This window comes from Chiloscyllium punctatum, chromosome 11, assembly GCF_047496795.1.
Source record: "Chiloscyllium punctatum isolate Juve2018m chromosome 11, sChiPun1.3, whole genome shotgun sequence".
NCBI lineage: Eukaryota > Metazoa > Chordata > Chondrichthyes > Orectolobiformes > Hemiscylliidae > Chiloscyllium > Chiloscyllium punctatum.
In genome coordinates this window covers 35,769,417-36,015,105 of record NC_092749.1, presented here as the reverse complement: position 1 = coordinate 36,015,105, position 245,689 = coordinate 35,769,417, and the positions used below count along the sequence as shown (strand labels likewise).

At 42.4% G+C, this 245,689-nt stretch overlaps 1 protein-coding gene and 1 pseudogene across 4 annotated transcripts; both read right to left on the bottom strand.

Moving 5' to 3' along the window:
* Positions 1-10,446: 10,446 nt before the first annotated feature.
* On the bottom strand, positions 10,447-210,808 carry ppm1ba (protein phosphatase, Mg2+/Mn2+ dependent, 1Ba). Of its 4 annotated transcripts, none has more exons than XM_072580622.1 (6): positions 200,661-200,963; positions 98,165-99,021; positions 60,095-60,212; positions 43,866-43,977; positions 34,446-34,503; positions 10,447-12,423 (listed from the first exon to the last, which is right to left on the bottom strand). In XM_072580622.1, exons 2-6 carry the CDS (start codon positions 99,008-99,010, stop codon positions 12,394-12,396), a joined length of 1,164 nt encoding a protein of 387 aa, XP_072436723.1. In that variant the 5' UTR covers positions 99,011-99,021; positions 200,661-200,963; the 3' UTR covers positions 10,447-12,393. The 4 variants fall into 4 exon arrangements, with proteins under 4 accessions (XP_072436723.1, XP_072436722.1, XP_072436720.1 ...); XM_072580621.1 differs by lacking the exons at positions 10,447-12,423; positions 200,661-200,963 and adding exons at positions 18,846-19,527; positions 210,790-210,808; XM_072580619.1 differs by lacking the exon at positions 10,447-12,423 and adding an exon at positions 18,846-19,527 and having other exon boundaries at positions 200,661-200,969.
* LOC140482659 (ATP synthase subunit gamma, mitochondrial pseudogene) lies at positions 165,581-166,594 on the bottom strand (annotated as a pseudogene).
* Positions 210,809-245,689: the final 34,881 nt, after the last annotated feature.

Sequence of the window (245,689 nt, the reverse complement as noted above, 5' to 3'; positions counted from 1 at the left end):
AAAAATAACTGACATGCTTCGATATGCAAAATGCCACCATTCTGAGCACACTTTCAGTGAACTAGAACCTCCTATGCTCCACTGAAAAAGGTCTTAGCCTTTCTTTATAACTCAAACCTTTCAAATCTGCAAATGTCTTCTGAAATCTCTCCAGCTTAATAATATCCTTTCTATAACTGGGTGACCAGAACTGGACACAGTACTCCAGACAAGGCCTCACCAATATCCTATACACCCTTAACATGACTTCTCAACTCCTATACTCAAAAGACTGAGCAATGGAGGCAAGTGTGCTAAATGCCTTTTAACCCCCATAAAGCAAACTTCAAAGAATTAATGTACCAGAACCCGTAGGTACTTCTGTTCTATAACACGACCCAAGGCACTACCACTAATTGTATAAGTCCGGCCAATTTGTTGTACCAATAAGTAGTACCTCACATTTATCCAGATTGAATTCCATTTGCCATTTTTCAGTCATTCCTGATGAAAGGTTTTTGCTTGAAACATCGATATGCCCGCTCCTTAGATGCTGCCTGACCTGCTGTGCAGAACTCTAATCTTTGTTTGATCGAGAGCCCTTAGTAATCTTAGAAAACCTTCTTCACTGTCTACAATACCAACAATTTTGGTATCATCCTCAAACTTAGTTACCATGCCTTCTTTCTTCTCATCCAGATCATGTATTTAAATGACAAAAAGGGGACCCAGAACAGATTCCTGTGGAACACTGCTGATGACAGGCCTCCAATTTGAGAGCAACCCTCCACCACCTCAATCCCGTCAACATAAATCATCATGAAATGAAACTGTTCAATACTAAATTACACAAATAACAACATGCTCGTGGCATTCAGATTCACATAATTTTCCTCTACATAATAGCTCCTCAACATCTGCAGTTTTAGAGATTCCATGTAATTTGCGAGGAATTCATCTGTTTTTTTGTTCCCAGTCAGGTGAGCATTCCTTAGTTGAAAGATCTAAAACTTTTCTTCCCTCTTCACTTTCATGTCCATCACTCCCTAACTCCCCTTTGCAGCTCTTCTCCAACTGCTCTCAAACTGTTTGCACCTCCTCTACACTCGGCAGTCTCACTGGCCCATAACCATTAATTTGCCTGTAGTTCAAGAATCTCATCTACTTAAATAGTGAATCCATTCAAAAGCTCAGCCTCCACAGCACTCAAGTATAGAAATGCAAAGAACTATGAAGCTCAAGAAGTTCTTCATAGTCTTAAATAGAAGCTATTTTAACAAAAAAAACCTTGTCTCAGAATTCACATGGGTTAACTCTCTTAGCATGTAGCCTGTAAAACCCACTCAGAATCCCATTTGTTTAAACAAAGTTCTCTCACTCCTAAATGCCGATAGAAATAGCCCTATTTGGTCAGCCTTTCCTAACAAGGCAAATGCTTCATACCAAAAAGAAAAAAACCAAGGGAACCTTCTCTGAATTTTTCTCCAATACAACCATGTTCGTTACATCAGACCAAAAACGCACACAACTTACAATTGCCTTACCAATGTCCTAATTTTAATAATCTTTCCCTTATAATAGAGGATATTATTCCATTTGCCTTCTTAAATGCTTGCCGTACCTCTATCCTAACTTGTTTCAAGTTCGAACACCTACATACTTCCATACCACAGATCTGCAATCTCTCAATTGCATGTTTTGCTTTTCTACTCTTGCCCCAGATTTTCCACTCGGAGAAAGATGTTGTTAGGGTTGTGACGAAACAATGGCCTTCAGGTGTATTTTGTAGTTTTTTCAAAAAAATGCTTGAGAGACAGAACAATAGGAGCAGCCTGAAGCTCCCACAGAAATAAGATTTTCAGTTTCAGCTTGCCACAGTTGCTGGACTCTTGAAGCTGGATGTGAAAGGTGTTTTTTCCATCTCTCAAAGCTAAAAAGCTATGGTGTTCTCTTCCTACTGCTAGAATTCCATGTGAGACCATCTATTTTATTGAATTTGTCTTTGCCATATGCGTCTTTATGGAATGTTACTATATTGGAATAGTTACTGTTTAGTAGCTAATCTAGTATTCTGTGAAATTTGCCAAGTTGTGATCCCAATTTCTTCTTTCTGTTGTAGTATTTTGACTATAGTGTATAAATTAAGTGTGTGTTTGATTCAAAACTGGTAGTTTGACCAATCAAATTGCATCTGAAATGCAACAAAGGTGGCACTTGCCTTTCAAATAAAGAAAGGTTAGGATCTAGAAGACTTCAGACCACTGGAAGGGACAGTGGTGTCCTTCTACCTGCAGTAAAACATCCCTGAAACACGAAAAAGTCAATTCATTTTCCCTCACCAGTTACTCTTTCATTTTTCACCATTAAATGTCAGACTTCAGAAGTGGTGATCCAAACTGTGTCTCTAAGAGCAAGAGATAATACGCGGAGAACAGAGATCCAGAAGCAAGAAGTCCGAGCGAGCCAGAATATACACTCAGCAAATTCTGGGGACAAGGATCATTGAACCACCATCTCAGTTCTCCCTCCATTAAAGCATCAATTTTCTTTGTATCCATGTGTATAGAGGGACTAGGAGTTTTAACCAATGGAGTTACAGGTTGTCAGTTCATAGTTATTTGCTGAATTGTGTATACTTTTGATAGAAAAATTTGAACATTTGTGATGACTTTGGAAAGTGTAAGGATATATTTCCAGGTTGTTACCCAAGTGAGATTTTTTTTTTCACAATTATTTCTTTTTAAGAATGTTCCCAATCTCCTGATCTACCATTGATCCTCACAGCATAAAACTTTTTTCCAGTTGTTACCCTAAGAACTACACATCTAAATATAAAGACAAAAAAAATTAGAAGCTTGCATTATTAGTTTTTCTTTACAAAGCGAAGGTCAACTGGAACTAGAGAATTTGAAGGTCATTCTAATGAAAGATACAAATGTTGGCTGCCCTGGGTTTACTAAACCTTTTAAAATGAAATGATGCTAGTGATTTGGGGGTGAAGTCTTATTGCAAAATGATGAATCAGGAATAGAGAAGCTAGCAGGGTACTTAAATACGTATTAGAAAAAGTGATTTAAAGTGGAAAAAGACTCTGGATTACTGACTTTTACAAGATTCTGAAGTTTATTTCAGTCACAACCACTAAGAAACATGAATATAATCCCTTAGCTTTTGTTGAAAAAAGTAAAATTCAAACTGCATGATTTGTTGGAGCTTATTCATTCAACCTTATGAGTAGAATTAGTCACATCACTAGAAAATATAAAAATACAGGAATTGGTCAAACGTTTGACAAGATGGTAAGAAATTATACAAATCCTGCAAAACGAATCAACAAGGGCGAACAAACGTATTTTGCATGCTTTATTTGCATGCAGTTGATGTTTATTTGGTCAGGAAACATTTAAAAAGGAATTTCTTCTCTCCAAAGGTAAAGGACATTAAAAGATTACACATTTTAATTGGAAATCTAAATCAGAAAACAGAAGTCTGGATTTTTTTCTTTCAAAAGAAAAAACAGTGGTCATTGAATGGTTACACAAGAGCATGTAGCTACTGAAAACTGGACTTTGACCCAATAGTTGGACATTCAACAGAGTGTTTTTGAAAACAAAACTGCCCAAGAACAAAGATTGGATTGGTTGTAAATGGCAGTTTGCCATATTGACATGAGAAATCACTAGGACTCAGATATGTAAGCCTGCCAAAAAGTGAAAATCAATTCTTAGCTGACTGGAAGAAAAAACACATGGTGATTTTTGTTTGGGGGGGGGGGGGGGGGAAGCAAAAAGAAATCTGCTTAAGTCAAGATGCAAGGCCAACTGATCAGATGGTAAATTGGGATAGTCCCAGTTGACAATACAATATCATCACTAAAAACATCAAAGAATCCTAAGTCATGTCATCACACCCTTTGTCTTCGAACTTTGATCTACAGATTATGTCTTTTGGCCATATTTTCACAATGTTGCTGAAAAGTTTGTTTGCCATGTCTGTTTTGTCCATCCTATGTATGGATGGCTATGTAATTGGATTTAAATGAGGTATGGTTTAAAGTCAGCATATATTAGTCATTAGTAGTATTTTGCAACATATACTATTGCTGACTTCACAATTTTTCAAGACTGACATACAACTAATGATGTTATACCTGACAACATCAGCATCTGTAGTCAGCTAAATACTCCAAATAACCAATGACCTTATATTTACCAACATGTTATTTACACATGCAGGCCAGCTGAACCAGCATGTTGATTTCAAGTTTTATGCTCCATGCAAGCCTCCTCCTACAGTACTTTATCCAACCCTATCAGCAAATTTCTCTCTCATGTATTTAGCTAGCTTCTTCATAAATGTACCTACAATATACACTTTAATCTTTCCTTATGATTTTACATTCCACATTCCAACCATACTCTGGGCAAACAAGTTTTGCTTGAATTCTTCACTGTTTATGAATCCATGTTTATTCCATATTTTTGAACCTGGCTTTGGATGACCATAATACATACTCCAGTAGTTCACTAACCTGTACAATATTTAGGATCCAGCTTCCATACCACAATTTATAAACAAGAAATCAGGTGCTCAACACAAAGGACTATGGTTATCTGCAGAGCGACAGAGATGAAAGGAGGATGAAATGAAATAAATACAGGTCAGTGTACTTTTCACAACTGTTTGTCAGATGATTTGGCTGAACCTTGGTTGAAAAATGCCTCCGAGATCCAAAACACTATAACATGTAACTATTGTAATTTTCATCTGTAGGTTTGCAAGTGTGTATTTGCATTATTATGAATTAACAATGGCTGTGAAGTACTGCCTACAAAAAGGTCGATATTAATAGATTATCTTCAGGATAACTTTTATTTAGTACCTTACATCAGTCAGTAATTTTAATTAACTTATCTACATCCGCTAGGTGTCATACCCTCTACTTAACCAATTAAAGTTTTTAATTTCCCAGCTCTTACTTTAAACCAAGTCCAAATTTAAGACAGAGAGAAAGGGGAAACAAAGAAGCAACTGTACACAACAGAATAGTTAATCGCTTCCCTGTGTTGTAACACCAACTGTTTAAACAAATTTCAAACATATTCTTTACACCCCCCCCCCCCCCCCACCCCGTTCTGATGTTCAACAACTCTCACAGTTGATGTCTAGCCTCAGTTCACCACTATGCACATCAAAATTCACTCTGCTTTTGATCTTGTTGTTTGAGAGCATTCTGCCCTATACAGACCTACTTTCTTCAATCTTCTTATAGCTCCCCAGTTGCATGAATCATAGTTCTTCCTTGCATGAACACTGTAGTCAGAATGGTTTTAAAGCCTATTCCTATATCTTTTCATCCACTTGATATTTCTGGCTGAAGATGGTTGCAAATGCACCTGTCTCATCTTTTGAACTCTGGTGTAGTGTTCTGCTATCATTGTGGTCAAGGACAGGAAAGTTCTGAGAACTTCTCTTCCTCCTACCACTTGTTTAATTACACTTCTCTCCTCTCCTCCCCTCCACTCCACTCTCCTCAAACAATCCTTCATGACTGGATGTGACAGTTCTTATCTGTTCTATTAGTAGTGGATTGCTTAACTCTGATGCTGATTCCATAATTCAGCATGCAAGCACTCAACGTGTCATTGCATTAGATTGGCACCTCAAATTTAGGAATGCCTCGTGACATACTTTTTTGCAATACAATCCTTTAGCTTGATAGCAACAGGAGAGTGGTTATGTTGGATAATAAGCTTAGTTAATGGGATAGTTAACCACATAGTTGATCTGTAACAGCATACAGGCTCAAATGATTAGGATGGTTGATTTGTTTCCCTAAAGCACACTAATGAACAAGATTGTTTAAAAAAAACCAATTTTGTAGTTGATATTAGTTCTTATTGATAAGTAGAAGATTAAATTTTAAAATTCCTGTTCATCAAAACCTGTGTGTCCAAAATGTGCAGAGATTAAAACAAACACAACAACCGTGGCAGGGGTAGGGATGAGTTTATGGGGAGATGCAAGTAACACCAAGAAATAGATGAAAAACTGCAACAAGGATGGCATTCACTTGGAAAGAAACTTGAAAATGGAATATTTAACAGAACTGTTCTTCAAGCAGGGATTAATTGCCACTTACTTGTCATTCTGCACAATAAAGAAGTGTGGTTATTTGGCCAACTTTTGATCTGTTGTGGAATTTATTGGTTTGAGATTCCTTATGTGGTCATGCAAACCTAAATGATTGATATATCAAGAGAGACAGCCAGTGATCTCTACATGATTATGACTTAATGCCTCACCAGTCATTTTAATTTCAAAAAGTACTTTCAAGTTTGGAGATATCTGGTGGTCATGTAAAGTGTATTATAAGTGCAAGACTTTTTTTTAAGAACATAAGTATCAAATTGAACCATGCAAAGTGACCTCACAGGTCAATGCCAATCAAGCAGTGGTGTCAGGTGTCACTCACATCCTAAAAACAAACTAATTTCAGCAGTGTGGAAGCTAGGACAAATTTTTTTAGGCATCATTACAGAATTGAACAAAGACAATCTACCCCGGTACTAGTGGGGAGAGCCGTCCCAGAGACAGAGACAGAGACAATCAAACAAGAAAGCATGAAGTATGTCTTTGCTTAAAACCAAAGTTAAGCAGATCCACAATTAATGGATCACATATGGTTCTCCATATCCATTTGATTAGGACAAACCTGTGAAATGTTAACATTGCCAATCAGAATCTTAATTTTTGCAGTTTGGTTAATTACATCATTTGTCTACTACCATTATCAAATGGTAGTAGACAAATGTAGGCTAAATTTAGCCTATAAGTAGGCTAAATTTAGCATTATAACCTCTTCCCATCAAATGAAGCAATAAAAAAAGTTGTCAAGTGTCATCAACACAACAACTGCAAGAAAAAAAATCATGTTGCACCAATACTACTCTTCTATGGATAAAAATCATATAGATATGAGATTTCATCATAACTTTGTTCTGGACATAAATGCAAGAAGTGAATGCTAAAGTAGGTCAGAGAAATTTTGTTCTGACATCAAGATGTCTTCAAACTGTATGATCATAAAAAGAGGTCAGGGTCTGGGTGAGCGAGAGATTAGATTAGATTACTTACAGTGTGGAAACAGGTCCTTAGGCCCAACAAGTCCACACCGACCCACCGAAGCGTGACCCACCCAGACCCATTCCCCTACATTTCACCCCTTCACCTAACACTACAGGCAATTTAGCATGGCCAATTCACCTAACCTACACATTTTTGGACTGTGGGAGGAAACCCACGCAAACACGGGGAGATTGTGCAAACTCCACACAGTCGACTGAGGCAGGAATTGAATCCGGGTCTCTAGCACTGTGAGTGCAACAGTGCTAACCACTGTGCCACCGTGCCGCCCGTGGTTGGAAAATCTCCATAGCTAACGTTCTAGAAAGGAAGACAGTTATTGATCTCAGAACCCTTGGGAAGATGTCCAACAATTTACCTGTTTCATGGATAACCTACCTTTCAGTGGAAAGTTGAAATCTGGCTGCTTCAGATGATTCCAGAGTTTTCAACTCTATTTTTGACTTAACTGACAATGCCACCCCATGCCAGTATATACATCAGAGCCCAGATAATATACAGATTTGATTGGTATCATAGATGCCAAAATACCTCAAATGGTAGAACAATCTATCCTCCCATATCATTCTATGTCACTGTTATTGCTAAGTACACACTAGGAACACCATAGAATCACCACTAACCAAAAGGTAACTTCGGTAAGTTTTATCAAAAATAGCATTCAAGGGAGTGAACCCTGATCTCTTCCTCTCACCCCATTCCCCCCCCCCCAAACCATTTCATTTCGAACTATTTAACCATGGTAGCACTCAAGCAGCTAAATACAATCTAGGATAAAGCAGTTTGCTTGATCAGTGCCATTGACACCAGGTCTAATGCACTATGGTGCAATGTAGCTAACCTACAAGTGCAGCGTTGGAACAAGTTACTTCGATGGCATCTTTCTCATTATAACCTTTACCACTTCGGACAGAAGCAGAAATAACATTGGAATTGCATCACTTTCAAGTTTCTCAACACCAACTTAAATATTTAGTCACTGTTCCAATTTCCTGAAAGTTGTCATCTGACGGAATCACATAAAGAGGACAAAAGGGTTCAAAGGAAAGGCCCATCACTACCTGCACAGGCAACAAGGATAGGCAATAAATGTGGCCACAGCAGCACACCAATATACTGTGAATATATTATGAATGATCTCCGTCTAATGTTGGTTGATTATTGGAAAGAAACTTTAACAAATCAGAACATGCTACCTTGCCTTTTTTGATTTTTAATTTGTAAAGACGAATCAAGCTGTACTTACCATTTCAATACAGACCAGAATACTTTGAAAGTAAAGCACTGCTTCCAGAACCCACCATTCAATGGCATGCATAGGTTGGTACTTTGTACCCTTCATGCATTTAATACTTTGTCCCGTTTCAAAGCCCATGATGCTAGAAACTGCTCTTTCAAAGCTGGAAAATATTACTCTGATTCTCAAATAGTTGATATCTTCATGACAAGAAATGCAGGACTGAATATTTTAAGTTATACACAGAATGTAGAAGAGTTGCACACAGACCAATGTGACTATTTTAAAGTCTCCAATGTTGCTCAATCAGTTGCATTTGTTCCTGAAAAATTAGGTAACAGCTAGTTAGTAGATATTCCAAAATGCAATTCTAATGCATCTATAATCATTTAATCCAGGAATTATTTTACTTCTATATCCCATAGAACTTCACTAATACCTTTGAAGCCATCACTGCTCGAAGATAAATTCAGTTACTGCGCAGAGAAAATCAAAACTATAATAGAAGACATCTAACATCTCAACTAATCTTAGTCTCATGAACAAAAACAACCTTTTCACCTGAATGCACATATGTACATTTTTCTTTAGGAAGAATTAGCTGCAGCCATAACCGAACAACATGTTTTCTTGGCAAGAATAATAATCCAGAACTTTAAAACAACAATTAATATCAGAAAGTGTAGAAAAAAGTATTTGCTGAAAGCAAACCACCAAAACATTTATCTTCTAATTCTTCCTTTCATTTTTAAGGAAGTATTTACAGTGGAAATCTGTCAATCCATCTTCTTAGCTCAAGGAGACATTCACAAGATTACAGTAAATTCAAAACCAAGCAGTTCTACAAGACAGACTGTGAATACAGTTAGCATATAGCTCTGGTTATAATTTGATAACCAGCAAATATATTTTCTAAAACTGCAGAACAGTGCACATTTGTAGTTTGAGAAACAGTAAGACACCAGAATCTTGTCTGTATTCAGAATTCAATTTTACAGAAGCAAATTTGTATTAGCATTTGCCTTCAAAAATGAACAGATAATAGCAAAGAATGAGGTTGATCAATGTCAGAAAACGCCACATGATTTGATCACAATTAATAAAATGAATTATAATGATTGATATATTCTGATATAAGCTACACAGTAATTGTTAAAATTTTATAATAAATTGGATAAATATTACATAAAGAAAATTGAATGCTTGTAACATCTTCCCTATTCATCTTGTATCTGTGACCCACGAAAATATTGCAAACAATTTTCAAAGTTGCAGCTTTGTTCAAGAGATAAATAAACTTGTGTTTACTTTAAGACTACAGTGGCAGAACATCAATCATTGCTCCTGAACGACATAACTCCAAAATATCACTCAAATAGCTCTAGAGATGTTGGCTGCTCTACAATGTATTTCAAACACTTTATGTTTCTGTTTCAAGCAATGTTATCTTATTTAACATGATAATTTGATTAATTTGATCTGTAACAAATGTGAAGTCATATACTTTATTTACCAAACAGCAAATTACTCATCATTTTCACTTTTGAGTAAATGGGAATAATATTCCAGAAATTACACAGCTCAGGTCAGAAGATAATGATTTAAAGTGAGTGTCTAAGTGTAAGTGTTTTTAAAGAAGTAACAAGTGCTCAATATAAACACAAATTACATAGTCAACACATAGACAATTTGAATGGCAACTGGATCTTCAATTCTAAAGGAGAAAATATGTCAGATCAACCAATATTTACATACAGTTTTGAAGCAGATAAAGTTTTATCAATTACATTATTCGAGAATACTGTTAAAAAGACTGTGGGAATCAAACAAAATTGAGACTGCACTCTGGAAACAGTTAATACAATAAACTTAATTCCATTTTTGAAAATAATGTTTTTCCAGTCTGTCTGACCTCAGAATACAGAGTCCCAAAGTCTAATAGAATTCAAAATCCCTTTTGAAATGCAAACTTTTAAGTTCCATTCAGACTTTAAAACCTGCAGTAATTACATGTCCACTAGTCACATAATAATGTAAATATGGCTCAAGATTATTACAAGAATCAGTCTTTTTCTCTATGTAGGTAAGCATACAAAATACTGATAGGGTTTATTCTTGGGCAGTACATAATGTGATACAAACTGTAAATACAAAAGTCACAATGCATTTAGCAATCCTTTATTGAAGATAACAAGGTGGTTATGATCACTGTATTGTATGAAACATCACAAATATCATACAGGGAATATACTATAGTCAGTACAGGGAAGGACCAGAGTGGACAGACCGTGGCAAGTAAGAAACCACTTGTGCACTCTTCATCCCTATCCTAAAACAACCCCATAATCTCAACAAAGGGTCAAAACACCTGTTAACATCATCTTCTTCAGGACATTTTCATTGTTGTAGCTAAAATCTAGTGAATAAATAAAAACACTGGCAATAATCATACTCTCTAAGCCAAGAATCATACCTACACAATGAACCAAACGATTGGGGAAGCTGGTTGTAGGCACCAGTGTTCAAGGGTGTATGGTAACAGGCAGCTTTCCAGCTTAAAGACTTAAATGAGGGGAAAAAACAAAGTTAGAGAGAAATACAAATGAACTCAATTTTATACAAATTCAAATCAGCATCACTCATTAGTATGTTTCAATCATGTATAAGGGCAATGAACATTGTCTACAATACACCATTAACAGACAAGCTGCATTATTTAAATCTTAAAAGGCATCCATAGCATGTGTATTGTGTACAAGTGGATACATTCATTGCTTTCTCTGCTCTCAATGCTGCTCAAATCCCCTTCCCCTCAACCATTAACTTAAACCAAAACTTTAATACATGCATAACTCAAACATACTCAGTAAAATCATGTTATTGCAGAAATACAAATCAAACTAAGAATTTTCAAGTACCTTAAAAGACAGCCACTCTGTACCATGCCCATTCCACAATGAATGAAGAAAAAAAATCACTGAACAAAAATTTAAAAAATTCTGTAAAGCTTAAATTCACAATAGAATATTTTAAATTGCATTTATAAATCTATGTGATCTCTAGTTTTGAAATTGTTAATGCAAACAACTCTTTTGCAAAACTATACCCAAGTTTACACAAGGCTGTCTCTTTATTTCTGCTGCAAATCAATGATACTAATAGAAAACCACATGTAGAACAAAATCACGATTTACAGTATGTGAGAAAGGCAAATTTTATAGCAATATTTTCAACTTCTGCAATAATGAGTGGGATGCTTAAAGCAAATGACAATTGACATAGAAGCATAAATTAATCTATTCATTTTTGTCCAGAGGTTCCGCTTAGCAAGAGCTTATAATCTACACATGCTTGAAAATCATAAGGGAACTTTACCATACATTTGCTATATTTATTGCCAAATGCAATGTTATCTTCAAGCAAGCCGTAGACAACATATACTGCATATCTGACAGCAGAGAAAACTGAGTATTTGGTAGTACAGCAGAAATTGAAGTGAAGAATTACACAAAATAAATTTCTACAGCATTCTGCTTACTGCATGTTCCCTCTGGGCCTGAGATAGGTGCAGAAGCTCTCAACCTTGAACCTTGCAATCAAGTAATGCCTTATACAGCAATTTGTACATGCTCATGTCCGGTGAGTTAGATTTAAATTAACAGTACTTAGTGCATCTTCCAAATGAAACTAGAAATCCATGCACCTCAGGTACTTTATTACATCTCCTAACAGCATCACCATTCCGTCAGGCAACAAGTTGGGTACAGATGCAATCAGTATGTCTGAGGCAGTCAACAAAATACTGTTTTACAGGAAGATGCGCAAGAGTGGCAATATTAGAATATGCAAAAAGAAATGAACAAATGGTGTATAATTCTAACAATTAAGCTTCTCCTGCCCTTCTGACAAAATGACTTTAAAAGAAGATCCTTTGGATTTTTAATTTCCCTTGTAGTAAATAAAAGGTGTGTGAACGAAGGTTTCTTCCATATTTCAAACCAGGAAATTCTTAGCGATTCTAGCCTATTTAACTACCAGGGGTCTTCAAGATCTGCGGAACCCTGTGAGAAACAAAATAATACTATTACACTTGCAATCTCCATGACATGTTCAGAAGTTTTTCTGATGCCTTACCTGTTGAATATTTCAAATAAAAAGGAAAGAAAGGGGTTTACATTACTTTTAAAAATTGGAATAGCTTTGCACCAAGTGATAAATGGTGTCTTATATATGAATACACATCATTTAACACCTACCCTTTACAACATGTTAGCTGGATTATTATGCAAATAATAACTAGAGAAAAATGTGGTTAAAATTCAATGTTGACTCAAGCCAAATTGAAACGTGATTACCAGCAACAATACAAATACTGTAAAATACCTTTTATGAAACATTTCAAGAGTTCTAATGTGCTTATCTACAAATATACAATTAATTGTACTATGTAATGTTTCAATATAAATAAGGGTCATAAAATGGTTCCCAGGAGAAATTTTATAACAATTACCAAATTAATCTAATTTTGAATTATATGACACTACATCTTGAGTTAGCTTTGTTCTTCATCAATTTCTGATATCTTTCACTTGCATGGGCAAAAACTTGTTAATTGCAAGAAAAGGAAAGATGAAATCTGTGGCAGGAGGTAGAAAGCATGAAAAAATTAACCCAATGAGCATTTCTTTTAAATTATGAATTAGTACGGTTTAAAGTTTATATATAACATAATATTTCACACACAGGAATGACACAAAATGATTTACAATGTAACTAAATTATAGGTAAGTTTTCGACGATATAGGTTTCAATTTTTCAATAAATAGCCTCTAGATCAAGTGTGCTCAAGCTTGCTAAACGTTTGATGATTTGTATGCTGACACAATCGTATGCTTGCAATATGATGTCTTGACTTGCACAGTCCTCACTAGCGTTCCTTTTCCCTGCAAATTCTGTAGAACATTAAAAACAAATAATGGTACTCATACACATCATTTCGAATTAGAGGCCAGCATATAGCTGATATGTGTAAATTGAAGTTTAAGGTAGTCTTTTAAAAGCAAGTCCTGTTTGCCACAATTCCCGGGGGGGGGGCAGGTACCCCCATTGCATTTTCATTACATTAAACCACTAATCAAAAGGCGATTTTGGAGAAGACTTAAGCTCAGGTTGTAAGTTTGCTCACTGAGATGTTTTGTCACCATGCTAGGAAACATCATCAGTGAGCCTTCAATGAAGCGCTGGTGTTCTGTCCCGCTTGCTATTTGTGCATCTTGGTCTGTTGTGGTGGGTGATATCACTTCCATTTCTTTTTCTGAAAAGTTGGTAAATGGGTTCCAAATCAATATGTTTGGTAACGGAAACCAAAAGAAAAAATGCTGGAAAATCTCAGCAGGTCTGGCAGCATCTGTAAGGAGAGAAAAGCGCTGACGTTTCGAGTCTAACTGACCCTTTGTCAAAGCTGGTTTGTTAACAGAGTTCCAGTTTGAATGCCAGGCCTCTAGGAATTCTTGTGCATGCCTTTGTTTAGCCTGTCCCAATCAAATTGGTGTCCCTCTTTTTTTGTGTATGGCTACTAGTGATAGTTGATCATGGCTTTTGGTGGCTAGCTGGTGCTCATGCATCCTGGTGGCCATCAACACTAAACAACAGCAGACCAAGACAAAGACTAACCCGACAAAAAAAACTGGCCAAGATCTCACACAGCAATAACACAGAGACTTGGATAAAGAACCTGTTGGCACTAACACAGACACAGAAAAGGTCGTCCTAATAGGAGGGGTGCAGACAAAAAGGACTTCCTAGCAGCACTGCAATCCATCCTGAAAGACAACGCACTTAGGGAAGAAATCCAGTAAGCCATTAAACAGATCGTAGAATCATCATGAAACAGAAAGAGAACACCCTCAAAACACTGGAAAGGAAAACCCTGAAAGGACTCAGAAGAGAGAGTCCTACCGGCAGACAGGCGCATGACTGTCATCCTGAACAGAACACAATATATTGAAAAAGCAAACACACTACTCGCCGATACCAAGAGGTGGCGATGGACCTGACTCCACAACTAGAAAACCATATTACAGTATACCCCTAGGAAACTTCATAAGACAGATGAAATTAACAAGACAGACATTTAAACAATGAAACCCAAAGGATCCAATACATCCCATTTCAACAGATTACCAAAAAAAGGTAAATAAACAAGGGGCCCCTCTTAGACCCATAGTCTCACTTCCCAGTACACCGACATACAGGCGAGCTAAGGGACTGCAATGCAAACAGAAACACACAGCAGAAGACTCAAGCCACTTCATCCATTCCACCCAGAAACTCCTCAACATCAAAGACACCAAGGTAGAGGATGAGGCGGCCATGGTTTCCTTCAACATGACTGCCCTATTTAAGTCAATAAACATCACCCGAGCCAGAGAAACACTGACCTCATTCTGCTGGAGGAACCAAGGACACAAACAGTGACAGCACTAACTACATCAGCAAGGACAGCATCCTCAAACTGGTAGACTTGTGCCTCAGAACCCACTTCACCTTCAACAACAAGACCTACAAATAAATCAATGGGACACCTATTGTATCACCAATATCCAAACTCTTAGCAGCAGCAGTTATGCAAAGGTTAGAACGAACAGCCCTTTCCACGATCCACTATGTGGATGACACCTTTGCCATTACAAAAAGCAACAAATTAGAAGAAACCCACAAACAAAAACAACAGCATCCTTACAGTATAAAATTCACCAAAGAGGAAGAGAACAAGACTCCCCTTCTGAGACTTCACAGTAGAACGAAAGCCAATGGAGAGCATCTACAGGAAAACTATGCACACTGACCAGATACTCAACTACAGGAGCAATCATCCCAATACTCACAAACGAAGCTGCATCAGAACATTATTTAAACAAACCACAAAACACTGCAGCACCCAGGAACTATGAGAAACAAAGAAAAAACACCTACACAACGTATTCAGGAACAATGGGTACCTGATATGTGCAGTCCACCAATTCCTGTGCAACAGACATAAACAAGACGACAGAGCACGCCCAGAGACTCTAGGCACACTGCCATTAAATAAAGACATCTTGGGGCTGACGACCAGATTACTCCAGCCCCTCAGCATCATGGTAGCCCACAAATATATCAATACACTGAAACAGCTACTGATGAATTTAAAGGACCCCGTACCAACAACCAGCTAAATGAACATCATAAACTGTTAGGGTGAACAGAAAGGCTGGTAGGTATGGAAAATGCTGGATGACTAAAGAAATTGAGGGTTTGTTTAAGAAAAAGAAGGAAGCACACGTCAGGTAAAGACAGGATAGATCGAGTGAATCCTTAGAAGAGTATAAAGGAAGTAGGAGTATACTTAAGAGGGAAATCAGGAGGGCAAAAAGGGGACATGAGATAGCTTTGGCAAATAGAGTTAAGGAGAATCCAAAGGGTTTTTACAACTACATTAAGGACAAAAGGGTAACTAGGTGGAGGATAGGGCCTCTCGGAGATCGGCAAGGTGGCCTTTGTGTGCAGCCGCAAGAGATGGGGGAGATAGTAAATGAGTATTTTGCACCAGTAATTACTGTGGAAAAGGACATGGAAGATATAGAATGTGGGGAAATAGATGGTGACATCTTGGAAAATGTCCATATTACAGAGGAGGAAGTGCTGGATGTCTTGAAACGCATAAAGTAGATAAATTCCCAGTACCTGATCAGGTGTACCTGAGAACTCTGTGGGAAGCTAGGTAAGTGACTGCTGGGTCAGTTGCTGAGATATTTGTATAATTGATAGTCACAGGTGAAGTGCCGGAAGACTGGAGGTTGGCTAACATGGTGCCACTGTTTAAGATGTGTGGTAAGAACAAGCCATGGAATTATAGACCAGTGAGCCTGACATCGGTGGTGGGCAAGTTGTTGGAGGGAATCCTGAGGGACAGAATTTACATATATTTGGAAAGGCAAGGACTGATTAGGGGATAGTCAACATGGCTTCGTGTATGGGAAATCATGTCTCACAAACTTGATTAAGTTTTCTGAAGAGGTAATAAAGAGGATTGATGAGGGCAGAGTGGTCGACGCCATCTATAGGAACTTCAGTAAGGCGTTCGACAAGGAAGCCCATGGGAGACTGGTTAGCAAGTTTAGATCTCATGGAATACAGGGAGAACTAGCCATTTGGATACAGAACTGGCTCAAAGGTAGAAGACAGAGGATGGTGGTGGAAGGTTGTTTTTCAGACTGGAGGCCTGTGACCAGTGGAGTGCCACACAGAGCGGTGCTGGGTCCACTACTTTCCATCATTTATATAAATGATGGATGTGAGCATAACAGGTACAGTTAGTAAGTTTGCAGATGACACCAAAATTGGAGGTGTAGTGGACAGCGAAGGAGGTTACCTCAGATTACAATGGGATCTTGATCAGATTGGCCAATGGGCTGAGAAGTGACAGATGGAGTTTAATTCAGATAAATGTGAGGTGCTGAATTTTGAGAAAGCAAATCTTAGCCAGACTTATACACTTAATGGTAACGTCCTGGGGAGTGTTACTGAACAAAGAGTCCTTGGAGTGCAGGTTCATAAGTCCTTGAAAGTGGAGTCACAGGTAGGTAGAATAGTGAAGACGACATTTCGTATGCTTTCCTTTATTGGTCAGAGTATTGAGTACAGGAGTTAGGAAGTCAAGTTGCACCACATTGCAGGACATTGGTTAAGCCATCTTTGGAATATTGCATGCAATTCTGGTCTCCTTCCTATTGGAAGAATGTTGTGAAACTTGATAGGGTTCAGAAAAGATTTACAAGGATGTTGCCAGGGTTGGAGGATTTGAGTTATTGAGCGAGGTTGAATAGGCCGGGGCTGTTTGTTTGTGGAGTATCGGAGGCTGAGGGGTGATCTTATACATGTTTATAAAATCATGAGGGTCATGGATAGGATAAATATAGAATGTAGGGAAATAGATGGCGACATCTTGGAAAATGTCCATATTACAGAGGAGGAAGTGCTGGATGTCTTGAAACGCATAAAGACTCCCTGGGGTGGGGGAGTCCAGAACTAGAGGGCATAGGTTTAAGGTGAGAAGGCAAAGATATAAAAGAGACCTAAGGGGTGACTCTTCACACATAGGGTGGTATGTGTATGGAATGAGCTGCCAGAGGAAGTGGTGGAGGCTGGTACAATTGCAACATTTAAAAGGCATTTGGATGGGTATATGAATAGGAAGGGTTTGGAGGGATATGGACCTGGTGCTGGCAGGTGGAACTAGATTGGGTTGAGATATCTGGTCGGCATGGACAAGTTGGAACGAAGGGCCTGTTTCCGTGCTGTACATCTCTATGACTCTATATACAAAATACCCTGCAAAGACTGCGACAAATATTACATTGGACAGATGGGCAGAAAACTAGCCACCAGGAGACATGAGCACTAAATAGCTACCCAAAGACATGACCAACTATCACTAGTATCCATACACAGATGAAGAGGGAAAGCCATTTGATTGGGACAATATATCCATCCTGGGACAGGTAAACAAAGAAACGCACCGGAATTTCTAGAGACCTGGCATTCAAACTGGAACACCATTAACAAACATTTCGATTTGGAACCCATTTACTAACCTCTCAGAAAAAGAACTGGAAGTGATATCGCCCACCACAACAGACCAAGACATAAATAACAAGCGGGGCAGAACACTGGTGCTTCATTGAAGGCTCACTAATGATGTTACCTAGCATGGTGACAAAACGTCTGAGAATAAATCTACCAGTTCAGCATGCAAACTTACAACCTAAAGTAATCGATATACAGGAATTTTTTTAAAAATGCACATATATTAGAAATTTGTGTCTTTCATTTTTTTAGATGAAATGTGCTGTTCTGCTTGCACACCCAATTTCTGAACCATTACCCATATTTTCACACACCGTCCCAAAATAATTTATAGTATACAACTTGGAAAACCATTTAATCAAATCTTTATTGAAAATAATCAACTACTACCTAGTAAAATAACGAGCCTGGTTTAGTCTAAAAGAAATTCGCCAAAATAATTTCTTGAAGTTAGTTATGCATTAGCTCAGAGAGTCTGTGCAGTCTCAAACAATACATAGCTGTGTATGTAGTCTAGGTTATTTCCTAAACAATCTGACAGCTTTGATTATTTTAAAGCAAGATAATCAAAGAAACAGCAACATACATGTAAATGTTTGCACTAAAATCAGAAATGTGTGTAAAACAGTGCACGCACTTAAAATGGGTTTATAAAAATTGAAACTGCAATGTACTGAAATGCACAAATTTGTAGTCATTGCCTGCAGTTTACATCTTTACAATGAAATAGCAGTGCATCCCCAGCCATTTATCAACGTAAAACACGATATCTGGTTTCACGTTTTACTTTGGATATTTATTGTATTGAAGAAAGAATACCCATATTAACATGTAATAACTGCAAGTTAAACAGTGGTCCAGACATGGTATAAAGCTTTATTACACATTCAAATAAAGACAAATCCCCTCTCTGGCTGAATACTGCAAAAAAGCAAAAGCATGCCCATAGTCATTGTTTACAAATAACCAACATTTACAATAAGCATGATGGATTTATCAATATCATAGTACCTGTTCTGAATCATGCATATAATGTGTTTACATTTTTACAACCAAAAAACTGACATGCTACAAATAGGTATTAAAAATTAACTGTCACTGCTTGGGCAGTTATGGTGATCTGACCAAAAAATCTAATCCACAAGCACAAAACACTTTTTTAAAAAAGACATGCAACAGAGGTCACAAATTCACGCAAAGTAATAAATTTTAAAACACAATTGATACACAATGTTTGTATCATTAAGTTTTAAGGGGTTTCTCATTTCTTACTACATCTTCAAATCAGTTCAGTGTACATCATCAGGACGAGTCTCATCAGCCTGCAACCTGGTCTCTGATTCTCTAGCAGGCATTGCTGCACTGGAAGCAGCTTGTTCGGTGGTATTTGCTTCCCCCTGGATCTGAGCTAGCCTGTAACTAGCCAGCATCTCCTCCATTAGATGACGGTAGCTCCCCCTATGATTAATTCTCAATTGTCTGAGTGTCTCGAGCAATTTGCCCGGTCTTGTTCCCCTTTGATCTGCTCCAGTAGGGTCCTTTTCAAGATTCAATACCCCAATGTGAGTAAACAGCCTATAATATTCTTTTAGACTATCAAACTCAAAATTAATTGTCAATAGGAGTTCTCGTGAGTAAATATGCATTAAAATATCTTTGAAACTACAGCTGTACAACAAAACTAATTAGTATTAAGATTAGAGGTACAATTCAATAAACAGGGCTTCAGTTTTAAAGGCCTGCATTGTAGTAGCCTTTTAATAACTGAACTTTCAAAAGGCATTAGCCAATATTAAAACTATCAGTTGATTATATACTAATTTATGGAATTATTTATTGATAAACAGGTTTTAAAAATGCTTCAAATTTAAAAACCTTTTTAGTCAACAATCTGCTTTCAACATGCAATAACCTTACCAGTATTCAAAATAAAGACAAATACTAAATAATATCAAATACCCCATCAGCTTTTCCAAGGCATAATGATTTGGAGCACTAACTACATTAAAATGAATTTTTTTTACTTAGGTTTTCACAGGTATCAGATATTATGAAACAGGCTGTGTCCCAACTGTTTTTTTTTGGTTCAGCATTGGCCTCTGAAGTACATACTCAGCAGTACCTTCCAGAACCAGAAGTCAGTGTTTCAAACAGTATTGGTATACTGATCGCCGTGCATGTACCTTTGCCATGCAGCTTACAGGCAATATTGGTAAGAGGTATTTCTACAGAAACCATCTCAACTGAACACAAGTAGAATTTGCAGCTTTTACTCTGTATCTTACCCTATCCCAGCCCTATTCAAAAAGGGAGGGAGATAAAAAGCAAGTAACTATAGGCTGTTAGCCTAACACCTATCATTGATTCCGGTACTTGTCCGATCATTAGGAAGTAATAGGAGAGCATTTGGAAAATCCATAATCTAATCAAGTTGAGACAGCATGACTTCATGAAATGGAAATCATGTCTGACTAATTTATTACAGTTTGTCGACGAAGTGTTAATGAAAGTGGATGGAGAGGAATCAGTAGACATGTTGTATTTGGACATCCAAAAGATGTATATTAAAGTACTTCACAAAAGGTTAAGTTCATAAGAGTCCATGATGTTGGGGGTTGTATATTGGCATTGATAGAGAATTTGCTCATGAGTAGCTATAAAAGCTGCTACACAAAGTACATTGGGGGTACTTTTGTACAAAACACAAAGCTAGCACAAAGGTACAGAAGGTAATCAAGTATTGGAATGTTGGGCCTTATTTCAAGGAGGTTGGAATAAGAGTAGGGAAATATTACTGCAACTATACAAGGTGCTGGTGTGACATCATCTGGAGTACTGAGAGCAGATTTGGTCCCCTTATTTAAGGAAGATATCATTTCATTGGAGGCAGTTCACAGAAGGTTTACCAGGTTAATCCCTGGTATGGGGGGTGCGGGATTGTCTTATGACCAAAGCTTAGGTTGGGGCTCTACTCGCTGGAGTTGAGAAAAATGGGAGGCATTGAAACATTTAGGATTCTAAGGGGCTTGACAGAAGAAATGATGAGAGGATGTTTCCCCTCAAGGGAGAGTCTAGGACCAAAGGGAATGGTTTCATAATAAAAGAATGGTCAATTTAAGTACAAGTAAATACAGTGTGTGTGCAAATTTCTCTGTACAAGTATTGATTAAACAATTTTATTAGCGTTTTTGATTAGAGATATTCGTAATCAAGGTATTTTAGTAATTACATGATGTGCCCGTTATCATAGTTTCATTCTTACAGGCACTATATATAAAAAAAAACCAAGAACCAAGAATTCCTTCCTTAATATTAAATCATAATATTATAAAAGTTAGTAATTTGCCCCTAATTCCTGCTGGTGCTACTTAAATATAATTTTGTTCATACTTATTTGAGGGTTTATTTTGTTTACAACCTTTCCACTTACATCACAATAATTATTAAACTTCAACATGTGATGCTAAACCCACATTCAATGTACAATGAATAAAGGACTACTTAAGCAGAGTATCACAAGGCTTTGTGACAAAAGTATCGATATCACAGGTTTACATAATTGACCCTAGTTTGCAGTATTTGTTCTGATCACTTAAATATTTATAAGTAGTACTGTAAGATTCATACACAGAAATATCAATAACTCGATAATACACAGAATAAACAAACTTTTCCCTCAAGTTAAAAACATAAAAGCATCAATGGATATCATGTTTTTGGACTTATATATTGTAAAATGTTTCCCAAAATTCTAAGAAATATTTTAGCAATTTTCACAACTATTTCCATTTTCTAAGTGGAAATGGATATTTAATATTGGTTGTTTAAATTTCAAAACAGACTTACCCATTACAAAAAACAGCACATTACAGATCCACCATTAACTCCAATTTTCTTTTTGTCCTTTACTTCTGAAACAATACTTAGGTCTCATGGAAGTTTTACATTTACTCTTTTGTTGAAACAAATCCTTTGAAATCAGTGGTCAAACAACATATGCCACTATTGCCCAATGAATTAGTCACAAGCAAGTGACTAAATGAGAATCTAGGTATGCTTCACTTCTTTTCTGAAGAGGAACTGAAATATTGAGTAACAGACAATGTGATCCTGGTGGGGTCATAATCTTATTGCTCATATTGCATGATATATGTAACTTTTATAAATTTGTTGGTGAAGTGCTAAAATGCAATAAAAATATCAGAATGTTCACAAATTGTGACAAGTTCATCCATAGTGACTCAACGGGGCTTGTTATTTAAACATTTTCTGAAGGCATGTGGCTAAAACATTACTGCCATAGTGACACAGGTAGCTCATCAGCATTCTCAACTGGGCAACACTGGCATATGTGATTAACAGGGAAAACAAGATTCAGAACAAATTAACTGGACTTTGTGATATAAATTATACATTTCTGCTGAATTCTTATGCTCATCAAATTGATACACATCAGGAATGGAAACACAACTTCACGAAAGCAGCAGCAACATTGTCAGACATTTTTCAATCAGACCCAATAACAACATGGAATAAATTCAAACAATAAGTATCAAGACCTGCGGTGTTTTTACTATTCCCCCAGGAAAGCCCTGCTGTCTTCTTACTATTCTCCAAGAAAAGCCTTACCATGTTTTTACTATTCCCCCAGAAAGTCTCCGCTGCAACTCCTACTCCACCCCAGGTCCTAGTTCCCAGCCCTTCAGTATTCTTACTAACCTCCACTGCGCCCCCCCCCACCAAGAAAACCAGAACTCAGCCGGCAACGTCGTTGACGTCACGCGTTACATCACTTCCACCTCCACCCCATGGTGAGTATCATTTCTCTTGGTGACATCAGTCCCCACCTTGTAACCACACCCACTCAAGTGACAGTCTCCGCCCCCACTCCCAGGTCCAAGCTCCCAGTTCTGCAATGTTTTTACTATTCCCCCAGACCTCCTCCTCCTCCTCCGCCGCCCCCCACCTCACCTCACCAAGGATGAGTGTTCAGTCCACAAAGATCTCACCTTCATCCCTCTATGCTCCTGGATTAATGAGTTAGACACACATTTCGACTGAAACATTTCTTCCGCCGCCTCTGGGCCCACCTTTTCAATCAAAACTCCTGCCAAACCCACTGAGGGCCCCTTCTCTTGCCTCCAACACATCCCATCCACCTGGACACCCCATGTTGGCCTGTTACCCACCCTTGACCTCTTCATTTCTAACTGCTTCCATGAAATAGACCGCCTCAACCTGTCCACCCCCCTCACCCACTCCAACCTCCTGCCCTCATAACACGCAGCCCTCCACTCCCACCTCAACATCATCATCTAACCAGCAGACAAAGGGAGTTGGGGGCGGGTGCTGTGGTCATTTGGCACACCAACGTCTACAACCGCTGAAGCCGGGCGCCAACTCACAGACACCTGCTCCTATTGTCCCCTCGATCATGACCTCATCTCCCATCACCAAAGCATCATCTTCCAAACCATCCACAACCTCCAGCTCTGGGGGTCTCCCATCCACAGCCACCAACCTTATCGTCTGCGAACCCCACAACACCCAATTCTACCTCCTACCGAAGATTCACAAACCCAGTTGACCCATTGTCTCAGTCTGTTCCTGTCCCCCTTAGTCCAGGAACTCCCCACCTACATTCAGGACACCATCCACGCCCTTTACCTCTTCAAAGACTTTTGTTTCCCCAGCCCCCCACGGCTTATCTTCACCATGGACATCCCAGTCCATGTAGACATTTATCCACCATGATGAAGGCTTCCAAGCCCTCCTTTTTTTTCCTGTCACACTGTCCCAAGCAGTACCCTTCCACTGACACCCTCATCCACTTGGCTGAACTGGTTCTCACCCTTAACCCTGAACAACTTCTCCTTCCAATCCTCCCATTTCCTCCAAATCAAAGGGGTAACTATGGGCACCCACATCCAGCCACTTTGTCGGGTATATGAAACAGTCCATCTTCCACAGCTACACTGGCACCATCCCCCACCTTTTCCTCAGCTACATCAATGACTGTATTGGCGCTACCTCATTCTTTCACGAGGAACTTCACTATCACCTTCCACCCCGATCTCAAATTTACTTGGACCATCCCCTCACCTTCCTGGACCTCTCCATCTCAATAGACAATAGGTGCAGGAGTAGGCCATTCTGCCCTTCGAGCCTGCACCACCATTCAATATGATCATGGCTGATCATCCTTAATCAGTATCCTGTTCCTGTCTGATCTCCATAACCCTTGATTCCACTATCGTTGAGAGCTCTATCTAACTCTTTATTAAGTACATCCAGAGACTGAGCCTCCACTGCCCTCTGGGGCAGAGCATTCCACACAGCCACCACACTCTGGGTGAAGAAGTTTCTCTTCATCTCTGTCCTAAATGGTTTACCCCATATTTTTAAGCTGTGTCCTCTGGTTCGGCACTCACCCATCAGCGGAAACATGTTTCCTGCCTCCAGAGTGTCCAATCCTTTAATAATCTTAAATGTCTTCATCAGATCCCCTCTCAGTCTTCTAAACTCAAGGGTAAACAAACCCAGTCGCTCCAGTCTTTCAGCGTAAGATAGTCCAGCCATTCCAGGAATTGACCTTGTGAACCTACGCTGCACTCCTTCAATAGCCAGAATGTCTTTCCTCAAATTTGGAGACCAGATCTGCACACAGTACTCCAGGTGTAGTCTCACCAGGGCCCTGTACAGCTGCAGAAGAACCTCTTTGCTTCTATATTCAATCCCTCTTGTTATGAAGGCCAGCATGCTATTGGCTTTCTTCACTACCTGCTATACCTGAATGCTTACCTTCATTGACTGGTGTACAAGAACACCCAGATCTCTTTGTACTGCCCCTTTACCTAAATTGATTCCATTTAGGTAGTAATCTGCCTTCCTGTTCTTGCCACCAAAGTGGATAACCATACATTTATCCACATTAAACTGCATCTGCCATGCATCTGACCACTCACCTAACCTGTCCAGGTCACCCTGTAATCTCCTTACATCCTCCTCACATTTCACCCTGCCACCCAGCTTAGTATCATCAGCAAATTTGCTAATGTTATTACTAATACCATCTTCTATATCATTATCATATTATCAAAAGCTGTGGTCCCAGCACTGATACCTGCAGTACCCCACTGGTCACTGCCTGCCATTCCGAAATTGAGCCATTTATCACTACTCTTTGTTTCCTATCAGCCAACCAATTTTCAATCCAAGTTAGTACTTTGCCCCCAATACCATGCGCCCTAATTTTGCTCACTAACCTCCTATGTGGGACTTTATCAAAAGCTTTCTGAAAGTCCAGGTACACTACATCTGGACTTCCTCGTCCATCTTCAGAGTTACATCCTCAAAAAATTCCAGAAGATTAGTCCAGCGTGATTTCCCCTTCATAAATCCATGCTGACTCTGACCTATCCTATCACTACTATTCAGATGTGTCGTAATTTCATCCTTTATAATAGACGCCAGTATCTTTCCCACCACTGAGGACAGACCAACTGGTCTATAATTTCCTGCTTTCTCTCTCCCACCTTTCTTAAAAAGTGGTACAACATTAGCCACCCTCCAATCCGCAGGAACTGATCCCGAATCTATCGAACTCTGGAAAATAATCACCAACTCATCCACGATTTCTTGAGCCACCTCCTTCAGTACTCTGGGATGTAGACCATCAGGCCCCGGGACTTATCAACCTTCAGACCTAACAGTCTCTCCAACACCAATTCCTGGCAAATATAAATTCCCTTAAGTTCAGGTCCTTCAGCCACTGTTACCTCAGGGAGGTTGCTTGTGTCTTCCCCAGTGAACACAGATCTGAAGTACCAATTCAATTCTTCTCCCATTTCTTTGTTCCCCGTAATCTATTCTCCTGTTTCTGTCTTCAAGGGCCCAATTTTAGTCTTAACCATATTTTTGCCTTTCACATACCTAAAAAAGCTTTTACCATCCTCCTTTATATTTCTGGCCAGTTTACCTTCATTCCTCATTTTTTCTCTGCGTATTTCCTTCTTAGTGCTCCTCTGTTGTTCTTTAAAAGCTTCCCAGTCCTCTGTTTTCCCACTTATCTTTGCTATGCTGTGCCACCGTGTCGCCCACTGTGCCACCGTGGGCGACACGGTGGCACAGTGGGCGACACGGTGGCACAGTGGTTAGCACTGCTGCCTCACAGCGCCAGAGACCCGGGTTCAATTCCCGCCTCAGGCGACTGACTGTGTGGAGTTTGCACGTTCTCCCCGTGTCTGCGTGGGTTTCCTCCAGGTGCTCCGGTTTCCTCCCACAGTCCAAAGATGTGCAGGTTAGGTGAATTAGTCATGCTAAATTGCCTGTAGTGTTAGGTAAGGTGTAGATGTAGATGTAGGGGTATGGGTGGGTTACGCTTCGGCGGGGCGGTGTGGACTTGTTGGGCCGAAGGGCCTGTTTCCACACTGTAAGTAATCTAATCTAATCTAATCTATGTTATACTCTTTCTCTTTTAACTTTATATGTTTCTTAACTTCCCTTGTCAGCCACGGCCACCCCTGCCTCCTCCTAGGATCTTTCTTCCTTTTTGGAATGGACTGATCCTGCATCTTCTGCATTATACACAGAAGATATCCGCCATTGTTCCTCCACTGTCATCCCTGCTAAGGTATTGCACCATTGAACTTTGGCCAGCTCCTCCCTCATAGCTCCATAGTTCCCTTTATTCAACAGAAATATTGTCACTTCCGATTGTACCCTCTCCCTCTCAAATTGCAGATTGAAGCTTATTGTATTATGGTCACTACTTCCCAATGGCTCCTTCACTTCGAGGTCCCTGATCAATTCTGGTTCGTTGCACAATACCAGATCCAGAATTGCCTTCTCACTGGTAGGCTCCAGCACCAGCTGTTCTAAGAATCCATCTCGGAGGCACTCCACAAAGTCTCTTTCTTGAGGTCCAATACCATCCTGATTCTCCCAGTCTACCTGCGTGTTAAAATCCCCCATAACAACTGTAGTAACATCTTTGCGACAGGCCAATTTCAGCTCCTGATTCAACTTACATCCGACATCCAGACTACTGTTTGGGGCCTGTAGATAACTCCCAAGAGGGTCTTTTTACCCTTAGAATTTTTCAGCTTTACCTACACTGACTCTATATCCCCTGATTAGAGGTCCCCCCCACGCAAGGAACTGAATATGCTCCCTTACCAACATGGCCACCCCACTCCCTCTGCCCGTCAGTCTGTCCTTATGATAGCATGTGTAGCCTTGAATATTCATTTCCCAGGCCCTGTCCACTTGAAGCCACATCTCAGTCATCCCCACAATATCGTATCTGACAATTTCCAAAAGAGCCTCAAGCTCATCCATCTTATTTCTAATGCTTCGTGCATTCATGTCTAGTATTTTTAATTTGTTACTGCCCTCACCCTTCCCATCAACTCCTATTTCACTCAACCTTACAGCATGATCCCTTTTTGAGTTTTCTGCTTCATTGATACAGTTGTCTTTCTTGACTTCCCTTGTTCTAACTATCCCTTCAATTTCCTTCTTAAACATCCAGTTTGTCCCCCCCCCCCCCCCCCCCCCCGCTAATTAGTAGCAAACCTGCCTGCCAGAATGCTGGTCCCTAATCTATTAAGGTACAAACCGTCTCTCTTGTATAATTTATACTTACCACAAAACATACCCCAGTAATCCAAGAATTTAAATCCTTGTTTCCTGCACCAGTTCCCCAGCCGCACGTTCAAGTCCATTATCTCCGGTGTTTCTGGCCACACCAGCCCGAGGAACTGAAAGCAAACCGGAGATAACCACCCTGGACGTCCTGCTTTTCAACCTTCTTCCTAGTTCTCCAAAGTCCCGCTGTTGTATGTTCCTCCTCTTCTTCCCGACATCATTTGTGCCGACATGTACCACCACCTCTGGCTCTTCACCTTCGTCCTTGAGGATTTCCTGCATTCTATCTAATGGCTTTAACCCTGGCACCAGGAAGGCAACACACCACCCTTAAGTCCCGCCTGCTGCCACAAAAACCCCGGTCAGTTCCTCTCACTATGGAGTCCCCTATTACCACGGCTCTGTGCGATGTCAGACTCTTCCGCCCTGCCTCCACGCCAACTTTTGCTTGACAGGCCTGGCCGCCTCGCGGACTGGCAGTGTCATCTGTCTCTACTGTTTACAAAAGATTCAACTTGTTCCTGACAGGTACTTCCCCCGGGGTCTCTTGCACCTGTCTCCTCTCTGCCTTCCTCATCCTCTGCTTTCTTCTGCTCTTTTCTGGTATGGTTGGTGTAATAACCTCGCTGAAGGTCTTGTCCAGAAAGATCTCGTTCTCTCGGATGAGCCTGAGGTCCTCGAGTTCTTTCATCAGGGCTGCAATATGCTCTGTCAGTAGCTGAACGTGCAAACACTTTCCACACTTATACGAGCCAGACACACCAGAGTGACCGACTTCCAGACATCTACTAAAATCCCACAGACTCCCAAGCTACCTGGACGACACCTCCTCCCACCCTGCCTCCTGTGAAAAAAACATCCCTTATTCCCAATTCCTCCATCTCCACAGCAGCTATTCCCAGGAGGACCAATTCCACCCCAGAAAATCCCAGATGGCCTCCTTCTTCAAATACTGCAATTTCCCCTCCCACATGGTTGACCATGCCTTCTAGCCCATCTCCTCCACTTCCTGCACCTCTGCCCTTGAACCCCCCTCCCATCCCCAGTCTTCACCTTCCACCTCACCAACTTCTTTTTTACATCGCATCATCCTCCGCCATTTCCACCACCTACAAAACAGATTCCATACGAGGGATATATTTCACTCCCCACCCCCATCAACGTTGCGGAGAGACCATTCCCTCTGCAACTTCTTTGTCAGATCCACACTCCCCACCAACCCTCACCCCACTCCCAGCACCTTCTGTTGTCACCACAGAAAGTGCAAAACCTGCACCCACACTTCACCCCTCACCTCCATTCAAAGCCCCAAAGGATCCTTCCACGTCTGACAGAAATTTACATGTACCCTCACTAATGTCATCTACTGTTTCCATGGCACCCGAAATAGTCTCCTTTACATCAGGGAGACATGACGCCAACTTGCGGATCGTTCCAGAGAACATCTCTGGAACACCCGCACCAACCAACTCCACTGGCCCATGGTTGAATACTCCCCTCCCACTCCACCAAGGACACACAGGTCCTGGGCCTCCTCCATCGCCAAACTCTAATCACCTGATGCTTGGAGGAAGAACGTCTCTTATTCTGCCTTGGGACCGTGCAACCACACGGGATTAATGTAGATTTCACCAGTTTCCTCATTGCCCCTCCCCTGACCTCATCCCAGTCCCAAGCCTCCAACTCTGCACCACCCTCTTGACCTGTCCATCACCTTTCCCATCTAACCACTCCACCCTCCTCTCCAACAGATCATCTACTCCCCCACCTTCATCTACCTATCGTATTCTGAGCTACCTTGCCTCCAGTCCCATCCCTTCCTATTTATCTCTCAGCCGCCCAGCCCACAAGCCTCATTTCTGGTGAAGGGCTTATGCCCGAAACGTCGATTCTTCTGCTCCTTGGTTGCGGCCTGACCTACTGTGCTTTTCCAGCACCACCTCTCGATGAACAAGTATCAAGCCTAAAGTCTGAAGAGCACAGGTATTGTGCCATTACAGAACTCCCTATTCTTGGAATAAATCTCTGATAAGGGGTAGGCCATTTAAGACTTAGATCAGGAGGAAATTCTTCACAGAGGGTGGTGAATCTTTGGAATCCCTGCCCTGGGGAATGTGGAAGTGTAATCATTGAGCATGTACATGGCAGAAATCTATGAATCCCCAGAGACTAATGGCAGCATGGAATCTGGGATATGGAAATAGTGCATGAAAGCGGTTATGAGGTACAGGTATCTGTGCTGGGACAAACGTTTTACAATTTACAATGATACAGATGACTGAAGCGCAAGCCTAATGGCTAACTTTGAAAATAACAAAAATAGGCAGAAAAGTATGTTGTGAAGAAGAAATAAGGAGAATACAGATGATATGGATAGTTGAGTGAGTGGGCAAAAATATGATCGATAAAGTATAGTGTGCGAAAATGTAAAGTTATTCATTTTAGGGAAAAGAATGAAAAGACAGTATTGCACAAATTGAAAACATCTGCATTTACGCATTCTGGTGCCTGAGTCAGAGAAAATTAGTATGTACGTAGGGGAGGCAATGGTCTGGTGGTATCATAGCTGGACTAGTATTCCAGAAACTCAGCTAATGTTCTGGGACCCAGTTCAAATCCCGCCATGGTAAATGGCAGAATTTGAATTCAATCAAATATGTAGAATTCAGAATCTACTGAAGACCACAAAATCATTGTCAGAAAAAACCCATTTAATATTCTTTAAATCCAACATCTTAATTTCGTCCGCAAATCCACAACAATGGGAAGTTCTCCTCCAAGGCATGCACCATCCTGACTTGGAAATAAATCACCATTCTTTCATTGTCACTGAATCATTGGGAGTCTACCTCCAACACATGGACTGCAGCAGTTCAAGGTAGCTCACAACCATCTTCTCAATGAGAGATAAGCAATAAATGGTGGCAGCTCGTCATGTCCATGTAATGTCCTCTTATGATACTTGGAATCTGTGGCACATTTTATGAGGATAGGTGGACAGGCTAAGCCTTCTTTACACAGGTTAGGTGTGGCTTGATTCAAATACATAAAATCCTTGATGGTCATGGCAAGGTGAACATGGAAAGGATGTTTTGTTTCTTATAAAGTTAAAAATCACACAACACCAGGTTATAGTCCAACAAGTTTATCTGGAAGCACTAGATTTAGGAGTGCTGCTCCTTATAGGTGAATCCAGAACTAAGGGGTACTGTTTTAAAATTAATAATCCCCTTTCAAGATATAGATAAGGAGATTTTTTTTGTGCTCTCAGGGTTGTACAGATTTTAAGGCAGGATAGATTCTTGTAAGCCAAAGGAATCAAAAGGTTGAGGGTAAATGGCAGTGTGGAACTCAAAACAAAGATGAGCTATGATCTAATTGCATGGCAGAACAGATTTGATGGCCTAACTGGCCTACTCCTGTTGCTATGTTCTGAAATAAGTTTTTAAATAAGATAGAGAAAGTGAGGATCGCAGATGTTAGAGATCAGAGTCGAGAGTGTGTAGCTGGAAAAGCACAGCAGGTCAAGCAGCATCTGCGAGGGAGAATCATCGTTTCGGGCATAAACCTTTCATCAGGATTCTCCTGCTCCTCTGATACTGCCTGACTACTGTGCTTTTCCAGCACCACACTCTCGACTTTTGAATAAGATGGCCAGTTTGCTGCAGTCTGTTCGAAATCCTAGACAAGTTTGATGCGAGGAACTTTAACTTTCTAAAAACTAAGGTCCCAACTACATTTCATATGGAACTTTAAACTTGTACTTATTGAGACCAGCAACGTTCAAACTGTGCTTTGTTGAAGTCGAATCAAAACGTTTTGTAACTCAAAGCACATTTAGATTTATAATCTAATTTTGACAAATTGTTTTGCTTCAGTGCAACAACTGCTTCCTAAATTAGGAATCTAAATGATTTCTATTTGCATTCAACAAACTGGAGCAAGGAAGTTGTACTACGGCTGTACAGGGCTTCAGTGAAACCACACCTGGGATATTGTTCACAATTTTGGTCTCCTTACCTAAGAAAAGATATACTCGATTCCTTGGATGACAGAATTGTCATGCATGATAGACTGGGTGACTATGTTCACTTGAGTTTTAAAAGAAGAGTAGATCTTCTTGAAAGAAATAAAATTCTGATGGGGGATAGAACAAGGGTTCATGCATTTAGAACTGGGATGATAGGCTTATTCACTCAGAATGGTGAACTTATGGAGCTCTCTACCACAAAGCTGTGGAAGCCAAGACACTAAGTACACTTCAGGAGAAATGAGATTGCCCAACATCAAAGGGTTGTGCAGGACAGAGTGGGAGTACAGTATTGATATAAAGAATCAGCTATGGTTCTGTCAAATTGTGACACAGGCTTGGTGGGGTCAATGGTCTACCTGCTCCTATTTTGTAGGTTTCTATATCCCAGGCCACCAGCACAACATGGAAAGTATGATTCAACATCAAACTAAAACTTGTAAAAATCAAATTTGCAAATTTCCAGAATTTGTTGTCAAAAACAATTACAAGTTCATTAAATGTCAAGTAGTTATTTGTAATGGGCAAGAGGAGAACCACATTCTGCAAACTGGCCCAAAGTCAAATGATTTGGCTCCATTGTGGTGATTGCAAAAGCCAGAACTTGCCATCAACTTCCCAAGTACATTAAGAAATTGCTGCATTAATGCTGTAATTAAAAAAAATACTTGTCACAGAGAAGTTCGGACTGCTTTGTCACAGTTTAAGAATTCTAGGTACAGGGTAATTTGTGTTTCCAATGACATCCCACTTCAAAATAAGTTAGCAATTAGAAACTGTTCTATGCCTGCTACATAAAGCACACAATCAGAATTCAAGTTTATTTAGGAAATAAAAATGAAGGAAACAAGGGTTCTTATGGCACAGTGGTAGTGCCCCTCTCTGAGCCATGAGATCCAGGATAAAGTCCCATCTGCTCCAGGAGGTAATAAATACCTCTGAACAGGTTTTTTAAAACAAGTAAATCCTTCAGCAAAGAAAGCGCTTTAGCAAATACAAATAAATAACAGTACTAAATGAAAGAAAGGAGATTTTAAAGTGTTTTATGGATGCAAACGTCTCACTGATGATAGGTGAAGTAGTAACTGGCTGACAAAGCAAAACATGTTTCTGTCCAGCAGGGAATTAAGTTTACCAAATCAGATTTTATTTGTTGTGGGCAACTACAAATCATATAGCTTCCTAACATAAGCAGTAGCTGCTTTCATTTTAAAATTTTCATGAATTAAACTGAACCATGGTAAGGAAGCCCTCTTGTGTAGTCATGCCCTAGAAGTAGATAAAACTAGCAATTTTGTATTGTATTGCAATTAATTTGCTGATTCTTGAATTAGAATTTGATCATATAAAGATTGCTCATTTTGGAGAGCTCTACAGACCATTCAAATTCTTGAAATTTCATCAGTTAAGAGATAACTCAGTTGACGTTGCTGCAGTTATTAAATTATATCAATAGCAATTTGGAGTGCAAAATTAATTGGAGCTGAAGGATGAGGAAAAAATTTAGCTTGTGGCATGTATCACAGGATATCCCGGGAGACCTAATGTCACTTTGTATCACACTTAAATTGCTTTGCGCCATCCTATTATCCAGTGCAGCTGAAGTGCAACTGCTCTGTGACATATGCCATCCAACTATATATTTAGGTTGATCGCCTTGTTGGCAGTCCACTTTACCCTTGAATAGAGATCTCAACCTTTTCAGCTCTGATGTACATTCTTCAGCAAATGCTGGATCCATTTGTATGGCACATCACATGAACTAAAAATCAACTAATTTTTACCAGAGTCCAATACTAGGTAGCTTTAGTGATCAAATTAATTCCACTTTGTCCAAAAATACATGACTTTAGAAGGCAAGTCAATAGTTTCTGATATCTAACAAATTTCAAATGAATTGCTGGCATAATTAGAAAAGCAACCTAAATGTTGGAGAAGGTTGACAGATCTTCCTTTCAACACCATTCATTTTCAATGTGCACGTTTAAGTAGTCTCATTACAAATTCTCAAGAACAAGTGGAAAAATATCTATAATTTGATACAAATGAGCAATCTAAATCAGGTGGTTGTGGGAAATTAATAAATCACACTATTGCATCCACATTACAGATTTGCAAATGTTGTAGGAATAGAACACAGACAGGTCTGTGTCCAGTCTGAGGTATGTTCCAATTATTCGTACTGCACATAGTGGAAGTCAGAAATGGTTACAATCCATTCCTCAGTAACTTTGATCTTGGTGAGCATTATTCAAAGAATGTAAAGTTAGAAGACAATATACTTTGCTGTATATTTTGGACAAATTGTCAAAGCAATATCCTGTCACCTGAGTAAGATTTCACTGAAGAACAGTTGAAATAATTCAAGTGAATACAAGTGCATTTCTAAACAATTTCAAAACACAGGATTTATACCCCTAGTGAACAGCACAGCAACTTGACAGGCTAAATAATCTATTCTTGTGCCATACAATTCCAAGAAAGAAGTTGTGCGTTGACAAGCCAACTCTATAAATGACACGCAACGGTGAACTTTAAAATGTGTCAGGTCAGAAACTCTTTCAAATTTTTTGTTTAAACATGACAAAGATATCTTTCAGAATCTTACAAGATTACCAAATGATAGTGGACTGCAAGCAAACATTTTAAGGAGACTTGCATAAGCAAATGAAAAACAAGTATATCACAGTTAGCATTACACCTTACAGTATAATAAAGAATGATTTTTTTAACTTGATCAGTACAAGAGCAAAATGTGCAAAAGAAAATAAGGCTCACCCCATCATCATCTCTGTGTGGATTCAGTCTATTATAAACAGCTTCGATCACACTGCGCCTAAGAAGACAATTTTTAAAATGACAAGTGTTTCTTCTTTGCATTTACTCATGAAGAGATAAACCAGTACTGAACTGCAACAACACTATCTTAATTAGAATATAGCCAAATCAGGATACAAGTAAGCTAAAAAGTACCACAGTACCTTGGATCCAAAATGTAGTCTTACGTCTCTGAGGCAGCGGATTAAACAATATCTATAAACTAGGATTTTAACTTGTCATGTCAGTGAAACTGTCAGTATTCACCATGTAATTCACAGAAATTGCAAGTAATATGAAAACAGAAATTAACAACTTTGATTTTAAAAAAAAGAGGCAAAAGTGACTTATAAACACAGGGAGGGGATGGTGCTGGTGCAAGGGGGGCGGTGAGGAAAGTAGAGGATCTTATTTACTGTTGTGAAAGAAAAATAGAAGCATAAAAAGGAATTAAATTAAAGCATTAATAATCATTACAGCTATATGTTAATGATCTACAACACAAATAACCCCGTCTGCGACAGCCCAAAACTACTCACAACTCTCATCCCCTCTCAAACTCCGTATCTGCGCAGTTTCTTTCCGCTTCAAGTAGACATTAAACTCGACACTCAAGACCACTGGGCAGAAAATCCTATATCCCAGTCACATGTTGCATAAAACCAGGAGGTGGTGACATAGTGACAATGCCACTGAACTAATAATCCCAAGAGTCAAAAAGTGTGACTCTGACTCTCCAGCATCTGCAGTCCTCACTTTCTCCAAATAATCCCAAGACCAAGGCTAATACGGTGGGGACGAATGTTCAAATCCTACAACAGCAGTTGGTGCAATTTACATTCAATTAATGAAATCTGGAATATAAAGCTACTCTCAGTAATAATGGCAATGACAACCATCAATTGTTGTAAAAACGCATGGCTCAGTAAAGTTCTTTAAGGAATGAAATTGGCCTTGCTTACCCAATCTGCCTTACATGCAACTCCAGATGCATAGCAATTTAGTTGACTCTTATCTGTCTTTCAAAAGAACCAACAAGCCACTTAGTTCAAAGGCAATTAAGGACAGACAACAAATGTTAGCCCATCTTGTCATACCAACATCGCATGGAAATAACTTTTAAAAGTATTTTTCTCACACCACCTCAGGTTCTTATGTTCATTTCAATCTGCTTCTGGTTATCACACTTCTTTCATCCAAAAGATTTTTTCTTCATTTACTCATCTTAAATGACCATGACACTGAAAACTTTGATTAAATGAACCAGAGGGGGACCCATTATTTGGCAGGGGCGGGGTGGGGGGGGGGGGGGGGCGGGGGGAAAGAGTGATTTGCTAATGTCCTTCAGAAGGTTTTAACCTAATTCAGCAGGGGGATAGGAATATGAATTGTAGTTCCACAATACTAGACGTTGAGAGTAGTGAGATCAGAAGTAAGGTTTCAAGGTCACAAGAGGGGAACGGCAAGCAAGAAAATGGTTTGAAGGGTGTCCACATCAACGCCAGGAGCACCTGGAATAAAGTGGGCGAACCTGCAACATGGTTTGGTACCTGGGATTTCGATTTTGTGGCCATTTCAGAGACATGAGTAGAGCAGGGACAGGAATGGTTGTTGCAGGTTGCGGGATTTAGATATTTCATTAAGAACAGAGAAGATGGCAAAAGAGGGGGAGGTGTGGCATTGTTAATCAAGGACAGTATTACAGGGGCAGAAAGGACATTTCAGGACTCATCTACTGAGGTAGTATGGATGGAGGTTGAAAACATTAAAGGAGAGGTCACCCTGTTGGGAGTTTTCTATAGGCCTCTGAATCGTTCCAGAGATGTATAGGAAAGGATAGCAAAGATGATTCTCAATAGGAGCGAGAGTGGTAGGGTAGTTGTTATGGGGGAACTTAAACTTTCCAAATATTGACTGGGAATACAATAATTTGAGTACTTTAAATGTGTCAATTTTTGTCCAATGTATGCAGGAGGGTTTCCTGACACAGTATGTAGACATGCCAACAAGGAGTGAGGCCACATTGGATTTGGTACAGGGTAATGAACCCGGCCAGGTGCTAGATTTGGATGTAGGTGAGCACTTTGATGATAGTGATCACAGTTCGGTTATGTTTACTTCAGAGATGGAAAGGGATAGGTATATACCGCAGGGCAAGAATTATAGCTCAGGGAAAGGCAATTATAATGCGATTAGGAAAGATTTAGGATGCATAGAATGGAGGAGGAAACTGCAGGGGATAGGCACAATTGAAATGTGGAGCTTATTCAAGGAACAGTACTGCATGTCCTTGATAAGTATGTCCATGGCAGGCAGGGAGGAAGTTGTCAAGTGAGGGAGCCGTGGTTTACTAAAGAAGTTGAAGCTCTTCTCAAGAGGTTGGAGGCGGCTTATGTAAAGATGAGCTGTGATGGCTCACTTAGGGCACTTGAGAGTTACAAGTTAGCCAGGAAAGACCTAAAGAGAAAACGAAGAACAGCCAGGAGGGAACATGATCCTATCTGCCAACAACTTCTCAAGGTAAACCCTAAGACTTTCTAGTGGAATATCAGGAATAAAAGTGTGACTAGAGTAATATTATGGACAGTCAAGGTTGGTAGGAAGTTGTGCGTGGAGTCAGAGGAGATAAGGGAAGCGGTAAATGAATATATTGCGCCAGTATTCACACTGGAAAAAGACAATATTGTCAAGGAGAATGTTGAGATACAGCCGACTAGAACAGATGGGATTAAGGTGCACAAGGTGTCCAATTCTGGAAAGTGTGAAAATACATAAGTCCCCTAGGCTGGACGGAATGTATGCTAGGGTTCTCTGGGAAGCCAGGGAGGAGATGGCAGAGCCTTTGGCTTTCATCTCTGTGTCGTCATTTTCTGGATTAGTGGTCCTGGAAGAGCACAGTAGTTCAGGCAGCATCCAAGGAGCTTCGAAATCGACATTTCGGGCAAAAGCCCTTCATCAGGAATAAAGTTAATGAGCCTGGAATGTGGAGACATAAGCTAGAGGAGGGTGGGGGTGGGGAGAAAGTAGCAGAGAGTAAAATGGGTGAGTGAGGGAGGAGATGAAGGTGATAGGTCAGGGAGGAGAGGGTGGAGTGGATAGGTGGAAAAGGAGATAGGCAGGTAGGACAAGTCCGGACAAGTCATGGGGACAGTGCTGACCTGGAAGTTTAGAACTAGGGTGAGGTGTGGGAAGGGGAAATGAGGAAACTGTTGAAGTCCACATTGATGCCCTGGGGTTGAAGTGTTCTGAGGCAGAAGATGAGGCGTTCTTCCTCCAGGCGTCTGGTGGTGAGGGGGCAGCGGTGAAGGAGGCCCAGGACCTCCATGTCCTCGGCAGAGTGGGAGGGGGAGTTGAAATGTTGGGCCACAGGGCGGTGTGGTTGATTGGTGTGGGTGTCCTGGAGATGTTCCCTAAAGCGCTCTGCTAGGAGGCGCCCAGTCTCCCCAATGTAGAGGAGACCGCATCGGGAGCAACGGATACAATAAATGATATTAGTGGATGCGCAAGTAAAACTTTGATGGATGTGGAAGGCTCCTTTAGGGCCTTGGATAGAGGTGAGAGAGGAGGTGTGGGCGCAGGTTTTACAGTTCCTGTGGTGGCAGGGGAAAGTGCCAGGATGGGAGGGTGTGTTGTAGGGGGGCGTGGACCTGACCAGGTAGTCACGGAGGGAACGGTCTTTGCGGAAGACGGAAAGGGGTGGGGAGGGAAATATATCCCTGGTGGTGGGGTCTGTTTGGAGGTGGAGGAAATGTCGACAGATGATTTGGTTTATGCAAAGGTTGGTAGGGTGGAAGGTGAGTACCAGGGGCGTTCTGTCCTTGTTACGGTTGGAGGGGGGAGGTCTGAGGGCAGAGGTGCGGGATGTAGATGAGATGCGTTGAAGGGCATCTTTGACCACGTGGGAAGGGAAATTGCGGTCTCTAAAGAAGGAGGCCATTTGGTACGTTCTGTGGTGGAACTGGTCCTCTTGGGAGCAGATCCGGTGGAGGCGGGGGAATTGGGAATATGGGATGGCATTTTTGCAAGAGGTAGGGTGGGAAGAGGTGTAATCCAGGTAGCTGTGGGAGTCAGTGGGTTTGTAAAAAATGTCAGTGTCAAGTCGGTCGTCATTAATGGAGATGGAAAGGTCCAGGAAGGGGAGGGAGGTGTCAGAGATGGTCCAGGTAAATTTAAGGTCAGGGTGGAATGTGTTGGTGAAGTTGATGAATTGCTCAACCTCCTCGCGGGAGCACGAGGTTGCGCCAATGTTGTCATCAACGTAGCGGAGGCAGAGGTGGGGAGTGGTGCCGGTGTAATTACGGAAGATCAACTGCTCCACGTAGCCAACAAAGAGACAGGCATAGCTGGGGCCCATATGTGTGTCCATGGCTACCCCTTTGGCCTGGAGGAAGTGGGAGGATTCAAAGGAGAAATTGTTAAGGGTGAGGACCAGGTCGGCCAAACAAATGAGTGTGTCGGTGGAAGGGTACTGTTGGGGACGTCTGGAGAGGAAAAAAACGGAGGGCTTGGAGGCCCTGGTCATGGCGGATGGAGGTGGAGAGGGATGGGATATCCATGGTGAAGATGAGGCGTTGGGGACCGGGTAAACGGAAGTCTTGGAGGAGGTGGAGGGCGTGGGTGGTGTCTCAAACGTATGTGGGGAGTTCCTGGACTAGGGGGGATAGGACAGTGTCGAGGTAGGTAGAGATGAGTTCAGTGGGGCAGGAGCATGCTGAGACGATGGGTCGGCCAGGGTGGTCAGGCTTGTGGATCTTGGGAAGGAGGTAGAACCGGGCAGTGCGGGGTTCCTGGACTATGAGGTTGGAAGCTGTGGGTGGGAGATCTCCTGAGGTAATGAGGTTCTGTATAGTCTGGGAGATGATGGTTTGGTGATGGGGGGGTGGGGTCATGGTTGAGGGGGCAGTAGGTAGAGGTGTCCTTGAGTTGACGTTTGGCTTCAGCGTTGTAGAGATCAGTGCGCCAGACTACCACTGAGCCCCCTTTATCCGCTGGCTTGATGGTGAGGTTGGGATTGGAGCAGAGGGATTGGAGGGTGAGAGGTTGCAGTGGGGGAGGGAGGTAGATAGGTTGAGGCGGTTAATGTCCCGGCGGCAGTTGGAAATGAAGAGGTCGAGGGCAGGTAATAGGCCAGCGTGGGGTGTCCAAGTGGATGCAGTGTGTTGGAGATGGGCGAAGGGGTCCTCGGAAGGTGGGCAGGAGTCCACCATTGTGAAAGTAATGGTGAATTGTTCGACGTCACGGCGTATATTAAATTCATTGATGCGTGGACGGAGGGGAATGAAGGTGAGTCCTTTGCTGAGGACTGATCGTTCGTCCTCAGTGAGGGGGAGGTCTGGGGGGGGGGGGGGGGGGGGGTGAAAACACAGCAGGGCTGTGGGCTGGGATCTGGTGTGGGTGTGGAGCTGGGAGTGGGGGCGGAACCTGTAACTGGAGTGGGTGTGATGATGGGGGGAAATGGGGGTGGAGTCATGAGCAGGGGTAGTTTGTAGACTTCAACAGTTTCCTCATTTCCCCTTCCCCCACCTCACCCTAGTTCTAAACTTCCAGCTCAGCACTGTCCCCATGACTTTTCCGGACTTGTCCTACCCGCCTATCTCCTTTTCCATCTGTCCACTCCACCGTCTCCTCCCTGACCTATCACCTTCATCCCCTCCCCACTTACCCATTTAACTCTATGCTACTTTCTCCCCACCCCCACCCTCCTCTGGCTTATCTCTCCACGCTCCAGGCTCACTGCCTTTATTCCTGAAGGGCTTTTGCCCGAAACGTCGATTTCGAAGGTCCTTGAATGCTGCCTGAACTGCTGTGCTCTTCCAGCACCACTAATCCAGAGTTTGATTTCCAGCATCTGTAGTCATTGTTTTTACCTTTATATCGTCATTGTCTACAGGAATAGTACCAGAAGACTGGAGGATAGCAAATGTTGTTCCCTTGTTCAAGAAGGGAAGTAAAGACAACCCTGGTAATTACAAACCAGTAAGCCTTACTTTGGTTGTGGGTAAGTGTTGGAAAAGGCTATAAGAGATAGGATTTATAATCATCTGGAAAGGAATAAGTTGATTTGGGATAGACAACATGGTTTTGTGAAGGGTAGGTCGTGCCTCACAAACCTTATTGAGTTCTTTGAGACGGTGACCGACAGGTAGATGATGGTAAAGCAGTCAACGTGGTGTACAGAGGAATCTCGATTATCTGAACAAGATGGGCGGACACTACTTCGTCCGGATAATTGATTACTCGATTAATTGATTTCCTCTGGGACTCTGAGTCCTTTGTTAAGTCTGCTCACTGTTCAGGAGACTAGGCAGCAGCACACCACGCGTGAGCCCCTGCAACCCACCCACCGCTCCCCAACCCCACCACCGTCTGCCTCCACCCTGAACTCCACCCACCCCCCCCCACCCACTGTCCAACTCCGGTCTGCGCCCCCTGTACTCTAAGCCTCTGTTTTTCTCAAGCCCAGGATGTCTCAGCTTTCATAACTGCTTTGTTAACATAACCCTACCAATTTCAAAGATTTGAACATAGGCCAGAATCGCTCCATTCTTGCACCTCCATAGAAACTGTATCATGTAGCATGCATTGTCTCATTCTTCCAAACAAAACATACTACCTTACACTTTCTGGAATGAATTTCATTTGTCATGCGTACCTGACCAACGTCCTCTTAAAAATCAAAATAAAAACCAAAAGAATTGTGCATGCTGGAAATCTGAAACAAAAACACAAATTGCTGCAAAAGCTCAGAGGGTCCACAGCAGCTGTACAGAGAATCAAAGTTAACGTTTCAGGTCTACTACCTTGCCCCAGAACAGATGGTAGCTAGTAAAATGTTGGTTTCATGCAGAATGTGAGGTGGTTGGGGGGGAGGAAGAGAGAGGGGACAATGAGTAAACAATAGGTGGGGGTAGAGCCCAAAGAGAGAAAAGAACATTTGGACAGACAAAGGACAGACAAATGAATAATTATCTATAAATGGGGATTGTTAGCAGTTAAAAATGGGTTGTTTGTAATAGCAGACCTTGTGCTAACAAGGATGGTGTGTGAAGTTTGGGGGAAGGTCATAGCAGAAGCTAAGCCCTAAAGTTATTGAATTCAGTACTGAATTCAGAAAGCTATAGAGCTTCCAAGGAAAAATGACGTATTCTTCCGGTTTGCGCTGAGGTTTGCTAAGACAGAGATGTTGGCCAGGGAACAAGATGGTGTGTTGAAGTGGCACCTTATTTTCCCCATGGGAATTCTATAGCCTTCGAAACTCAAAATTGAGTTCAACAACTGTAGGGCTTGAAGCACAACCTTCCATGTCCTTACCCCAAGCCCCACACACCAGGTCTTGTCATCATAAGTCTGCCATTGCACACAACCCATTGTTAGCCACCAACAGTCCCCCATTAATAGCTATTCATTCTCCTCGCCTGATTGGTAACCTCTCTCTTTCAGCTCCACCTCCACCTATCGTTTATCCCCTCCCACCACCCTATTTCCTGCATAAAACCAACATTTTCTGAGCTACGATCAGTTCTCAGGTCAGACAAACCCTTCGGTCCAACTCATCCTGACCTAATCTCGTCCCATTTGCCAGCACTTGGTCCATATGCTTCTAAACCCTTCCTATTCATCTATCCATTCAGATGCCTTTTAAATCGTGGGATTGTACCAGCCTCCACCACGTCCTCTGGCAGCTCATTCCAAATCTGCACCACTCTCTGCGTGAAAAATATTGCCCCTTAGGTCTCTTTTATATCTTTCCCCTCTCACCCTCAACCTATGCCTTTTAGTTCTGGACTCCCCAACCCCAGGGAAAAGACTTTGTCTATTTATCCTATCCATGCCCCTCATAATTTTGTAAACCTCTATAAGGTCACCCCCTCAGCCTCCGACGCTCCAGGGAAAACAGCCCCAGCCTGTTCAGCCTCTCCCTGTAGCTCAGATCCTCCAACCCTGGCAACATCCTTGTAAGTCCTTTCTGAACTCTTTCAAGTTTCACAACATCTTTCCAGTAGGAAGGAGACCAGAATTGCACACAATATTCCAACAGTGGCCTAACCAATGTCCTGTACAGCTGCAACATGACCTCCCAACTCCTGTACTCAATACTCTGACCAATAAAGGAAAGCATACCAAACGCCTTCTTCACTATCCTATCTACCTGCGACTCAACTTTCAAGGAGCTATGAACCTGCACTCCAAGGTCTCTCGGTTCAGCAACACTCCCTAGGACCTTACCATTAAGTGTATAAGTCCTGCTAAGATTTGCTTTCCCAAAACGCAACATCTCGCATTTATCTGAATTAAATGCCATCTGCCACTTCTCAGCCCATTGGCCCATTTGGTCCAGATCCTGTTGTAATCTGAGGTAACCCTCTTCGCTGTCCACTACACCTCCAATTTTGGTGTCACCTGCAAACTTACTAACTGTACCTCTTACACTCGCATCCAAATCATTTATGTAAATGACAAAAAGTAGAGGACCCAGCACCAATCCTTGTGGCACTCCACTGGTCACAGGCCTCCAGTCTGAAAAACAACCCTCCACCACCACCCTCTGCCTTCTACCTTTGAGCGAGTTCTGTATCCAAATGGCTAGTTCTCCCTGTATTCCGTGAGATCTAACCTTGCTAATCAGTCTCCCATGGGGAACCTTGTTGAACGCTTTACTGAGGTCAATATAGATCACATCCACCGCTCTGCCCTCATCAATCCTCTAACATGCTCAACTGCCCATAGTGTTAGGTGAAGAGGTAAGTGTAGGGGAATGGGTCTGGGTGGTTTGCGCTTTGGCGGGTCGGTGTAGACTTGTTGGGCCGAAGGGACTGTTTCCACACTGTAAGTAATCTAATCACAGCCATCTGCACAAGTCCTGACCTTACATTGCTCACCAACCTGTGTTGCATTCCATTTAGAACCAGGTAACAACCTATTGCAGTTTAAGTACTTTTGTGTTCAGAATACATTTTCTAAAAGTAAAATATTGTGAAAGTTGGAAATCTGAAATAAAAACAGCAAGTTTTGGAAAAACTCAGAAGGTCTGGCTGCATCTGTGGAGAGAAAAACAGAGTCAAATGTAATTTTTTCAGAACACAAATGCTTTTCAGCTTTTTAAAAAATCTTATCTGATATCTCACAGCCTCCTTGTTTACCAAGGATTTGGTTCAAACATTGCAAGTCATTTTTTTGACCGAGAAATGTGCTTGGGAAAGAGCTATCTTTGGTGGTGGATGATTAAGAAAACAAACCTGCAGGGGCATACAAAGGTTTTGGCAATTGGATGGAAACCTTTTGCTTATTTTATTAATTACGGAACTGAAAAACATTAGGGTACAATGTATTACTTTGTAAAGTTTATGACTGTATTACAGTTCCATGATATCATATACTCACTTGCTCGCAAGGCCACCGCCCGGCGGTAGATTTGGGATATTCTCCATAGAAAGGGTGCGCATCACATGAACCAAATCAGGTATTCCTTCTTCACTCGGTTTCAGCATGATTTCTGGAATTGATAATTGAATATAACATTTCTTGCTTAAAATTTATTTTGATTAAATTTGCCAAAGTGCTCAGTGTAACATCCTCTAAATTTGTTGGGGCAAAATCATACTCCACTAACCTGATTGAGCTTTTTGCAGAAGTAACAGAAAGAATGGATCAGGAAAGTGTTTATTTTGGATGAGATTGTAACTTAGCTGTGTCAAGTCAAAGTGTCAGAATTCCCCAGTGAAAGGTTGTGGGTCAAATCTCCACTCCAAGGGCTGATTCTACGATGTGGTACATTTTGAAGCTGTTCAGATTTATCATTTAATACTGAAGCTCCAGGCTTCACTTTTGACGAAAAGGCCCAGACACAGGCACGTGGAAGCAGCAACAGGGAGTTCAATGGACTAACATTCTCCTCTTTACTAATACCACCAAAACGAAGTGATCACTTAACCGAATGCACTTTGTGTTTGACATTGTTGTGCAATTTTCTTTTATATTTGCCTAATTAACACTAACTGCACTTAGAAATTCATTTGCACTTTGAGACATTCAAGAATATAAGTAAGAGGAGACTGCGCATCACCTCAAGCCTTCTTGCCATTCAATACAACCATAACTGACATTCTGCTTCAACTGTACTTGTCTATCCACTCTGCACAAACCTTGATTTCTTGAGCAACCGAAGTCTGTCCCTCTGAGACTTAAATATACTCAATAATGGAGCAGTCTCAGTCCCCTTAGATAATTAATTTCAAAGTTTTACTGTCCACTGAGTGAAGAATTCTCATATCTCATTCTGAATGACTGACCCCTTTGCTTGGACTCTGTCTGCATTCTCACTTTTCCAATAAGAAAAACCTCAGTCTCTACCTGTCAAGCCCCTTCAGAATCATTTTGTTATCTCTATTTCTGCTCAACTTCAAAGAAAATAAATCCAATTTGCTCAGCCTCTTGTCTTGGACAAGCCTTAAATATAAGCAATCCAGTGAATTTTCACTGTACTGCCTCCAGTTCACACATATCCTTCTTTAGATATTGAGAACAAAACTGCATACTCAAAGAATTGCACAACTATAGCAAGGCTTCCTGACTCTTATGATCAATTCTGTTAGAATGAAAGCCAGAGGTATGATAAAGCAGTAAGTATGAAACCAGCACTTATGGAAATAACACTTTAAAACATCTAATTTTCAAAAGACTGACGCAATTTGCACCAAAAGAAGCTCTGGTAAAGGCCAACATGTCTTTGCACATTAAGTGCAAATGAGGTTCATTGATTCAAGAACTTATTTCAAAGTTTTCAGCACAAATTAGGCTATATAGCAAGGTAGGGTGAATGGGCAGCATGGGAAAAGGCAAATTCTGTTGAACATAATTACTTTAATTTGTGACTGTGGAAATGTGGGTTTTATTGCACACTAAATACATTTCAGTGTAAAGAGAAAAAACATAAGTGGTACACATTCCTCAATTCAAACAGGTGCAGTCCATACTGATTTTGGATCAGCTGTAATAGGACTCTCACCTTTTCAGTAAGCAATTTACCTCAGCTCAACATTCGTTCACTAAATATCAATTGCGATCTGAGAAATAATTAAGAATTGCTCTATTAGTGAATTCAAACTTTTGTGCTCTAATTTCCTTAATTTTTTATTTTAACAAAACCTTTAGTATTTTATCACTACAAAGTTAATTACGTTGCATCTCCATTTTCTGTAAGCCAGAGTACGTTAAAATTGGGATTTACATCAGAGAAACCAGCCTATTGATTCATAACGCCAGAAAGTAGTCAGCCAACTGAACAGCAGTACGCAGGCTCTTTTTGCAAGCCATTTCTAGACAAATGTAAGTGTTGCCCGCTTGTCCAAGAAACTGTGTTCAGAACCACCTCTGTGGTTGCTCAAATGTCCCAAAGAAAACAATGATAATTCTGAACAAAACAAGAGTAAACATAAAACACGTACAACATCAAATAAACCAAGTTTCAATTTATACAGAGATCTGCAGCAGCAGTAATATGGCTTTAACTGTCCTTGCATTTTATCACCCAAATTCTGTGATGCATTGTTCATAACAATGTCAGAAATTTCACTGAACAACTCAAAGTTGAAAAGTTCATTGCATTGCTTATGGAAATTTACTTCATTTAAGCTTTTCAGACACAATATACAGGATATTCCAGCAACATCTGCTTATTGCTGGTAATGTTTTCTGTGAGAGCAATGTTTGAATCAATACACATTTTGATAGAATCCTGCCACACATGCTTTGCCGAAAAGGCTTGGTGCCAGTCACATACTGAAGCTGATCAAACAGCAACATGAACAATTCAAACTATCCAATGTTTTACTCAAACCAGGAGATGTGGTGTACTGGATATCCACTGCATCTGAACATATGCCACAAGGCATTCTTTCCAACTTCATACGCAATTCTCTATGTCGTCAAGATTCTTTGGAATTGAAAAAAATAGCTCATCTTTGAAAAGATTGCAATACAATTTGTAATGATCTTACTCAGAGGATTCAAAACAAACCAAGGGAACCAGTATCACATAGGATTCAAGAAACCAGTCACAAACAGTAAATTACCTTTTACTGAAACTGCAAGGAAATGTACAGCAACATCAAGTGACTGTACATAGATGACAAGTATACTTTTTCTGGCTCAAAAATTATATTCTCAACCCTTGCAAGATGAATACAAGTATCTGAGCTCAATTATCTTGTCAAAAAAGACAGAAGTTAATATTTTAAGGCCACACGACAAAAAAAAAACTGAGAAATCTTCAGAACACTCACAGCGAAACACTTTTTAAAGGTAGTTTCTGTAACTGAATACTTCATACAGTTTAACAGCAATTAATCTAAATGTTGTAAACCAATCTAATATTTTCTGAATTCCTGAAACTTGATATCCGATTTTTATTTATCCAAGGAGATTTCCTTTACTATTTATCTTCAACTTTTTCTGTAGCTTTATGCCAGAGACAAAATCAATCCTGATAGTTTTCATCGGCATCTACATAGCTCTGGCACGGATTTCATCAAACCTCTTCACCAAACCACAACCTCAGGTACAGTCAGGCAATGCAAAACCCAGGAATACTAATCAATTCAGCCTGCAACTCCCCTCTCCCCCCTCCAAAACCAGTTTTTCCTATTCCCTCAGCCAAAACCCTGCTTCATGTTCTTTCATCACTTGGAGCTCATCTTCTTCAAAATTCCTTGCCTAACATCAAGAACTTCAACTACTTCAAAACACTGAAAATATTTGACCAAGATTTTTCACTCCCATCACCTACTTCTTCTCACAGTAGATCCAAAGAAACTACTTCATGATTTCTGGTTATGCTTTACGCATAAATGGTCTTATCATTGATAAGATGGCAAGAGTTGAGAAGCAAAATAACAACTCAGAAATTGGTGTAAAATGTTAGCATGGATACAGGATCGGAAAACTGACAGGAAAGCAAGAGTTGGCATGAAGATCATGTTCAAAATGACAGCTATGAATGCTGGGGTACAATAAAGAACACAGGGCTGGAGCATCAGCTACTGACAATACTTAATATTCACTCACGTGCAGAGAGATAGAGTAAGACACATGGTTATACAAAGCTGGGTGTCAATATAGCTTCAAGGAAGAAACATGTGGCGATATTGTAGCTTTAAGAGGTATACTTTGTCCTTTTTTTTTTGAAGACAGGCTTTAAGGCAGAGGTTCAGAGTTATCTACTGGAGCCACTAGAGCAAATAACTTGAGGCCCTGGATTTTTGTTTTGCAACAATAGAAGTAGTCTCAATGGATCTGGTTCAGCTGTCACACAAGCAGGATTTTCAGTTGGTTTCGTTTTCCAGTGGCAGCATTTGTTGCTGAGGTGTCAGCAGGGTTGGAAGCTGCAGTAAATCTCTCCTGGCTGCTACATACACTCAGAATTTTCTCTTGATTTTCTTTTTGTCTCCTGGGCTACTGGAAGTTGCATGTGAGACAATTTGTTTTCTGAACTTGCCTTTTGCCAAGGGTGTGTTTATGGGATATCACAATATTGGAACAGTTACCATTTAGTATTGAAATAATCTATCATTCTGTTAAGTTTGCCAATAAATTATTCCAATTAGTTATTTTTTAAAAATTTATAGTGGATGAACAAAGTAGGTTTTGTTTTAAATTCTGTATTTAACCAATCAAAATTACATTTACCTTCAAAATAAGAAAAAATGTTGGTCTATTTTCGGAATATGTTGAGGGGGTTTGGTCTGGTCCATAACAAACAGAAAGGCTGCAAACTGATATCCACTATTTAACTAAATAACTAGCAGAATGGCAGATTGAATATTGTGTGCTAAGCGTACAATTATACACTTGGACTTTAAGAATAGAAAGCCAAAATATTTTTTCAAAGGCATGGATCTTGTATAGGGCATTGTGGAGAGCGCCTCGGGTGCATTCATACAGGAAACACAAAGCAAATATTCAGGTTCAACATGCGATTGAGAATGTGAATGGCATGTTGACCTTTATTCCAAGAGGATAAAGTGGAATAGGAAAACAAAAGTCTTGCTACAATTGCACAGACTGGATTACTGTGTACAGTTGTGGTCTTCAGAATTATGGAGAAATGCGCTTCATTAAATCACAGAATCCCTACAGTGTCGAAGCAGGCTGTTTGTCCCATCAAGTCCACACTGACACTCCAAAGGCATTCCAGCACCCCACCCTATCCCTGCATTTCCCATGGCTAATCCATCTTGCTTATACATCCCTGGCCACTATGGGCAATTTAACACGGCAAATCCACCTAATCCTGCACATTTTGGACTGTGGGAGGAAACCAGAGCATCCATAGGAAACCCACACAGAAATGGGGAGACTTGGGCAAAATTCACACAGACAGTTGCCCAAGGCTGGAATCAAACCCAGGGCAGTGTCCAAGATTATTTTAAATTTGTACAAAACAAGGAGGTAGTGATGGTGTTAGGATATTGGCACTGCAGTAGTAATCCGCAAACTTAAGCTAATGGCAAATGGTGAAATTTGAATTCAACTAATAAATATGGAATGAAAAACTAGTCAAATGAATACACTGCTGACCATCATAAAAACTCAGTAATAACCTTTAGGGAACAGAAGTTTGCCATCCCCTCATGGTCTACCCGATATGTGACTCAACATTCAAGTTAATTGCTGTGGATTTGACGAGTCCTCTGAAATGACCTAGCAAACCATCAATTGTATCCAACCAATACAAAGTCCAATGGAAAGGAACTAAACCAGACAAACAACCAGCGAATAATCAAGACACGAAACAACAGCAGACTCAGCCCCATCAATTCTGCAAAGACTATCTGCAGAGCTGTCTCAATTACTAGTCAAGCAACAGTATGATGTCATATTCACAATTATACTTTGAAGACAATGTCTCAGATGCCACCATCACCAACCCTTGGGATATCTTATCCCACCAGAGGTGGCAGAACAGTCATACACAGCCAGGAGTGTTGCCCTGGGAGTTCTCAATAACTACTCTAGACCCCATGAAATTACATGACATCAACTCAAACATGGGCAAGAAAGTTTTCTATTGATTGCCACAAACCACACCTCTTCATCTGATTATAGAGTCATACAGTCCGGAAACAGACCCTTTGGTCCACCTTATCCACACCAACCAGACATTCCAATCTGAATGAGTCCCATCTGCCAGCATTTGTATTCATACACCCATCCAAGTGCCTTTCAAATGCTGTAATTTTAAATATCTCCACCAATTCCACTGGCAGCTCATTTCATACACGCTCCACCCTCTGTGAAAAAGATACCCCCATGTCCTATTTGAATCTTTTCCCCCCCAACTCACGTTAAACCTTTACCCTCTAGTTTTGGACTCGCCCCAACCTAGAAAAAATACCTTGTCTATTTACCTCATCCATGCCCCTCACGATTTTGTAAATCTCTGTAAGGTCACCCCTCAGCCTCCACGCTCCAGGGAAAACTGCCCGAGAGAGAGCGCGAGAGAGAAACCCACACAGCTAACTGACAGCAGTGAACCTGCAGTTACTGCCTTTGCAGTTGAATTCATGTATCGCTGGACATCGAAGTGCATCTGGAAAAATTAACAAACAGTGAAATTCACAACTGATCTTGAAGGAACCTGTTTGGAAGAGGTCACAACACAGAAACAGGTAAGTGGATATTTTAAGCATGGTCTGATAATACGTCTGCAGTAGTGAGTAGATTGGGCTCTTTCTTGATTATATGTTTTATTGAGATATGTCTCTTGATGAAACTTAAATGATAAGCCATAAGTATTAACTTAACCGGGAGCAGTGTTTTGTATAGGAATAAGACAGTGCTATTTTCTGGATCTGTCGAATGAAAGAAGCAAAAATGGCCTTTAGTAGAGTTATCTGCTCTTCTTGTCAGATGTGGGAGATTAGGGAGAGTTTACAGGTTACTGAGGTTTATATCTGCAATAAGTGTCGTTGAATTATAGACCCCCTAATACTCAGAGGGAAATTGAGAAACAAACTTGTAAGGAGATCTCTGTTATCTGTAAGAATAATAGGATGGTTATGGTAGGAGATTTAACGTTCCAAACACACACTGAGAATGCCATAGTGTTAAGGGTTTAGATGGAGAGGAATTTGTTAAGTGGGTACAAGAAAATGTTCTGATTCAGTTTGTGGATGTACCTACTAGAGAAGGTGCAAAACTTGAATTTCTCTTGGGAAATAAGGCAGGGCAGGTGACTGAGGTGTCAGCGGGGGAGCACTTTGTAGCCAGCGACCATAATTCTTTTAGTTTTAAAATAGTGATGAAGAAGGATATTCCAGATCTAAAAAATGAAGAGTTCTAAATTGGAGAAAGGCCAATTTTGATGGTATTAGGCACAAACTTTCAAAAACTGATTGGGGGGCAGATGTTTACAGGTAAAGGTACAGCTGGAAAATGGGAAGCTTTCAAAAATGAGATAACAAGGATCCAGAGAAAGTATATTCCTGTTAGGGTGAAAGGAAAAGCTGGTAGGTGTTGGGAATGCTGGATGACTAAAGAAATTGAGGGTTTTGTTAAAAAAAAGAAAGCATATGTCAGGTATAGACAGGATAGATCGAGTGAATCCTTAGAAGAGTATAAAGGCAGTAGGAGAATACTTAAGAGGGAAATCAGGAGGGCAAAAAGGGGACATGAGATAGCTTTGACAAAGAGAGTTAAGGAGAATCTAAAGGGTTTTTACAAATACATTAAGGACAAAAGGAGAACTAGGGAGAGAATAGGGCCCCTCAATCATCAGCAAGGCAGCCTTTGTGTGGAGCCACAGGCGGTGGGGGAGATACTAAACAAGTATTTTGCATCAGTATTTACTGTGGAAAAGGACATGGAAGATATAGAATATAGGGAAATAGATGGTAACTTTTTGAAAAATGCCCATATTACAGAGGAGGAAGTGCTGGATGTCTTGAAATGCATAAAGTGGATAAATCCCGAGGTGTACCCTAGAACTCTTGGAAGCTAAGGCAGTGATTGCTGAACCTCTTACTAAGATTTCTGTATGATTGATAGTCATAGGTGAGATAATAGAAGACTGGAGGTTGGCTAGTATGGTGGCACTGTTTAAGAAAGGTGGGAAAGACAAGCTGGGAAATATTGACCAGTGAGCTTGACATTAGTGGTGGGTAAGTTGTTGGAGAGAATACTAATGGACAGGATATCCATGTATTTGGAAAGGCGAGGACTGATTAGGGATGGTCAACATGGCTTTGTGTGAGAAATCATGTCTCACAAACTTGATTGAGATTTTTGAAGAATTAACAAAGAAGATTGATGAGGGCAGAGCAGTAGACGTGATCCATATGGACTTCAGTAAGGCATTAGATAAGGTTCCCCCATGGGAGGGAGACTGGTTAGCAAGGTTAGATCTCATGGAATACAGGAATTCCACATTGGAATTCTCTAGCCATTTGGATACAGAACTGGCTCGAAAGTAAAAGACAGAGTGGTGATGGTCCTGGGGAGTGTTGCTGAACAAAGAGACCTTGGAGTGCAGGTTCATAGGTCCTTGAAAGAGGAGTCACAGGTCGATAGGGTAGTGAAGGTAGTGTTTGGTATGCTTTCCTTTATTGGTCAGAGTATAGAGTACAGGAGTTGGGAGGTCATGTTGCGGCTGTGCAGGACACTGGTTAGGCCACTGTTGGAATACTTTGTGCAATTCTGGTCTTCTTCCTATCGGAAAGATGTTGTGAAACCTAAAAGGGTTCAGAAAAGATTTACAAGGATGTTGCCAGGGTTGAGGAATTTGAGTTATGGAGAGAGGTTGAATAGGCTAGGGCTATTTTCCCTGGAGCAATGGAGGCTGAGGGGTGACCTTATAGAGGTTTATAAAATCATGAGGGACATGGATAGGATAAATAGACAAAGTCTTTTCCCTGGGTCGGGGAGTTCAGAACTGGACGGTATAGGTTTAGGATGAGAGGGGAAAGATATAAAAGAGACGCAAGGGGCAACGTTTTCACACAGCAGGTGGTATGTGTATGGAATGAGCTGCCAGAGGAAGTGGTGGAGGCTCATACAATTGCAACACTTGAGAGACATCTGGATGGGTATATGAATAGGAAGGATTTGGAGGGATAGGGGTCAGGTGCCAGATGCTGGCAAGTGGGACTAGAAAGGGTTGGGATATCTGGTCGGCGTGGGTGAGTTGGACCAAAGGGCCTGTTTCCACATTGGAATTCTCTAAGTGGCTTAACCAATGTCCTGAACAGCCAAAACATGACCTCCCAACTCCATACTCAATGCTCTGACCAATAAAGGAAAGCATGCCAATGCCAATCACTATCCTACCTACCTTCATTTCACTTTCAAAAACTATGCATCTGCAAACCCAAGATATCTTTGTTTGGCAATACTCCTCAGGGTCCTACCATTAAGTGTTTAGGTACTGCCTTGATTTGCCTTACTAAAATGCAACACCTTACATTTATCTAAATTAAATTCTAAGTGCCACTGCTCAGCCCATTAGCACATCTGATCAAGGTCGCATTGTACTCTGAAGCAACCCTTTTTGCTGTCCACCACAAAACCTATTTTGGTGTAATCTACAAACGTACTAACCATACGTCCTACATTCACATCCAAATCATTTATATAAATGATGAAAAGCAGTGGACCTGGCAAACCACAGGTCACAGGCCTCCACAGTCTGTAAAGCAACCCTCCACCACCACCCTCTGTCTTCTATCTTCAAGCCAAGTTTGTATCCAATTGGCTAGCTCCCTCGAATCCCTTGCAATCTAAACTTACTAACCAGTCGACCATGCGGAACCTGGTCGAACATTTTGCGGAATCCATACAGACAGCATCTATTACTCTGCCTTCAATCTGTGTCCAAACACAGCAAGACCTGGACAACATTCAGGCTTGGGTTGATAATCAGTAAGTAACATCTGTGCTACACAAGGGTCATGCAATGCTCATATCGAACTGGATAGCATCTAACCATTTCCTGGTGACATTTAATGGTGTTGCCATCACGGAATCCCCCAGTTTCAACATCCAAGGGATTACTATTGTCCAAAAACGGAGTTAGGCCAACCATATAAACATAACAGCTACAAGAGTAGGTCTGGGGCTGGGAATTCAGCAATGAGTAACTCCACTCCAAATTCCCTAAAAACATCCAGCATCTAAAAGACAGAAATCAGGTGTTTGATGGAATATTGTCCACTCTTGTGAATGTGTGCAACTTCAACAACACTGAAGCTCGATACCATTCAGGACAAAGAAGCCCATTTACCAGCTCATCTAACAAATTTGAAACTCCGATGCGCAGTGGCATGATTGCACATTCTGTGTTGTAACTCCTCAGCAAGATTCCTTTGTCAGGAATCTCCAAACCCAAGATCTCTATCAACAAGAACAGGGCAGCAGACATATGGGAACACCTTCACCTCCACATCACACATTATTTTGTCTTTGAACTGTTGCTGGGTTGAACTGTTGAAACTCAGTGTTTTAACAGGAGTGTGCAGCAGTTTAAGTGAATTCACCACCACCTTCTCAAGAGCAATTTGGAATGGGCAATAAATACTGGCCTAGCCAGTACCACCCACATTCAACAAAGGATCAGGGCATTAGAGAATACACAGAAAAGAATCACAAGAATGATTCTAGGGGTGAGGAATGCCAATTGTGCTGCTGGATTGGAGAAATTGGAATCATTTTCTTGGGAAAAAGAAAGTTCAGAAGATGTGATAGAAATTGAAAATGTAAGTAAGTAAGTTAGCTCACTGAGCTAGAAGGTTTGTTTCAGATGTTTCATCACTATCACTAGGTAACATCAGTGAGAGTCTCTGGGAAGTGCTGGTGGTACGTCCCGCTCTCTATAGGCCTTGGTTTCCTCAGGTGGGTGATGCCATTTCCGGTTCTTTCTTTCAAGTGAAGGTAGATGGGATCTAAATCAATGTGTATATTGATGGAATTCTGGTCAGAATTCCATACCTTTAAAGAATCCTCATGCAGGTCTTTGTTTCTCCTGTCCTAGAAAGTGTGTGTTGACCCAGTCAAAGTGGTGTCCTTCTTTGTCTGTATGTATGGAAATTAGGGATAGAGGGTCGTGTCGTTTGTGGCTAGTTGGTGTTCATGTATCCTGGTGGCAAGTTTCCTGCTTGTTTGTCCGATGTAGTTTTTTCTTAAAACAGGTCTTGCATGGTATCTTGTAAATGACTTTAGTTTTGATGGTAGTATCTAATGGATCCTTTAGGTTCATTAGTCGCTGTTTAAGTTTGTTGGTTGGTTTGTGGCCTACCATGATGCCAAGGGGTCTGGAAGTCATTCAAAAATATGAGGGGTCTGGAAAGAATACATATGGAAAAACTGTTTAGCATGACATACTAAGAGCGCCCAAAGGAGTTAGGACCATATTCATCAGACTTTAGAAATGTCAGTGATGTCAGTGTGCATGGGTGTATGCAGGAGGAAAGAAATCTCATTGAAGCCTTTATAATTCTAACAGGTTAGATGCAGAAAGAGTCCAGAACCAGGGGTTCATGGTTTAAGGATAAGGTTTAACCCTTTAGGACTGAGAAGATAAATTTATTCACCTAGAAAATAGTGAGCCTATCGAGTTCACTTCCACAGAAATTGGTTGACACCAAAACATTGTTTTTTTTCAAAGCAGATAGAGCGCATGGCTAAAAGAATCAAGCAATTCTTTGGGGAGGTGGGGTGGATGAGGCTTTTGAGCTCGAAGATCAATTACCATTATATTGAATTGTGGAGCAGACTCGAGGAGTCAAATAGCCTACTTCTGCTCCTATCTTTTACGTTTCTATGAAAAAGAGTTGACACCTAGAGGGCACAGATTTAAACAAACTGCCAAAGCAGCTTTGGTGGGACTAAAAAGCAAATCTTTCACATAGTTAGTCATCAAGATCTGGAATATGCTGCTTGAGTGCGAGATAGTGGCAGGTTCAACTGAGGTATTAAAAAGAGAATAAAACAGTAAACTGTGGACACTGGAGATCCGAAGCAAAACAAAATGCTGATAAACTTGGTAGGCCTGGCAGCATCTGTGAAAAGAGAAATAACGGAGTCCAATGGTCTTCACAGAATGTCTGTCTGAGGAGAACTATTCTGACCAAGGGTCACTGGATTCAAAATATTATCTAATTTTCTCTCCACAGACAATGCCAGGCCTGCTGACTTGCTCCAACATTTTTGTTCTTGTATTAAAAAGGGAATTGGTTTATTCTCTGATGAGTGTGTTACAGGGAGAAAATGAAGTATCAATGTTAGATACATTGATCAATTTGAGAGCAGACAGAAATATAACAGTCCTCCTGCTGTACTACAACAATTGAATGAATTCAGAGACCCTGGAGGTCTAGAATATTTCAATGACAGACAATGTAAAAGATGGCAAAATGGCAGGAATGCGAAAAGCTCTAGGCTCGGAAATCAGGAAGTAATACCAATGTGGGTGGGGACTGGGAATAACAAGGAAAAAGAACTGCTTGTGGGTCCAGTTTACATATCCATGAAAAGTATTTAAAACCGCACAGAGTATTTAGTAGTAATCAGAACACATGACAAAGACAAAGTATTAGTCAAGGTGAATTTTAATCTTCATATAGACAACAAGTCAAACTTGGTGAAGTAGCCTATTAAATAAATTTATAAAGATCTTGAGACAGTTTTCTGTAATAACAAAGCATGAGCAAGAGTTGGCCATCCAGCCTTTCAAGCCTGCCCATCATTCAGTAATATCATGGCTGATCTGATTGTAACCTGAAATCCAAATTCCTGCCTACATCTGGAAACCTTTCAACCCTTACTAACAAAGATCTATCCATCTCTATCTTAAAAATACTCAAACACACTGCTTCCACCACCTATTCGAGGACAAAACTGCCAGCTGAGGTGGTGGAAGCAAAGTCATTGAGGACATTTAAGCGACCATTGGACATGCACATAGATAGCAGTAAGTTGAAGGGTGCGTAGGTTAAGTTACGTTACTATATTTTACATTAGGATTAAGTCTCGGCACAACATCGTGGGCCAAAGTGCCTGTTCTGTGCTGTACTTTTCTACGTTCTATATTCTAAAAGACTCATGACCCTCAGAGAGAAACATTTTATCTGTATGTGGTGACGCTTTGTTCAAGATTCTTCCTGAAGAATCTACCCTGTTAAAATCATTCAGAATTTTATATGTTTCGATCAAGTTTCATCTTTCGTTTCAAAAATTCCACAAGATACAAGCCTAACTGGTTCACCCTTTCCTCATAAGGCAACCTGCCCAATCCAAGTAATGAGGTGATTCAAAGAAGGTTTGTGTTCTCCAACTATTTTACACACTTCAGAAAACAAAATGATTAATAACATGCATAGTATTCCACATGTGGTCTCATCAGTGCCATGGATAACTGAAGCATAATTTCCCTACTTATGTATTCAACCGCCTTTGTGATAAATGATACCCACTGTAACTGCGCATGAACACTGTGCGATTCATGCATGAGGATACTCTCGTCCCTCTGCATCTCAGAGTTCCGTAATCTGGGTCTTTAGATACCATGCTTCTTGCCAAAGTGGACTTCACATTTTCCCATAATATATTCCAGTTGCCTCACGTTTTTGTATGTACCCAAAGTATAAACATATGTTTATAATGGCCTTGTGTCCACTTTACAAAATACTTTGTTTTTGGTTGTTAGTAGGCAAAATACTGGAGAAAGTCAGGATGCATGACAGCATCTGAGAAGAGAAAACAGTTAATCCTTCGAGTCTATTGAGCAGTTAGATGGAGGTGGGACAGAGGCAGAAAGAAAGAGAGAGAGAGAGAGAGAGAGAGAGAGAGAGAGAGAGAGAGAGAGAGAGAGAGAGAGAGAGAGAGAGAGGGAGAGAAGAACAAAGTAAAACAAAACAGCGAGAGAAAGGAAAGGGATTGTGATCATAAACCAGGGAAAGAGAAGCTACACAGGTGATAATGGGGGCTGAAAATGGATTGGCTGTGCTGAACGCAACACGTTTCAAGGGGTTGTGGGGGTACGTAATTGACATGGAAGGTGGTGTTCGTTCTCTGAAATTGTTAACTTCAATGTCAAGTTCTAAAGGTTGTAAGGTGCTTAAGTGAAAGATGAAGGGTTGTTCCTCCAGACTGTGTTGAGCCTTGCCGTGGCACTACAGCAGTACTGAGACCAAGTGAAGCATTTCATTCAATCTAGTCCACAGTTATGTGCTGCTCATAGTGTGGTCTCCTCTACATAAGAGATATGAAACACAGGCCGGGTGCCTGTTTTGCACACACTTATGGTGTCAGTGAAAAATGACCTGAAGCTTCCAAATGCTTCCCACTTCAACACATTGTGTTCCTGTGCCAACATCTTTGACTCAAGCCTGCTACAGTGATCCAGCACTGAGCATTTCATTTCTTTAACATTCTTTAAATGGAAGTGAACAACAAATTTGAAAATTCCTGCTTCAACAATTGTTTGGTTTCTAATTCAAATCCTAATCTTCATCACTTTCAAGGAGCCCCTGAAAACTAATAAAAAAGCAGGCCTTAAAAAAAGGCTCACAAAAGAGAGCTCTTGGACAGGGGAAATAATCATTTTAGCTCAAGGTTAACATTTCAAACAGAAAACTGAGCAGACATTGTATGGTGTTAGATACACCCTGGCCCCTTGAAGCAGCATGGCCGCTCAGTCTTTATTTCATTCCAATGACATGTCAAGTATATCCTTGTCTCGGACTACTAGCTTCCACAGAGGATTGATTTCTTAGAAGATAAATGTTCAGAGAGTCAGAGATGTACAGCACGGAAACAGACCCTTCGGTCCAACCCGTCCGTGCCTATCAGGTATCCCAACCCAATCTAGTCCCATCTGCCAGCACCCTTCTTATTCATATAGTCATCCAAAGGCCTCTTAAATGTTGCAATTGTACTAGCCTCCACCACTTCCTCTAGCAGCTCATTTCATTCACGTACTACCCAGTATGTGAAAAAGTTGCCCCTTACGTCTCTTTTATATCTTTCCCCTCTCACCCTAAATCAATGCCCTCTAGTTCTGGACTCCCCCACCCCAGGGAAAAGACTTTGTCTATTTACCCTATCCATGCCCCTCATGATTTTGTAAACCTCTATAAGGTCACCCCTCAGCCTCCTATGCTCCAGGGAAAACAGCCCCAGCCTATTCAACTTTCCCTGTAACTCAAATCCTCCAACCCTGGCAACATCCTTGTAAATCTTTTCTGAACCCTTTCAAGTTTCACAACATCTTTCTGATAGGAAGGAGACCAGAATTGTACACCATATTCCAACAATGGCCCAACCAATGTCCTGTACAGCCGCAACATGACCTCCCAACTCCTGGACTCAATACTCTGACCAATAAAGGAAAGCATACCAAACGTCTTCTTCACTATCCTATCTACCTGCGACTCCACTTTCAAGGAACTATGAACCTGCACTCCAAGGTCTCTTTGTTCAGCAACACTCCCGAGGACCTTACCATTAAGTGTATATGTCCTGTTAAGATTTGCTTTCCCAAAATGCAACACCTCGCATTTATCTGAATTAAACTCCCTCTGCCACTTGTCAGCTCATAGGCCCATCTGATCAAGATCCCGTTGTAATCGGAGGTAACCTTCTTCACTGTCCACTACACCTCTAATGTTGACTGAACAGAAACAAAATTATTGTTTTATCTTCTCAATGTTGAGAAGAGAAATTCAATAGTGGTTGAGAAATTGACAAACAGTCATTTTGAACTGACCCAAGGAAGGAGAAACTTTTTTTACTCAGATGGTTGTGAATCCTTACAGTTCTCAGGCCAGTGAATATATATGAGACTGAGATTGGTAGACCTTTGAACCCTGGGGGAATTAAGGAACATGAGTATTGGGTGGGAATGTGGAGCTGAGATTGAGATGAAGCATGATTTCACTAAATGGGGAAGCAGGTACAACAGCCAAGGAGCCAACTCCTGCTCCTATTTCTTAGGTTTTGTAGGTCTTGCAAAAAATCAATTTTCGGTGGCACTGTACTTGTTGCCAGTGCTCCTTGGTAGACAAAACATTTACCCATTTAAATTTGCAACCGTTTTTTCCATTTATTAAAGAAACATTCTGTAGGTCATAAGATCTGGGAGCTATCTCTTGATTTACAAGTGTCTTGTTATACTTTAAACAAAGGTAATGTACTTACAAGACTTGGTGGCAAATCTGACAACACAATATAATCAACTGATTCAAGGATAAAATAAATGAAAAACTACATGATGAAGGAATGGTTCTTTTTGAAAACGAACAGAACCAGCATTCAGATTCTGACAACAAAAAGATAGAAGTACACTAACCATGATTACCTTCTCCAGTTAATTAAACAACTTTAATTAAAGAACATACTTTCTGGGATTACTTTTGCTGAATAGATATTTTGTCATAACAGAGACGACATGACATATATTTCCAATTGTCGAGATATTCAACATTTTGGAAAACCAAAGAATTAAAATAATTACTTCGTGCTCTGCCAGAGGCTAATGAAATTAAAAATAGAGATTAAATGACCAATTTTGTCTTTAAAAATAGCAAAATTACTGCATTTCACAATACACCAAACTGTCCTACCTTCAACACGTGACTCCAGGTACTTATCCAGTTCAGCATCTTTCCTCACTGCCTCTTCTGAAACCTTGGGAGCATTAGGGAAACAGACCAATACAATGCTCATGTTGTCTCTACTTCCCTATAAGAACAAGTAAGTTGATTTATTAGTTATGCATTGATAACTATTGCAAGAATATTACACCACAGGGATTAGAGAACGGAACAGTTATATTAAAAAAAAACTGGCTATACAACATAATGGAGTAATCCCACAATTATCTCTGTCGCTTTCATTTTAACATGCAACTGAAAGATAGAAACAGAGGAAAGTGTAGGCCTTTCAAGCCCGCTCATTATGATCACAGCTGATCATCCAAATAAACAACCTGTTCCTGTTATCTCCCCACACCCTGTGACTGCTTTCATGCCAAGGATGATATCCAACTCCTTGAAAGCATAGCATTTTGGCTTCAACTGCTTTTTGTGGTGGCAATTCACAAAGGCTCACCACACTCTTGTGAAGAAATTTCTCATCTCCATCCTAAATAGTTTACCACATATCCTTAAACTGTGACCCCAAGTTCTGGACTCCCCCTGTCACTGAAAGCTTTCTTCCTGCATCTAACCTGCATTATCCTGATAGAATTCTATAGGTTCTTACAAGATTCCTCATCCTCCCCATCATTCCAGCCTCTCCTCCTACATCTGGCAAACTTTTGCTGGACTCTTTCTATAGCAAGAGCATCCTTCCTCAGATAACAAGACCCAAACATTGCATAGTATTACAGGTGTAGTTTTACCAAGGTACTGTACAATTGCAGTAAGACAATGGAATTGAAGGCCAATAAATGCCTAGGCCGTAATAATCTACATTCCAGAGGACTTAAGGAAGTAGCCCTAGAAATAGTGGATGTATCAGTGGTCATCTTCCAAGATTCTATAGAGTATGGATTATTATGCAGCATCCAATCTGTAGATAATTTAGCCCCTTTATTTGAAAAGGGAGGCAGAGACAAAACAAGGAATTAAACAGCAGTCAGCCCGACATCAGTTGCAAGGCAAATGTTTGAGTCCATCATACAAGAATTAATAGTTTAGCACTTGGAAAACAGTGACAGGATCAGATAGAATCAGAATGGACTTATGAAAGGCAAATTATTCTTGACAAATCCACTGGAATTCTTTGAGGATGTAACTGATAAAATTGATGAGGGAGAGCCAGTATTTGAATCTTCTTGCTTCACAGGCAAACATACCGTTTGCCTTCTTGACCAGCTGATGCACCTGCAAGATTACCTTCAGTGACTCATGCACAGAGAAATCTCGATTATCCGAATATCAATTATCTGAATATTGGATTATCCGAAGGAGATCTTGAGGTCCCGATAGAAACATTACATCACAGATGTGTTTCCATCACTGATCGCGTATTTTGTTTACAGTGATTAAAATTGAACTTGGCTTAGTGAAATGCTGCAAAGAATAGTCCTGGACTGGTGGGAGCCCAGGTACCATCTCCAAATGACTGACCTCCCACTCTCTCTCCCCCCCACACACTTTCCCTGGAGTGCTACACAGGTGTGTACCCTAAACCTCCCTTCCCCAGATAATCTCTCCAACATTGTCCTGTACAGGGCAAAGGTGGAACTGTCAAAAAGTTGCAGTGAAAAGTTGTGTGTTTGGCTGTATGCGCGCACTATTTGGAGACTCAATAATACCCCTCTCTCCTCTCCTCTCCTCCCCCCCCACCCACCCAACCAAAAGGCAGCAGCAGCAATCTTGTTATTGGTGTCCAGTCCGGCTGCCCCGGAGAGGGCGGGGTGGGGTGTTGGACGGGGTTTGGGGGGCAGGCGGGAAGGTTGGGGGCAGCGTTGGATGGGATTGGGAGTGGGCAGGGAATGGGGGCAGGTGGGGACAGAGGTGCAGTGTTGGACTAGTTTGGGGGCGGCGGGGGCAGTGTTGGATGGGGTTTGGGGGGGGTGGACGGGGCTCGCGCATGGTGTGCTGCTGCCTAGTCTCCTGAACAGGGAGTGGACTTAACAGAAAACTCCAAGCTCCAAAGTAAAGGCATTGAATCAATTTACTGAATAATCAATTATCTGATCGAAATAGTGCCCGCCCATTTCATTCAAATAATCGAGGTTCCTCTGTACAAGGACAGCCAGGTCTCAATGCACATTCCTTCGCTCAAATTATTGCCATTCAGATAATAAACTGCCTTCCTGCTTGCTACCCAAATGGATAACCTCTTAGTTATCTATATTATACTACATCTGCCTTGCTTTTGCCTACTCACTCAACTTGTCCTTGTCACATTGAAGCATCTCTGCATCCTTCATACATCTCACCCGCCAACCCATCTTTGGATCACTTGCAAATTTGGACAATACATTTAGATCCCTCATCAAAAACTTTAAATATATACTGTGAATAGATAAGACCAGAGTACTGATCCCTTTGGTACTCCACGAGTCACTGCCTGCCATTCAGAAAAAGACCCATTTATTCCTCTTTGTTTCCTGTCTGCTAACCAGTATTCCACCTATTTCAATACGCCACCCACAATCCCATGCGTTTTAGTTTTATACTCAAATCTCTAAAGTGGTACTTTGTCAAAAGCCTCTGGAAGTCCAAGTAAATCACATGCATGAAATGTGGGGGTTCATTAGTTCCAGTCAAAAGGCATTTGGATGGGAATATAAACGGAAAGGGCTTAGAGGGATACAGGCAGAGTGCTGGCAAGTGGACTAGATCAGTTTAGGAAATATGTCAGCATGGACAAATTGGACCAAAGTGTCTGTTTTCGTTCTATAACTCTGATTCTATAAGCTATGACATGACCTCCCCTTAACCACACCATGCTATTTTTGATTAATCCCTGCCTTTTCAAATGCAGATTAATTCTGTCTCTCAGAAGTGCTTAAAATAGTATTCCTACCACTGATTGTTCTGTAGCTTCCTGGTGTATGCCTTCCTTGCTTCTTGAATAACAGCACCATAGGAATTGAAATAATTGCTAGCACCCCTGCTATTTCTTCCCTTGTTTCATTTAACAGCCTGGGATATATTTTATCCACACTTGGAGGTTTATTTACCTTTTAAGCCTGCCAGCTTGCTCAGAACCTACTCTACGTCTTTGTCAATTCAAGTTCATCACAACCCTTCTCCCAGATTTCTATACCCACACCATCCCTCTCATGAGTGAACATTGACAAAGTATTCATTTAGAACTCTTACCTTTGTCCTCTCCTCCACACATAAATTACCATCATGATTCTTTAATTCATCAAGCAGCATCAGAGGAACAGGAAAATCAATGTTTCTGGCAAAAGCCCTTCATCAGGAAGGGCTTTTGCCTGAAATGTCGATCTTGCTGCTCATCGGATGCTGCCTGACCTGCTGTGCTTTTCTAGCACCACTCTAATCTCGACTCTGATCTCCAGCATCTACAGTCCTCACTTTCACCTTTAGTGAACCCTACTGTGTCACTACAATGGCTGTAAAACGTGTATTTTGTCCCCTTTTCTTTATGAAGAGAGGTTGAGACAGAGGTACAGAATATTGTGTTCCAAGTTGATAAAGTAAATAGCGTGAGGTCTTGGGGTTTCTTTTTCATAAAAAAGGAGTTAAAAACAATAGAAGCAACATGAAGAGATAGGGTTAGGTTCCCACAAAACCAGGATTTTAGTTCAACTACTAGTACCTGTTGGGGTTTGGAAGCTGCTATACATCTCTACCTGCTATAGCATGCCAGAGTTAATTAGGCTCACTCATTACATTTTCCCTTGATGATCCTTCCTCCTGGATTAGAAAACTGAATGCGCCTTGCCACAGGTATATTTATGGGTTGTTACAGTATCAGAACAGTTACTGTTTAATTGTTGAAGAATATATTATTCTGTTAAGTTTTCTAATACAGTTAGGTTAGCCCACTTCTTCATTCTTTTGTTCATATTTTAACTGTAGTGGAAGAATAATGTGTGTTTTGCTTCAAGTTTGACAGTGTGATCAATCAACTTGCATCCTGAACACAACACTCTACATTTGCATTTAAAAATAATTAGTAGTTGGGGTCTAAGCTATCTTCTTAATAGGTTCTGAAAGGGGTTGTGGTCTGATCAAAAACACTACTCTTGTCCCTAGTTATCCTTTTACCCTTCAGGCACTTGTAAACAAACTTCAGAAGTTCCTTCATTTCACCATTATCTTTCATGCCTTCCTTTTCTTTTCCTAATTTGATTTGTTTTAACTTTCCCCTTTGAACACGCTACATGCCTTTACTGTTTTGAGCCCTTGAAATGTGCCATAGGACTCTCTTTTTGTCTTTATCTGATTCTGTACATGGGATATGGAGAGTTCGCTGTATTGTTCAGCTTTATTGGACATGTTACCCTGTACTCTTCGTATTTCCTTCTTGAATACATCCCACAGCTCTGACTCTATATGGACTTCAGTAAGACATTCAGCAAGGTTCCTCATGGTAGACTAGTTAGCAAGGTTTGATCACTTGGAATACAGAGAACCAGCCATTTGGAGATAGAACGGGCTCAAAAGGTAGAAGACAGAGGGTGGGGGTGGAAGATTGCTTTTCAGACTGAAAAGGCAGGGATTAATCAAAAATAGCTTGGTGTGGTTAAGGGGAGGTCATGTCATAGCTTATAGAATCAGAGTTGTATAGAACGAAAACAGACTCTTTGGTCCAATTTGTCCATGCTGACATATTTCCTAAACTGATTGCTTTTCTACTTCCTAGCTCCCTAAACTCTGTCAGCAAGATGTCAACACCTTGTCTACCTTGTACAGGTACATAATCCTTTATCCAAAAAACAGCTGGCCTCAAGGGTTTCAGAATTCAGAATTTTTCAGATTTCTGATTAAGTGAGGCCTGTGACCAGCAGTGTGCCACAAGGATCGGTGCGGGGTCCACTGCTTTTCATCATTTACATAAATGATTTGGATAGTTACCTCAGAGTACAACGGAATCTTGATCAGGTGGGCCAATAGGCCGAGGAGTGGCAGATGGGAGTTTAATTTAGATAAATGCGAGGTGCTGCAATTTGGGAAAGCAAATCTTAGCAGGTCTTAGACACGTAGTGGTAAGGTCCTGGGGAGTGTTGCTGAACAAAGAGACCTTGGAGTGCAGGTTCACAGTACCTTGAAAGTGGAGTCGCAGGTAGACAGGATAGTGAAGGCGGCATTTGGTATGCTTTCCTTTATTGGTCATAGCACTGACTGTAGGAAAAAACAATGAGTGCAGATGCTGGAAATCAGATTCTGGATTAGAGTAGTGCACACCAGTTCTGGCAGCATCCAAGGAGCAGGAAAATCGACATTTCGGGCAAAAGCCCTTCATCAGGAATACAGGCTGAGTACCTGAAGGGTGGAGAGATAAATGAGAGGAGGGTGGGGGTGGGGAGAAAGTAGCATAGAGTAGGATTTTTGCCCGAAACGTCGATTTTTCCTTCTCCTCGGATTCTGCCTGAACTGCTGTGCTTTTCCAGCACTATGACACAGATTTACCTAAAAGAATATGCTCCCAGTCAATTTTGGCAAATCTTAATAAAGATTATATTAGATTACTTTACAGTGTGGAAACAGGCCCTTCGGCCTAACAGGTCCACACCAACCTGCCGAAGCGCAACCCACCCATACCCCTACATTTACCCCTTCACCTAACACTACGGACAATTTAGCATGGCCAATTCACCTGACCTGCACATCTTTGGACTGTGCAAGGAAACCGGAGCATCCGGAGGAAACCCACGCAGACACGGGGAGAATGTGCAAACTCCACACAGTCAGTCACCTGAGGTGGGAATTGAACCCAGGTCTCTGGCGCTGTAGGCAGCAGTGCTAACCACTGTGCCACCATGCCGCCCATAAAATCAGCCTTCTTCCAGTTTCAAACTTCAATTGCAGGCCCATCCATGTCCTTGTTGATAATAATCTTGAATCTAACAAAGGTATGATCACTATCCGCACAACGCTCTCCAACTGATTTTTCAACTACTTGTCTGGCTTCATTACATAAAATTAAATCCAGGACCGTCCCCTCATGAATGGCCTTCTACATACTGGCTTTAAATAAATGCATTAAGGAATTCCACTCCCTTGAAACATTTCATATTGTGATCACTCAATGTTAGGGAAGCCGAAATCACCCACGATCACTACCATATTATTTTTACACTTCTGAAATTTGCGTACTTATCTGCTACTGTACATCTGACTGTTAGGGGGCCTACAATACTTTCCCAGCAATGCAACTGCTTCTTTTGGTTCTCACGTTCTATCCATATGGCTTCATTTAAGAAGCCTTCAATAATGTAATTCTTCCTTAATGCTGTAATTCACTTCCTAATCAATACTGCAACACCCCCTTCCTCCTTTACTTCCTTCCCTTCGTCACCTGAAGACCTTATACCCTGGAATACTCAAAAGCCAGTATTGTTCCTCTCAACTTTGTCTCAGTTACAGCAATGAAATCACACTTTCATGCTTTAATTTGCACACTCAACTCAGCTGCTTTGTTTGTAAGATTCTTTGCACTTAAAGTAAATACCATCTAATCTTGCCAAAATCCTTTGTGCCTTCATTGGCCTTTGATTTCTATGCCTTCCTCACTCACTTTCTGTCTCTTCTAATTTTGGTCACGCACCTCCCCCTTTTTAGTTTTCACAGAAGAACCCACGACCATGTCAAGTTAGTTTAAACCCTCCCTAACAGCACAAGCAAACCTTCTCAAAAGAGACTGGTCCCACTAAAGTTCAGATACAACTCATCCACCACATACAGATCCTACCACACCCAATGGAGTCGAGAAACTCATCAGCCACGACTGAAGGCAGAGCAAACGTGATGGGCTGAATGGCATAATTTCTGCTCTTCTTTATTACTTGTTGATATTCTAAAACCAGTCCCAGTGTCCCAAAAATCTAACGCCCTTCCTCCTGCACCATCTCTCCAACCACAGAGTCATCTGGGCCAACTTCCTATTTCTATACCCAATAGCATGTGGCACCAGAAGTAATCCAGAGATGACTTTTTTGGATCCTGTTTTCAATCTACTTCCTAGCTCCCTAAACTCTGCTAGCAAGATGTCAACACCTTGCCTACCTTTGTACAGGTACATAATCCTTTATCCAAAAAAACAGCTGGGCTCAAGGGTTTCAGAATTCAGAATTTTTCAGATTTCTGATTAAGTGACAGTTTAATAGAGTCATAGAAGTGTACAGCATGGAAACAGATCCTTTGGTCCAACCTGTCCATGGCACCAGATATCCCAACCCAATCTAGTCCCACCTGCCAGCACCCAGCCCATATCCTTCCAAACTCTTCTTATTCATATACCTATCCAAATGCCTCTTAAATGTTATAAGTGTACCAGCCTCCACCATATCCTCTGGCAGCTCATTCCACACACGTACCACCCTCTGCGTGAAAATGTTGCCCCTTAGGTCTCTTTTATATCTTTCCCCTCTCACCCTCGTCCTTTGCCCTCTAGTTCTAGACTCCACCACCCCAGGGAAAAGACTTTGTCTATTTATCCAATCCATGCTCCTCATAATTTTGTAAACCTCTATAAGGTCACCCCTACAGGCCTCCAGTCTGAAAAACAACCGTCCAACACCACCCCGTCTCCTACCTTTGAGCCAGTTCTGTATCCAAATGGCTAGTTCTCCCTGTATTCCATGAGATCTAACCTTGCTAATCAGTCTCCCATGGGGAACCTTGTCGAACACCTTACTGAAGTCCATATAGATCACATCTACCGCTCTGCCCTCATCAATCTTCTTTGTTACTTCTTCAAAACTGTGACATTTTTAAAAATCTTATCGAACAGCAAATGCATCTGAGTGTACTATGGGCCCTTTGACAGAACTGACGCCTGCCAGTACTGGGTCATGCCCCCATGTCACATCTGCATGACCCACGTTGAGTGCATGTGGAGTTGAGTTACCTGTTTGCACGCCAAATAACCTTGTTAATGAATAAAAAACTTCACGAGAAAAACTTGAGATGTCTGAGCTTTTCAGATTTTGGAATTTTGGATAAAGGATTGTCTACCTGAACTAGCATCAGTACATACCACAATCTGAATCTGTTTGTTCTCACCTTTAGAATGCCCTGCAGCCATGACATCTTTGGTACCAGGGAGGCAAATGCCATCCTGGAGGCTCTTCCTGCAGCTGAACAACTGCCTATCTGTTCCCATTACAACTGAATACCCTACCACTAATGTTTCAATCCTGCTTCCTCTCACCTTGTGCAGCAAACCTGCCCATAGTGACACTTATATCACACTCATTGAGCACAGTCATCACCCCAACAGTATCCAAACCAATATATCTGTTACAAAGGAGATGATCACAGGGCACTCCTGCATTATCTGCCTTCTTGTACTCTTGCAGGTGGTCACCCATGCACTGTATACTCAGTCTTCGCCTATGGTGTGACCAACTCACCAATCTGCAAAAGGAGAAACAGTAGAATACATCAGATGAATACATGGCTATCACAGTGTAAGGGGGAGGGTTTCAGGTTCCTGTAGCACTGGGGACTAGTACAAGCTGGACAGCACCAAAACTGATGTCCTGGGGAAGTATCTGCTCATGCAGTTGATTTAAACTAAAATGACGAGCGGTTGGAACCCTCTACAGGGAGCCAGGCAAAAACAAAAGACAGAATGGGAATTAGAAAAATTTGGAGAATTCAAGGGTAAGAATCAAAGAGCCACTGCATAAAATGATGTGAATGGGACTAAAAAGACAAACCTTAATGTCGTGTGTCTGAAGAACACATAGTTGCAAAGAGATATAAATAGGTATGATATGGTTGAGATTACAGATACTTGGCTGCAAGGTGACCAAGAATAGGAACTGAATGTCCAAGGCTATTTACTTTTTGGAAAGGACAAAGAAGTGGTAAGGTAGCATTGTTGATTAAAGAGAAAATTAACAACATTAAGAATATTAGATTTGGTGAAATAGAATCTGCTGGGCAACACTTAAAACCACCAAGAGGCGGAAAACTACAGTGAAGGCTGTACATGAAACCCCAAAACTATTGTAGCAATAATGGGGAAGGCACTTAAGAGGAACTAAGAGACACAAGCAACAACAATACAGTAATTATGGGTGGCTTCAATCTGTATAAAAATTGGGCATTTCAAATTAGTTGTATTACCATAGCAGAGGAATTCCTGGAGCGTGTGGGGGATGGCTTTCTGGATCAATACATTGAGGAAACTAGGGAACAGGTGCTCTTAGACTGGGTAATGTGCTATGAGAAAATAATTAGCACTCTAGCTGTGCAAGGCGTGAAGAGTGGCAAAGAGTGACTGTATTATGATTGCATGTTAATGGAGAATTCAGAGTGACAGATGATTCCAACACAAGTCTCCTGAATAAGTAAGTGAACTATGATGGTATGAGGCATGAATGGCTACAATAGGAACATTTCTAAAAGGGATGATGGTGGACATTCAAATACGTAAAGAGCAAATGCAGAAACTGCAACAAATGTTCATTCCTGCCAGGCACAAGAATAAAGCAAGGTGACCCAACCATAGCTAACAAGGGAAATTCAGGATAGTATCAGATCCAAAGAAAGGGCATTCAAATTGGCCAAAAGAAGCAGAAAAGCTGAGGACTGGAAAGCGGCTTAGAAATGGGAGGACAAAGGGACGGATTAAGAAAGCAAAAGTTGAGTACAAGAGTAAACTTGCAAGGCACATGACCACTGACATTTTTCAATCAATCAGTTTGAAAAGATAAAAAGATTGAAGATAAATGAAACAAAGAGGGAGCAAACCAATTAAATACATACTTTGCTGTTCTTTGTGGAGACAGAACCAGAAATAAACCCCCCAAAAAATGGTGGTTTACACAAGGTCCAGTCAAAGGGAGAAAGTAAAGGAAATCAGCATTAGTAGTGAAACGCTGTTGGGGAAATTGATAATATTAAAGGCCGACTGAACCCAAGGGCCTAATAATCTGCCTCCCAGATTTAAGGAAGTTGGCCTAGAATTAGTGAATGCACTGTTGCTTGTCTTTCAAGATTCTATGGACTTTGGAACAGTTGCTATGGATTCATGGATAGCTAATGTAACCCCTCCATTTACAAAAGTAGTCAAGAGAAAACAATGAATTATAGACCGTTAACCTAACATCATTAGTGGTAAAAATGCTCGAGTCCATTATAAAAGGTTTAACAGTGGAGCACCTGGAAATCAGTGACATCATCAGACAGGAGTGGTATAGGTTTACTGAAGGGAAATCCTGCTTATCAAATGTATTAGAATTTTTTCAAGTATGTAACTAGTAGAGTTGATTGGGAAGCCAATGAATGTGGCTTATTTGGACTCTCAAATGCTTTCGAAAACGCCCCATTTAAGAGATTAGCATATAAAATTAAAGCACATGGAACTGGGGACAATGTGCTCCCATGGATTGAGAACTGGTTGACAGTTAGGAAACAAAGATTATGACTAAACAGGTTTCCGAGTGGCAGGCAGTGAAGTTGGGTGCCAGAGGAATCAGTGTTTGGACCCCAGTTATTCACTATATATTAATGATTTAAATTAGGGAACTAAATGTAATATCACCAGATTTGCAGATACAATATATCAAGGTGGGTTGTGAGGAGGATGCAGAGATGCTGAAAAGATTCAGTGGTCAAAGCATGGCAGATGAAGGAAAGCATGGAGAAATGTGAAATAATTTAATTTGGTAGCAAAAACAGGAAGGCAGATTATCTGAATGGCAACAGACTGGGAAAGGAGATGCAGCAACATGACATCGGTGCTCTAGCACACCAGCTGCTGCAACCAAGCACGCAGTTGCAACAGGTGAAGGTGGCAAATAATATATTGACCATCAACGACCATCTTTTTCACAGCAGAGAGCGGCGCGAGCTCGGCGGAAGTGAAGTAGGAGCGCAGAGCTGGTCGGGAAGGTAAGTGATTGATATTTGAGTGGGTGTGTTCTATACCCCAGGCCCGACAAAGTAGGGCCTCCCTCCCACCCTCCTCCTCTAACCTAACTTTAAAGTCCACAGGTAAGCTACTCAGTGTTCTTGTTTTGGAGACTAAGTGTAGAGTAATGGCAGCGCAGGCAGTGGAATGTTCCTCCTGCAGGATGTTTGAGGTAGGGGTGACCACTGATGCTCCTGCTGACTTCATCTGCAGGAAATGCAGTCAGCTCCTGCTCCTCACAGAACACGTTAGGGAACTGGAGCTGGAGTTGGATGAACTGAGGATTATTCGAGAGGCTGAGAGGGTGATAGATAGAAGCTACAGGGACATAGTTACGCCAGAGAACAGAGGTAGCTGGGTAACAGTTAAAGGTGGGAAGGGGAGGAAGCAGGCAGTGCAGGGATCCCCTATGGTCGTTCCCCTCAACAATAAGTATATTGCTTTGGATACTGTTGGGGGTGGGTGGGGGGAGGCCGAGCAGGGGCAAGCTGCAGTGACCGGTTCTCTGGCACGAGGTCCGGCTCTGAGACTCAGAAGGGAAAGGGGGAAGAGGTGGAGAGCGCTAGTTATAGGAGACTTTATAGTTAGAGGGATGGACAGGCGGTTCTGTGGACATGGGAGAGACTCTTGAATGGTTTGTTGCCTCCCGGGTGCCAGGGTCCGAGACGTCTCGGACCATGTCATCAGAATCCTTAAGGGGGAGGGTGTGCAGCCAGAAGTAGTGGTGCACGTTGGCACCAATGGCATAGGTAGGAAGAGGGGTGGGGAGGTCATTCAGGAGCTCAGGGAGTTAGGCTGGAAGCTAAAAGCTAGGACGGACAGAGTCGTCATCTCTGGGTTGTTGCCGGTGCCACATGACAGTGAGGCAAGGAATAGGGAGAGTGCGCAGTTGAACACGTGGCTGCCAGGATGGTGTAGGAGGGAGGGCTTCAGGTATTTGGACAATTGGACTGCATTCTGGGGAAGGTGGGACCTGTACAAGCAGGACGGGTTGCACCTGAACCAGAAGGGCACCAATATCCTGGGAGGTAGGTTTGCTAGCACTCTTCGGGGGAGTTTAAACTAATTTGGCAGGGAGATGCGATCTGGACTTGTAGTCCAGCAAGTAGGCTAGCTGTTTGTCAGGATGTCCAAGAATGTAGGGAGGCTGTGGAGAAGGTAGCACTGACAGGGAATACTCGCGGACACAGAGATGGGTTCAAGTGTGTATACTTCAACGCAAGGAGTATCAGAAATAGGGTGGGTGAACTTAAGGCGTGGATCGGTACCTGGGACTACGATGTTGTAGCCATCACGGAAACGTGGATAGAAGAGGGACAGGAATAGTTGTTGGAGGTTCCTGGTTACAGATGTTTCAGTAAGATTAGGGAGGGTGGTAAAAAAAGGAGGGGGGGGTGGAGTTGCTAATTAGAAATGGTATAACGGCTGCAGAAAGGCAGTTCGAGGGGATTGCCTTTGGAGGTAGTATGGGCTGAAGTCAGAAATAGGACAGGAGTAGTCACCTTGTTGGGTGTTTACTATAGGCCCCCCAATAGCAGCAGATATGTGGAGAAACAGATTGGGAAACAGATTTTGGAAAGGTGCAGAATCCTATGAAGCTTGGATGTTCAGTAAAGTTCTGCTGCATGCACTACGTAGACTTAATAAATCATAAGTATGATTAGATTAGATTAGATCCCCTACAGTGTGGAAACAGGCCCTTCGGCCCAACCAGTCCATACCGTAACCCACGCAGACCCATTTCCCTCTAATACACCTAACACTGTGGGCAATTTAGCATGGCCAATTAACCTGACCTGCACATCTTTGGCCTGTGGGAGGAAACCGGAGCACCTGGAGGAAACCCACACAGACACGGCGAGAATGTGCAAACAGTCACCAGAGGCTGGAATCAAACCTAGGACCCTGGTGCTGGGAGACAGCAGTGCTAGCTAGCCCTGTGTGCATGAATATATAACTCAGTACAATATCCTCAAAATATCTGAATGTACCCCTAATTTCAGAATTTTTTCAAAATTGTTGTCCACTTGCATGGACAACAGCTTGAAAATGCGACTTAAACTAAAGAATAAAATTTTACCATTGGTACCATAAAAGTGTTAAAACTTTTAATCAAAAACGTCAGTAAACATACATCCTTCTCATCGTTTACTTATGGTGTATTTCACATATACTTGTGAAGGATTTTATAATAAATCTACAAAAAATATTTGCATAAAATCCATAAACACTCCCATGCTTTCTGATGCTAATTCCATCACTTACGATACATGGGACTCCCTGACAGTATCATGTTATAATAGGATTCTGTAATTATGGAAGTCAGCAATGCAAGAATACTTTAAATGCATTATGAATAAATGCAGTTTCAAGCTTTGGTCACTGGGAGGCTCTGCAGAATTTATCTTCTTCAAACTTGCTTTAACTTTCGAATCAAATCAAGAAGCCAGATGAGCATTTTTACATGCAAGTTAAAACATGAAACAGGACCCATGTCAGGCTCTATGACCCATAACCTTCACTTGTACAACTCTTCTAATCACATTCATCCACTTATTCAATGTCATCTTAAGTGCTGGCAATCTCTTGCTTCAAATACAAACCAAAGCAAATTTCATTGTTTATTATATTGAAAAAATCTCTGATATCATCTTGAGTTTAAGGCATCTCGCTCAATTTCTCAATTGGAGGTAACAGTCTGCTTCTTGTCTCACTCAATTTAAATTTTGTCATACTATGTAACAGGTGTCAATCAAATGAAAAAGATGTAATTGTTTTCTTATTTCTATTTTCAAAACTTATTTTGAAATTCTGGACAACTTTATAGAACCCTTAGAAAAAAACTAAGATTATTTTGTAGCAACCTGAATTTCAACACGCGCCACACGAAGGTTCGAATAACTACCCACACATAGGCAACAGCATATTCACTGGTGTATCAGGAAACTTCCACTCAGGCAGTACTTTGCCTACAGCATAACATGGTTGGATAATAAAACCCTTGTGCCACAACAACTCAAAGCCTTCTATACTTCCGATCTGCACACTGGATTGTTCAATTTAAAAAGGAACTGTTCATCCACATTCCATACGAGCACCTAAACCTAATCAGGTGAATTTTTTCTCTCTGCCTTTTTATCAAAAATGGCAGAACGTGATTTTGCACCTTTTGAATAATCATAATTCTTCTTAATAAGCAGCTCTGAATTCACTGAAAAGTACACCTGACACACTCCTTATTTGAAAGGTTTCCGATCATGCTGATTTCCTTTTTATAAATAATCTTATTCTACACTTTTCAAGTCATCTTCTCGAGGGCAATTAGGGTTGGGAAATTAACGTCGTCTTAGCCAACAATACCTATGTCCCACGAAGAAATAAGTTTAGAAACATTCAAGTCGCCAAAGATGCATGCTCCATAGCAGATGGACAACCCGACCAAACCTACATTTGCTCAAGGAAGCAAACACATTTGATAACTTCAAAACTCTTTAAAAAGAAACATGTGAAGTATTTTAGGTTCAGTTGTTCTCCTGCTTCATCTCATTTACCTTTTATCTCCTTTTCCTTAGAGTTCATTTCATCCCTTTCCCCATTCAAAATTACACCTGTTTCTCATCCATAAATTCATGTGTAATGACCCACTAACTTTGCACCTTAGCATTACCTTGAAGTCACAGTATGAGGGATGTATTTCGATAATGCCTTGCGAGGTTCCAAATTTGAGTCACGAATCCCAGAATCATAGATGCCTTATGGCACACAGAGGCCATTCAGTCCATTGCACCCAAATGAGCTCTTGAAATGAGCATCATTACCTTGTGCCAATCACCTGCTTTCTTTCCTTGTCTTTGCACACTTGTTTTATACAAATAATCATCAAAATTCCTCTTAAATGCTTCAATTGAACCTGTTTACACCACAGTTCCCGCAGTGCATTCTAATCTAAACTATTTTCTGAGTGAAAGATTTTTTTCCCTCACCTCACCCTTGCTCCCCTTTGTACATCACATGTAACTCAGTGGTGCTGGAAAAGCACAGCAGTTCAGGCAGCATCTGAGCAGCAGGAAAATCGACATTTCAGGCAAAAGCCCTTCATCCTGTATTCCCGATGAAGGGCTTTTGCCCGAAATGTCGATTTTTCTGCTCCTCGGATGCTGCCTGAACTGCTGTGCTTTTCCAGCACCACTCTAATCCCAGATCTGGTTTCCAGCATCTGCAGTCATTGTTTTTACCACATGTAATTCAGTCCCTCTCGCTCTTGTTCCTTTAATTAGCAGGAACAGCTTCTCCCATTTATTTTATTCAAGTCTTTCACTGTTTTGAAAACCTCCATTAGATCCCCTCTTACCATTCTTCTCTCAGAGGAATACAGCCTCAAATTTTTCAATCTATTCTTATTACAGAAGTTACTCATCCCTGGAACTATTCCTGTAAAACCACTTCTTCACTCTCTCGAAAGCATTCACACGCTTCCTACGTGGCATCCAAAACAGAGGTCCAACTGGTGTCTTAGGCAAGTTCAGCATCTCCTCTTTACTCTTGTATTCTATGCTCCAAAAAAATAAATCCAAAATACTGTACACTTCACTAACTACTCTTTCAACCTGGCCTGTCACCTCTAAATCATCTGTGCACTTAGACACCCATGTGCACATAGACTTCGGCATGATCCTGAAATCCTTTTTAACTTCTATTTTATGTTGCCTTCCAAAGTTCTTCCGATAAAAATTATTCACCTCACATTTCTCTGCATTGAAATGCATCTGTCACTTATCTGCCCACTTAGCAATTTATCTATGTTCTTTGAGTTCTATACTGTTCTCCTCAGTTTACAATTCTTGCAAGTTTCACATCATGTGCCAACTTTGAAACTGTCCCCTCCACACCAAGACCTAGGTAACTGATGTCAGGAAATACAAAAGGTCTCAATGCCAACACCAGGGAGCTCTACTGCAAAAAGAATGATTGACAACTACTGCTTCCAATCACTCAAGGCAATCATATATCCATATTGCTACTGATTCTTTTATTCCATGACCGACAACTTTCCACACATGAAGGTTCTGTGGCACTTTATCAAATACCTGAGGGTCCTTGTGCACTGTATCAACAGCATTACCCTCATCAAACCTGTTATCACAAAAAAAATTCTACAAGTTAGTTAAACACAACTTTCCCATAAGACATTCACATGGACTCTTCCGAATCAACCCAGCTTTTCTCTATGCAACTACCAATTCTATCCTGAATAAATCATCCCCAAAAGCTTTCTCACTATTAAAACTAAACTGACTGGCCTGGAATTGCTTGGTTTATCCTTACAACCTTTTTTGAACAAAGCCACATGTTTACAATTTTCATCACTTGACACCACCCTCAAGTCTAGGGAAGACTGAAAGATTATATCCAATGCCCCTACAATTTCCAAACAATGACATGACAGAATACAGGAAAAGAGATTGAGTGCTTAGTGGCATGGTATAAAGACAATCTCTTTATCACCATCAATAAAACAAAAGGAACTGGTCTATGACTTCAGGAAGCAGAATGGGGGTGGGGTGGGCACCCCTGTCCACATCAATAGCGCCAAGGTGGACACTGTTGAGAGCATCAAGGTTCTGGGAGTGACGATCACCAACAATCAGTACTGGTCCACCCATGTCAAAACACCGGTTAAGCAAGCACAACACTTGTGCTTCTACTTCTACTTCCTCAGGAGGTTAAGGAAATTTGGCACGTCCACAGACTCTTACCAACTTTTATAGATGTACCCGAAAAGTCATCCAAGATGCCGGGGAAACACAACGCTGCAAGCTGAGCTCACCCAGTCCTTCTGTTATTTTTCCTTTCGCTCTTTTATTCCCTCTTCTTTAGTGCAGTCCCAGCCAAACTCTCAGCAGCTCACAGGGGGCCCCAGCCTGGTCTCTCAGCAGCTCATGGGGTGCCTCAGCTCAGTGCGCGAGTGGATCCTGCCCAGGCATGTTGCCGAGGCACCGGGGGAAGATTGGAGAGGAAGCAATTTCAGCAACAGTGACTGTATTTGCTGCAGTAGCATCAAGAACAGATAACCGAGGTCTCTCCAGGAGAACGAGATAAGCAGAGGACCCAAAGACACAAACATAACTTATTCTTTTATTTTCTTAGTTTAAACTAGGAACGATTTTAATGTAAAGTATCTGTTTCTTTGTTTTTCTACATTCTCTTAAGTAATGCTTAACTTTTTAAACTCTCATTTCTCTTACAACTTGGAGCCGAAGCTTTTTTATGGACCAAGGTACCTTGGTACCTAAGATGGTGCTATGCATGGCGACATTATAGACTTGTCACGATACTTTTATATGTGGCTAAACATTACAATAAAACCTAAAAAAATTCTAGGAAGCATTCTACCTGGATGCATTACAGTGTGGTTTTGCAACTGCTATTTCAAGACCCCAAGAAACAGAGCCGTGAACACAACCCATCCATCAGGCAAACCAGCCTTCCGTCCCTTGACTCGGGAAAGCAATATAAATCAAGACTCCTCCACACTGGTTATAATATCTCCTATCCTTTCCCATCAGGCATAAGATATAAAGGTTTGTATACATGTACCAACGGTTTCAAAAAACAGTTTCTTCTCCACTATTTTTAGAGCTCTGAATACATCTCTCAAATTTTAAATCGAATGCTGATCTTGCTCTCTGTGCACTTTGTTTGCAGCCGTAACATTGTATTCTTTGCTCTGCTCTTCTATCCAATTTTTGTGGTATGATCTGCCTGTACTGCATGCAAAACAAAAATCTTCCTAGATACATGTGACAAGAAGAAATCCAAATTTCTACTTTCATTTCTTTCAAAAATCTTTGGATATATCTCATCCGGTCCTGGTCAGTTTTAAGTACCAAAGGTCTATCCAAAACTTAAATAAAACAAAGAACTGCAGATATGGAAATAAAAATCAGAGATTGCTGGGAAAAACTCAGGTCTTCCAGAACCTTTCTGAAGAAAAATCATTGGAGTTGAAACATGAACTCAGCTTTCTCTCCCAGATTCTGCCAGACCTGAGCTTCTCCTGAATTATGTTATTGCTTCTATCCAACTTCTAGAGTCAGAGATGTACAGCATGGAAACAGACACTTCGGTCCAACTCGTCCATTCCGACCAGATATCCCAATCCAATCTAGTCCCACCTGCCAGTAGCCTGCCCATATCCCTCCAAACCTTTCCTATTCACATACCCATACCAATGCCTTTTAAATGTTGCAATTGTACTAGCACCAGTTCCTCTGGCAGCTCGTTCCACACACGCACCACCCTCTGCGTGAAAAAGCTGCCCCTTAGATCCCTTTTATATCTTTCCCCTCTCACCCTAAACTTAAGCCCTCTAGTTCTGGACTCCCCCCACCCCAGGGAAAAGACCTTACCTCTTTATCCTACCCATGTCCCTCATGATTTTATAAACCTCTATAAAGGTCACCCCTCAACCTCCGATGCTCCAGGGAAAACAGCCCTAGCCTATTCAACCTCTCCCTATAGCTCAAATCCTCCAACCCTGGCAACACCCTTTTTAAAGCTGAAAGTGTGTTGCTGGAAAAGCGCAGGTCAGGCAGCATCCAAGGAACAGGAGAATCGACGTTTCGGGCATAAGCCCTTCTTCAGGCTTATGCCCGAAACGTCGATTCTCCTGTTCCTTGGATGCTGCCTGACCTGCTGCGCTTTTCCAGCAACACATTTTCAGCTCTGATCTCCAGCATCTGCAGTCCTCACTTTCTCAACATCCTTTTTAAGCTTTCCTGAACCCTTTCAAGCTTCACAACATCTTTCTACTAGGAAGGAGACCAGAATTGCATGCATATACCAAAAGTGGCCCAACAGATGTCCTGTACAGCTGTAACACGATGTCCCAACTGCTGTAGTCAATCATCCGACCAATAAAGGCAAGCATACCAAATGCTTTCTTCACTATCCTATTTACCTGTGACTCTACATTCAAGGAGCTATGAACCTGCACTCCAAGGTCTCTTTGTTCAGCAGTACTCCATAGGACCTTATCATTAAGTGCATAAGTCCTGCTAAGATTTGCTTTCCCAAAATGCAGCATCTCTCATTTATCTAAATTGAACTGCCACTCCTTAGCCTATTGACCCATCTGATCAAGATCCTGTTATAATCTAAGGTAACCTTCTTTGCTGTCCACTACACCTCCAATTTTGGTGTCACCTGCAAACTTACTAACTATACCTTTTATGCTCCCATCCAAATAGTTTACATAAATGACAAAAAAAATAGTGGACCCTGTACCGATCCTTATGGCACTCCACTGGTCACAGGCCTCCAGTCTGAAAAACAACTCTCCAACACCACCCTCTATCTTCGAGCCAGTTCTGTATCCAAATGGCTAGTTCTCCCTGTATTCCACAGGATCTAACCTTGCTTACCAGTCTCCCATGGGGAACCTTATCAAACGCCTTACTGAAGTCCATATAGATCACACGTCCACTGTTCTGCTCTCATCAATCCTCTTGGTTACTTCTTCAAAAAATTCAATCAAGTTTGAGACATGATTTCCCACACACAAAGCAAAGCTGACTATCCCTAATCAGTCCTTGCCTTTCCAAATACATGGAAATCCTTTCCGTCAGGATTCCCTCCAATGTGCCCACTGGTCTACAGTTCCCGGTCTTGTCATGACCAACTTTGAACCCTGCTCATGACAGAGCTTCTTCCTCAGTCACTATGGCCTGGGTAGCATTTCCCTCTTTGGTAAAAACAGACAAAGTATTTATTTAACACCTCAGCCATATGCCTTGCTTCCAAGTGCAAATTGCCTATTGAGTCCCGAATCAGATCTGTTCATCCTTTAACCATTCTTCTACTAGTTATATGCCTGTCGCAGACTTTGTTGACTGTCAGTCTTTTCTTATAATTCCGCCTTTTTGTTCTCATTTTGAACTGCTGCATCTTATTCTCCACCATCATCCCAGACCTTATCATACAATGTTCAGTGAATCCTAACATGATCCCCCCAGACACTAGATCCACTTGTCCTGCCTCATTTCCAAGAACCAGGTCCAATCATGCATTTTTCTTTGAACTAGATATAGACCACTGTGGGAAGCTCTTCAGAACACTTCTATCTCACTGTCCCCTACATGACAAGTATCCCAGTCTATGTTTTGGGAAATTGAAGTCTCCTATTATAAATCCTCTATGATGTTGACAGCTCTTGGTAATTTCCCTGTAGATTTATTCTTCTACATCTTTACCACTAGCTTGTGAGCGAGCTACTAAATCAAACATCACTATGCCCTTTCAGTCCCTTAGCTCTCAAATTGTTTTTGTTTTTGGACTCTGAGACACCCTCTTTTCTCCAGTACTGCAATTCTCTGCTTAACGAATACGGCTAGACCTCCTCTGTTCCTGGCTGTTCTATTTTTTCAGAACATGCTGTAGATAAAATGTTTAACATCCAATCTTCACCCTCCTCAAGCCAGGTCTCAGTTATTGCTACAATAACGACATTAAATGAATGAATACATTTGTATTTGATCATTTTCAAATCACAGAAAGATTCCCATTAGCTACAGCATCAATATTCCTCCTCTATCAGAGAAATAGAGACACAATAATTCATGCCAGACTACATCACATCAGTACATGTTTGTGAGATATAGCAGAAAAGATTAGCACTTCTTAGTATAATTCCTGAAATTTGTTTTCAAACTCATTTCAGAGTGTGGGCACTACTGGCTCAGTCAGCATTTGACTGTCTCTAATTGCCTGTAAAGGGTAGCAATGGCCTTTTTAAACTGTAGCCCTTGCTGTCTGGGTACATTCACAAAGCTGTTAAGGAACAAAGTTCCACAAATTTGACTCAGCAACAGTGAAGGAACAGCAATACTGTTTCAAAATTAGGATATTATTTGCCTTGCAAGGAAACCTACAGGTTAACTTCCCATACTGACCTTGTCCTTCTCAGTGGCGGTGATCACAAGTTTGGAAGGTGCTGTCGAAGGAGCAGTGTATCGTATACATAGTATACACTGCTGTCATGTGGCAATGGTGAAGAAAGCAATTGTTGCTGGATGGGGTGTTAATAGTTTGCTGCATGGTGGATAAAGTAAAACTTCAGGCATTTAAGTGCATTCTGTCATGTTCTTGATTTTGCCTTGTAAACGGTGAATATACTTTGAGGAGTCAGGAGTTGAGTTACACACCTCAGAATTCCTAGCCTCTGACCTGTTCTTGTTGCCTAAGCGGCAGTTTCTGGTCAATAGTAACTCCAGAATGTTAACAGTAACAATTCAATGGCATTAAACATCAAGGGATAATGACTAATTCTCTCACTGGAGATGGCAATTGATGCTACACAAGATCCAGGCAATGTTACTTGCTACTTAGCAGTCCAAGCCAAAGTATTGTCCACATCTTGATACATTTGAACATGAACTGCATCATATCTGAGAATTCAAAAATGGAGCTTTATGCAGTCATCAGTGAACAACCCCAGTTCTGGTCGAAGGAAGATCATTGGTGAAGCAGCTGAAGTCACTACCCTGAAGAACTTCTACAAGGATATCTTGTGGCTGAGATGACTGACCACCAACAATCATAATCGCCTTCCCTCGGTGCTATATCTTACTGCTTCACAACCCCCCAACCCCAGCTGAAGATTAACGCAAATTTTTCTGCCTTTTCTTGTGCACTGATGGTTTGGGCTTCCTAACCACGTTGGATGGGACATTTGTGGAAACTCCTTCCTCACAGAGGCGGATGATGGAGATGTGTGACCAGTAGCATGCCACAAAGATCAGTGCTGGGTACACTACTTTCTTTGTCATTTATATCAAATGATGCGGATGTGAACTTTGGAGGCTTTGTGACTAAGTTTGCAGATGACACCAAAATAGAAGGTATAGTGGATAGTGAAGGTGGTTAACTCAGAGCACAACAGGACCTGATCAGAAGAGCAAATGAACTGAAGAATGGCAGATGGTGTTTAATTTAGATAATGGGAGGTGTTACATTTTGGTAAGGTAAATCAGGGTAGAATTTTATACACTTAATGGTAAGGTCCTGGGGAGTGTTGCTTGGGGTACAGGTTCATACTTCCTTAAAAATGGAGTCACAGGGAGACAGCTAGTAAAGGCAAAGGCAGTGTTTGGCATGCTTGCCTTTATTGGTCAGTCCATTGACTACAGTAATTGGAACATCATGATTAAGCTGTACAGGACATTGGTTAGGGCACTTTTGGAATTGTGCATAAAATTCTGGTCTCCCTGCTGAAGGAAAGATGTTGGGAAACTTGAAAGGGTTCAGAGAAAATTTACAAGGATCTGGATGTAAGTTTGCTCACCGAGCTGGAAGGTTTGTTTTCAGATGCTTCATCACCATACTAGGTATCATCAGTGAGCTGCTGGTGATGCACTGGTGTTAGTGACCCCCCCCCCCCTTTCTATTGTGTGTTTAGGTTTCCTCGGGTTGGGGATGTCATTTCCTGTGGTGATGCAGTTTCCTGTTCTTTTTCTCCGAGGGTAGTAAATGAAGTCCAAGTAGATGTGTTTGTTGATAAAGTGCCAGTTGGAATGCTACAGTTCAAGGATTTGTGTGTGTGTCTGTTTGGCTTGTCCTTGCAAGGATGTGTTGTGCCAAAGTGGTGTGTTTCCTCATCTGCATGCAAGGATACTAGTGAGAGTGGGTCATGTCTTTTGGTTGCAGGTTGATGTTCATATAACCTGGTGGCCAGTTTTCTGCCCGTTTGTCCTATGTAGTATTTGTTACAGATTTTGCAAGGCATTTTGTAAATGACATTAGTTTTGCTTGTTGTCTGTACAGGGTCTTTCAAGTTAATTAGCTGCTGTTTCAGTGTGTTGTGGGTTTTTTTGATTTTATTAGATTAGATTCCCTACAGTGTGAAAGCAGGCCCTTTAGTCCAACAAGTCCACACCAACTCTCCCAGGCTCAACAACAGTAACCCATCCAGGCCCATTTTCCTCTGACTAATGCACCTACCACTACAGGCAATTTAGTATGACCAATTCACCTGACCTGCACATCTTTGGACTGTGGGAGGAAACTGGAGCACCCAGAGGAAACTCACGCAGACACGGGAGAGAATGTGCAAACCCCACACAGAGAGGCTGGAATCGAACCTGGGTCCCTGGCGGTGAGGTAGCAGTGCTAACCACTGAGCCACAGTGCCGCCCTTGTGAGCTACCATGATGCCAAGAGGTCGGAGTAGTCTGGCAGTCATTTCTGATAAGTCTTTGATGTAGGGGAGAGTGACTAGGGTTTCTGGACATGTTTTGTCTGCTTGTTTGGGTTTGTTGCTGAGAAATCGGCAGACTGTGTTCATTAGGTACCCATTCTTTTTGAATACGTTATGTTGATGATTTTCCTCTGCTCTTCATAGTTCCTCTGTGCTGCAGTGTGTGGCAGCTTGTTAAAATAATGTTTTAATGCAGCTTACTTATGAGTGTTCTGTAGTTCAGTATTTGGTCCGTATGTGTTGTTTTCCTGTAGACGCTGGTTTGAAGTTCCCCATTGGCTATTTGCTTTACTGTGACATCTAGAAATGGCAGTTTGTTGTTATTTTCCTCCTCTTTAGTGGATTTTATGCCAGTAAAGGATATTATTGATGGTCTTGAAGGTTGCCTCTAATTTGTTTCGTTTAGTGATGACAAAGGTGTCATCGACATAGCAGATCTAAAATTTGGGTTCGATGGTTGGCAGAGCTGTTTATTTGAGTCTCTGCATTACCGCCATTGCTAAGGATCCTGATATTGGATGTTGGTTTGTCTGTAGGTTTTGTTATTGAAAGTGAAGTGGATGATAAAGCATAGGTCCACTAGCTTGACAATACCGTCCTTGCTGATGACATTGGTGATGGTGTGTGTGCGTGTGCGTGTGCGTGTGCGTGTGCGTGTGTGTGGTTGGTTCTTCTAATAGTGTAGTCAGTGTTTCCTTGGATAGATTGATGTTGATGGATCCAATAAGGTTGTTATGTCAAAGGAAGCAATTATTTCATCCTCTTCTATCTTGGTGCCTATGATGGTGTTCAGGAATTCTTGGGTGGAGTGGATGGAGTGGTGTGAGAGCACCTCACCTTTCTACAGTCAACCCTGCCTCAGGTGAGGGCCACACAGTCTCAGAATTGCAAAGGACCCCTTCTGTACTATACTCTCAGGAGAATCCATACTCTCAACAAACAGTATCTCAACACCATCTCAAACATCAAAAACTGTAAGTACAACAAACTTTTATTTACCCACCTCCATAACCAGCACTCCTCAAACATTCCAGAAGATTTCCCCGGCCTCTGGAACTGCTCGGAAACCATTAGCCATGCGGCTGCTGCAGCTACCACCCCCACGGTGATAGATGACGTCACTTCCGCCCCCATCACAGTCGCTTCCACAGCCACTTCCGCCCCTCATGCACTACAAGTGGCATCACTTCCGCCCCTCACATCATCACTAATGTCACACGCTCAGTGACTTCCGTTCCCCCCTACTGCAGTGTTTGCCACCACTTCTGCCCGCCCCACCGCCACTCACCTGCATTCTGCTGACACGCCCCTGCAGGTCCCACTGTCACCATCCCTGCCCCCCAGAACCCGGAGGGGAATACCACCCCTGCTCATGACTCCACCCCTATTTCCCCTAACACCACACCCACTCCAGTTACAGGCTCCACCGCCTCTCCCAGCTCCACATCTACCCCAGGTCCCAGCTCCTAGCCCTGCCAAGTTTTCACCATCCCCCCCAGACCTCCCCCTCACTGAGGATGAACGATCAGTCCTCAACAAAGGCCTCACCTTTATCTTCCTCCGTCCACACACCAGTGAATTTAACACACACCGTTACGGTGAACACTTCTTCCACCGCCTCTGTGCTTACTTTTACAATCAAGATACCTGCCCACCTTCCAAGGACCCCTTTGCCCACCTCCAACACACTCCATCCACCTGGACACCCCGCGCTGGTCTATTACCTGCCCTCAATCTCTTCCTTTCCAACTACTGCTGAGACATTAACCGCCTCAACCTGTCAACCCCCCCCCCCCCCCTCACAACGCGCAGCCCTCCACTCCCTCTGCTCCAATCCCAACCTCATCATCAAACCAGCTGATAAAGGGGTTGCAGTGGTAGTTTGGCGCACTGACCTCTACACCGCTGAAGCCAGACGCCAACTTGAAGACACCTCCTCCGACCGCCCCCTTGACCATGACCCCTCCCCCATCACCAAACCGTCATCTCCCAGACCATACATAACCTCCACCTCAGGAGATCTCCCACCCACAGCTTCCAACCTCATGTCCAGGAACCCCGCACTGCCAGATTCTACCTCCTTCCCAAGATTCACAAGCCTGACCACCCTGGCCGACCCATTGTCTCAGTCTGCTCCTGCCACACCAAACTCATCTCCACCTACCTTGACACTGTCCTATCCTCCATAGTCAAGGAACTCTCCACATACGTTCGAGACACAACCCACGACCTCCACCTCCTCCACCTACCTCCTTCTCCTCCACCTCCTCCTTCCCTACCACATCTTCACCATGGACATCCAAACTCTCTACACCTCCATCCGCCATGACCAGGGCCTCCAAGCCCTCAGTTTCTTCCTCTCCCGACGTCCCCAACGGTACCCTTCCACCGACACACATTCGTTTGGCTGAACATGTCCTCACCCTAATCAATTTTTCCTTCGAATCCTCCCACTTCCTCCAGACCAAAAGGGTAGCCATGGGCACCCATATGGGGCCCACATATGCCTGTCTCTTTGTTGGCTATGCAGAACAGTCCATCTTCCGTAATTACACCAGCACCACCCCCCACGTCTTCCTCCGCTACATTGATGACTGCATTGGTGCCACCTCATGCTCACGCGAGGAGGTTGAGCAATTCATCAACTTCACCAACACATTCCACCCCGACCTTAAATTCACCTGGACCATCTCTGATACCTCCCTCCCCTTCCTGGACCTCTCCATTAATGACGACCGACTTGACACTAACATTTTTTAACAAACCCACCGACTCTCACAACTACCTGGATTATACCTCTTCCCACCCTACCTCCTGCAAAAATGCCATCCCGTATTCCCAATTCCTCCGCCTCCGCCCCCAGGAGGACCAGTTCCACCACAGAACACACCAGATGGCCTCCTTCTTTAGAGACCGCAATTTCCCTCCCCACGTGGTTAAAGATGCCCTCCAACGCATCTCATCCACATCCCACCTCTCCGCCCTCAAACTCCACCCCTCCAACCATAGCAAGGACAGAACCCCCGTGGTGCTCACCTTCCACCCTACCAACTTTCGCGTAAACCACATCATCCGACAACATTTCCGCCACCTCCAAATGGACCACACCACCAGGGATAATTTCCCTCCCCACCCCTTTCCGCTTTCTGCAAAGACCATTCCCTCTGTGACTACTTGGTCAGGTCCACGCCCCCCTATAACCCACCCTCCCTTCCTGGAACCCTCCCCTGCCACTGCAGAAATTGCGACACCTGCACCCACACCACCTCCCTCACCTCCATCCAAGGCCCCAAAGAAGCCTTCCACATACACCAAAATTTCACCTGCACATCCACCAATGTCATTTATTGTATCCGTTGCTCCTGATGTGGTCTTCTCTACATTGTGGAGACTGGACGCCTCCGTGCAGAGCGCTTCAGGGAACATCTCCGGGACACCCGCACCAAATCAACCCCACCACCCTATGGCCCAACATTTCAACTCCCCCTCCCACTCTGCCGAGGACATGCAGGTCCTGGGCCTCCTCCACTGCCGTTCCCACACCTCACGATGCCTGGAGGAAGAATGCCTAATCTTCTGCCTCTGAACACTTCAACCCCATGGCATCAATGTGGAGTTCACCAGTTTCCTCATTTCCCCTTCCCCCACCTCACCCCAGCGCCAGCCTTCCAGGTCAGCACCGCCCTCATGACCTGTCCTAACTGCCGATCTTCCTTTCCACCTATCTACTCCACCTTCCTCTCTGACCTATCACCTCAATCCCCACCCCCATTCACCCATTGTACTCTTTGCTACTTTCGCCCCATCCCCCCAGCCCACTCTCAGTTATCTCTCCACCCTACAGGCTCCCTGCCTCTATTCCTGATGAAGTGCTTTTGCCTGAAACGTCGATTTTCCAGCTCCTCGGATGCTACCTGACCTGCTGTGCTTTTCCAACACCATTCTAATCTAAGTGTGAGATTTCTACCAAGTCTTTTAGTCTTTGGTATAGCTCCTTAGCCAATCTGTACATTGGTGTTCCAGGTAGCGAGACTATGGGTCTGAGAGGGGCTCCTGGTTTGTGAATTTTGGGTAATCTGTAGAAGCGTGGTGTGTTGGCTGCATCTAGTTTCACTTACAAGGACGTTACCAGGATTGGAGGATTTGAGCTGTCTGAAGAGACTAGATAGGCTGGGGCTATTCGCTCCAGAGCATCAGAGGCTGAGGGGTGACCATACGGAGGTTTATAAAAGCACAAGGGGCATGGATAGGGTGAATAGTCAAGGCCTTTTCTTTCTGTCCAGGGTAGGCGAATCCACAACTAGAGGGCATAGGTTAAAGGGAAGAGGGAAAAGATTTAAAATGGACCAAAGGAGCAACTTCTAGGATATCTGGTCGGCATGGACAAGTTGGACGAAAGGGTGTACTATTCTATGACTCTTGCATATGTAAGATGCTTAATTTTAATAAGTATAAAGTAAAATCTTCATTAAAACCCCTTGCAGTAGGAACAGAAATTCAGCTGCATTGCCATAAGCTGATTGATTGGCGCTCCAAACTTTGGGCAACTATGAATCGCAAAACAACTTTCAATATAATAAACCATGGGCTGGACTGGCACATAAATCTATGCAAAGAGGAGTTTGGCATTCGTGGCGTGTACCACAATCAGTTGCATTCATATAGTACCATTAATATTATGTAATTGTTAGGATTGGGGAGTCCAAAACTAGAGGGCATTGTTTTAAGTTGAGACAGGAATGATTTGATAGGGACCAAAGGGGCAACATTTTCACACGCAGAGAGCTGCTACAGGGAGTGGTGGAGGCAGGTACAATTACAACATTTAAAAAAGGATTCTGGAGGGTTATATGAATAGGAAGCGTTTAGAGGGATATGGGCCAAGTGCCCATGGGCAACTGGGACTCGTTCAGTTGCGGAAATCTAGTCGAAATGGATCAGTTGCTTCAAAGGGACTGTTTCCAAGCTATATAACACGATGACTAAGTTACATTGTTAATGGAAAGAACTTGCCTTGAGTTGTACCATACTCATCGAACTTCATGAATAGCTATCAGATAAACACAGCATGCCCAAATGAACATTTTTTCCATTCTGGATGTTTGAATATGAATACTAAGCACAAGAGTAGAATGAATTAACTGTCGTTTAGGTTACCTGCAGTGTCTTTTTTCAATCACTCACTCGATACAATGCTGAATCAAAACAGCATAGAATTTGAAGCTATTGTTTATTAACTAAAACTAACCAAATTCACTTGGTGCTATTGGAAGGATTTCAGAGTTGTCCTGCTTATTATATACAGGACATACCTAGACAATATTCCACGTTGTCAGCTGGATTCCACGTTGTAACTGTAATGCAACAGCTTGGCTAAAGGGAGCAGCAAGTTCTGGAGCACACGCTTCAGTAGTATTGCCAGAATATTGTCAGGGTTCATCGCCGTTGCAGTATCCAGTGTCTCCAACTGTTGGTTGATATCACGGAGTGAATTAAATTGGCTGAAGACTGGTATCTGAAATGTTGGGGAACCTCAGAAGAAGGCTGAGAGAGATCATCCACTTGGCAGTTCTTGTGGAAGATGGCTGTAAATGCTCCAGCTCTATCTCCGATAGCATTAGGGCTAGAGATGTTCACATGTTGTTTGGACCGAAAGGGTCTGTTTCCATGCTATAGATCTCTATGACTCTAAGTAGTCATGTCTTGTTGGGATTGACCCCTGTTTTTGGCCGGGCTTGGTGCTACCCTCCTACACTGTTGATTAAATGGGGCTTGATGCCCAGCTAGATCAGTCTGGCTTCCAGCCTATACAGCATACACTACCCAGAACCTCCATCATGTTGTATGGCAATCTTCAATGTGAAGATAAAGTTTCTTCCGGAGGGCTGTGCGGAGTCATTCCTAACAATCTTGTCATGGACTGATGTACCTGCAACAGGGAGCTGAGTGAGGATGACATTGAGTATGTTTTGTTCCCCTTACTGGTTCACCTCGCCCCAACCACAAACCCAGAAATTATCTGGTAACGATGTCCTTGAAGACTTAGCTGGTTCAGTGAATGGTGGTGCTAATGAACCACTCTTAAAACTGTTACAGCACAGATGGAGGCCATTTGGCCCATCGTGCCTGCACCCTCTCACCAATGGCTATTGGAGTTCCCCCACTTACGTTCTCAGTGCTTCACTGTTGCTAAATTGGGTTGTCAGATTTATTTGTTAGATTGCTTACTCGCGACTTTGTTACCTGGTTACCAATTAGTAATATGAAAGTGGGTGTGGCATACAAGACTAGATCATATCATCGGGTCTTCGTACAACAGGCCATGCGAATGCCTGATAATAACCACCTCCGATGAACCAATCCAACCATCATCCCTAGACATTCAAAAGCATTACCATTGCTGAATCCTAGAATAAGCTGAACTGGAATAGCCAGGAGCTAACCAGGTCAGAGGCCAGCAATCTAGCAGTGGATAAGTGGGTAACATATCTCCTGTGTTCCTAAAGCCTGTCCTCAATCTACAAGGCACAAGTCAGGAGTATGATGTCACAAGTATCCACTTGCCTGGATGGATACAGCTCCAACAACACTCAAGAAGTTTGACATTATCCAGGACAATGCAGCCTGCTAGATTGGTACCACATCCACAAGGATCCACTCCCTCCAACGCCAATGCTCAGTAGCAGCACACAGAGTCCCGACAGAGTGGAAACAGGCCAGTCGGTCAATCAAGTCCACAATGACCCTCCAAAGAGCTTCCTAATTTTGCATGGCTAACCCACCTAGCCTGCACATCCCAGGATGCTATGGTCAATTTAGCATGGCCAATCCACCGAACCTGTACATCTTTGGACTGTGGGAAGAAATCAGAGCACCTGGAGGAAACCCATACAGACACAGAAAGAATGTGCAAACTCCACATGAATTATAGAGATGTACAGCACAGAAACAGACTCTATGGTCCAACTTGACCAGATACCCTAAATTAATCTAGTCCATTTGCCTGTACTTTGCTCATATCCCTCTAAACCCTTCCTGTTGTTATGTACCCATACAGATGCCTTTTAAATATTGTAAGTGTCCCAGCCTCCACCACTTCATCTGGCAGCTCATTCCATACACACACCATCCTCTGCATGAAAACGTTACCGTTAGGTCCCTTTTAAATCTTTCCCCTCTCACCTTAAAATCTATGCCCTCTAGTTTTAGACTCCCCCATCCCAGGAAAAAGATGTTGTCTATTTACACTATCCATGCCCCATATGATTTTATAAACCTCTATAAGGTCACCCCTCAGCCTCCGACAAAATAGGGGAAAATAGCCCCCGCCTATTGAACCTCTCCAGACAGCTCAAATCCTCCAACCCTGACAACATCCTTGTAAATCTCTCCTGAACCCTTTCAAGTTTCACAACATCCTTCCGATAGGAAGGAAGCTAGAATTGCACACAATATTCCAGCAGCAGCCTAACCAATGTCCTGTACAGCTGTAATATGACCTCCCAGCTCCTATACTCAATGGTCTGACCAGTAAACAAACTAAACACCTTCTTCACTACCCTAGCTACCAGAGAGCCTTCTTTCAAGGAACTATGAATCTGCACTCCAAGGTCTATTTGTTCAGCAACACTCCCTAGGACCTTACCATTAAGGTGTATAAGTCCTGCTAAAATGCAGCACCTCACATTTAGATTAGATTCCCTAAAGTGTGGAAACAGGTCCTTCAGCCCAACAAATCTACACCGACCCTCTGAAAAGTAACCCACCCAGACCCATTTCCCTCTGACAAATGCACCTAACACTGTGGGCAATTTAGCATGGCCAATTCACCTGACCTGCACATCTTTGGACTGTGGGAGGAAACCGCAGCACCCAGAGGAAATCCACACAGACACGCGGCGAGTGTCTGTGTGGAGTTTGCACAGTCACCCAAGGCTGGAAATGAACCTGGGACCCTGGTGCTGAGGCAGCAATGCTAACCACTGAGCCACTGTGCCACCCCTTTATCTGAATTAAACTCCATCTGCCACTCCTTGACCCATCTGATCAAGATTCCGTTGTACTCTGAGGTAACCTTGTTCGCTGTCCACTACACCTCCAATTTTGGTGTCATCTGCAAACTAATTATACCTCCTATGTTCACATTCCAAATCATTTATATAAATGATGAAAAATAATGAACCAAGCACCAATCCTTGTGGGACAGGCCTCCAATCTGAAAAGCAACCCTCCACCACCACCGTCTTCTACTGTCAAGCCAGTTCTGTATCCAAATGGCAAGTTCTCCCTGTATTCCATGAGATCTAACCTTGCTAACCAGTCTCCCATGGGAAACCTTGTCGAACGCCTTACTGAAGTCCATATAGATCACTTCCACCGCTCTGCCCTCAATCCTCTTTGTTACTTTTCCAAAAAACTCAATCAAGTTTGTGAGACATGATGTCCCATACACAAAGCTATGTTGACTATCCCTAATCAGTCCTTACCTTTCCAAATACATGTAAATCCTGTCCCTCAAGATTCCCTCCAACAACTTGCCCACCACTGACGTCAGGCTCAATGGTCTATACTACCTTGGCTTTACATTTCGACCTTTCTGATATAGTGGTACTACACTAGCTAACCTTTAGTCTTCCAGCACCTTACCTCTGACCATTGATGACCCAAATATCTCAGCAAGGGGTCTAGAAATTACTTCCCTAGATTGCCACAGAGATCTAGGATACACCTGGGGCTTTATCCACCTTTATGTGTTTTAAGAAAACTAGCACCTCCTCCTTTGAAATATGACATTATTCAAGATGTCACCACCTATCTCCCTACATTCAGTATCTTCCATATCTTTTTCCACATTAAACACTAATGCAAAATACTCATTTAGCAATGTCTCTATCTTCTGTGTTTCTACACATAGGGTGCCTTGCTGATCTTTGAGGGGTCCTAATCTCTCCCCAATTACCCTTTTGTCCTTGATATATTTATTGCCAAAGGGAGGAATCAAACCCAGGTCCCTGGTGCTGCAAGGCAACAGTTCTAACCACTGTGTCATTGTGCAATACATACTATATACAAGATGCACCAAAGATCCTCAGATAGCACTGTCCAAATCCACAAGTACTTCTACTTAGAAGGACAAGAATGGTAACAGATACCTGGGAACAAACCCCACACCCTGCAAACCCACAGCTACTTTCATCTCGACGGACAAGAGCAGCAGCCACATGGGAACACCATTACCTGCAAGTTCTTCTCCAAAGCACTCACCATGCTGACTTGGAAATATAATTGCTCTTCCTTCAGTGTCACTAGTTCAAAATCCTGGAAACCCTCCTCTCTCCTTCCACCCTCCACCCCCTCCCCCCCAAAAAAACCCAAAGGCATTGTGTCAACCCACAGCACGTCAACTGCACTGTTTCAAAACAGCAGATCACCACCACCTTTATAAAGCTCTGGTTAGGCCCCATTTGGAGTACTGTGTCCAGTTTTGGTCCCCACACCTCAGGAAGGACATACTGGCACTGGAACGTGTCCAGTGGAGATTCACACGGATGATCCCTGGAATGACAGGTCTAGCATATGAGGAACGGCTGAGGATACTAGGATTGTATTCGTTAGAGTTTAGAAGATTAAGGGGAGATCTAATAGAGACGTACAAAATAATACATGGCTTTGAAAAGGTGGATGCTAGGAAATTGTTTCTGTTAGGCGAGGAGACTAGGACCTGTGGACACAGCCTTAGAATTAGAGGGGGTCATTTCAGAACAGAAATGCGGAGACATTTCTTCAGCCAGAGAGTGGTGGGCCTGTGGAATTCATTGCCACGGAGTGCAGTGGAAGCCGGGACGCTAAATGTCTTCAAGGCCGAGATTGATAGGTTCTTGTTGTCTAGAGGAATTAAGGGCTACGGGGAGAATGCTGGCAAGTGGAGCTGAAATGCGCATCAGCCATGATTGAATGGCGGAGTGGACTCGATGGGCCGAATGGCCTTACTTCCACTCCTATGTCTTATGGTCTTACCTTCTGAAGGACAACTGGGCAGTAAATGTTGGCTCAACCAGAGTTTATGTTCACTGCATGTGGATATCTAAACCTCCAGGGCAAGGTGGTCAATTCAACCAAAATCTGGGCTTGAAGCTGCTTTCCAGTAGAGGGGCAGGCAGCCTTCCTTTAGATATTTTAATCTGCCTGCTCAGATGTGTCATCACACCCCTCTGGAGTGAGTGAACCCAGACCTCCTGGCGTGGAGCTACGGACACTGCCACTGTGACACAAGAGTGTCTGAAAATGAGATTTTAAATCACACTACCCATTACAATTATGTGACATCCAAAATGTTTCACAATGTAGTACTTTGTATAGGAAATTGTAGGAAATTTATGCACAATAAGCATCCACAATCAGCCAGATAACCCACTTTAGTGATGTCAATTGAGGGATAGCTATTGGACAGGCCACCAGGAAGAATGCTCTTAGTTTTTGGAATAATACTGTGGGATCACTGGGTTCACCTTAGAGTAAAGACAGCATTCCACGCTCCCCAACCACCCAAAACACCCAATTATTCAACAGTACAGAATAGTCTGAGCCACCAGGCTGTCAGCCTAGGTTTCACACTCCTATCCTTGGATAGCACCTGCCGTCCCCCCTCACTGACTGGTCTGTTTATTTCTGCCATCACTGCAACGTTACCATCTTTAACCCAACTGCAAGTCCTGATGAGCTTCCTGTTGGATGGCAGTAATAAGGAGCTGAGCAAAGGCACACTGTTGGACAGGATTTGAAGAGGCTTCTCAAAACAAAAGAGAGGTATTGAGGCGAGGGGGAGGGGGGGTTTACCAGAATGTGAAACAACACTGGCCCAAAGCTTTACCAGTGAAGATTGATGAAGTTGAATATGCATGGCCAGGAAGCCAAGGGCAGCTCGATGGCTCAGTTGTTAGCACTGCTGCCTCCCCACTCTGTTCCCGTGCAGTGATGCAGGAAGATTTGCTGGATTTACAGAGTGTACATAAGGGGAGGTGTTGCTGAAATAAGTGGGACAGAAACTCATTCACTGTAAAATTACAGCATCGAGATTTTGGTTTGGTCCTTAGAAAAAGGGATAGACTGATAACTTAAACACTCCAATGCAGCAGACTGGGCAAGTTTTGGCCTGTATTCTACTGTGGGAGTTATGTTTCCATGGTGATGTCTTTGCTGGAGCTGGACACTTGCTGCCCCGGTGGCAATTCTTACTGTTGTCCTGAAAGAAAGAGCAAAGGGGAATAATTTTTTTGACCTTTGTATTCTGCTGGTTTATAGGAGAGATGAGGACAGACCTGTCATGATAGTCCAGCAAGTATTTGAGGAGTTTATTTGCCAGCGTCTGATGCAGGTCTATCAGATCATCGTCCAGACAAAGAACAGGCTATTGAACACTGCAGCCTCAGCGCCTCTCAGCAGCAGCCCCCTCTACACTCTGGATAAGGAGCCTCACATTTGGTATGCTGCCAATGTGGTGTCGGGTGGCCACTCGAGGAGTTTCTCTCCTGTCTGTATCTGCGCTGGACTGACTGTGATGCCCTCAAATGCTCAATAGCCTTCAGTACGCTGAGCCTAAATGTGAAGGACAGTTGTTGGGCTGGACTGCAAGAGGTGAGTTGGAACCCAGACCCAGTCTTCACAGGAAGGAATTTAACAACAAGAAAGAGAAAAGATTGGAAGAACATAAAACCTTTTTTGCAACTGATGGTGGTATCACCATCAGCCCCAATAGTGGGTATTCCCGTGACCCCACCTCCATGTTAAGGGAGGGGCATGAGAGTACCACTTATGCTTGGGGCAATCCATGCCCTTTCCTTCATTAACCCATCCTCCACATCGCTGTTCCAACATGTGGGTACCCCATGTGGATTTGGTGCCATCTCCTCGCTCAGAGAGGTCACTCCAACACTGCGCGGCACAGTGGCCCAGTGGTAAGCACTGCTGCCTCACAGCACCAGGGACCCAGGTTTGATTCCAATCTCAGGTGACTGTCAGTGTGGAGTTTGCACATTTTCCCTATGACTATGTGGGTTTCGTCTGGGTGCTCCAGTTTCCTCCCATAATCCAAAGATATGCAGGTTAGGTGAATCGGCCGTGCCAAATTGCCCACAGTGTTCAGGGAGTGTAAGGTTAGGTATATTAGTAAGGGATAAATATCGGATAATTGGGTGGGGGAAATGGGTCTGGACGGGTTACTCTTCAGAGAGTCGATGTGGACTTGTTGGATCGAAGGGCCTGTTTCCACACTGTTGGGTTCTACAATTCTATAAGTAGTTTCCTGCATTATAGTGCACAAATGCAATTTGAGCAAATGAAGTTTCATTTCTCAGTGAAGCATAATGATCATGTGAAAGAAATAGCAACTTTTCAGGTAAGACAAGAACTTAAAAACAGTAAACAAATTCAAGATTTTACTTCTGTCCCCAGTTTTAGCATTGAGATCATAACACTGAGTTTTGTTGAACACATGTAGGTTTAGACCAACACCATATTTGGGCTGTAAACAGGTTTCAATTTTGTTGTACTTACGCATTTTTTCCAGTTCAAAATGCATTAGCATTCAGATGCAGATATAATCTCAACATAGCCAAACATCTGAGTTTTGCATTAAAACAATGCAAAAGAAATTGAAAAGAAATTCTGTGCTTAAGGTAAATTGTGATTTATGAAACATTTCTCCATTTTTATACTAAACTTGAGCAATGGCAGACAAGGTATAGCAAAGGATATTTTTCCATGGGTTGCAATTTGCAGCCTACTGAGTTGGTAGTTCACTCACCTGAGCTTGTGGATTCACGTCTGTCTTTGGGATTTGAGCACAAAAATCTAAATTGACACTGTTGAAGTTACCTTCTTTCAGACAAGATAATAAATCATGTGTGCACTCCCTCCCTAGACAGCTTATTCAAGAGTTATCTGTCAAAATTGACATTACAACTGATGTGTGGTCATTATCAGATTGCTAGCATGGATGCTTGCTGTGCACAAGTTGACTGCCATGTTTCATACATTACAACAGTGAATACACTCCAAAATATATAATCAACTGGCTATAAAACATTGTGCAATGCCAGAGAAGTACCAAAGCATTCAAAACCAAACTTGTTTTAAGATTCACTACGCAAAGAGAACATTTAATGCACCAAATTGTGGTATTTCATTTCTCACATCAGTCTGAGCAAACTTTCTAATTTGACTCAACTAGACAATTATGCATTTTGGACTCATGGTTATTAGTAAATGACTTGAACTATGCTTACATGTATGAACATCATTGCAACAGTGGAGGCAGCAGACCTCAGATCAAACCCAGGATTTAAAATGAGTGACAACACTAACATATAGACCTCAACTTGTTGTGATATCTGAAACGATCGGGCTTCAGTTTTAGTACTCGACAGAAGTTGAGAAACTTGATAAACAAGATAAGCTAAGTATAACTTTATGAAAATATCGCTTTTTGCATTTGACCAGATTCTACATTTACAACACTGTGCAATAACAGACTTAAGAATCTCATTTGAACAAAGCATTAAGGAAAGGTGTTCAGGGCCCTTTGCTTTTAAGCCCAAAGTTCGACAATAGAATTATGGTTCAGTATTTTCTAATCTCAAGATCTTCAAAGGGAATTTGACAGTTTCTCTCAATTATTCCTTCCTTTTTTGAAGTTACTGACTTGGACAAATGATCAATTCCCAAATGTTTACTACTATACCTAACTGATAATGTGTCAGGTGGGAAGCAAAAATTTGGAAAACTACTGATTATTCCATGATATGGGGCATCACAAACAATCACGATACTGTTCTCATCTACATTTTTCAGGAGCAGTCAATGAAGAACTATTAAAGACAAAATATCCTGGCTGATTTTCTTTCTACTTCTGTCCACTTTTACTGAAGTTGTTGTCCAATTGATATTAACTAACTCAGCAGACTCAAGATCAGTCTGGGAGTCTAGTTACACACAAGTTGGAGCCCACATTATTGCCATACAGGGAATGGAATGAAGGCTCCCAAGATGACAAGACTGATTTAAGATGATGGATTGGAGAATCGGAGTTAAGATTTTCTACAGTTTCAAAGAACAAGGGGTGATCTCACTGAATCTTATAGAATACATAAAGGTCTATACAGGGTAGATACAAATAAAGATGATTCCCTAGATTGAGAAGTCTAGAATTGTTGAAGACAATTTAAAAATAACCAACCATTCTGTTGTGAAGAATGATCACTAGACTGAAAACATTAACTCTGCTTTCTGTCCACAGATGCTGTCTGACCTGAGTTTTTCAAGCAATTTATGATTTTATCGCAAGATAAAATATATTCAACACGAGTAATATTAGCTTATTGTTCTGTCTCCTAGCCAACAGGTAATTTAAACAGGCTTAAAAATTATAAATGCAACAGATATAACCAACCTCGCGTTTTGCTTAACATTTTACAGAAATTGACAACCTCTAATTTTTACTCTGTGAATTAGGCCATCAAGAATTTTTCAAATTCCATCAATACACAACATTAATAAACCCAGTTCTGAACCACCTTATGGTGTTCTGCATTGAATAAAAAGCCTAATACACATTGCATACAGGTATTAATTATTAACAAAACCAAGAGTTATCAATGAAAGATCATATGGAGTTAATCATAAACCAGTAAAATACTTCTGAATCAAAATCACGGAAATTAACAATAACACCATGCACATTACAGAAGTTAAATGTGGGATCCCATTTTGTTTCAACAGTTGAAATCAGTAATTCAATCCATATCACATCAAAACACGAGTTTGGTTAATTCAAAACAAGTCATTACAAAATACATGTATTAACTACCTTGTGTAAGCAGGTGTCCACCACCCAGTTGCAGACTTTCTCAAGGTCATCCGTTATCTCTAGTCTAGATCTAGCGAACTCACAGAGCTCCTCATTGGACATCACATCCCAAATGCCATCGCATGCCAGTATAATAAACTCATCTTCTTCTGCTCTAAGAATCTCATATACTTCAGGTTCTGGAGATACCAGCTGCTCTGTAGGCCCCTTCCCATCGACACACTTGTAATCATAGTCCCCTAGTGCTCGTGACACAGCTAGTGACCCATTAACTCGCTGTATCATTACACTGCCCCCTGCATTCTGGATCCGCTCTTTCTCCCTTGGGTTGCAAGGCTTATGATCCTGTGTTGAAAAGCAAAGTTGTGCGTTTCTGTACAGAACAGCTCTTGAATCGCCACAGTTGATAAAGTATGTGTGCTCTGGGGAGATCAGCACTGCTACAGCTGTCGACCCACTCCTGTCCATGCCATTTCTCAGCTCTGAAAAATTTCGCATATATTCATCAATTTTCAAAAATCCAGTTCTGATACCACTCTTGACATGTTCTATGGTAGGTTCAATGGGGTACCCAGACACATTTGTGCCTCTGAAGTCTTCATTACTTGTTATGTGTTCAAGTAAGTGCTTTGAGCAGTAGTTTGCCACACGAGAGCCTGCATGACCATCATACACCGCGAAGAAGGACCATGTGTCCAAACCTTGAGGAATGCCAACAATGGCTGTGTGAGCATCTTCCATCTCCACTCTCCAACCCTGCATGCTGCTAAGGCCATAACGCAAATCATTCCCTGCACCATGTGCATTATGTTTCTCTGTTTTTGGTTTATCCAAAAATGCACCCATTTTTCACTTTTCTGAAAGAAAACAAGAGACACACAAATAACAAGTTACTTGGAACATAAAATCATGAACAAAATTCTTCATTTGGGAAAATACAGCACATGTCTAAAGGTGAAAAGATGTGTGCTTAACCTTATTTTATTGGCTGCGTAGGCAAATATTAATACTAGTTTTCCTCAATAATGATAAAAAAGCAAGAGAAAATGTTTGTATATAAAAGATTGAATGAAATTTCCCAATTTCCAAACTTCTCCATCAAATGAAGCAGAGATCAATTTGTAAAACGGAAGTCACTATAGAATAAAATTACTAAGCAATTGCTACACTCCCAAGTTTTCAAATAAATTTCTAGAACAAAAACTAAATATGTGTAAGATCACAGAATCTCAAACACATGAAGAACAAACTGGAATAAACGAACAAGGACTCAATTTTGGGAGGAAAAAAAATCAGCATACTTTGCTTATTTAATATTGGAGGCTTGAGGAAACCCTAACTGCACAGTTAGCAGGGAAGCTAAAAAAGGTAATAAGTATATTTGCACATACAGACCAATGATCTTATAAAAAGCATTTACTTTAGAATTTTGGAAAGGCACGTCAGAGCAGGACTTATACACTTAACGGTTATGGTCCTGGGTGTGTTGCTGAATGAAGAGACTTTGGAGTATAGGTTCATAATTCCTTGGAACTGGAGTCGCAGGTAGGCAGGGTAATGAAAGCAGCGTTTGGTATGCTTGCCTTTATTGGTCACAGCACTGACTATAGGAGTTGGGAGGTCATGTTGCAGCTGCACAAGACAGTTTTATGGCAACTATTGGAAAATGCGTTCAGTTCTGGTCTCCCTGCAATAGGATGTTGTGAAACTTGAAATGGTTCAGAAAAGATTTACAAGGATGTTGCCAGGGTTGGATGGTTTGAGCTATAGAAAGAGATTGTATTGGCTTCAGCTATTTTCCCTGGAGTATCAGAGGCTGAGGGGTGACCTTATAGAAGTTATAAAATCAAAAGGGGTATGGACAGGGTAAATAGACATGGTCTTTTCCCTGGGATGGGGGAGTCCAAAACTAGAGGGCATAGATTTAGGGTGAGAGGAGAAAGATTTAAAAGGGACCTAAGGGACACCTTTTTCACACAGAGGATGGTGCATGTATGGAATGAGCTGTCAGAGGAAGTGGAGGAGGCTGGTACAATTACAGCATTTAAAAGGCATCTAGATGGGTTTATGAATTAGAAGGATTTAGAGGGATATGGGCCAAGTGCTGACAAATGGGACTAAATTTATTTTGCATATCTGGTCGGCATGGACAAGTTGGACTGAAGGGCCTGTTTCCATTCTGTACATTTCTAAAACTCTAATTTTTAAATATGTTTTTATCCAATTCTGGATCACTGAAAAACAAGATAATATTTCCATGCAACTGCCTGAAAAACTCAAGTCACTCAGGCTAGTATTAATTTAATTAAAGTTTAAATTGATTAAATATTAAATTTCTTTAAATTACTTCATTTGGCTTAACTCTACAAAGCTAGTTCCTGTTACGGGGCAAGTATTCTAATCAGAAGTACAATAAATAACATTCCTCATCTCCTCTTTGACATGATTTATCATATCCACGTGTAAGGTCCCACTTTTCTGTCCAATAAAGTGGAGCATATTACCATATGATACACAATACTCTAATTTGAAGTTTGTGGAGTTTCCGCTAAATTCGAGACCATATTCCTGTAAATCTTCTAGTAAACTAATACAAGAGCCATAACCGCATCACTAATTCCTTGTGTACATCAGCCCAGTTAGTATAAGATAAAACAAAGTACTGCAGATGCTGGAAATGTGAAACAAATAACAACAGAAATTGCTGAAGAAACTCAAGTCTGGCAGCATCTGTAGAAAAGGGTCACTGGACTCTATGTTAATTCTTTTCGCTCCTCTGATGCTGCCAGACCTACTGAGTTTCTACCATAGTAGCATAATGTGATATCCTAGAAGGAAGATGACTGCTTATCATGGAGTGATCTAAACCAATTGTGTGTGACAAAACCACAGTCAATAGGATGATATAGAAGTTATAATGCTAACACATCTGAAAATATATCTGAAAATATTAGCTTTCAAGTGCTAGAAACTGATTCAAAAAATGTGCCTTGCATTAATAATTTTGCTAAATCTAAAACATGGATTGATAAATTGATTATATGAGCTCTGTGGACTCTCAGTGTGAAAGGAGCAAATCTATTATATAGGTGGCCTCCTCCTAAGGTCCTCAGTATCACAAATGCATATTCTCAAGTCAAATTGACTCACTCCACAATGGATCAAGAAACAATTGAATGACACTGCGACATTCCAGTAATATACTAAAGAACTGTGCCCAAAACCAATGATGCTGGAGTCAATCTGTTCCAATACAGTGATAACACTAGCACTGGCCTGAAAATGCAGACAGTTTCCCAGCTTTACCCTGATGACAAAATTCAGGCAAAACTAACAAGCTTATGACCATCCTATCAAGTATGCTTGTGATCAAAATGACATAAGAGATCATCAACACTGGTATCAAGCAGCACTACCTCTAATTAATCAGCACACTGATGCTCAGTTTGGGTTCGGAGGCCACTCAGCTCTTATATTATCACAGCCTTGGTCCAAATATGGACAAAAGTGCTCAACCCCAGAGGCAAGATGAACATGACTACCCTTAACATCAAGGCACAATTAGTGGTATCAAGGAGCCCTCGCAAAATAGCAATGAGAATCGAAGTAAACATTCCACTCACTGGAATCATATCTAGTACAAAGGAAAATGGTTGCTGTTGATGGAGGTCATCTCAGCTCCAGACCTCTCTGCAGGTGTTCTTCAAGGTAGTGTCCTTGTTAAAACCCATCTTCAACTGCTCCATCAATAACATTCTCTCCATTCTTGTGCCAAAACTGGGGTCGCCTATTGTTGAGTGCACAATGGTCAGCATTATTTATGGCCCCTCAGATATTGAAGCAGTCCATGCCCAACGTAGCACGGCCTGAACAAATTTCAAGCTTCAGTTTGTAAGTGACTAGTGCCATTTGAGCAACACAAGTGCCAGACAATAGCCATTGCCATCAAGACAAACAGTGCCCTCTCCTCTTAACATCCAATGGAACTTCCTTTGCTGAATCTCTCCATCATCATCCTGGGGTTTACCTGTAACCAGAAACTGAACTGGATCAGACAAATACTGTGGTTCCTAGAGCAGGCCAGAAGTAGAGGACTCTGCAGCCAAGTAACTCATCTCCTGACTTCCCAAAGCCAGTCCCTTAGCTAAAATGGCAGAATTTGCCTAAATAAGTGCAGCTGCAATAACATTCAAAGCTTGCCAGCATTTAAGAAAATGTAGGAGAAAGTGAGGACTGCAGATGCTGGATATCAGAGCTGAAAATGTGTTGCTAGAAAAGCGCAGCAGGTCAGGCAGCATCCAAGGAGCAGGAGAATCGACGTTTCGGGCATGAGCCCTTCTTCAGGAAAATGTAGCCGCATCAGCGACACCTCAACCACCACCTTCTATATTCAGTCCCTCTACCAATTATAGTAACAGCATTATGCACCAACTACAAGATTCACTGTAGCAACTCAAAGTTCCTTCCAAGCCTTCCATCGACCAGTGTAACATCTGGAAAAACAACAGAAGTAGATACATGGGACACTACAATCTGCAAGTTCCTCCAAGCCACACACCACCCCACGTTGGAATTATATCTCCAAGCGTTGGTACTGTGTCAAATTCCTAGAATTCCCTTCTAAACAGCACAGGGAGTATACCTACACTACAACAACGACAGCAGATCACTGATTGCTGATCTAGCTTATAACTCCCACAAATTGTGCATAAATGATGATTTGTCGTCAAGTTCAACAATTTGAATTAATAATGCACAGCTCATTTTATTTCCTGCATTAATACAGATATAATGTGAACTATTGTTCCATCAGAATTAAACCCCACAAAGTAGCATCTCAAATAGCTTCATTTTAAATGGTTTGGAAGGTTTTGACGAAGCTGAAGTTCCAAGTTAACTTCATCATTGTGTATTGTGTTTTGTAAAACAGATTGACTAATTTAGGAGAACAAATAGTATAGCTGCTCAGTGAAGGCCTCTGGACTTAAATCGCTCTTTCTCAAACAATAATATACAAAATGTACAGAAACTGTACATATGGCTGATGTGAGTGTTTTAACAGAATGATTTTAACCATTTTGCTTAGCTTAGTCTAAGCAACTGAGTTCTCATACCAATCTTACAGGAAATTTCCAGTTCCATCCCTAAACCACTGAAATAGCAGTCAGGCAAATCTGGAAAGGCACTTCTTAACAATGTCACCTCACAGGATGATCTGAATGGTCCTTTGCCATCCATAAGTCAGCACTGTACTGCCAACTGCGAAGCTATTTCCATCATTTTAACATTATAATCCAGCCCCAGATATTAACAAATGTGAAGTATTTTCAAGACTTATTGATACTGGCAAATTTAATTTGTAAAGATATAGTTCTATCCTTCCTTCTAATGCCCCACTTGAGAACTTGAGCAAGTAGTTTAGGCTGAAACTACAGTGCAGCACTAATAAGACTGACTCAGATGTTAATTCAAAGAACCATCTGCTTGTTCAAGCAAAGGTAAAAAAAATCCCAGGGTACTTCTTTGCAATGCAAGGTTTAGGAAGTTGTCCTCGTGAGACATAAATGGTATCCAAGACAATTAACACCACCAAAAAGAAAAACAACTCTATTCATTCCACATGCTGTTATGGATTTTGCCATGTACAAAACAACTTCAAAAGCAGCATTTCGGCTCCAAAGTGTCTTGGGGCACCACATGGATGTAACAACTGCGATAAAAATTCAAACAGGCAAGGTCTTTTCCCAGAAGTAGGGGAGTCCAGATCTAGAGGGCATACTTTTTGGGGGCGGGAAAGAGGTGAGATTTTCTTGGTCTCTATGACTAAGTATTTCATCCAACGGTTCCTTCTTCCAGGTCCAATAAGAACAGCAAATCATTGATGAATTGCAACAATTACAATCAGAGAGATGTACAGCATAGAAACAAACCTTTAGTCCAAGTGTCAATGCCGACCAGATATCCTAACCTAACCTAGTCCCATTTGCCAGCATTTGGCCCATATCCCTCTCAACCCTTCCTATTCATATACCCATCCAGATGCCTGTTAAATGTTGCAATTGTACCAGCCTCCATCACGTCCCCAGCAGCTCACTCCACATATGCTCCATCCTTTGTGTGAAAAAGTTGCCTCTTGGGTCCCTTTTATATCTTTCTCCTCTCACCCTAAACCTATGCCCTCTAAATCTGAACTCCTCACCCCAGGGAAAAGACCTTGTCTATTTATCCTATCCATTCTCCTCACGATTATGTAAACCTCTAGGTGGTCACCCCTCAGCCTCCGCATTCAAGGGACAACAGCCCCAGCCTACTCAGCCTCTCCCTATAGCACAAATCCTCCAACCCTGGCAGCATCCTTGTAAAGCTTTTCTGAACCGTTTCAAATTTCACAATATCCTTCCGACAGGAAGGAGACTGGCCGCAACATGACTTCTCAACTCCTATACTCAATGGTCTGACCAATAAAGGAAAGCATACCAAACACCGCCTTCACTATCCTATCTACCTGCAACTCTACTTTCATGGAATTATGAACCTACACTCCAAGGTATCTTGGTTCAGCAACACTCCCCAGGACCTTACCATTAAGTGTACAAGTCCTCCTCCAATTGCTTTTCCAAAATGCAGCACCTCGCATTTGTCTGAACTAAGTCCACCTGTCACTCCTCAGCCCATTGGCCGAGCTGATCAAGATCCCACTGTATTCTGGAGGTAGCCTTTTTAGCTGTCCACTACACATCCAATTTTTTTTGTGTCATCTGCAACCTTACGAACTATATGTTCTATGTTCACATCTAAATCACGAATATAAATGACAAAGTAGCAGACCCAGCACTGATCCTTGTGGCACATCACTGGTCAGAGGCCTCCAGTCTGAAAAGCAACGTTCCACCACCATCCTCTGTCTTCTACCGTCAAGCCAGTTCTATATCCAAATGGCTACCACTCTGCCCTGATCAAGCCCCTTTGTTATTTGTTTTAAAAAAATCAATCATGTTGACGATCCTTAATAAGTCCTTGCCTTTCCAAATACATGTAAATCCTGTCCCTCAGGATTCCCTCTAACCACTTGCCCACCACTGATGTCAAGCTGACCAGTCGATAGTTCCCTGGCTTTTCCTTACCACCTTTCTTAAATATAGTCATAGAGATGTACAGCACGGAAAATAGCTGCACCACATTAGCCAACCTCCAGTGTCTGACACCTCATCCCTGACTATCTCAGCAACAGGCCTAGCAGTCACTTCCCTAGCCAGAATTCTAGGGTACACCTGATTAGGTCCTGGGCATTTACTCACTTTGATACATTTCAGACATCCAGCACCACCACCTCTGTAATATAGACATTTTTCAAGATGTCAGCATCTATTTCTGCACATTCTATATTTTCTATATCCTTCTCCACTGTAAACACTGATGCAAAGTACTTGTTTAATATCTCACCCATCTCCTGCAGCTCCAAGCAGACTGCCTTGCTGACCTTTGAGGGGCCCTATTCTCTCCCTAGTTACCCTTTTGTCCTTAATGTATTTATAAAAACCATTTGGATTCACCTTCACCCTATTTGCCAAAGCTAATTCATGTCCTCTTTTTGCCCTCCTGATTTCCCTCTTAAGTATACTCTAAGGATTCACTCAATCTATCCTGTCTCTACCTAACATATGCTTCCTTCTTTTTCTTAACTAAAACCTCAATTTCTCTAGTCATCCAGCTTTCCCTATATCTACCAGCCTTTCCTTTCACCCTAACAGGAATATACGGTCTTTGAGCTCGTTATCTCATTTCTGAAGGCTTCCCATTTTCCAGCTGTCCCTTTATCTGCAAACATCTGCCCCCAATCAGCTTTTGAAAGTTATTGCCTCATAACATCAAAATTAGCTTTCGCCCAATTTAGAACATCCACTTTTAGATCTGATCTATCTTTTTTCATCACTATTTAAAAACTAATAGAACTATAGTCGCTGGCCCCAAAGTGCTCCCCCATTGACACCTCAATCACCTGCCCTGCCTTATTTCCCAAGAGTGGACCAAGTTTTGCACCTTCTCTAGTAGGTACATCCACATACTGAAATAGAAAATTTTTGTGTAGACACGAAACAAATTCCTCTCCATCTAAACCCTTAACACTATGGCAGTCCCAGTCTATGTTTGGAAAGTTAAAATCCCCTACCATAACCACCCTATTGTTCTTAGAGATAACGGAAATGTCCTTACAAATTTGTTTCTCAATTTCCCACTAACTATTAGGGGGCCTATATACAATTCCAATAAAGTGATCATCCCTCTCTTATTTCTCACTTCCACCCAAATAACTTCTTTGATGCATTCCTAGGAATATCCTCCCTCAGTACAGCAGTAATGCTATACCTTATCAAAAATAGCACTCCCCCTCCTCTTTTTTTTATCCTTCCAATAGAATTTGTATCCTGGAACATTAAGCTGCAAGTTCTGTCTATCCCTGAGCCATATTTCTGTAATTGCTATGATATCCCAGTCACACGTTCCTAACCATGCTCCGAGTTCATCTGCCTTCCTAGTTCAGCCTCTTGCATTGAAGTAAATGCAACTTAATTGATCAGTCCTGCCTTGTTCTCTGCATTGTTCCTACCTGCCCTGACTGTTTGATTTGCTCCCATTCCCAATGTATCAATATTCAATTGATCTCTTTCCTCACTATTTGCCTGGGTCCCGCGCCCCTAACCTTATTAGATTAAATCCTCCCTAGCAGCTTTAGCAAATCTCCCTGCCAGTATCTTAGTCCCCTTTGAATTCAGGTGCAATCCATCCTTCTTGTTCAGGTCACTTCTACCCCAGAGGATATTCCAATGATCCAAAAATGTGAACCCTTCTCCCCTGCAACAGCTCCTCAGCCACGTACGTATTCATCTACTCTATCCTCTTATTCCTACCAATTCACCAAAACATGTGGAGAAACAACAGGGGCTAAACAAGGTGCCCATTGTACCGGAGATAACAGATTAAAGATGCAGTGACTACTTGAAGATGCATTCACTGAGAACACAGAAGTTGAGAACAATACATCTGAATTTCCATCCAACTGTTACATCTACATACATTATCTTACTTCAAATTAGAGGTATCCTTTCAAATTCATACTTTTGCAGCAACAGATTGACACTTACTAAATAAAGACAAGGAACGTTATGGTGTAGATTTAAATGTTGAATAATCAGATCAGTCATAAAATTTGTGAGAAGCAGAGTGGCCTACTTTTGCTCCTAATTCAGATATTCTCATGTTCGACCACAAGTTTGATTTTTATGGAGGGCTTCTTCCTGATTAAATTTTTGTTGGGAAGCAAAACTGTTATTAGCTTACAAATACAATTTTATTATCCATTCAAACTGAAATAATGAGAACCAAATTTAAAAACTGCAAATGAAAACAATCTGCTTGACAGAATTACAATCAGTATCCACTATTTGTTCAGATGTCTTATTTGCAGGATTCTCCCCTGTGAATTATTAGGCTACTGTAAGTAACTAGCGAGGGCACAACTATTTGCTTGGAGAAATCCTGACACAAACATGTTAACATTCTGCTTATTTGAAATTGAAAATAAAACAAATGAAGCACTTCACTTCCATCACCATCAACCCCCACCCCATGATCATGTTTTCTGCATATTCAATTTCTCATCTACCCTGCCACTTCACCCCCACTTCCTTTGGTTGCTCCCAGATTCATATTTTTGATATTTATTTCATGTTTAATCTCTCTTTTCTTACCCCTCCCTAAAGACCAACTAACCAACCATTTCGGGGTTTTTTCAATATATAATTCTGGCTCCTAACCCGATTTGTGTTGAACATCCCAAAATTAGAAAACCAAACAAATAAGACAACACTGCGCAAACGAACCGTGTGAAAAATCGGCGAATCTACCGTCCACTGTTCCTTCAGGGTTGAAGTAACGCGCTCGAACCTTAACGACTGGTTCTGGCGCAGGAAAGGCCCAGGCTTTAAGCAGGGCCTAGGTCGTCATTTCCCGCTCGGTCGCTGGCATTTCACCGCGGTCCTAGCGCCCGACAAGTTACAGCGAACATGTTTTTTTCAAAATGCTACTTCAGAAGTAGTTGCAAAATCAGCCAGTTACTCTGTCATAAGATATGTAAACTAAGTATCATCAGCTATTCTAATACTTGCCCTTCACCTTCCCATCCCTAACAGTCCCTTTCCCCATCGCAGATCAAGAGCACATCTGACCTCCGTCGGGAGCTTTGGGATAATAATGTCACGTCTCAAGTATATAATGTATGTTACAGTTCAATTCAAAAGGAAAAGTCACTAAACACCAAAACGTCGTCAAATCTAGTTCCATGAACGGGAAGACGTTTCGGAGGCTTCTATCAACCGAAAGATCTCGTGCACGATACTGTCATTGTCAATTTCCCGAATTCCATTTCGCAGAATACCTAATTTGATTTTTCTCGACACACAAGGTATCATGTAACATAATGAGCTGACTGCCGCGAATGCGGCCTGTAAAAGAATTACAGTATACACCTCAACTACATAAGGAGTGTATGCACTTTGGTCATCCGCATCAATGCCATCGTGAAACAAAAAACATGCAACACAAACTATTCAGCATCACTGTCGCACCAAACGTCCACTAAAACTTTCGAAGTCCTTGTGCTTTTTGTACTCAAGTCAGATTCCCATGTTTTTGGCAAAGGTTGTAGGGCATATTTAAAGGTACCTTAGAAGAGAATTTGAAGTTTTGTCATTTTCCTATAAAATGTCCTAGATACCCGTTTTCACTTCAAACCAACTGTAGTTCAAACATGAATTGAGTGCTTTTTTCCAAGCGATTTTCTTTCTGAATTACAAAATTTGTTACAAAAGTTGTAATATTTCTTTTTGTCCATCTCACGCCAAAGATGGCAGCCGCAGAGTAAGCTCATCCACTCCGTCCTTTTTTTAATCCTTTGTTATTATTTTTAGTTTGTTTTTTTTCCCCCTTCTTAACTGCTGGAGAGAGCCGAGTCATCGAAGCAGCGGCTTCATCGGGTCCTGAGTGGGGTAGCCGGGGATTTGGAGTGGTACTTGGAATTCGGAGATCGAGCCCAATGATGAAAGAGCGAGCCGAACGCGGCGATGAGGGAGATTCCTCCAGGCATCTCCACATCAGCAAGTGCAGGCAGTCCAAGGTGTTCCAAAGAGCAGGTCAAAGCAAAGGAGATTGAGCCCTTGTAGGGAGTATGAGCCCAGTGTGACTAAGCACCTAAAAACTGTTGAATTTCTAACTTAATTTCTTTATTTTTCGACTTTATACTAAGGAGGACTGTAATGTTTAACTTTTAACTTAGTTTCCTTATTTTTCTATTTTGTACCGAGGTACCAAAAAGTACGACAATGTCCACTTTTCACTGCACTCGTACTTCTGTACGCATGCCAGCGACATCTAATTCAAACAGTATTTCTCCTAACCTCAAGGAAGCAAGCCTTGCGTATGTACACCTTTGTTTAAAAGAACCAAATATTTCAGAAGTCATAACTCACTTCAAAAAAACCCAGATAATTATTTCTCATTACGACTTTAATTGCAAGATAGATTCACTTACCTCTCCCATCTTAGATTTACAGACAAAATATTGGATTACAAACTTGTTATGAAATACAGATTCATCCTCCTAACTCAATTTGATAATTTAAATATGCACCAACTTTAACAGGTAAATGAAAAATAAAAACATAGTAAATTACAAAATAGAAATTTAAAGAACACCAGCAAACTAAATAGGGAAACTGAATGCAACAATTAAAACGGAGGACAACAAGCTGGATCGCACTGGCAAATACTGAACTCTACAAAAAGGGTTAGTTCCTTTGTTCCTTTAACCAACTAACTTTTCAAAAATGAAGTCATGACAATTGCCATTCAACCGTGGGACATCCTCTGCAATTCCATACTATCACGGCTGATCAAACAATGTCTTTTACCCAGTCTGTCTCTTTAACCCTGTATGCCACTGGTAATCAGAAATCCATCTACCTCTATGTTCAGGTTAAAAAAAAGCTTCTGCAATCCTTTGTGGTAGAGAATGCCAATGATTTAAAACCCTCGAGTAAAATAATTTCTCAATCTGGAATTAAACAGCATCCCCCTTACAATTACATTGCACCACCCAATTCTTGAGTCTACAAGCACAGGAAATATTTTACCAGCAGCTATCCTGTCTAGCCCTTGAAGTAATTGTAGGTTTTGAGGAGACCACCTTTCCTTCTTTGAAACTCACGAGATCACAAACCTAGGGTTTAGATCAGAGTGGTGCTGGAAAAGCACAGCAGGTCAGGCAGCAGCAGAGTAGGAAAATCGATGTTTCGGGCAAAAGCCCTTCATCAAGACTAGCGGCAGGGAGCCTCCAGGGTGGAGAGATAAACGGGGGAGTGGGACTGGGGAGAAGGTAGCAAAGAGTACGGTCAGAGGGGAGGGTGGAGCAGATAGGTGGGAACAGGTCATGAGGACAGTGCTGAGCTGGAAGGTTGGAACTTGGGGTGGGGGGGGGGGGGAAGAAGGGGAAATGAGGAAACTGGTGAAGTCCACATTGATGCCCTGAGGTTGAAGTCTTCAGAGACAGAAGATGAGACGTTCTTCCTCCCGGTGGTGAGGGAGCGGCGGTGGAGGAGGCCCAGGACCTGCATGTCCTCGGCAGAGTGAGAGAGGGAGTTGAAATGTTGGGCCACAGGGCGGTGGGGTTGATTGGTGCGGGTGTCCCGGAGATGTTCCCTAAAGCGCTCTGCTCGGAGGTGTCCAGTCTCCCCAATGTAGAGAAGACCACATCAGGAGTAACGGATACAATAAATGACATTGGTGGATGTGCAGGTGAAATTTTGATGGATGTGGAAGGCTCCTTTGGGGCCTTGGATGGAGGTGAGGGAGGTGGTGTGGGTGCAGGTTTTGCGATTCCTGTAGTGGCAAGGGAGGGTGCCAGGATGGGATGGTGAGTTGCTGGGGGGGGGGTGCGTGGACCTGAACAGGTAGTCATGGAGGGAACGGTCTTTGCGGAAAGCAGAAAGGGGTGAGAAGGGACATACATCTCTGGTGGTGGGGTCAGTTTGGAGGTGGCGGAAATGTCAGAGGATGATGCAGTTAATGTGAAGGATGGTAGGGTGGAAAGTGAGGACCAGGAGGGTTCTGTCCTTGTTATGGTTGGAGGGGTGGGGTTTGAGGGCAGAGGTGCTGGATGTGGATGAGATGCATTGGAGGGCATCTTCAACCACATGGAAAGGGAAATTGCGATCTCTAAAGGAGGCGGCCATCTGGTGTGTTCTATGGTCGAACTGGTCCTCCTGGGAGTAGACACGGCGGAGGCGGAGGAATTGGGAATACGGGATGGCATTTTTGCAAGAGGTAGGGTGGGAAGAGGTGTAATCCAGGTAGTTGTGGGAGTTGGTGGGTTTGTAAAAAATGTCAGTGTCAAATCAGTCATCATTTATGGAGAGATCCAGGATGGGGAGGGAGGTGTCAAAGATGGTCCAGATGAATTTAAGGTCGGGGTGGAATGTATTGGTGAAGTTGATGAATTGCTCAACCTCCTCGCGGGAGCATGAAGTGGCACCGATGCAGTCATCAATGTAGCAGAGGTGGGGAGTGGTGCCAGTGTAACGATGGAAGATAGACTGTCCTACACAGCCGACAAAAATACAGGCGTAACTGGGGCTCATACGGGTGCCCATGGCTACCCCTTTGGTCTGGAGGAAGTGGGAGGATTCAAAGGAGAAATTGTTAAGGGTGAGGACCAGTTCAGCCAAACAAACGAGTGTGTCAGTGGAAGGGTACTATTGGGGACGTCGGGAGAGGAAGAAACAGAGGGCTTGGAGGCCCTGGTCATGGCGGATGGAGGTGTAGAGGGATTGGATGTCCATGATAAAGATGAGGTGTTTGGGGCCAGGGAAACGGAAGTCTTGGAGGAGGTGGACTGCGTGGGTGATGTCTCGAACGTATGTGGGGAGTTCCTGGACTATGGGGGATAGGACAGTATTGGTGAAGATGAGTTCATTGGGGCAGGAGCATGCTGAGACAATGGGTCGGCCGGGGTAATCAGGCTTGTGGACCTTGGGGAGGAGGTAGAATCGGGCAGTGCGGGGCTCCCGAACAATGAGGTTGGAAGCTGTGGGTGGGAGATCTCCTGAGGTGATGAGGTACTGAATTGTCTGGGAGATGACGGTTTGGTGATGGGGGGTTGGAGTCATGGTTGGGGGGCGGTAGGAGGAGGTGTCTTTAAGTTAGCGTCTGGCTTCAGCGGTGTAGAGGTCGATGCGCCAAACTACCACTGCACCCCCTTTATCTGCTGGTTTGATGGTGAGGTTGGGATTGGAGCAGAGGGAGTGGAGGGCTGCGCATTGTGAGAGAGAGAGGTTGGAGTGGGGAGGGGTGTAGAAAGTTTGAGGTGGTTAATATCTCGGCAGCAGTTGGAAATGAAGAGGTCGAGGGCGGGGCAATAGGCCAACGCGGGTGTCCAGGTGGATGGAGTGTGTTGGATGCGAGTGAAGGGGTCCTCGGAGTGAACACAAACTCAGTTTGCACAAATTCTCTTCATTGGACAGTCCTGCCATATGAGGAAAAATATCTGGTGAACTTTGGTTGCACTGTCTTTATGGCAATTATATCTTTCCTGAGATAAGCAGACCATAACTATATACAGTCCTCATGATAAAGTCTACAAGATCATACAAAAATGACTTCACTACTCCTTTACTCAAATCTTCTTGCAATAAGGCTAACATTTCATCAGCCTTCCTAACACTTGGCTGCATCAGCATGTTAGACTTCTGCAACTTCTCAACAAGGGCACCCAGGTCCGTGTGTGCATCTACACTTTCCAACCTCTTACCATTTAAGTAGCATTCTACATAAATTTTCTGCAACCCCAGTTGATATGTCACATTTTGCCACATGCCATTCTATCTGTCATGTTCTAGCCCATTCACTAATTCTATCCAAATCCTCCTGAAGCCATTTTACAGGTTCTTCAAACACACATTCCCACAAACTTTTATATCATAGGTAAATTTTGAAATATTTAATTTGGTCTCCATCTCAAAACCTTTGAGAGAAATTTTGAACAGCTAGGGTTCCAAGTACTAACTCTGCTGCATTAGTTACAGCCTACCAACGCAGGAATGACCCATTTATTTCTACTGGTTTGTGTCTGTTAGCCCATTTTTAATCCATACCAGTATGTGACCTCCTAGCCCTTGTATTTAATTTTTCCAGGCAGCCTCCTGTAGGGGATTTCATCAAAAGACTTCTGAAAATCTACATCCGTTGTTTCTACTTCAAATTTGAATATAACATCTTCAAAAAACATTTCATGAATTTTGTCAAACATGATTTCCCATCCACACATTCCTGGTGACTATGCCAATCCAATCATCAATCAGGTGTCTATCCCATCCTTTATAATAGTTTCTAGAACTTTCAGACTACAGTAAAAAAATTCAATAGGTCTGTTGTTCCCGGTGTTATCGCTCATTCCCTTCTTAAATAGTGGAGAGACATTTGCTACCTTCCAATGCACAGGAATCTTTCCAGTATCTGCAGAAGTTGGAAGATAATCACCAATGCAGTGAATACCTCAATGGGTACCTCCTTCAAAGTTCTGGGATGAAGAACATCAGGTCCTGAGGATTCATCAGCTTTCAGCCCCATTACAATCTCCAGTACGTTCTTAATTACATTAATTTCTTTCAACTCATCTCCCGAGCCACTTGGACCTCTAATTGTGCGAGATTTCTGGTATCTTCCTCAATGAAAACAAACACAAGGTAATCACTTGGCTTCTCAGTTCCCAATTATTTTGGTCGCTTGCATTCATATTCCGTTGTTCTTTTCCTGATCCTCCTTTGCAGTAGTATTCTACAAAATTCCCAATCCTCAGAATTACTTATATTTCTGGCAACTTTGTCATCCTTCTTTTTGCCTCTTATGTAATCCCGAACTCTGTTAGTCACAGCTGATTAATCATTTTTGAGTTTTTGTACCTTGAAGGAATGTATGGTTGCTTTAATCCTCCACCGCTTTAGTTCACCCAATTCATATACAGATTGAAGTCACCCATGATAATTGTGTTGTTGAATTGAATTTATTGTCATGTGTACCAAGGCAGAGTGAAAAGCTTTGTCTTGCAAGCAATACAAGCAGATCACATAGTTAAGTAGCATAGATAGTAAATAATAGGTAAACAGCAGCAAAAACAAGAACACAGGTACAGGCGAATGCAAAGAGTTTGAGAGTCCATTCAGTATTCTAACAACCGTAGGGTAGAAACTGTTACGAAACCGGCTGGTGCATGTATTCAGGCTTCTGTACCTTCTCCCCAAAGGTTGAGGTTGGAGAAAAACACTGCCAGGGTGGGATGGATCTTTGAGAATGCTGGCGGCCTTTCCTTGACAGCGGGCCTGGTAAATGGATTCTATAGTTGAGAGGTTGACCTTTGTGATTGTCCGGGGCAAGTTCACCACTCTCTATAACCATCTCCGATCTTGAATGGTACAGTTGCCATACCAGATAGTGATATATCCAGGCAGAATGCTCTTGATGTGCACCTATAAAAGCTGGCAAGGGTATTCGTTGTTATGCCAAAGTTTGTCAGCTGCCTGAGGAAGAGGAGACATTAGAACATAGAACATTACAGCGCAGTACAGGCCCTTCAGTCCTTGATGTTGCGCAGACCTATCATACCAATCTGAAGCCCATCTAACCTACACTATTCCATGTACGTCCATACATTGGGCCTTTGTAACCAGTGTGTCCACATGAAAAGTCCAAGAAAGCTTGTTGTGGATGACCACTCCCAGGAGCTTGACACTCTCCACTCGTTCAACTCTGTGCTGTTAATGTGCAGGGGGGCATGAGTAACATCCTGCAGAAAGTCAATAATGAGTTCCTTGGTTTTGTCGGCATCGAGAGCTAGGTTGTTCTCGGTACACCATTTTTCCAGGTCTTCCACCTCCCGTTTGTAGTCTGTTTCGTCGCCATCTGAGATTCAACCAATTATGGTAGTGTCATCAGCAAACTTGTAAATGGCATTAGTCTGGTATTTGGCAATGCAGTCATGGGTATACAGTGAGTACAGTAAGGGGCTGAGTGTGCACCCCTTGGGGGAGCTCCAGTGTTGAGTGTGAGTGACGATAAAATGTCCCCAATCTTCACTGATTGTGGCCTGTGGGTCAGAAAACTGAGGATCCAGTGCAGAGAGTGGGGCTTAATCAGAGATCATTTAGTTCAGTAATCAGTCTCAAGGGGATATTTGTGCTGAAAGTTGAACTGTAGTCAATGAGTAGGATTCTGAGGTAGCTGTTCTTGGTGTCAAGATGTTCTCAGGAGGAGTGAAGGGCAAGTGATATGGCATCTGATGCGGATCTGTTGGTCCAATAGGCAAATTGGAGTGAATCAAGTGTAGTGGAGAGGCTGGAGTTGATTAATGCCATGACCACCGACATTCGGGCCACTGGGCAGTAGTCATTCAGACATGCTGCATGAGCCTTCTTCGGCACAGGGATGATGTCTGCCCTCTTGAAATAGGCAGGGACAGTGACCTGCTGCAGGGAGAGGTTGAAGATGTCCAAGAAGACCTCTGCCAGATGATCTGCGCATGCTGAGTGCATGGCGTGGTATTTCGTCTGGTCCCATTGCTTTCCTTCAATTCACACAAAGGAAAACTGATCTGACTTCTGATGCAGTGACTTTTGGGATAGGTTGGTCAGGACTAGTCAGAATAGGTGTTACCTCTACGCCAAAATTCTGCTCAAAGCGAGCATAGGTGTTGAGACAATCTGGGAGGGATGTATCATCGTTAGCTAGCATGCTGCAGGTTTCTCTCATCTCCTGATTAATACCATGTCCCATACTGTCATTACAATTTGGTGGCCTAGAAATAATTTGAACACGTATCTGCTGTCTCTTACCATTTCTTAGTTTCACAGATTCCACACATTGTCCCTTACTAGTGTACTGATCCAATCTATTTTTATCAGTACAATGCCACCTCCTTTTCTTTCTTGTTTGCTCTTCTTAAACATCAAATATTCTTTAAAATTCACTTCCCAGCGGGTTTCCATAACGGCAATGAGGGCATACCCATCTATCTCTTTGTTCCTACAGATCATCTCACCTGTTATGAAAGATGCATGCATTCAGATAGTGTCCTTAACTTGGTCTTTTTAATAGCTTTCCACTTTCAAAACATATTCCATGTTCTGCTTTATTTCTCCAGTCTCCTAGTCTCTCTAACATGTCTTTGTCAAGCAAGGACATTATTTAAAAAAAAAGAGACCGCAATAGATTACATGAAGATGTACAAATGTAAATAATGGAATCAAAGATAAAACTGTTAAGGATACAGTACAGACCAAATAGTAAGAATGATTTTGTTGGCGAATCTATGGAATGATCAAAAAAAATCCCCAAGGTAATCTGCCAAGAGTAGGTCCGAAAGGTGAGAAAGGGTTAGAATTTTCTTATGATACAATCAAGTGGTTTCTGGCCCAACATACAATAAACCCAAAAAGGATGAAGTGAGGGTCAGTTTTGGTTGACTCGGGAATGAGAAACAGACCAGAGCTAATAATGAAAACAGCACAGTAGAGGGAGTAATGATCACAAAATCATAAAGGCTTACAGTAATAATTTAAAAAATACAAGTAAACCGAAGAAATGCATTATAGAAAAAAGTACTATGAAGAAATGAGAATGTAAATATATTAAAGAAAAATAAATTGAAACAAGGTAGATGAATAGCAAACAATATTTAAAAGGGATAGAGATGAAGAGAGATGTATTCCAGTCCAAGGTGAAATGTAATCTAAAGAAAAAGGCTTCAAACAAAAAAAAGCATAAACAATAAATAAGATAGATGAATATGAGACGAACATGAAGCATCAAATTACTAAAAGTCATCTAGTTTTTAAACACTTGTAACAAAAATGAGAAAATAGATAGGGATGGGGCCACTGAAGGATGAGGAAGATAAACACACAAAGGACATTACTGAACAGGCAAAGATAAAAAGTAGATATTTTGCCTCAATTTTCACTGGGGAGACGAGGTGGATTTATAACAGTTGAGAAAGAAGGGAAAAAAAATACTGAACAGATTTAAAATCCACAAACCCAGATGACTGACTTCCTGATGCTCAAAGAAACTCAGAAGGAGACTGTAGCAGCACAAATATCCAGACATTTACATTCAACACGTAGTGACGACAATAGGCAGATCGCAAATATGGTGCATATTTGGAGATCTCTAAATAGATCTAATTCAGGGAACACATTTTAAAAATCCATTAATACATCAAAGAAGCAGTTAGAAGAAATTTCTTTGTACAACAGACTGAGAACGTGAAAATCTCAGCTACTTAAGTGGTTAAAGACAAAAAAAAACTGCAGATGCTGGAATCCAAAGTAAACAAGCAGAAGACTGGAAGAACACAGCAAGCCAGACAATATTGGAAGATGGAAAAGTCAACGTTTCGGGTGTAACTCTTCTTCGGGGCTGTGGGTGGCGTTAAGGGGAGCTGCAGAAAAAGGGTGGTGAGGAGAGGGGTGGAGCAGTGAGGTAGTGAGGTAGTGATAGGTGAACACAATACTGGATTAGTGGTGCTGGAAGAGCACAGCAGTTCAGGCAGCATCAGGAATAAAGGCAGTGAGCCTGAAGCGTGGAGAGATAAGCTAGAGGAGGGTGGGGATGGGGAGAGAGTAGCATAGAGTACAATGGGTGAGTGGGGGAAGGAGATGAAGGTGATAGGTCATGGAGGAGAGGGTGGAGTGGATAGGTGGAAAAGAAGATAGGCAGGTCGGACAAGTCCGGACAAGTCAAGGAGACAGTTACTGAGCTGGAAGTTTGAAACTAGGATGAGGTGGGGGAAGGGGAACTGAGGAAGCTGCTGAAGCCCACATTGATACCCTGGGGTTGAAGTGTTCCGAGGTGGAAGATGAGGCGTTCTTCCTCCAGGCGTCTGGTGGTGAGGGAGCGGCGGTGAAGGAGGCCCAGGACCTCCATGTCCTTGGCAGAGTGGGAGGGGGCGTTGAAATGTTGGGCCACGGGGCGGTTTGGTTGATTGGTGCGGGTGTCTCGGAGATGTTCCCTAAAGCGCTCTGCGAGGAGGCGCGCAGTCACCCCAATGTAGAGGAGACCACATCGGGAGCAACGGATACAATAAATGGGCCTTGGATAGAGGTGAGGGAGGAGGTGTGGGCACAGGTTTTACAGTTCCTGCGGTGGCAGGGGAAAGTGCCAGAATGGGAGGGTGGGTCGTAGGGGGGGTGTGGACCTGACCAGGTAGTCACGGAGGGAACGGTCTTTGCGGAAGGCAGAAAGGGATGGGGAGGGAAATATATCCCTGGTGGTGGGGTCTCTTTGGAGGTGGCGGAAATGTCGGCGGATGAATTCGCAGGAACTGTAAAACCTGTGCCCACACCACCTCCCTCACCTCTATCCAAGGCCCTAAAGGAGCCTTCCACATCCAAAGTTTCACCTGCACATCCACTAATATCATTTATTGTATCCGTTGCTCCAGATGTGGTCTCCTCTACATTGGGGAGACTGGGCGCCTCCTAGCAGAGTGCTTTAGGGAACATCTCCGAGACACCCGCACCAATCAACCAAACCGCCCCGTGGCCCAACATTTCAACTCCCCCTCCCACTCTGCCGAGGACATGGAGGTCCTGGGCCTCCTTCACCGCCGCTCCCTCACCACCTGACGCCTGGAGGAAGAACGCCTCATCTTCCGCCTCGGAACACTTCAACCCCAGGGCATCAATGTGGACTTCAACAGCTTCCTCATTTCCCCGTCCCCCACCTCATCCTAGTTTCAAACTTCCAGCTCAGTAACTCTCTCCTTGACTTGTCCGACCTGCCTATCTTCTTTTCCACCTATCCACTCCACCCTCTCCTCCTTGACCTATCACCTTCATCTCCTCCCCCACTCACCCATTGTACTCTATGCTACTCTCTCCCCACCCCCACCCTCCTCTAGCTTATCTCTCCACGCTTCAGGCTCACTGCCTTTATTCCTGATGAAGGGCTTTTGCCCGAAACGTCGATGTCGCTGCTCGTTGGATGCTGCCTGAACTGCTGTGCTCTTCCAGCACCACTAATCCAGTATTTGGTTTTCAGCATCTGCAGTCATTGTTTTTACCATAGGTGAACACAAGCAGAGGGTACACCTGGTTGGTTGATGGGAGGAATGAATCTGTTTGGTAGCCAGAAGGAAGAATCGGGCAGAGGAATGGAAGGGAGGAGGAGATGGAAAAGGAGTCGGAGATGAGGGGGAAGGTTGTTTGAAATCGGACATTTCAACGTTGAGTCCTCTGGGCTGTCGGAAGATAAGTTTTGTTCCTCCAATTTGCAGTCTGATTTGCTGTGGCAATGGAAGAGGCCAAGGATGGTAATGTCGGAAAGGGAATTGTATTGGACGGTAACCACAAGGTCAGGTCAGCCCTCGCAAGCCCGGTTAAGATGCTCAGCAAAACATGCCCTTAGTTTATGTTTAGTCTCACCGACAGTCCTTGCAGAAGGAAGAGAGGAATGGGGAAGAAAAGATGTACTTGGTGGTGGGGTCTAGCTGGAGTTGGCAAACATATTTAACAATGATCCGTTGGGTTCAAATAAACTTCTCACAAATACTCCAGCCTCTTCTCCTCCCCTCCATTCCTTTGACCAACCTACCTTCCAGTTACCAATCTGATTCATTCCTCCCATCGATCAACCAGGTTATACCCTCTACCTATGTTCACCTATCACTACCTCACTACTCTGCCCCTCTCCCCACCCAAAACTCTGCCACAACCCCACTTTAGCTGCAGCTCCCCTTACCCCCACCCCCAGTCCTGAAGAAGAGTTACACCCAAAACACCTCTTGATGATGCCTGGCTTGCTGTGTTCTCCCAGCCAACTGCCTGTCTTCTGAAGTGGTTAAAACAGTGCTGACACAAAGGGAGGCTTGATGTAAACACAAGAGAGAAGGACAAGGAATATGCAAAATGAGAGAGGAGGTAATCAGATTATAAGGCTTGTGTGCTATCCAAACAACGGCACTGATTAGTTGGGTCAAATTTCTTTAGATTCCACATATAAAAAGTATAATCAGATAATTAAACATTGGATCGCAACATTTCCAGTTCAGTTATTTACATTGATTTATTCAAATTACATAAAGTGTTTGAATTACCAGCAATATACATTCACTTGTCGTTGCAGAAATAATATTATCAATAATGACAAAATATTCTGATATTACTTCAAAATTCTGGCATCTGAAGTATTTTATTTCATTTAACTTCTGTCTTTTCAATTCCTGTTTCTTGAAGTTACCTGTTAGAAGCAAAGTTTGCTTTGATTTTGCAAAGATAACATCATGAAATGTAATTTGCTTCTCTAATATGATAAAATGTCTATGAAATAAAATATGACGACAAACCATTTGGTTAAATGCTTGGTAAAATAATAGATTTTAAGTAATATGTGAAAATGAGGAAAGCAAGGGTGGGTGAAGGCATGCTGGACAAGACAAAACGTGGAAAATTATAGGCCAATTAGCCTAACCTCGGTTGTTGGTAAAATTCTAGAATTCATCATTAAGGATGAGGTTTCTAAATTCTTGGGAGAGCAGGGTCAGATTAGAACAAGTCAACTTGGATTTAGTAAGGAGAGGTCATGCCTGACAAACCTGTTGGAATTCTTTGAAGAGGTGACAAGTAGGTTAGACCAGGGAAACCCAGTGGATGTGGTCTATCTAGGCTTCCAAAAGGCCTTTGATAAGGTGCCACACGGGAGGCTGCTGAGCAAGGTGAGGGCCCATGGTGTTCAAAGTGAGCTACTGGTATGGATTGAGGATTGGCTGTCTGACAGAAGGCAGAGAGTTGGGATAAAAGGTTCTTTTTCAGAATGGCATCCGGTGACAAGCGGTGTCCCGCAGGGTTCAGTGTTGGGGCCGCAGCTGTTCACATTATATATTAATGATCTGGATGAAGGGACTGGGGGCATTCTAGCGAAGTTTGCTGATGATACAAAGTTAGGTGGACAGGCAGGTAGTACTGAGGAAATGGGGAGGCTGCAGAAGGATCTAGACAGTTTGGAAGAGTGGTCCAGGAAATGGCTGATGGAATTCAATGTGAGCAAATGCAAGGTCTTGCACTTTGGAAAAAAGAATACAAGCATGGACTACTTTCTAAACGGTGAGAAAATTCGTAAAGCCAAAGTACAGAGGGATCTGGGAGTGCTAGTCGAGGATTCTCTAAAGGTAAACATGCAGGTTGAGTCAGTGATTAAGAAAGTGAATGCAATGTTGTCATTTTTCTCAAGAGGGTTGGAATATAAAAAGCACTGTTGTGCTACTGAGACTTTATAAAGCTCTGGTTAGACCCCATTTGGAGTACTGTGTCCAGTTTTGGTCCCCACACCTCAGGAAGGACATACTGGCACTGGAGCGTGTCCAGCGGAGATTCACACGGATGATCCCTGGAATGGTGGGTCTAACGTACGAGGAACGGCTGAGGATCCTGGGATTGTATTCATTGGAGTTTAGAAGATTAAGGGGAGATCTAATAGGAACTTACAAGATAATACATGGCTTGGCAAGGGTGGACGCTAGAAAATTGTTTCCGTTAGGCGAGGAGACTTGGACCCGTGGACACAGCCTTAGAACTAGAGGCGGTAAATTCAGAACAGAAATGTGCAAACATTTCTTCAGCCAGAGAGTGGTGGGCCTGTGGAATTCATTGCCGCGGAGTGCAGTGGTGGCCTGGGCACTAAATGTCTTCAAGGCAGAGATTGATAAATTCTTGATGTCACAAGGAATTAAGGGCTACAGGAATGATTAAAAATTAGAAGGGTGGCAGGGCAAGCAATGTGCTGCAACTGCAGAACATGGGAGCCTCTGGATGCTGGTACGAACCACAGCAAACACATCCACACCAAGTGTTTACAGGTGCTGGAAAGACAGCTAAGAGCTATTGAAATGGAGGCTGTTAGCAAGTTTTGAGAAGATTGGGAGGCTATAATGGAGTTTCTGCAGCTCCATCAGGAGGGGGAAAGTTAACTGGATACTTCATTCCAGGAGGTGGTCACACCCCTTAGGACAGGGGCATTTTGATTTGGTCAGTGATGAGAGTATGAGGATGAACAAGGCAGGTAAGGGGTCCATAGGGATGCAGCACAGAACATTCAACCTTTGCAATTGTCCAACTGGTTTGAGTTTTCTCAAATAACTTCAGAGTTGATGTGTTTAGTCACCAAAGCACTGCAGTACAAGGAGCCATCTGGGGAAGTGATCTTGCAAGAAGTGGGCAGCGGTAATAAAGGACAATATCGTTAGAGGGATTGACATTTTTCTGCGCAGCGAAGTATATGATTTCAGATGTCATATTGTTTACCCAGGGCCAAGATCTAACTGAGCTAGAGAGGAACTTGCAGTGGGAAGGGAGTGATCCAGTGGTCATGGTCCATATCAGTGCCAATGACAGTGATCCAACTAGAACAGAAATTCTGCTGATGGAGTTAAAAAGCAGACTTCAGAAAGGTAATAATCTCCAGACTCTGACCTGAAATGCATGCAGATCAACAGAGGATAAATAGTATTAGAATGTATGGTTTAAAGACTGGAATGGGAGAAGTGGGTTCTGGCTCTTGGGCTGTTAGTACCGATTAAATCTGAACTGTTGGGATAGACAGAGCAAAATGGAAAGCTTCTGGAATAACCAGTCTCAAACTGTCCTGAAGGCATGCGCCATGCTGCTTCTGCCAATTTGATTTTTCCAACTCATTACAAGATTAAAATCACCCCAACATGTTGCAGTACCCTTCTTAGAAGCCACCATTTCTTGATTTGGACTCTGTCCTATAGGACAAATGTGTGTTAATAAGTTTACAAATCATTCCCACCAATAATATCATTCTTTACTAGGTCTTATTACCACCCAAATGGATTATACATTTTGACCTTCAGAACCAAAGGTACGTTCTCACTACTGTACTGATACACCCCATTTCATTTTCTTTCTGCCCTTCCAAAATATCAAACGCCTTTTAATATTCAGGTTGTGGCTGTGCTCAATTTGTAACCATGTCTCTATTATGATCTCATATTAAACACACTTTTATTTGAGTTGTTAATTCATTAAATGTTACAATTGGTGCCTATTCAAATATGCAGCATTTAATTCTGTCCTTTTTACCAGTTTCCCTATTCTAACTTCATTTGGTGGTACACTGTTATATTATATGCCTACCTTTTGCACCTCAGTGATCAACAACAATGCAACTACCATGCAGTTTTGCTTTATCCTCTAACTTTCCCAATCAATCCTCATATGGAATTTCCCCCACCTCCACCCCTACCACAGAAGAACCTCGATTATCCAAATATTAATTATCCGAAGATGATTTCAAGGTCCCAACAGAAACATTACATCAAAGAATTGTTTCCAACACTGATGTCTTTTGTTTACAAGGATTAAAAACGAACCCAGATTACTGAAATGCTGCCGAGAGCAGTGCTGGCCATCAATGGGAGCCCAGACACGGTCTCCAAATGACTGACCGCTTGCACTCTCCCCACACTTTCTGTGGAGTTCTACACAGGAGTGTACCCTAAACTCCCCCTTCCCCAGATAATCTCTCCAACATTGTCCTGTACTGGACAAAGGTGGAACCTGTCAAAAAGTTGCAGTAAGGGGTTGTGTGCGTGCTATTTGGAGACTCAACCCACAAAGGCAGTAGCAGTCTCACTGTTGGTGTCCAGTCTGGCTGCCCGGAGAGGGGGTGTGGTGGTGGGGGGGGGGTACGCAGGGGTGCACAGGGGGCTTAGTCGGATGTGGGGCGGGGTGGACGGGGTTGTGGGCACACTGTGTTGCTGCCTAGTCTCCAGAATGGGGAGTGGACTTAACAGAAAACTCCAAGCCCCAGAGGAGAGGCATTGAATCAATTAATTGAATGATCAATTATCCAAACAAAATAGTGCCCGCTGATCTTGTTTGGATAAATCGAGGTTCCTCTGTATTTGGTTTAAAAACTTACTGCACTTAAAGTATTTGCCAGAATATTGCTTCCAGCATGGTGCAGATACAACTCCCTCTGTCCCTTGTACTGGTGCTAGTTGGTGCTCCTGGTCTAAAACCATTTCTCCAATCACATCCCAACTCTGACCTAGTCAGTGAACTAATGCTATGATTAACTGATTTTATATGTTAATTTGTTTAAGGCTCAGGTTGAATTTTTCTCCCGAATTGATCACACTCCAATCACCAGAGTCTCTTTCTTCTTCCTACCTTTATCACTGTACCAATGAGAACCATGGCAAATGGATCATTCTCCTCCCAAAGTTCCTCTCCGAACTCAAGGAGACTTTTTTCAATCTTAATGCAGGCAGATAACAACCTTCAAACCAAACTTAGGAACACAGAAATAGTAATAGGCCATTTAGCCACTTGAGCCTGTTCCACCAATCATGGTTGATCCATGGTCGAGTTCCATATATATGCCTTTGACCCATATTCCTTAATACTTTTGCTTCCAAGGGGAGGCAATGGCCTGGTGGTATTAGCGCAACACTGTTAAATTTAGAGACCCCAGCAATGATCTGGGGACCCAGATTCAAATCCCGCCATGGCAGATAGAATTTGGATTCAATTAAAAATCTGTAACGAACAGTCTAATGGTGACTGTGTTGACTGTCAACAAAACTCATCTCGTTTACTAACGTCCTTCAGAGAAGGATTCCTGCCATCCAGGTCTGGCCTATGTGTGATTCCAAACATATAGTAACGTGGTTGATGCTTAAATGTCGGTCTAGCCAGCAATGCCCATACTCGTTAAACAAATTTAAAAATTAACAAAAAATTATCACAGCTTTAAAATTAACCAATGATCCTGCATACACTAGTGTTTTTTGAAGAGCGTTCCATCTCCTACCTTTTGTTGTTTAGGGATGCTTTCAAAAATCCCTCCTGAACATCTAGACCAAATTCTCATGCTCATTGATCTTGCTCCAATAAGAATTAGAAGACCTACTTGCAGTACCAGTCTCAAAAAACTTGTTCCATCAAGCATCAGCATAACATCTACGCAAAGACCATTTGTAATCAAAACCAAATCAGCGTTCTAAATAGAACAAATTTCTCAGAGTATCTTTCACGAAATTACAATCAAATTTGCATTAATAGATTTGCATGAAATAGATACTAGAGTAGCCAACATTCAAAGTTTTCATGTCATCCCTAAATAACTTCAGACTTGAAGGCTATTTTGATTTTTTTCATCAACATTATGTTTAAAGTATAACAATGTTTAAAGAAAAAATGAGCAAAACATGAAAGATAACAGAAATCTTGGAGCAATTACTCGCCAGACATCAATAGGAATTTGAAACAAATAGTTGGAGAAGCTCAATATGTCTGGCAGCATCTATGGAGAGAAAGTAGAAATCAACACGTTGGGTTTAGTGACCCTTCTTCAGAACGGATTGTAGTTAGGAAACTGCCAGTATATATGTTGAAGACTGTAGGGGCAGGGTGGTGGTGGGTGGGTGAGGCAGGCGTTTCTATATGCGCACGCAGTGATAAGTGATGTAGGAGATGAACCTCAAGACAGGAGGACAGCAGTTGGACAATGGAATGGATAATGGTGAGCTGGGAAGAAAGAAAAGCTACTAAATGGGGTCAAGTAGGTGAAAATGGGTTGACTGTGCTGAAAGCAGCTCATATGATGACAAAACCTGGTGTGTGGCTGGGCAAGGGAATAAAAGGTGATGTTAAGTTCCTCAAATCATTGAACCCAATATTGAGTCCTGAAGGCTGCAGGGTCTCCAAGCAGAAAATGAGAGGACATGGCATAAATGGATCATGTGAATCATAAGTCACCATTTCCAAGAACTCCATCAAGATGCTACCACCAAACACATATTCCCTTTGTCTCCCTTGTCAGCCTTCAGCAGGGACTGTTCCCTCAGAATGCTCTGGTGAACTCCTCACTCAAAGTTTGCATTCAGTGGCATGCCACAGGCTTATACTATTAATGACAGGGCCTTTGGTAGTATTGTAGAACAGAGAGAACTATAGGTTCAGGTATATAATTCTTTGACGTTTGCATCACCAGATAGGGTGGTCAAAAAGGCATTTAGCACACTTGCCTCCATTGTTCAGTGTTTGGAGTATATCAGTTGTGAAGACATGTTGGGGGTGAAGACAGGACATTGTTAAGGTCTCTTCTGGAGTACTGCATCCAGTTCTGGTCACCCAGTTATCGGAAGGATATTAGTAAGCTGGAGAAATTTAAAAAGAGATTTGCACATATATTGAGTTATAAAGAAAGGTTGGGACATTTTTCACTGGAGTGTAGGTGGTTAAGAGGTGACATTATCAAGGTTTATAAAATCATGAGGGGTACAGATAGGGTTAATGGTAGGTGTCGAGAGTGTGGTGCTGGAAAAGCACAGGTCAGGCAGCAGGAGAATCGACATTTCGGGCAACAGCGCTTCATCAGGAATTGTGTCTTTTCCCTTGGATATAGATTTCAAGCGTAGGGGACATATTTTAAAGATGAAAGGAGAGAGATGGGGCACTTTCTTTTGTTCACACAATAGTTCGCATGTTGAATTAACTTTAAGGAAGTGGTGGATTACAATGTTTAAAAGACACGGATAAGTACATGTCAGGAAAGGTTTGGAAGGATATGGGTGAGGAACAGGCAAGTGGGATTAGTTTAATTTGGGATTACACCCAGCATGGACTGGTTGAACTGAAGCATCTGTTTCCATACTGTATGACTCTGCAAGACCATAAGACATAGGAACAGAAATAGGCCATTCAAAACAGAGTCTGCTCCAACATTCAGTGAGATCATGGCTGATCTGATCATCGTCAACTCTACCTTCTTGCCTTTTCTGACCAAACCTCGATTCCTCGGTGATTAAAAATCTGTTCATCTCAGCCTTGAATATATTCAACGACACAGCCTCAACAGCCCCCTGAAGCAAAGAATTCCACAGATTTACAACCTTCTCAGGAGAAAAAATTCCTCCTTACATTTTAAACGTGCAACCCCTTATTCTGAGGTTTTGGCCTCTGGTCCTAGACTCTCCTACAAGGGAAAACTTCTCCATATCTACCCAAAGAATACTGCACATTTCAATAGGTCACCTCTCATTCTAAATTCCAATGAATACTGGTCCAACCAACTGAACCCTCCTAAGAAAGTCCCTCCAGATTTGCTATCAGCCTAGTGAACCTTCTGTGGACAACTGCCAATGCCAGTATATATTTTGTTAGATAAGATGATCAAAGTATTCCAGTTTGATCTGAATAACCTTACACAGTCTAAGCAAAATCTTCCTAATTTCTTACTCCATTTTCTTGGAAATAAAGGCCAACATTCCAAATGTCTTCCCTATAATCCGAACTTGGATGTTTGCTTTTTTGTGATTCATGGACGAAGAGTGCCAAATCCTTCTCTTCATTCATTACCTGGATGAGGAAAGTGAATACATTTTTGGCAGGTTTGCAAGTAAGTGGGAATACAGATATCACGGATGACATATGACACCTGCAGAGCAGTATAGGTAGGTTAAGTGAGTATGGTAAATAATATGGTCCCAGCATTGATCTCTTTGGCACACTAGTTACAGGTTACCATCTGAAAATGACTTCTTATCCCAACTCTGTCTCCTATTAGTTTTCTGAAAATCCAAATATATTACATCCACTACACCCCCTTTATCTATCTTGTTTGCAACCCCTTCAAAGAATTCTCGTAAATTTGTCAGCACAATTTACCCTTCGTGAACTTGTACTGTCTCTGCTGGACCATGCATTAGAATATAGAACATGCAACAGTACAGCTATTTCGAATGTGTCCGCTTCTAGATGCCATTTCATACAGGGAAAACACAGCGAGTGTAAGTGTTTGAAGTTTAAGCATCTTCAATTCAGGAGCTCATGAGCTGGAACCTAAACTACAGTCATTGCAGCGCATCATAGGAAGGGGTGGTTACAAAATTCCTTCCAAAAGGGCAATCAGAGAAGGGTCTTCTAACTTGGTCAGTGGTGAACAACAGGAGGGTGTGACTGTGAATGAGATAGTTTTAGGGGTCCAGAGGGCAGGGGTGTCAACATCTGCAATTGTCTAATAGGTGTAAGGTTCTCTTTGCCTGTGTGGATATGCAAACTGACCACGGCAATGCAGTACAGAAAATTATTTAAGTGGGGGGGGGGGGGGGCATCAAGGAACATAGGAGTAGGTAACAACATAGATTGATACCATTCTCTGCAGTGAAGAGAGATAATTCAGATGCTTTCCTGGTGCCACAGTTTCAGACATCAATTCAGATCTGGATAGGGAATTGCAATGCAATTCTTTGGGGGTTGACAGAGAGATAGAGTGATGATAATCTGTGAAAGCACCAATGTGGACAGAACTAGGAAAGAAGTTCTGCAAAGAGAGAATGAGGAACTTGGCACTAAATTACAAAGCAGAACCTCAAAAGGTTGATAATCTCTGGACTGTGATATGATCAGCATTCAACTTGGCAGAGTGTATGTAATTAACAAGATGAATATGTATCTCAAAGGCTGGTGTGGGAGAAGTGAGTTCAGTTCCTGGGCCAGTAGTATAAGTACAGGAAGTACTATACTATCGGGAAAGACTATGCGAGAACTGTGCTGGGCAAGTGTTCTTGCAAATCACATAACTGCACAAGTAGAAAAGGTCTTAAACTACATAGCAGGGTCAAGAGATCAAACATGAAAAGATATAATATCAAATACTGGAGACAAGATAGGAAAGTAGAAGTATGCAAAATGAGGGTCAGAGAATGGCAGCAAAGGGAAAAGATAGAACAAACATCAGAATACAATAATCAAGACTCGAACAAGAGAATGAATGTTAAATGAAAAAAATTGCTTGAAGTAAAAAAAACAAGACTTAAGGAGGACCAGATGGGGTTCATAAAAGGTCACAGATTGACAGATAATATCAGATTACTTAACATGATCCAAGTACATCAGCAGCGATCAGCACAGGGATTGATGATCTCCTTAGATGTGGAAAAGGCATTTGACAGGGTAGAGTGGCCGCATCTACTTTAAAGCAGTTTGGCTTGGGTGCAGCCTTCATCAGGTGGGTGGAGGTTTTATATAGTGACCCTCTTGCCACAGTCCTCACCAATGATGTGCGGTCAAGCAATTTCAATATTTGTAAGGGCAGTCGATAGGGCTACCCCTTATCACCATTACTTTTCACATCGAACCATTGGCAGTGGCAATACGTAGGGATCGCAATATAACCCCTCCAGAAGTGAGGTCGAAGTCAGATAAGATGGCTTTGTATGCAGATGGTGTTCTTGTCTACTTATCAAACCCAACAGTCTCAGTGCCACCCCTGATACAAGACATTAGTTTGTTTGATGGCTTTTCTGGTTACAAGATCAACTTTGAGAAATCAAAGGCCATGCCCAAAATTAGTCTCTCGAGAGTGCCTGATCCTGAGGGCGGATCTCAGTCCCACTTTAGATGGTCGCAGGATGTCTACCTCTACGTAGGTTTATTTATTACTCCTGTTTTTGATCAACTATTTGAAACCAATTTTGTCTATTTATTTGACAGAATCAAGCAAGACCTTGGTAGACAGGAGGTGCTTCCACTGTCTTGGTTAGGTTGGATAGCCCTCATTAAAATGAACATTCTGCCCTGCCTGTTTTATACAATGCGAATGCTTCCGCTGCTTTTTACTAAGCAAATATTTAGAAGACTGAGTGATTCAGTTCTTTTATCTGGTATCGCAAGCAACCTCTACTTAAATTGAATAAATTGCAGTTCCCTTTCAGACTGGGAGGGTGCCTCCACTCATTTGGTTGGGCACTGAAGCATTTCAGGCAAGATGCCCTCTTATTAGGCTGCTGTTCTTAGACAGAATGAGAACAGTTAAGGAATATTGCCATTGCCCAATAGTCATCAATACTGTCAAGGCATGGAGGGCAACAATCAGGGTGAGGGCAATATTGCCATAACATCACAGTCCAAAGATGTGCAGGCCAGGTGAATTGGCCATGCTAAATTTCCCATAGTGTTAGGTAAGGGGTAAATGTAGATGTAGGGGTATGGGTGGGTTACGCTTCGGCGGGGCGGTGTGGACTTGTTGGGCCGAAGGGCCTGTTTCCACACTAAGTAATCTAATCTAATCTAATCATTTTTGATGCCCACAGTTGGTTTGCTGGGTTTTCTGCCAGGGATGATGGACTTGGGGTTTAAACCCCATGGGCAGCTAGGGGCATATCTTACCCGGGAGATTTATTCAAAGGGGACATATCGATGTCCTTTGACCAGTTGGCTCGGAAATATGAATTGCTCAGTAGGGACCTCATTCATTTCTGTTCAAATTAGAAATTTCATACAAAAAGAGACCATACTTCTAACTGATTCTTACAGATCAGACATGGAGGAGAGGGTGTTCGGTGTTGAGGGCACATTATCTCTTTGCAACACCTATCTACTGGGAGGGGGTCCCTCGGATGAGATCAAACGGCTCTGTACGGTATGGGACAGGTAGTTAGATGTGGAGATCTCTTCTGAAATGTGGGAGGATATCTGGGAAAATGCCAGAAGAATCTCTATTTGCAACAGGACCCACACCTTGCAATTGAAGATTCTCCACAGGGTCTATCTGACCCCAGATCTCCTTGCTAAATTTATTGCGGGAGCATCTCCAATGTGTCTTAAATGTAAACACTTACTCATTGTCTTCGATCTTGCCACAGACTGCATGCATTCTGGAGTGCTGTGGTAGGTGAAATAGAGAAGGTCTTGGGTACAGAGGTGGAGATGGACCCGGTACACAAAAAAAAAGAGGCTTTTCAGTATCCTCATTTTTTCTGCAAGAACGAACATTCTATTAGGGTAGGTGTCGGGAATCCCCTGGGGTTGGCGGAATGGCCTAAGTTAGTCATGGAGCACAACCCCTTGGACTTTCTTACGAGTATAATGCACCATAAAACTGAGAATTTCCATGGCTATATAAAGGCTCTTATTAGTATGGCAAACAAATCTGTACCTAGGTAGTCCAAAAAGGGCCGCCACATAAACATCTAAAAATGAACATTAGATGGCGTGTGGGCATAGAGTGGAGATGTTATCATGTAGTAGGGTCTGGCAGGGTACATTCCCCAATTTATTCCTGTTGCTATGCAGACCTCCAAAGTTCACAGCAACAACTTCTGGAACCAGAAGTCTATACACTAGCATGTCAAGTGGCCTTGCAGCTTAGAGGGAATGTTGCAAGCAGAGATGCCCAAGACCAAATGAAATCAGATGATGGGATTATATGTTAAGGAATAATGGAGTGAGAATTGGATATCTATGCAGAACAAGGAACCGAGTTTTGTGATGTAGGAGTTGAAATAAAACTCTGACTAAAAAGATCTCTACTTGGAAGCTATCTCAACAAATTTTAATCTCTATCAGCTGTCGCAGAGAATGTTTTAGCTGTTGCAAGTCACAATAAAGCCTCAGAAAAAGATAAAGCAGCTTCCAAAATTAAAATTAAGGGACTGCAAAATCTAGTTGGCAAGCTGCATTGGCTGGGCACCCAAACAAGGTGAGATGTTAGTTTAAGTCTTACAATTGAATATAACCATGAAAAACCTCAAGGTAGAAAACAAAATTTGTGAAAAAAAAAATTTAAAATGTAGCATTGGGTTTTGAAATTTCTATCATTGGAAGTTGCCAGGAGTAGGGAACTGATTGTTTTAGTGATGCTTCTTACACCTTTCTCTGCAATGTGTTCTTGAGTGCAAGAGGGTTGAAAGTTCTTTCAGTATAGTTGAAGGCTTTTTTAGGTTGGGGAGTTAAAAGGATCATAAACAGTCAAAAATACCTTTTCAACAGAAATTCACACTTGTTGAGGTGATAGATATAGTGTTTTTAATCCACAAAATATTAGAAAAAATTCCATAAAGGTGTGTCAGCAGTTATTATGCACTGAGTGCTTCAGTGATCTTAGGCACATTGATACATTCAACAAAATGCACAAGTGAAAAAATTAAGGATTGATATTGCAGTTTAAATAAATTGAGGACATAGAAATTCCAAAATTCAAAGTAGATAGCAGCAGTCAATAATTTGATTGCTTTAACAAAGAAAGGAGCAAACTTTACAAGTGTAAGTACTGGAAAAAGGACATTTGGAATTCAAATGAGCATAAAATGGAAATATCATCATTGTATTTTCTTTTTGTTAATTCTTCATTACTGATCTATTAACTTACTTCATAACTGAAAAGGGTGAATCTATCAAGTAGGATCTGGCAGGGTTGCCAAAGATGAAATAGAACTGAAAAACAAGTGTTCTTAAGTTCTTATGATATAGGAGCAGAATTAGGCCATTTGGCCCTTCGGGTAATGGCTGATACTTCAACATTTTCCTGCCTTCTCTCCATATCCCTTCAGCCCATTACCAGTTAAAAATCTGTCTAACTAACTCCTCCTTACATTTACTCATTGTCCCAGCATCCAATGCACTTTGGGGTAGTCAATTTCACAAATGGATAATTGGTGAGAACTGGGTATATATTTCAAAACCAAGTCATCAACATATGGAAATTTTGTGGTACTGCTTAAGTAAAACCATGATTAGAAAAGTAATGCCTGTACTCAAGCTATAACCTGGTCTCTATCTTTGGTGTGCATCAGGAGAGTGGGAATAGCTGAGTTAGACCCTGGAAGGACTTCAGAATAAAGATGAGAATTGTCAAGGTTGCTTCTTGACCAAGTGCTAGGTCAACAAGCGTAAGGCGAATCGGGTTTGATCAGAGAGAAGGAACAGGCAAAGTTTCAGGTGATTTTACCTCACATCGGACAGAATGTGGGAGACCAGCCAGATGGTGATAAAGGCATGAATGACAGCTTCGGCAATAGATCAGCTGCAACATGGGAAAAAGTTAGACAATGCAAAAGAGCTGGAAACAGAAGCTTACTGATGTAAACATATTCCAGAAGCTCAAATGTGACACCGGACATGGCAAAGAAGCTGGCTTAATATCAATCTACTACCAGGGAAATGGGGATGAATCAGTTGAGAAAATGGGTGTTTTGAGTGGGTACCAATAAAAAAAGCTTAATCTTCTCCATATATGAACTGAAAGGATCCAGCACTGATTTTGGATAAACAATCTGATAAATTATCAATGGTGGAGGAGTCAAGAGAGGTTGTCATGAGGGAGCACTGGGTGTCATCAGCTTAAAAGTGAAGAAATGCTTACTTTTGTGATAGTGATAAAAGGGTGCCATTTGTGATTTAGCACCAAAAAAAAAAGCTCTTAGCTTCGGCTGGGGTGATTTTGAAGGAGTCCAACCTTAGGCTCTGATAAAAGATTTTGGAAGCAATTATTTTAGGAATTCAGAGAGAAGAGGAGAAAAAGCTCTATTACCATTAACTGATGGAACAGATACTAATGTTTTGGGGCAAGGGCGTTGGAGAAAATAACTTTTTTTTGTATATTTTATATTTGCAACATGCTCCCAAAGAGGTTGGTAGAAGCCAAGATCATACATTATTTAAAAAACAAATTTGATTAGAAGAAAATATTGCATGGCTACAGAGTAACAGCTGAATAGACTACATCACTTCAAATCCTCTGTACAGCAATGTTTAAATGGCCTCTTTCTGCGCCATTACAAATCCTGGTGAGTGTTGGAGCTGCTGTGCACCCTACATGAAATTTCAAAAGTAACTCATTGACTGTAAAATGCTTGGATTAGATTTTTTTTTAGATTAGATTAGATTACTTACAGTGAGGAAACAGGCCCTTCGGCCCAACAAGTCCACACTGCCCTGCCGAAGCGCAACCCACCCATACCCCTACATTTACCCCTTACCTAACACTACAGGCAATTTAGCATGGCCAATTCACCTGACCTGCACATCTTTGGACTGTGGGAGGAAACCAGAGCACCTGGAGGAAACCCACGCAGACACGGGGAGAACGTGCAAACTCCACACAGTTAGTCACTTGAGACGGGAATTGAACCCAGATCTCTGGCGCTGTGAGGCAGCAGTGCTAACCACTGTGCCACCGTGCCACCCACTAAGGATGTCCTGAGGTCATGAAATGTGCTACCTAATTTCAAGTCCTTCTTTCTTACTGGTATAACCTTGCAGTTCTAGCATCAGATAGTGCGATGATTTTTACATCCTCTCCGAATGATTGTACTCCAGTGTAGACAAACCAAGGATCAATACAATTTTGGTTGAACTCCTCTACTTTTAATTCTGAGAAATTAGCCTTTATGACTGGCTTGTTATGGCTTTATTGATCCCCGGTCATGCTTTTTCATGAATTAGTATTGCCCAATTCCTTTCGTCCTCTACTAATGAAACTATTTGCGTTTTGATTCTTTTTTTTTGAAAGAAAATTTATGGAGCATAAACACATGTTTAGATGTCGTATGTTCTTCCAAAAGCCTGTCAGGGAAAACAGCTGTTGGAATCTTGTTGATCAGATGGGCCCATGCCTGAGAAGTGGCAGACGGAATTCAATTTAGATAAATGCAAGGTGCTGCATCTTGGGAAAGCAAATCTTAGCAGGACTTATACACTTAATGGTAAGGTCCTGGGGAGTGTTGCTAAACAAAGAGACCTGGGAGTGCAAGTTCATAGCTCCTTGAAAGTGGAGTCACAGGTAAATAGGATAGTGAAAGAGGTGTTTGGTATACTTTCCTTTACTGGTATTGAGTATAGGGGTTGGGAGGTCATGTTGCTGCTGTACAGGACATTGGTTAGGCCACTTTTGAAATACTGCATGCTATTCTGGTCTCCTTCCTATCAGAAATTTTACAAAACTTGAAAAGGTTCAGAAAAGATTTACAAGGATGTTGCTTAGGTTGGAGCACTTGAGCTACAGGGAGAGGTTGAATAGGCTGGGGCTGTTTTCCCTGGAGCGGAGGCTAAGGGGTGACCTTATAGGAGGCTTATAAGGTCATGAGGGGCAGGGACAAGATAAATAGACAAAGTCTCTTCGCTGGGATGGTGGAATCCAGAACTTGAGGTCATAAGTTTAGGCTAAGGGGGGCAAGATATAAAAGGAGACCGAAGGGGCAACATGCAGAGGGTGGTACGTGTATGGAATGGGCTGTCAGAGGAAGTGGTGGAGGCTGGTACAACTGCAACATTTAAAAAGGCATTTAGATGGGTATATGAATAGGAAGGGTTTGGAGGGATATGGGCCAAGTGCTGGCAGGTGGGACTAGTTTGTGTTGGGATATCTGGTCGGCATGGATGAGTTGGACCGAAGCATGTTTCCATGCTGTACATTCTCTATGACTTCAAAACAAAAAGTTTTTTAAAAAGGACTATTATGATCACCTGACAAGCCCAGACAACTTGGATGGAGTGTACAAACCAACTTTATCAGAATTAGCATTTCTGTTTGAGAGTCACTGAGATTTAGTGAGGCATTACGATGTTTGTACCTCTTATTTTTGTCATATTTTGAATTTGCTAAGTTACCTGCAGATGGTTCAGTTTTACATGGGCAATGCAGTGATGGGAATATGTAAACAAACTATACAGTTTACACTGATCAAAACGATGGAAAATGCAACATGAACCAACGACACTGGAAGCTCTTCTATTACCCCTAAATTCAGAAACAAGCAAATGAAAGAAAACTTAGAGCAACAACGATTCACCGAGAACACCAGAACATTTGCCATTTCAAAGGAAACAAGACGATATACTCGCAGTTGCATCTTTTCAAACTTGCAACTGAGACTCAAGAAGAACTGCACTGGCTTTACATGTCCAGTTTCATTCCTTTTAAAATGCTTTAGTAATTTCATACAACTGTGAGTGGTCTGCTTGGATATTTCAGATAGCAGTGAAATGTCAGCCAAATTGCTCTGGGTTCTGGACTCTAGACTGGACAAGGTAAAGACAACAGATTTCGTTCTCAGATTAGGAGCAATCTCTTGAGCTAGAGCGTGATGAATCTGTGGAACTCATTGCTGCAGAAGGCTACAGAGGCCAAATCAGTGAGTGTATTTAAGACTGAGATAAACCGGCTCTTTGTTAAGGAGAGAAAGTGAGGACTGCAGATGCTGGAGATCAGAGCTGAAAATGTGTTGCTGGAAAAGCGCAGCAGTTCAGGCAGCATCCAAGGAGCAGGAGAATCGATGTTTCGGGCATGAGCCCTTCTTCAGGAATGAGGAAAGTGTGCCAAGCAGGCTAAGATAAAAGGTAGGGAGGAGGGACGTTGGAAATACGATAGGTGGAAGGAGGTCTAGGTGAGGGTGATAGGCCAGAATGCGGGTGGGGGGCGGAGAGGTCAGGAAGAAGATTGCAGGTTAGGAAGGCGGTGCTGAGTTCGAGGGATTTGTCTGAGACAAGGTGGGGGTGGGGGGGGGGGGGAAAAATGAGGAAACTCGAGAAATCTGAGTTCATCCCTTGTGGTTGGAGGGTTCCGAGGCAGAAGATGAGGCGCTCTTCCTCCAACCGTCGTATTGCTATGGTCTGGCAATGGTGGAGTCCAAGGACCTGCATGTCCTTGGTGGAGTGGGAGAGGAGTTGAAGTGTTGAGCCACGGGGTGGTTGGGTTGGTTGGTCTGGGTGTCCCAGGGGTGTTCTCTGAATCGTTCCGCAAGTAGACGGCCTGTCTCCCTAATATAGAGGGCCACGTCGGGTGCAGCGGATGCAATAAATGGTGTGTGTGGAGGTGCAGGTGAATTTGTGGCGGATATGGAAGGATCCCTTGGGGCCTTGGAGGGAAGGGGGGTGGGGGGGCAAGTTTTGCATTTCTTGCGGTTGCAGGGGAAGGTGCCGGGAGTGGAGGTTGGGTTGGTGGGGGGTGTGGACCTAACGAGGGTGTCACGGAGGGAGTGGTCTTTTCGGAAAGCTGATAGGGGAGGGGAGGGGTCCGTTTGGAGGTGGCGGAAATGACGACGGATGATATCCTGTAAATGGAGGTTGGTGGGATGGTAGGTGAGGATCAGTGGGGTTCTGTCCTGGTGGCGATTGGAGGGGCGGGGCTCAAGGGCAGAGGAGCGGGAAGTGGAGGAGATGCGGTAGAGGCATCGTCGATCACGTCTAGGGGGAAATTGCGGTCTTTGAAGAAGGAGGCCATCTGGGTTGTATGGTATTGGATTGGTCCTCCTGGGAGCAGATGCAGGGGAGATGAAGGAATTGGGAATATGGGATGGCATTTTTACAGGGGCAGGATGGGAGGAGGTGCGGTCTAGGTAGCTGTGGGAGTCGGTCGGTTTACAGTAAATGTCCGTGTTGATTCGGTCGCCAGAGATAGAAATGGAGAGGTCGAGGAAGGGGAGGGAGGAGCCAGCTCGTGGACACCTCCTCCTACTGCCCCTTTGACCATGACCCCACCTCCCACCACCAAACCATCATCTCCCAGACCATCCATAACCTCATCACCTCAGGGGATCTCCCATCCACCACCTCCAACCTCAGTCCCACAACCCCGAACCGCCCAAGATCTACCTCCTGCCCAAAATCCATAAACCTGACTGCCCCGGCCGACCCATTGTCTCAGTCTGCTCCTGCCCCACTGATCTCATCTCTGCATACCTCGACACAGTCCTGTCCCCCCTAGTCCAAGAACTCCCCACCTACGTTCGGGACACCACCCACGCCCTCCACCTCCTCCATGATTTTCGCTTCCCTGGTTCCCAACGCCTTATCTTCACCATGGACATCCAGTCCCTATACAGCTCCATCCCCCATCACGAAAGACTCAAAGCCCTCCGCTTCTTCCTTTCCCGTTGTACCAACCAGTACCCTTCCTCTGACACTCTCCTTCGACTGACTGAACTGGTCCTCACCCTCAACAACTTCTTTCCACTCCTCCCACTTCCTCCAAACCAAAAGGAGTAGCCATGGGCCCCAGCTATGCCTGCCTCTTTGTAGGATATGTGGAACAGTCCATCTTCCGCAGCTACACTGGCACCACCCCCCACCTTTTCCTCCGCTACATTAATGACTGTATCGGCGCTGCCTCGTGCTCCCTCAAGGGGGTTGAACAGTTCATCCACTTTACCAACACCTTCCACCCCGACCTCAAATTCACCTGGACCGTCTCAGACTCCTCCCTCCCCTTCCTAGACCTCTCCATTTCTATCTCGGGTGACCGAATCAACACGGACATTTACTATAAACCGACCGACTCCCACAGCTACCTAGACTACACCTCCTCCCACCCTGCCCCCTGAAAAAATGCCATCCCATATTCCCAATTCCTTCATCTGCTCCCAGGAGGACCAGTTCCAATACCGTACAACCCAGATGGCCTCCTTCTTCAAAGACCGCAATTTCCCCCCCAGACGTGATCGACGATGCCCTCCACCGCATCTCCTCCACTTCCCGTCCCTCCAATCGCCACCAGGACAGAACCCCACTGGTCTTCACCTACCACCCCACCAACCTCCATATACAGCGTATCATCCGTCATCATTTCCGCCACCTCCAAGGATATATTTCCCTCCCCTCCCCTATCAGCATTCCGAAAAGACCACTCCCTCCGTGACTCCCTCGTCAGGTCCACACCCCCCACCAACCCAACCTCCACTCCCAGCACCTTTCCCTGCAACCGCAAGAAATGCAAAACTTGTGCCCACACCTTCCCCCCCACCCCCCCGCCCCCCTTACTTCCCTCCAAGGCCCCAAGGGGTCCTCCCATATCCGCCACAAATTCACCTGCACCTCCACACACATCATTTATTGCACCCGCTGCGGCCTCCTCTATACTGGGAAGACAGGCCGCCTACTTGCGGAACATTTCAGAGAACACCTCTGGGACACCCGGTCCAACCAACCCAACCACCCCGTGGCTCAACACTTCAACTCCCCCTCCCACTCCACCAAGGACATGCAGGTCCTTGGACTCCTCCATCGCCAGACCATAGCAACACGACGGTTGGAGGAAGAGCGCCTCATCTTCCGCGTAGGAACCCTCCAACCACAAGGGATGAACTCAGGTTTCTCGAGTTTCCTCATTTCCCCTCCCCCCACCTTGTCTCAGTCAAATCTCTCTAACTCAGCACCGCCTTCCTAACCTGCAATCTTCTTCCTGACCTCTCCACCCCCACCCCCCTTCTGACCTATCACCCTCACCTTGACCTCCTTCCACCTATCGCATTTCCAATGCCCCTCCCCCAAGTCCCTCCTCCCTACATTTTATCTTAGCCTGCTGACACACTTTCCTCATTCCTGAAGAAGGGCTCATGCCCGAAACATCGATTCTCCTGCTCCTTGGATGCTGCCTGACCTGCTGCGCTTTTCCAGCAACACATTTTCAGCTTTGTTAAGGGGATCAAACGGTACAGGGAGAAAAGCGAATAAGGTTGAAAACCCATATCGGGAGATTCAAGATGGCAGCGACCCAATAGGTCTTCACTAGAACCCAGACAAAGTGGAGCACTCACACTCCCTTCACTATTTAATTTGTTGGAAATAACTATTTCCCGACCCTTAGAATTATTTAGCACTAGTTCTGAACAGTTTGGTGCAGTTTAGAAGATGACCAAGGGGAAATGAACATGGGGATTGAATCAGACATGGACCCCCCGCAACAACGGACACACCCGTGGCCAGTGTTGGCCTCCGTGACCGCCCCAGGGGACTCGCCTGCAGATCTCTGAGCACAGCCTGAAATGGGGCAATGGGTTGCAGCTTCCAACACAGAGGCCAAATCCTCAGTGGGTCGGGTTCAGGCCCTGGAACACCGAGTGCAGGCCTTGGAGGAGCAGGCTGACAACCTCAAAAATCATGGTCATCAGGAGAACATCGGTTGCTGAGGCTTCCTGAATGGGAGAAAGGCAGCCAGCTTGTCAGCTCTGGAGCAATGGCTCTCAGTTTCTGAGGCTGGAGTCTGAGGTAGGTTGGGTGCAAGTTGAGCGGGCCCACTGGGTCGTAGTGCACAGGCCCAAATCAGACCGGCGCCCCTGCCTGGTCCGATTGTGACTCCACCATTGTAGAGACAAACAAATGATGCTGGACGCCTGTAGAGCACTGGGGAAGGATCCTCAGGCTATGGTACATAAAGGATCACAAATTATGCTTTTTCAGGACTTTTTCCCCGGTCGTGATTCACAAGAGTAAGGCCTTTGAGGAGGTTAAAAAAAAAAGCGGCTGAGGGACTGAATATCCAGTATTCCATTAGATATTTAGCAATACTGCATTTTCGCCATGGAGGGTCAGTGTTCAACTCTGATTCACTAGAAAAGACAAAGGACTTCTTGGATGCTTTAAAATAGACTGACTGGCTTGAACTATATGGACAATTATTTTATTTTTTTTCTGTAATTTGCCAGGTTTACCTGGTTGTCAGGGAGGGTGGTCTTGGTCTTGATTTTAATATGTCAGAGTCATAATTATCTCTTTTTCTTCTGTCCCTTCTCTTCCCCTTCCTGGAATCCTTTGCTTTGGATGGGGGGGGGGGGAAAGAGAAGCAGGGAGAGTTTTTTTGTTTTTTGTTGTTGTTCTACCAGGAGTGCCTAGGATTACAGTATGGAGGAGGCAGGTTAAGTGCCTACTTTTAAACTTGCTTGTCATTAGATATTGTATTTTTTTCCTTATTTTGTGTTGCCTAGGGTGGGGGGACAGCTTCAACTAGAAGGAGTCATGGTGGGATTAATGAGTGGTATGAACTCCCACTGTAGACAAGAGGGAAGTCTCCTTTCAGTTATATTATATGTTGGTATGTTGTATAGGCAGTTGTTAGAAGTTTTGATTCAGTAGTTTTGGAAGTTGCATTTTTAAACTTATATGAACTGTTTATGGTTTTCACTCTGCACACCACAAATGGGGTTCTTCGTCCCGGGGGTCACGGACTGTTTCGGACAATCATGGCTAGCCATTCGTTTAAATGGTGCACCTGGAATGTTCAGGGGAGTCATTCTCCAATTAAGAGAAAATAGATATGGTCAAGTCTTAGAAAAGACAGGGTTGATGTAGCCTTGTAACAAGATACAAACTTAACCAATAAGGAGCATTTGAAGTTGCAACAGAGAGGACTCGACCAGGTGTTTTTCTCATTTTTTAACTCAAGTAATAGAGGAGTTGCTATTCTAAATCAGGAATAGCCTCCCGTTTCAAATTCAGGATTAGTGGTGCTGGAAGAGCATAGCAGTTCAGGCAGCATCCAAGTAGCTTCAAAATCAACGTTTCGGGCAAAAGGCCTTCATCAGGAATAAAGGCAGTGAGCCTGGAGTGTGGAGAGATAAGCTAGAGGAGGGTGGGGGTGGGGAGAGAGAAGCATAGAGTACAATGGGTGAGTGGGGGAGGGGATGAAGGTGATAGGTCAGGGAGGAGAGGGTGGAGTGGATAGGTGGAAAAGAAGATAGGTAGGTAGGACAAGTCCGGACAGGAGAGATGATGGTTTGGTCCCAGACCACACAGAACCTCATCATCTCAGGAGATCTCCCACCCACAGCTTCCAACCTCATAGTCCAGGAACCCCGCACTGCCCGGTTCTACCTCCTTCCCAAGATCCACAAACCTGACCACCCTGGCCGACCCATCGTCTCAGCATGCTCCTGCCCCACTGAACTCATCTCTACCTACCTCGACACTGTCCTATCCCCCCAGTCCAGGAACTCCCCACATACGTTCGGGACACCACTCACGCCCTCCACCTCCTCCAAGACTTCCGTTTCCCTGGCTCCCAACGCCTCATCTTCACCATGGATATCCAATCCCTCTACACCTCCATCCGCCATGACCAGGGCCGCCAAGCCCTCCGTTTTTTCCTCTCCAGACGTCCCCAACAGTACCCGTCCACCGACACACACATTCGTTTGGCCGAACTGATCCTCCCCCTTAACAATTTCTCCTTTGAATCCTCCCACTTCCTCCAGACCAAAGGGGTAGCCATGGGCACACGTATGGGCCCCAGCTATGCCTGTCTCTTTGTTGGCTACGTAGAGCAGTTGATCTTCCGTAATTACACCGGCACCACTCCCCACCTCTTCCTCCGCTACGTTGATGACTGCATTGGCGCCACCACGTGCTCCCGCGAGGAGGTTGAGCAATTCATCAACTTCACCAACACATTCCACCCTGACATTAAATTTGCCTGGACCATCTCTGACACCTCCCTCCCCTTCCTGGACCCCTCCATCTCCATTAATGACGACCGACTTGACACTGACATTTTTTTACAAACCCACCGACTCCCACAGCTACCTGGATTACACCTCTTCCCACCCTACCTCTTGCAAAAATGTCATCCCGTATTCCCAATTCCTCCGCCTCCGCCGGATCTGCTCCCAGGAGGACCAGTTCCACTGGCCTCCTTCTTTAGAGACTGCAATTTCCCTTCCCACGTGGTTAAAGATGCCCTCCAAAGCATCTCATCTGTATCCCGCATCTCCGCCCTCAGACCCCACCCCTCCAACCGTAACAAGGACAGAACGCCTTTGGTGCTCACCTTCCACCCTACCAACCTTCGCATAAACCAAATCATCCACCGACATTTCCGCCACCTCCAAACAGACCCCAACACCAGGAATATATTTCCCTCCCCACCCCTTTCCGCCTTCCGCAAAGACCATTCCCTCCGCGACGACCTGGTCAGGTCCACGCCCCCAAACAACACACCCTCCAATCCTGGCACTTTCCCCTGCCACCTCAGGAACTCTAAAACCTGCGCCCACACCTCCTCCCTCACCTCTATCCAAGGGCCTAAAGGAGCTTTCCACATCCATCAAAGTTTTACTTGCACATCCACTAATATCATTTATTGTATCCGTTGCTCCCGATGCTCCCCAGTGCTCCTCTACTCTGGGGAGACTGGGCGCCTCCTAGCAGAGCGCTTTAGGGAACATCTCCGGGACACCCGCACCAATCAACCAAACCGCCCCGTGGCCCAACATTTCAACTCCCCCTCCCACTCTGCCGAGGACATGGAGGTCCTGGGCCTCCTTCACTGCCGCTCCCTCACCACCAGACGCCTGGAGGAAGAACGCCTCATCTTCCGCCTCGGAACACTTCAACCCCAGGGTATCAATGTGGACTTCAACAGTTTCCTCATTTCCCCTTCCCCCACCTCACCCTAGTTCTAAACTTCCAGCTCAGTAACTGTCCCCATGACTTGTCCGGACTTGTCCTACCTGCCTATCTTCTTTTCCACCTATCCACTCCACCATCTCCTCCTTGACCTATCACCTTCATCCCTCCCCCCACTCACCCATTGTAGTCTATGCTACTTTCTCCCCACCCCCACCCTCCTCTAGCTTATCTCTCCACGCTTCAGGCTCACTGCTTTTATTCATGAAGGGCTTTTGCCTGAAACGTCGATTTCAAAGCTACTTGTATGCTGCCTGAACCGCTGTGCTCTTCCAGCACCACTAATCCAGAATCTGGCTTCCAGCATCTGCAGTCAGTTTTTACCGAGTTTTTTCCCGTTTCAAATGCTAGGCCAAACTAAGGATGAGTGCGGGCGATTCATAATACTTAAAGCTTAACACGTGGAGAGGAATAGAAGATTCTTAATGTATGTTGCTCCCTGGCACATTCCTTTAAATTTGTAAAAGATGCACTCTCTAGGTTGACGGCCCTTGGGGTGCATCATACAATTATAGAGGGGTTTTAATCGTATTATTGACCCAGAGCTGGACAGAATGCCTTGGGGTCTTGCAAGTATGTCGATGCAATCCAGGCAGTTGGTGGACTTGAACAGGGAGTTGGGGTTGGTGGACATATGGAGATGTCTTCGCTCCAAAGGTGGGGATTTTACCTTTTTTCCCAACCCAATAAGTGCTATACTAGAATTGACATGTTTTTTGTCCCATCAAACTTTTTGAACTCAGTACCATCTTGCAGAATAGGGAATATAGCAGTTTCTGATCATGTGGGAGTATACATGGAGGTCAAGACCGGTGGTGGGACGGGTTCCCAGCACTTCCTCCTGAAAGACAGCATGTTTATACAGTATTTTTTTGCGGGAGTTTAAAATTTTTTGGGATATTAATTTAGGCATGGCCAGCAACCCATCGGTGGTGTGAGAGACTGCCAAGGCCTATGCACAGGGTTTGATTATTTCTTACTCTGTGAATCAGAAGAAATGACAGAGGGGAGAACAGCAACGTTTACTCGAGGCTCGCCTGAAGGCAGCTGAACTAGCACACTTTGCTCGGCCGTTTATAACTAAACTGCAGCGGATTATACCCCTTAGGGCTGCTTTGAATGCTGCACTTACCCAAACAGCAAAGAGGGAAATCTCTTTTGCGATACAGATTATTTGAGTATGGTGATAAACTGGGTAGATATCTAGCGTACTTGGCTAGAAAGAAGAATGCTCCCCAAACTATTATATCCAAAGAGAATGCTGGTACTCTTACTTGCAATGCTAAAATGATTAATGCAGCATTTAGAAAGTTTTATTTTCCGCTGTATCAGTCGGAGGACTGAGAGGATAAAATGATGAAGATGGAGCCCTTTTTTTTTTTTTTAAAAGGCCTTGAACCTTTTGGATGTAACATCAGAGCAGGTGTCCTTTCTGAGTGCCCCCCTGACAATTCAGGAAGGACAGGAGGTGGTAAGGCTGCTCCAGAATGTAAAGCATCCAGACCAGATGGATTTCAAAGTGCGTTTTATAAGGAGTTTATACACAGGCTAGCCGGGCCACTCTTGAACATGTACAATTACTGAGTCAGGGCTGCCTCCCATCTCCTTTGAGAGAAGCAAATATTTCTCTTAAGAAAAGTCTCAGAAGATTGCACTACATACAGACCCATATTGTTACTGAACGCGGATTTTAAAATCCTGCCAAAAATGCTGGCGTTAAGGCTGGAGAGGGTATTGCCTTTTATTGTAAAGGAGGACCAATCAGGTTTTTATTAAGGGTTGTAGGTCTACCAACCATATGAGAAGAGTATTAAATATGGTCCAAATACGTCAGCAAAGAGTGATCCCAGTTTTGGTAGTCTTCCTGGATGCAGACAAACCATTTGACCAAGTAGAGTGGCATGTAGGATATTGTAAGAGCATAAATGCTCTTTTATGTCATGGACGGTTTGGTCTTGGAGAGGTTTTACCAAATGGGTGGCACTGCTGTGTAATAATCCGAAAGCAGCAGTTCTCATTAATGGTATACAATCAGATAGTTTTAGTGTCGGCAGAGGCTGCAGTCAAGGATGCACTCTCTCGCCACTATTATTGACAACAGTGATCGAGCCGCTTGCGGAAGCCATCCGGAGGGATCCCAATATAACTGCCCCAGAGGTAGGGTCAGGCAGGCATAAAATTGCTCTCTATACATATGACGTTCTTCTCTTTTTAACTGATCCAATGATATCTGTATCCCACTTAATACAAGTGATGAATCTATTTGGTTTATTTTCATGAAATAAAATTTATTTCATGAAATCAGAGGCCATGCCTGTGGGGGGGTCTTACTGGTATATCCAACTTTGGGGATGGAACCAGTTTCCCCTTCCAGTGGTCACAGGGAGGTTGTCTGTACTTAGGCATTTTTATTACCCCAGCTTTCGATCAATTACATAAAGCCAATTACGGGCAGTTGCTAGAGAAGATAAGGCAGGACCTTTGGCGCTGGGAAGATCTTCCGATGTCTTAGCTGAGCAGAATAGCTCTGGTTAAGATGAATGTCCTTCTTCGCTTATTATATCCCATGAGAATGCTCCTTTGATGCTGCCAAGGCAAGCACCGCACAGGCTTTACAGTTGGCTTGGATCTTCCATTTGGCATCATTGGCATGCAGTTTCTTATTAAGCTAGATAAATTGCAACTTCTGGGGGGGGGGGGGGGCAGTTGGGGCTAGGTTTTCCAGACTTTAGGAAATACCAATTCAGTACCTTAGTATCCTACATGGCTGAACACCTGTCACGATCCACAATCAATCTAGCTAGACATTGAGGCCTCCCAGACAAAATGCTCTCTTATTAACTTGTTGTTTATGGACAAGATGAGAACTGGTGGATCATTGTAAAAAACAGATTGTCCTAAACACAGTTAAAGCATGGAGAATGATGTGCAGGGTGAGAGCAATTTACAAAAAACTTCCCCTTTCACTCCCATAGTAAGAATGTTGGAATTCCAGCCGGATTCGATGGACTCTGGCTTTAAGCTCTGGGAGTCCAGAGGAATCTCCTGTTTGGGAGATCTATTTGATGGGGAGGTCATGATGTCCTTCGAACAGCTGAGTCAGAAATTCAAGCTACCTAGGAAAGATCCCTTTCATTACTTCCCAGTTAGTTAGAGACAGTATTAAAAAAATGACTACATTGATGGTTAACCCCTACAAGTTAAGCATAGAGAGGAGAGTGCTTCAGTCTACAGGCACCCTCTTGGTTAGCACTCTCAATCAATTGTTAGGTAGTAAAGTCTCGCAGGACATTGAATGGCTATATAAAACCTGGACTCAAGAATTAGGGGTGGAAATCTCCTCAGATGTAGGAGGATATCTGGGAAAATGTTCAGAAGATCTCAATTTGTAATAGGACCCAGGCTATTCAACTGAAGGCAAGTCATAGAGCTCACTTGGCACCGGAACAGCTTGCAAAATTTAAGACAGGAGTGTCTCCAATGCACCCCAAGTGTAAAATGGTAGTTGGCTCTCTTATTCATTGCTTGGGGTCACATCACAAACTCCGCAGGTATTGGTATGACAGAGTGTTTTGGCAAAGGTTTTGGGAATGGAGGTTAAGTTGGATCCAGTGTCCCTCCTTTCGGGTCTTCCAAATCTTCCATCCCTAAATGCGCATGGGAACAAATTGTTTAATATTCTTTCTACATGAGGAAGAACATTCTAATGGGCTTTTGGGGGGGGGGGAGAAAGGGGGGGAGAAAGAGAAAGAGAGAAGAGAAATCCTGAACAAATACGGGTTTACTTACTCTTGCTCCCAGTGGTGGGGAGCTTGAATGAGATTGCACTGAGTGCAGTAATTTAATTGAATATAATTAGAGTTACCTTGTTATAACTTGATTTAATTTTATTTTTTCTTCTTCTTTCGCCATGGTTATTTGTTGAATTGTAATTTTTGTAGTTTTTTTTTGTTTTTTCGTGTTTCAGTAGTCTCTGGAGTGGTACTTTACATTATAACAGAAATAATAGAAAACAAAGATGTCATACTATTTTGTAATTTTGTAAAAAACCTAAAATTTTAAAAAATATTTCATTAAAAAAAAAAGAACATCTCAGCCAGGACCGTAATGATGGGCTAGACTCTGGTCAGAATGGCTAATACACGGACATTGATCCTTGTAGCATTTCACTATTAACATTATTCCAACCTGAAAAAGACCCATAAATCCAGAGTCAATCTTCTGTGTCAACCAATCCTCAATTTATGTTAATACATTATGCTCAATACCGCAAGTTCCATAATTTCCTTTTCAGCCATGTTGACCTTTGTTTGTATTATTTTCTCCAAAGGTCCTGCTATTTCTTCCTTAAAAAGGACTCTAGCGTGTTCCCAACTACACATGTTCAACCAACTCATGTTGGCCTTCCTTCTTGAGCAGGGATGTCACATCACCAAACTGCAGGAACTCTCCCAGAAACCAACAAGTTCTAGAATGATTTAATCAATGGCTCTACTACTGCTACAGCCACTTCCTTTAAAAGAATACCACTGAGACATGGGAAGACTACATGAATTGAAGGGCAAATACAGTATGGCTAATTTTTCTACATTGTGTGCCAAATTGCTGTCCATGCATGGCATACATACTCTAGTATAAAATATATTTACCATACCCCTATCATAACTAATCCACCCAGGGTTTTATTGGAGAGAGAAAAAAAATTATTCTTGCACATCTCTTAGCTGTTCATTTTAATTATTGAATGTGGTTGACCCTGAACAAAGCCAGCTTGCACAACTGCTAACCATGCAAGAAAGCCAAATTACCAGTACCTAGTTATAAATCATTGGTGACCAATTGTGTCTCCTCCAGCCCCATCTCCTCCAACACAGAAGCAAATGTCATCCAAGCAAGCAGGACAGGCAGAAGTCTGTCGTTAAGTCAACAGTAGGTTACTTGGGAATATGTGAACAATCCAACAGCTGATCACAGCCGTCTAACAACAAAAAGCATTTAAAAAATGACAATGCTGGAGCCCTTTCAAAGCAAAAGGTATTCCACATATAAATGCCCACAAAAGTCCCACATCGGATCACTTTGAATGTGGGAATTGAAGTTACACATTTAATGCTCAAAGTCCTGGTGAATCAAGGAAGACCTGTCAAAGATCATGCCTACATAACAGTGTCATCTCATGGGCCACTTGGAGTTTACAGAAATAGTTTATTTGAAACTGTTCTTAGTTAAAATTCTTGAATTTAATGAGAGATTGCATCCAGTTGTAATTCGAAGTTCCCAAATCAGAGTTAAAATTGCCTGTATGTTCTAAAATACTCAAAACCAAAAATTAAAAATTTTGCAAAAAGTAAATGAAATTGTGCTTTAAGTTGTCGAAAATATATTGAAATTGCTGCATACCACTTTCAAATAGAACACAAATGGATTGTTTAGAATTGTGCTCAATACATTCTTTGCTGGTAGGAATAACTAAAGCTACAGCAATTTGACAGACTTTTGATCGCTTGACAAATACTTGTATTGGTCAAAAATGAACCTACATGGTCAATATTAACACCAATAGCTCCAGCAAAATGAGTCATGAGCTGAGTGTTATTTGTAGTGGGCATCCATGTCCCAACTATCCTCAACATAGCCAAAGAGCAGAATCAAACTTGGAAGATTCCTGATCTGTACAGCCATGTTTCACATTTTAATGGCACAATGATATGGACGTTTACAGCAAATAACAAGGCCTTTTTGACGATTACACCCATGCTGGTCAACAGTCGGACAACACAATTTTCCAGGGATTTGCCCATAGACCCAGAGGCTATGGCAAGGCAAGTGAATATTTCAATACTGCAGAAGAGTTTCTGACCCATTCACCTTTGCAGGCAGCAAGTACCAAATTCTCATCATCTGGGTGAAAAGAAATCTTCCTAAACTCTACTCATAGGCTTGTACTTTTAATCTTACATCCATGCCCTCTAGTTAATGGCCTCTTGACCAATTTGAAAAAGTGCCTCCCTATCCAGGGCTCAAAACTTTATACACCTATATTATATCCCCCATTCAACCTTTACAGCACAAGCAAACAGCCCAAGCCTATTCACTCTTTCCTCATAGACCCTTCAGTTCAGGCAAAATCCTTTTAAGTTTTCTTTGCACACTCGAGTGAAATCAAATCCTTCATATAATGTGGTGAGCAGAATGCTAATCTTCCAAATGTGGCCAAACAAGCATTTCACTCTTTTCCAGTGTAACCTCCTTGCTCTTAGATCTATGTCTCAGCAAATAAAGTATCCCACATGCTTCGTAAACCACCCTATCTGCCCAGCTACATTCAGTAATTCACAGGCACCAGTGTCCTTCTAATATGGAGTACTTTCCAGGGTCATACCTTTTGTACTGTAATCACTTGCCTTGTTGGATCTCAAGTGCATTACCTCATTACCAGGTCATTTCCTGTGCACTATTTTTGTGCAGTGCAGAACTCAATTTTCTCCCCCGGTCAAACTGGATTTGGCACCTGATGAATATTTGATTTCGCCAGCATTAAACAGTGCTGACCTGTGAGTGCTGACAATGCTGCGTCGAAGTCTGAAGGGCCAGGCTGTGCACTGCTGCGAAGTCTGAAGGGTCAGGCTGTGTAAATGTTTTCTGAAACCATGCACTGAATTACACAAAATATAGTGCTCTTCCACAAACTTAGTTGTTGAAATACATGAACAGAGTGTAAATTCAGCTTGCTAGCTCTATATTAACACTTCGTTCCCATATATCCAGACAGCATGGATTGATTAGCTTTAGGGAATGTTAATAGGTGGGTTTTATTTGGTGGGCAGTGCCTGGTATGCACAAACAAACATGGCCAGATGGAGATATGTGTTTGGTTTTTCTGTTTGACTAAAATGTAACAACCATACAAAGGGGAATGGTGAAACAACGATGTCAGGTCTTTATGTGAAGATAAGACATCATACAAAAAAATGTTAACAAGCAGACTAAATATAGGTGCGTAATCACAAATGATATTTGCAGATTAACTATAAATCAGACTAGTATATCAAGTTGTGTTAAGATGGCTAGAGACTGCAACTTAAGATACGTAGCTTTCAAGTTACGTAAACAACATAAGCGAATGGAGTATGTGACACGTGTGGCTATCAATGGTTAATGGCAGCAGCAAAAGGGTGCTAGTGGAGAACATACACAGAAGGGAAGCCCAAACCTCTGCTATCTCTACAGGATGTTTCCAATAAAATGGGATGGGGTTAATGGTGAAGATGGGAATCAAAAATTGCAGTGTGAGGATGGCTTGGAAGAGGTGGTTAAGAATGTAATTGATCAAATATAGCACAATATAAGGGACGGTTATTATTTCAAATCATTTGGACAACTCTTTGGGAGAAAAAGATGAAGATTCACTGGATTCAAATGAAAACATTGAGGAAACTCAGAATAATAATATTGATGTTATAGTTCAAAGAAAGAATTAACAGTCTGCACTCTTCAAAGTTTCTCTGTGCTATCTTCAAATGGCTGGTCATCAGTAAACTTACACTCAAGAAAGCAGCATTTATAATATTGCTATGAAACTTGAATCCTAACCAAGGACTTTGTCACAGAACAAGACTGATCGTAAGGAAGCTGTTTTCCTGAATGATAGATGCTGAAATTGTAACAAGCAGATTTCAATGCAGATTTCAAGACTGCTTATTCTTCAGCTAATTATAAATCCATCAGAAATATACGAACTTACACAGCCAAAACTCCAACATGGACAGTATTCTGCTTCCTACACACCCCAACAATAAGTTTTTATTATGTTAAACTTGATTGAAAAAGTAACTAGAAATCCAAGATGTAAATAAAATAAATAAACTCACAGAATTCAGAATCTCTACAATGTGGAAGCAGGCAAGTTAGCCACACTGGCCGTCCAAAAGAGCAACCCACCCAGACCCAGACCCTCTTCCCCCAATCTCCCTTTTCCTACTTATCCATTAATCCCTGAACAAGATGTGCAATTTAGCAAGGCCAATCCATCTAACCTGCACATCTTTGGATTATGGGAGGAAACCAGAGAACCGGGAAGAAACCCAGCAGATACAGGGAGAATGTGCAAACTCCTCACAGAGTTGCCAGAGGCTGGAATTGAACCTGGGTCCCTGGCACTGAGAGGCAGCAGTGCTAACCACTGAGCCACCAATACTATTACAATCAAGATACAAATTTGGCTAGTAGTGTTTTGCAAGATTCTGCTAGTTACCAAGTGATCTACAATTTTTAAACATCAGCTATACTCTTGTTATAATCCTCATCAGCAGTCATTCACATCTAGCATAATCATTACTGACAATAAAGGCAGAAGATCGTGTGAAACAAAATGGGAAGTCGATTGTGAACCAACCAACAACTCAAACACTAACAGTACAAAGTGAAATAAATACAAACAAAATGTCAGCGACAAAGATGGACGCTGAATAGTTCCATTTGACGCTGTCCTAAAATTTATGCTGCTGTATTAATTTATACGAATAAATTGATGGACAACAACTTTCATAGGCAACAGGTCAAAGACATGAAACTTATTCAAAAATCAACAAATAAAAAGTTACCAACTGCTCTCCTGTAGCTGTGTAGTACACCATTAATGGGAGCTTAGTTTTGCATACACTTACATGGTTTCAAAAATGTTTTTTAAAAATCATGTACAATAAAAGATAAGATATTTTTATCTTAAGACATCAATGTACAACTGTACCATTTTGACTTGCACTGTGATACTCATTTAAACATATGTTTGGGTGATCCAGCTGTTGGAAATCCTATTTTAACTGAGTTATTCCGGGATGAAATTGGAGTTTTCCTAACACTCAACTGACCATATACATCCCCAACCCAGGAGGCCTGAAGCTTGTCTGAAATTAAGTCACAGGTTTTAATGCATGAATAGAGCGCTGATTGTCGTATCTCAATGCAACCTGGCAGCAATCCTTTGCAATTGTATTCCTGCATCCCCATTGTCACAAAACATTTCTTTTGAAATAATCTATTCACCTCTGGCTGTTTGTTAGGTCACACTGATGGCAGGAAACTTGATGGTAGTGAGTACCCATCATTTGCACATGCAAATTGCTTAAACAGTGACCAAACTAAAAGTTGCATAATTCAAAAGACATCAAGAATGTTTCCGGTGCTCGAAAAAAAGTCATTCAAAGCTTGTTTATTGTCCGCATTTTCCTCCCATAGGCCAGTGTTTCATGCACAATTTCTGTCCCAATAAGTCAACTTACTGTCTTGGTGTAGTAGTGAAAGAACAAAGCTTAGAGGTACATTTTAACACCAAACTCAGTTAATAGCACTCTGTTTAGAAGGTGGAGCTTTCAATCCAATTATGTCACTGGAAGTAAGATGGCACTGAAGAACGGAGACACTGTCCCACCAACAGTGGCACAGCTCTAGGCCCAGGGCCTGAGTACCTGATGGTAGAGGTAGTGGCATTCCAGCTGCAGCAGGGTGCAGAGAATCATGGCAACAGTGTTGGCAGATTGAGGGATGGACTTGGAGGTTTGGTTTTTCTGAGAGAAGGGACTCATGGTGACAGAGTGATTTGAATGTTTTTTTCTTTTAGCTGTGTCTTATTTCTTTTGGTTTTTAATTCTGTAAAAAGATGGTGCCAGAGAATGGCAATTTTGTACACTTTTCACTGTACTCCTGTACACAACAATAAAATCTTAGATTTATACTTTTTAGGATTTTAGATTTTAAGTACGAAATAACCAAGGTGACACAGATGTCATATATCAGATTACATTAAACCATTAATCATTCTTTCCAGGTGCTATTAAGAAAAATCCAAAATCCTCTGGCATTATTTTGGAAAAAAAAGTACAATCAAGTTATCCCTGGTTTGTACTCCAACATTCATCCCAGAATCACAATAAAAAAAGATTACCAGGTCATGATCATGTTAGTGTTAGGAGGGGCTTGCTATGCACAAATTGATTGTTATATTTCCTACACTTCAGAAATGATTACCCATCAAAAGTATTTCCAAAGTACTCCAAAAACTTTAAAATGTTGTGGAACATCCTGTGAGCATGAAATGCATGATATAAATGCAAATATTCTTGCTACCATACCACAATATGCTTGGAAAGTATGGAATATGTTGCAGACATTGAGTTACCAATTTCAATTACAACACTGTCTTGATGTGAAGTTCAGAGGAAGAACACTTGCACACCATAATGTTCAACATCCCAGACAAGGCAAAATTCAAGCATAACCAAACAGTCCCATCCTGAGATAATATACAACCTAAAAAGGGAGCATGCCATTCACATCTTTAAAAGTGTATTTATTTGTTAATAGTTCGTGTGGACATTATTACAGTAACTAATGTTTTAATGGAAGAAAACTGAGTTTCAGCTTGCCTTTTCAGGATATTGAAGGAGGAAAGATGCACAATATAAACATCTTTATAAAGCAAATCAAAAAGCCAAAGGGAAACTAAATACACCCAAGTTTAAACCCAGGGAAACTGAAACAATTAGTTATCAGTGATTAAGCAAGCAAATTTCTAAAACATGTTCCATTCAGAGTCATACAGTATGGAACCAGACCATTTGGTCCAACTCACCATGCCACCAGGGTTTCCCATTTGCCCAGACTTTTAATACCTTGGCTATTCATGAGACTGTCCAAATGACTTTTAAAGTGTTTGACTATATCTGCATCTACCACTTCCTTAGGCAGTTCATTTCACATATGAATCACCCTTTGAGAAAAAGTTGCCTGTCAGATCTATTCGAAATCTTCCTCCTTTCACCTGAAAATTATGCCTGCTAGTTTTGATCTCCCTTTACCCAAGGGAAAAGACTTTGGCTCTTCACTTTATCAATGCCCCTCATGACTTTATATACTTCTATACGGTCACCCCACATTGTCCTAAAGTCCAAGCCTATCCAGTCTCTCGGAGCTGAAACCCTCCAGTCACGGGAACATGCTTTTCAAAATTTTTCTGCAACTTTCCCAATTTGATAAAATGCTTCCTCAAGCAGGATGACCAGAACTATGCACAATACAAGTTCCTCAAAAGGTTTTTCTGCGTGATAAAATCCAAGGAAATGCTAGTACAGTTCTACAACTGCAACAATGAACAATCTTACTTTCGAACTGTTTTATGACCTCAGACCAAATTCTTCATAGCAACTTTAGTACTTGTAAAGGTGTTCTAGAAGTCAGGTGTCATGTAGGAAAACATAATGGTCCAGTTGAACAGAGTAAAGCTCTACAAACTCCAATCAAACTTGAAAGATATGATGCTAGCTCAGGGATAAATGTTGGCCTCAACTCAAATCTTTGTTTCATTGGTAGATTGAACGTCGACTTAATTCTCAACCATAATACATATCTAACAGTGCTGCACTTTCACAATATAACTGTGATGAGCAGGTGCCGGTGTTGGACTGGACAAGACAAAAGTTAAAAATCACAACACCAGGTTATAGTCCAACAGATTTATTCAGAAAAACTAGCTTTCAGAGCATTGCTCCTTTGTCAGGTAGCTCATCAGGCAGGATCATAGGAAACAGAATTTATTGCCCAAGATAGAGTGTCACACAACAATACAATATATTGAACAAATCTGGATTGCTGTTAAGTCTTTCATCTTCATAGAATGGATTGCAGCTTTTGATTAATTAGTATGTCAATCCCAGAACTTCTTACAAGTCACATTCGCAATAATTTAAAGGTTTTTATAAAAAGGTTTGACTCAAGATTGGAATACAGACAGACTCTGGCGACACATCTTGAATGCATTGTCTGAGTTGAGAAATCAGTTTTTTTTTGTATATAGATAGTTCTGATATACAAATCAACTATTTAGAGTCACAGATATACAGCAGCCTTCAGTCCAACTTGTCCATACCGAACAGATATCACAACCCAAACTAATCCCACCTGCCAGCATCCAGCCCATATCATTTCAAAGTCTTCCTATTCATTTACCCATCTGGATGCCTTTTAAATGTTGCGTGTGTGTTGCTGGGAAAGCACAGCAGGTCAGGCAGCATCCCAGGAGCGGGAGAATTGACATTTCAGGCATGAGCCCTTCATCAGGAATGAGGTTTGTGGGCCAGGAGGGGAAGTGCGGTTGGAGGGCGGTGGGGGGGTTTGAGGGTTGAGAGGGGAAGAGCTGGGAGGCTGAGAAAGCGATAGGTGGATAAAGGTGATAAGTCGGAGGGATGAAGTGTTGGGTGCAGAGTTGGAGGCTTGGCACTGGGATAATGTGGGAGTGGAGGGTGGGGGAGAAATGAGGAAGCTGTTAGAATTCACATTAATCCTGTGCGGTTGCAGGGTCCCCAAGGCCGAATATGAAGCGTTCTTCCCGTCGGTGTCAGGTGGTAACAGTTTGGCAGTGGAGGTAGCCCAGGACCTGTATGTCCTTGGGAGGAATGTTGGGGGGGGGGGGGGGGGGGGGAGAGGGGGAAGTGTTCAGCTACGGGCGGTGGGGTTGGTGGCTGCAGGTGCCCCAGAGAAGTGCTCTGGAACAATCCGCGAGGTAGCCTGTCTCCCCGATGTACAGGGGGCCATTCCAGGTGCAACGGATGTAGTAGGCGACAGTGGTAGAGGTACAGGTGAATTTCTGACGGATGTGGAAGGATCCCTGGGGCCTTGGACAGAGGTGAGGGGAGTGCTGTGGGTGCAGATTTTGCCACTTCCTGCAGTGGCAGGGAAAGGCGCCAGGTGTGGGGTGTGGGCTGGTGAGGGGCATGGACCTGACGAGGGAGTCGCAGAGGGAATGGTCCTTCTGGTATGCTGATTGGGGTAGGGAGGGAAATATCTTTGGTGGCAAAGTCCATTTGGAGGTGGCAGAAGTGGTGGAGGATGATGCGATGTTGGTGTGGTGTAAGATGAGAACCGGGGGTTCGGTCCTTGTTGCATTGGGAGGGCTGGGGTTCAAGGATGGTGGTGCGTGAAATGGAGGAGATGCGCTGGAGAGCATAGTCAAACACATGGGAAGGGAAGTTGTGATCATGAAAAGAGGCCATCTGGGACTGAAGTGGAATTGGTCATCCTGGGAACAGATGCAGTGGAGGGAGAGGAATTGAGAATAAGGGTGGCATTTTTACAGGAGGTAGGGTGGGAAGATGTGACGTCTAGGCAGATGCGACAAGCCCACCGACTCCCACAGCTAGAGAAAATCCCAGATGGCCTTTTCCTTCCATGATACATCCAATCATCCTCCACCACTTCTGTTCCTACAAACAGACTCCACCAAAGATTTATTTCCTTCTCTACCCCTATCCATGTGCTGGAGAAACCATTTCCTCCGCGACTCCCTCATCAGCTCCATATTCCCCCCCACCCCCCCCCCCCCCCCCCCCCCCCTGCCAACCCACATCCCACTCCTGGCACCTTGCCCTGCCACTGCAGGAAGTGCAAGCCCTGCGCCCACACCACTCCCGTCACCTCTGTCCAAGTCCCCAAGGGATCCTTCCACATCCGTCTGAAATTTACTTGTACCTCTACCAATTTTGTTTCACCAATCCCACCTCCAACTCCCCCTCCCTCTCTGTCAAGGATATGCAGGTGCTGGGCCTCCTCCACCATCAAATTGTTACCATCCGACACCTAGAGGAAGATCACCTTATATTCTCCCTTGGGACCCTGGAACCACAAGATTAATGTGGATTTCAACAGCTTCCTCATTTCTCCTCCCATCACATTATTCCAGTGCCAAGCCTCCAACTCAGCACTGCCCTCCGGATCTGTCCGTCACTCTCCCCTCTGACCGATCACCTTCTCCTCACCTTCATCCACCTATCGTTTTTTCAGTTACCTTCCCCTCCCATTTATCTCAGCCCCAGCCCACAAACCTCATTCCTGATGAAGGGATTATATGCCCAAAACATCAATTCTCTTGCTCCTCGGATGCTGCCTGACCTTATGCTTTCCCAGTAACATTGACCCGACTCTGATCTCCAGCATTTGCAGTCCTCACTTTCTTCTAGACTTTTAAATGTTGCAATTGTGCTAGCCTCTACTACTACTTCTGGCAGCTCATTCCATAGACTTAGCACCCTCCGCATGAAAAGGTTGCCCCTTAGGTCTTCTTTACATCTTTCCCCCCTCACCCTAAACCTATGCTTTCTAGTTCTGGACTCCCCCCGACCAGACCTGACCTCCCCCCCCCCCCCCCCCCCGCCCCCGACCCAACCCCCACCCCAAGGATAAGACCTTGTGTATTTATCCTATCCATGTCCCTCTTGATTTTATAAACGTCTATTGGGTCACCCTTCAGTCTCCGATGCTCCAGGGAAAACAGCCCTAGCATATTCAGCCTCTCCCTGTAGCTCAAATTCTCCAACCCTGGCAACATCCTTGTAAATTTTGTCTGAACCCTTTCAAGTTTCACAACATCTTTCCAATAAGAAAGAGACCAGAATTGCATGCAATATGCCAAAAGTGGCCCAACAAATGTCCTGTACAGCCGCAACATGTCCTCCCAACACCTGTACTCAATACTCTGACCATTAAAAGGCAAGCATACCACATGCTGCCTTCAGTATCCTATCTACCTGCGACCCAATTTCAAGGAGCTATGAACCTGCACTCCCAAGGTCTTTGTTCAGCAACACTCCCTTGGACCTTACCATTAAGTGAATTAGCCCTGCTCAGATTCACTTTCCCAAAGCACAACACCTTGCATTTATCTGAATTAAACTCCATCTGCCACTTCTCAGCCCATTGGCCCATCTGATCAAGATCCTGTTATAATCAAGAGGTAACCTTCTTTGCTGTCCACTACACCTCCAATTTTGGTGTCATCTGCAAATTTACTAACTATACCTCTTATGCTCACATCCAAATCATGATTATAACTAATGAAAAGTAGTGGACTCAGCACCGATCTGTGTGGCACTCCACTGGTCACAGGCCTCCAGTCTGAAAAACAACCTTCCACCACCACCCTCTGTCTCCTACCTTTGAACCTGTTCTGTATCCAAATGGCTAGTTCTCCCTGTATTCCATGAGATCTAACTTTGCTAACCAGTTTCCCATGAAAATCCTGTCGAGTACCTTACTGAAGTCCATATAGATCACGTCTACCACTCTGCCCTCAATCCTCTTTGTTACTTCTTCAAAAATCTCAAATCAAGTTTGAGAGACATGATTGCCCGTGCACAAAGCCATGTTGACTATCCCTGATCAGTCTAGCCTTTCCAAGTGCAGCTAAATCCTGTCCCTCAGGATTCCCTCCAACAACTTGCCCACCAACATCAGGCTCACCGGTCTATAGTTCCCTGGCTTGTCTTTACCACCTTTAAGTAGTGGCACCACATTAGCCAACCTCCAGTGCTTCTGGTACCTCACCTGTGACTATCGATGATACAAATATCTCAGCATTGACAAGCCTCCGCTCAATTAGACAACACCAGATGATGCAATTCTATCACTTGAATTGTAATTTATATATTTTCCAAAACATGTTTAATATTAAAGATTATTTCACACATCCACTTTAAATGATATTCTGACAGTATCAGTGAAAACTACTTGCACTTTAATGCCTTGGAAAGATCAATATGACTACTACATATTTGAAGGTAAATAAAAACATAAAAGCAAAGATAATACAGAGTTAATGACCCAACTCTAATCTCAACCAGCTATAAATGAAGATTTCATACATTTGTGACCCTGGATATTTGATTAACGGCACATGGGACTTTAGCTTTCAGCACTGTGAAGAAATGATTGTCATATCATTTACAATTGAGAGCAAAAGGCAGCCTTTCCCATAAATCTGACTTCAGCTAAATGACTTAAAAAGCTACCTGGCAAGATAACTGTTGTTTATTGTCAACTTGAACTTTTATAGTTGCAGGAGGAGGAGAGAACACAGCAGAAACAGGTAGCTGTTCAATAGAAAAGCTCCATAAACAGCTACTTAAAAAGCAGTCAAAGCTTTGACTATTTCTTCATAAGTCAGATAGTTAACCAGAAACTCAAACTTTCTTTGACTTTCTGGCTAACTATCTGACTTTTCTCACTGAACTTTAAGAAATAAAGTTAAAGCTTTGACTGCCTAAGGTTTTTTTTTGAGTTTCAATTGGGCAGTCCTGCAGAGTACTTGACCGAAGCTGGATGTGGGAAGTAGTTTTTCCCTCAGAAAGGAAGAGCGTTTCGAAATTGTTTTTAGAAAGGGTGACCTTATTATAATGGGTTTAGTTTTTAAAAAGTTGCAGACTAGAAGTGTTGGCCAAAATTCTAAATGGGCTTATTTGAAGTTGATAATGTTTATGCTCAGTTCTACAACTAATCAAGGAAGAGGTAGAAGATTCTCAGTCTGGGAATTGGCACTAAAGTTAAGTCGTCATATGTGGGATAGATAAGGACATTATCTTCAAACATTTGAACACTAATTGGATTCTATTGGGATTAATGGAAATGTATTATTGCGTTGCAAAGTCTTGAAAATGAATTATATGTAAATATTTTTCAAATTTATCTTCACTAATTTTGTACAAAAGACTGACTGTTAAACCTGAAAATAGCATGTTGTTAAATCCAAAACTGCATGTGTCATCTATCAAGGCAGATTTCAATTTCTGATCAGATTTCTCTCGTCATAACATTATAATGATGTATCAATAACCTCAAGAGAATACGTTCAATGACTAACCACCATGTTAACCAACTGACAATAAAGCCAGGTTTCATTCTGGAATCTGACTTTGAGACAGGCAGCATGGTGGCTCAGTGGTTAGCACTGCTGCCTCACAGCACCAGGGACCTGGGTTCGATTCCAGCCTCAGGTGACCGCGTGTGGAATTTGCACATTCTCCCAGTGTCAGCGTGGGTTTCCTCTAGGTGTTCCAGTTCCCTCCCACAAGCAAAAGATGCGCAGGTCAGGTGAATTGGTCATGCTGAATTGCCCATGCTGAACTGCCCAGTGTCAGGGGCGAATATGGGGTAGGAGAATGGTTCTGGGTGGGTTACCCTTTGCAGTGTCAGTGTGGACTTGTTGGGCCGAAGGGCCTGTTTCCGTACTGTAGGAAATCTAATTTAATCCACATTAAAAATCACTTGAAATCATAAATTCCTTTCATTAGAAGATGCTGTGTTAAGAAACACTCAATATTGTAAACAGATTAGCAATACACAACAGCTTCTCTAACCCCAACCACAGGCCTTGTCACACCAAAGCATATCAAGCAAAGCATTTTTTTCCCCCCTATATTTAGGTTTCTACTATTGAGCCTTCTGATGCTGATGCAGTCAAAATGGCCTTTGCAATCTCTGATGAGTCATCCACAAAGATTCATAACATGCAGCTAGCTTATTGTTTGCTACCCTTCGAACTTAAACTCTGTTCTGGTCAATACCACAGAATGATCAGAATGCTATATTCAACCTGATCTGTAGGAACACTGTGATCTTTGAAAACATTTTCGTAAATCAAAATGTATGTTTTCCATCATGTTTATAAAGTTCATTTTATCTGATCTTTGAAGGACAAGATATACAAACTTGGTACCAGGCTCTACCATGCTTGTTCTTGGTGTTGCAAACTATTTTGCAGAGTGACATGGGATGGGTAGGCACAGTTGACTGAATTAAGTAATAGTCATCTTGAATTTTGGCATATATACTTGATGGATCCTGGACACCGAGAAGATAGTTTTGGCTACGGAAAGGCTTAAAGTCCCTGGCAGCATCTGGCCACAGTCACAAAAGAATTACGTAACTGAATGAGGATTTACTCTGAGCAGTCAAAGTGTCCAAGTGTCTTGCAGTGATGGTATACGGGCAGATGCCATTGGTTTTGATGGTCTGAGGAACAAATTAAGAGTGCAAGTCAGGATAAAGACCAAAACTTGAGGGTGCCAGTATCTACCATTACTGGAAAATGATAGAAAGTGAAAAAGATTATTTCAGAGTACAAAGGGACCTTGATCAGATTGGTCAATGGGTGACGGATGAAGTTTTATTTAGTTAAGTGAGGTATTGCATTTTGGTAAGGCAAATCAGGGTAGGATTTACTTACTTAATGCGAAGGTCCTGGGGACTGTTGCTCAACAAAATATCTCCGGTTAGAGGTACATCGTTCCTTGGAAATGGTGGGAATGGTAGATTCCTTCATTGGTAAGTGCACTAAATGTAGGAGTTGGGATGTTACGTTGTGGCTGTACAGGACATTAGGCCACTTTTTCAACCCTGTGTACAATTCTGGTTGCCCTCCTATAAGCATGATGGTGTTAAACTGGAGAGTGCAGAAAAGATTTAAAAGCACGTTGCCAGGACTGGAGAGAGTTTGACGCTGATCAGGATGGGGCTTTTTTCCCCTGGATCAGAGGCTGAGGAATGACCTTCTAGAGATGTATAAAATCATGAGGGGCATGGATTGGGTGAATCGCCAAGATCTTTTTCTTAGGGTGGGAGAGGTCCAAAACTAGACGGCATAGGTTTAAGGTGAGGGGGAAGGATTTAAAGAGGATCGGAGGGATAACTTGTTCAAGCAGCTGGTGCATGTATGGAACAACTTGCCAGACAAAGTAGTGGACGCAAGTATAACTTCAACATTTAAAAGACAACTGGATGGAATAGGAAGGGTTCATGGAGATATGGGCCAAATGTGACAAGGTCAGGTGGGATGTCTGGTCAGAGCAGACAAGTTGGACTGAAGGGTCTGTCTCTGTGCTGTATGACGATGACTGACTGTACAATGGGTTAGGTAACAGGTTAAAAGTGAAGAAGCAAATCAGTGTTCTCCATAAACTCTACCCTCCAAGTAGCACCTTGCAAACATCAATAACTACAGGATCAATCTATCACCATTCTACTCCTTCAACCAACACCAAGATCATGCTGGATCATTCACAAGCATGAAGGCGCGAGGTATTTGGGGGCAGAAATTGGGAGAACTGTACATATGGCAACTTTCACCCACATGCTGGTTTTGTTCTCTCAAATGTTCCAAACTCCTCCTGTTTCTGGACCTTAAGCTTCTCTCAAGACACATTTAATCTCTGGTCAATGGGGATGGTGAGAGGAGAGGCGCAAAACAGCAAACTGCAAATCAGTCATTCTGTAAATCTGTTACAAGGAAATTTTTGCATGAAGGAGGCTATAACAAGACATTTACAACATCTTATGCAAATTAGCAGACTCAACAGTTCTGAAAATGTCAATAAATTTGACAAATTTATTGGAGTTATTTATTTGAGGAAAAAATGCAACACAGATAAAGGGAACCTGTACAGGTCATATCAAGAGTTTTGCAGAGGCATTTAACAAGGGGTCATACCAGAAAATTACTGCACAAAATGAAAGCTCAATGCAGAGGTCAACAGAGCACGAATAGAGAACAATCGGTTAACAGGAAGCGGAGAATCAACATAAACAGGCCACTTGCAGGTTGACAAGTGAATGGCCACAGGGAATGCTGGGGCCTCAACTGCTGAGTTTCTCAGAAAAAGTGAGGACTGCAGATGCTGGAGATCAGAGTTGAGAGCATGGTGCTGGAAAAGCACAGCCAGTCAGGTAGCATTCGAGGAGCAGGAGAATCGACGTTCAGCATATGCTCATCAGGAATGAGGCTTCTAGGCCAAGGCGGCTCACAGAGAAATGGGAGGTGGGTGTTGGAAGAAGATAGGTGACAATGCAATAGGTAGATGGAAGGGAAGGTGAAGGCGATAGGTTGGAGAGGAGGGTGGAGCAGATAGGTGGGAAGGAAGATGGACAGGTAGGACAGTTCAAGAGGATGCGGCCAAGTTGGAAGCTTGGATCTAGGATAAAAAAGGATGGGGGGGGGGGGGGGAAACAAAAGAGGGGGTGAAAGAGAAAAAAACACAACGACACTGGCGAAATCCACATGGGACCCTCCAACCACAAGGGATCAAAGGCAAAAGATAAGGCGTTCTTCTTCCAGGCATCAATGGTAAGGGTTTGGCGATGGAAGCAGTCCAGAACCTGCATGTTCTTGGGGGGAGTGGGAGGAAAAGTTAAACTGTTTAGTCATGGAGCGGTGGGGTTTTCTCACGTGTCCTAGAGATGTTCTCTGAAGTGTTCCCCAAGTAGCCTTCCTGTGTCCCCAAAGTAGAGAAGACCACATTGGGAGCAGACACAGTAAATGACCTAAGTGGGAGTGCAGGTAGACCTCTGACAGTCTGACACATGTGGAGGACTCCTATGGAGCCTTGGACACAGGTGAGGGCAGGGGAGGCAGAGATGTGCGTGTGGGTGCAGGTTTTGAAATTCTTGCAGTGGCAGAGTGCCGAGAAGGGAGGGTGGATTGGTGAGGGGGGCACAGACCTAACAGGGGAGTCACAGGGAATGGTCTTTGCAGAATGTGGATTTTGAGGGAGGCAGGGAGAGAAGAAAGAGGGGGAAAGAAATATCCTTAGGGGTGGGGTCTGTTTGTAGCTGATGGAAATGGCAGAGGATGATGCAATATATTTGGAGGTTGGTGGGGTAGAAGGTGAGGACCGGGAGGGGTTTTGTCCTTGTTGCATTTGAAGGAATGGGGTTCGAGGGCAGGAGGTGCAGCAAGTGGAGGAGATGCACTAGAGGACATCATCGACCATGTGAGGGGGGAAATTGTGGTCTTAAAAGGAGGTCGCCATCTGTTACGTTCTATGGTGCAACTGGTCCTCCTTGGAGCAGGTGTGGCGGAGTCAGAGAAATTGGAATTAAGGGATTGCATTTTTACAGGAGGCAGGGTGGGCAGTGGTGTAGTCCAGGTAGTTGTGGAAGAAGATGGGTTTGTAGTAGATGCCAGTGTTGAGTTGGTCACCATTAACAGAGATGGAGGGGTTCAGGAAGGGGAGAAAGTTGCAAGATGGTCCAGGTGAACTTAAGGTTGGATGGAACATATTAATGAAGTTGATGAACTGTTCAACCTCTTCATGGGAGCATGAGGTAGCGTCAATACAGTTTTCGATGTTGGAGGAAAAAAGGTGGGGAATGGTGCTGGTGTAGCTGCAGAAGATGGTCTTTTTCCATGTACCCACAACTTGAAGGAGGAACTGAATGTATTGTTGCAAAATCTGTGTCATTAGATAGGAAAGGAAGTTGTGGACAGGATGGGAGTCTGCTGAAAGACTCGGATAGTTTAAGTGGGCACAAATTTGACAGATGGAATATAATATTGTAAATTTGAACTGGTCACTTTGGTAAAAAGCATAGAAAAGAAGCACGTTATTTAAATGAGGAAGACTGCAGGACTCTCTCGTACAGAGAGATCTAGGTACCCTGATGCATAAATGACAGTCAGGACATAGGCACAACCATTGAATAAAGGCTAACAATATTTATCAACTTGAAGGTAAACAGAATATGTTAGTAACGAAATTGCGTGACCATACTGAGCAATGTTGCAACCTTAAAAATAGTGTACAAAGTTTGGTCTCCATATTTAAGGAAGGACATAAGAAATCAATTGTCCTTGATTTGAGGAAAGACTGCACAGATTGGGACTGTATCTATTGGCTTTTATAAAAATTAAGAAATGATCTCATTTATATATAAAAGATCCTGAGGAGTCTTGACAGCACATGTTGACACAATCTTCCCCCTTGTGGATCAGAATAGAATTCACAGACAGCTTATAAATAAAGGTTCTTAGATTTAACTTTTGGTTCTCAGAGGGTCTTATGTGTAAACTTCTCAACACAGTCAACATAATTTTCTCAATATACCAGATGCAGACAGGATGAAGGGAGTCAGCTGATAGCATTAGGTGAGGGTGGGGTGGGGGGAGTAACAAGTAGAAGCAGAGGCAGGTGGGATGAGCAGAAAGAGAGCATAATAGTGAGGGTGCAGTGAGAGGGAGACAGCAATGAGAAGAGAGATTGGCCACCTTTTCCAACAGTGAACTAGAAACCTTTGAAATTAAGAGGAGGCATGTTACACTTTAAGCATGGGCGATTACCTACCTAACTGTTGGTAAACAGCAATGATTGTTTTTGTAAAAGCATTACAGCTAGGGATTACTCTGGGTGGAATGCTGGTCTGTCAAATAATATTAGTTCCTGCCTAATCAAACTTTCTGGTCATGTTGCAATTACAATACAACTTGCAAGCATTTTCTCCCCCTCATTCAGTCATGCAATGTAGGCATAGCTGCATAAGCCAGTATTTACTGCCCATATCCACATGACCAGTGGACAGTTAAAGTTCAACTGTGGGTCTGGAGTCACATAGGCCAGACCAGGTAAGGATGGCAGATTTTCTTCACTGAAAAAAAGGACATTAGTAAACAAGACTTTTTCTTCACAACAAGTGGTTACATGGTCACCATTAGGTTTGCTTTTGTTCCTGTGTAAGGTTTTTAATTGTCATAATTTACAAATTTCAGAAGATTTCCATGAATTAGACAGAAACATTGTCCATCTTCAAGCAGAATTATGTTTTGATTTATTGCCACTGGCATCTTTCTGGAGACCACGTCTACAGAGCAGCAATACCAGAGAATCTCAATAAGCTCCTTGGTAAAAGCAGGTGTCCAGAATAGTTCATTGTCAATGCCACACTTATCAATAATTTCAGAAGCATTCTTGCTGGAACTATCCATAGCAGTCATCCTACCTCAATTGTGGTGGATTCCTTTAAGCTCAATTGAATGATGTTTGCTCGAGAGAACTCTTGGTAGTTTTGTATAATATCTGCAATGTCATTACAGCTACCAGTGTCCTCAGAATTTCTAAGAGTCTCAAGAGAATCCTGGCTTTACGTCAGTCATAAGGAATCACAGACCTAAACTTGTTGAATATCACAGAATGTTGATCAAACTTAAAGCCAATATACAAGATCTCAGATGCAAAAATTGAAGCATCAACACACGTTGATTGCTTCCTGTCCACTTCCTTGAAACCTTTTTCTGCACAACAAAATCCAAGGAAAAGCTAATACAATTCTGCAACTTGAACAATGAATGAACTTGCCACTTGCGTGAACATCACCAACACTTTATTTCTGTGCAGCAGTGTTCTCACTTTCTCACTAATAGGAGTGATCTTAATGTCTTTTCCGGCAACAGTCAACAGTATTTGATTTATGATCTTTCAACACTTCTGAAGAAATCACCACAATGAGAAGACACTCCAATGAACGAGTATCTGGCTTAGCTTTCAAGTGTTTGAATTCCTGCTTTCTCTTCTATAAACTCTTGCTGGTTTCAGTCCTCTGTGCACTTGCAGATTTTGCCACAGCCACAACTTTCAGGGATTAGGTAACATTTTGGATATTTTCAAAAGACTTGAAGTGCCCGATGTCCAGAGTTACCATGTTTCTAACATGGCCCCACTGGGGGCTTAAATCGCAAAGCACCGTACCTTGCGAACATGGTGAATCCTACTCCAGCGGATGCAGCTGAAGGGTAGCTTTTTGCTCAAGGTTTCCTAGTCAAATTATAATATAATCTGTCACGTTGACATTTGAACCCATGCATCAGAACATTAGCCTGGGGTTCTATATTTCTAATCAGTGACATTGCCACCAACCCTCTGCCTCTTCACACACCTTTGGAAACATGACCTAACCATTTGTCACATAACAGATATACAGTCCTTATTTGCAGTAGTCAATAATTTAATGCCATTGCCTACAAGAAATAATAGCCAAGAGAAATCTTTAGATGAAGTGAGGCAAAGGGTTACAAAAACAAATTGCAGGAAAAAATTTCAGCAGGTCTGGTAATACCTGTGGAGAGAAAGCAGAGTTAATGTTTTGGGTCCAGAGATCCTTCTTCAGAGCTGACGGTAGCCAGACAATGGTTGGTATTTAGTTTTATTTGGGGGGGGGGGTTGGAGATTGCCTTTACCAATAGGTGGCAACAGTCCAAAGGGCAATAAAAATGTTGGAAAGACAAAGAACCAGAGAAAGGTCAGGCTAGGAGAATGAATGGCAGCTAAATGGAGAGAATTAAATGTTGACAAAAAGACTACACCAACTCATGTGATGCACTCCCCATCCCATACCCACACACTCTCGAGTGGCAGTCTCCGCCCCCACCCCAGTTCCTAGCTCCTATCCCTGCAGTATGTTCACCATTCCCCCAGACTTTCCCCTCATCGAAGATGAATGTTCAGTCCTCAAAGGCCTCACCTTCATCCCTCTACGCTCCAGGATTGAGTTCGACATGCGTTGAGATGTCGAATATTTCTTGTGCCACCTTCACCTCTGGCCCCACATTTTCAATAAAGACTCACACCCACCGAGGACCTCTTCTCTTGCCTCCAACACGCCCCATCCACCTGGACGTCCCATGCTGGCCTGTTGCCTGGCCTTGATCTTTTCATTTCTAAGTGCCACCATGACATAAACCACCTCAACCTGCCCACCCCCTTCACCCACTCCAATCTCCCTCCCTCGAAACGTGCAGCCCTCCACTCCCTCTGCTTCATATCACCAAACCAGTAGACAAGGTGGGTGTTGTGGTAGTTTGGCGCATCAACTTGTACACTGCTGAAGCCAGGCATTAACTCATTGACACCTCCTCAGACTGCCCCCTCAACCACAACCTCCCCTCCCATCACCAAACCATACACCACCTCATCACCTCAGGGGATCTCCCATCCGCAGCCTCCAACCTCATCATCCTCAAACCCCGCACTACCCAATTCTACCTCCCAACGAAGATTCACAAACCTGACTTCCCAGGTCGACCCACTGTCCCAGCCTGTTCCTATCCCACTTATCTCTGCATACTTTGACACTGTCCTATCCCCCTTGTTGAGTTATTTTTCACAGAGGTTCTACCACACTTGATGCGAATCCAACCGCCAACTACTTTGTGCAAACAAAATTTTATTAAGCACAGTACAACACAAGCTTTGGAGAAACTCTGAACACTCGTGGCCATGGTTGCAGAGCGTGTCCAGGAAAGCACTTCCTGAACAAAGGAATCAGTCCTTCATTTATACAAAATCTTGACATCACAGTTGGTTATACCCACATGCCAACTCCCAGTCACTCCTTCACACTCACATGCCACTCAAGATCAATGCAGTGACCACCTCACCTCCAGAAACAATGTAATGCAAATCATCCCTTAATGGCCAGATCTGGTGGGAATTGTACTTTTTTTAAAAAACAAACTAGATGGAGTAGTCAGAATTCCAACTATAGTGTTCTTATTTCTGAATGGGGCATGAAAATGTAAATGGTAGGAAATGACAATGTAAATGGATTTTGAATAACTGGGAAATAGCTATGCAAATAGCTTTGAATGCGAAGAAATGGAAATGTGATTTCCTTACAATCTACCTGCAGGTCAGAGGGCTCAGGACATCCAATTTTCTGCAGGTCAGCAGAGCAAATTAACTCTTTAATATCACACCCTTAGTCCAAAGACTCCCCACCTTCTTTTGGAACACCATCCACACCCTTCACCTCCTCCAAGTCTTTCGTTTTACAAGCCCCCTCCACATGATCTTCACCATGAACATCCAGTCCCTATACACATCTATCTGCCATGACAAAGACGTCTAAGCCCTCCATTTTGTCCTTTCATGCCATCCCAACCTGAACCCTTTCACTGACTCCCTCATCCACCTGGCTGAACTGGTCCTCATCCTTAACAACTTGTCCTTCCAATCCTCCAAACCAAAGGGGTAGCCATGCGCAGCCACATGGGACCCAGCTATGCCTACCTCATTGTTTGGTTCGTGGAACAGTCCATCTTCCACAACTACACCTGCACCATCGCCCACCTTTGCCTCCACTACACTGATGACTGTATTGGCACTACCTCATGCTTCCACAAGGAGTTTGAACAGTTAATCAACTTCACTCCCACCTTTCACCCCAATCTCAAATCCACCTGGACCATCTTGGACATCACCCTCTTCCTGGTCCTCTCCATCTCCTATGACACACTAACCACAGACATCTACTGCAAACTCAGACTCCCACAGCTACCTGGACGACACCTCCTCCCATTCTGCCTCCTGTAAAAACATCATCCTTTATTCCCAATTCCTCCAACTGCATCTGTTCCCAGGATGACCAATTCCAACACACAAAAATGCCAGATGGCCTCCTTTCAAAGACCGCAATTTCCCCTCTCACATGGTCAATAATGCCCTCCAGCGCATTTCCTCTGCTTCCTGCACCTCCACCCTTGAACCCCATCCCTCCCAACTCAACAAGGACAGAACACCCCGGTCCTCACTTTACACCCCACCAACCTCTACATACATTGCATCATCCTCCGCCACCTACAAACAGACTCCACCACTTGGGATCTATTTCCCTCCCCACCCCTACCAGCATTTTGGAGAGACCATTCCCTCAGACTCCTGATCAGATCCCTACACACCCCACCAACCCTCACCCCACTCCTAACACCTTCGCATGCCACAACAGTAAGTGCAAAACTGTACCCACACCTCTGCCCTCCAAAAGCCCCACACAATCCTTCCACATCTGACAGATTTACCTGTGCCTCCAATTATGTCATCTACTGCATTCGTTGCACCCAAAGTGGTCTCCTCTACATCAGGGAGACAGGATGCCAACTTGGGGATTATTTCAGAGAACATCCCTGGGACACCCGCACCAACCAACCCCACCACCCTGTGGCTGAGCATTTCAACTACCCCTCCCACTCCAAGGACATACAAGGTCCTGGGCCTCCTCGATCACCAAACCCTAACCACCTGGAGGAAGAACGCCTCATCTTCTGCCTTGGGACCCTGCATCCAGATGGGATAATGTAGATTTCACCAGTTTCCTCATTTCCTCTCCACCCACCTTATCCCAGTCCCAAGCCTCCAACTCTGCACCACCCTCTTGACCTGACCATCACCTTTCCCATCTATCCACTCCACCCTCCTCTCCAACCGATCACCTTCTCGCACACCTTCATCTATCTATCACATTCTCACCTTGCTTGCCACCAGTCCCATCCCCTCCCATTTATCTCTCAGCCCCCCCAAACCCACAAGCGTCATTCCTGATGAAGGGCATATGCCCGAAATGTCGATTCTCCTGCTCCTTGGATGCGGCCTGACCTGCTGTGCTTTATTAGCACCACAGTCTCAACATCTATGTGACCACAAGGGCTGGTGCGAGGGGGTAAGGGGTAAAGACACGAGAGAAGGTGCTCAAGCCCTTAAATTCTTGAAATTGATAGAGTCCAGAAAGCTGCAGAGGTCCCAAGCAAAACATTAAGTACTGGACTCCCAGCAAGCTTGAGACAGAGGTGTTGGCCAGGGAATATGGTGTGAAGTAGTGGCGGGCGACTGGAAGCATTCTGCCAACTGGTCATTCAGTCTGTTTCATTTCCCAAATGTAGAGGAGCCCAATTGTTAGCAGCAAATACAAGTAGACTAGATTAAGTGAAGTACAGGTAAAGCACTGCTTTACATAGTGTTTTGAGCGTTAGATGGTGAAGAACGAGGAAATAAACAGGCAGGAGTTACATCTAGTGCAATTGAAGGAGAATGCGTTGTGCGGATGTGCAAAGATATTTGGAGTGGACCAGAGTGCCCCAGTGGGGATGGTCCCTGCAGAAGCTGTCAAAGGACACGATGGGAATATATGTCTGGTGGTGGCATCTGACTGACGGTTGCAGAAATAGTGGCTAATGATTCTCTGGATGTAGACGCTAATGGATGATAGAGGAGGACAGGAGACACTCTCATTATGGGAGGGAAGAGAGGGGGTAAAGGCCAAAGTGCAGGAGAAGGATTGGACCCAGCTGAGAGCCCTGTCATCACAGTGCTAGGAAATCCTCAGTGGAGGAAGAAGGTGGGCACTTCAAAATCACCTTGTCAAAACTGGCGCCATCAAAACAGGTGCAACATTGACTCGGGCAGTGTCACAGAGACATAGAGGTGTAAAGCATGGAAACAGACCCTTCCGTCCAACTTGTCCATGCCGACCAGTTATCCTCAGTTAAACTAGTCCCATTTGCCAATATATGGAAAATATCACTCTGATCCCTTCCAATTCACATTCCCATCCAGATGCCTTTTACATGTTGTAACTGTACCAGCCTCCACCACTTCTTCTGGCAGCCCATTCCATACACGCACTGCCCAGTGCGAAAAAGTTGCCCAGAAGGTCCCTTTTAAATCTTTCCCCTCTCACCTTAAACCTATGCTCCTAGTTTTAGACTCCCACACTTCAGGGTAAAGACCTTGTCTACTTACCCGATCCATTCCCCTAATGATTTTATAAACCTCGTAAGATCATCCCTCAGACTCCAACTCTGCAGAAAATAGCCCTAGTTTATTCAGCCTTTCTTTGTAGCTCAAACCTTTCAACTTTAAGATCCTTCTATATCTTTCCCGAACCCTTTCAAGCTTCACAACATTCTTCTTGGAGATAGTCTTCAATGCAAGTCAGAATCAATGGTCTGACCAATGAAGGCAAGCAATCCAAATGCCTTCTTCACTATCCTATCTACCGGAGATTCCACTTTCAAGGAACTATGAACCTGCACTCAGAGGTCTCTTTGTTCAGCAATATTCCCCAGGACCTTACACACAATCACAAGTCCAGCCCTGATTTACCTTGCCGGAGTGCAGCAGCTCATTTTTCTAAATTAAACTCTATCTGAGACTCCTTGGCCCATTGGCCCATCTGATTAAGATCTTGTTGTAATCGGAGGTAACCTTCTTCGCTGTCCATGACTCCTCATTTTGCAGTCATCAGCAAACTTACAAACAATACATCCTATGTTTACATCTAAACCATTTATATAAGTGACAATCTTAGTGGTACACTGCTGGTCACAGGCCTCCAGTCTGAAAAGCAACTCTCCACAATCACCCTTCTTCTACCTTCAAGGCAGTTTTGTATCCAAATGGTTCCCATGAAGATCCTTGTCAAATGCCTTACTGAAGTCAATATAGATCACGTCCACTGCTCTGCCCTCAATCCTCTTTGTTACTTCTTCAAAAAAACTCAATCAAAATACTGGATGTCTTGAAACGCATGAAAAGTTGGATAAATCCCCAGGACTAATCAGGTGTACCCGAGAACTCTGTGGGAAGCCAGAAAAGTGATTGCTGAGCCTCTTGCTGAGATATTTGTATCATCGATAGTCATAGGTGAGGTGCCGGAAGGCTGGCAGTTGGCTAACATGGTGCCACTGTTTAAGAAGGGTGGTAAGTACAAGCCAAGGAACTATGGACTGGTGAGTCTGGCATCAGTGACAGGCAAGTTATTGGAGGAAATCCTGAGGGACAGGATGAACATGTATTTGGAAAGGCAAGGACTGATTCGGGATCATCAACATGGCTTTGTGCAGGGAAATCATGTCTCACAAACTTGATTGAGTTTTTGAAGTAGTAACAAAGAGGATTGATGAGGGCAGAGCAGTAGATGTGATCTACATGGACTTCAGTAAGGCATTCAACAAGGATTCTCCCATGGGAGACTGGTTAGCAAGGTTAGATCTCACTGAATACAAGGAGAACTAGCCATTTGGATACGGAACTGGTTCAAAGGAGGAAGACAGAGGATGGTGGCAGACAGTTGTTTTTCAGACTGGAGGCCTGTGACCAGTGACGTGCCACATGGATCAGTGCTGGGTCCTCTACTTTTTGTCATTTACATAAGTGATTTGAATGCAAGCATAAGGGGTACAGTTAGTAAGTTTGCGATTGACCACAAAATTGGAGGTGTAGTAGACAGCAAAGGAGGTGACCTCAGATTACAACAGGATCTTGACCAGACGGGCCAATGGGGTGAGAAGTGGCAGATGGAGATTAATTCAGACACATGTGAGGGGCTGCATTTTGGGTATGCAAATCTTAGCAGGACTTATACACCTTAATGGTAAGGTCCTAGGGAGTGTTGCTGAACAAAGAGACCTTGGAGTGCAGGTTCATAGTTCCTTGAAAGTGGAGTCGCAGGTAGATAGGATAGAGATGATGTTTGGTATGCTTTCCTTTATTGGTCAGAGTATGGAGTACAGGAGTTGGGAGGTCATGTTGCAGCTGTACAGGACATTGGTTGGGCCACTGTTGGAATATGGTGTACAATTCTGGTCTCCTTCCTATCAGAAAGATGTTGTGAAACTTTAAGGGTTCAGAAAAGATTTACAAGGATGTTGCCAGGGTTGGAGGATCTGAGCTACAGGGAGAGGCTGAACAGGCTGGGGCTGATTTCCCTGGAGTGTCAGAGGCTGAGGGGTGACCTTATAGAGGTTTACAAAATTATGGAGGGGCATAGATAGGATAAATAGACAAAGTCTTTTCCCTGGGGTGGGGGAGTCCAGAACTAGAGGGCATAGGTTTAGGGTGGGGGTGGGGGGAAAGATATAAAAGAGACCTAAGGGGCAACTTTTTCAAGTAGAGGATGGTACGTGTATGGAGTGAGCTGCCACAGGAATGGTGGTGGCTGGTACAATTGCAACATTTCAGAGGCATTTGGATGGGTATATGAATAGGAAAGGTTTGGAGGGATATGGGCCTGGTGCTGGCAGGTGGGACTAGATTGGGTTGGGATAACTGGTCGGCATGGACGGGTTGGACCAAAGGGTCTATTTCCATGCTGTCTATCTCTATGACTCTATAACTTAAAAACTTTGTGTCAGTCTTCACAGTGGAAGGCATGAGTAATATCCCAACAATTAAGGAGAGTCAGGGGCAGAGTTGAGTATTGCAGCCATTACAAAAGAGAGAGTTCTAGAAAAGCTAAAAAGGTCGAAAAACTGATAAATCTCCTGGCCCAGATAGGCTACATCTGAGGTCAGAGGCTGAAGAAATAGCGGAGGTGTTGGTTGTGATCTTTCAAAAAAAAAAGTAATCAGGGAAAGTCTCAGATGATTTGGAAAATCACTATTTTAACACCCATGTTCAAGAAAGGGGGTTACAACAGCGATTTCATCATGTTATCTCCAGTTCTCGGGATTGCAATTAATCAGAGACTAAACTGAACTAATAACATCATTATTTTACCAGGACAAAAGCAAAATACTGTACACTATGGAAATTTGAAATGTTTAAAAAAAATGAAATACTTGGAACATTCATCTGATTTGACAGATGTGTAGTAGAACATATGATTCTCATGAAAGATCATATACTTTCTTTACAGCGATTCCTGATGAGTATATCCACCATTTCTGCTTTTATTTGTGGTGTCCGAGATTAAAACTATAGACAAACGCTTACTTCCGAGGACAAAATTTCTCTATTTAAAAAGGCTCAAATCGAAGTGTGACTGAATACACAATGCTGGATGATTGCAGCTGCATATTCAAGAGCAAGTTTAATTTATCAGTTTCCCCCACGAGTAAACTCAACACCCATTCTTTGCACCATGAGGCATTACAGTGATATTGGACATGAGCTACAAAATGCATAAGAATTCACCTGGACCATTACTCTGTGCCTTCAACCTAAAGAATAAGAGCTAGAACATCATTGGATTACCATGTTTAAAATGAGCTGCAAGAACCATTGAGAATTTTCTCATTCTTCGATAAAATGCAAGTTGACTGACATTTGCAGTCGATTCCCAAATTGCCTGAGAAAATAGTTAAAAGCTGTCTGATTCACCATCAACAGCAAGTCTTGTGTAGATACACCCTCAATGCTCTTAGTGAGGGAGTTCCAGATTTTTGACCCAGAAATTGTAAAGCATGCAATTATACAGTTCAAGTCAAGACAATGTGGAGTCTTGAGGGAACTTTCAGGTACTGTTGTTCCTTGTACTTCTAGATAACACATTTGGAGCGTACTATCAAAGGAATACCATTGACAGGCTTCAACACATCTTTTATGGAATGTGGGCGCCACTGGTTGGACAGAACATAGTTTTTACTGCCTGCTCAGAGTTGCCTTGAAAAGGTGATGGTGAGCTAACTTTTGAAATAGGAATTCCAGGATTTTGACCCAGCGACAGTAAAGGAACAGCAATAATATTTCCAAGGTAAAAACAATGACTGCAGATGCTGGAAACCAGATTCTGGAGTAGAGTGGTGCTAGAAAAGCACAGCAGTTCAGGCAGCATCCGAGGAACAGGAAAACCCGACGTTTCGGGCAAAAGCCCTTCATCAGGAATACAGGCAGAGTGCCTGAAGGGTGGAGAGATAAATGAGGGGAGGGTGGGGAGAAAGTAGCATAGAGTACAATAGGCGAGTGGGGATGGGGATGAAGGTGATAGGTAAGAGGAGGGTGGAGTGGATAGGTGGAAGAGAAGTAGACAGGTAGGACAGGTCATGGGGACGGTGCTGAGCTGGAAGTTTGGAACTGGGGTGAGGTGGGGGAAGGGGAAAATGAGGAAACTTGTGAAGTCCACATTGATGCCCTGGGGTTGAGGTGTTCCAAGGCGGAAGATGAGGCGTTCTTCCTCCAGGCGTCTGATGGTGAGGGAGGGGTGGTGAGGGAGGCCCAGGACCTCCATGTCCTCGGCAGAGTGGGAGGGGGAGTTGAAATGTTGGGCCACAGGGCAGTGTGGTTGATTGGTGTGGGTGTCCCGGAGATGTTCCCGAAAGCGCTCTGCTTGGAGGCATCCAGTCTCCCCAATGTACAGGAGACCACATCGGGAGCAACAGATACAATAAATGATATTAGTGGATGTGCAGGTAAAACTTTGATGGATGTGAGGGAGGTGGGGTGGGCCTAGGTTTTGCAATTCCTGCGGTGGCAGGGGAAGGTGCTCGGACAGGACAGTGGGTTGTGGGGGGGTGGGATCTGAGGGCAGAGGTGCGGGATGTGGATGAGATGTGTTGGAGGGCATCTTTAACTACTTGGGAAGGGAAATTGCGGTCTCTAAAGAAGGAGGCCATCTGGTGTGTTCTCTGGTGGAACTGGTCCTCCTGGGAGCAGGTACAGCAGAGGCGGAGGAAATGGAAATACAGGATGGCATTTGTGCAGGTGGTAGGGTGGGAAGAGGTGTAATCCAGGTAGCTGTGGGAGTCGGTGGGTTTGTAAATAATGTTAGTGTCAAGTCAGTCATCATTTATGGAGATGGATGGGTCCAGGAAGGGGAGGGAGGTGTCAAAGATGGTCCTGGTAAATTTAAGGTCCGGGTGGAATGTGTTGGTGAAGTTGATAGTTGATGAATTGCTCAACCACCTCGTGGAGGAGGTTGGGGGAGGGACGGGGGTGGGGTGGAAGTGGTGGTGCCGGTGTAACTACGGAAGATGGACTGTTCTACATAGCCAAAAAAAAGAGACAGGTATAGTTGGGGCCCATACGAGTGCCCATGGCTACCCCTTCAGTCGGGAGGATTCAAAAAAGGAGAAATTGTTAAGAGCGAGGACCAGTTCGGTCAAACAAATGGGAGCGTCGGTGGAAGGGTACTGTTGGGGACGTCAGAAGAGGAAGAAACGGAGGGCTTGGAGGCCCTGGTCATTGCGGATGGAGGTGTAGAGGGATTGGATATCCATGGTGAAGATGAGGCAGTAGTGGTCTTGGAGGTGGTGGAGGGCATGGATGGTATCGCGAATGTATCTGGGGAGTTCCTGGACTTTGGGGGGAGGGGGGGGGGGGGGGGGGGGGGAAATAGGACAGTGTCGAGGGAGGTAGAGATGAGTTCAGTGGGGCAGGAGCATGCTGAGACAATGGGTCAGTGGTGAGTAGCTTGGAGGGGAACTTTAAGGGAGTGGCGTTCCAATCTGCTGCCACGTTTCTCAAGATGGAAGTGGTCATGGGTTTGGAAGGTGCTGCCCGAGGATCTTTGGTGAATTCCTGCAGTGTATCTTGTAGACATTATACATTGCTGCCACGCAGCACTGATGGTGCAGGGAGCCGATGTAGTGCCAATCAAGTGGGTTGCTTTGTCCTGGATGCTGTCAAACTTTTGCTGTTGGGTCTGCACAGGTGGCAAGTTACTTGCTGCACCATTCCTAGCTTCTGACTTGCTTTTGTAGCAGTGTGTACACAATTTGCTGATGACACAAAAAATAGGCAGGTCAGTAAATTGCAATGACTAAATAAGATTCTTACAAATGGACATAAATAAGTTCAGAGTGTGGGCCAAAATGTGACAGATGAATTTGCGTTGCAGACGTTTCGTCCCCTGTCTAGGTGACATCCTCAGTGCTTGGGAGCCTTCTGTGGATGTCACCTAGACAGGGGACGAAACGTCTGCAACACAAATTCCCAGCTGGGTGAACAGAACCACAACAAGCACCCGAGCTAAAAATCTTCTCACAAACTGTGACAGATGAAGTTTAACATGGGTAAATGCAAGGTCATGCATTTGGGTCAAAAAAAAAAACAGGAAGGTGACCTATTATCTTAATGGGGAGACAGTTTGGGGTGCTCTGGTGCAGAGGGACCTAGCTGTATTTGTTTATGAGTCACAAAACTAGCATGCAGGTACAGCAGATAATAAAGAAAGCGAATGCAACGTTGGCTTTAAAAGCTCAAGGAATGGAATATGAACATAAGGAAATAGAGCTGAAAAATGTGTTGCTGGAAAAGCGCAGGTCAGGCAGCATCCAAGGAGCCCAAAGCATCGATGAAGAAGGGCTCATGCCCGAAACGTCGATTCTCCTGCTCCTTGGATGCTGCCTGACCTGCTGCGCTTTTCCAGCAACACATTTTTCAGCTCTGACCTCCAGCATCTGCAGTCCTCACTTTCTCCTGTAAGGAAATATTGACAACTATGCAAGTTGTTGGTGAGACTACACCTGGGGTATTGTGCACAGTTTCAGTCTTACTTGAGAAAGGACGCAGTGGCATTGGAGGCAGTTTAGAGGAGGTTCACTTGATAAAAGATTTTCCTGCTCCTCAGATGCTGCCTGACCTGTGTGCTTTTCTAGCACCACTCCAAACTTGTGTCTGGGACATAGTTATTGTCGGAGAAATTTGCCCAATAGGTTAGAGAACACAAAACACAGCTCGAAGTGAAACTGACAAACAGATTATTGGAAGAGATATCACTGGAGAAGAAATTGACCTAGGCTGACAGAACTGACAGTCTGCACAGACAGATCACATTTCTGCTCCCAGAGCTGAGGATGAGACCAGTTTTATAGTAATGCTGCACAATGACACTGATTAAATGGGAAACTACAATGTTTCTGGAAATGGAGTAATTTAGTTGCAAGGATGCTAATTGGAAAACAGTTTATCAGATGAATATCCTGTTCCTTCACAGAATGCAACATCCTGAAGACGAATTGTTCCATTCATCTTCACAGGTAGGTGTTAAAGTCTTTTCTGAAGTGGTGAGGTACTTCCAATGTCCTGTGGTGCCTCTGTCTGACCTACTCTTTGTGTGGCTTTGGTATTGCTGGGTTGTGAAACTGCCCTTAGAGCTTTGAGCCTCCTGTCCATGGGAGCTTAAAGCACATTCCATTGTTTGCGTGCTGTCTGACCCAGCTTGTGAGTTGCTCGGGAATTCTGGGTGTCCTGGGACAAATTGGTCAATTTGCTTTTGTGGGTCCATCGTGGGTTAGCAAATCTTTTCCCACAGTTATTCTGATGGAATCAGACCTCATAGACAATGTCAGGCTGCTGCTTGATTAGTCTGACAGACAGCTCTCCCAATTTTGGCACTAGCCCCCATGTGTGTTAATAAGGAGGACTTGGTTGAGTCGTCAGAGCTGCCTCTGCCATTGCCCTTTCTAGTATCGAGGCCACTGCTCGGTGATCCATCTGGTTTATTTTCTTTGAGACTTTGTAGCGATTTGTACAACTGAATGGCTTGCTAGGCCAATTCAGAAAGCAACTGAGAGTCAGCCACATTGATGTCGGTCTGGAGTCACATGTAGGCCAGACATGCAGATTTTGTTCCCTGTTGTTATGATATTAATGAATCAGATGGGTTTTCCAATAATTGACAATGATTTCATGGTCATCAACAGATTCTTAATTCCACTTTCTTTTACATTGAATTCAAATTCCACAGTCTCTCAATCCTAGCACCCAACCACCACGTTCCCGTATTACCACTGGCTCTTCCTGCTGATGGGGCACAGGTGAGACAGGGGTATGACAGCAAGGTAGGTGCTTTACCCTAGATGTTGTCAAGATTCTTGAATATCTTGAAGCTGCACTGATCCAGGCCAGTCCTAGCAACGGAGGAGTAAGCAATTCAGTCCTTCAAGCCCACTCCATGATTTAACATGGTCATGGCTGAACTTACCCTGGTCTCAACTCCACTCTCTTGCCAGCTCCCCACTGCCTTTGATCCCACTTTACATCAGAAACACATCTAGGATCCTTAACAGCAGGGAGGCAAGCACAAGGCTCGAAGATGATGCAGTAACCAGAAACAGTAAATTGAAGAGAAAGGTCAGGCTGGAACACGACAGGGAGCCAGGAATGCTGGTTAGATTAAATTGCATTTATTTCATTGAAAGAGGGCTGACAGATAAGGCCGATGAACTCAGGGTATGGATAATTATGAGGGTCTGGGATATTGTAGCCATTACACAAACTTGGGAGGGTCAGAACTGGCAGGTTCATGTGCCAGGGTAAGGTGATTTTGATAGGACAAAGATGGAGGGAGAGTTGTATTTTTGATTAAGGCGACTATCACAGCTTCACCAGAGATGACATAACTGGATCATCCAGTGAGGCTTTTGGGGGTGAAGTAGGAAATAAGGAGGGGATGGTGATGTTACTGGGGTTGTACGATTGGGCCCTGAATTGTCAACAAGGGTTAGAGGAACAAATCTGCAAGGAGACTGGGGAGATTGCAGAAACAATATGGTTGTCATCGTAGGGGATTTTAATTTTCCTAACAGACAGGACAGCCAGAGCATTAAGGGCTTCAATAGGGTGGAACTTGTTAAGTGTGTTCAGGAAAGTTCTCTCAAATAGTAGATAGAAGGTCCTACCTGGTAAGGGGCAAAACCCGACTTAGGGCAGGACAGGTGATGGAGGTGAAGTGGGGGAGCACTTCAGGCCAGCGACCATTGGCTAATAATTTTAAAAGTGTTATGGAGGAACAAAACTGGCCCACATGTTCAAGTCAAGGCAAGGTGAATTCTGATGCAATTAGGCAGGAGCTTGCAGGGGTTGATTGGGGTAGTTTATTTGCAGGGAAAGGGACTCTGCCAAATGGGAGACCTTTAGAAGTGAGATACCTAGCATTCAAGGTCAATACATTCCTGAGGGTGAAGAGCAAGGTTGGCAGGAATAAACCCTGGATGGCCAGAGATATTTAGGTTTTGACCAGAAAAAAGGTTTGCCTCAGGCACAAAAGGTGTGGCACTGGGAAAGCACAGCCAGTCAGGCAGCATCCAAGGTGGAGAGTCAAAACTTTGAGTATAAGCTCTTCATCAGCAATGCCACTTCTGACGAAGAGCTTATACTCGAAACATTGACTCACCTGCTCCTTGGATGCTGCCTGACTGGCTGTGCTTTTCCAGCTCCACTTTTTGACTCTGATCTCCAGCATCTGCAATCCTCACTTTCTCCTAGTGGCTGAGGGAAAGGCAGCTGAGAGCAAAGGGAATACAGGAGTTTACTGAAGGAGGAAATCAGGACAGCAAAAAGGAGGCACAGACAGCCTTTGCTGAGAAGATTAGGGAGAATCCAGAGGGGTACTTTAAGTATATTAGTGGAAAAAGAACTACAGAAAGAATGGGGACCCTGAAGGATCAAAGCGGACATGTATGTGCAGAACTGCAAGAGATCGGTGGGGTTCTCAGAATATTTTGCCTCTGTTTACCATGGAGAAAGACAAGATGACTAGGAAACTTGGAGGTTCATGGTGGTATCTTGGGGACAGTCCATATCACTGTAAAGGCAGTGCTGGATGTATTAAAATGCATGAGGTGGATAAATCTCCTAATCCAAGTAGAAATCTCCTAGTAGATATATCCAAGAACACCCCAAGACATGAGAGAAGAAATTGAAGGGGCTCTGGCTGGTATTTTTGCATCATTGTTAGGGTGAGGTCCTGCAAAACTGGAGAGGAGTTAATGCTGTGCCCTTATTCAAGGGCTGGAAAGAAAAGCCTGGGAACGATCAACCAGTAAGTCTAACATCTGTAGTGGGTAAGTTACTTGAAGATTCTGAAGGGTAAGATATACATGCATTTGGAAAGACAGGGTTTAATTAGGAGCAGTCAGCATGACTTTGAGTGGAAGATAATGGCTCACAAATTTGTTGAGTTCTTTGATGAAGTGACCAGGAAGGTTGACGAGGGCAGGGTAATAGATGTACTGTATGTGGATTTCTGTAAGGCCCGTACTAAGGTTCCACATGGTAGGCTGCCCTGGAAGATTAGATTGTATGGAATTCAGGGTGAGCTGACAAACTGGATACAAAATTGGCTAGATGGTCAGAAACAACAGCTAACAGTGGAAGATTGTCAGAATGGAGGCTGACAGGATCAAAGCTGGGCCCATTACTATTTGTTATCTATATCAATGATTGAATGAGAATGTACAGGCACGATTAAGTTTGCTGATGACACTAAAACAGGCAGTATCTTGGACAGAGAGGAAGATTATCAGAAATTGCAGCAGGACCTTTATCAGTTGGGAAAGTGGACCAAGAGAGGGCAAATGGAATTTAATATAGTTAAGTGTGAGGTCTTGCACTTCGCAAAAATCAAATCAAGGTAGGAGCTGCATGCTCAATAGTAGGGCCTTAAGGAGTTTAGTGGAACAGAGGGACCTTGGAGTTCAGGTTCATGGTTCTCTGAAAGTCAAGTCACAGGTAGACAAAGCAGACAGTGCAGCTTTTGGCACACTGCCCTTCATCAGTCAGGGGACAGTATGAAAGTTGGGAAGTTAAGTTGCAGTTACACAGGACATTGGCAAGGCCACACTTGGAAAATAGTGTTCAGTTTTGGTCACCTTGTTATAGGAAGAATGCTATTAAACTGGAACAAATGCAGAAGAAATTTGCAAGGATGTTGCCTGGACTCAATGGTCTGTGTCATAGGGAGAGGTTGGACAAGCTAGGACATTTTTTTCTTTACAGCATAGGAAACAGAGGACAGACCTTACAGAGATGTGAAAGATCATGAGACATGGATAGGATGAATGCTCTCTGTCTTTTTCCCAGGGTTGGGGAATCAAGGACTAGAGGGCATCAGTTTAAGGTTAGAGGGGAAAGAATAAAAGGGAACCTGAGGGGCAACATTTTCACAGAGGATGGTAAGCATATGGCATGAGCTGCCAGCGGAAGTTGAGGAGAGCACATTAACATTTAAAGGACATTTGGACAAATACATGGAAAGGAAAGGGTTAGACGGATATGGGCCAAGTGCAGAGAAATTAGGTTGGCATGGATGGACATTTTGGTCAGCATGACCAGTTTGGGTCAAAGGGTCTGTCTATGTGCCGTATGACTATTTCTTGCTTGAAAACTGTTTGATAGCACCCCAGAGTGCAGTGGAGACAAAGTTCCACAGATTCACAACCATCTGACAAAGATTTTTCCTCATCTCAGGTTTAAACCTATCTCCTCTCACTTTATATCTATGATCTCTTGTTCAAAACTGTCCCAAAAGAGGAACCATCTGTTTATTATCTACCTTATCAATCCCAGTGAGCATTTTACAGGCCTTAATCAGATTCCCCCTGCCCCCTCCAACATTCTTCTGAACTCCAGTGAGTACAAGCCCAAGCCATTCAACCCTCCTCAGACAACAGCCTTTGCGTTCCTGGAATCAAAAGTATTCCATCACAACACTAACCTGTACCTTGCAGACAATAAACAGACTTTGGGCAATCAAAAGATCAGTTACTGGTCATAGAATTTCCAGCCTCTGTCCTGTTCTTTTAAAACAGTATTTAAGTGGCTGGTACACCAGAATATTTATGCAGTCAACCACAAGGTTTCTAGGAACAAGCAGCCTCAGATGTTGAAGGTTGGTGTTTCAGTGACTAAAACGCTTCTGAATATCAAGGGAGATTGTTTGGTGCTCTCTCTTGCTAGAGGTGATCATGTTTGGTGTAAATATTAGTTAATACATAGCAGTCCAAACCTGAGAGTAGTCCAGGCATTTCTACAAGGATATGGACTACTTCAGTTTTGTGTCTTCACAAATTGCACTGTCCAGCAGGCAAACATCAGTAAGTTTTGCAACTACATATTTTGAAAAGGCAGCAATTATTAAATCAGCTGAAGATGTCTGGGTTAAGGACACCACGCTAAGGTACCCCTAATGTCTAGGGCCCACTGTCTAGCCATCTTACTTTGTACAAGGTCCAACTCCAACCACTAAGAAGGTGCCCTCTATTCCCACTGACCTCAGTTTTTCTAGGGTCATTTGATATTATATTCTGCCCTTGATATCAAAGCAGCATTTAACATTGATTACAAACTCTTCGATGCAACACCGTGGTACAAAACAATGGGGTTATTTGCAACACGGTCAAAATCTTGAAATGTCATGTCTGACATCGCCACAGTAACAATTGCAATTCAAATAGAACATGCACCACTGAGTAACTATGGTCACGTGATAGTTGTGCCCTTCATTGGGTTTGACATCTTCAAAGCAAAACCTTGGTACTCAAATAGTCTATTTGGATCGAATGGAACATCACAAGGTTCTTCACAGAGCATTATCAAACCAAAATTTGATACCAACCCACAGATGACATTAGGGTAGATGACTTAAAATCTATCTATTGGTTAAGCTGTTGGTCATGTCCTGAAGTACTGAAAAGGACATGACAACACATTTTGGTTCAAATAAAAAGACATATATATACTTTCTGGGAAAATTCTAAAAAGGAAGAAGAAAGATACACTAGCCCTCATGTGCATCAAATCCAAAAACTCAAATCATTTTTTCCAACATAGCAATAGCAATTACAAATTAAAAATGGTACTTTATTGGCTACAAAATCCATTCAGACACCATGTCATTAAAGCTGATAAAAAAAGATAAACTTGCAACTGAAAAAAAAAAATCAGCAAATGACAAAATTGCGGAATTATCATTGAGAATCAGTGAATTAGAATCTGTAAAGTGTGGAAGCAGATCCATCAGCCCATGGAGTCTATACCACCCCTGCAAAACGCATCCCACCCAAACCAACACCCCTCCCTATCCCCATAACTTTGCAGTTCCCATGACTAATCCACTTAGCTTGCACCTCCCTGGATACTGGGCAATTTAACATGGTCAATCAACCCAGCCTGCACATCCTCGGACTATGGGAGGAAACCACAGCACCTGGTGGAAATCCACGCTGACAAGGAGAGAATGTGCTCATCGAACCTGTGTCACTAACATAGTAACGCAGCAATGCTAAGCCACTGAGCCACCAGGCTATGTTAGGATTTACTGTACACAAAGGATCGTATATTTGACATTCTAGGGAAACTAATAATGAAGAGGGACTGATAAAGATGCAGTTAACGCAAGCAATGAGAATTAAAAAACATAACCGTAATAAACACTGAAAAATCCTTAAGATCTGATGAATTGTTGCAATCTTAAATAGGAAGACGATGAAATGCATGCACTTTGGCCATATGATTCCAGTCCTTTGTCGATTAGGGAAATGCCTTTCAGATTTGAAAACTGCAAATATGCCAATTGTTGAAAGTGAATCCAGAAAATTTTAGAAATGTCAGTATACATACATTGTGGGAAATTAAAATCCATTAAGGGCTGAGAAAGAGAAATTTCAGCTGATTAGAAACAAACAAACAGTCAACATGAATCTGTAATTAGAGCATTTCTCATCCACATACTGGAGTTACTTTGTTAGAAAAAATAAACTTGTAGATTTGGGCATATTTTTTAGATTTAGATTAAATTCCCTACAGTGTGGAAACAGGCCCTTCAGCCCAACCAGTCCACACTGACCCACCCAGACCCATTTCCCGCTGAATAATGCACCTAGCACTAAGGGCAATTTAGCATGGCCAATTCACATAACCTGCACATCTTTGGACTGTGGAAGAAAACTAGAGCACTCAGGAAACCCATGCAGACACGGGGAGAATGCGCAAACTCCACACAGTCACCCGAGGCTGGAGTCGAACCCAGGTCCCAGATGCTGTGAGGCAGTAGTGCTAACCAGTGAGCCACCGTGCCGCCTCTAGAAATGAGGGCTCTTCCGGGATATCTCGAAGTACTTGCGGGGACTTCCAAACAACATGGAGTAAGGTTTCATACACATAGCTAGCCAAAATTAGAAGCCATGGAATTGAAGGCAAGTTAATCTTTTTTTATGTCATAGAGACTAAGGATGACGACAATCTACTTAACTTGGGATAAAGTGACGAATGGCCATCCCTGCCGGAAACCTAATCATTCACTGCATTTACTGAACAATTAAAAAATGGGAGATATCTAAAGTCTTCTGATGACACAATTATTCATGATAGAGTGAGCTGTGAGAAAAGAAAAATAATCTACAGAGACATAGATTGTATGCAGGAAAAGCAAAAATATGGAGGTAAATGTGAGGATCATCATTTTGTACAAAAACACGGGAGAATAGAAATTACTTTAAGTTATTGCCTTCTCATTCTGAAAAGGTGGATCTTATTGCAGCTCATGAAGCTCTGGTGAGATTAAGTTGAGTGTACTCCGTAAAGTTTCAGCATAGCATCTTAGGTGGTGTATGGAAGAAGTGCAATGCAGAATTACTAAAATGATACCAAGGCTCTAGGGTTTAGCTTTTAAGAGTAATTACATAAATCAGACTTGCAGTTCCTCAAAAATACAAGTTTACTAGTGACTTGATTTGCAGCTTAAAGATTTTCGAAGATACTGGTATGGTTAATTAAGGGGAAAAACAAACTTTTCAGCTTCTAAGTCGTCAAAAACAATAACCACACACAAAAAAGGATCTAATTCATTATTAAGTATAAATTTGAAATCAATAGTTTTTCTATTGGTAAGCTGGGCTATTAAGAAATTGCATCCAACACAGGTGAAAAGTTAACTCACTGAATGACAGAACAGACTCACAGCTCTAAAATGCTACTAAATTAAGCCATATGGGATGGTGAATTTAAAACTAGGTCATCAAATAAGGCAAAAAGATTACATTCTAAAAAAAATCAAAGGCTACAATAAGAATCATGTGCCCTGTTCTGGGTATACTCTTGAACAACACAATGAAGGTCGTGAAGAGAAGTCACAGGAAATTCACCAAGGTGATATTTGGAACAAGAGGTTTTAACCCAAAATCTATGCTTTTCATATTTAGAGATTTGATTGAACTCAAACAGCATTCCAACAGCACTGACCATTCATAACGGTTAAAAAAAAAGGAGGATGGGAAATAAATAATAATCTCAAGAGGAAGACTTCGGAGCAGCGAGAGGCAGGAGGCAGGAGCCAGGAGGAGGTGACATTGGTGCGAAGTGATTGTCGGGAAGGCCGGTAAGTATATTTAAACTTCTTACCTTCAGGCCAGCTAGGGAGGAGCGAGCAAAGGACTTTTGGGAAGGCTAAGTAGAACTGTTTATATTTGCGTGGTTGCGTTACCCGAGACACTACTCGCGTAGTGTCTCCCACCCATCCTCCTCTTCCTCTAACCTAAAAAAAGTTGTGGAAGCCAGATTGACAAGGTAAGGTAACTAGTTTATTTCCTAATCCTTTTTTTTAGTAGTCACTTCAGGAGCTGGAATAGTGGGAATGGAGTTTAGGACAGTGGAATGTTCCTCCTGCAGAACGTGGGAAGTAAGGGTCACTACTAGTGTCCCTGCTGACCACCTCTGTGGGAAGTGCAACCAACACCAGCTCCTCGAAAACCGCATTAGGGAACTGGAGCTGGAGTTGGATGAACTTCAGATCATCCGGGAGGCATAGGGAGTTATTGACAGGACTTAGAGAGGTAGTCACTCCCCAGATAAAAGAAAAAAGATAGACGGGTGACAGTTAGGGGACAGCAAGGGTACCGAAAGGCAGTGCAGGGATCCCCTGTGGCCATTCCCCACAACAATAAGTATACCATTTTGAATAATGTTTGGGGGGGGGGGAGGAGAAGAGAGAGGGAGGACTTACCAGGGGAAAGCAGTGGGGCGCCTGCTGCTCAGAAGGGAAGGGGGAAGAGAAGCAGAGCAGTAGTCTTTGGGGACTCGATAGTTAGGGGGACAGATAGGAGGTTCTGTGGGGACGAGAGAGACTCACAGTTGGTGTGTTGCCTCCCGGGTGCCAGGGTCCGTGATGTCTCTGATCGTGTTTGTGGGATCCTTCGGAGGGGAAGGAGAGCAGCCCCACGTCGTGGTCCACATTGGCACCAATGACATAGGTCAGAAGAGAGATGGGGAATGGAGGCAGAAATTCAGGGAGCTAGGATGGAAGCTTAGAGCTAGGACCAACAGTTGTTTTCTCTGGTTTGCTGCCCGTGCCACGTGCTAGTGAGGTGAGCAATAGGGAGAGAAAGGAGTTGAACACGTGGCTACAGGGATGGTGCAGGAGGGAGGGTTTCAGGTGTTTGGATAATTGGAGCTCTTTCTGGGGTAGGTGAGACCTCTATAAGCAGGATGGTCTTCATCTAAACCAGAGGGGTACCAATATCCTGGGTAGGAAATTCACTAAAGCTATTAAAGGTGGATTTAAACTAATACAGCAGGGGGATGGGAACCAAAATTGTAGGACAGGTACAGAAGAGGATGAGAATAGGGAGTTCCAAAGTCAAGTATCTGACACTGGCAAGCGAGAACCTGGATTGACGTGTGTGTACTTCAACGCGAGGAGCATCCAAAATAAAGTGGGTGAATTGGCAGTGTGGGTTGGTACCTGGGACTTCGGTATTATGGCCATTACGGAGACATGATTAGAGCAGGGACAGGAATGGCTGTTGCAGATTCCAGGATTCAGATATTTCAGTAAGAACAGAGAAGATGGTAAAAGAGAGGGAGGTGTGGCATTGATGATCTGGAACAATATTACAGTTGTAGAAAGGATGTTTGGGGACTCGTTAACTGAGGTAGTATGGGCTTACATTAGAAACAGGAAAGGAGAAGTCACCATGCTGGGAGTTTTCTATAGGCCTCCGGATAGTCCCAGAGATGTAGAGGAAAGGATAGCAAAGATGATTCTCAATAGGAGTGAGAAAGGCAGGGTAGTTGTCATGGGGGACTTCAACTATCCAAATATTGACTGGGAACACTATAGTACAAGTACTATAGATGGGTCAGTTTTTGTCCAGTGTGTGCAGGAGGGCTTCCTGAAACAGGATGTAGACAGGCAAACAAGGGGCGAAGCCACATTAGATTTAGTACTGGGTAACGAGCCTGGCCAGGTGTTAGATTTAGAAGTAGGTGAGCACTTTGGAGACAGTGATCACAAGTCTGTCACGTTTACTTTAGTGATGGAAAGGGATAGGTGTACTTCAACGACCAAGAGTTACAGCTGGGGGAAGGGAAATTACGATACAATTAGGAAAGACTTAGGAAGCGTAGAATGGGGAAGGAAACTGCAGGGGATGAGCACATTAAAATTGTGCAGCTTACTCAAGGAAAAGCTCCTGTGTCTCCTAGATAAGTATGTACTTGTCAGGCACGCAGGAAGATATAGAACGCACAAGCTATGGTTTACTAAGGAAGTGGAATCCCTGGTCAAGAAAAAGAAGTAGTCTTATGTTAAGATAAAATGTAAAAACTCAGTTAGGGCGCTTGAGGGTGACAAGGAAGTCAGGAAAGACCTAAAAAGAGAGCTCAGAAGAGCCAGGAGGAGACATGAGAAGTTGTCGGTGGATAGGATCTGGGTTAACCCTAAGGCTTTCCATAGGAATGTCAGGAATAAAAGATCGATGAGAGTTAAATTAGGGCCAATCAAGGATAATAGTGGGAAGTTGTGTGTGGAGTCAGAGGAGATAGGGGAAGCACTAAATAAATATTTTGACAGTGTTCACTATAGAAAATGAAAATGTTGGCGAGAAAGATACAGAGATACTTGCATCTAGACTAGAAGAGATCGAGGTTCACAAGGAAGAGGTATTAGAAATCATGTGATGGATGGGCCGGATGGGATCTATCCTAGGATCCTCTGGGAAACAAGGGAAGAGATTGCCAAGCCTTTGGCATTGATCTTCAAATCATCATTGTCTGCAGGAATAGTGCCTGACGACTGGAAGATAGCAAATGTGGTTCCCTTGTTCAAAAAAGGGTAGTAGAGACAACCCTGGTAATTACAGACCAGTGAGTCTCACTTCAGTTATTGGTAAAGTGTTGGAAAAGATTATAAAAGATAGGATTTATAACCATCTAGAAAAGAATAATCTGATTAGGGACAGTCAGCATGGTTTTGTGAAGGGTAGGTCATGCCTAATGAATCTTATTGACTTTTTTGACAAAGTGACCAAACAGGCAGATGAGAGTAAACCGGTTGATGTGGTGTATATGGATTTCAGCAAGGCGTTCGATAAGTTCCCCACAGTAGGCTATTATACAAATGCAGAGGAATGGGATTGTGGGAGACACAGCAGTTTGGATAAGTAATTGGCTTGCTGAAAGAAAACAGAAGGTTGTAGTTGATGGAACATGTTCAACTTGGTGTCCAATTACTAACGGCGTAACGCAAGGGTCGGTGTTGGGTCCACTGCTGTTCATCATTTTTATAAATGACCTGGATGAGGGCTCAGAAGGGTGGGTTAGTAAATTTGCAGGCGACACTAAGGTCGGTGGATTTGTGGATAGTGACAAAGGATGTAGTAGATTGCAGAGACACAGATAGGATGCAGAGCTGGCAAAAGGAGTTTAATGTGGACAAGTGTGAGGTGATACACTTTGGACGGAGTAATCAGAATGCAAAGTACTGGACTAATGGTAAGATTCTTGGGAGTGCAGATGAGCAGAGAGATCTCGGTGTCCACGTACACAGATCCCTGAAAGCTGCTACCCAGATTGACAGGGTTGTTAATAAGGCATAGCGTGCTTTGGCCTTTATTAATAGAGGGATTGAGTTCCGGAACCAGGAGGTTATGCTGCAGCTGCACAAAGTTCTGGTCATAAGGAGTATTGTGTACAGTTCTGGTCATAAAGAGGAAGTGGAAGCGTTGGAAAGGATGCAAAGGAGATTTACTAGGATGTAGCCTGGTATGAAAGGAATGTCTTACGAGGAAAGGCTGAGGGCCTTGAGGCTGTTCTCGTTAGAACCAAGAACATTGAGACGTGACTTAATAGAGACATACAAGATAAACAGAGGGTTAGATAGGGTGGACAGGGAGAGCCTTTTTCCAAGTATGGGAACGGCAAACACGAGGGGACACAACTATAAAGTGAGGGGAGATAGGTATAAGACAGATGTCAGAGGTAGTTGCTTTACTCAGAGTAGCAAGGGTATGGAATGCTTTGCCTGCAATGGTAGTAGATTCGCCAAGTTTAAGTGCATTTAAGTCGTCATTGGACAGGCATATGGACGCACATGGAATAGCGTAGGTGGGATGGGCTTCAGATTAGTATGACAGGGCAGCGCAGCATCGAGGGCCAAAGGGCCTGTACTGCGCTGTAATGCTCTATGTTCTATGAAGTATGCAAGGGAAACTAATGGGGTCAGTCATCCAGACCTGATGGATCATCCTAGCATAGTCAAGTAAGGTTAGCTTCATAATCTGTCATTGGGGAAATGCTAGCATCTATAAAGAGGGATAAATAGCACAGCATTTAGACATACCGATGTACAGCATGGAAAGAGACCCTTCAGTCCAACTCATCCATGTCGACCAGATATCTGAAGTTGATCTAGTCCCATTTGCCAACATTTGACCTATACCCCTCAAAAACCTTCCTATTCATATAGCCATTCAGATGCCTCTTAAATGTTGCAATTGTACCAGCCTCCACCACTTCCTCTGGCTGCTCAATCCATACACATACCACCCTCTGCATGAAAAAGTTGCCCTCTCACCCTAAATCTCATGCCAGAGAAAAGACTTTGTCTACTTATCCTATCCATGTCCCTCATGATTTTATAAACCTCTTCAAAAGGTCATCCCTTATCTTGCGATGCTCCAGGGAAAATAGCCCCAGCCTATTCAAACTCTCCCTACAGCTCAAACCTTCCAACCTTGGCAACACCCTGTACATTTTTTCAGAATCCTTTCAAGTTCGAGAACATCTAAGACAGGGAGGCCAGAATTGAATGCAATATTCCATAACTGGCCTAACCAACATCCTTGAAAGCCACAACATGCCCTCCCAACTCCTATACGCAATGTACTGACCAATAAAGCAAAGCAGATCAAACTTCTTTACTTACTGACTACTTGCCACTCCACTTTCAAGGAACCATAAACCTGCACCCCAAGGTCTTTTGTTCGGAAAAACTCCATATTAACACTAACATGAAATCAGCCCGTTGGCCCATCTGATCAAGATCCCATTGTACTCCGAGGGAACCTTCTTCACTGTCCACAACACCTCCAATTTTGGTGTCATCAGCAAACTTACTAACCATACCTCCTATAATCATATCCAAATTATTTATATACATGATGAAAAGCAGTGGACCCAGCACCAATCCTTGTGGCACATCAGTGGTCACAGGCCTCCAGTCCAAGAAACAACCCTCTCCCACCACCCTGTCTCCTACCTTCAAGCCAAATTTGTATCTAAATGGCTGATTTTCCTGCTATTCCATATGGTCTAACTTTACTAACCAGAATACCTTAAGGAATCTTGTCAAACGCCTCACTGAAGTCTACATGGACAATATCTACTGTTCTGCTTCAACCTTCTTGATCACTTGAGTTCAGAAAACTCAAACCAAGTTAGTGGGCCATGATTTTCCATACCCATTTCCATGTTGATTATCACTAATCAGTCCTTGTTTTTCCAAATATATGTAAAGACTGGCCCTCAGGATTCCTCCAACAACTGACCCACCACTGATGTCAGGCTCACCGGTCTTTAATACCCTGGCTTTTCCTTATGACCTTTCTTAAATAATGCTATGTTGGCCAACCTCCAGTCTTGCAGCTCATCTGTGGCTATGATACAAATACCTCAGCAAGTGGCCCAACCATCACATCTCTGGCTTTCAACAAAGTTATCCAGTACACCTGAACAGGTCCCAGGGATTTATCCACCTTTGTACATTTTAAGTCCTCCAAAACTGCCTCTTCTGTAATATGGACAGTTTTCAAGATATCACTCTTTCCCCAAGTTCTTGAGCTTCCACATCCTTCTCGAGTCATCAAGTCATACAGCACTTAAACAGACCCTCAATCCAATCAGTCCACGCCGAACAATCCCAAACTCAACTAGTCCCGCCTGCCTGCTCTTGGCCCATATCCCTCCAAACTTTTCCTTTTCATGTATCTACCCAAAAGTCTTTAAAACTTTAATTGTACCCACATCCATTACTTTCTCAGGAAATTTATTCCACATGCGAATCACTAAAATATTTGCCTCATGTCTTTTTAAAAATCTCTCTCATTTCACCTTAAAAATGTGTCCCCTAGTACTTAAATCCCATATCCTAAGGAAAGACAACTACCATAAACTTTATCTATACCACTTATATGAACTTCTATCAGATCACCTCCCAGCAACATCCTGAACTTTTTTTTCTGAACCCCCACCAGCTTGATAATATCAGTTTTTAATTGGGTGACCAGAACTGGACATGGTATTTCAGAAGCGGCCCAAATGTATTGTACAACCTCAATATGACTTCCCAACTCCCATACTCAAAAGGACTAAACACCACTGATCACAGGCTTGTAGTCCAAAAAGCAACCTTCCACCACAAAATGTCTCCTGCCATTCAGCCAATTATGTACCTCGACAGTAAAAACTGATTAGCAATGATCATTCAGTATATCACCTATCTCCTGCGGTTCCACACATGGGCGGCCTTGCTGATCTTTAAGCGTCCCTATTCTCTTCCTATTTACCCTTTTGTCTTTAATGTATTTGTCGAATCCCTTCAGATTCTCCTTTACCCCATCTGCCAAAGCTCTCTCATGTCCCTTTTTGCCCTCCTGATTTCTCTCCAGGATACTCCTCCTGCCAATATACTCTTCCAGAGATTCACTCTATCCCTGCTGTCTACAACTGACATATGCTTCTTTCTTTTTCCTTGAAGGAAACCTCAAGGTCCCTACACTTACCCTTCACCCTAACAAGAACGTACTGTCCCTGGACTCTTGAAGTTCTTCCACTTTCCAACCACCCCTTTAATTGCAAATATCCACCCCCAAGCAACTTTCGAACGTTTTGCCTCATACCATCAAAACTGACCTTCCACTAATTTAAAAGTTTTAACTTACAGATCAGGTCTATACTTTTCCATAAGGATTTTAAAATTAATAGAATTATGATCACTGGGTCCAAAGTGCTCTCCCCGGACCCACTGACATCTCAGTCACTTGATGCGCCTTATTTCTAAAGAGGTCAGGTTTTGCTCCTTCTCTAGTAGGTGCATCCACATACTGAACGAAAGAATTTTTCTTGGTCAGACTTGAATTCCATTCCATCCAAACCAGTAAAAAGTATGGCAGTATCAGTCTATGTTTGGAAAGTTAAAGACCCCACCATAACAGAGTTATTCCTAAAGATAACAGAGATTTCCTTATTTAGGTGATAAGAGGAAACCATACCAGCCTAAATTTACTGGAATTTTATGAGGTGGTAACAATAAGGAACAATATAAGTAATACATTTGGACTTTTAGAAGTGCATGGATAGAAACATGGAACTGAGATAGCATAGCAATTACAGAAATGCAGCTCAGGGATGGACAGAACTCACAGCTTAATGATTCGATTAGATTACTTACAGTGTGGAAACAGGCCCTTCGGCCCAACAAGTCCACACCAACCCACCGAAGTGCAACCCACCCATTCCCCTACATTTACCCCTTTACCTAACACTACGGACAATTTAGCATGGCCAATTCACCTGACCTGCACATCTTTGGACTGTGGGAGGAAACCGGAGCACCCGGAGGAAACCCACACAGACACAGGGAGAATGACTGTATGGAGTTTGCATAGTCGGCTGAGTTGGGAATTGAACCCAGGTCTCTGGCGCTGTGAGGCATCAGTGCTAACCACTGTGCCACCGTGTTCCAGAATACAAATGTTATTGGAAGGGGTAGGGGTGGGGGCAGGAGAGGAGGGAGTGGCATTTTTTTTATATAAGGGATAGCATTACTGCTGTATTTCGGGAATATATTCCTGGGAATACGTCAGGGGAGTTATTTGGGTGGAACTGAGAAATAAGGGATAATCACCTCATTCAGATTGTATTATAGATCCCCTAAGTCAGAGGGAAATTGAGAAACAAATTTGTAAGGAGATCTCAATTATCTGTAAGCATAATACAGTGGTTATGACAGAGGATCTTGACTTTCCAAACATAGACTGGGACTGCCATAGTGTTAAGGATTTAGATGGAGAGGAATTTGTTAAGTGTGTACAAGAAAATTTTCTGATTTCTGATGTACCTACTAAAGGAGGTGTAAAACTTGACCGACTCTTGGGAAATAAGGCAGGGCAGGTGACTGAGGTGTCAGTGGGGGAGCACTTTGGAGCCAGCGACCATAATTCTATTAGATTTAAAATAGTGATGGAGAAGGATAGACCAGATCTAAAAATGGAAGCTCTAAATCGGAAGGAGGCCAATTTTGATGGTATTCGGCAAGAACTTTCAAAAGCTGAATGGGGGCAGATGTTTGCAGGTAAAGGGATGGCGAGAAAATGGGAAGCCATCAGAAATGAGATAACGAGAGTCCAGAGAAAATATATTCCTGATGTGGTGAAAGGAAAGACTTGTAGGTGCAGGGAAAGCTGGATGACTAGAAAAGTTGAGGTTTTGGTTAAGAAAAAGAAAGAAGCATATGTCAGGTATAGACAGGATAGATCGAGTGACTCCTTAGAACAGTATAAAGGCAGTAGGAGTATACTTACGAGGGAAATCAGGAGAGAAAAAAGGGGATATGAGGTAGTTTTGGCAAATAGAATTAAGGAGAATCCAATGGATTTTATAAATTATTAAGGACAAAAGGGTAACTAAGGAGAGTATAGGGCTCCTCAAAGCAAGGCAGCCTACTTGTGGAGCCTCAGGAGTTGGGGGGAGATACTAAACAAGTATTTTGCATCAGCATTTACTGTGGAAAAGGATATGGAAGATCTAGAATGTGTGGAAATAGATGGCAACATCTTGAAAAATGTCCATAATACAGAGCTGGTGGTGCAGGATATCTTGAAACGGATATAAGTGGATAAATGCCCAGGATCTGATCAGGCATACCCTAGAACTCTGTGGGATGTTAGGGAAGTGATTGCTGGATCCCTTGCTGAGATATTTGTATCATCAATAGTCACAGTAAGGTGCCAAAAGACTGGAAGTTGGCTAATGGTGTTCAACTATTTAAGAAAAGGTGGTAAGGAAAAGCCAGAGAATTATATAGACTGGTGAGCCGGACGTTGGTGGTGGGCAATTTGTTGGAAGGAATCCTAAGGGACAGGACATACATGTATTTGGAAAGGCAAAGATAGTTCGGGAGAGTCAACATGGCTTTGTGCATGGGAAATCATGTCTCACAAACTTGATTGAGTTTTTTTGGAGAAGTAACAAAGAGGATTGATGAAGGCAGAGCGGTAGACATGATCTATATGGACTTCAGCTTGGCATTCAACAAGGTTCTTCATGGGAACCATTGGATACAGAACTGGCCCAAAGATAGAAGACCAAAGATAGGTGGTGGAGGAGGAGGTTGCTTTTCAGACTGGAGGCCTGTGACCAGTGGAGTGCCACACGGATCAGTGCTGGGTCCACTACTTTCCATCATTTCTATAAATTATTGGGATGTGAGCATAAGAGGTGTAGTTAGTAAGTTTGCAGATGACACCAAAATTGAAGGTGTAGTAGACAACGATGAAGCTACCTCAGAACACAATGGGATCTTGATCAGATGGGCTTAAGAGTGGCAGATGGAGTTCAATTCAGATAAACTGAACTGAGGTGCTGCATTTTGGAAAAGCAAATTAGAACTGGACTTATACACTTTATGTTAAGGTCCTGGATGGTTTTGCTGAACAAAGAGACCTTGGAGTGCAGGTTCATAGTTCCTTGAAAGTAGAGTCGCAGGTAGATAGAATGGTGAAGGTGGTGTTTAGTCGGATGGATGCCGTAAATCTTTTCTGAATCCTTTCAAGTTTTACAAGGGTGTTGCCAGGGCTGGAGGATTTGAGCTATAGGGAGAGAGAGAATGAATAGGCTGGCGCAACGGAGGCTGAGGGCTGACCTTATAGAGGTTTATAAAATCACGAGGGGCATGGATAGGATAAATAGGCAAGGCAGTTTTCCGCCTGGGGTGGGGGAATCTAGAACTAGAGGGCATAGGTTTAGGGCGAAAGGGAAAGATATAAAAGGGACCCAAGGGGCAAATTTTTCATAGAGGGTGGGGAGTGTATGGAATGGGCTGCCAGAAGAAGTGGGAGGTTGGTACAATTAGAGCATTTAAAAGGCATCTGAATGGGAATATGAATAGGAAGGGTTTAGAGGGATATGGGTCAACTGCTGACAAACGGAACTAGATTAGGTTAGGATTTCTGGACTGCATGGACAAGTTAGACCAAATGGTCTGTTTCCGTACTATCCATTTCTTTTACTCCATGTCTATTTGATAAGGAAATGCATTAAGCTATGTCATAAAATAAGAACAGTGTTGAAGAAAGTACTTGGTAGGGATACAGAATTGGCTATCGAAGAGAACAGTAGACAAAATGGGGTCTTTCCACAGAGGAACTTTTAAGTGGCAGTTTGCTATATGGAGCACTTGGTCCCACAATTATTTACAGTATATACAAATTGTTTGGATGACTGAAAGAAAAGTCAATTACTATTGCCAAGTTTGCAGATGATGAAAATCGGTGGGAAGTTACATCGAGAGGATGACAGTCAGCAAGAGTGTCACTCCTTTCCAACAGAAAGGAGAAATTTTTCTCAGATGTCAACCTGTAGAATACTTTAGCAGAGCATGTTATGGGTTTACGAGTATATTCTACGCTGTGACAGACAGATTTTTAGTCACTGAAGGAAATAAAAGTTATGGGGAAAAGGCAGGAACGCGGACCCAAAAATGATCAAACCAGCTATGATCCCTTTGAATGGCAAAATATATTCAATGGGCTGAATACCAAGAGGGACTGAATTACATGTGGTAAAAACAATGACTGCAGATGCTGGAAACCAGATTCTGGAGTAGAGTAGTGCTGGAAAAGCACATCGGTTCAGGCAGCATCCGCGGAGAAGGAAAATCGACGTTTTGGGCAAAAGCCCTACTCTATGCTACTTTCTTCCCACCCCCACCCTCCTCTCATTTATCTCTCCACCCTTCAGGCACTCTGCCTCTATTCCTGATGAAGGGCTTTTGCCCGAAACGTCAATTATCATGCTCCTCGGATGCTGCTGAACTGCTGCGCTTTTCCAGCACTACTCTAATCCAGTATAAAGTTAAAGACCATGCTAAAGTAACTAATAATATTCCAGATACTTTTCTAAATGCTTTTGAACCTAATTCACCTCTTCAGAGAGAATGACAGAGTTCATTCCAGATGTTGAAAGAAGTGGCTAAATATTCAAAAATATTAAAATTTAAATAATGAACCAAATGTTTCCTTCTTTCATAGAATCAATACAAACATAAGCCAAATGGCTGTGTTGTAAAATCCAATGATTCAAAGTGCTTTAAGCCAGCTCAACTGAGAAAGAGAAAGGGTTTCACTTTTGTGTGAAACAATTTTTCTTCCATTTAATGTGCAAAATGGCTATTACTTGATTTTTCAAAGAAATGTCTTGTACTGCATGAATACTTTCACATCCCACATCAACTCTATTCTGGAAAACTCTCTCCCCACCTCAATCAAATTCAAGACATGCTCTGGCCCAATTTAACTTTCCCTATTGAGAACACCTAAAACTGCCTGATAGAAGACTGCAGCTCTTGACCTAGGTATGAATTTTTTTTTTACCCATTAGAAAGCAACGACCTATACATCCAGTATTAGTAAGCTTCCAAAAATGTCAGGCAGACAATGCGGAGACAGCTGTTCCTGCTGTATACCAAAGTCTACACAGTGTTAAGCACTGCCATATGCACGCTTTTGACTTTGGTCTCCATCAACATCACCTCATACTATCTCAAAGCTATCCAGGTCCCATCTCTCATTTGATGCTTCAAATGAGAAACTTTTTCTCTTCCTTTCAGAAGTTTAGTACTGAAAAAAACTCATACTGCACTAGATATACGAACTCAGTTTCTCTCTCCACAGATGCTATCAGACCGGAGTTTCTCTGGCACTTTGTTTAAAATTCCAAAAATATCTGTTTGTTTTGTGTCTTATTTTATAATACTTGTATACAGAAGGTCCTGAAACTCCTACTCACAAAAAGGTAGAAAACATCATTTATATTTCCAGCATTCTGTCCATCACAATTCCAACTTCCATCATGTCATTCATTGCCAGCCATACTCAATGCATTTAATGTGTTCCTCGAACACCACATGGCTTATTTTATATCTGAAATCTCCAGTTTAGCATGCATTTAATCTTCTGAAACTCCATGAATACCACCACGCTAAACTTTAGTCAGACACATTTCCTTGGGAAAACAAATTCAGTTCAGCATGATTTACTCTTTACAGATCTTTGCTGACTGTTATCAATTCACCCATATTTTCTTTTAGAAGTTCTCTCTCAATTGCTTACCCACAGCAGAGATGACATTAACTGGTTTAGTCCCTGGTGTAGGTTTTCACTTTTCCAAAACTGTGCACAACATTTGCTACATTCCACTTGGCAAACTTGCTGAAAACAAAATATGCTCTTAAATGTTTTCTATTTTGAACTCATCAGGCAATAAGATCATACACTCTTGGTATATATCCAGATGAGCTCAAGATGAAAAGTGTTGACATCACATCCTTTTTCTTAGCTATTCCTAAAGTTCTAAATACCAAGAGTCAAAGTTTTGACTTCAAAACATTTAAGAATATTTCAACATTCTTGAATTGATTCCACTTATGCCTGATGACTTTTCTTTGATTTCCATCAAAATCATTTTATAGTGTTCTTTTAAATATTTAAAAGTTCCATACCTTCATCCATATGTCGATTTGCAATTCTGCTTTCATCTACTTGTGAAAGTTTATGCAAAATACTGATTAACCGCCAATCAAATACAAAGTGCAAATTATGAGAGCAAATCTAGATTTAATTAGAAAAAAAAAGTTTAAAGCAAGCATTGGGTTTCAGAAACAGAAACCTGCTATTCTCCAATTCTGTGGAACAGTGGAAGCTTACAATACTGATTTGATGTCAGAATAAAGAGAAGATATCTCCTAGCTTCTTAAATTAGTCAGTAAAATACAGGTCTGAAATTAGTGAACTCAGCTTTGGACTTGGCAAAGTTGGTAGAATTAAAAGATTACTTAATTGAGCTCCAAAATAAATGTCTCAAGTCTCTGATAATAGCATAACAGTAATATGATATAGAATGAGTCTTTCACACAATCTGTGTCATAACACTAGAAATAGTTTGCCAAAAAACGTCATTCTTCAAAAATAAGTCTATCAAAGGACAAGGCTAAAACAAAGGCATAACAGCACACCTCCAACTTGTCAAATTCTATTGATCTGAAAATGCAAATAAAATCCAAAAATAGTAAATAAATTAATGATATGCAATTAAAATGAAGCCTTCAGAAAACTAGATGTTTAAATCATGGAAGAAAATTTGCTCCAGCAAGTACATAAAGTACCATACGTACTATACCCACAGAAAAGAATAGATTATTGATATAAAGTTTTGTAGAAAGTATCAGAACTGTATAACAACATTTAAGCTGATTGGCAATCTATTACCAGAAATTTCAAGAACATAAAATCGGCAGTTATAAAGGAAATATAATTAATCTTAATGACAAACCAAAACATGGATCGTAACACCATTTCTAAGTTTCATTTTTTTTAAAAAGGAGTACGTAATTAGATTGCATTTTAATCCAAATGCATCTGAAATCTAATACATGCAGTTCCGAATCACAAATGTGAAAAAAAACATATTGCACAAATGATACCGACAATTCACCGTTATTTCGATTTCACTGTTTCTTTTAAAATTCTACTTGTTAAAAAAAATACACTAACAGTTATCAACACACAAGCCTGTACAGGTAATACACACAAGAGGCCTACAATGACCTTTCTCCAAGCCCCTTGTTTAGATTACTTTTCAGTTAAGGGCACTGATGTCATTTTCAACAGTACGAAAAGAACAGCGTATTTATAATCAAACTCATTAAAATTAAAAATGTGGAAAAAAATGTTTAACAGGATTCCTTAAGTGAAAATTCAGTCTCTAGTAAATTCAATGTAGAATCTGGGTTTACGTAAGAAAACATTGATAGTACATAAATATATTAAGAACACAAATGTAGCTCGGGCCTAAGCCTTTTTACAAGCCCCGGTTTGTGGTGGAATGGAGGCGGTGAAGGGAGGAAAGGGTGGAGGAGTGGGGAGATGGAGGAGGGCCAGAAGCGGATGGGGGGACAAGTACATTTGTGGTGACCCTCCCAGATATTTAAACCTGGCTACTTACTCCTCTTTTTTTTTCCTGCCTCGTCTCGTAAGTTCCCGATTTCAGAATTATACGTGAGGGCAATTTTTAATTTTTTTTTTAAAAAGTATTTTTTTCTCAGAATACGATTTTATACTATCTTGCTCCTCATCAGTGCCTGCAGCTGACAGCGGCGGACAATTTCAGACATTTTTGTGACGTCTCAGGCGGACATCAAGTATTATCCTTTTCAAAAAAAACAAGAAATAAGTGCGAGCCGAAAAAAAGAAACAGACGCCACGACCGCTCACTTCACCAAAATGAGCGGGCGGGCGCAGCCACCAAACTTGTGATAGGGTTTTTGCGTGTGTGTTTTTTCACTCCGCCCGCTTCAAATCCGGAAACTCCGGTCCTGAATTTTTCACCGGCCTAGCTTGGTCCTCAAACATATAATTTATTTTCATTCAAAGTCCGCCTTCTTTTCGCATCATTCATTTATCATTGGTCAGAATCGTTTGTGTCGTCACGGAGGTTGTTCCCTCCTCCTCCCCCCCCACCCCCATCCTGTCCATGGGAGCAGCTTGTGCCCAGATGTTGCGGGGATGAAATCACCAGCAGCCAATGGGAGGCGAAGATTCAAGTTGACCGCCACCATCTCTCTTGTGTGGACACTGCTCCTCGTCTGCTCAAAAATCAATGTTTCTGCACGTTTACAGAATACGCGTCATTTATTCTTGGAGGCAAGGCACATCTCAGACATTTGATCGCGTTTACGTATTTCCCCCTTCTTCCTGGCTCTCGTTTTGTGTCAGGAGATTTCTGGTGACCACATGCGTGACGTGCTGAGATTCTATTTTAGGCTTTGCTGAACCAACCAAAGGAGACAGCAGAGATGAGTTCTGTGAACGTGAGAGTGTGTTCAACAGAAGTGGCTCTGCTAACCACTTCCCAAACAGCAATGTATTGCTCGAATTGTTTTTATCGGTGGCGAGTGATACTATCCGTTTAGTTAATTTGATTTATGAACACCAGAACAATTACATTAAAATCATTGATTACTAACGATCGCGACACATAATGAAGAAGCAGATCATGTAATTCAACGCCATTTTCTGTAGTCCCATATGCTTTGGTGATATTTTGTATCTATAAATTTATCAACTTCTAACTTCAACAAACTCAGTGACAATAAACAAAATTCTCCAGATGCTGGAAACCTGAAACAAATGCAGAAAATGCTGAAGTATATCTGTTATGACTCATTCAAAAGAAGTCATTCCTACCCTCTGTTTTCGTTCTTTTAAACAATCCCCAATACATGCCAATATATTATTGTTCATCCGATATACTAAAATTTTGTTCAATCATCTGCTGCGTGGAACTTTTTTAAAAGCTTTTAGAAATTTACCACAATGACTGGTTCCCCCTTACCATTACTTAGTGTGAGAAACATAGCCCACTCACTTCAATAATTTCAGTCCGAGACAAGATCTGAATCAGTAGTGCCATTTATTTTACACTTGCAAGTGGGTGTGATGTCCACTTCCCTACACGGCAAGGGACATACACACACTAAATTCAATTCATACATAACATTTATATGATTTGATGTCTATTGTTTTACACTGCTCCCTCCCCTGCTTACATCGTCCACTTCCCTAAGACCGGCCCCCATTACCCCTGTTTACCTCTTGCCTTATCCGGCCTTGTCTGTGATAAAATGCTTATTTCTGGTCTCACAAGGCTGTTTGACCTTATCCTGCCATAGGTCATTGTTAGGCATTATTCTTTCTTCATCATTATCTACCCCCTTCATCTGTGCCTTTCCCGAGGCCGTTCTGATCCCTATGACCCTTTTAATTGGGGTTTGTTCCTGTGTTTTTGTAAAAGTGGGAAGCACATGTTTATATCTACTGTTTGTACAGGCGTATCTAGCTTAACTTCATCCCCTCACAACATCTTATCTACTTGCCCATAATGTCTACCTTCTGACATACAGTTTTAACTAATACAAAAACAATTCTATATTTCCTCCACATCATTTCCATTCTTGTTGACTCAGCTCTTGGCTAAAACAATTACACACTGGTGTGAGTTCATTTTACTTTGTAAGATGGAATTGCATAATTGCAGAAGTAACATTAATTTACCTATATCCCACATTAGGATAATGAGGAAGACCATAAGACATAGGTGCAGAATTAGGCCATTCAATTTCCCATTGAGTTGCACTCTGACACAATTGTTAGCACTGCTGGCTGACAGCACCAGGGACCTGGGATCACGTACCAGAGTTTGAACATTCTCCACGTGCCTGCATGGGTTTCCACTGAGTGTGGTAGTTTCCTCCTTCAGTGCAAAATTAGTTGGATTGGCCATGCCAAATTGTGCCAGAGTGTCCAAGGATGTGCACGTTAGGTGGATGCCATGATAAATGTCGGGTTATGGGGATGGGGTGGATCAGGATGGAATACCTTTTGTAGGATCAGGGCAGACTTGATGGGCTAAGTGGCTTCGTTCTGCACTGTACAGATTCTCTGAGTCTGATCTGCCTTTCACTTCAATCATGACTGATCTGATAACCCTCAGTTCCACTTTCTTGTTGAGACTCCATGACCCTTGATTCCTTACACATTAAGAAATTGTCTATCTCAGCCTTGAATATTCTAAACCACACAGCCTCAATGGCACTCCTGAGTACATGTATTGATAAGGTGCCACATAAAGGGCTTATTGCACAAGCCAGGGACTCACAGTATGAGAGTTAATGCAGACTACTATTTTGATGGTGAAACTTCAAAAACGGAAAGGAATTTAGCTATTTTTGTACATAAAACACAAAATTAGGTTGTGGTGCAGCAAGTAATCAAAAACGCAAATGATATTTTTGCCTAAGTTGGTGGGGATTTGGAGTTTAAAAGTAGGAAAATCTTGTTACAACTACACCAGGTGTTGGTGATACAGCAACAGGAGTACAGTGTACATTTTTGGTGTTGTAATCAAGAAAGAATGTGCTGGCATTGGGGGTAGTTCAAATGAGATTCACTAGACTGATTCCTGGAATGAAGAGTTGACTTTTCAAAAATGACTAAACTGGTCAGGCTTTTATTCATTGAAGGTTTAAAGAACGAGAAGTGATCTTATTGAAACATACCAGATTCTAAGAGGCCTTGACAAGAAAAATGTTGAGAAGGTATTTCCACGACTGGGGGGATTCTCAAAATAAGGAGACTCTCAATTAAAACCGGGAGGTGAAGGACCTCAAAGTATTTAAAGAGGGGGTCAATAGATTTTTAAAATTCATTTGTAGGATGTGGATGTCCTTGATTGGCCAGCATTTATTGCCCATCCTTAGTTGCCCTTGAGAAGATGGTGGTGAGCTGCTTTCTTGAACTGCTGCAGTCTATCTGCTGTGGGTTGACCTATAATTCTCTTAGGGAGGGAATTCCAAGGTTTTGACCCAGCAACAGTAAAGGAACACTGATATATTTCCAAGTCAGGATATTGAGTGGTTTGGAAGGGAACTTGAAGGTGGTGTTGCCATATATCTTGTGCTTCGAGATGGAAGTGGTTGTGGGTTTGGATTTATACTTTTGAAATATAGGGTTGTTGAGAGCTATAGTGAGTTGGCTTGAAAGAGGAGTTGAAGCCTGGGGCATATCAGTTATTATTTTGTTGAATGTCAAAATGGTCAATGAGAATAGTTGGACCAAAGTGTCTGTTCCATGTTGTATGACTCTATAATAGGGCACGTTTGAGGGACCAAATGACCTACTCCTGCTCCTATTATGTTCTTAGAAGCAAAATCTAGTTAATACCTGTCTGATAACACAGAGGATGTATTTTTATCCAAAAATACATTTTATTTATTACAATTATAAAGCTACCTTACAATTTAATTTGAAATGTGGTGCACACAGATCAATATGGTTAAATTCAGCATGTAACACCTTTCAGTGCCTAACCCACTTAAGACACAGATTGTATTTACATTTTAATACATATTTCTTGATATATACAGTCCAAGGTACTTTACAGCAGTTCCAGTCCCTTGACGTATAATGGCAAGAACCTAAGCCTTTACTGTTCACCTTTTGTTCGATTCAAAGCTTCATTAAGCTTCAGTGCAACACATACCTGGATGAATGTAGCTCCAACTACAGTCAAGAAGCTTTCACAGCGAAGCAGCCTGCTTGATTGGCACCTCAATCCCCTCCTGTAACACTCAATCTCTTTAGCACTGATGTGCAGTGGCAACAATGTGTATCATTTCAAAGAGGGACCTGCAATAACTCACTAACTCATTCTTCCGCAGCACCTTCTAGATCTTGAACTCTGCCATCAAGAAGAACAAAGGCAGTAGACGCATGGAAACTTCTATTTGCAGGTTCCCCTCAAAGTCACACACCATCCTGACTTGAGTCAGTGTGGAGTTTGCACATTCTCCCCGTGTCTGTGTGGGTTTCCTCCCACAGTGCAAAGATGTGCAGATCAGGTGAATTAGCCATGCTAAACTGCCCAGAGTGTTAGGTGCATTAGTCAGAGGGAAATGGGTCTGGGTGGGTTACTATTTGGAGGGTCGCTGTGGGCTTGTTGGGCCGAAGGGCCTATTTCCACACTGTAGGGAACCTAATCTAATCTAGGAATGAAGTAATTCAAGAAGGCACTTCACCACCATTTTCTCCAGAATAATTATTGATAGGCAATAAATACTGGCAGAGCCAGCAATTTCTTCATCCCACGAACGAAGAAAACAGATCTCTCAGTTCTGGTGCTGGACCCTAAGCTAGAGTTGGGAGACAAGTGTAGACCCAAACCCTTGGTCTGGTTGAGCTTCACTAACTCAAGACAACCAAGAATCAAACATGAAAGCTTCTGGTCCACCTGGGTTAGTACAAGACACAATATACTTATCACTTTGTTCAAGTTGCTGAAGATTACATTTCTGCAGTTACTAATGAAGGATCGAAAATAGCAGCCAATCAGAATACACATACAACAGCAAAGTAATTACTGTTCAGTGATAAAAAGTCAAGCATTTTCTTTTGCTTCATTGTTTCAGATGAAACAAAACTATCAGTTAAATGTGTCTGGGTATCTTATTGAGAATGCCCAATTCCACTTCTGTCTGAGCATCTATCTATGATTCATCATCCCTGCCTCAACCCATCAGATATATTCATACATACTTCAGTCACTCCCAGTTTCACTGTTCTTCTAGCTGGTCGTATGTGACATGAGGTGCACATCTCATGCAGATGCATAACACTTGAGTACCATTATGGATAAATTGTATCCGATGATTCATTTATATTTGTTCTCTGTGATCCAATAAACAGCACATCACTTGCAATTCCTAAAATTATATGAAAGTATATAAGTGAAATGTCGCTTGATAACAACTCAGTGTTATGCCTTCCAATTAAAGTAAGTCCAGCACATGGCAGCAAGTATTTTTTAAAATGACATTCATTGTTTTGTTGTATCTCAAGGACCCATGGTTTTTTTTGTCTAATTATGCAAAAAACTAAACTGCTTCCACAGGAGGTGCCCATTAATCTCAGTTCTCAAAATCCGTGATGCTCTCTGAAAGTGAAGGTAGCATTGAAACACTGTTCGTTTACAATGAAGCTTGATCAAAAGTTATATTGGGTATAGGTGTTGATATGTCTCACAACAAAAAAAAAGTGAAGTTGATTCCATGTAATCAGACTGGACAGTGAGTGATGACAGATAAAATAGAGCAGATAATGATAAGATTTTCTCAATACTGCTGTCCTGCTCACAAACATTCACTTTTTCAGAATCACCCTGGAATGCAAATGTAATACTGCCTCAATTACTTCTCATTTGCACTCGCTAACTGAGTCAAATTTATCTAAGTTGTCCCATGCCCGAGATCAAAACTCACCTCTTTCTCAATGTACTCTCCTATTTCCCCTTAGGTCCTCAACAAGATGATGTATAACACCCACTTCCTGGTCTGTTGACTCTATTCCCACTAAAATGTGAACACTCAAATTGTCTTCTTCAAATTCTGTTCGACTCTATTTTAATTCTGCTGTTACAATTTCTTCCAAAATAAAATAAATCCTTAAGACCATTGTCCTTACAAATTGCTACTTCTTCTCAAATCTCCCTTTCCTTTCCAAAATCCTTGAATGTGTTTTCTCCATCCAAATCTGCACATCTTTCCTCGAACTCCATTTTTGAATCCCTCTCAATAGGCTTTTTCCCTTGTCACAAAACTAAAATAGCTCTTCTCAAAGTCACAAAGTACATCACATGTGATTGTGACAAATGTAAAGTATCCTTTATCATCCTTCTTGACATGTCTATAAATTCTAATTTGGTTTACCACAGCAACTTTTATACTCCTTTATTTCCAGTTGAATGGGCCTACACTCACCTGATTTCACTACTGTATACCAAATTAGAGTCAGAATATAATCTTCATTTTTGTTGTCTTCTTGCTCCCATCCCATTACATCTGACGTCCCTTTAGGATCTATCTTTGGTCCCTCATATTTCTCATGTATGTTCTGCCCCTCAGTGATATCATCTGAAATATGTTTTCACATGTGTGCTCATGACACCCAGCTCCATCTCACCACCCATGTCTCTCCTCTACCATTGTGAAATTATCAGATGCTTGTCTCATGTCCAATATAAAATGAGTCGGCAGGCGTTCCTTAAATTAAATATTTTTTAAAACTGTAGGTATTATGTTCATCCCCTGGTTAAAACACTGTTCCCTAGATACCAACTCTATCCCTCTCCCTGGTATTTGTCTGAGGCTGCAGCTGACTGTTCAAAATGTTGGTGTCATATTTATTTCTGAGATGAGTCACGGACTACAAGTCACTATTGTCACTAAAATGACCAACTTTCACCTTGCTAATATTTTTCAACCATGCCCTTGCTTCACTCTATCTGAAGCTGAATGTTCAACTATGTCTTTGTTACCTCTGGATTTGACCATTCCAATACATACTAAGTCAACCTTCACTTCCTACCCTGAGTAAACTTGAAGTTATCAAAATTCTGCTGCATATATCCTTACTTCTGCGAATCCTTTTCGTAAGTCATCCCTGTGTTCATTGACCTACATTGGCTCCTATTTAAGCAGCACCTCAACTTTGGAATTGTATTCCCTGTTTTCAAATCCCTCAATAGCATTCCTATTTCCTATCTCTGTGACTTCCTTCCATTCTACAATTCACTGATATCTGCCTTCATGTAATTCTGGATTCTTGAGCATCCCATTTTAATTGTTTCACCATTGCTGGGAGTGCCTGATATTCTAAGATCCATTATTTGTCCCTAAACTGCTCAGTTTCTTTTCTTTTATTTCAGACATTTTAAGATGTATCTGTTTGACCACCTACCCAATGTTGCTTTATATGTCCTGATGACGATGTTTTCAGAACAATCCTTTGAAGCACATTGCAGCATTTTATTATGGTATAATTTCAAAACTCTCACCATTGCTTTAAAAGTCATCCTTGACCTCACCGCTCCAGATACCAGAAATACGTGTTTCTAGCCCCACAACCATCCAAGATATGTGCACTCATCTAATTTTGGTCATTTGAGCTAACACAATTTGAATCCCTCCACCATGGGTGCCTGTCCCTTCAGGCGCTGATATCCTAAGCCCTGGAATTCCCTCAATAAATGTCTTTGTTTTACGACGTTGCTTTCCACCTTTAAGATTCTGCATTAATGAGTTTTGAGAAAATTTGTAGCTCCCTGAAAAAGGAATAGGAAGTGACTTCACCACAGGAAATAACATCACCACAGGAAATGATATCACCAACCCAAAGAAACCCAAACATATAAATAGAAAGCAGGTATTTTCAGCATTGTTTCGCATGAGGCCCACTGAAAATGTTACCTAGTAAGGTAACGAAATGTCTGGAAATAAACCTCCAAGCTCAGCGAGCAAACCTACATCCAAATTCTGCATTAAATCTACCTCTTTGAACAAGATCTTTAGCCATCACATTTTCTATATGGCTCAATGTCATATGTTGTTCTGTTCCTGTCGAATGCCATGGAATGTTTTATTATGTTAAATGTGCTGCATAAAAATGCATTGTTATTGCTAGTAGTTCTATATCAGTGTTTTTCAACCAAGGTTTCCACAAACCCAATGGTCCCCAAGGATCCCAAAAGAGTTTGGCAAAATATTCAACTAATTTGAAAATAGTGCCAGATTTTTTAACATATATGATCAAATGAAAACTAACTATTCTATCATTCAATGGTGTTTTATTTTATTTTCATTTTTGGGTTGTAATTTATATGTAGCTGGGAAGAGAAAAGAAAGTGGATAAGTTGTTGTTGTCCTAGCAATCACATCAAGAACATTGTTTTTTTGAGTTAATTAAGTTCAATACGAGGATATAGAACACTGGGGAAATGAAAAGGCAGTAATGGACAGCGTTCACCTCTACCCCAACAGAAGAGATACCCAGAGTCTGAGTTAGGTTTGGAATTGTGACTTTGAGGAAACAAGAGAAATGACATTGGGAGCCTATTCAAATGGTGTTGATGACAGATAATACTTATCACTTGACTGAAAGGATGTGAAACAACTCAAACCCATCTGACTGAAGGGACAGAATGTGAGTGTAAAACACAAAGTCAAGAAAACCCCAGGTATGGAAGGCAAATTTTGTATCAGCATATCAGGAAATCTGTAAGAGTGCTGGAAAGTAGGAAGAAACACAAAACTCACTTCCAGTTTCTGAAGGAAATTCAAAATCTGCAACACAGTACTGGCCTAGCCAGCGATGCACACAATCTGCAAAACAATAAATTTTGAAAAAGTTCTGGCTTTTAGAGAAATGTGCAATGAGTGTAGAAAAACAAAATAATCATTTTGCAGCAAAATTATGTGGAAACCAATACTTGAACACAGATCAACAGATGAAGAACCCAGAACAAAAGAAGTCTTGACCATCGGTGAGGTCAGATCTATTGGCTGGATGTAGCAATTGCATGGACTCATCAATATCTGAGTAAGTTTCTCTGCTTTCTGGTAGATGCAAGACAGCTGCTCTGATATTTAACATTGATTGTTACAAAAATAGAATCATACAAAATAAAGGTAGAAGTAGAAGTAGGCCATTCTGCCAAATGAATTTGCTCCATCATTCAAACAGATCATGATGATAATCTCCCTACATGCTGTTTTTCCCCACCATCATTAGTATCCTGAAAAGTATTGATTTCTGACTCAATTTATGAGTGTCAGTGAACAAAGAGACTTTGGGCTGCAAGTTCTTAGTTTCTTGAAAGTGGAGTCACAGGTATATAGGATAGTGAAGAAGGCATTTGATATGCTAGCCTTTATTGATCAGTGCATTAAGTACAGGAATTGGGAGGTCATATTGCAGCTGGACATTCACTGGGCCACTTTTGGAATACTGTGGCCAGAATTGTTATAGGAAGGATGTTGTGAAACTTGAAATGGTTCAGAAAAGATTTACAAGGATGTTGCCAAGGTTGGAAGGTTACAGCTGTAGGAAGAGGCTGAATAGGTTGTTTTCCCTGGAGAATTGGAGGCTAAACGATGACCTTATAGAGGTTTATAACATCATGGGGGGCATGGATAGGGTAAATAGTGAAAGTCTTTTCCCTGGGGTGGGAAGTCCAAAACTCGAGGGCATAGGTTTAGGGTGAGGGGAAAGATTTAAAAGGGACCTGAGGGGCAACTTTTTCATGCAGAGGGTGGAGCATGTATGGAACGTGCTGCCAGAGGAAGTGGTGGAGGCTGTACAATTACAACATTTAAAAGGCATTTGGATGGGTATATGAATCGGAAGGGTTTATAGGGATATGGACCAAATGCTGGCATATATTCCAGATTATTTTAGGGTATCTGGACAGCATGCACGAGTTGGACTGAAGTTTCCATGCTGTACAACTCTATGACTCTATAACTCTATGGGTTCATGGAATCTGGGTGTCACTGGCCAGTCCAATTTTTATTGTTCATCCATAACTGCTCTGTGGTTAAATGCTTTCCAGAATCTCTGGACTCCATGTGGTGCAGATATATACAGTTAGGAAGGACATTTCAGGATTTTAAGCCAATGACGATGAAGTATAAATGTTACTGTTCCAGTTCTAGATTGTGTAAAGCTTAGAAAGAGAGACTTACAGGTGATGATATTCTCATTGCTCTGTTGCCTTTGTCCTTCTAGGTCCTGGGTTTGGAAAGTCCTGTCAAAAGAATCTCAGTGAGTTGTTGCAATGCATTTTGGAGACACTGCTACAATCCTTCCTTGGTGGGAGAGCATGTGAATGCTAAAGGCATCAGATGGGCTCAATCAATGCACGATCAATAGGGTCAAACTTTGTCCTGGATGGTATCTAAAGCGTTCTTGGAGCTGCATTCATCCAGGCAAGTGAAAAATATTCCATCACACCCTTGAGCTGTGCTTTGTAAATTGTGGACAGTCTTTGAGAAGCCAGGAACTGAATTATTTGCCACAATATTCCCAGCCTTTAACTTATTCTTGTAGCAAAAGTATTTATGGTTGTCCTAGCTCAGTTTCTGGTCAGTGGTCATCTGCAGGATGTTGGAAGGAGGAGACATCAGTGATGGTAATGCCAAGGAGACAGCCAATCAAATCAATGGTGGTACTAATGAGCCACTCTTAGACTCAGATGTACAGCACAGAAACGGACCCTTCGGTCCAACCCATCCATGCTGACCAGATATCCCAACCCAATCTAGTCCCACCTGCCAGCAACCGGCCCATATCTCTCCAAACCCTTCCTACTCATATACCAATCCAGATGCGTTTTAAATGTTGCAATTGGACTAGCCTCCACCACTTCCTCTGTCAGCTCATTCCATACATTTACCACCCTGTGCATGAAAACGTTGCCCCTTAGGTCTCTTTTGTATCTTTTCCCTCTCACCCTAAACCTATGCCCTCTGGTTCTGGACTCCCCCACCCCAGGAAAAATACTTTGTCTATTTATCCTATCTATGCCTCTTGTGATTTTATAAACCTCTATAAGGTCACCCCTCAGACTCCGATGCTCCAGGGAAAGCAGCCCTAACCTATTCAACCTCTCCCTTTGGCTCAAATCCTCCAACCCTGGCAACATCCTTGTAAATCTTTTCTGAGGCTAGCCCTGGTGAATGAGCTATTCTGGAAGCTTCCACGATTCTCTCCTTATCTTGGTAGTGATGGACTGCACCAGGAGAGGACGAGGACGTTGACCCAGACCTGATCTCCACGCTGTGACCCGATGAACCCTCACGATCTTCAAACCTCTCATGCCAGCCTCAATCTGGTGGGGAATAATCAAATACCTGACCAGAGTACATTCTGTGCCGTTGACACTCTCAGAATATCTTCCCAGCAATGTTTAACATTGAGGGTAAATTATCTAGCGTTCTTCAAAGATGTAACAAGTAAGGTGAATAATGGGGATTCTGGAGATGTTATAAGTCTGGATGTCCAGAAGACACTTGATAAAGTACCATACAAAAGGTTAATACACAAAGTAGGATCACATGGGTTTGGATAGAGAATTGGCTAACCAACAGAAAGCAGAGAGCTGGGAATAATTTTTTTTTCTCTGGCAAGGTGTAACTAGTTGGGTTCCACAGGGCTTTGTCCTCAGGCTCCAACTATTTGCATTCTATATTCATGACTTGAATGCAGGGATCACGGGTTAGAGGGGCTTAATTGTCTACTCCTGCTCCTAGAATTTATTTTCTTAACATAGAAGAAAAGATTTATCATCTCAAGTGGTGCGTGGAGAAATAATCATTAGAAGGTTTCTTTGCTCATGTTTAAACTGATAGCATAAGACTTGGGGAGGTGGTATTGTGGCATATTGCAATATTTGAATTCCAAAGTATCTGCAATGAAAAACCAGCCTAATGACATAAATATAACCATGTTGATTGTCGTAAAAAATGCCCATCTGATTCATTTATGTCCTTTATGGAAGGAAATCATTCATACTTACCTGGTCTTACTTTACCTGGCTACCAACTGACTTCAGATCCACAATAATGTGGTTGAGCCTGAACTCATAAAAACACTCAAGCAAAAGAAATTAATAAATGCTGGCCCAGTCAGTGATACTCTCCTCCTAAATATGAATTTTTAAAAAACACCCTTCCAACTCTATGCCACTGTGCTGCTACTTCTGATAGGTCTGACCAGTTGGTGGAACAGGATTTACTCAAAGATGTTGCTGGTGGTGTCTGGGACATAGTCATGCTAATAGAGTCATATCTTGCAGACAATGCCAGGATGCTTTTTTACTAGTCTATGGAACAGTTCTCCCAGTTTTGGCACAAGCCCCCGTATGTTAGGAAGGCTGACCGAGCTTTGGATTCCATTGGTGTTTCTGGTACCTTTGGTTGTTGTGAGTCGTCTACCTTGTTTCATTCCTTCAGTTAGATTTTGTAGTGATTGAATACAACTAAGTGGTTGTTAGGCCATTTCAGATGATATTTAAGAATTAGCCACATTGCTGTGGATCTGAAGTATTATATGGCCATACCAGGTGAGGATGGCAGATTTTCCTTCTAAGGACTTGAATGAACCAGTTCGGTTTGTATGATAATTGATGATCTTTAGCTGGTCCCACCTGAGACTAGCTTTTATTTTCATATGTTTATTCACCAAATTCAGACCACATTGGCTGCTGTGGTGGAACTTGAATTCATGAAGAGTCTGGGTCTCTGGATTACTAGTCCACTGATAATACTACTACCTCATTACCTTCCTGCCTCCCACACTCAATAATTCTGTACCAACTGAGGTAGAGAATTCCAAATTCAACATTCCCTGAATGAAAAAATTCTTTATCATCTTAGTGTTAAGGCCTGCAACTTATTCTGAGACTATGAGCCCTGGTTCTAGATTCACCAGTAAAGGGGAATATCCAATCTGCATCTACACTGTAATGCCCGGTAATAATTTTGTAAAGTTTCAGTAAAATCACCTCTCATTCTGCAAAATGTTGGAGAATACTGACCCAGTTTCCTCAATCTCTCATGAGGAAATCCTGCAAGCCCAGGTATCCATCTAGTGAACCTTCAGTCTTCACATTTTGTGGCAGAATGTACTCCTTTTCCACCAGTCAAAGAGTCAGTCAGCAGCTCACCAACTTTAAATCTGGCTGCTCTTCAGCAATACTACACTGAGATTGGCTCTGAGTGGGAGTGGGATTTCCATTTCTCAACATCAGTCACTCCCTCCCTCAAGACCTGCCAAACAATCAGATTGGCGAGTAGCTCTTTTAGTTGCAACAGGACCAAAAACAAGTCGTGGCCACTGCTGAGGCTATACACAGTCATGAAGAAGGCTTAAATCTCCTGGACTATAAAGGTAGTTAAGTTTATTTATTGTGTTCTGGGAAGAGATCAAAGACCCTAGTTTGGTGAGAAGGAGTTGGGAATCTCAGAGACCAGCTGAGCCCAAAGCGGATATTAAACATTTTGTCTAGCCACCCTGAAAGAGCACAGGCAATCCTCCAAAGTGGCACCCTTCTTTCCTTCCCATCTTTTAGCCCAAATTGTTAAATTTGCATGTTAATTACCTTCCTTCCAGCTTCTCCAGCCAAACATATTATTACAGCTAAGGCAAGCAGAGATACATTAGTGACCATCACTTGGAATCTGGAGGTGTAGAGAACAACATATTAGCATGGATATAGGATTGGTTAGAAACCAGAAAAAAGAAAGGGGTAGAGATGGATTACTTTTTTGTCGGCAAATGAAGAGTCATAGGGATTAGTCCCAGAGCCTCAGTTACTTACATATCGATGACTTGGAATAGAGGACTGATTGTATCGTTGCTAATTTTGCTGATGATACAAAGGTAGATAGGTTTGGACGAGGGACAAGAAGTCTACAAAGACCTTAATAAATAAATAGATACAGGAAGTGAACAAAAATTTGACAGACAGATTATAAAATGGGGAAATGTGAATTTGTTTATTTTGGTAGGAATAATGAAAAACTAAGGTATGTTATTTAGAGAGATTGCAGAATGTTGCAGTATAGATTAATTTGGGTGTCATGGTACATGTAACAATGAAAAGTTAGTATGTAGATACAGCAAATGATTAGGAAGACAAATGAAGGGGATAGGAATATAAAAGGAAGAAAACCTTACTCATGTTTTGTGGGATATTGGTGAAATCACATCGAGAGTTCTGTATAGTTTTGGTCTCCTTGTTTGCATTGTTTTGGAACTTTGGAAAAAAAAAGTCAAGACAATGGCAGTTTTAAAAGGGAGAAGAACAGACAAAGGAAGCACACAGTGAGGTCAGTGCAGGAGAGAGAGAGAAAGAAAGAAACTGTCACAGCCTTTGCTGTTTGAATTCATGGATCGCATGGAGTGCGTCCGAGAAAATTAACAAACAGTGAAATTCACAGCTGATCTTGGAGGAACTGTTGGGTGAAGTTCACAGCACAGAAGCAGATAAGTGTATTGTTGTTTTAAGTGTGACCTACAGAAAGTCTGCAGTAGTGAGTAGAGTGGGTTCTTTCTTGATTATATGTTTTTGGAGCTGTGTCTCTTGATTAAACTTAAAATATAAGCCATAACTATTAACTTAACCTGGGGCAGTGTTTGGGAAGGAATAAGACGGTGTTAATTTCTGGGTCTGTAGATTGTGAAGAAGCAAATATGGCCTTTAGTAGAGTGAAATGTGCTTCTTGTCAGATGTGGAAGTTTAAAGAGAGTTTAAGGATTACAGCGGATTACATCTGCCATAAATGTTATTGGTTGCAAATCTTAACAGATCGAATGGATCGGTTGGAGAGACTGTAAGAAGCAATGAGGAATTTGCAACAACAACATATTGTGATGGATGGCAGTTATAGGAAGGCGGGGGGGGGGGGGGTGGGGGGGAGTCTCAGATGCCGTCAAATAGATGGGTTAACTCCAGGAAAAGTAAGAGAGGTAGGCAGCTAGTATAGGAGTCTTTTGTAGCTATACCCATTTCGAACAAGTATGCTGTTTTGGAAAATTTAAGGGGGGGGGGGGGGGGGAAATGGATTCTCAGGGGAACGTAGCACGAACAGCCAAGTTTCTGATATTGAGATTGACTCTAATTCAATGAGGGGTCCAAGAGGCATTCCAAGGGATCAATTGTGTTAGGGGACTCTCTAGTCTGAGGTATTGACAGACGTTTCTGTGGCCAGCAGCGAAAAAGCAGAATGGTGTGTTGCTTCCCTGGTGCCAGGATCAAGGATAGTTCAGAGAGGGTGCAGAATGTTCTCACGGGGGAGAGGGGCCAGTGAGAGGTCATTATTCACATTGGAACCAATGATATAGGAAAGAAAAAAGGTTGAAGGGAGATGACAGAGTTAGGCAGAAATTTAAAAAGGAGGTCCTCAAGGTTACTCCCGGTGCTACGAGCTAGTGAGGGCAGGAATAGGATTCAGAGCAGATGAATGGCTGAGGAGCTGGTTTATGGGAGAAGGATTCACATTTTTGGATCATTGGAATCTCTTTCGGGGTAGAAGTGACCTCTACAAGAAGGACAGATTGCACCTAAATTGGAAAGGGACTAATATACTGGCAGGGAAATTTGCTGAAGCTGCTCGGGAGGATTTAAACTAGTAAGCTGGGGGGGTGGGACCCAATGAGATAATGAGGAAAGAGATCAATCTGAGACAGGTACAGTTGAGAACACAAGTGAGTCAAATAGTCAGGGCAGGCAGGGACAACGTAGGACTAATAAATTAAACTGCATTTATTTCAATGCAAGGGGCCTAATATGGAAGGCAGATGATCTCAGGGCATGGTTAAGACATAGGACTGGGATATCATAGCAATTACAGTAACATGGCTCAGGGATGGGCAGGACTGAAAGCTTAATGTTCCAGGATACAAATGCTACAGGAAGGATAGAAAGGGAGGCAAGAGAGGAGGAGGAGTGGCATTTTTGATAAGGGATAGCATTACAGCTGTGCTGAGGGAAGATATTCCCGGAAATACATCCAGGGAAGTTATTTGTGTGGAACTGAGAAATAAGAAAGGGATGATCACCTTATTGGGATTGTATTATAGACCCCCTAATAGTCAGAGGGAAATTGAGAAACAAATTTGTAAGGAGATCTCAGCTATCTGAAAGAATAATAGGCTGATTATGGTAGGGGATTTTAGCTTTCCAACATAGACTGGGACTGCCATAGTGTTAAGGGTTTAGATGGAGAGGAATTTGTTCAGTGTGTACAAGACAATTTTCTGATTCAGTATGTAGATGTACCTACTAGAGAAGTTGCACAAACTGACCTACTCTTGGGCAATAAGGCAGGGCAGGTGACTAAGGTGTCAATGGGGAGCACTTTGGGGCAAGCAACCATGATCCTAAATTCTAGATTTAAAATAGTGATGGAAAGGAATAGACCAGATCTAAAAGTTGAAGTTCTAAATTGGAGAAAGGCCAATTTTGATGGTATTAGGCAAGAACTTTCGAATGTTGATTGGGGTAGATGTTCGCAGATAAAGATTAGATTAGATTACTTACAGTGTGGAAACAGGCCCTTCAGCCCAACAAGTCCACACCAACCCACCGAAGCGTAACCCACCCAGACCCATTCCCCTACATTTACCCCTTCACCTAACACTACGGGCAATTTAGCATGGCCAATTCACCCAAACTGCACATTTTTTGGATTGTGGGAGGAAACTGGAGCACCCAGAGGAAACCCACGCAGACACGGGGAGAATGTGCAAACTCCACACAGTCGCCTGAGGCGGGAATTGAACCCGGGTCTCTGGCGCTGTGAGGCAACAGTGCTAACCACTATGCCACCGTGCCGCCCACTAAAGGGACGGCTGGAAAATGGGAAGCCTTCAGGAGTGAGATAATGAGAATCCAGAGAAAAGTATATTCCTGTTAGGGTGAAAGGAAAAGCTGGTAGGTATAGGGAATGCTGGATGACTAAAGAAATTGAGGGTTTGGTTGAGAAAAAGAAGGAAGCATATGTAAGGTATAGACAGGATAGACCGAGTGAATCCTTAGAAGAGTATAAAGGCAGTAGGAATATGCTTAAGAGGGAAATCAGGAGGGCAAAAAGGGGACATGAGATAGCTTTGGCAAATAGAATTAAGGAGAATCCAAAGGGGTTTTACAAATACGTTAAGGACAAAAGGGTAACTAGGGAGAAAATAGGGCCCCTCAAAGATCAGCAAGGCGGCCTTTGTGTGGAGCTACAGAAAATGTGGGAGACACTGAATGAGTATTTTGCATCATTATTTACTGTAGAAAAGGATATAGAAGCTATGGACTGTAGGGAAATAGATGGTGACACCTTGGAAAATGTCCATATTACAGAGGAGGAAGTGCTGGATGTCGTGAAACGCATAAAAGTGTATAAGTCCCCAGGACCTGATCAGGTGTACCTTAGAACTCTGTAGGAAGCTAGAGAAGTTGTCTCTGGGCCTCTTGCTGTGACATTTGTATCATTGATAGTTGCAAGTGAGGTGCCGGAAGACTGGAGGTTGGCTAACATGGTGCCACTGTTTAAGAAGGGTGGTAAGGAAAAACCAGGGAACTATAGACCAGAGAGCCTGACCTCGGTAGTGGGCAAGTTGTTGGAGGGAATCCTGAGGGACAGGATGTACATATATTTGGAAAGGCAAGGACTGATTAGGGATAGTCGACATGGCTTCGTGCGTGGGAAATCATGTCTCACAAACTTGATTGAGTTTTTTGAGGAAGTAACAAAGAGGATTGATGAGGGCAGAGCAGTAGATGTGATCTCTATGGACTTCACTAAGGTGTTCGACAAGGTTCCCCATGGGAGACTGATTAGCAAGGTTAGATCTCATGGAATACAGGGAGAACTAGCCATTTGTATACAGAACTGGCTCAAAGGTAGAAGACAGAGGGTGGTGGTGGAGGGTTGTTTTTCAGACTGCAGGCCTGTGACCAGTGGAGTGCTACAAGGATCAGTGCTGGGTCCTCTACTTTTTGTTATTTACTAAATGATTTGGATGCAAGCATAAGAAGTACAGTTAGTAAGTTTGCAGATGATACCAAAATTGGAGGTGTAGTGGACAGCGAAGAGGGTTATGTCTAATTACAGCAGGATCTTGACCAGATGGGTCAATGGGCTGAGAAGTGGCAGATGGAGTTTAATTTAGATAAATGCGAGGTGCTGCATTTTAGGAAAGCAAATCTTAGTAGGACGTATACACTTAATGGTCAGGTCGTAGGGAGTGTTGCTGAACAAAGAGACCTTGGAGTGCAGGTTCATAGGTCCTTGAAAGTGGAGTCGCAGGTAGATAGAATAGTGAAGAAGGTGTTTGGTGTGCTTTTGTTTATTGGTCAGAGTGTTGAGTACAGGAGTTGGGAGGTCATGTTGCTGCTGTACAGGATATTGGTTAGGCCACTGTTGGAATATTGCATGCAATTCTGGTCTCCTTTCTACTGGAAAGAGGTTGTGAAACTTGAAAGGGTTCAGAAAAGACTTACAAGGATGTTGCCAGGGTTGGAGGATTTAAGCTATAGGGAGAGGCTGAACAGGCTGGGGCTGTTTTCCCTGGAGCATCGGAGGCTGAGGGGTGACCTTATAGAGGTTTACAAAATTATGAGGGGCATGGACAGGGTAAATAGACCTGGGGTCTTTTCCCTAAATAGACCTGGGGTCGTGGAGTCCAGAACTAGAGGGCATAAGTTTAGAGTGAGAGGGGAAAGATATAAAAGAGACCTAAAGGGCAATGTATGTGTACAGGTGGTATACACAGAGGGTGGTATGTGTATGGAATGAGCTGCCAGAGGAAGTGGTAGAGGCTGGTACAATTGCAACATTAAGAGGCATTTGGATGGGTATATGAATGGAGGGGTTTGGAGGGATATGGGTTGGATGCTGACAGGTGGGACAATATTGGGTTGGGATATCTGGTCGGAATGGACGGGTTGGACTGAAGGGTCTGTTTCCATGCTGTACATCTCTATGACTATGACTCTAAGGAACCATACAATAACAAGAAATTGGAACAGGAGGAGGCAGTTCTTCCCCTTGAGCCACCTTTGCCATTCAATAGGATCACGGCTGATCCAGAACTCCTCATGTCTACTTTCTTGCTCTTTCTCCATTGGACATAAGAACAGAAGAATTAGGAGCAGGTGTAAGTAATTCATCTCTTCAAGCTTGCTCCACCATTTGACACAATTGTGACTGATCTCATTTCGGCTTCAACTCCACTTTCCTGCTGCTCTCCATTACTCTTCAATCCATTATGAATTAAATGTGTGTCTATCTCCTCCTTAAAGTTTACTCAATGCCTCAGCATTCACTGCACTCTGGGATAGTGAGTTCCACAGATTCATAATCCTTTGAGGAGTAATTTCTCCTCACCTCTGTTCTAAATCTGCTAGCCCTTATCCTGAGCTCTCATTTTAGATTGCCCAAAATGATGAAACTTATTTTCTATATTTACTTTGTCAATTTCCTTTAGCATCTTATATACCTTAATTATGTCTTTTCTTATTCTTCTGAACTCCAGACAGTATAAGCCCAAATTCATCAATCTCTCTTTAGACAAATGCCTCATCTCTGGAATCAATCTAATGAACCTTACCTGAACTGTCTCCAATGCAATTACTTCTCTCCTCAAGTGAGGGAAACAAATTGTACACAGTACTCCAGGTCCAGTGTCACTAATGCCATGTACGTTTGCAGCAATGTATTATGCATATCACTATAGTCTTACCTGACCATTGGGCCTGCTTTCTTATTGGAGGGAAGTGACTGGTGGTAATTTAACCTCAGGGCCACCAGACCTCAGGCAAGGGAAGAGGTTGAGAAGGAGAGTCCTTCATCGTAACTTCAAACCAGTGGTGGGAATTGAACCCATGCTGTTGACATCACACTATTTCGTTAGCCATCAATAGAGCCAACTGAGCTGAACCAACTCCCCACAGATACAGCAATACTTCCGTATTCTTATACCCTATTCCTTTAGCAATGAATGCCAAACTTCCATCTTATCATCTGCTGTGCCTGCACAATTGTTATCTGCAATTCATGGACTGGGACTCCCAGGTCTCTCTGCACCGAAGCACTCTGTAGTTTCTCTCCATTTAGGTAATAAGTTGCTTTTCTATTCCTCTGCCCAAAATTGATGACCACACAGTTATGCAGGTTGAACTTCATCTGCGAAATTTTACCCTGTTCACTGAACCAGTCTGTATCCATTTATAAGTGTGTTATTGCTTCAAATGCAACTTGTTTTCCTGTATGCTTTTGTATCATCTGCAAAATTGGCTATAGTACTTTCTATTCTTGCATAGAAGTTATTAATATAGATTGCACATAGTTACTGCACGAAGACAAAACCCTGTGGCACCCCTCTATTTACCATTTGCCATCCAGAAAATATATTTATCCCAATTCTCTACTCTGTTGGTTAGCCAATCCCCTATCCAAGCTAATATAATAACAAAGATGCTGAAGATCTGAATCAAAGCCATAAATTGTTGGAGAGAATCAGCAGGTCTGGCAGTATCCATAGTAATAAAGCAAAGGAAAAATTTTGAATCCAATGACTCTTCGTCAGAAGTACTAGTAGCTGTTATGTTAGCCAAAATAGGGGAAGGAACCTTTAGCGGATTAGTGGTGCTGGAAGAGCACAGCAGTTCAGGCAGCATCCAACGAGCAGCGAAATCAACGTTTCGGGCAAAAGCCCCCTATTATCCTTGATTCAGCTTTTCTTCTATCCTTACCTTGTTTACCTATCTTTGTCATATTTCTCTCTCTCCAGGTTCCATCTTCACCCATTTGCTGACCTCTTCCTGACTGGGTACACCCTCAACTTTGAGCCTAAATATCAGTTTTTGCCAGCTCCCAACAGTTCTGATGAAGAGTCACCAAACTCAAAACATTAACTCTGCTTTCTTCCCATAGATGCTGCCAGACCTGCTGAATTTCGTTAGCAATTTCTGTTTTTATCTGTATGCAGGGTAATACATTACCCCAACCCTATGTGAGCTTACCATGTGTATTAACCTTGTGTGTTTTTTTACGAAATGCCTTCTGGAAGTCCAGATATACAGCTACATCAAAGGATGAAAGTGAGGACTGCAGATGCTGGAGAATAAGGTTGCAAGTGTGGTGCTGGAAAAGCACAACAGGTGAGGCAGCATCCAAAGAGCAGGAGAAGTGACATTTCGGGCAACAGCCCTTACATCTACAAGATCCCCATTATCCATGTTGCTCGTATTATACTTGGAACATAATTGCACTCAAAGCAGTTCAGATCAGGTTAACTTGACTGATTCCTGCGGTGAGCTGAAGTGAGGTCTACAAATTAAGACAGAGCTTTTAGTGACTGTTCACCTATGATAAATTAGATCAGAGGCATTGGAGAACAGTGAAATGTATTACTGTCTGTTAGAATCAATAGTTTGCAAGCTACAAAAGTGTACCTAGGAGATTTAAACTTAAGACTTTAACACTAAAAATAATCATAAGAATGTCCTGGCAGGTATATTGTATAAAGCATGCTGACCAAATGTTTACACTTGGGATTTTACACCAGAGCTGATCATCATGAATCACTTCTCATTGGAAACTCAGACAGGCACTATTTAATCATGATGCACTGTTCGACCTAGTTCAGAAGTAAATGTGGGTTATTATTTGGCAAGGCTGACTTCAAATCAAGTCAGAGAATCCTAGGTCATAGAAAATCCATGTTTTACTATGACTTTCAACTATTGAATTAACTGTACAAATATATGATATTCAAAGAACATTAACTCCTTTGATGAGTTGTAATGTAAAAGAGTTAATGGTCAGAATTTTACGTGGGTCTGAGAAACTGAGCGACAGTGAGATTTATAGCAGAAGCAGGCAGAAAGTCCAATGAGGCTGATCTCAATGATGGGAGCAGCTCACTCCGAATTTTATGCTTTAGGTGAATTCATGTAGCATTAAGTTGCCAGTTATGGGGGATTTTTGCTTGTTCAATGCCTTGATGACCTAGCTTGCCACATTAATATTTGACTTCCTATCTTACCAAGACCACCAAACACACTAGATGTTGAGAAACTATGATATGGAAACCATAGGAGGCAGCTGGTGGATTCAGCTCATTGCTTGCTCCAATCAACCTCCTTGTTGGGTACCAGGAGACAACACCTCAGGGCATACCTCGTGAACATCAGCCACTCAAAGCACACACACATGGACATTGAATCCAATATGTATCAGCTTCTAAGATCCCTCATGATGATGTGGAACAGCCGGTACTGGTGTCCAACATTTAACTTGACACAGGAGCATTGCTCTAAAAGCTTGTGATTTCAAATAAAGTTGTTGGACCAAAAGCTGGTGTCATGTGATTTTTAAACTAAGATCCTCATGGTGCATCTCCAATCCACACACTGGACACTTCTACATTTTAATGTTGCACCTGAGGATACACTGATAACTACTGTGATGCTGCAGAATGGACAATGTGGGCTCAGGAACCCAGCTCATTGGACATGGTTGATCAATGGCTTTGGGGTGGTCAGGGTCAGGATGTTGTCCACATAATGGATGAGGAGGAGAATATCAGGTGGCCCACCAACTGTCTTGACTCTTTATACCCCATATGGTGTTGTTTTCCACCTGGACTGAGACAGTGACAGGTGTAAGGGAGACAAAAATGATTGGTGCAGTTATTACATTCACTGTGGGTGGGAGGGTATCCTGAGTGAGTGAGTCGACAACTCAGAGGGCACACAAGGTTAGTGGTGTTGGAGATTGAGGTGGGTGACCACAAGTGAAGGAAGATGTTGCAGGGAATAATGAGAGTGGCAGAGCATGAGGTGGGAGATGAGTACAGTAGCAGAGAATGAGTGAGCTTGAGGTTTCAGAGAGAAGATGGTGGCACTTATTTTGGTGAGTAGAGAATATCATTGACTTCCTGCCTACATTGCTGTGCATTCCTCCAGATGACTGAGACTACTTGAAGCTGGGTGGCAAGCTCAAATCAGGCTGGTATGGTCTGCTCATCCAGGGTGAAGAGGAAATGTTTCTGTACCACCCTATTCAGCAAAATCATAATGTCCCTACCCTCACGGTAGTGCTCAAATTTTCCCTGTGTGCCATGTCTGGGGTAAATGTCAGGAACTGCATAGGGCAGCTCGGGATTGACAGTGCTTGTTTGGGTAAACAACAGCCTGTTAAAGGTGCTGCAGAACAAGGGATGTCAGTGAATTCCAAGCTATCCGCTGATTGGGGAGTTGTTCTTCGACATGAGGAATGTCATGGGGCAGTGTAGGTAAACTACAGGTTGAATGGAACTCAACATTTAAACCAGACCCTCATTCTTCGTTTAAAAATCACATGACCCCAGGTTATAGTCCAACAGACTCTCATTCCCTTTCTAAACTTTATAAGTTTTCTCATTGCAGCAGACTCAGTGAGAAATGTTTTCTGATACTGGGAAAATGTTTGCAGGGAATGATCTATGATGACAAAGAACTTAGGGGCCAGTTAGGTGAGTTGACTGGATAACAGGTTTGCAATGCAGAGTGATGTCGACAGCACAGGCTCAATTCCTGCACTGCCTGAGATTACTATGAAGGATGCTTCTTCTCAACCTCTCACCTTGACTGAGGCATGGCGATCCTCAGGTTAAACCAACACCAGTCATCTCTTAAGTAATCGAATAGGCCCTTTGGTCCAATAGACCAGGACAACCTAATAATAAATCTATTAGCTCGACATAATTATGCTGTCGTTAGTTACTGTGTAAAAACATTTTCCCTCAGAAGAACCTCAAAAGGTAATAATCTCCAGACTACTCTTAATGCTACTTACTCATGAGTGGCAAGAATTTTGTTGATGAATGTGTACTTCAGAGATGGTGCAGGAAAGAGGGCTTTAGATTCTGGGCTGTTGGGACTGGTCTTTGGAACATTTATAATCCCTACGTAGAGCTCTGGGACTAACGTAATCCTGAAGAGTTTGCTTTGAGTTTTAAAGGAAGATTTAAGTTGTTTTGGCAGGGAGATGTGAACCTGAATGTCAATTCAAAAGCTAACCTGGAAAGCAAGAAATTAAGTAAACATATATAGAATGTGAAAATGTGAAGTGTTCAGTGGTTAATGGTATATAATTCAACACAAGGAATAAAGTGGATTAACTGAAGGTAAAGGTACCCACTTGGAAGTCGAGAGTGTGTTGCTGGAAAAGCACAGCAGATCAGGCAGCATCCAAGGAGCAGGAGAATCAACATTTTGGGCATAAGCCCTTCATTCTGGATGAATGGCTCTTTACCATTCCTGGTCCAGGGTTTTCATATGAAATAGTAATGGGTACAAAAATGGAGATTACACTATTGATTAAAGAAGCTGTTATGATTCTGAAGAAGTATAATCAACAAATGAGTCCATATGAATTGAATTGAAGTTAAAGAAGCAACCATATTGTTATGAGTACACTGTAGTCCCCATACAGTCAGAAGATGGAGATCAAACATATTGGCAAATTTCTGAAACGTGCAGAAACAATAAATAATTATAGGGAATTTCAACAACCCAATTATTAACTGGGATTGCATTAGCATAAGAAATTATAGAGGGAACAAGTTCTTAAAATAACTTCAGAAGAACTTTTTTAACTAGTCAGTCAATCATAAGTCAAAGAGATTCAATTCTAGATTTAGCTTTCAGGATTGAAACTGGAACAGCATTTCAGTGGTGATCATAATCAAGCTCGATTTAACACAGTCATTAAAAAGGACACAGACTGGCCAAGAGACAAAATTCTCAATTGGGAAAGTCCAATTTTACCAAGCTGAGATGTGATTAGCAAAAACAGACTATAAGATACTGGAAGGCAAATTAGGGTCAAAGGAATGGGGGACATTTAAGGAAGAGACAGTGACAGTTCAGCACAAACATTTTCCTACAAAGAGAATTTATGAGACTTGCAAAAACTGAATGCCCTGGATGTCAAGGAGCATATAGTACCTCATAAGGCAAACAAAGTAAGCTTCTATCAGATACAGAGAGCTCAATGCTGCAGAAATCCAAGAGGAGTATCAAAACTTCAGGGGATGAAATAACAAAGTAAATTAAGAAAGCAAAGAGGGTATCAAAAAAATTGGCAAGTGGAATCAAGTAAAACCTAAAGATATCTTATAAATATGTTGGAGCAAGAGTGTAACAAAGGAAATAACTTGCCTATTAGAGATAATACTGGTTCTTACCTGTGGAGGTAGATGGCATAGGTAAGCTCCTGAATAATATTTGGCACTTTTTTTTAACAAAAGGAGAGAAGCAATTCCTTTAGTGCAGCTAACAAGGAGGAGCATCAAACATTGATTGGGATAACATTGTGAAAAGCAAAACCTAAGTGTTTTGAAATCTTTAAATATAGGTTAATCACTAGGTGACAATGTTATGTACCTTAGGTAATTAAGAGAAGCAAAGGAATAAATAATAGACTTGATGACCATGATTTTCTAATCCTCTCTTGTCAGCTGCAGCTGGATGTCAGAAAGCTGGGGAACCAATGACACTGTACTATAGTTTAATGAGGGATAGAGTCAATAATGACATTGCAGCCAAGCTTACCTTGGTGATGAGCAAATTCCTGTAAAAAGGTCTGAAGTGCTGTGTTAATTGTCACTTTAGAAGTTCTGATGAATAAATATAGTCAGCATGTAAGTTAAGGAAAGATCCTGTCTGACAAATCTGAATTTTTTTGAGGAATGTGTAAACAGCTGATGGATTTATATAGATAATTTTTAACTTTAGTTGCTGAAACTTGGATTTCTGGAATTGGTGAGTGACTGGTGGGTTTTGCTGTGTCTGAAGTTAATAATTAACTTGTAAGTATTTCTGTAACTATGGTGACTCCATTAAAAAAAATGCTTTATGAATCCTAGCTATAGAGTGGATGGGTTTTGTGCATGAATGGACTTTTGTTTACTTTGAGTTATTTGTGACTCAACAAGGCAAATAATGGGGCTTCAAAAAGTTTGTTAGAGAGTTCTGGAACCTAGTTTTGTTTAAGTTTAGACATGCAACCTTGGCTGAGTGAGATAAACTTTTAGTCTCACTTTTCATTTGAGGAAGTGTTTAGTCCTGGGAAGACCTTGGAACAAGTCAACTGTGCAGGCTAGTGCTCCTAAGCAGAGTAGGACTTAGCGGGTTTGGAATTTAATGTGAGAGTTAGTGCTTGTTGTAGATCTGATAAAAGCCTGAAGTGGTTACTTAAGCCAAGAGCTGTGAAGTTCAAGGATAACTCACTCATTTACAGTTTAAAAATATTCCAAGCGACTTAAATCTATCAAGGTGTTAGATACAAGGATGTTGGTCTGAATTTTACAAGAATAATGTTTTTGTACTGTAGCAGGAGTGGTATTTTGAGAACTGTACAAGGGATATTTTATGTACCATACAAAAGCTGTTTTGTTTCTTTAACTTATAAATGAATGTTTTCAGATCAATAGGATTATACTTTTACTGTATGTTTAAAGTTTTGAATTTGGATTATAAATTGATACTTTGGATCATTCTATTTTATTTGTTCCTTTTTGTTGCTAAATCTGCAGTAATGCATGCTAATGTTTCAACAAGAGGCCACTTTGATAAAATCAAAACAAATTTAAAAATATGATCTATCAATCCTGTCTGGGATCTGACTTGTCTGCTAATAACACTTGTGGGTCATGACAGGAAGTAATAATGAAGATGAGAGTCAGCACAGCTGAATTGATGCAGATGACATGGATTTGACAAGATCACACATGATCGACTATAAGGGCAAAAGCCCTTAAGAGCCATGGCAAAAGTGGCAAATTAGTTACAAAATTAGCTCAGCAAAAAGAAGCAAAGTGTAATGATTAGCTGGTGTGATTGTATATGAAAAAGGCATTCCTCTGCATTCAGGACTACATGTGTTGATTTTCTTGGTACTTCTCAATTGTTTAGATTTGAAGCAGGGTAACGCTATTAAAAAGTTTGCAGATGACATAAAAACTGGTCAAATGTTTTACCATCTGGAACAAAGGTATAGTTTGCAGCAAGGTATCAATAGATTGGTCAGATGGACAGAGAAAAGCATCAGATGACATTCGATCTGAAGAAGTGCTTTTCGTCTGGGATTTTGTCCATGATGTGGAGGAGCCGGTTTTAGACTGGGGTGTACAAAGTTTAAAAATCACACAACACCAGGTTATAGTCCAACAAGTTTAATTGGAAGCACTAGCTTTTGGAACACTGCTTCTTCATCAGGTGGTTGTGATGAAGGACCCGATGAAGGAGCAGCGCTTCGAAAGCTAGTGCTTCCAAATAAACTTGTTAGATTATAACCTGGTGTTGTGTGATTTTTAACTTTGAGATTTTATCAACCATGTGCTGTTCTTGACTTCAAAACTGGACCCGTGTACCACTTGCACTGAAGTCCTTTTCTCATGTGATTACAATGAAAACCTAAGTACTTGTAATGTGCATGCAAAAACATATGCAATTCAGCAGCAGAGGGTGATTTCGATTGGTTCATTTTTCTGTTGAAACAACTTTGTTTTCTGTTTAAAGGCATCCCCCTTGGTGGGGGGACTTAAAGTTATCTTAATTCAAAAATTTGTCTTGGAAATCATATATTTATGATAAAGCTTCTTAAAATAACGGTGAAAACTTCTTGCATTTTAATCAAAGATTAATAATCAATGAGTTATCTTATTGAGAAAATCAGAAATATTAAAAACTGGTGTGCAAAAAAAAAATTCTGTAAGCTTTAGTGATCGCACATAATTACCAGTGCATGTAAGGAGTGGCAACAAAATCACAACACCGCCAAAACTAAATCATGAATTGGGATCCTGTCACTATAATAAACAGTGATGACTGGTTTCACCAAATGGATGCAAAGATTCTTCTTGGCTGTTTGGATTCTCTTCCATGTATAATTAACATTCAATGCTCCAATACTATATAAAGAAATAGAGTAATGAAAGAGCTGATATTAACTCTGGCCATTAAATGAGTAAGCTGCCAGGGCAGGGAGTATTCATGACATGGCACATTTGAGTCACAGACAATATTGACTCCTGGACTTTTATTGACAGGCAGTCCCTTTGATTGTGGCAAGAAATGGGCAGTTCCATTCTTGTGTGCACAATTTCCAGCAGGTTTATACTCCTAATCGGCATCATTTTGAATTAAGCAGAAACTTGTATTAATTTATTATTTTGGTCTTTGTTCAAAACTGACAGATAAAAAGTTCCAAGCATTTGTTCAGTGGTGATACATCCACAGCAGGTCAGATCAATAACTGGGACAGAGAGCACTGCGGGGTGTGGAAAAGAGGCCAGAGAATGGCTTTCATTAAATGTCATTTCATGACACCTCCATCTGGTGATCCATTTTATTTATGGTGTCATGGGATGCAACATCATATCATTGTTTCTGAACTATGAAAATACAAGCTACAAGCAGTACAGTGTGCACTGGACAAACCATTCAGAACATTTTGTCAGTGTCTACTTAAAATTGCATCTTAAAAAATAACAGAATTGATTGAATATTTTTGGAAATATAACATGCCAAAGAAAAGAAGCAATATGAAACATATACATGACACTGAAAGACACAGAGCAAGACTGTTGAGGCTTTTGCTTGTGTCTGTGTTAATGTAGTTATTTATAGAGGAAAACAGTCACAGAACTTTAACTGATCTCAGCATCCCCAGGCTACAAAGGAGGAAATAATCAGCTGTGGATTCGGCTTCCGATCCCCTTTCCAACAATCCCTTACACGTACATGAATGTCAGGTGGAAACCGGAGCAGACTGAATTCTGATTCCAACTTTCATGGTTTCAGGACGAGAAAATGAATGATTGGGTTCAGTGATGAAGGACTGTCAATGGCTCAGAAACTGTAACATTTCCATATGTCATTGTCAACAAGAAAGGAGATAAGAAAAGCGGAGGTAAATTAGGAAGAAATATTTGTGGTTCATAGACTCATAGAGATGTACAGCACGGAAACAGACCTGTCTGTCTAACGTCCACGCTGACCAGATATCCTAACCTAATCTAGTCCCATTAGCCAGCATTTAGCCCATATCCCGAGAAACCCTTCCCATTCATATATCCATCCAGATGCCTTTTAAATATTGTAATTGTACCAGCCTCACCCACTTCCTCTAGTTAGAGACAAGAAAGAATTGCAGATGCTGGAATCCAAAATAGACAGGCAGGAGGGTGGAAGAACACAGCAAGCCAGGAAGGTTGGAGGGTGGTGGGGTTAGAGTAGTGTGGAGACTGATAGGGAGACATTCCACTCCCAAGCATTCCGGATGTCCACCTATTTCAAACAACGTGCTTTTCCTCCCTATGTCATCCAGACAGCCCTCCAATGCACCATCTTCATTCCCCGTTCCACTACTCTAAACCCCTGCTCTTCAAACATAATAAAGAGAGACCCCTTGTCCTCATCTACCACTCCACCAGTCTCCGCATCCAACGCATCATCCTTAACCACTTCTGCCAACTCCAACCAGACGTCACCACCGAGAACATCTTTTCCTCCCCACCCCTCTCTGCCTTCCACAAGGACCGTTCCCTTCGACAGTCCTTGGTTTGTGCCACTGTTCACACCAACACCCCTCAAACCCCCAGGTACCTTCCCCTGCAACTGGAAAAGATGCAAAACCTGCTGATACACTACCCCTGTCACCTCCACCCAGGGCCCCAAACAGTCCTCCCAGGTGAGACAGAGGTTCACCTGCCTCTCTTCCAACCTAGTTTACTGTATCTGGTGCTCCCAATGTGGCCTTCTTTACATCAGGGAGACCAAATGTAAACTTAGGAATGGTTCACCAAGCATCTCAGCCAGGCCTAAAGGGACCAACCAGACCTCCCAATCACCGCCCATTTTAATTCTCCTTCTCACTCTCTTTCCGACATGACCATCCTCAGCTCCTCTATTGCCACAATGAACCCAACCGCAAACTGAAGAAACAACACCTTATCTTCTGCCTCGGCAACCTACAGCCCAGAGGAACATACATTGAGTTCTCCAGTTTCAAATAATCTCCCTTTCCATCCCCTGACTCTCTTCCCAGCCCCTCCCCCTCCCTTCCACTCTTCCTTGCCACCAACTGGATTTATTCCTTCCATTGACCAACCAGGTCTTACCCTCTACCTGTTTTCACCTATCCCCACCTTACCACCTTGTCCCCGCTAACCCTTTTATCTGCAGCTCTCCCTATACCCACACCCAGTCCTAAAGAAGGGTAATACCCAAAACGCGACTTCTCCATCTCCTGATGCTGTGTTCTTCCATCCTCCTGCCTATCTACTTTGGATTCCAGCATCTGTAGTTTTTTTTTGTCTCCAACACTTCCTCTGGCAGCTCATTCCATATACGCACCACTCTGCATGAAAAAGTTGCCCTTTACATCTCTTTTATATCTTTCCCCTCTCACCCTAAACCTATGCCCTCTAGTCCTGGACTCTCCCACCCCAAGAAAAATACCTTGTCTATTTATCCTATCCATGCCCCTCATGATTTTTTAAACCTCAATAAAGTCGCCCTCAGCCTCCAATGCTCCGGGGAAAACAGTCCCAGCCGATTCAGCCTCTCCCTACAGCTCAAATCCTCCAACCCTGGCAACATCTTTGGAAATCTTTTCTGAACCCTTTCAAGTATCACAACATTTTCAATAGGAAGGATACCAGAATTACACACAATATTCCAAAAGTAGCTAGCCAATGTCCTGTACAGCCGCAACATGACCTCTCAAATCCTATCCTCAATGCTTCGACCAATAAAAGAAAGCATACCAAATGCCTTCTTCTATCCTATCCACCTGTGATTCCACTTCCAAGGAACTATGAACCTGCACTCCAAGGTCTCTTTGTTCTGCCACAGTCCCCACTACCTTACCATTAAGTGGTTGGCATGGACAGGTTGGACCGAAGGGTCTGTTTCCATGCTGTACATCTTTATGACTCTAAGTGTGTAAGTCCTGTACTGATATACTTTTCCAAAATGCAGCACCTCACATTTACCTAAATTAAACTCCATCTGTCACTGCTCAGCCCATTGGCCCATCTGATCAAGATCCTGTTGTACTCTGAGATAACCTTCTTTGCTGTCCACTACCCCTCCAATTTTGGTGTCATTTGCAAACTTACTAATTGTACCTCCTGTGTTCACATCCAAATCATTTATATAGATGACAAAAAGCAGTGGGGCCAGCACTGATCCTTGTGGCACACTACTGGTACAACATGGTTGTCATTAGGCAACAAAACTATAGGTTCAATACTTTACTGTATCACAGAATTGTTACAGTACAGGAGGAGGAATTCGGCCCATTGTGTCTGCACCAGCTAACTGAATCAGTGATTTACCTAGTGCCATTCTCATAGCTTTTTCTTATGACCTTTCTTATACAGATAAAAATCAATTTCCTCTAAAAAGCCACCGCCCCTGAACTCTCAGCCAAGTGCATTTCGCAGTCCCAACTACTCACTGCCTGAAAACGTTTTCCCTTATGTCACAATTGTCTATTGTTTCTTTTGCCAATTACCTTAAAATCATTGTTTTTGATCCTTTTACTAATGAGAACAAATGTTCTCTATCTACTCTGCCCACATATCTAATGATTTTATCTGTCTCTATCAATTAACTCTCACTTTCTCTTCTCCAAGGAAACAGTCCTGATCTCTCCAATCCATCTACAACACTGAAGCTCTTGACCCAGGGACTATTTTCATGAATCTTCACCATACTCTCTTTAACACACTCACATTCTTAAAACATGGTGTCCAGATTGGGTTGAATACTGCAGGTGAGGGTCTACTGACGGCACCTTCTAAACCCACAGCCTCTACCACCAAGAAGCAAGGGGCAGCAGATGCATAGCAACCCACCTGAAAATTCCCCTCTAAGCCATTCACCAACCTGAGCTGAAGCTACATTGGTATCAATGAACAAATTAAAAAGTATGTTGGTATTTCCCATTCTTGTGCTATTTGACTCTCCCAGTGTTTATGCACCTTAATATTTCTCTCTGATGTTTTCTTCTGGTTCCCACACAATTCCCAAATTAACTTAAAACCTAATAAAGCATTCTGCAAAGAAATCAGTACAATTCTGTTTTGATGGAACCAGCCAATAAGACCTTAAGACCATAAAATATGGGAGCAGAATTATACCATTTGGCCGATTGAGTCTGTTCAATCATTTGATTGTAGCTGATATGTTTCTCGCCCCCATTCTCCTGCCTTCTCCCTAAAAACCTTGATCCCCTTACTAATCACATACTGTCTATCTCTGTCTTAAATACACTCCTTCTGCAGCAAAGAGCTCCACCAATTCACCAGCTTCTGGCTGAAGACATTCTTCCTCATCTCAGATCCAAAAGATCATCCCTTCACTCTGGGCCTTTGCCCTAAGGTCCTAGTCTCTCCTACTAGTGGAAACATCTCCATTTCTACTCTTTCCAGACTTCTCAGTATTCTGCAAATTTGAATGAGATGCCCTCTCATCCTTCTAAGCTCCATCGAGTATAGACCCAGGGTCCTTAACTGCTCTTCATTTGACTAGCCCTTCATCCCTGGACTCACTCTTGTAAACCTTCTCTGGACTCCTCCAAAGTCAGCATATCTTTCCTTCAATACAGAGCCCAAAAGTGCTCACAATATTCAAAACGTGGTCTGACCAGAGCCTTAAAAACCTCAGTAGTACATTTCTGCTTTTGTATTCTAGCCCTCTTGAAAGAAATGCGAACATTGCATTTGCCGTCTTTTTTGCCAACTGAACCTGCATGTTAACCTGAAGGGAATCCTAACTATGACTTCTAAGTCCCTTTGTGCTTCAGATTTTCACAGCCTTTCCCTATTTAGAAAGTATTATGGTCCCTATGCTTCCATCAAAGTGCATAACCTCAGACTTTACCACATTGTAATCCATCTGCCACTCCTTTGCTCACTCTCCTTGTCTAACCAAGTCCTTCTGCAGTCTCCTCACTTCCTCAATACTCCCTGCCCCGTCACCTATCTTTGTGTCATCTGCGAGCTCAGCAACAATGCTCTCAGTTCCTTTGACTAGATTGTTAATGTATAATGTGATTAATTGTGATCTCAACACTGGCCCCTGTGGAACTCCACTTGTTAACAACACTATTTTGATAATAACCCCTTTAACTCTACTCTCTGCCTTCTGCCAATCAGCAAATTCTCTATCTTTGCCAGTACCTTGACCCAAACACCATGGGCTCTTCTCTTATTTTGCAACCTCCTGGGTGACACCTTGACAAAGGCCTTCCGGAAATCCAAATAGATCATGCCCATTGGCTCTCTTTTGGCTAACTAGCTTGTTACTGCCCCAAGAAATTCTAATTTCATCAGGCACAATCTCCCCTTGATGAAGCTGTGCTGAATAAGCCATACTTTACTATTCAGTTCCAAGTACTCCACAATCTCATCTCAATAATGGATTTTAAAATCTTACCAACAGCTGAGGTCAGGCTAACCAGTCTATAATTTCCAGTCTTCTGCCTCCTCACTTCTTAACCAGGGTGTTACATTAGCCATTTTCCAGTCCTCTGGGACCCTCCTTGAATCCAGTGAATCCTGAAGGAACACGACCAATGCCTCCACAATCTCTTGAGCTATCCCCAGCCTGTACAGTTGCCACCTTATACAGAACTAGTCCCAAGATGTCAGCAATCTGAAGTCATCTTTCCTGTGCCATATTTCCAACCATGTATTCATCTGCATTATCCTGTTTCTCTACTCTCGCGTGTGAAACTGGTCATGATCCAGATATTACTACTTTTGAGGTCCTGCAAGCTAATTTCAGATCTGGCTCCTTAAATTCTGATGGCAGAACCACACTCTCTTTCTACTTTTGATATTGCTACCAATATAGACTATGACCACCAGCCTTTCACCTTCCTCCCTTAGTCTGTTCTGTCGCTGCTCAATAACATCCTTGACCCAGCACAGCAATATGCCATCCTGGATTCACATCTGTCATCACATCTGTGTCATGAATTTACAATTACAAAACAATATATCATCCAAAGACTAATCTGTCTTTTTTTAAAAATAGTCACAGCATTAGCAAAATGGCTGCCAGAATTCACATGATTCTTGTTGATTCACTTCAGCCAGGCCAAACAGGTTGATATTTCATTTCAATATTGCCCATATATGGAACCAGTTAGAATTTGACAATCTTTTGAACAACACAATGGATTTTTAAAGGCATAAGAATTCAAAAGCTTCTGAGAGAACAGGAGACTGGGACAAACCATTATGGGGAATTCCAGCATAACAGACTTTGCTTTGTGAGGCAATGATTCATCAGAAGTTAACAAAGCAGTAATTTAAAATTTGACCATATAAGGCTATGATAAACCAGTTTAAAACAGAACTCCCATGAAGGGAGAAACTTTCTCAAAGAAGAGAGTTCTCACATGAAAAGAGATTTCAGAAATCAACCACAGTTCTGCCAAAACAGTCCAAGCAAACTGCATGTGCACTAATGACAGAACTAGTAAGGAACCTTTTCTTTCTGTCTTTTTTACTGTGTCTGCCTATGCAAACAATCTCCAACAATTCAACGGCAGAAGCCACTGTAGCTGCTGAGTTCTGACTTCATGTTTTCAACCCTCTTCACCTTGAAAAGCAAAATCTTGAAGCAAGGTTTGTGGGCATGGGCCTGCAGTGATATTGAACTGAACTGATATTCATTTATTATATCGGCATTGACTTTTCACCTGTGAATCTATAATTTATCTAGTCATTGTATCATGAATAACCTACCAATTTTTTTTTTAGATTTCCTACAGTATGGAAACCGGCCCTTCAGCCCAACAAATCCACACTGACCCTCTGAAGAGCAACCCACCCAGACCTACTCCCTGACATTTACCCCTGACTAATGCACCCAACACTACGGGCAATTTAGCATGGCCAATTCACCTAACCTGCACATCTTTGGATTGTGGGAGGAAACCGGAGCACCCGGAGGAAACCCACGCAGTAACAGTCATATAATAAACTAACCTTTGTTCTTCTTTCAAAACATCCTCTAGATCAATGAACCATGACCATCCAGAAGTGCAAAAGCATCAAATATATGGAAGTACCACCACCTGCACCAAGTTACTCATCAGCCTGTTTTGGAAATATATCGTTGTTTCTTCAGTGTCACTGGGTCAAAATCCTGGAGCCCAGTCTTAAAAGACACTGTGGGTATACTTCAATCAAATGAATTATGACAGTTCAAGAAGGCAGCTCACCACCACTGTATCTCGGGCAAGGAAGGTCGGGCAATAAAGTTCTGTGGAAGGGGGACTGGACTTGAAACATTATCTTTGATTTCTATCCACAGATGCTGCCGGACCTACTGAGCTTTTCCAGCAATTTCTGTGTTTTGGGCAACAAATGTTGGCCTAGCCAGTGACATCCCCATCACATGAATGAATTTTTTTTAAAAAACTAAAGCTTTGCTGCTGTTTTTATTTAAAAGGTTGAAACACAACAAAAAATGAAAAAGGGGGTAAATGACCTATTTTAATTCACAGTTCACTAAGCAATCATGACCATTACAGTCTGTACATTAATTATTGTCTTGTCATGTCAGCTCAGCAAATGTAATCAAAGCAAGGTAATTAAAAGTGGCATCAAAGTTTCCATTTCATAAACATATTCATAGCTAGCACCGGAAGACAATGCTTTGCATACAAAAGATATGATGTGAAATTTTGCCTTTTCTTTGAAGGTGGGATGCTATTATGGTGGTTTACTAACAGAATTCTACTCCCTCGATGCTACTTGTACAACCTGGTTGTGCAACATTCAGTTGGATAAGGTGACATATCTCATAGCTCCTTATCAACATATGACAATGACCTCCTTGGAAAGTCTTTCATGTCACATTGTATGCAGACATAACATGTGGCTCCATTGTGATGGATGTATGATCTTAAATTTTCCTTCTATAAAATGGTGTTATCTTTCTGACATTTCCCACAAATTATCTTCTCACTGATCTCACAAGAATATTGCCGCAACTGGAGTCCTTATGGCCTTCATGTAACAATGATGCCAATGTTGAAGGAGACAGCAATAACCAGGCTTTCAGCAAGCCCAGTAAGAACAGTAAACTCTAACAGCTGCCACATAGCCTTCTGAGGAGGAAGCAACCGGAGAAGATCCAATTAGGAGGTAGAGGAGAATATTGAGATCCCACATTTACAGGCCTCAATATAATTTTCTTCCATTTTGTGAAAGTCGTCCTAGCCATTCATCTGTGTCCTCTGCGAGAGGAGGACTTGTGCTCAGAAGGACTGGATGGCAATTCCATCCCAGTGGCTCTCAAGATCACACCTGTCCTGAATATTTATGCCTGTGGCTTACTTCAAGGAGCACCTGGGACCTGAGTGATACCTTGCAGTCCTTGGTCTATAAATGCATCCAGGATGTAACTATTCTCTCCTGAGGAAAGGTCTTCATATCCTGTGATCAGGAGCAGCTTTGGATGTGGAATTCACCACCATCATTTCCTTCCCCCAGGTGCAGGTTTGTATGAACTGCTCCCATATTGCTCTGAGAGCACCCTATCACTAGCCATCCAACTAACTGAGGATATGAGTCTGGACTGATGAGTAAATTCCTGTACATTGCATTTAGCTGCAGTGTTCTGAGGATGAGTGCACATTGGTATGCTGATGTCATTCCTAGCATTGACGCCTGATTTTGGAAGTCGTTATTCAGAGGTTCATACAGAAGATAAAAGAATTAAAAGGAATGTAAGCGTTGTCCACATTATAGTGCCTTTACTGCAGTCCTCAACATATAGTTCAAGGATCCCACTAATATCTGAGGCTGCCTGCAGTCAAAGAGTTGGCTGCTTATAAGAGATGAGCAATGCTTGGTATTTGTAACTTGTTTCATCCTGGGGATGTCTGAACAGGCTGATCATCTCTCACATGGGTGAAATTTAACTGTGCACATTTGAAGACTATACAACAGTAGGTGCTTTAACAGTGCAAGAGAACATATTTTTATAAAAGTGAATACATAGATATTGATAGTTGAAATTTTTCCAGCCTTTGAACAACATGGACTGTGATATTTGGAAAAATTCAGTGCAATGTCCAGTGAGAATCTTCCCAACGTCAAGATCAAAAGTGCCGAATCTAACCAAGTGTTTGATGGCTGGTGAGGAACAAGAGATCTACTGACAAGGTTTGTCATTCAATATTGCACTCATTATTACCTAATTTCACCACATTAATGTGCAGGACCCAATTCTTCTATCCACAGCTACAAAGTAGATACTGAGAACCCCCAACATTAAAGTCAGAGCAGATACCTGGTGACTCCAGCTTGCCATTTGCTCATCTAAATTTCCATTGTCGATACCCAGATTTCAGGACACACTTTATGGGCAGTAACCACATGAACGCTGTGTCCAAGAACATTGGATTACCACATGTACCAACCTCACTGCATCATAGCACATAGAACATAGAACAATATAGCGGAGAACAGGCCCTTCAGCTCTCGATGTTGCGCCGACCTGTGAACTATTTTCAGCTCGTCCCCCTACACTATCCCATCATCATCAATGTGCTTATCCAAGGATTGTTTAAATCTTCCTAATGTGGCTGAGTTGACTACATTGACAGGTAGGGCCTTCCATGTTCTTACCACTCCTTGAACAAAGAACTTGCCTCTGATATCTGTCTTAAATCTATCACCCTCAATTTGTAGTTATGCCCCCTCGTACAAGCTGAAATCATCATCCTAGGAAAAAGACTTTCACTGTCTACCCTATCTTATCCTCTGATCATCTTGTATGTCTCTATCAAATCCCCTCTTAACCTACTTCTTTCCAATGAGAACAGACCCAGGTCTCTCAGCCTTTCCTCATAAGACCTTCCCTCCAGACCAGGCAACATCCTTGTAAATCACTTCTACACCTTTTCCAATGCTTCCACATCCTTCCCCCTTCTGTAACATTCTTCTAAACTGTCCACTACTCCACCGACTTTAGTGTCATCTGCAAATTTATTAATCCATCCACCTATGCCTGCATCAAAATCATTTATAAAAATGACAAACAGCAGTGGTCCCAAAACAGATCCTTGTGCCATACCACTAGTAACCTGACTCCAGGCTAAATATTTTCCATCAACCACCACTTGCTGCCTTCTTAAAAATGCTAGTTTCTAATCCAAACTGCTAAATCACCCTCAATTCCATGCCTCTGCATTTTCTCCAACAGCCTACCATGTAGAAACTTATCAAAGGCTTTACTGAAGTTGATGTATACCATGTCAACTGCCCTACCCTCATCTACATGCTTGGTCACCTTCTCAAAAAACTCAATGAGGTTTGTGAGACATAACCTGCCCTTGACGAAACCATGTTGACTATCTGAAATCAAATTGTTGTTTGCTAGATGATTATAAATCTTATCTTTTATAATCCTTTCCAAAACCTTTTCTACAACAGAAGTAAGGCTCAATGGTCTATAATTACCTGGGGGGGTCATCTCTACTGCCCTTCTTGAATAAGGGCACAACATTTGCAATCCTCCAGTCCTCTGGTACTAAACCTGTAGACAATGACGACTCAAATATCAAAGCCAACAGCTCTGCTATCTCCTTCCTAGCTTCCCAGAGAATCCTCGGATAAATCCCATCTGGCCCAGGGGACTTGTCTACTTTCACTCCTTCTAGAATTGTTCACACCTGTTCGTAACTAACCTCGATCCTTTCTAGTCTAATATCTCGTACCTCATTCTTCTTCTCTCCAATATTCTCCTTCTGCTGAGTGAAAAGTGATGAGAAATGTTCGTTTAGCACCTCTCCTATCTCCACAGGGTCCACACTCAACTTTCCATTTCTGTCTTTGACTGGCCCTATTCCTACCCGAGTCATTCTTTTATTCATCACATACCTATAGAAAGCTTTAGGGCTCTCCTTTATACTATTTGCTAAAGACTGCTCGTGTCCCCTACTTGCTCTTCTTAACTCTCTCTTCCTAGCTAATCTGTAAGTCTCCATTGCCTCATCTGAAGCATTTTGCCTCGTCCACACATAAGCCTCCTTCTTCTGCTTGACAAGAGTTGCAATTTCTGTAGTACACCACGGTTCCCTTACCTTATCACTTCCTCCCTGCCTGACAGGGACATATCTATGAAGGACACGCAATAGCTGTTCCTTAAACCAGCTCCACATTTCCAATGTCTGCATCCCCTGCATTTTGCTACCTCATTCTATGCATCCTAATTCTTGCCTAATCGCAATATAATTACCCTTGCCCCATCGATAACTCTTGATCTGTGGCATGTTCCTATCCCTTCCCATTACTAAACTAAACATAACTGAATTATGGTCACTGTCTCCAAAGTGCTCACCTACAACTAAATCAAACACCTGGCCTGGTTCATTACCAAGCAGCAGATCCAGTGTGGCCTCCCCTCTTCTCGGCCCTTCGACATACTGTGTCAGGAAACCCTCCTGTACACATTGGACAAAAACTGATCCATCCGACATACTAGAGTTATAGCATTTCCAGTCAATGGGGATGTTAAAGTCCCCCATAATGATCACCCTGTTCCTTTCACTCCTGTCCAGAATAATTTTGCCAATCCTCTCTTCCACCTCCCTGGAATTCTGCGGAGGCCTACAAAAAACTCCAAGCAGTGTGACCTCTCCTTTCCCATTTCTAACTTCAGCTCACACTACCTCAGTAGACGAGTCCTCATCAAAAGTTCTTTCAACCACCATTATACTGTCCTTGGCTAGCAAGGCCACACCTCCCCCCTTTTACTGCCTGGCCTGGCCTTAATGAAAGATCTAAAACCTGGAACCTGCAACATCCATTCCTCACCCTGCTCTATCCATGTCTCCGCAATGGTCACAACATCAATCTGCACCATCCTTACAACCACGTGTTGAGCTGATATCTCTCCCTACTCCTTGCCTCGCTATCACGTGGCATGGGTAACAAACCAGAGATAACAACTCTGTTTGTTCTAGCTCTCAGCTTCCACCATAGCTCCCTGAAATCCTGCCTTACATCCCTATCTCTCTTTCTACCTGTGCCGTTGGTACCTGCATGGACCACGACTTGAGGCTGGTCACCCTTTCCCTGCAGGACCCCAAAGATATGATCACAGACCCTGGCACCTGGGAGCCAATACACCAACCATGAGTCTCGTTCATTCCCAACAAACCTTCTATCTGAGCCTGTAACTATTGACTCCCCAGTGACTAACACTCTCCTCCTTTCCCTCCTTCTCTTCTGTGCAACAGGGACAGGCTCTGTGCCAGAGACCTGGGCCCCACTGCATACCCCTGGTAAGTTGTCCCCCTCAACAGTATCCAAAATAGTATACATGCTTTTCAGGGGAACGACCACAGGGGATCCCTCCACTGACTGTTTTTACCGCCTTTAAACAGTCACCCAGCTATCTTCATGCTGAGGAATAACTACTTCCCTGTAACTCTTATCTATTATAGCCTCTGCTTCCCGAATGATCCGAAGTTCATCCAACTCCCGTTCCAGTTCCCTAACCCTGTCTTAGAGGAGCGAGAGTTGGGTGCACTTCCTGCAGATGTAGTTGGATGGGACACTAATGGCGTCCCTCACCTCAAACATCATGCAGAAGGAACATTGCTCTCCTGCACTGCCATCCCTGCTGGTCCCTTATCACAAAGTAAATCACTGATCGACTTACAATGTTCTTCTGCACTTCAATTAATACTTTGATCTCATGTCGGAGCTTGCAATAAATGCTGCTGCTAAGAACACTTTAAACACAAGGACAATTATCCAGTTCATGATTTGGAATAGAGTTCATCTCAGAGGTCCTCATTCTCTCTCTTTTCATGCACAATCACCTTTTGGCTACTTTGAAGCTTGCAGCATTTTTGCCTTGCCTCCTCTTGCCTTTCTCTACTTTTTGGCACTTTGCCCCATTAGCCAGAGTTTAATAATGAATAGCATTCTATCCTGACCAGCCTTTCAATGCAGGCACATAGATGGGCAGCTTGTCTTGTTTGTCAGCAGTCATCAGTCAAGGGAGTGGACATGTTGCTGTATTAATCCCACACCTACACCGTGCTTTAAATGAATGGGATTTTGTCAAAATATAATGGGAGTAGTCCTCAGTCAAGCTCAAAGAGACAGTCTTCAGGCAGGGGTTCCAAGCACAGTAAATCAAGAGCAGCTTCCAATATCAATCGATGGGCTTGGACATGGTCAGTTGGTTGTTTGCAGCAGTCAGAGTTGCGGCTCTCTACCTCTACGGACAGGGGAGTGGGCCACAGTCAGCCTGTTGGTCTTGTGCAACCTGTGTAGGATTCCCAGGACAAGTGGAGAACTGTACAAATATCAATCAGGGGTCTGGTCACTATCATTTGGGGCTGTCCAGCTAAGTCACTCAAGGGAATGGAGTACAATCAGTTCGGGGGTCCAGCTGCTAAAGGTCAAGGGGGAGTTTATTGGGGGCCACTATTGTGGAAGGAAAGCTGGTGAACTTAATCGTGGGGATTGGAAGCAGAATGCAGGGATGCAGAGCGCTTAGTGTTTGTTAAGGGTGGAGGGCAACTCAATATCTGAGAGAAAGAGACGATCGAGCATTGGAGGAAAAGAGGTGATGCAAGAAGGAAGCATTATTGATAGTCAACAGCAACTGCATCACACAGATACTCATATACTAAAGCTGAAAAATGTCCATGAGAATGAAATGCTTTGTGAACCTTACACTACTGTTTTGTGTCCAAATCTTTGTCATGAGGTTTCTTGATCATATATAGCAACATTGCAAATCAATCTTACTCATGGCTGTGATAATTAAGCAATGCTTTGCCTCTCAGTTGCTAAAATGGCAGTCACCTGCATGTGATGCAGGAACTGTTTACTTCACATCTTGGACCAAAAGGTCTCACATAGCTCTCAGGATAACCAAGCTCTATACCTTCAGCTAGACAGACATACACCCAGCTAATGAAGGAAGGTGAACATGTAATTACAAACATAATAACATATTTACAACAATTTGTTACCCATACGACTTCTTCTTTCTTTCCCTCCCATTACATTTTGCTGTTGACCCAGCTTCTGCAGATGGGGCAGAGGAGGTCTGTCCTACACTTCTCTGGAGTTTTGGTTGGGTGATCCCAGTGGCATTTGTGTCTCAAGGGCCCAGATGGTGCTGAATGTCCTGCCCAGAGGCAGGGGCAGTCTTCTGAGCTTGAACTCCCACAAGTCTATCGGTTGGAGACAAGATGGAATTGGAAGGCTTGGCCACTTCTGGATAGTCCTGAGAGAGCAAATTACTGCAGATGCTGGAATCTTTACTGAAAACAATAAATGCTGGAAATCACAGTGGGTCAGGCAGCATCCATAGGTTTCAAGTCTAGATGACTCTTCAGCAGAGCAGATGTGAAGCGAGGGAAAAGTTCTGAGGGAGAGTGCCGGTTTGGAGGGGGTGGGGGCTACTTCTCCAGTTGGGTGCTTACTGACCACCCTGTCTTCTAGTGAGGAAAAGACACCTGCAATAAGAGTCCCTCCCCACATCACTTTGCCTTACACGATGGCATGCGGGTCTGTGTGCCTATCCAGCAGACACCGAGAGTGCTAGTGCCAGGGTTTCCTGGCTCTTCATGGCAACCATCACCCTATCTGTGAAGGCTGCCAGTTACTCACATGCTAGAGGCAGCACAGTCCTAACGGCATTGCTTCGATTCTGCAACCTTTGTGTCAGGTTTCCCAGTGCCCCCAACAGACCTGCCTGTTGCTCCATCGTCTGCTTATCCATGTCAATTAAGTCACAAATTGCTGACAGCACGGGGTTCTCTCCTGCTTGGGGCTGAGCAGGGTGCCTGGTTGCTGGAGTCCTATGAGTCCCCATTATTTCTTCCTCGACCAGTTGTGGGATTGAATGGTAGCAAAAGAGACAATGCACGACCTGCAAGGGATAGCAATTGTACCATGTTAATAATAGATTCAGTATGTGAGTAAAGGGAGAGTAACACATTAATGGACACTGCATCTTATGCAGTGGCATAACATGTTTGTTTCTATGTCTCCAAAGGACCTGACTCACTCCTCACTTGCCAAGATCCTCTATCATACGGAGTGAGGGACCAAATGTTGGGCCCCTGTCCAGCTCTTTATTATGGGCACTTTACTCCTGGAATTGGAGAAAGGAAAGATTATGTGAGATGAAAATGGGTGACATGGCTGTTAGTTCAGGTTGTAAGTTTGCTCACTGAGCTGGAAGGCTTGTTTTCAGATGTTTCATCACCATACTAGGTAACATCATCAGTGAGCCTCCAGCGAAGCACTGGTGTTATGTTCCACTTTCTATTTATGTGCCTTGGTCTCTGAAGGTGGGTGATATTATTACCAGTTCATTTTCTCAGAGGATGGTAGATGGGGTCCAAATCAATGTGTTTATTGATGGAGTTCTGGTTAGAATGCCAGGCCTCTAGGAATTCCCGTGTGTGTTCTTTGTTTAGCTTGTCCCACGATGGATGTGTTTTCTCAGTCAAAGTGGTGTCCTTCCTCGTCTGTACGTAAGGATACTGGTGATAGTGTTTCATGTCTTAAAGTGGCTAGTTTGTGTTCATGTATTCTGGTGGCTAGTTTTCTGCCTGTTTGTCCGATGTCGTATTTGTTACAGTCCTTGCATGTTATTTTGTCAATGACATTTGTTTTGCTAGTTGTTTGTATAGGGTCCTTTAGGTTCATTGGTCACTGTTTAAGTGTGTTGGCAGGTTTGTGAGCTACCGTGATGCCAAGGGGCCTGAGTAGTCTGGAATTCATTTCAGAGATGTCTTTGAGATCGAACATTCTAACCGGAACTCCATCAATAAATATTGATGGAGTTCCGGTTAGAATGTTCGACCTCAAAGACATCTCTGAAATGAATTCCAGACTACTCAGGCCCCTTGGCATCACGGTAGCTCACAAACCTGCCAACACACTTAAACAGTGACCAATGAACCTAAAGGACCCTATACAAACAACTAGCAAAACAAATGTCATTGACAAAATAACATGCAAGGACTGTAACAAATACGACATCGGACAAACAGGCAGAAAACTAGCCACCAGAATACATGAACACAAACTAGCCACTTTAAGACATGAAACACTATCACCAGTATCCTTACGTACAGACGAGGAAGGACACCACTTTGACTGAGAAAACACATCCATCGTGGGACAAGCTAAACAAAGAACACACACGGGAATTCCTAGAGGCCTGGCATTCTAACCAGAACTCCATCAATAAACACATTGATTTGGACCCCATCTACCATCCTCTGAAAAAATGAATCAGAAATGATGTCACCCACCTTCAGAGACCAAGGCACATAAATAGAAAGTGGGACATAACACCAGCGCTTCACCGAAGGCTCACTGATGATGTTACCTAGTCGGTGATGAAACATCTGATAACAAGCCTCCTAGCTCAGTGAGCAAACTTAAAACCTGAACCTCAACCTGAGCTACAAATCTTCTCAAAAATGGCATGGCTATTAGTGTTGATAAAGGTGGGGGAAAGTGGTGAGTGAGTGGATAGACAGCAGAGAAGGCATGAAGTGTTAATAATGTTGGGGGTTAGGGTGGGAGAGTGAGCAATACAAGATGCATTAGTGTGATCAGCAGAGCATAAGCCTCGGTAGGAGGTGGGTTTGGAAATGGAGTGGCTGAGTTATCAGGGAAAAGACGCTGGCACTTATTGTGACCGAGTCGAGAAGGTCATTGACTTATCGTGGCACTGCTGGGCATTTCTCTGGGTGGCTGATAATGCCCTGACCCGGGCGGCTATTACATGCAAGGCTGGCAGTGTCTGGTGTTGTGGCCTTCTTTGCTGCTCCTGACAGAACAGGATGGTCTTCTTCACCATCTTAACCATCAGGACCTCTGGGTCCCTGTCTGTATAGTGGGCTGCCAATTTCCCTGTGTCTGCCATGTCTGAGGCATATCTCGAACCGTGTAGAGAAGCTAAGAACAGCTAGCCTTGAACTGGGTGCACAGCAGCCTTTTAAATAATATGCC

What these genes read in the sequence shown, in the direction of transcription:
- ppm1ba (XM_072580621.1), bottom strand. Translation starts at nt 99,010, where the DNA reads ATGGGTGCATTTTTGGATAAACCAAAAACAGAGAAACATAATGCACAT. An exon ending in TGGACACCTGCTTACACAAG is followed by an intron (nt 60,213 to 98,164) that starts GTAGTTAATACA and finishes TTGTTCTTATAG; the next exon opens with GGAAGTAGAGACAACATGAG. An exon ending in CCTGGAGTCACGTGTTGAAG is followed by an intron (nt 43,978 to 60,094) that starts GTAGGACAGTTT and finishes TATCAATTCCAG; the next exon opens with AAATCATGCTGAAACCGAGT.